Below are 246,511 nucleotides of genomic sequence, written 5' to 3' on the forward strand. Positions count from 1 at the left end.
TCTTTGGCATTTGTGTGTATGTTTGGAGAAACTTTAGTTGAAGTCAAATCCTTATTAGGTTAACTACGAAGAAAATAGGCTTTTTAGCTAATAATAGCTGCTTACCCTGGATGAGAGATTATTTATAATAATAACTAACAAATAATCATCTGCTTACCCACAGTCATATATCCTGATGAATTTTTAGGGGCACTTTATAGGATTGAGTGAGTTGAGACCTTCTTCTAAGGTAAGAAGAACTAGCAGGTCTTTCTCTGAAAGGGAGGAAAGAGCAGTTTTTATCAGTTGTCATCTTATGGTGTGGTCTTTTTGGAGTTGTACTTAGAAGTTATTCCAAGATTTAACTACACAGAGATGTTGGTGTTCCCCCAGGATTTGTATTGGCCTTATTTTCATCATGTACATTTTAGGTACAAGGAAACTACCACTGTTTGAGAATATAGACTTGGGTGTCAGACCTGTCTTTGAGCCTTGGCTTTGCCACTTACTAGCTTTTTAACCTAGGGTAAATTCAGTTTAGTTCAGTTACTTGAGTAACAGCTTATCTGTAACATGAGGATAATTTCTGTTCATAGGGTTTTGATGAATAAATGAATTAAGTGCTTAACACAGTATGTGCACATAGAAAGTACACAGTAATTAAGAACTCTTATTGTCTGTCATGCATATTGATGACTTCCAGATCTCTTTGTCTAAACTGGTCTTCTCTCCAGAGTATATTCCTGGCTGCACACAGGACTTCTGGCAGCCTAAGCCGAACCTTTCCACCTTTATACTGTTTCTGCTCCTCTCTGCTTTCTGATGTTGCTGATTATCATCACTTTCCGCCCAGTCTGCCCAAGCTAAATACCTGGGAGTCATTCTGGATTCTTTCTTCTCCTTTCCTCTCCTCCCACTCTCAAGCCCCCCACTTCTAACTAGTCACCGAACTGTCCATTCTTTTTCCAAAGCATCTCTAATTCATCTCATGATCTTCACGAACACCTGCCTTAATTCAGGCTTTCTTCTCTTGAGAATAGGTCATAGTGGTTTCCCCCTTAGGCACTTGGTTGACTGCTTGCCTGTAGGTTTAACAATCTAAAGGAGTTAGATTTTTCAGGATATTTGACTATAAAAAGCCAAAGAGGTGCTAATATCTACATGTTACTTGATTGACTTTTCCTTTCCATGTGGTTTTACTGCTTCCTCTTACTTATGCTTTTATCTACATCCTGTGTACCTCAGCAAAAAGAGCAGTTCACAGCTTCAAGACTTATCTTGCAGAACTCTCCACGGTGAGGAAGAAGCTGCAAGGAAGAAGATAGTAGAACGGACAGCAGCCAAATGATTAAGCAGCCGATAGGGACTCTGAGAGAAAGGCAATTACTGGTTCTTGCTGCTCTGAAGAGTAGGCTACACGTTGGCTTTGATGCCATTGTTCTTTAGTGTTTGAGGGTTGAAAGGGTAGTGAATTAATGGAAACTACTGAAATAACCCCCTTAAAATAACTCCTATTTTTCGATAGTAAGACTGTTCTTCAGTGGATTAAGGTTAAGGAAAGACTTTTAAGGAGAGCTAGCAGTAAGCTGAATGCAGTGTTCCAGGAAGATCGGTCGTGGGAAGTTGATCCAGTAGCACAATTGCCAAGTCAAAACTAAGGATGAAATGCGAAGCACATGTGAGGGTTTCCCAGCCTCTGCTGACACGTAAAGCTAGGGTCCTTTCTCTTTTCGATGAAAGATGTGAAAGCTGAAAAAGCAAGTGAAGATTTCCAATTTTGCTTGGACTACCTAGATCATAATTCTTTTTTTCTTTTTTTTTTAAAGATTTTATTTATTTGAGAGAGAGAGAGAATGAGAGAGAGCACATGAGAGGGGGGAGGGTCAGAGGGAGAAGCAGACTCCCTGCCGAGCAGGGAGCCCGATGCGGGACTCGATCCAGGGACTCCAGGATCATGACCTGAGCCGAAGGCAGTCGCTTAACCAACTGAGCCACCCAGGCGCCCCCTAGATCATAATTCTTAAAATTTTTTTCTTTCGTGATTTGGATAATTTTGTCAGCTTTTAATTTCTGGTTCTATTAGAAACTTAGCAGGTGTCAGGTATCTTTAGAAGCCAAAGCATGCAAGTAGTTTCAGCTGTCACAGGGCCTTGAAAGAGCCATTTTTGTCTGTTCTCTCAGATAAGTGCTTCCTGGGGTATGCAGAGTTGAAAGTTTATGAGAAGTGTTGTTAGTGTTAGAAATCTTTGAATTTCTAAAGTAGAATTCTCCTTCTTGATGAGGCTCTCTGTGGGCAGGACTACCTTCAGGAAAGGTGGGTGTGCACCTCCTCCAGAACTGGCTTTAATTTGGGTATTTTTGTTGGAAGAGACTGTGCCCTTCAACTGACTTTTTTTCTTTGTCGCTATTATACATATTTCTTCAAAAAGTGTTTTTAATGCTTGGGAACATTTTCATATTTCTTAAATTTACTGTAAAATTAAGATAGTTGTATAATATTTGAGAGTTCCCCTCTCCCCATTTATGTTGATGCTTCTCCAAGAAAGAAATAGGTCCTTAATCTCGAAGTTAAAGCTAACCTAAGGTAGAGATACATATGTACTAATGAATGGAATAGTTAAAATACCTGAACATTTCCCCCCCATCATTAATATTACATATAAGTTAGTGTTTAACAGAAAAGTTGACTGGTAGGTATTTTCTTTTTCTTTTCTTTTTTTTTTAATTATGATGGTAGGTGTTTTCTTGAGAAAATTATGTAATTCTGTTGAAACCAATATACTTAGACTTGAAAAAATCAGAGTGAGTTTCCAAAATCTGTTTTAATTCCGATCTGGGGAGGGGAGGGCATTGTGAAATACATATGCACAGGAACCTAATCAATGCTAGACAAACAATGTATTAGTTTACAATATAATAGGATAACCATAAATTTGAAGGCTCAAATTGAGTCCATTAGCGGTAAATACAGTTTTCTATTTGGCTCAAGTGGCTACTGAATATCAAGTGATGCTGAGTTCCTCCAAAGCACCTAATGACTCCCCCAGCCTTGGAAGGAGTTTCACCACAGTCTCAGAAGAAATCCCAGTCATGCCTTTAACTCTTTTGGCCCTTGGGAGTCATCGCTGCCCAAATAGAAATGCAGGCCAGGGATTCCTAGTGGCCACATGTTATTGCACAGAGAAGTCTGTTCTAAGCCAGACTCTTATGGCTAAGAAGGTGTGAGATCAGCCCTTAAATAGTGGTCTAGCATTAACGTGGTCTATCAAAGCATGTTAAGAAAAAGCTCCTTAGTGATTATGTCCCAGCTACTAGTTTTCACACTAACAGAAAAGGCAATGTGGCAGCTTCACATTTCACATGAAAGACTAGCATTAACTGGGCCTGGTGCTGGCTTAATTTTCACGTAAATCTAGTGATTATATTAATGTAGACCCAGGAATAAATGATTTCATACCAGTCTTTTCTTCACATCGGTTTGTGTAGCATTTAAATTGTTATGGGTTAATGACTAGGCCATGAAGGCGAACATGTTTAACTCTCCTTTGCCAAAACAGAAACAATCCCTGTTCTGACTCCTGTCCAGTTTCCAAAAAAAACAAAACTTACATACACCTTTGTTATTGCACATCTTTCACACAGACTTGTGTATGTATAATATACATATATATATTTTTTAAATATGCTACACATAAAAAAAGACTATGGCACTTTACATGTTTAACAAAGATCATTACACCACAGATGTTTGAAAACTATACAAAAACCCTCACACAATTAAGTGTAACATCGTTGAATTAGCACACAGGTTTAAAAAATCCACAGAATCCAAGGCAAGTATTTCTGCCTTCTTGGAGTCATTGAGAAGCCCAGCCCATCACAAAACTTTAAGCGCAAATGCAGGCAAAAATAAATAAGACTTTTCTGGTCGTAGTAATGGTCCAGGTGTATTAGATTTTTGGACTGAGGTGATTAGATGATTGATATTAGGAAAATGTGGGTCAACAATCAGTCCACTTGTTTAACATATTTCTAATACATTCCTCATATTCAGTGGTTTTTAAATAGCTGTACAGGTTGGTGTAGACTAGCATGATTTTAACGTTTCATTTTTCCCCAAAGCCTGGCTAATAGACTGAAGGTTTAAAAGGCCCAACATTAGTTCTTACTCTGTCTCTGCTACAGAAATTCCATCTCTGCTCTGCTTATTAAGTCAGTGTTTAAGTAGTTTTAGTGGTTTGGGGTGATGTGTGTGTGTGCATGTGCTTTGTTGTCTGTAGCAGTCAGACTAATGGAATAAAAACTGTCAAGTGAATTCCTTCTGGCCAAGAGAAGTAACATTTTCACTTGTGACTACTGTTTTATCAGGGTGTTCTAGAGAGATGCCACCACCTTAGCCAAAGAGCAGTCAGGTAGTAAAGATGATGGCCATTCTCAGAAGGTCCTCAGGGCTTAGGACTTTAACTTGTCTGTAAAAAGGGAGTTAAGAGAACCCATTTCCTAACACTGATTTTTGTACAGAAAAAAAAACAGTAGAGTGAATCTGCTGATGAAAGGAATCCCTCCTCCCCCGCTGTTTTTTTGAATGAAAATTACTGCCAAGGTTTAAAAAGTAGTTACGGTGGGCACTGGGAGTTGGTTAGAGCATAAAAATACACAGCAGGGACTGGAGCCCTGTCCATCGGCTTCCATACCCTATTTCTGTGTGGTGTTAGAGATAGGGTTAATTGTTTCCTGAGCCCATACAGTAGGCTGCTATGAGCAGAACTATTTACCCCTTCTCTTTTCAAAAAATAAAAAATAAAAAAAGGTCGTAGGACTTAAATCTTGCTTACTCGGGGGCGCCTGGGTGGCTCAGATGGTTAAGCGTCTGCCTTCGGCTCAGGTCATGATCCCAGCGTCCTGGGATCGAGTCCCGCATCGGGCTCCCTGCTCCTTGGGAAGCCTGCTTCTCCCTCTGCCTCTCTCTCTGTCTCTCATGAATAAATGAATAAAATCTTTAGGAAAAAAAAAAAAAAATCTTGCTTACTCTGAACTTTGGTCTAAGAAAGGTGAACTGCTTAAAGCCTGGTTCTGTACCACCACCCCTCTTGCCCTTAGCTCTTAATCTGGGTGATAAGATGATTTGTGGTATAGGCCGAAGGCCAGAAGAGAATAAAGGTTTAGTTGCTCCAGTCCATCTACATATAAAGCAACTGTTTGTTTTGCACCAAGACATGGTTTTAGACTCAGCCTGGAGATGATTCACTTCAGGCGGTGTTGTAAAATCTGAATCAGGTTTCTATGCCTGGTGGCACTTAGCATACAATACCTTACCCAAAGAAGGTGCAAAGTCATTATTTGCTAAGCTTTCAAAACAAAGCAAGCTCTTAGGGGAACAGATTCATAAGCCCAAATAGACCTGTACTTTTAATTCTTCCAGAAATCTCGTAGGTCCACTCCAAACTTGCTAAACTGTGCAGGAGTGTTTCTGTATCATTCTGAAGTTCTGAAGCTTCGGTAATACCCAGCTAGGTTCTTGCCACTGAGATCATTCCAAAGTAAATTTGAGGTGGTGGTGAATACCATTTTTCTGCATCAATTTTCTTGGCAATTTATAGAAACTAGATTATAAGCTCCTGAATCCTTTTTAATAGTGGTGTTCCATTCTTTCTGTAAACAGGCATAGGCAGGTGCTATGAGCTTGGTCTAGCTCTCATTTTTGCATTAAATTTCCACTCTTTGCTTCTCTGGGTGTGAAGGCTTGATGCAACTCACCCACTGAAGTAATTTTAATGTTCTTTCAGTCTGCTTTCAGAAACAACACTAGTAACTGGAGAAACTGAACTCCCATGACTAGCTCCTCTTTTTCCTGCAAAGGTCATTCCATTGCTGCTGGGGTTGGAAATATAGCTGACTACCAAACAGTGGGAAAAGGTCTCCCCGCAAGTGCTGAGATTCTGGCAAGTTCTCTCAGTGAATATCTGAATGAGCCACAGTTGGCTTGGAGACCTCTGTTCCTGGAATGAGGAAATAGGGTGAGGTTTCCTTTGGCAGTCAAAGCTCCATCCTAACCCTAGGAGAAAAATACGGGATCTCCTTTAGAAGAGGAGACTGGGCCAATACTGGCGGTAGCCTGACTGCTGGGCAGTGGAATGAATTTGTCTTCCCTAGCACGGTTTTCTACTTTTCTTCCCGTGATCATATAGGCCCTTATTCTTTCCTTACTCAGATTTCTAAAATCTTGGACAGTTAAGTGATCCAACCTTACCCTGGAATTCAGCCTAGAATCAGTTCCACAATGGGATTCCACACCGACCTGCTGACCCCTTTGGTCATATGAGGCAGTGCCTTATTATGCCCTTGAACACATAAGCTATCCCCAGTAAGTATGCAGTCTTCATTTTAGTCTCTGAGACGACTTGGAAGAACTAGGAGGAGACAAAAACACCAACCCCAAAACCCCATTCTGAGGCAGTGATGCTTACAGGCATGCAGCCTTGTGGCAGAAATCCATCTCCACACAGCCTGCAAATCCAGCTCACATCTCCTGTTACCAGAGGAACTGCTGCCTTAATGATTTAGATTATCATCCTTCATGAGCTTCGGAGGAGATGGAGTCAGACTCGTCAGCTCCGGGTCCGGGTTCCTGTTCCATCTCTGACAGCTGGAACTGTGGCCCTGGAGCGCACGCAGCTGGATGTTTCCTTGCACTGGTCCTGTTAAGGCCTGGGGCCGTGCAATGGAGGCTGTGGTAGGTAAAGGCTAGTTCTTCACTTGACTCAGAGGAGGGAACCAGAGGGGTACTCTTTCACAAGGTGACACAGGAAGAAAAAGGGCATTTACGTCTCTTCCAAACTAAAGGAGGCAGATAAGGTTTTTCCCCTCTTCGATTTCTTCCTGTACTTTGTCACTGGAGGTTGCAATTTCTGCTTGTGCGGAGAAGACAGCACAGATGAAGGTGAGGACCGTGCCCCCGATGGCGGTATAGAAGGCCCAGCCCAAGGAGCAGTCTCCAGGCCTGTAGGCCGACGCGTAGTGACCGCAGTAGCCTACGGCCTTCTGACAGCCCCAGCCGGCAGGGTAGAGTATCAGACCCAGGATCAGGAACAAGCCTGCAAGGCAGAAGAGAAGAGCGGTGAAACCCCCGTGGCTTCACAGGGTACAAGTGAGTAACTGTACAGAGAGGCGGTCATCTGTTCTGTAGGAGCAGCAGGGACTGTTTTATGCAACGAATCTGACCTGATGGAGAAATACCATCACTTTCTTTAGAAATACATTTAGCCTCTTTTGTATATGCTGGAATGTGAATCCATTAATAATTTCTCTTCTACAAAAGCAAATTAAACTTATTGCTAGTTCTTCCCACAAAACTCTTACTACAGTGAGCATTTCCCTTTTGGTCTAAGGCAGAGGTTGGCAAACTAAGGCCCCCACAAGTGAAATGTGGACTTGGTTCTGTAAAGTTTTGGTTGTTTTGTTTTTTAAGATTTTATTTGAGAGAGCGCAAGTGAGAGAGCACAGGCTTGGCGGGGGAGGCAGAGGGGAGAGGGAGAGGGAGAAGCAGGTTCCCCGCCGAGTAGGGAGCCCAATGCGGGGCTCCATCCCAGCACCCTGGGATCATGACCTGAGCCGAAGGCAGACGCTTAACCTACTGAGCCACCCAGGCGTCCCTGTAAATAAAGTTTTACTGGAACGTACCCCATTGCCCAGATGTTTATGAACTTTGCCTACAGCTGCTTTTGTGCTGTAACAGTTTCAAGAGGATGGCTTATATTTTAAGTGGCAGGAGAAAAATGGTATTCTCTGCAAAATGACACCTAATATAAATCAATGCTAACTTTATACGCCCCAAAAGCTATTTTTTTTTAGATAGCTTGCAGTAGCAATTCTATCCTCATAATTTAATTGTGGTTCTAAATTCTCTTTTCCTACCTTTACTGAAGTTCTCTGGGTTTACCACACCAAAGCTTCTAAGTCATTTACAGGAACTGTCTCACAAAAAGAACATGACTGAATCTGTGGCTATTAGGCTTGAAGGATGATCAAGGACAGTGTTTCAGTCCACAGATTACAACTGTCATAGCTGTCTTCACCTTATGATGGCATGTTCTTGCCAGGCCTGGCAGTTCAGATCTGATTTTCCCTACTTCCCAAATTAATCCCATTGTTCTACTCTGGAGGCCTTCGGGGGGTGAAATGAAATACAGGGAAGTGGTTCATATGTTCACTGTCTGAAGAAGAGTACTTCAAAAAAGAAGTCTTTCTAACCCTGCAACCCTTTATTTCTGCAAAGGTCAGAGTGCTGGGCAGTAGGCAGGGAAATGCACTCCAGGGTCAGAAGCATTAAGTGAAAGGACAGCGGACTGAGGCATCCCAGAGAGGCGCTGTTCGAAATGACAGGGAGCCTGTCAAGAGTAAGACTGCCAGTGGAGAATGTGTTGGTGCTCGAAGATGCAAGGTTTTAGCAAAGACTAGCTAAGTTAAGAGGTGGGTCGGTTAGTAGTTAAGAGCTTGGACGTAGGTACCATAGAGGTCTGAATCCAAGCTATTGCCATTTATGGGCTGGGTGACCTTAGAAAAGTCTCTTAACTTGTCTGGGTATGATTCTTCACCTGTAAAACTGACTAATGCTTAACTCATAAAGTGGTTGTGGATATTAAAGTGTGTAAAAAGATACTTTATACGTCCCTAACAGTAACAGCCTTAACAAAACTGGAACACAGACTAGCAAGTGGTAACAGGTTAGAGCCTTTGGCAGACCTCGCCCATATATAAACACAAGCAGTTTAAAGTTTACCGTTTATGAATAAGCAAATCAGGTCCGTTTTGAGGGTATATTTTGAAAGGTGTAATAATTTGGGAGAGGGGAGAACCCAAGCTATAATTTAATACCCTTGGAAGAATAAACTAGTCTCCATCTGAACATACCTTACTCAGCTGGGGAGATCTAAGTCTACTGAGCTAAGTCTTCTGTATTTCTAAAGCCTACGATAAAGCCTGATTAATCCCCATGTCCTTCCCTAGGAAACCTCACCTGAGGTAGACGGCACTTTGGTAGTCTCCTCCCTCTGGTCCTCAGTTTCCACCCGGGAAACAGTGAGGTACCATGGCTGGGACTTGGGTAAGGATTCAGAGGCACTCTGTGGCCTGTCCTGGGCAAGGGAGCATTAGCTGCTTGTCCCTTTGAAAGTCCAGAGTGTGGGGCGCCTGGGGGGCTCAGTTGGTTAAGCGTCTGCCTTCGGCTCAGGTCATGATCCCGGGGTCCTGGGATTGAGCCCCAGACCGGGCTCCCTGCTCTGCGGGGAGCCTGCTTCTCCCTCTGCCTGTCGCTCCCCCTGCTTGTGCTCTCACTCACTCCCTCAAAAAATATTTTAAAAAAAGACCAGAGTGTTCATATTTAAATCGTCTCCACTGAGATATTAATTGTACATATCATTTGTATTATGTGACTTAACCAAGCCCAATAAGTAAAAGTAATGTGTTTTAATATGATTGGGACCAAAGACAGAAAGCACGGAGCGTGCTGTCCCCCAGCAGCTCTGCCCCCCGAGCTGGGATCTAGCTGGTCGTGGGACATTCAGAATACCTTAATTTGGCTGTCTCAGGTCCTCCTGGAAAGTAGGCAGTTTTAAAATAAATACAAACCTTCTTTTCATCACCTCAGATGGCTTTTCACAGCACTGTCGTGAACGCTCACTCCAGCACTACCCTCCCCACTCCGGGCTGTTCCCCTTTCCAGTAGCTCAGCTAAGCTTCCCAAGGGGCTTCAGCCCATCTTCAAATCCTGTGGTAGCCACTGGCCGATCAGTTTGTGAATAAGGACAGCAGGGAGACTTTCCTTACCACAGAGTTTGTCAGAGCCTCAGCTTGAATACGGAGAAGCCCACAGGGCAGTCCGGGTGGGAGGGTAATAAATAGTGGGCTCGGGCATGTCTGCAAGCCCCAGTGGAGGGGGTCTGGGCCGCAACCACAGGCAGCCAGCCTACACAAACACCAGGAGTGCCTTATCCAGATTCTCAGAGGGAGGAAACCTCACTGTCTACCTTGCCCTGGCTGGTGACCTCTCCTCCCAGCACTCATCGGATTGTCATTAACACAACTGACGCCATGAAAATGCAAGACCTACGTCTCAACGAGAGACAGAAAACAGGCCTTCAGGTGAGCAAAAATAAATAAAAATGTAAAAATCCCATTTTTCATCTCTCTAGTATTTAGACAAAGGCTCTGTACCAAAGGAATTCCAGTAAGTTAAACAATTCAGGTTGTCTCTCCAGTGACTGCCACAGTCAGTCCTTACCTTACCACGTCCTGACTCCACTGCTCTTGGGCCCAGTGCAGCTTATGAGCAGCCTGGGCCGTGGTGGTTCCTGGGCCCTAATAAGCATTACTTAGTCATAAAACCCTACCCAAACAGATTCTTTTTGCTTCTTAGTAAAAGTGAGAAAAAACCTATTAAAGTTCCCCATCTCAGGGTAAAATCCAGCTTTCTGTCTCCTTGGCCTTCAAGGCCCTATGATCCGGCTCCGTATTACCTATTCAAACTCACCTTTGCCTTTCTCGCCCTTGTGCTCTCTGCTCCAGCCTCACTAGCCAGAGGGCTTTTCCTTGGACATACGTACCAGCCATGCTCAGGCCTTTGCACCGGCTGTTCCTCTTACCTGCAGTGCTTTCCTTCCAGACACCGTTTAGGCCACGGTCAAGTGCCACCTTGTGGGTGTGGTCTTCCATGCCACTCTACTTAAAATTCCAACCACCCACCTCCCCCCTTTCCTTGCTTTATGTCTCCTTAGCATTTATTACTAACATAGAACATATCTGAGTCATATGAAACTTTCAATATTTAACCATTTTTGACCTATAAATACAGACACATCCTATAGTTCAACCTACTGTTTTACTTCTTTTGTTACCATCTCCATCCCAGACTTGAAGGTCCACGAGGGCAGGCATTTTTGTATTATGTATTTACCGCTCTAAAGCCAGTACTCAAAAGAGTGCTTGGAACATAGTTAAACTCGTAATAAAATCTCTCCAAACCACAGTGCCCACCGTGGAAACCAGTAAAATAACTTGACAGATACCAATCAATGAGAACGAAATGTATCAGCAAGAAAGGAAATAGAGACTCTTAGCTGGCTGGTTTAGCTCGTCACACTGCCCTGTTCCAGGCCTCTGAATCCCAGTGTTTAGAAGCAAACTTATGCCCCGAATTCCAAACAGGATTAATGACACCAACTATGAGGCAAAATTGAAGTCTTAAATAGGCATGTGAGACAATAGGCGTAAGAATATAGTCAGACATACCAATACCAAGTCTGCGTGCAAACTGAGCATGGTTTTTCTGGTCCTCAATCTGGAGTACAGCCAAGGACTCTCAGTGTGGTTGTGGGTTATAGCTAGAGACCAAATGGAAGGTGAAGTGTGCTCTGAATTTCACATAGGAGCCAAGCCAGAAAATGGTCTGATCTTCTTGTATGGCTATTTAAAAAGTAGCTTCTGAAGTTAGGCCAGCCTATAGTGAGTGGTCTCTGGGGTCTTTCCACCACCTTGCCCTCATGCATTATTGTGTTGAGAGGGGGGCATCACTGATAGAGAAAGTAAGCGACTAGGCCAGTAGGCTTTGGCTTTTCTGACTGGCCTCTCCTCCCATGTGCCTGACTAAGCAATGGCTGGTCCAGCGGGGAGGAAGAAAAGCAGGGAGGAGGATCCTGGCCAGCAACCAAAGGAATAGTCACCACCGAAAGCAGCAGTGACTCAGAGCTGTGATAACCTCTGCCATAGCTCCACTTGATAGGATGGTACCCCAGAAGGTACCATCTGCTCATCCTGGGGTCACCTGGGGATGACTCAACCTTATCTGGGAAAGAAAAAAATGAAGAACTCATGGTTAGTTACTTGGACTACCTGAGATGCCACCACAGGCTGGAGACAGAACCCCGGCGACCTCGGTGAGGCCGGCCATACGGTGCTGGCTCTCTCATGATGAGCTGGACACCAGCTCTCACAACGCAGTGCCCACCGTGTCTCTGCTGTTTTAATAACCTTTTCCCCTTCCTGGATGGCGCTTTCAGACTCAACCCCAGATTCCCAGCAGTTGAATCTTGTTGCACAGGAATCTTTCGTCTCTGTGGGCAACCTAAGCATGTGGTTTGGACTTTACTCAAATAATTAGACTCCGTAAGCTCCAAAAGGGCAGAAACTATGTCTTATCCTAGCATTTCCAGTGTCTAAAACCTAGGAGGTGCTAAAAAACAAACAAAAAACAATGAAATGCACCAAGAAAAGTCTTAGTCTTCTTGCTTTGTGGTCCACATTTATTCACTGCTGTGTTTAGACCAACCACAAAACTGTACATCTTAGGTAATTTTCTTGCTACTACCCTGGAATGAAATAATGTTATCAAATCTAAGTTTTAAGCAAATACCTTAGGTGGGAAGATAAACATCTCCGTGATCCTGCCAAGCACCCAATTTTATAAAGATTAGGAGTTCCTGAATACAATAAATAGTATTTTACTTGGTCTGAAGATGACCATCTCCAGCTTCATGAGATGCCAGGAATGGGGGTGGGGGTGGGGGGGAGTCCAGTCTGAACCACAGCTCTTCAGCCTGTGAGGGAAATGAGGAGAGGCTCCATGGCTGTTTCACCGTGTTTTCCGGCTGTTAGACCATCACCTCCTTCCCTCCAGATCAACCACACAATTGTCACTCTTTCACCACTGGCTGACCAAGGGAGTGGACTCAAGGTTTCTTGTCTTTTGTGGGTCACCCACCATTTGTACAGAAGAAGGCCATTTTTTCCTGGCCCGAAAATGTGAGAAACAAAGGCTGGCTCCTGTTCCAAAGAATAACAAGTGGGTCTTTGGACATCACATTCCCATTTGCTCTTCAGACAGGCTTTCAGACTAAATAGCAAAGACTGACTAGACCTCCGTTTGCAAAGCACTTCTCTAAGGACACGAAGAAAAGAAGGCCAGCCGTTAGGGCCACCGCCAACCAGTGGAGAAGCTCCCAGAGGGGGATACAACACTCAGCCTCCACTAGATTGTAATCAAGAAGCTCGGAGATATCCTCATCTCTTTGGAGCGTGAGCACACAGCAGACAGCTGGCAGCAGGCGGAGCAGCTTTTGATAAATTTGGGTTCCAATTAGGTAATTCGCGAGGTGAGTCCACTGGGTGTCCTGGTGCCAAGCAGGTGAGTGGCCACGGCAGTGGGGGGAGGAGTGGGCTGGCGTGGGGTTGCACAGGCGTTACACACTTTTAGGCCAGTAATACTCAAGGAATCCGGTCACACTCCACACATCAGCATTCCCTGAACATGGGGCTCTTATTCATGCTGACCCCTGGGGTACTCCATCCACCTGGAAATAGCCCCCCTCACCTAAGTCAAGTGTCCCCTCCATGTGAAACATCCGTCACCACTTCCTGCCAGAATGGTCTTGTCTGTGTGCTTCCACTACCCTGTCCCTCTTCAGCTCTTCGTCACAGTGTTCATTTTGTAGACTTATTCAACAACTGTTTACTGAGTTACCTCAGTGCCCCTCATTATACTCAGCCCTGAGGATAGAGCAGTACCTAGTAGGACTCTGAGCCCCTTGAGGGCAGAAAACTTGATTTCTCTTAGTGTACATGACAGTTTTTGTCTTAGCATTTACCATAAACCTGATGGGTGTGTCACAGTTCACTTTGGATAACAAAGGTCAAGAGTTCAACTCATTTCTTTGAAATAGCCACGGACTCATTTAGGAACCCAGCAGGAGGCCCCTTGTTTATCCCCTTTGGGTCTACCTTGTGACTCAGAGACCTGGGAATGTGGACCTAGCTTAGCCTGCACCCCAGTTTTTGTTGACCCAGCTCAGCTCACTAAAGCATAATGCCAGGAGGCTGCCCCCACGCCCCCTACGCCTCATTCCCTTGCTCCAGGGAGCCATCTCTCTAACAGGAAGTAAGGCAAATCAGACAAGAGAGTGGCTGGCTTCCAGTACCCAGCCCCGTTCTAGGACACAGCTCAGACAGCACCCCAGGCTTAATGGGAGTGGTACCTTCAATCAGCAAGTTAAAAAAAAAAAAAAAAATACAGCACAGGATTAGAGGAAGACCAAAACAGGACAGCCCTCCTTGCAAGTATTTTAGAGCATCCACCAGCATTCTAGGTGGGATGTCATATTGGCTTTTCCTTCTCAGTATCCTTTGCTGTCATTAACTTTCCAATTTCTTAACATTGGACTGCCCAGGGCTCAATCCTTTGTCTTCTTTGTATTCTCCTCATTGATCACACGTGGTCCCATAGCTTTAAATACTCTAGGCTGACATCTCCTGCACTCGGATCTCCAGATTTGCATATCCAATTACCTACTTGACCTCCACTTAGATGTCTAACAAATTATGTCCAAACCTAACTCTTGATTGCCACTCCCTGCTTCACAATCTTGTCTTTGCCCTGTGCACTTCATATCAGCAAATGGGAGTTCAATTCTTACACCCTCTCAGGCCAGAAACCTTAGGATAATTTTTGACTCCTCTCTTTCTCTCAGAGCCCACATTACTCTTTATCAGCAAGGCCTTCATTCTAACTGTTCCCTGGGCCCGCAAAGCTCTTCCTGATTACCCATATGGCTAACTCCTTTATCTTCGTCAAGTCCTTAAATCTGTTCTCCTTGAATCCGACCCTGACTATCCTATTTATAACATTTTTTTTAAAGATTTATTTATTTATTTGAGAGAGAGAATGAGAGACAGAGAGCATGAGAGGGAGGAGGGTCAGAGGGAGAAGCAGACTCGCCGCCGAGCAGGGAGCCCGATGCGGGACTCGATCCCGGAACTCCAGGATCATGACCTGAGCCGAAGGCAGTCGCTTAACCAACTGAGCCACCCAGGCGCCCCTATCCTATTTAATATTATAACTTGTCCTCTTATCATGTCAGCATAGTTGACCTCTCTTATCCTGGCTACACCTTTTTTTTTCTCCCCTAGTACCCACCACCTTTTATTTATTTATTTATTTATTTAAGATTTTATTTATTTATTTGACAGAGAGAGAATGAGAGAGAGAGCACATGAGAGTGGGGAGGGTCAGAGGGAGAAGCAGGCTCCCCGCCGAGCAGGGAGCCCGATGCGGGACTCGATCCAGGGCCTCCAGGATCATGACCTGAGCCGAAGGCAGTCGCTTAACCAACTGAGCCACCCAGGCGCCCCCCACCACCTTTTAATATACGAAATAACTTAGTTTATAGTCTGTCTCCCCCACTTTCAGTGTAAACTCCATGAAGAGAAAGAACTTTGTCAGTTTATGTATCCCAATTGCTTGGAACAATGTAAGACATGTAACAGGCGCTCAGTAATATTTGCTGGATATTGTGAATGAAAAGACTGTGATGCAGATGTTACATTTTGCAGGAAACCAATGTAACATACTTGCCAAGTTTTTAAACTATTTGGAGGAAAAAGCGTAGATAACATGAATCTCAGGAGTTGGCAATTTCGGCTAACAGAACAACAGCCATACTTACTAATGAAACCCACACAAGGTCCCAACCATGGGACTTGACTGCAAGCACTGAAAACCTCCTTTCTAGCTCTAGAAAATGATGCTCTTTGGAAGAACACAAAGATAAAAGTATTAAGTTAATTAAATGTAATAAATTTTCAGTTATCTAGAGAGCAACCTTAGTTGAGCCTCAAAACTCTGAAATTGTTTCGAACTCTGGCTGGCTGCAGTGAGGACAGCTAAAAAGACAGACTGTGGCTGGCCTGTGGGACCCTTCCAGGACACCACCTCTGGGAGGGGAGCAGTGCCGGGATAAGCCTGGAGAAGTTCAGGAAAATGGCAGGTGTCAGAAAGCAGAGGGGTACAAGGGTAAATGAAGAAGGAGGTGGGCCATGGCAGTTTGCAAAAGAGCTAAGGGTGGTAACTGGAAGCAGCACGAGCCTGGACAATGGAAAGACCAACAGAACGTGCCAGCGGTGAAGGCAGGAGGAGGCAGAACCGCTCTAGAGCACGGGAAAGGCCCCTCCCAGCAGCAGCCCGAAGGCAGCGTCACAGATGAGCACTGGTGTGCGTGGTCTGCACTCCAGGAGAGGAATACCACGTCCGGCTATTTTCCGCTAAGTCTGGGACCGTCATGTGCTAGACCAAGTGATGTACAGAGTGGTTTACAACAAAGGTAGGGATGCTGTTTAACATTTATCTGTACGTTTACCACGCTCTTCTGTCTAAATTTTAATTTTCCCCCAAGTCACCTTTCATGCTGACAGCTGGAAGGCATTCTAGCAGTCCGTAATAGCTATTGGTAGGTCAACTGTTGTTAGGTGGGGACACTCCTCTTTGACAGTACCCCTAGGCAAACATATGCTTTGAGGAAGGCACACCACATCAGACCATGTCCAGTTCCCACCCACTGAATTTGTCATCATGCTATTCTCTTCGCAGTCGTCCTGCTATGAACCTGTTACACACTCTTCACGTGCAGGGACTTTGTGAGACATTCTGTAGTGATCATTCTCAGTCACAACACAAGGCTAACCCAGGTTCTCTCTAATCTTTTAAGAAAGAAGAAATGTAATTTTTATTTAAAATTTTTACCTATGAAATTCTAAGGAGCAAGTACAGGGTTAACCAGCTATCTGGAAAACTATATAGAACAGTGATAGTAAAAAACTAGAAGTCTTAACTGTGACATAGTACACATTTGTCCCATAAAAGAACAGCAATTGTCCGAGCTCAGATGGACTCACATCCAGCTGTAAACTTGCTAACAGCGGTAAGAGGTGTGTTCCCTATTGCTTGGCTTCTCTCTCTCCATCCCTACCCCACATCCACACTCAGTGCCTCTGCCACAGTCCTCCACACGTTCTCTGTTGTTGGCCCACTTCACACATCGTTTCTCACGCCTGTTTTCTTTCTGGTCTTAACATCTTCACAAGAACCTTTTGGAAAGGTCTTGTATGGCAAAAATACTAGATTCCAAGTAAAGATGACATGGACTAAAGCTATAAACACCTTCCCCCAATTTTATACATTCATAACTAATACTTTAAAGCTAGAGGTTTATACAGATGATGAGAACCGTTTAATGGTCAGAATGACTTAAAATAACGGTGGCAACCACTGATGCTTACTGAGCCCTACAACGTGCCAGGCACGGGTGAAGCACTTTAAATTTAGTTCCTTCAGTCCTTTTCACAATGTTCCCACCGAGGAGATGAGGGAACCGCAGCCTGCAGGGATTCAGTGGGGCCCCGGCTGACGAGCGGCGGAGGCGGGCCTCGCATCCAGGCGCCGTGGCTCCGCACGGCTCGCCCCGCTCCCGAGCCCTCGGCTGCTGCCGCCTCACTGCAAACCAGACGGCCTTCTAAGCAAAACGCCTGTCGGCCCAAGGGGGGAGACTGGTACGTACTCAAAGCTGCCTTATTCCTGCACGAGGTTAGAGAGCAGGTGATGAGGAACAGCTACCAAGTGAGACAACCACGGGAATGCTGTGAGGGGCGGGCGGGAGGGAAAGGCCGCGCCAAAACAAAGGGTCATCTATTGTTCATGCTGGCTGGTTTGCTAATGCCACAGCAAGGCAACAAATAAAGGAGTTCCATCCACACCTTCTCCTTCATTACAGCCTGTCACCAGCCTCCTCACCGCAATACAGATGCCGCTGTGGAATGGCTGCCCCTGGCTAAAGAACCTTCTAGAAAGAAAACCTAGTGAGCAGGTTGGAACAATTTCAGGTTTGCTACGATGTCCTCTCCTGCAGGATGTGGAACACTCGGGTGAGCAGAAAACTGCAAGAAACCTAAAACCTATTGGCCTAGAGGGAAGAAATGTAAGCCATATAATCCACCTACATTTTCGTCTTTGCTCTGAGATTCTGTATGATTGGGAATTGTCTAAAATTGCCCATCCATGGGCGCCTGGGTGGCTCAGTTGGTTAAGCGACTGCCTTCGGCTCAGGTCATGATCCTGGAGTCCCGGGATCGAGTCCCGCATCGGGCTCCCTGCTCGGCGGGGAGTCTGCTTCTCCCTCTGACCCTCTTCCCTCTCATGCTCTCTGTCTCTTATTCTCTCTGTCTCAAATAAATAAATCTTTAAAAAATAAAAATAAAAAAATAAAAAAAATTGCCCATCCACCTGAAACAATAATGCCATCCACAGGCAAACATATCCCGTGTTCTTCCCAGGACAGCTGATGAGACAAACACAGCACCGAGAGCATTCCCAGACAGCCCCCAAATTACACCCCCCTCCAGCGGGTCAGGCCACTGTGCAACTGTCTCTTCAAGTGGCTTTCCTTAATTCACAGAACACAGCTGATGATCTTTGTCTCTCCTGCCCTCCCCCTGCATCCTCGCGCCATTACGTGCGTGCCTGCGCACCATAGCTGTAAGTCTGCCACGTGTCTGCAGGAGATCTGCTCGTCTCACTGCCTGCTCGCCGGGGATACCGCCCTCAGTCTGCGGCGTCTGGCTGGCGTGACATCTTGCTTAGGACAACTGCAGACGCCAAGATGGTGGCTCTCAGGGCCCTTCCCTCCACCCAAGGAGAGTCCTGGGCTCACGCCCCCCAAGTTGCAACGCCATCTAGCAATGGTATTCCAGCCTGCTTGACTTCTCAGATGCCAGGCAGGCCACTATCCTCAGTACCAAAATGTCAAGTTCGCCGTTCAGAGTCAGGGGTATTGAATAGTATTTATAAATAAAAGTAATAAAGTAGGGCGCCTGGGTGGCTCAGATGGTTGAGCATCTGCCTTCGGCTCAGGTCATGATCTCAGGGTCCTGGGATCGAGCCCCACATCGGGCTCTCTGCTCCTTGGGAGCCTGCTTCTCCCTCTGCCTCTCTCTCTCTCTCTGTCTCTCATGAATAAATAAATAAAATCTTTAAAAAAAAATAAAAGTTATAAAGTATTAGTTATAACATGAATCAAGGACTTCTGCCCAAGAACTGCCACATTTGGTTAATCTAGACCTTTGACATCACTTTGCCCATTAAGGTTTTTCAATTTCTCAATGAAAATTTATTGAAAAGCCAAAACAGAATTTGGTTTTAGTGCTTGCCAGTTCTGAAGTGATTCTTACTAGTTCTTTGGGTAATGGCTCCATTGATCTATTTATGCCCTGTCTGGGAGGGCAGCGGTCATGTCAGGATTGAGCTTAGCAGCACTGGTGAACGCTTTACTCTTTTCCAGATACCTAGAAATGTATAGCTGTGCTAGTGCAGATTATCATAACGCGGATCATGTTTTTATCAATGCATATACATTTACTGAGGACTTACTTATGTATGTAGCAGGGCCCATTGTGAACAGTAGAGATAGAAATGTGAAAAAGACACAATCTGCACCCTTGCTTACATTCTAGAACAGTGGTTCCCACACTTCTGGACTTCACACACTAGTACAATAGCCAGAAAAATTACTGGAAGGCCAACATTTAAGGACACTGAAAACCATCATCTCCTTTCCTCCTCATTTCATAAGAGGATATTTTAACACAAAAACTGTGAAGGATGTAATCTGAGAATTAAAGATAGTTCTTTAAATGGAATACATTCACCTCTATGAAATCTTACTACATTGTCCCGGTCTTTCCTACTTTTGCTGTGGACTGCGGAGACCTTAGCAGAGTGGACCAGGATTCATTCAAAGGCAGTAACTGCTGGGCAAGAGGCCCCTCTGAGGAGAGGGCAGAGGTTGCCTGTGTCAGGCTGGGGACACCTCTCTAAGAAGCAAGTAATAGGCTGAAGGGTAAGAAGGCTCTTTGTGAATTCTGTCTCTTTGGAATCCAGAATCCAAATCTGCATTCGCTGCACCGCATTTTAAAATTTCAAGAGTTTATGGAAAAGCCACAGTGGGCCCAACTTTGACATTTAATAACTCTGCTTTGATAGGCAGATCAGGAACTGGAGGTCAAAGGGTTCACTGGTAATCAACAGGGTTTTCAGCTGCTACCACAGTGTCTTTGTTAAGCAGATTATATCTACATGTCATCTTCATACATGATTAATAACATTAGAGGTTTTTAACCAACAAGGTTTTCTGAAGGGAAGGAGAAAAAAAGTGAAGGATCAGGTGTCAGTTTTTTAAAAAAAAGTTTGTATTAATGCTCATACCATCTCCCCAGAAGAATCTAGTATGGTACTGGTTTCCTACTAAGAACACTCCCAGGGAATTATAATAAAAAGAAAAATACTTTTGCAGGGTCGGGGTGGACAGCGGATGATAGAGCAACATAAAGAGAATTCTTTGGAAGACAATCAGAGCATAGTTGTCATAAAAAGACTTTACAACCAAGGCCCCCAGAGGAAGTTTCTGTTAGAATTATGCAGAATTAATGACCATCAATTAAGAATTGTCTGATGCCCTTAAAATATACAGAGAAACAATCTATAAGAAAGATGCAGTTTCTCCCTTGTTGAAGCCTCCTGAAGTCTTTCTCAGCAATGATTCATGTTTATATGCAAACTACCTCACTGTCAGTTTCTAAAGCCTTAACTCTTAACAGTCAAAATGCATCCCAAAAACTAATTTAGCCAGATTATCGCTTCCTGTGAATTAGTGATATAATTTTCTTCTCATTCCAAGTGAGAGAGTTGTTGTTGTTTTTTTCTTGAGAAGCTATTTTTTAAACTACATGCAACTGGGAAAAATTTATAAAATATTTTCTTGATAAATTATTCATCCAACATGCAAGATTAAGAAAGAGCTTCGGTTTGACTATAACCAAATTACACTGATCATTCAAAATAAACTTCCAAAATAAATAAAATGCAGTGTACAGCAGAGTAAAAGACATGTGAAAAAATTCAGTTTTTGAGTGATGAAATTTTTAGGACAGTAAGTAAATTTCTTGCCTGCTAGAGTCTTAGGGTCCAGATAATGTTAAATATTAAGCCCCTATACTGAAGCAGGTGTCTTTTCAACACAGGGCCCTGAGTTGGGCCTCAAAACTCTCAACACATAGCACCTGTGCACTTTGGTTTGGAATTTTTAATATTGGCTTTGCATTCTCAATGTTTATTTTAGATTTCACTGGTACTAGGGGCTATCTTTTAAAAAAGGGAATGAGGGGCGCCTGGGTGGCTCAGTTGGTTGGGCGACTGCCTTTGGCTCAGGTCATGATCCTGGAGTCCCGGGATCGAGTCCCGCATCGGGCTCCCTGCTCGGCGGGGAGTCTGCTTCTCCCTCTGACCCTCCCCTCTCTCATGCTCTCTCTCTCTAATAAATAAATCTTAAAAAAAAAATAAAATAAAAAATAACAAAGAGAATGATTCTTGGGGGCGCCTGGTGGCTCAGTCAGTTAAGTGTCCAAATCTTGATATCAGCTCACGTGGTGATCCCCGGGTCCTGGGATTGAGCCCCACCTTGGGCTCCCTGCCCGGCAGGGAGTCTGCTTCGCCCTCTCCCTCTGCCGCTCCCCTTGCTTGTGTGGGCACGCACGCTCTCCCTCTCAAATAATAAAATCTTTTTTGAAAAATAAAAGATAAAAAAGAGAGTGAGTCCTGGACATTTAACAAAGCTACCGGAGAGCCTGTATACAGGAACTGAACTCGTAACTGGCTGGCTGCGCAGGGGCAGTTCTTCATAGGACACACATCACTTTTCAAGGGGCATCACAGCTTAGAATACAACCGATGCAGCAAGCTCTTAAAACGGAGTGTCTCAGCTGCTCACGTAAATGTTCAGTAAATCATACTTAAGTGATTATTTGTTCATGGAATTTGAACATATATCATCCATGGCTCCGTGATAATCTACGTCTATAATTAAGTGGTTACCATGGCAAACCGCTTTCCACATTTGATTCGCATATCAATTGCTATATCTGAATTTTAAGAGAATTTGCAGTTTTCTTCTAGACCTTCCCACTGGTTCTTTAAAAACAGATCCCACTCTCTGGATTTACTCAAATTAATGCCTGCTTGGTCCACTTGCTTTTAGGGCGTAGTTTTTTATCTAATGATATGGTTGAGTAGTTCTCTGTTCCCTTTATATATAATGATTTATATATATATTTTTCCCTCTCTAGGGTACAGTTTATGAAACAATGACTCTCTAATATGGCTGGGGAGCAGAAACTCAAGAAATTGGAGACCTGCGTCTATAGGTCTTTGTACTTAGTAGGCATCCCATAAAAGCTTCTTGAACTGAAATTTAAATCTGGCCTGCTGTACATTTCTGCATTCTTCAGTTTTTACCAGGGGATTACTAGAGGTCGATGAATTAGTAGATGTGTCATAATCAGTGGTATTCTTAAATCAATCCAGACACAGAACTGTTAGGTCTGACTTCTGGGGCAAGCATTCTCTGTCTGGAGAGCCAGAAATAAAGAGCTTCCCTTTGACAGCCAGAAGCTCCCAGAGCTTTTTTCTAAGAAGGAAAAGCACCGGATGCTTCCTCTATTTTCCTCATGCTTTTTCTCTGAGGGGATTTTGAAGTTGGGCAGTCAAGGTCACGCTACCTTCTTGGAGAAAGCCAGGTAAGTTTTTCAGGTGTAAAATTATGGGACAAGGTGTCTGTCAGAGTTAGGAATCTCTTCCTCTCTCCCTATGCTTTCCAAGCCCCTGTTCTTATTTTTCTCCTTTCCAGTGGCTGATTTTTCCGGCCACAAGTAAATGGGTAGAGCAAGGGGACAAGTCAAAATATATGCTGAGAGCAGGTTGAGTCATGGTTATCTTCTTGATGCTAAGGTTATTGTTCAGCCTGTGAAAAACAGCAATGGCAATACCCAGTCCTAGATAGTAACCATGGTATACTTCATATGCCTATCCATACTCCCATATACCTTCTGGTTTACAACAAAGCAATTCTACAAGCAAAGGCAAAATCCTCCACTTGTCTCCTCTCTCAGATTCTTCTTTTATTCCTTTCCCTTTTTTGCATATTGTCCTCCTCCTTCCTCAATCATTGCTCACTTCCCAGAGAGCTGAGCCTGCACAGAGCAGGCGCTGAGCCATGACAACAGAGGGGTCCCAGGAGCACGCCCTCTCTCCCAGACCAGCGAAGGCAGAGTTCAGCCCACAGCCATCTATCTGGTCAGACTGGTGGAGCAGCTTGCCGAGGCGATCCTGTTGGACTGAAACAGATAGAGACAGACAGAGGGCTATGGGGAGTAGAGAGCGTGAGAGCCAACCAGACACAAAGAAGCCAACGAGCATAGGAGGGAGGACTGAAAAGACAGCAGGCAGCCAGACCCAGCAGCTCATGTGCTAGTCCAACCCTCATGGCAACCCCAGTGGAACCGTCCAGGCCAAAACTAGTGAGCCAAATCCTGAGCTCATTTTAATGGCTTCTGTCCCAAGCCTGAGTCACTGGGGATTCCATGGACTTCTGAGAGCGCCCTACATGCATTTCTGAAAACAAACCGCTCGATGCTGTCATGGAAAACCTGGATCTTTGCGTCCTGTGGTTTCCTTATGGATTACATCCAGGTCACAACCTAAGGAAGACAGCTGGGGGCGATGACCCTGCTGGCCGATTACCCAGCTTTTGTAATGAATCCCAGAGGGCTCCAGATGATGTGTTGTGTTTCTGGCTCCGCCAAGCGCTGGACAAGTCCTCACCTTGGGAAGACCAACCAGCCTGTGATTTAGTCTGTGTCAGGAGTCTGAAAAGCCACCTGCAGTCAAGGCTCAACTGCGAGAAGCTGCCTCCAGCAAGGAGAGGAATTAGAGACTGTGTGTGTCAGGCGGAAGAGCAGTGAGAGGAAGAAGTTCTTGGTTTTCCTGTCAACTCAACTGCTATCTTCTGCTTTTTAAAAAAATGCCCCAAGGACACCCACAGTCACCCCAAAGCCACAGAAATGCTCTACACTCTTTAGCCCCAACACAGGCAGGCTATGAAGGGGCCAAGAATGGCCCAAACAACACAGTGATGTTTGATTTTCAATAGAACAAGGTCACCTCGAAAGACTAGAAGAGAAACCACTATTCCTTAAAATGCAGCAGTTCTAGGAAACATAAAAAAAAAAAAACAACTAAATCCTGCCAAGAAAGCAGAAAAACTTCACATAGCTACCACTTACTGTTTACTATGTGCCGAGTACTGTGCTTAAGCGTTTCCTCTCATATAGGATCTAATTTAACCCACACACAACCCTGAGGTATGTATTATACCTCATTATACCCATTTTACAAGTGAGAAAGGAGGTTCAGAGAAGTGAAGTAAATTACTGGCCATTTCACAGCCACTGTAAGGTGAGGTCAGGACTGATCCAGAGGCAGGTGAGGCTTGACCTCTAATTGCTGCCAAGAGAGAAGTACTGAACTCCAAAGGCATCTGTGCTGAATACTTAGGAAACGTCAGATGGGTGCCCACCAGTAGGCTAGACCTTGAAGGCAAATCCTCTATCTGGGTTAACTTAATAGTCAATAGTTGCATCTTCTTCTTATTTTTTTTTTTTTTAAGATTTTATTTATTTATTTGAGTCAGAGAGAATGAGAGACAGAGAGCATGAGAGGGAGGAGGGTCAGAGGGAGAAGCAGACTCCCTGCCGAGCAGGGAGCCCGATGTGGGACTCGATCCCGGGACTCCAGGATCATGACCTGAGCCGAAGGCAGTCGCTTAACCAACTGAGCCACTCAGGCGCCCTGCATCTTCTTATTATTTATAAGTAACGTAGATTCTGAGAGTTCCACTGAGGTAGCAAATTCTTTCACATCCACTTCTAAAATCAAAATACCCAGATTTTGATAATTTATGTTACACTTTCTATAGACAATGAGGCTACACAAACCTAAGGCCTATTTATTCTTTAAAATTAGTCATAGTAAGGAATATGCTTACAGTATCTTGTAATTTTTCTTCGTTACATTTAAAAAAATGTTATTTTTGCCAAAATGAAAGTTTTAAGAGCAAACACAGTCTGAGTGTATTTCCAGAGAATGCGCTGGCAACAGCTTCTTTCTCACCATCTGTTCCCATGTCACATAGATGCGGGGCTGAGAACCGTGGGGGTGTGTGGTGGGTTGGGGGCGGGGGGAGACTGACGCTCGCAGCTGCACCGAGTACTTGGCTGAGGCTGGGGCTGCCCAGATGCTATTACATATTGGCCAACAGGAGAGAAAGCAAGTCAGCTGTTTCAGACACTGGCGGGGCAACTTTCTCAGCCAGAGATTCAAGGACCATGGCTGCCATTTTGTTGGCTTGAACTAGCCAGTATAGACCTCCATTAGGAGAGAAAGAGCCCACCAAGCATCCCTTACAGATGTGCCCCCTCCCCGCACCATGAGGGAGTCACCTGCCTAGTACGTAGTCCATCTCACCCATGTTTCTGCTCAACAGCTGCTAGGCTAGGTGGAGAGACTACTCCTTCTTGTACTTCAGTCCTTAGCCTTAGGTCAGTGGGCTCTAGAGACATGGTCTGGCTTATAGGAATCTCTGCCTCTTGCCAAATCAAAATTTTAAATAATTTCAGACTTTCTGAGATGCTGGGTGTATTCACAGGGAACCTAAGTGAGAGGGGTGGGGAGAAAGTTCTCTTAGAAAATCTAGACTTTTGGGACAGACAGGTGACTAGCACCTCAGGTATGCTACTATTTCCTTCTTTTCAACCCTTCTTCCCAGAGGCCTGATATAGAGAGAGAGAGGGACGGACGGAGAAGTCAGGAATAATTCACTGGAGTGTATGAATAATTCCTATGACATATACTGATCTTTGTGCCAAAATGAACACTCCTGTCATTTATGTGAAATAGCAAACAAGAGCACCAAAAGATTTCTTGGACTAATCCTCATTCTTAGAGACTGAGTTCACTGGACTAACACCTTATTAAAAACTGCATGGGGGTGCCTGGGTGGCTCAGTTGGTTAAGCATCTGACTCTTGATTTCAGCTCTGGTCATGAGCTCAGGGTCATGGGATCGAGCCCTACATCGGGCTACGTGCTGGGCATGGAGCCTGCTTGGGAGTCTCTCTCTCCCTCTCCCTTTGTACCCCCCCCCCCAAACCTGCATGTAAATAGTCTGTAAGACTGAAAGGGTAACCATAAGTTGCTTGTGAGTGACTGTAAAACACAGCTTAAGGTGTTATGGCCCAAGATGCCCCATTTGTACTATGGATGGCTAGGAGTGCTAGAATGAACTAAGTTTCTCAGGATGAAAAACATCCTTAGGGATGACAAACCAGGAATTTTGCCTGCATACCAGCACTTAGATAAAATTCATCGTAAAGGCATGAATCACCACGGATGTGGAAATATACACAGTAAGGAAAAATTACACAGAAATCCACTTCTCTGGTCAACCCAGGCTCTTCGACAGGATTAATAAATTGTGTATGCTGCCTTCTCTTCGTCCACCTGTTTATTCTGGCTTTTCAAAAGCCTTTGGTAATACTTCTCAGCAGAAGTTTTAAGATACACGCAGCATATATGCACATACTTCTGAGGCACTGTGTGTCTCAGGGCAATAAAGTAGGGGCACTTCTCTGACAAGAAAAAGATGAATCTTATTTAATGTAGCTGGGAGGTAAAATGCCAAGCTGAAGGGGATACACTTCAGATTTCAGAAGTGAATAAAAAGGAATAATGAGCTTCACAGAATTAAAAAATTTAAGGTAAAAAAAAAAATCTAAGGTAAGGTCATATTTTCCAATGTCCCTATTTTTCAGATGAGGAATGCCAAGCATTTATCTCAAGCAAAACTGAAAATTAGAATCCTGGCCTCCCAAATTCTGTGAATGCCTAGGAGTGCTCGAGTCCTTCGTTGTCCAGCTAGTCCTCTCAGACAAATGGGGGCCCCAGAAGTCTATCCCCCATGGAAACAGATCAGGACTGTGCAGCAGGCCCTCTCTCATTTCTCTAGGCCCCTTATCCACCAACCACCACACACACATATATAGGGTGGCTCCCCTAAGATTGGACGAACAGCAAACATTATCTTACAGCTGCCTGGAAAATAACTGTTGGTTTGATCTGCTGATTTGGAAGCCAGCCCTGCTGAGCTCAAGAGTTTGCTATTAGGCAGACTAGAGTTAATTCACTTGGGGTCTGTTTCCTCACAGTCCTGGACACCAGGCTCAGTGCTTTACCTTCGCTGTTGAAGAGTCCCATGCACAAAGCTTTAGGATTTGCTGAGGGATGAGTCACCTGTGCCCTTCAGTTAGGGTTTGTGGGGGGATTACTGCTCTCCTGTTGGAGTTCAGATTAACAAATGCCTTGGTTCTGTTTAAAAAGTGATTTCCCCCTCCCCCCCCGAAAAATCAAAGCGAGAGTCTAGTCCTTTAGTTCCTTGAGGATATCTTCAAACTGCTGCGTGTCTATGTGTTTACTTCTGCCATCCAGAACAAATCCCTTGAGCCTAGACAGACTGAGTGATACCCGCTTGGCTCAGGATCCACGTTTCAAACCCATAGGGGAAAGGCTGTGGAAGTGCTGGTGCGCGTGGAAGTTTCCTCGCAGCTCCCGGCCTCCCCTCTGGGATCACTGTAAAGGGCGCATACTCTTCTTTCCACCAATTTCTAACAAGCTCATTAGTGAGGGATTGCCTGAGAGTGGAACAGTTAGTTTGTATTTTCGGATCTGAATGCACAGAACCTTCTGCCAGACTCCGGGAGACAGACCGTGTAAACCCGACCGTGATTAAACACAGAGCCGCCGATACTCCGTCCTTCCCAGCCTGCTGCTTCCCGTCCCCAAGCTGAAGTCATCCTGCGGCTGGGCACGGGGCTGGGCGCGCGGCGGGACCCCTGCCCTGGCCTGGAGGCCGCACGCGCACATGCCCTCCTTCCCAGCACACGCGGCCTGCTGCAGGGGGGCCTCTCTCACCGCATTTCCTCAGTGGGATGCACGGACTTTCTGGAAAGCATGCTTTTTAATGTAATGGGAAAAGCAAAACAGTAGGAGTAGTCACTCTAAGGAAACCCAGGGAAATGAGCGAAGCGGAACACGGGAGAGAAAGAGCAGGCGAGAGTGTAACAGGGGAAGGGCAGCGCGAGGGCAGCACACTCCTGTTGCCTGGAACAGCCTTTGCCAAGCCCGTGTGCCGGACGGGAGCCGGCCTTCCAAACCGGCAGGGGCGCACCAGAGCGGCGGGGGCGCAGCACGCGCAGCGAGGGCCCCGCCGTCTCCCCGCGCGCTTACCTGCGATCCCTTGCAGCAACCCGCAGACGTTGAAAAGGCTTTTCTTCATGATGCTCTGCACACACATGGTGAAGACGGACACCAAGGCCACGGTGCAGAGGATGAAGATGCCCACGGCGAGGAAGATCGCGGTGGCCTGCCAGAAGCCGCTGGCAATCTCGCCGAAGTTCTCGGCGTAGGGCCCGCACAGCGTCTCCCGCGGCACGTGCTGCACGCCGGGGTTGCGGATGCAGCGGGCGTAGATGCCCAAGGTCGGGTGGTAGGGCTCCGACGAGCCTCCGCTCCGGTCGTCGGGCTCGGCGCCGCGGCGACCCTTGGCTGTGCCGATGAGCCAGTCGGCGCTCATGAAGGCAATGAGCTCTGCAAACGCCACCACAATACTCAGGAGGGTCCAGAGCATCGAGCGACAGGTGACGATAACATGACACATATTGATGTTCCAGGCGGAGAAGTCAGGAGTCCACGGGGTGAGGAAGGACAGCCAGCGGGTGGGGAGGGAGGCTCAGGCGGCCTCCGGAAGCAGTCGCTGCTCCGGGCGCTCGCTCCCACAGCCTGGGGCTCCCTCTGGCCGGCGTCTGGCAGCGCGGCGCCGGGCCGTCATGCTGCCATGTCCGAGCTCGCAGCGCGGCCTCACCTACGGGAGGGAAGGCAGGAGGGCGGTGAGCGGCGGCCAGGCTCCGCCCCGCGGCGCCGGCGCCCGCGAGCGCGCGGCCCCCGAAGCCAAGTGTGCGGGCGCCGCGGGGCTGCTCCCCGCGCTCCCCAGCCCTCCCCGCTCGGCGCCCGCCCGCCGGAGCCCCGCCGGAGCAGATCCCGGGCCCGGCCGGCGCGCGCCGTCACCGGCCTTCTTTGTTCCCATTCTCGGCGAGCTCTCGCGCCCTGGGTGCGGCGGTTCCCTTTTCTCCGGGCCGGCGGGGGCCGACCCTTCGGCACAGGAGCTCCCGCCAGAGCCGCGGCACTCTCGGGATGGGGCTCCTGCTCCACCATCTCTTACCAGACAAGGTCAACGGCACCGAGAGCCAGATAGATCTCCGTAGGACCTGCAGGCAACGAACGCTGCCGACGGCCTGGCCGTGCTTTTATAAAGCTCACAGGGACTCTCTGCCTGCTGTCTTGGTACGAGATGAGGTGAGTTTTGAAAAACTCGCACCAAAAGCTTTTGCTTAGAGACAGGGCAGCAACACCCACTTTTACTGCCTGGGAATCAAATTAGTGGCAGAGACCGGAGAGTGAGGGTTTGCTTCGTAGGTAAGTGAGAATTTATAGAAGGAAACAACACTATGAAAAATAACAACACACTGCTCCCCAAACTTATTTTTATTCATTTCTCACAGGGTGATTTCTGGACAAAAAACTACACTAATTAAAACTCAAAGAAGAAAAAATAAGAAAGCCTTGAAGAGTCATGACGTACTCGGGGAAATCCCTCAAAACAGAGGCATTAATGACCACTGGCTAACTGTCATTACCACTGAGGAGACTTGTTGCCAGAAACTTGCCGAGGAAGAATGCATTCCTTGAACTGTCCCAATTCAGCGACCATGTGCCTCTGCCTGAGCTTCCGTTCACCCCAGGTCTGCAACTCAACATGCCCATTGTTTCTGGTCGCACAAGGGCTCATTCTCTTCCCAGGGACAAATGGCTTCATTACCAGAGGGCTTTGCTCTAACGGCTCAAACCTCCTTGAGAGGGGCCTGAACCCTGAGACAGGGGTACCGTGCTCCTCGGCCGCCCCATTTGCTGCCCCTTCTCCAAGGTCAGGAAGAATCACACAGTTCACATCTGACATCTGGGCACAAGGCTGTGTTGTGAATGATTAGACATTATTAAACTGAGGTCATGTCAACCTCACGAGAACCAGAAAGAGCCCCAGTGTGGTGGGGCAGGGAGTTAGTGACGAGGAAGGGCAGTGGGGAAATAAGGAAGCCCAGAGTCAAGGCGTCCACACCACACTAGTAGACATGCTAGTGAGAGATTGCTATTTATCTCCTATAACACGGCACATTTACAAATCCTCCTATCATTCTAGTTACACAAGATGCTCTTTTGGGAAATTACCTAACACAGTAGTAAGGACGTAGGCCCTTCGTAATTGTCAGTGTGCGTGTGCGTGTGCGTGTGTTTGCTGAGTGCGGCTCCGCTGAGCACGTGAAGGGAGAAGCGGGTTCCACTCGAGGAGTTCTGGAGTCTGTCAAATTGCCTTTGGACAATTTTCAAGATGAATATAAAACTTGTGTGTGTCTGTGCTCCTACAGAGCCTCGGGGCTCTGCTACAACCTCTCCGCTGACCTGGATCTTCATGACCGTGTCGCGTGTCCACTGTCCTGGGCAGCAAGCTCGGCTCAGAGTCAGGCCTGCAGTCAGGTCGCCACTTACGAAGAGAAAGGGTGTGAAACTTCAGGGGAACGGAAGGTGGCACATTCAGGCTTAGCAAAACGGTCCGGGCCACATTTAGGGCAGGATTATTTAGGGAGCCGAGTGGTTAAGTTCACAAAATGCAGTTCTCTGTCTGTCTGTGCTAAAACAATCCCCCATCTACGGCACCAAATTCTCACATCCAGGCCGGCATGTCTGGAAGGAGGCTTTTATTCTCCTGTTTGGAAGAGGGAGCTAACATGCTTTGCTCTCTCCAGCCTAGTCTGCTAATAACTAAGTGGGATGGCCGTACCACACAAGGCTGACTGACCGGCTTTCCTGGGGATCCAAAAAAAGTCCTCAGATCGACAGGACAAGGGAAAAATCTGGAAACGCATCAAGGGGCTTCACCAGGAGCCTGTGCTCTGTAGAGTGTCCCAGTTTGGCCACGTCCCATGTGCAAGGACAGACCCCTGCTGGCACAACATCCATATCAAAGGGGAAACAGATCCTCATGACAGATGTTGTGAACTGTGGGGATCCCAGCACAGAGCTCAACACGGCCTCCACGGACGTCCCCTGGACGCCCTGCTTCTCCACGACTCACTCAATAAGACCAGGCCCTCGCTGACCTTCCATGTGGGTGTCTTCTCTCCACAGGCCACTACGTACATTTCCACTCCAGCACAGCTGACTTCACTGTCATATCCCTGATGGCTGTGCCTCGTCTGGACAGTCCTCTGACTTTCAGAAAATGCTGCTGTGATTCTCACAAAGGTCCGCAGAGTAAAGCCTCTTAGCGAGTAATAAACAACAACAACAACAACAACAAAAAGAGACTCCTACAGAAGCCTACAGTAGTGATCTGCAGTCATACTAGAGTGAGAATGCAGAGCAAGGGGAAAGTGACAAATGGCAGGTCTCCACAAAGCCCTCATATTTAAAACAAGGGTGAAAGTAGTACGCTGAGCTCAACTGGGTCTGTCACTGCCGTCACAGGGTCACAGGGAGCAGGGAAGAAGGTGCAGGTGGAGCACAACTACCCGGGGCCCGGTGGCCGGGAGATGACCGTAACAGAGACTGAGGAGCAGAGGAGGTGAGAGGACTCAGGTGCGTCACAACTACCCCAAGTGTGCCCCCATTACGAGAGCAGCGAAGCCCGCGAATGAAGCCATGACGGAGTTTTGAAGAACACTAGCTTGCTTCTTCACTTCGGTTCTCTTTTTCTACTTTATTATGAAAACTGGCAAACACAGAAGTGGAAAAGAACAGACTATGGACATTCAGCTTCGACAGCGGTAGACAGCCTCACGCTAACACTCGTTTTTTTCTGAACCACGTGAAAACAAGTCACAGATGTCTTGACGCCTCAACCCTAAACACTGTAGCGTACACCTCCTAAAAATAAAGACATTTTCCTACGTAACCACAATAAAATTAACACCCCCCCAAAAAAACTGACAATACTTTCCTTCTATCCAAAGCCTGGTCCACACTCAAATTTCCCTATCCTGCCCCATTTTTTATAGTTGTTTCCTTAAAACCATGACTCAGTCAAGGCTCATGCACTTCATTTGGTTTTGTATCTTGTTTCTTTTAGTAAAAAACAATCCTTTCATCCCCTAACCCTGTTTGCATTTTTCCCTTGACACTGAGACTTTTTTTTGAAGATACCAGGCCAGTTGCCTTGTAGAATACCCAACAATCTTGATTTGTCCATTTCCTCATGATGTCACTTAAAGTGTCCTCTATTCCCTGCTTTATAGAAACGAGGTTAAATCTAAAGGCTAGTTCAGAATCAGCTTAAATATTTTTGGTGAGACTCCTTTGCAGGTAACACTGTTTATTCCTACTACATCACATTTGGGAGGAATAATACTGAGTACACCTCAGAATCAGAATAATTTTATACATATATAGACATACATGATTATGTATATGTGTACATGTATAAATATATCCGTATATATTTATACATATATATGGGGGGGAGAGACAGAAAGACAAGACAGACAACATGCCCGGGGTCCTCTGTGGCCCTGAAGAATCAGAATTTTGGTGAGGGAGATGCAGAAGGCTGGCTGGGCAGGGCTCCGTATGTTTGGAAGAGCTCTTTGGCTGAGTGTTGACAGCACTGTTGAGAAGCCCTGTCCTAAGAGATGCCACCCTGGAAGCTTAAAAAGTCCTTTACCAAAGGGATTTTACTTCTAAGAAATGGTTGCTGTATTTCTTTGAAATGGAATCACACTTTATATATGACGTAGGAAAGCAGGGAAAGCTCTGCAGGCTTGGGGAGTAAGATACAACCTTCGAGAGAGGCAGCCCTTTCTAGGAGGACTGACTTGAACCAACAGAGCCCGGGCTGTAGGGATGAGGAAAGCTCTTGCGTGACGAGCAGGAGGGGCCATCTTGCCGCTGACTTCAGAGCCGCCCGTCTCAGAAAGGACAGCCCTGGGCTCCTGCCGCCTCCCTGTGACCCTGCCCTCGGCCGGCCAGCCTGCCCTCAGCCAGGCTGCGGGCGGCATCAGGTGCCAACACCACGCTGGGCAAAGGGCACTACACTGTGCGAGCTGGCATGGCGCGTTTTAAGAGCTCTGTAAACAGACTCGGGAGCAAATCTCAGCTCTGCCGCTGCACAGCTGTGTGTCCTTGGGCAAGCTATTCACACTGCACCCCGGCCCGCCTCAGTCTCCTCCTCTGCCAAAAAAGGGTAGCAACATCTTCATCCCGAGGCTGCCGGGAGGAATGAAGGAGACAGCATACGAGGAATGATCAGCAGAGCTTCCTGGTCACTGTGCTCAACATACCTGAGCTATTATCAATCATTATCAGAGGATTAAATAATTTAATGCATTAATTAGTGATTATCATTTTAATCATGGGATCATATGACTAAATAATAAATTTACTATAGTGACCCATGTGACTCGAAGGACCAATACACTTCCAAGCAGATTGCATTTTGCTCCCACGTCACTGGTGGTTTGTTTGGCAGTATGGTCTCCATCCCAGTGTCTTCTGGAAGGATAAGAGGATAAGGTGAGGGGGGTGGGAGGATGGGTTAGCCTGGTGGTGGGTATTGAGGAGGGCACATTCTGCATGGAGCACTGGGTGTTATGCACAAACAATGAATCATGGAACACTTCATCTAAAACTAATGATGTAATGTATGGGGATTAACATAAGAATAAAAAAAAAAAAAGAGGATAAGGTGAGTAGAATTTAGGTGCTTTTTACCTTCCAAGAGTTGGAAAGACCCTCCAGAAGGCTGCTTCTTGAAGTGTGGTCCCTGGACCACCCCCCATCTCCTAGAGGGAGATGTAGGCCATCTGTTTTAAAAAACATTCAGTTCCTGGTCCCCACACACTGCATCAAACTTTTTGGAGGTGGTGCCAGAATGTGTTTTTAACAAGCGCCCCGGAGATTCTCTGCACGGTGCCGTCGAAGACCGGGTAGGGGGGAGGTCGCTGGCCCCGGCAGTGCCTTGGAGCTGGGGAGGGAGCCAAGGAGGGACTTGCCCAGTTCAGGAGGACAGAGCCAGACCACCTGTCTTCGGCACAGCTCCTGACGTCACAGAAGTCAATGGGCTAGTGAATCTGCAGGGACGCAAGCTGCTTCCCCATACACGTGCTCTCCAGTGGTCCTTGTAGAGCATGAAAGAGCTCAAGCGTTCAGGACCTTCTCTTCAGAGCACGCCGGCAGCTCTCAGAACTGATGGACCGGGCTGGTCCAAAAAGCTCAGCACCTTGCAATGATTCTCAAAAAAAAAAAAAAAAAAAAATCAGCTCCCAAAGGAGGTTTTGTGAACTCTCAATTGCCCTGGCCACCCCCTCAAACGTGTGGACTGTGGAAATGCGGTCCTCTTGACAATATTTAAGAAGGGGCCCCAATGCACTAATCCTTATGCTGTCCTTGGAGTTCCAGTCTTGGCACGCTCACATCCTCCTGCTTGCCGCCACGATTTCCTTCCTTGCTCCCTCCCCATCTCCCATCTGACTCTACCCGGAAAACTCCTGCCCTGGCTCTCAACCAGGATGATTTAGCCCCCTCCCCCTTGCAGGGGACATGCGGTGATGTGTGGAGCTATTCCGGGCTTGTCACAACTTGGGGCGGGAGGGGAGGGTGTGCTCCTGGCATCTAGTGGGCCAAGGATGCTGCTGACCGGCCTGCAGGGCACAGGGCAGCCCCACAAAGAGGCAATGTCAGCAGTGTTTACGGTGAGAACCCCTTTCCGGAGGCTTCCTGCATAGAGCAGGGCTGACATTTGCAGGTGCAACATGAAACAGATTGCTAAAGCCGTTGCTTTTTACGAAGGTCTAATGAGTAAGCCATGTTCTACAATCTGGATGGACAGTCATAGTATTTACTACATTAAGTACATATTTAGTCGTTTTTCTGAATTTCTGTTTACGGTCCACACTAGTCTGTGTGTCCCAAGATGGCAAGCTGACAGAATGCGGATCCCAGCTTGCCGGAGTGCACACACTCAGGGACAGTGCCCTGGACCCTGCCTCTTCAGGGGCCCTGAGAGTCTGTTTGGATCACACACAGAAGTCAGCTATTGTTTTCAGTCATCTCTTCTGCAAATGGCAGAATGGGGCTCCCAGCTTATTAAGAGCAGGAGGTCATTCGCTGCTGCCTTTACCTCCCTGAGGGTCTTGCACTACCTCAGACAACTGCAAGTTTGGCCACATGGCCTCTATTTCTCTCAAACTCCCCTCCTCCCGAGCTGGGCTGTCCACTCAATATATGCTCAGGGGGCCTTGGCCATTCCAAATGCCAGGAAACCTCAAGGAACTTCCCAAGGAGACCGAGGGAACGCGCAGGCATTCTGGTTACTCGCCGACCCCAGCCTGGCTCCCTTGACCAGATGCTTTCCTCTCTGGCTGACCCTCTCAGCGGTGTCTGCAGCCTGATGGCCCCTCCAGGGCAGCAGGGCCCACCCTCCGAAAGCAACTGACCGAGCCTTTTCTTTTCTCGGTTCGGAGCACCCGGTGAGCTCCTGCTCATTGTCAGGTGTGTCCTTTAATTCTCTGCTCCTCACAAGGCCTTCTTGATGCCCACTTGCACTCCTCTTGTATCTGATCCATCTGCTTGCTGAGCACCCATTTCTGAAAGTGTCATTTTTATATTTCCTCCCCGAGACATCAGCACCCAGAGGGAGCAGGTCTACTCGTCTGGTCCTATTTTCTACACGATCCCTTCTTTGAGATTTCTGAAGCCCACCTAACTTACTTCTTAACTTTTTCCTTGTACAAACCTCACCATCTAAAAATCTTTAGAAAGCAAGTCTTTCTTTACAGATCTTCTACTCTGTCAAACAGGAGGGACTGAAGAATCAGTCTCCCAGGTAGACGCTGATGTCTAATCTCGCGCACCGCCTGTCAGCCAGGGGCCATATGCCTATGCCCTCCACCTACTGTGGGGTCCACATGTTTTCGGTTTGTTTCAATGGAATTAGAGCTTGAACTTCAAGGGTTGCCTTTCAGTGTCACTGTTGTATATAATTTTAAACTAAAGGTGTTTTCAAGTTCATAATGAATTCTGTGATACCAGGCAAAATGTAAGTCTTAAAGTGAGCCTCCTGAGTTTTCTCAGAATCAATAAGAAAGTAGAGTGTTTTAATGGAGAAAAGTAACAAAGGATGGAAAACAAATAACTTAGAACTTGTGCATAAAAACCAAGATATATAACTTCCTTCTTCATGAACACCCAGTGAACACCAGAGACTCCAAATGCCCTCAACTCTGAGAATAAATAACCCTCCGGGAACAGGCTTCTGGCTTGTCTAAGTGGACAGCTGGGCAGCCTCTCCCAGGGCGGGGAGCATGGACGTTCACTCTCAGAGCAACTGTAGGCTTTCTAGTCCCTTCCAGACACAGGCAGAAAGAATCACTTCTGTTCACGGGATATGATGCCATCCGCCAGGTTCCCTTCCAACAGCTTGAGAAAAGCCAAACATGATAAACGGAAAGGATTATGCCATCTGTTATTTCTGAGTCTCACACAAACCCAGAGAACCCAAGAATCAACTAGAACAAGAGCCCCATTCTGACTGGAAGCTTCTTTGGAAGCTTTTGTGGAATACTGTACTCCTCTTTCAAATATACTCTGTCTCTCTTGGAGGAGGGTTCTCTTTTCCCTCCCCATCCCCATCAAGCCTGCCCAGAGCACTGGCCTCAGCCAAACCACTGAGAAGCGACCCGTACCACTTCTAAGTTTATGAGCTGGTGCCTTATTCTCCCGCTCTCCTACCTCTCCCATGAGGTCGAAAACACCTCAGACAGAGGCCTCCCCATCCGCCTGGGTCCCTGACGGCACGAAGCAGGGGCCCCTGATCCTTGATACACAGGCAGTGTGGGCCCCAAACCAGAGTTGCTGCCAGTTGCGGAGATGTGAGGGCCGTGCTCCTGCTGGAATGCGAGTAGCTGCCGGTCTGGACTCTCTCTGGTGGCAGGTTCGATCCCACTTCGCCACGTTCTACCCCACACACAGGGCAAAGAACTGCCGGCATTTAACGGTAATAAATGAGAAACACTAAAGCTTGGCCACCGTCTCAGGAGCACTCCCTGAACAATTCAGTGAGGTAAGCTGCTCCAATATGGGCTTTGCTCTCACTGTATTTATTTTAGGGTTAATAAATGGAAGTACTAAGAAAGAAGAAAAATTCCCTTTTGAGTAAGTGGGGACTTTTCTAAAGTGACTCAGAGGACCAGCCTGAAGACACTTCCCACATCGGGCGCTTCTCCGAGGTCTCTTACGAGGAGCTGCCTCAGCTTCCCCTTCTCTGCTGCTTCTTCCACCGGGGGTGGCTCCCGCCGGCTCCCGCAGGGCTCCCCGGCCAGGACCACGGCTACGCCGCCTCCGGGGAGCCCTGCGGGAGCAGCTGGTCGCCGCAGGGCCCAAACCAGGGTGGCAACACGCGGCAGGGCGGGTCTCTCGGAGGAGCTGGCCACCACCGGGCTGGAGGGAGGTACCCACGGGCACGGGGGACCAGAGACCCTTGAGGTCAGAGGGCAGGACCGAGACCCCGAGGCTCCGGCTGCGGAACAAGAGGTCGCGGCGGCCCAGGATGCGCAGCCGCCAGAGGTGCGAGAACGACAAGTCCGGAGGCACAAGGTGGAGGCAGAGAGTCGCAGGGGGACAAAGAGCCATGACCACACTTGACATTTTCTCATGTAATCTCTACCGTGAGAACCAGAATATTCCATCGAGGAATGCGGCCATTCCGGAGATGGCATGAGGGTGAGAACCGGTGGCTTTCGTGAGGAAGACTGCCAACAACTCCTGAGAATATCTGTCGTTTAAAAATGAAGTTTTTAAAATTTCGGTATTGCCTCTTTTTGAACTGAGTCCTTTTTTTTTAAACAGCAATATGGTATCATTTTATAAACTCAGTACTAAGTGCCAGACAAAAACGTTAATCTGGAAATAGTCTGTGGTAGTTAAAAAACAGCAAAAACAGTTCTTTCCTTCTATCCCCCCCCCCAACACACACACACACAGGCACTGAAAATCTCACCCATTAGTGTTATTAACACAAGAAAACCAGAGTGGTTAATGTTCAACCTGAGCCTCCGTGCCAAGGTTCCACCAGCCGTTAGGGAGGTGACGGGTGTGAGTGGAAGTACCGTAGAAACCTCCTCTTAGAGGCCAAGGGGACAGGGCAGGGGCATGACTCAGAGAAGGGGTTCCCTCCTGCGAACCGAAACTCCACCCAGGAACTTCCCGAAGGGCACAGGGCAGGAGCCGCTCCCCGCCGCGGCAGACTTCACCCAGAACCGCCTTGAAACAAGCCCATCACAACGCCACCCGCCGCCATCTGGTCTGCTTGCAAAGCTCTCAGCAGAGTGATGTTCTTTCTAGTTAGCCACGAAATTATCAGTGAACTGGGCCTAAAGATGCAAGACAACCCACATCCTTAAAAACCAAGAGGATAATTTAGGATTTACCCAGAAACCAAGACAGTGCTAGTCCTTCCTCACCTTTTTCTTTTCCAACCTTTTCTATTCTCACTTAAGTCAATTCTGTTTCTAACCAACATTGCTAAGCAGCAGTGGAATTTTAACAAGTTTTTAAATGAGTTAAAGGAAAAGGCCAAAGTCCATTGTAGACTACGCTCATATTTCTAAGAGCACCACTGAAATGCTCAAACTCGTTTTTTATTACTTCACTCACACCAATACTGGCTCTTTGCAACTGAAGATATGACTTGCAGCCTCTGGTCTGAACCATCCTGTCTGGTGTAGACACGCTTCCTGAATGCCAGTGAGCTTGGACAGGGAATGGACATCGGCCTAAGGCTTTATGTACCCAACACACACGCAGCCTAGAATAAGATGGGTGAGGTAGGTGCTCACAAACACGACTCTTTATAACTCTAGGCATCAAAAATCTCCCCTCTCTAGAGACTTCCTTCTCTCATATATTTAAGACCCACGAAATACTGTGTGATCACGAATGTGCACGTATACACATATTTGCAATGTTAGATTTTTTTTAAACCTCTAAAAAATCAGCCAGACGGATTTGTACACCGCATCCACACCCAGTTCATTAACCACTGTCCATTTCAGTGATTTCATAGCCAGAGAGTGAGCTACCCAGCATTTTTCACCTTTCCCTAATGAGAATGCCAAATTCAAAACCATAAGCAGGTTTACGCTTCCTTCGTTTATTAACTAGAGGAATTCCCACTGTTTTGGAAACAGGGGGGGCTTAAGTACAGCTCCCAAAGGGATGCACACTCTTCGAGGGAAAACATGTTCGATGCACGGTTACCAGCAGCTTCAGGTACTGGCAAAGGGAGAGCAGTCCCGCGGTGCGGCGGCGGCCTAGGCCCACACTGCCGAGCTGGCCTAGTGACAGGGAGGTACCAGGCGGAGGAGGCCCCCGGAGCTTTCCTCACTGCAGGCTCGATGGAGTCAGTGCAGACTCCAAGTTCAAGATAGTCAGAGCACACCCCCGGTATTTTGGAAGTCTGAACCCTTGTACTTGATCATAGGACCCAGCACTTTCTTTCTGGAAACAGGGATTCACTGTTACAGTTTCTAACAATAGTGAGGCATAGTGAACAGAGAGAAAGTTCAACTGGACGTCTCAGAAAAGGGAGTATGTGTCAGAAGACCAGGATGCTTAAAAACAAAAGCAAAAGTGCTAGAAAGCCTGGGAGCAGAAAAGACATTAGGTTCATTTCTAGAAGAAGATATGTCCCAACCCTCTGTTCCCCAGCTTCTCCCCTGTAAGGGCTGATAAACAAGGTGGGCAAAGAGGAAGCCTGTCCTGGTTTACAGGCCTGTCCAGCGCTATGGACACCAGGTGCCACAGTGGGCTCCTGGCACCATCCCCTCCCGCCCCCCAGCACAGGTTGGCTGTAGGGTATGACTCACTGAGAACCCACATGGCTCCATAAGAGAAAGGTACAAGGCGGGAGGCCTGGGGGAATCAGCAGAGGGAAAAAAAAATAGAACGTGTTTGGCTAGGTAATAAAATGGAGCATCCCCAAGATGCTGACACAGAATCCGCTGAAGTTGTAAGAACTGACAGACTTTGTGACAGCAAACCATTCCCCACAGCCCTGACCACTGCAGGCTTCGGGAGAAGACACCCTTATCTGGCAGAGTAAGTCCTTTCCTCTGCATCCCAGCTGCCAGGCTCTCCCGTGAGCAGGGTGGCTAATAACTCCGGGTTCCTGCACAGTGTTTTGGGGAGAGTCTCTCAGGCTCATGCACAGGAGGAGGGTGGGCTCAAGAGTCACCCTCTCAGAGTTCCTACGACGCCCACTGCTCTGCCCTCCCAGGCCAATGAGATCCCCTAGAAAGGCAGCACCAGGGAGGGATTTGGTCTGGAGCCAGACTGCCTGGATTTAAATCCTGATTCTACCACTTCCTAGATGGTCACTCTGACACAGACCTGCCTCTGTGCCTCAGTTCCTGCGTCTGCAAAATGGGACGCCAATAGAACCTACCCCAGAGGCTTGTTGTGAGGATCACGAAGTTAAAAGAAATAACGAGCTCAGGGCAGGGCTTGGCGCATGCTCAGTGTTCCCGGCACATGGCCCACCCTCCCTGGAACAGGATCCAGCCTCCCCACCTCCTGACTTGAATCAGAACGGCCACTTTGGGGGTTGTGCCTGAGGCATCCCTTTTGCCATTTCGACCTTCCTGTTCTTTTTTTTTTTTTTTTTAAAGATTTTATTTATTTGAGAAAGAGAGAATGAGAGAGAGCACATGAGAGGGGGGAGGGTCAGAGGGAGAAGCAGACTCCCTGCCGAGCAGGGAGCCCGATGCGGGACTCGATCCAGGGACTCCAGGATCATGACCTGAGCCGAAGGCAGTCGCTTAACCAACTGAGCCACCCAGGCACCCTCGACCTTCCTGTTCTATAAGGCCCACCTGGCATGCGGTAATTTGCCTCACCTTCAAACCCCAGTCTTTTCCGTGTAAAAGGAGTCACAGAGCAGGAAGGATACGGCTTGGACCCAGATCCTCCTTCAACCCTGTCACCCTGACCGTAACTAGCTCTGTGTCTGTGGACAACGAGGTTCACTTCTCTGAAGCAGAGCTGATCAAAGTACGTACCTCACAGGGCGTTACAAAGGATGCAAGACCGTGCAGGTAAAGTGAGGTAAGACTGCAAACGCTCATTAGGTGGTAGAAACCACTACTATTATTATCCTGTTGGTCAACATTTATTTTTCTGCTCTCAAAAGGCTCTTTGTCTCCACAAGCCCCCCCCCCCCCCCAAAAAAAATCACAGCATCACTAACGGGTGGGAAAAAAGCACTAGACAGGAAGCTGGGAAAACTCGGGTGCTGGTCTAGGCTCTCGCCTAACTGGCCTGTGGGCAGACAGTCGCTGAACTGTCCTGGTTTCAACAGCTCAGGCACAAAGCGACAGGGATGGGTTTGCAGATCACCACTGTCAGTTCTGGTGCCCAAAGGCTGTCATTTCAAGCACCAGACCACCTCTTACCACCTTCTCCAAGACTAGGGGCTCCCCTGGGGCAGGCGGCACCCCAAGTCCTATTCTTCTAGAGGGGGAATGGCAGAGGGGAGACCCTGCAGGAATGCCAAGCGCAGTGGCTTAAAGGTGGCAGAAGAGGGGTACGCGGGTGGCTTAGTTGGTTAAATGTCTGACTCCTGAATTCCGCTCAGGTCATGATCTCAGGGTGGTGAAATCAAGCCCCCCGTTCAGCAGGGAGTCTCCCTCTCCCTATGCCCCTCCCTTAGCTCACAGGGGGGGAAAAAAAGGTGGCAGAAAAGAAGGGCACATCTGATCACAGTGCTGAGTAGACCGGGGACTGGGGGACATGCCCTTGGGCAGCGCACAGGGACGTGTTCAAGGGCCATGGTCAGACGGTGTGGCCTACACTGGTTGCCTCTTCTCATGGTCTTCTTGTTTTCTCCCTGTGGTGGAGGAACCCAGCTCTGACCTTTCATTTCCCGCTTCAGAGTGTCTCTCATTCCTGGAAACACAGCGGAGCAGTCCCCACTCCAGTCTTTGGGCTAACAGCTACAAAGGAGGCCCCCTCCTGTCCTTAGCTTCAGAGATGGATCCTGCAACTGAAGCACCCTTATTCAGTTCTGAAAATTCATGGTCATAAAAAGGGTGCTCTCTTTCTTAGATACTTTTGCTACCCGTCCTAGACAGGTAAAACGCTTGATCATGAAGAATTTCATGGCCATATGCCAGAGGACATGATAGAATACAAAGTTCGAATCGTTTTGAAGTATTTAGATGTTGGTTTCTTACATATTTTAGGAAGGGCACCAGCTGACTCACCAATGCTCCTTAGTATGAAGTCTCCAGCTGGAGAAGCGAGCAATAGGAGACACTTCTTTTGAAGGAGTTTAGTTTCAGGCAGGAGTCAAAAGTCATATCCCTTTTATTTCAAAACATGAACCATATGAAGCTGTCCTATAAAATTAATGTTTGCTGCTGTTTATTCTCTGTTCTTTGGTGAATTATTAAAGTCAGGCAGTGTAATTCTCTCCTCAGTTATAAATGGCCCCAGAAGGCTGATTTGCATCCATCCAGGGGCACTTATTTCTGATAAGTACTCTTATTAATGACCTAATAAAATGTCTTGTTTTGTTATGATCAACCAAGTGATTCAAATGATGTTTAAAAATTCAGCACGCCAACCCAACAGCCCTGGCGATGAAGCCGCTGAGCTGACGTTAATTTAAAGTGATTTTCAATTTTCCTTGGCATTATCAGTGAGATCATGGATGAATTAAAAAAAAAATTTTTTTTTTTTTAATTTTGGTCCCAATGCTGTCAAAGGCAATCGTTTACGAAGGTTCAGTAAAAATGATCTGATTAGAAATGATAATCACAGATAGCAAAGGCCAGGGTAAGAGGTGCTGGTAAGACAAATTATTTGGCGGTCAGCCACATCCATCCTAACTTGGCAGGCAGGCTGCCGGCATGGCTGTGACAGTAAAGCTCTGTCAACAACAAGAACAACACTCCCAAAAAGAACACGTCCAGTTTCACGCCTCCTAACTTCCTGACCTTTGTTCCAAAATGCCCTTTAGCAGAGGTAGCCACTCATAAAAGCAAGGGCTGAAGCCGATTATGCCCCTGGGATACGGGCAGGGATAAAAACGCCCTGCCCGTCTGGAAGGCCGGCTATGAGCAGGTGCTAAGAAGCTGATGAACGAGTTGTGCACACATACAGAAACACCTCCCACCCCCGCGGAGAAACCCAGGGCCCAAAGCTTAACAGGACAGAAGTAATGGATTCCTGAGGTAATGCTGAAACTGTCAGTATTCTGCAAAAATAGCTCTTCTTTTTCCCGGGACCCAGAATATCTGATTGCGTGATTTTTTTTCCTTCACCCTTCTTTGAAAATAATGCTCATTAAATCTCTGCTAAAACTAAAGCACTTAACAAGGAGTCTCATCTGCCAGCTTCCCAAACCAGAGAATTTCTATTCGTATGCATTTATTTACCCTTATCTATCACTGGGATTAGCAACCGAGCACTCAAGCTCTCAAGAGGTAAGACAAGACAGTTCCCTCTAGAAACTAACACCTTGCGCAAGATCTGACTGTCCAAGGTGTGCAGAGCAACATAGTGGGTCATGGAGTCCAGACAGGATGGGCGGGAGGAGACGCACTCACTGCTCTCAAGGGGAATCAAGAAACAGACCAGATAGACTCAGGCCACCGAGGGGCAGGACCAGCCACTGAGAACTCACCATGGTGGATCAGGGCAGGCAGTATTGGGGGGGGAGGGGGAAGAATCTTGAGAAAAACTATGATAAGGTTTGATCAGGAACATAATGGCTGGGAAGTAAATTGAAGGGAAAACTGCAGTTGGGGGAAAAGAAGGTGAGGGTTATTCCTGTTTCTGTTGGATAACCCCAGATGGGTGCATAACAACACTTCTGAGAGGAAGGCTGAAGGGCTGGATGATGCTGACCCTCCTCATATTCTAAGCAAAATAGAGTGGTGGATAACCCTCCTGTGTTTGGGGGGTATGTAAGTAGAAATAGTGGCTGAATGGGAGAATGAGATTTAATCCTGGCATATCTGCCAGCTATTTAGTATGATGAATTTTAAACAAAAGAATTAAAATTAACCTATGTTCTAACAGCCCCCTCTTCCCCATTCAAATTCACTTTTTCATGGACAGGATTATTTGTGAACTTTTCATAATGATCGCAAGGAACTAGGATGAACTTTGAGTCTGGCTTCCTCATCCAAATTCTATCAAGAAAGAAACTCCTAGAACACAGCGGGTTTAGGCAGTTTTAAGAGACAAACGTGCTCTGTTGAACGTCAAACCCATACTGTTTTCAGAGGCTAGAGGGGGGCATACCTGGCAGGCCTGCTCTGCCCTCACCTGCTCTGCCCTCATCTGCCCAATCTGCTTCTGCTCCAGAGCGCAGGGTCCTCTGGTCCTGAAACACCGACGCAAGTGTGGAACCCACCATTCGAAGAAGCAGCTTGCACTTGGCAAAGTAAGTGCATGTTCATATCTGGCTCAGGGAAAAAATAAATGACATTAGGGGAAGAGTTTGTAAATATAAAGTATGATCCCCCAAAGGAATTTGCAACCCTTTCTGCAAGCTGTCCCTTCCTGCTAAGTTCTCTAGGAGCTCCTGACCACGTGGGACATTTTCAGGAGAGGAAGGAAGAGGGCGTCAATGGATGTGACTGAGAAAACTGGGAACCTTGCGTCTTATATAAAACATACAATTTAATTAGGGACAAGAGTCCCCCAATTTCCTCATCAGAAAGAAAGAGAAGTTGTAGCAGTCTGGTCGGTAGTGGCCATTCCTCGGAAACCACGCAGCCAAATCCCCTGGAACCAAGGGGTGAATTGATCTCATTTCTGAGAGTGAAACGTCCTATCCACACACTGTCAATATTAACTTTGTAAGTCTGTTCATGGGCCCGGGTCTGCGCCAGGGCTGGGACACCGAACTGATTAGTCCTCTTCCTCAAAGCGGCATGGGCTCGTGGGGGGACAGGAAGGTCAGCGGGGGGCCCAGCACCGCGCTCACCGGGAGGCTGATGAGGCCACGGGGAACAGCACTAGCACATTCACGTCCCGGGACACAAGGGGGGGTGCAGGGAGCAACGTGACAGGAAAAGACAGCAGGAGCCACCTAGTGAGGGGCTGGATGGGTTTGGGATTTGAACTTTGTCCTATACATTACGAAGAGGGGCCCCTGGAATAATTTCAGCGTAAAAGTGACAAAATCAGGCCTGCATTTTAGATCACCTCCAGGAAGCCTGCAAGGCTTAAGCCAACTAAGACGAAGGAACACATGTGTCCTGAGTGTGTCTGTGTGTGCACTTCGCACGCATGCACGCAGAGGTGCACACAGGGTCTGCGGGGAGCTGGCGATCACCAGGATGGTTCCAAGGGGGCGGCTGGGCCCCAGATCCCACGGACCGCGGCCAGGCGGAGTCTGTGCTGCCGGTGATGGCCTACCAGAGGCCAGTGAGGAAGCTCCTGCAGCGAGCCGGCTGGGAACAGCTCAGAGTCTGCGCTACGGCGGAGAGAGGGGCAGGTCGGAGAGGGACCTGCCTAACGGAGTATGGAGGTTGTTGGGAAAAGGAGTCCGGGATGACTCCCAGACTACTGCCCAACCACCTGAACGCTTCCATTCCCTGGTGTAAGAATACAGAAGGAGGGACATGTGGGGCAAGCCCGTGCATCTAGTCTGGGTCAAGAAGAACCCGAGATCTCTGTGGACGTACAGCAGGCGCTGAGAGGAGATCTAAGAGCAACCGGAGTAAGGGACACCAGGGATGTACCCTGGGGATCCGAGGAAACGGCCAGAGAGACAAGGAGCAGTCCGAGGGGGAAGAATGAGGGGACCGTGTGTCCCGGAAGGCACGACGGAGAGAGGTCACAGGGGGTGGCCGTGGTCAGCAGAGACCAGGGCAGACAGTGCCGTCACATCCTACCAAACAAACATTTTATCCTAAAAAGCAGCAAGGAGATCGCTGAGCAGGAACGGAAGGGAGTCTCACTGTGGCCTGATTTACACTTCAGAATGTTGTGCACTGACTGCATTTTAGCTATATCCTCAATTTGCCAGCCCCAAGCATTTAATTAAAAGGAAAAAAAAGTCCTAAGGAGTACTTTATCCGAGGAATCACTACAACGAACGGGCGGTCAGCACAAGGTCACGATGAGGAAGAATGGGAACAATACAGTGCTGCAGATGCGGCTGGGGGGCGTGGGGAGGGGGCTGCAGGGAAGGAAATGAGCTGGACCATGTACAGATGTCTACGTTTCGCTCTCAGACAAACAGGAAGACCTTAAACTTCTCCAACTGGGAACGCTCGGTTTTGCCTGGGGAGCAGAGGGGCTGAGCACATGACCGGAACACGAAAACAGACGGTTGTGATTAAGGCAAATCTACACAGAACCTTCATGCAGCCTCGTTCACACAGAAACTTGAGCCTGGCTCACCCTGCGCCCAGACCACGCTCCCTCGGCCCGTGGCTGGTCCGTGGGGTTGGGGGGGCATGGTCTGTGAAGTCCTAAGAGCTGCACCCACCCATGGGGCCAAACAAGGCCGACACAGTAAATTTCACAATTTTAAAATTTCCTGCTGACATGTAGCAGAGAACCCATATGCATTAAGTCTGTAAGAGGATCCGAAGAGAAAATGGCTAGCATTAATTCTCCACGTGAGAGAAGGGTGTTCCAGTAACCGTAACACAACAGAGGTATCAGAATGGTTAGAAATCCTTTGCATTTCATAAGTTAGGAATTTCATGAAATACTTTTTCCCTGTAAGCAGTTATATTTTTTTTCTCCCTGTTGAGTAACTCTGCAAACAAGGAATATTTCTTTAAGTAACTGAAATTTCACGCATCACTTGGAAGGTGGCCCTTAACTGTTAAACCTAAATGCTCTGCTCTAACTCCAACAGGGTTTCTCAAGCTCAGCACCTTTAACATTTGGGGTTGGATAATTCTTTGTCAGCAGGTTGTAGGATGTTGAGCAGCGTCCCTAGCCTCTTCCCACTATATGCCAGGAGCTCTCCCAGTTGTGACAATAAAAAGTGTCTTCTGATACTGCCAAATGCCCCTGAGTGACAATTTTGCCCACTAGTGGTTAAGGCACAAGATCTAGACTGAGGTAAGGTTCAAGCCCTAGCTAGGGCACATACTAGCAGAATAAAGTTGGGCAAGTAATAGCCTCCCTCTGCCTCAATTTCCCCAGCCATCAAATGGGGATGATACTACCTACTTCACAGAGCTGATATGAAGATTAAATGAGAAAATACACACAAAATGCTTTGCACAGAGCCCAGCACCTAGTACACACTCAGTAAATGATAGCAGTGACAGTGGTTGAAGAAGAGAGCTGCAGACCCATGACACTGGAAGACAGAATCGAGCGTATCACTCATTTGGCCATAAGGTAAGACAAACCGCCCGTGGAACTCACGTCTGAACAGTCTGTACGAGGGCACTTACGGCAAGTATGCTAGAAACACAACCACTTATTAATACTAACCTTGATGGAAACCAAATTGCTTTCATCCCTTTTGGGATGAAAGCAGGGGAAGAATAAAGAGAAAAGAAATGAAATGGAAAAAGTGCTATGTACCAGAGACAGATAACCTGACACAAAGTGGAAAAGGTAAAACTTCACACCTTCGAAAAACTACTTGGACCGCCAATTAAAATAAACAGAAATCTGGGATGTGGGTACGATGGTTAAGAATGAGCACCTAAACTGTGGAAAGAGCCAAGATGTCCATCGACAGATGAATGGATAAAGAAGATGTGGTATATATACACAATGGAATATTATGCAGCCATAAAAAGGAATGAGATCTTGCCATTTGCAACGACGTGGATGGAACTGGAGGGTATTATGTTGAGCGAAATAAGTCAAAAAGAGAAAGACATGTATCATATGACCTCACTGATATGAGGAATTCTTAATCGCAGGAAACAAACTGAGGGTTGCTGGAGTGGGGGGTGGGGTGGGAGGGATGGGGTGACTGGGTGATAGACACTGGGGAGGATATGTGCTCTGGTAAGCGCTGTGAATTGTGCAAGACTGTTGAATCTCAGATCTGTACCTCTGAAACAAATAATGCAATATATGTTAAGAAAAAAAAAAGAAGAAGAAGAAGGTAGCGGGAGGGGAAGAATGAAGTGGGGGAAATCGGAGGGGTGGACGAACCATGAGAGACGATGGACTCTGAAAAACAAACTGAGGCTTCTAGAGGGGAGGGGGGTGGGAGGATGGGTTAGCCTGGTGGTGGGTATTGAGGTTCAGCATGGAGCACTGGGTGTTATGCACAAACAACGAATCATGGAACACTACATCTAAAACTAATGATGTCATGTATGGGGATTAACACAAGAATAAAAAAAAAAAAAAAAAAAGAATGAGCACCTAAACAGTTAAAGATGGTCACTGGGAGACCAAGGGGATGTCCTAAGTCAACGCAGCCAGGGGGACAGACACCAAGGAGGCAGGAAGGTGTGAGCCCTGGAGACTCTGGCCAGGAGCAGTCTCGCCGCTTGTTCCCATCAGTGCTGTGGGGCCTGCTGCAGAAGTTGGCAGAGCCGCCCATGGCCTCCCGAGGGCCCACCGGCTTTGAGGGCAGCCACGATGGGCCGCAGACCAGGATCTCGCCTCCTAGACGTTCCCTGGCCCTCAGCGGGGCTGGCGGGACTTTATGCTGCTGAGTGGGGAACCTTCCTGGATCTAGAGAAGCCTCCTCAGCTGCTGGTACTGCAGCCCACCTCTGGCACCTCTACTCACACGCACGCGTGCACGCACGCACAGACACACACACACAGACACAGACACACGCACGCACGCACCCGTGTGTGCGTGCGCACAAGGAAACCAAAAGCGCCCCTCCTGCTCAGCCAGCACGGCCTCTGCTTCCCGCACAGCCTGGCTTTGACTGGGAGAATCAGAACGCAAGCAGAGTCAACCAGCACCCAAGCTTTCTCGGGTTTGGCCACAGTGACTTTATCCAGTAGCTGGAGTCTGAAAGAAGCTGTTTAAAACAGTCATCTGACTCACAGAGAATGTAACACTAAATTGGAGATATCTTCTAATTAACCATTCAAAAACACAACCGAGCCTTTCTTTGGGAGACAAAGCCTAGAAGTATGTGGTCAAAGACCCCCTTCACTGCCTGTTTTCTGACCTGGGTTTCGCATGTATCTCGGTGACACAAAGGAATCTACTATGTCATTCAAATGTACCATGTTTTTTCTTTTCTCATTAAAGTAAACTGAATAACCCAGAATAGTAGTAGGCTTGTGCCCAGCATGGAGGGCTGCGCGCATTAGCATTCAACAATGTGCCCACACATCCATCATCTGAGCCTCGGTCTTGTCCACTCAAAAACCCAGTGGAGGCGAGGGATGTTTTGCCCTGATATACTATTATGTTGCTGTCAGCTGAATGCACTCTAAGAACCAAATGAGGAAAACAAGACAACCCTCCATTCTTTCCTGAAGGAAGGCCACGCAGCGCCCTCTGTTTGACCCCAGCATCCTATCAAACACATCACATGGCATTTACATTCCAGGGTAATTTGTGTAAGATTAAAACTTCTATAGCGCAACTTAAAAAGCAAAATATTTGACATAAGTGCAGTATCCAATACATAGTAGAGGTTAGAAATGAGAAAAACAGGCAACAAATAGATAGTTAAAATATCCTAAGCCATTTCGACAAACTCCCGAAAGTCGAATGCTAAACTCGCTTTGTCAGAATTAATTTGGGAAACATTTAGCCCTGCTTGGAGGAGAACTGGACTTCCCCAGCCAACATTTTGTCAAGTCACCATTTCCATAGTTTTTTCCTGTCAGTGTTCCATCTGAGTAACTAAGTGTCCCTCTCTTGCCTTGGGTGGGAGGACTAACATGGGGCCAAACAGCTTGGAGACAGAAAAACAAACGGACCCTGTTACTAGGTTTTAAACTCACTTCTGTCTGGAAATCAGGAAGCAAGATCAAGCTTTGGGGAAGCTCTCAGGCTGATGAGTTTTTTTTTTTTTTCCCCCCAAAAGTTCAAATGAGAAGTCATCCAAAGCTCAGAAGTGCAGAAGGCTAAGAAATGGCCATGTGGATTGCCTCCTGGGGGCACAGTCCACCTCCACCGCTTGGGACAATTTTTGATTCAAAAGGATCAGAAATTTGGATCTGTGTCCTGCCTCGTTATTTCCACCTGATCCTTCTGTGTCTGCAAATTTTATATAACATGTCTCTGCCTGAAAAGGGATCTAGATGGTCAATTTCACTGTACTTCTAGTGGAGCGAAGGAAGGGAGGATTTTAGATTTTACCTCATTGACAGGGAAAGAAAGGAAAAAATATTGTGCAATTTTCAAATTTCCTTGTAACAACAGTTTTTCCCATCACAGGAGGAACTGAAAAATGTCACTCAACTGGAAAAATCAGCTATCTGCTCCCTAGCACCCTCCCACCCTAGCTTTATTTGTTCACATACATGATGTTTATTGAGCTGCCTGGCTAAGAACGTGAAGTCAGCAACGATTCCAGTTCTGGGTCCTGAAGAGAGCAGACTATGGACAGGAGCTGGGGTCATGAAGAGTAACATCCAATATTCACCAGTCTCAGCTTTTCCTATCTCTTGTTTCTCAGATCTGGTAACTCTCTATCTCCATTTTCTGAATCCGACAGCGGCCAGGACTTTCCATTGATTACAACTGATCTCTGAACCACAACCATCTGTCTAAAACTCGATCTCTCTCTAGGGTGACTGTACTCCCAGAAACAAAATCCTGAAATGTTCGAACCAGTGCACTTCATGTGGGCATTCCGCTACAGATCTGTGTCTGCTGTGGGCTTCTGAGTTAAAATACACCTACCAGACAGAATGCCCTAACTCAACTCAGTTTGCACACTCCCTACGTGATGCCCTCAGACCGCGTGCTGCAGACCATGCTGACGCAGCCGCGGCTAACGGCCCCTACGGGTCAGCAGGTGCCATGCTGCGTACCATGCGTGCCCGGCCGCCGGGCTCCCACACGGCTTCCAGACCCACCTCACAGAGGTGGTCGCTGAGCTCTAGGCCATGTAAGCAAATCAGTAAACACAGACCTTTCCCTCCAACAACCAAGAGAGAGCATCCACACTCAAAAGATGCTAATAAATACTGACGACCAAGTACTTCTATTTTAACCAGTGTCATGTTAACATAACCTGAAAAACTACTTTAGGAATGTGTTCTTCAACCGGACACAACCAACCAAATGTCAATTAGCATAGTCCTGTCAAAGGCAAGTACCTTCATACCTTAAAATTACATGTTTACCGATACCAAAAAAAAAAAAAGTTTACTCATACCAATACCTAGAACCATATAAGGACTGAAAAATACTTTTCCTGGTGACCTCATTCAATTGCCACAGCATTCCTGTGAAAGTTTGGAAAGAACTGATAATCTCCAGCACTCTTCCCTGAAGCATGAAGCTTTCAGACAGCCTCAGAAAAGTGTTGCGCGGTGTGTAGGTAGGGTTTCGTGCGGGATGGAGCCCTCCCACGGAGCTGGATGCCTAAATGCTCACGGGTTTAAAAGCAGAAAGCATTACACAAGGAGACAGGTGAGAGGATTTGTGAAACAAATCACTGAATTTTCAAAATACTATGTATTCTCAAAAAGGGAAATTCATTGAATCATGAATTTGTGCAGTGTAAGAATTTACAAAAGCACCAAGGTATGAATCATAGCCACAAAATATTTTGTAACATCCTTGTAAAAATCTGCCTTATAAATGTAGCAGCTCTTCCAAAAGCACATGTCTTTTTGTTCTAGGTATTCGCTTATTTAATGATTTGTAAAAATGATTTATACAATCTACCTGAGGTATAATTTCTGGAAACTAGAAGAAGAAAGGGAGAAAAAGAAACTAAACCCCAGTACAGTAGACTGTCTGGATGCCATTTTGTCAACATCAGAAGCATTACCAAAAAGAAAGATTATCATGTTATTCCTTCTGATGATACTAAGTCAGGCTATAAGATCCAATAAGCACTTTACTTTTAGTATAATTACTCAAGGGCACTCCAATTCATAGCTAAATACCACCAGTAGGAACTTTTCTAAAATTATAAATAATTTTGTCATTAAATTTTAAATGGGCTTCTCTGAAATACCAAGTGATTGTTAAAAGTTACCCCCAAATTCTAAACTCCCTGATCATTAGGACTTAAAAACAGCAAATTAACTGATTTGGTTTTGCGTACACATGTGGCCTTAGTCTACTGTTTCTCCAATACTCGTTTGTGGGGAAGGCCGTAACCATTAAGGTCCACATGAAACCAAGCTGAAAGATAAGGAGTCATTCTGAGAGGTATGTCTACCCACGGAACCGGGAACTGGAGAGTTTCATCCTGATATGATGTCTTCATTAATCCCTCCCCTGATAAGGACCCATCGTTTAATGAGATCACGTGCCCTGAGTTCTAGAGCTACTGGTAAGATGTTGAGTCAGTCTTCTGGGAAGTCCTAGCTCCATGGTTGTTGACTCTGTATTTATTGGGCCAGACATTATTAACCACGTTTACAGCATGAACTCCAAACTGACCATAACACTCACACGGACTCATCCTTGGTTACCAACCGCACCTAACCCTCCCGAGAATTTCACACGCAGATACGAAGGTGCTACTTCAAGGTGACTCCCATGGGACTGGGGTTGTTTCTGAGCAGTTCTTGTGTGGTAGGAATAATGCCCCCACAGCCCTGCCTGCCAATGGTGTCCCCTCAACCACAAGTTGACTCATTTCACAGTCAGCAATGGGTAAGGACTTGAATAAGCAATAGGTAATTTTTCCTTGGCAGAGACAGCCAGGTTCCTACCCAATATCCATTCTCCTCTTCTTTGCTGGGAGTACCTATGACCAGAAACCGGGGTGAGGAGAGTAAAACACTCTCCTTGAGTGCAAAATTTAAGGGGATGCCAAAAACTGATTAATCGTGATAAAAAATATTTTAATATGTAATCATGTAAAACCAATTAATTTCAAAATCCACAATAAACCAAAATAAAATTTAAATAAAGACCAGGTCAGCATTACCAATTTTTCTTTTTACTTTAGGCTCCAATATGGCACTGTAACATTGTATTAAAACATCATTTATCTTAATTACTGGGTTTTTTGGTGTACCCTTAAATGTTGCACAAAGGTGAGTGCCTTACTTGCCTTACCGTATTCCTGGCCCTGAAAGAAATCGTACCTTATGGGGGGGTGGCAGTGTGTCCAGCTTAAAAAAAAAAAAAAAAATCTACATTTCCTTTGCAGATGGGATGGCCAATGAGACTTAAATGGACAAGATGGGGAGATGTTTCTGGGAAAGCTTTTTATTTATTTATTTATTTTTAAGATTTTATTTATTTATTTGACAGAGAGAGAGAGAAAGCGAGAGCAGGAACACAAGCAGGGGGAGTGGGAGAGGGAGAAGCAGGCTTCCCGTGGAGCAGGGAGCCTGATGCGGGGCTCGATCCCAGGACCCTGGGATCATGACCCGAGCCGAAGGCAGATGCTTAACAACTGAGCCACCCAGGCGCCCCTGGGAAAGCTTTTTAAAAGGACCTGCTCTGTCACATAACACACATCCACACAAAAGTAACTATGTGAGGTGGTGGATATGTTCATTAACTTGGTGGTGGGAATCATCCCAGTGTAACCTTAAATTTATAATAATTTTGTCAATTATACCTCAATGAAGCTGAAAAAAACCCCCCAAAACCTGATAAGAACAAGGGACCTGACTCAGCTTTGATACGAGCTTTTCCCCTTTGGGGAAAGTGACCATGAAGGCTCCAGTGGGGACTTATAGGATGACATGCCCCTCGCTAGCGACTGCGGAGCAAGAGGACAGAAGGCACCTGTGTCCGTGACAACATCATGCAGCTCACATCCTGGTCAGCCCGTCTCAGGATTCTTTATTACCTGGAAACAGTGCAACTCTTAGTTCGCTTACAGCACTGTAAGTGGGCCTCAGTTAACTGATCAATGCAGTTCTCAACTGGTAGACTAGGAATACTTTAAAAAAAAAAAAAGCTAATCACAGTGCTAAAACCATTGCCTTCATTTAAATGGGATTGTTCTGAAGAGATAAAGCAACATCTCTGATACTTCTCTTTCCATCTTATTAACTGAAACGCCAGTGTTTCCACCCAAACGATTCTAGTGTTGGCTTACTATTAGGAAGTGCACGTGCTGGCCTCCTGAGTAATCGGAGGCAAAGATCAGGCAAGGGTGGGGATTGGAGACACTTCCCTGCGGGTGAGGGGCTCTTGCCTGTGGCCACGGAGACAGAGAGGCCAAGCCCCCGGTGCCCCGAGAGCCCGACTCCGGGAGGCTGGGCAGTGCGCCGAGGGCCCTCAGAGACTCCGCTCCCATCCTCTCCTTTACGGAGTCTACTTCCATCCGCACCAACGGGCTCCCGGACACCGAAACCCGCCGCCGCCTTGGGTCTTTGGGGCTTCACTGCTCAACTGCAGCAAAAAGTAACATGGGTTCACCTGAGGGCAGTCGTCTTTTCAAAAACCAAAACTTTAGAAGACGCCTCGCACATTCCTGATATCGCGCTCCCCACAAAAGAGTAACACCTCCATATGGAAGATATTTCGGGAAACACTGAACATTAAGCCTTAACATATTTTTAAATTATATTCTTAAACAAATGAAGCTTTGTTCCATCAGGTATGGCAGTAATTCAAACCATATGAACAAAGCGTTGCCTGGTGACATTCCTTAGAAGATGTGTGACAAATATATAGGAGAATAAATCAGAAGAAAAATCGGCATTCGTTTGTAAATGTACTGCTAACACTGTGCGAGCATGGGTGCGAGGTGTGGGGCCTGGGGGGGTCGTGGGGGAGGTAAGTAAAAGTATAACCTTTCAATCTCCCTGAACAAAGGAAATAGGGGGGGAAAGCCCTCTCTGGCTAGGAAGATGTCAGTGCAGGAACTAAAGGCTCCTATTCCAAGGTCAGAACCCCCTTTTCAGCAGAAGAAAAGAAAGGAAAGCGTCATTTACATTTCTCCTGGCTTGTATGGGTTGTTAAGCAATAAGCCATGTGCCAAGACCTTAATCTGCAGGATCAGCTCTGAAAAGAGGAAGAGAATTCTGCCAAGCATTTATCAACACCTAAAATTGTTTCTTTTCATTCCTAGAACTAAAGCTGTTTTATTAAATTTATAAACCTGAGGTCCACTGCTCACCTCCAAACCTGCAGGCACTTCTCAGATTTTAAGCCATGGCTCTCAGAAAGCAAGGGGGGGTACCCCATGCCAAGGCGGCTGTTAGAGCAAAGACTGGAGGCCCCTGAGCCCTCCCCAGCCCTGAGGGTGTGCAGACACCCCCGCTCCAGCTGTGAGCCTTGGCAGGGCGACTCCCCCCACGGCCCTTCTGGACAACTCCGAAGAGCAGCACCCCAGATGGCGGCCTCGAAAGGAGAAGCTCTGCAGCTGTGGCCACATTATCATGTGACACTAGATGCTGGCGGAGGGGGAGGAGAGAGCCAAGGGAAGGGCTGGGTGATGCTGCTGGCTGCCATGCCCCCACAAGGTACAAGCCGGGGGGGGTCTCTGAGACCTGGAGTCCCTCCTAGAAGGAAAGCAGAAGCAGCTCCTAGGAGCCAAAGGCTAAAACAACAGACAAGGGCAGCTTCCTGGGCTTGGACCCAGCAGTGTGCTGGGGGCCGCAGAGAGGAACAGGGTCGGTGGGATCCTGGGAGGCACAGTGGTGCAGAGAAGGGAGCACTGGATTGGGAGTTCAGCAACATGCTCCCCCAGGCAGCTGTGTGTCCTTGGGCAAGTTGCTTTGCTCTTCCAGGGCCTCTGCCAGTTCCTGCCCAAATGAGGTCATTAGAAAGCCAACTGTCAAGAGAACCTCCCAGCTTTAATGTCCATGACTCAGTGATTCCCTGTCCTCAAGCCTCACCCATCCCTGGTGCTGACTCACTCACGTTGCGACTGCTGGGTTTTCTCTTCTTGACCATCCTTCAGATTCAAAGCAAAACAGGAACATAAAGGCAGAACTCCAGATGTGGGGTCAATCTTCCCTACTTCCCATGTTACTGAGCCGGCTGCAGATCCTTGGGGAGCAATGGCCTAAGCTTTGGCCCCCAGGGCACCCTTGAAGCCCAGGGCCTCCTCCGCCCAGTCAGGCCTTTGCCGTCCCCTCCTTGGGTCTGGCAAAACTCCCTGTTCCTGCCAACCCGTGACAGGAGAGGTAGGGGCTGTGACAAGGCCCAGGGATTTCACTTAGAGAAACACTGCCAAAATCATACAGCCGCCTCAACTTAAGCTTTTCAAATCTTAGAATATTATTTTTTGCCCTGTACTGTAAGTCCATGGCAAAACTTAAAAGCTTTAATAGCATTTTTGTTTCAAGTTGAACAAGTTTGCTGGAATGTAGGAAGAAAAACCATCAATTTCTTAGGAGTAACCGGGAAGAAACCCCATTTTCCAGTGTCCCAGGACTGCTCCCCATTTCATTTTAGTTCTTTGTCTCCCACAAAAGGAAATGAGGCTTCATCTGAACCTTAGCACATACCACAGGTGAGACATAAAGAAGTGGTTTTGCCAAGGAATCAGAGACAGCTCTGACTTGGAACACCACGCTTAGCATCCAAGTGCATGGGGCCCCTAACTTTCCACTGAACTCTGACCCTGAGTGAATCACTGTGGGGTAAACAGAGATAAAGATAATCCTAAAAAACCCTCTCTGGTGCAGAGACCCCCACCCCCCATCTCAGGCTCAGCCCCAGCTTGTCTCATTGCCCCAGTTCTTCACAAAGGGGAGAGGGGGATCGAGAAGTGCAAAGATGTAGGGCCCCCTTCCCCCAGAGCCAACAGCCAGGGGAGAAAAGCCATCCACAGGGGCTCCTCCCAGCCAGCCGCCCCCCATCTGGGTCCCCAGCTCTGCCAGTAAATTCCCAACCCCACCCACTCACTGATGCCTTCCCGCCCCGGAGCCCCCGGGAGAGGAAGCGAGGGAGGTCTAGTGCTTGCTCCCCGCCAAGCCTGGCTGGGGATGTCTGTGGAACTCCCATGCACTAACCACAGGACATCATGACCGCCGTCCCTCATCCCCAGGATGGGCCGGCTGTGGGCTCCTCCACAGGTCTGACTACACCATTTCCACATGACAACGGGCTCTGGATTCTGACACAAACTGAGAGCAATCTCTAGAATACAATAAAAATCACAAGCTGGAGCCTACTGGCCTCACAGTTTTAATAATCAGACTGGCTGTTCGTACCCCTGGAAGAGACTTAGGCATTCTGCCTCAGGGAAGTGGGAGTCAGTCAAAAGACCATGCAAAGGGAGTTCACTGGGTTTCCTTCTGTGAAGATCACCCAGTCACGGCTTCTGCAGCCAGATGTCACTGCAGTTCCTCAGGGGCCACTGCCAAAAACAGACCAATGCTATAGACCGAAAACAGCCCAGGGGCCAAATGTGATCACAGGGTGAGTGGCGGTGGCCCACAACAGCACGGAGGATGAACTCCCATGGGGGGCGGGGAGGGATGGCAGTATTCAAGTGGAAACTGGGTAGGGTTCTGCCAACTGTTGTTGCCTCTACCGCTCAGTCAGCCAGAGGCCCCAGCAAAAAGATGCCCCCCCGCCCCCCGCCCCCGGCAAGGAAGTCTTTCAAGGAGACAGAGGAGTACAGTTTTCTCCTCACCTCTGGAAGAAACGCCAACAGCTTATACAGCCAGCCCAAGTTTTCCCAACCTCAACCGGGGCCTGTCATACTCATTCTCCTACAGATGGACACAGAATCCTGGTCTCTCAAGGAGTGGTCTTCTTCCCCTGCCACCCTGCAAACTACCTATCTGCTCATAAAGGCTTTAAAATGATCAAAATGACTTTAACCTCACAGCTTCAGTGTCTGGGCTATTCTTTTGCCCTTACAATTTTGGTAAAGTCTGCTCCATTATTTATAGAAGAGTCTCCGTATACATCAACTAGTGCAGGTTTGTGCTTTACTGAATTAGTCATTACATCTACAGTGGTCAGAGTTTGACCAAATAAATGCATTTTTTACCAGCAAAATCATACTACACAACACTCATAATCTTGCTGTTAGGGTAAAGCGGCGTCACCACCACCACCAGGCCAGGGAAACATCGTCAGTATGACCAACAGCAGCTGTCAAAACACTGGTCTTTTACTTAGCGTAGGCCAAACACAAGATGATCAAAACAGAGTGGGGTAACTCCCCCGTCTGTGCGCCTTCGCCCTTCCTCAGAGGCCTGAAGATCACAGTGGACTCTAACCCTTTGCCACTCAAAGTGTGTTCCCAGGAACAGAAGCATCAGCATTGCCCACGAACTTGCTAGAATTGCAGACTCCCTGCTAGAGGTGGGGGGTGGGAGGGGTGGCTGGGTGATAGACATTGGGGAGGGTATGTGCTATGGTGAGCACTGTGAATTGTGTAAGACTGTTGAATCACAGACCTGTACCTCTGAAACAAATAGTACATTATGTGTTAAAAAAAAAAAAAAAGATAGTAGAAAGGGAAAAATGAAGGGGGGGAAATTGGAGGGGGAGACAAACCATGAGAGACTATGGACTCTGAGGAACAAACTGAGGGTTCTAGAGGGGAGGGGGGGAGGATGGGTTAGCCTGGTGATGGGTATTAAAGAGGGCATGTTCTGCATGGAGCACTGGGTGTTATATGCAAACAATGAATCATGGAACACTACATCAAAAACTAATGATGTTATGTATGGTGATTAACATAACGTAATAAAATAAAGTTTAAAAAAAAAAGAAAAGAAAGAAATGCAGACTCCCGGACCCCAGCCAGACGTCCTGAATCAGAATCTGTATTGAACATTCACAGGCACACTAAAGTGTAAGAAGCACTGCTCCCAGGCCTTTCTCCTCCCACCTCCACACTCCCCCTAGCCATCCTCTACTCAAACATACACTTTGGCCTTAGATCTGAGAGCAGCCCATGCTCCCTGGAGGCCACTGAAGCTTTCTCCAAGGGGCCGAGTTGCCATGGCCACCCCACTCTGCAGGCCCTCCACCCACCTGACTGCACCCTGCCCTGTTGGCCTCCTCCGTTGACTTGTCTGGGGTGGTTAGAAATGTGCGAGGCATTTCTGTCCCCCCAGAATGGTTTATTCATGAGGAAAAAGATCTATTTTTAAGCATCAACTGCCGGCCCATCCTGGCTCACCCAGTCCCTCTCCTCCCACTTGTCCAATTAGAAAGATCATATTGTTTCCTGGCATACAGTTCCAAGGGCATGCAGCACAGGCAGGGGACTTGGAGAGGGCTCCGAGAACAGCTCTTAGTGAATGGAAACAAGACGATTTCGGCTCCAAGCTATTTCCTCAGCACCCACCCTTTCCTCCCACCATGGACCCCATGCTGAAGGGACGCCAGGGCCACGTGGAAGTAACAGAACACCAACATATGCAAGGCATATTTTTTACCCTCCAAATACAGCAGAAAAAAAGGAGAGCCAATCGGTTAACTCTCCTTTCATCCCACCCAAGTTGACACCTTAATAGTCTAATCCCAATTTCCCAGGTGATAGAGAGATGGATCCAAGTTCTTCTTATACAGAGGAGCGTGCCCAAGAAGGACGGACGTAGTATCAAAAGCTTCTGAGCTTGTTGTGCTCTCAAAGTCTGACTTTTAGGGGCATCTGGAAGTGACCACAAACAGCTAATTTACCTTACTATCCTGGTGTACTACAGGGATGGCAAATACATCAGGCCATTTGCCTTTCCTTAGCTCACGGCAGATGGCACTAATTCCCCACAGCGCTTTTTGTCACTGAGCCTACATGCTGCCTTAGACTCCTTCTCGACAGAGCCCCTCTTCCTGTAGAACCTCAGAACCCTCTCTAGAACTCCTCGATCAGGATGTCCACTGGAGCAGGACCCCAGGTGACCCGCACGGTGAGAAGCACTGGCGGACGCCGTACCCGATGTGGGTCCACAAAGTGAGATGCACTTGCTACCCCTGGTCTCGTGTCCTGGGCTTCTCATTTCCATTCCAATGTTTCCAGAGCCTCAGAGCCTCAGAGCCTATTCCACTCCTTCCTGCTGCCTACCTGAATGTGTGAATATTACCACAGTGGAGGCTGTCATGTTTCCCAAGTCAGTAAGAACAGGTGCCCATGACACCAACCTTCACATTCAACCCTTTTCACTAGTCCTGAAGATGAGCAGCCACATCTGCCTTGGCACACCTTCCCTTTCCCCCCGTGATCCCCACAGGAAAGGAGCACTGCAGTGTAAGCTGCCCCTTCACAGAGCTCCTGTCCTGTTGGAGATCCACAGGCTGCCGAGGCCTCCAACCACACACTACAAATCCTTCCTGCTGTCTCGTGCCCAGCACCAAGCACACACCAGCAAACACGACCTCGATAGCATGAGCCCTAAGTCTGCAGCCTGCTTCAGATTCCTGGCGATGCCACTCAGGAGCAGCGTGAGGACCCTGGGCAAGCCGCTAACCCCTCTGAGCCTGTTTCCTCCTCTGTGAAATCAGAGGAAGCACTTAACTCAGTGTTCTGCTCAGTTACTGGGGGAATAAACGGCAGAGTGTAAAGTGCTCAGCACAGTGCCTAGCATATCTATGCACTCAATAAAGGTGGTTATTGCTCTCATGAAACACAGCTCGTGCTCAACAAATATTTGTTAACTGATTGACTTTCCCATCACCTTTGACTATCCCACTTCCCTGAGAAATGGAGAGCTTTCAGACCCTCTGCACCGTCATCTAGGTTGCGGATGAGGCATTGCAGTCGCTGGGGCGGGGGGGTCGTCTCTGGACAAGCTGGCCACATCAGCATCCCAGGATGTGGGTTGGCGGGATAGAGACCTGAAACCGCACAGCCAGGCAGGGCATTTTCCTTACCGCCACTCACAACTTCTACACAAACCAGCCAACTTTTTGCTTTTTTTAAAAAAAAGGTCATTAGCATTTCCATATGTCTCCTTTTGAAGTTAATAAAATAGATTTTTAAATTCCATTCCAACCCACATACATCTCTCAATTCTCTGGGGATCTCACAATGCACTTGGGTAGGACCACCCATTTTAGCATTTAATGCTCTCTCAATATTTCACATAGACCGTACGACTCTCCAGAAAAACTCTAAGTGGCCTCTTAGCTGATTAGCACAATGTGTGGCAAACAGAAGGTATTTTTTTTCAAGTACGCATACGTGCATATACAGGTTTCCTTTTCAAGCAAAACAATAAATGTTTCTGCATTTATTTTGCACTGGCAAAGTGCTAAGCAATGTAACAAAATATATGCCATGCCCATCAATATCCATTTCTTTGTGCGCTAAGAGATATGTTTCACGTTAACTAAACTATGAAATGGAACTCTTCCAGTTTTCTTTGGTAAAGTCTGAAAGTGTAATAAATGAAAAGGGACTGAATTAGGTCACTGTCTTGTTTGTTTCCTTAAAAAGAGACTGGTGATGATCTCTGGGCTGCAACATTTTATCTGCCAACGCTGCAAAATTGACGGAAGAAACATGCTATGTCTTTCCAAAAATAATGGTTTCCGTGTTAGTTCCTCCTTTCAGTTCTAACATCTCAGTCCCTGATTTCAACACGCCACAGGCCTTGGTCTTGGCCTTCCTTTTTAGGAACCGTGACGGCCTCACATTCACAGCCTGCAGAATGCAGGGGGCCTGGGGGTCACTAGCAGGGACTGGCGGGAAGAGAACCACACTGGTCATTTTCAGTCTCCCTAAGATGGAGAGGAAGTAGAGGTGTTTGGGACCATTCCTGGCACCTCTGTCCGGGCCATTTATTTGAGCATCCTGTTGCTTTGGCTGCCCCACAACCAGCTTTGACTCCTAAGGGGCACATCGCAACAGCTAGAAAATTCACTGTTTAATGGCAGCCCTGGACGCCAGCTCCTCCTCCAGGGGGCAGACAATGGTCTCGTTGAAGCAGCTCTGGGGTGGACGTGGAGTGACCCGCTTGTCTGAGCAAACCGACAGCAAACCAGCCAGGCAGCTGTTCCCTCGCTATGGGGACATGGAGAGTTGTCATCCCACCCTTGGCCCTTAGCAATAAGGAAACCCCTGTGTTTTCGGTGAGGAAACAGTCCTGACCTCTAGCAGTGCCAGAGAGAATCATGAGAGGGTTCTGAGCAGAGCCTGAGGTCTCCAGGAGGGGAAAAAGGCAGGAACATTAGCACTAAGAACAAAGGAGCAGAAAACCCCTTACCTCCCAGGGAGAGGAAGCAGGTCCCTTAATTAACTGCCTGATATATCACCCGTGAGTGGCAGCCCCACCTCCCCAACTCTCTACCACCCCCACCTCAGCCCAGATCTGCATGGCACTTGCTCTCCAGACAGATGCTAAATCAGCTACTTTGAAACGAGTTGTCTAACAGGATTTCTCAGTTGGTGGGTAGTGAAGGTAGGGGCGAGGAACCATTTGGGGACACAGAGAGGGCAGGAGAAAGTGGGGAAGGCAACTTCCAAGGATCTATTGATAACAAATTATGAACACGCTGACTGAAGGCCCAAAGGCCTTATGAGTGCTTCCTTTGTAGTTTCTCAACTGAGTACCCCCAGTGCAGTCGTGAGATGTGGGAGCCCACTGAAGGACACTGCAGAACTCCTATTTCACATGTAATTGCTGCTTGTAGAAACCATTTCACATTTACTGTTGTATGGAGAACACAGAGGCAGCCCACGGCCTGTCATCGGACTCACGGCTGGGCCAGTCACACAGTCCTTGGGAAAGGGGAGGGTCCCCTTTCATAAACTCTTACACTATGACCAGCCTGGCAGCTGATCAATCAGTTACTGAAACAGATCCGGGGAACCCAGGAACACTCAAAAGGGGGGAAAAGGTAACAGACGAACCCATAAAATACTACGATGCTGCAAAAACCACACAAGAGAGGACTTGCAGTTCAGGAAAATGGTAATAACTAAAGCAGTGCCAGGTGCCTGGGTACCTACACAGGTGAGGGCAGTCATTAGCCTACAAACAGTAGAAGCCATAACCACTAAGGCTAAGTTAAACTAGAAGAAAAAGGAAAAAAGCATCCGCATTGAAAAAAACGCATTTCCATAGTAGAAATAACAGTAGGATGCTTTGAGTTTGAATTCTGACAAGGGTCCACTTTAAGAGGGAAGCCATTTGTAATTCTAGAATCCTTAAGCTACAGCAATTTAGTAGCTCCGTGACCTTTGGATTTTATTTATTTATTTATTTTTTAAACCACTGTAGTTAAGCTTTTGTCCAACTGCCTCTACATCCTTGGGAAGTAAATTCTTCAGCATTGTGTGATGGCTCCGATTTGCCATCAGGAACAGAAAAGTGAACAATCTCTAAGAGACCTCCCATTACCCCAGAGCCTGCTTTCTCCAGTAGGGTCCCTGGAGAGGCTCAGGTTTCTGAATGGTAAACACTGCTATGGGCCCAGCAGGACGACTTTACGGAGCTGCCAAACTTGCTTTGTCCCTCTGTGGAACCTACCAGCAAAGGGAGCTTGTGAATTGCTTCCCGAGACTTCTAGGAATCGCCCTGCTCGGCTGCTCCTGGTTGCGGCCTGTGTGTGTGTGTCCCGGGAGGCAGAGAACACATCTCAGCCTTTCCCGATCCCCTCCGAGCTCCCGTCAGGCGGGTTGTCTGTGTGCCCACCTCCGTGCTGTGGTCTCCGCACCCTTCCACTGCACAGGGCCACCGCCCCTCTGTCCTTCAAGGTCTAGCCCCGGTGACATCTCTTCCATGGAAGCCTTTCCTTTCAGACTATCCGCTCCCACCGAATGGGATCCGGTCTTTACCTGAGCCCCTTCAATGGCACAGCACTTTTACGGCACGGTGCATTTAAGAGAACATCTTTTCTCCCTTCCTGGAGAGCCCTACAAACTTCTCGAGCTCCGAACCCTCACCAGACTCACTGTCACATGCCCACGGCACTGCACACCCAGGGCCTGCTCAGTAAGTGCCTATGGGAAGCTGCCTAGGGCCCTGCTTCTGTCCGCAGGGAGGGCGGCAGGTGTCCACAGACCTCGCTGGGGCACGGGGACGGCGCTCGGGGACGGCGCTGGGATGGCAGCCTCCCATCCCTCCTGCTGGGGCTCTCTAGGCTTCCCACCTTCCTGCTCTGCCCCTCTGTGAGGATGGAGAACAGCAGGAGAGTCGTGGCCATAGCCTCACCCTGAGACACAGTCCTCAGACCCCAGGCCTGGCCTCCCGGATACACGGGGAGAAAGAGCCTTTCCTCAGCCGCAGAGTCACCTCCAGATACATACGGCTGTGGGCCTGAGACCGGGAGATCGGCACAGTGCCAACCAGGACAACACATCAGGAGGGTCAGGGCAAGGCATGAAGTCATTGCCGCAGGTGCACCGAGGACAGAAAATGTGACCGGGGGGAGGAACTGACGGGGCGGGGGGGATTCTGTCATAGCCTTTGAATGTCTCTTGCAAATTCCGGGCTGGGATGCTAAGGGCAGCCCCACCTCCAGCGGGCAGGCTGTAAGCACTCTGCCTCGGCTTTTGCAAGGGGGCTGAGAAGGCAGCACAGCTGACTGACCTGGGACCAGGTTGGAAGGGCTGAGGGTGGCTGAGGAAAATCACGGACCACCCACCAGTGCCGAGGTAGCAGTGAGAGGGAGACACTTGACGTGCCAATGGAGTTTCCTGTTCTGGGCTCTGGGCAGCCCCTTGGGTAGCTCTCTTCTAGACATTGGGCAATTGCCTTACTTCATGCCCCCAAGCTGTGAGGGCCTCATGCCCAGCCTGCTGCAGACAGCAAACTCCTGAGGGCAGGGACCACGAGTGCCTCCCCGACTCAACGTCACAACCCCCCTCAGCATCTGGTGCACATAGCAGGTGCCCAGTAACGACCTGCTGAATGACACCTCAGAGGTAAAACAGAGCTCAGATTTTTGGTTTGGAATCGTCAGAGCTAGTACATTTTGAACACAAAGTACAAAGACCATATCAGCCTCTCCATTCCTGGATTTATGTGGTAGGGGACAGGGTGGGCATGTAAAATCTCCAAATCAAAATCCAAAGTTGCCTTCTTATGGGGCTACCATTTCTCAGAGAAAAATTAGCCAGGAAAACCTCTGTTATGATTTTTGTCAATAAGATGAACATGTATCATTTGTCTGAATCCTCAAGTCCCAGATGTGGGCAGACACAGCGAGGACCCACAGCTCCGCTGACTACAGCAGTTTCAAAGCAGCTTGTTCTGGTGAGGCCGGGCCACCTTGGTGTGGAAAGTCAGGCCAAGGGCAGAAAAGTGTGCCAGGAGGTCCTGGGCCATATTCTGGTGCTCGTGCACATGTGCACACACACTCACACACACACACACTCACACAGATACACACTCACAGACCAGAACACAGAAACAAAGACACAACCACTGAAGTGACTGTTTGAACTGGCATTTAACTGCCTCTTAGTCTGCTTTTCAGTAACTGGGTCAGAATCTGAACTTTTCTTTGTCTTCCTTTTTCTAAAAGAAAACATTCCCTAACCAAAATATGGAATTCATCTGCATGGTAATCCCAAGTGGAGAGCAGACTCATTTCCTCTTGATCTGTGTCTCACTCACGCCCACTCACTCTTGTTTCTCATGGACAATGAATGGAAATACTCCCCTGTAGGAATCTCAACCGCCCTCTTTGAAACAGATGTTCTGGAAGCCCCTGACAAGCTGCCCGTCACTGTGAGGTGGATCGCACACGTTCACAGCCCGTCGGGTCCGACGCTTCTGCACACCCAGCTCCAACAAGGCTCGCAAGAGCTCAGAGAGCTGTTCCATGAGATCAGAGAGAACTCTGTAGTTCAGCAACTTTTTCCCCATGTCCCCTTTTAGCAACATCAGGAGGCCACTTCTAAGGCCCTACTTCAGCAAAGTCATTGTCATCTGCTACAGAATCAAGAGTGGGATTTCTCGGGCACGTCTCTGTAAAGACCTAGTATGGTCAAATCCTTCAATGAAAACATTACTTTCAGGAAATGAGCCACGCACTTGGGAAAGAAAATGAACTTTTGTAAGCCACCAGAGCACTGTTCATAAATTTCTGCTAGGCGAACGGGGCCCTCGTGGCCTGGGAGAGTTACTGCTCAGTACTTCCTAAGCACCCACAGAAGCTCACGTTTCTCCCTGAGGGCCTCACTTGCCCCAGGAGAAAAATGTACTACAAGCTTTCGTCTTGTTTAAAACTGTGTGATGAGTGGAGGCAGATCAGTCAAGCCACCTGGGTGTGCTGTGAAATAGTTTCTCCAACAGTTCCAGCTTTTCCAAATGCACCTATAAAAACAAAACTAAATGCCTGTTAAATCTACTCTTTAGGGGAACCTACTTTGCTCCAGAGTCAACTGACCAGAGGGAAGCTTCAGCAGAACCTAATACACTTGCTCGAACAATCTGGTTATTGGCCAGAGTAAAGAACAGGTTCATGCACATTTGGAAGGCCATGAACTAAGGCAAGAGCAGACACCCAAAAAGAGACCTTTCCTTACCCAACTTTCGCTAAGGCCACAATACAGAGGATGAACTGGAGAAGCGAAGGAATCTGAGAGAAGCAACCAACATTTAAAAAGAAAACCTGTAGGGGCGCCTGGGTGGCTCAGTTGGTTGAGCGACTGCCTTCGGCTCAGGTCATGATCCCAGGGTCCTGGGATCGAGTCCCACATCGGGCTCCCGGCTCAGTGGGGAGCCTGCTTCTCCCTCTGACCCTCTCCTCTCTCATGCTGTTTCTCTCTTGCTCGCTCTCCAATAAATAAATAAATAAAATCTTAAAAAAAAAAAAAGAAAAGAAAACCTGTAGGGGCGCCTGGGTGGCTCAGTTGGTTAAGCGACTGCCTTCGGCTCAGGTCATGATCCCGGAGTCCCGGGATCGAGTCCCGCATCGGGCTCCCTGCTCGGCAGGGAGTCTGCTTCTCCCTCTGACCCTCCCCCCTCTCATGCTCTCTCTCTCTCTCATTCTTTCTCTCAAATAAATAAATAAAATCTTTAAAAAAAAAGAAAACCTGTGAAACATTATTCCCATCTGCCTCAGCAATGGGCTTCAAAGGTTCTGATTTCCACTGCACCAATAAAACTTCCCATGACTGTCTGTGAGCCATTAAACCCAGGCACAAACATACTTCTAGAGCTGTACATGCCTGCTCAGTATTAGTACACACTGTTAAGGTTAGACTATCGGCTCCTTTTCTCTACATTCTTCTTTCTATCAACGAGGATTATTTACATGTAACACTAAATTTCAATTTTATTTGGAGTAAACTTTGAGTGGAATGATCATAAAGTTGTAATTATGATAAAAAAAAAAAAGACATTTTCTCAAGCCAGGTATCCTTAGGTACTGCATTCACCAAACCCAATAGGAGGGAAAAAATATACATATATGCATACGCACACACACACACAAAGATAAAAATATAAAAAGGGATTAACAGAGAAGGGCAACATAGTGGAATATTTAAGGACATAAACTCTAGCCCAAGGGACCCATCCCCAGCTCCATCACTTTATCAGCTGTGTGACCTTGGGCAGATTAGTCTCTGGGCCTCAGTTTCCCCATGTGTGAAATGGGGATAATAGAACGTACATTTCTAGCGTGGATGATTCATCTTGAGGCACAGTGTCCAGCAAATGGAAAGCTCCCAATAAATGGTTGCCTTTATCATGTGGTTCTTACTAACCTCAACTCCAGAACCCGCTGGTGCTTGCTTACTTAAGAACGACACAATCTGGCAGAGTCACCTGCACATATGACTATAACTGGCCTCTTGTTCGCCTTGCCATTTAGAGGTCACAGTCTACACGTTCTGTTTATATTGACAAAGTTTCCTGAGGACACAGTAGTTACACAGAAATATCTATTTGTTTAGTTCTTTGCTTTTTGCTGCTTCCAAATGTCTGTGGATTGATCTACGTGGATCCCAGAAATGTAATCGTTAGCTGCTTGGCTAAAGAGGCTTCTCTCTGTGTTTGTGTTTATTAGAAGTCAGTCCTCTGAACCTGTGGTTTGCAAACTTTCTTCTTGAGCATGGAACACTATTTATCAAACAGAATCTGACAAGCAACCCTAGATGTGTATATGAAACAGCGAGAAGCAGAGCTGGTGCTGATTATAAAATGAGTCGACGATGACCACCATCACCTCCAGGTAGCCCCTAAAATACCATTAGGAACTGTAGCAACTGCAGCACTCTGTGGAAGATGCTCAGGAAAACACTGATCTAAACCACTCTTCCAATTTGGATCTCAGAGCCTATAAACACCACATGGCCTGAACTTGAGTCTCATTGGTGAGCTCCTGCTTTTCATCTCCTAGCTCTGTCAGTAACAACAAAGTCAGAGACCCACAAAACCAGGATCCCTTGCTTCCTAAACATTCTTAACATGGCTGTGGTCTGTGCAGAAACACAGACTCTTACTGTCTTTGTTTTACTAGACCGTACACCGAGTTACAGCAACTCCCCAAAAGAAATGCCGTAGGATCACAGTGTTCACATGGCTGTGCCATCCAGTACGTATGATGTATGTTATCATTATTCCTGGCTTCTGGAGGAGCCATGTTCCTCTTACACTTTGTTTCACCCTTTAGTCCATGACATACAAACCAAGATCAATCCAATCTAGCGAAGACCCTGAAGAATGTTGGAAAAATGTTCAATGCCTATGCCACTCTCATGCTGAAAAATATACCCTTACAGGGCTTATGAAGTACCACACGGTTTCCACACATATGAAATGTTACAGGGATGAAAAAATTAGAGAGAAGTTCAGGGTAGGGGAATCAGAAGGCTGAAGCAGCTGGAGAAAGTCATCACTTCAGAAAGCGCCAAGACCAGGAAGCAGGCTCCTCCTCCTCAGTTTAATGGCTGCTCAGCAGAAGCATGACATAGATTCAACTGTGGGAAGGCAAGAGGTAGAAGGAGACTTGCTCAGGGTGGTCTGAGGAGACCGGCCAGGAGTGATGGGGCTGGAGCCAACCAACAAAAGATCCCAACCAATAGGGAGGAAAATATTTCCTCCACAGAAAAAGCCGCTCCATCTCCCAAGGGAATGGCTGGAAGACTCCCAGCCTGAGTCATTCGGAAACAGATTTTACAAACCGCTCCAGAGTATCCCAGGGGGAATGATCAGGCCATGACGGAGGAAGAGACTTCATGACCAAGTGGGTTTTTTCCAGCTCCAACTCCCATGATTCCCAGAACCTTCTGCTTCTTCCCAACTCACTGCGGCGAGCGTGGCCATAGCCTGACCGTCACGATCCTCCCCTGTGAGCCCGGCAAGGCCTGGGCGTAGCTACTGATGTGGCTCTGCCTGAGTCCTCCCAGCTGCCACAGTGAGCCTGCAGTCCCGGGTTCCGTGTAAACAGCCCCACCTGGCCCCAGGGCACTGAAGAGATGGTGGATGTGACAGCCGAGGATGCAGAGCTGCCAGGCCCCGGGGCACTCAGCAATCAGGCCGCTGCCAGGGGCACTGCCCCGGGCCTCTTATGTTTCCACATCTCACTGGGGCCTTCACATCTGCTAATCAGATTTGCTCCTGGGAGTCGGCAGTCATTAAACTTGCTGCGTGGCTGGAACACTGGCAAGGTCTCCCATCCCTGCAGCTGTCCAGCGAGGGGAGCAGATGGGCTGCATCCGAAGCTGTGTCTGCTTGAATCTAATTATTAGGCTGAAAGAATGAGCCCTAAGTGACCCTGGTCACCTCAGAGATGGCTGGTCAGACAGGCCTCGGGAAAATGTCGCCCCGACAGCAGCGGGGGAAGGCTACAACTTCTCCATCAGTCCCTCTCTCTCACCTTCTTCCCGAGGCAGTGTGAGCACCAACCATGCTGGATCACTCACACTGGGACCGACTGGGTGCCATTTTCTGGTGCCGTCAATCATATGTCAAACACATTTTTTCTTGGTACCTATTCACTTGACTCAGGTTTCTAGAAAAATCCCTGTCCAGAAATTTCGTTTTAAACCAGAAAAGCCTCACAGAAAGTATCTGATTAGATAAACCACCACATTTTTTTTGGTCTCGTTTCAGTTTTTAATTAGATTCTAATTAATTTAATAGTGAAGACGGTAGCTATTGCTGTGTAACAAAGCTTCTCAAAATGTAGTGGCTTAGAACAATGATTTATTATTTCTCACGATTCCTTGCGCTGTCGGGCAGTTCCTCTGCTGGTTTTGCCCCGGCTCATGGATGCGCGGCTCTCAGAGGGGTCAGCCATGCTGGAAGGCCTGCTGAGCCCTCATCCGCACAGGCAGCAGTTAACGCAGCCTGCTGACGGCGGCACCACGGCCCTCCTCCATGGGCCTCTCATCCTCCTGGAGGCTGCACTGGCTTCCTTCCATGCAATCTCAAGGCAGAGTCCCCACAGGGCAAAAGCAGAAGCTGCTGGACCTCTCGAGGTCTAGGCTCTGGAACTTACACAATGCTTGGGCCGCAACTGTCTCTCCAAGTGAGTGAGAAGGCCAGCCCGGCGCCAGGGGGTAGGGAAATAAGGCTGCGGTTCTGGATGAGAAGAGCAGAAAAAGGATTTGTGATGGTTTCAAATGCACCGCATGTCGGCATCTTCCCAGTGTGTCAGAGTGACAGGACTTCTGGACGCTGGTCACAGGTGCTCTTAGACCAAAGGGATCCCAGAACAGATGCCGAATCCCACAGCCCACACTTGAAAAGCCGCTGTACCCATTACCACGTTAAAGTCTCTGAAAAGCCCCACAATAAAAATGCATCCTGCTTAACAATGAACAAATAACCTTAAAGAAACCAAGGGAGACTACTTTCCTGTAGTAGTTGGAAACCTTGGTCACGAATCCTGGATTTGGGGAATAGTTCTGGTTTTGCATGCTTTGTTCTTGGTGACCTATGAAACATCCCAGAAATGTCATGTATGTTTCCAGAACACCTCCTCCTAACATATGAAAGTGGCACCACTACGGCGGGTCCTGAGGTGGGGTTATAAAACTAAAAGCCACCACAGTTCTCTCTCAGGTAAGTAGACATGAACAAACTTCTGCTCAGAATCATCTCGCATAGCCCTAGAAAACTTTCTTAAAAGTTGTAGGCACAGGGGCGCCTGGGTGGCTCAGTTGGTTAAGCGACTGCCTTCGGCTCAGGTCATGATCCTGGAGTCCCGGGATCGAGTCCCACATCAGGCTCCCTGCTCGGCAGGGAGTCTGCTTCTCCCTCTCCCACTCCCCCTGCTTGTGTTCCCTCTCTCGCTGTGTCTTTCTCCGTCAAATAAATAAATAAAATCTTAAAAAAAAAAAAAAGTTGTAGGCACAAAGGTTTGGAGGCTTTTGCTTCAGATATAGTATTTCTGAGCACCGACATTAGTACTATTTCCTACAGAATGAACATGAACATTTACTCTGACTAAACTTCACAAATTTGAAATTCAGGGAAAATAGCATGACCAACAGCAGAGCAGAAGGCCAAAGACTATGCTTCCACAGAAGCTGATCAAGAACTACTCTACTTCATATCTGCCTATTGGTCACCAACCTGTACCCTCCCATAAATCTGTACCCTCCCGTCGTTTTCTGCTCAGTCAGAAAGAAAAAGCTCATCCATCCTCAAAACCAGGTTCTCCACTGGCAGCTTTCAATAGCAATGATACAGGGGACAGTGGTCTAGTGCTCTGGTCATAAGACCGCAATGATTCTAGTGGTGAGTGAAGATTCACGTGGGCTGGGCCAAGTCAAATCATGATCTAGGACCGCTGAGACGCACGCACTCACGAGATCAGGAACAAGGGTGGTCTCCTCAAATTCAAGAACCAGACCCCGAGCACAGTCCCTGCACACAGAGTACAATGCACAGGGAAGGCACACTGCAATGCTGGATGCTAACTACAAACCTGAGAAAATATCCTATTTACCTTTGTATTTTCTCTTGTGTCAGGGAGAGTGACTGACAAGGAGAGAAGAACCTATGCATCTGGCTGCTAGAAGTTTCTTAGAATTGATTATTCTTATATTCATCCACTAAAGGACAGTGATTCACCCTGACAGCTGTCAGGGGGGCGGTTTACTAAATCGGACTCAAGACATCTCAGTATTTCTTTCTCTGGCAACAAAAACTTGTCAGTCTTTGTCTTATGCTGTGAAATCATCAGGGAAACATCTCCTGGAAGCCTGCATGAAGTTTCAAAGGATGGGATAAAAGTGAATCTACAGACAAATGGAGGGGAATTCCATGGGAAAAAACCCCCCATGTGTGATAAAAGAGGAAGGCGGAACTCCTAAGGGAGACAGAATCCTGAGCACACTGGTCAGTTTAAGACATAAACAAGGTGACTGACCGAAGGAACTCCACAGCACAGCCCCCTGGAGAGCCTCTCTGAGAGTGGACGAACGACATGCAAGCTTGAATTTAAGCAGCAAGAGGTCGGTGCAAGGATGTGGTGAGAGGGTAATGGACCAACTTCCTCAGGGTTCCTAGAGATGCGTCTGGGAGTCCGTTTTAGCTCCTGCTCCCAAGTCACCCTGAGAAACGGCCCTAGGATGGGGACACCACATCGTGTGCTTTTTCCCTCTACCAAGGTAGCTACTCTTTTAGAAACAGGGGACAAAAATGACAACCAAGGGATTCAGCTGCTCAGTGGGGTACGGGAGAAAACCTGCAGCTGGCTTTCGACTTTGTTCCCTTTCTCAGTCCATGCACTGAGGGATTCTAAGAGCAGACGTGCCCCCCCGAGCACGGCCTAAAGCACCACCACACTAATGCGATGACACAGCGAGAGCAGAGAAGGGGGGAATTAGGAAGAGAAGCACTAACAATTCTAAACTCTATTATATATAGCGAGGTATTTCCAGAAATATAGAACACTTGGAATTGCTGGAGTGGTAGAAAATACATGGCCCAGAGGGGACAAGGATGTATCTAATACTGACCACCTGCGTGAAGCAGGCCCATTCCATCATCGACAAGGCATCCACAGGCCATTCAGATCAGCTGCTAAGCACAAAATGGTCGTTTCACTGCCAGAAGGCTGCATCTGTGGAACTTGGAACCCCACGCAGGTTGTACAAGCTCTGTTCATCACCCTACGTTATTTCTACGACGGCAGGATGTTTGCTAGGGAAACCGGAGGGGACAGAAGAGGTCGGGCTGTCAATGCCATCTGCCTTCCAACGGTACATGAAGGCAGTGGCATGGCCCTCAGGACTTGGACAAGCCGCCTTCTCCTGCCTGCAGGTCCAGCCTCACGACACCGTGTTCCGCATCCCACCAACCACTCACTGCTCCCTGACCACACGCAGCACTTCCAGCCCCCTGGCCTCCGTCCACACTCGTCCCCACCTGGACACCATTCTCTCCCTTCATGCCTTAGTGAAACCTAGTCATCTTTAAGGCCCAACTCAAATGTCGCAGCTCTGGAATGCCCTCCCCAAAGGTCAGCATTAATTGTTCCGTCCTCTGTCCCCAGTATTCTCCATTTATCACAGAATCAGTGGCTTCTCTGCTCGTCCTCTCATGGCTGGATCGGGAACTCGCTGAGGACAGGGACGCTGTCCTACTCTTCGCTGCTCCACCGTCACACAGCAGGTCTGAGCGATTAGATATCCGACAGCTTCAAGATCGCATCCACTCGTCCCCTAAATGACACTCATGGAACAGCCAGCAGGATGTTAGAAGGTATTTTCCATCTTAGGATGTGTCCTCAAGACCGTTGTGTAACAGAGAGGAATCAAAAGAATAACAGGGAAGGGTTCTTTTTAAGGTACACTAACAGCTTGGATTCCCCCTTCTTTCCTTCCTCAGGAATTTCCCCAAGTAATGTAAATGGCTCTGTTCAGACTTGGCTGGCCAGAGATTTCCGTCAGGTTTTTGTTTTCTTCCAGATCTGAGTGCATGGAAAAAATACCGTAATTTCCTTGTGGGCCTGGTTACAATTCTATAGGCCGATGAGCAAGGAGGAAACCTCGGCCCTGTAAGAAGCCCTGATAATCCAGTTGTTCCATTTGTTACTGTCAAGGCTTATCAGTGTTTTTGACTGAGACATGATGCGTCATTTTAGGATCAACATCTAGACACCTCTCAGAGATCATCCCTACATCCTCCCTTCCCCATCTCAGGATTAACGGTATCAAACTCTCAGTATTTTTTTTTTTTTTAAAGATTTTATTTATTTATTTGACAGAGAGAGAGACACAGCGAGAGAGGGAATACAAGCAGGGGGAATGGGAGAGGGAGAAGCAGGCTTCCCGCCGAGCAGAGAGCCCGATGCGGGGCTCGATCCCAGGACCCTGGGATCATGACCTGAGCCGAAGGCAGACGCTTAACGACTGAGCCACCCAGGTGCCCCAAACTCTCAGTATTTTAAATTTACTTCAGTATCTATCAGACACTGATAGAATTCATACTCTACTAGCAATCTCTGCATGTGCTTTGTTTCTGACCAACCTGAGATGTCTCTAAGTGAACTTGTCTATGACTGTTAAAAATATTAAAGCAGTGGATTCAGTAGGCACCATAGTGGTCCGCGCGTACCGCTCATCTCCCTTGGGTGCTGCTGACGGCAAGCACCCACGACCAGCACCCAAGCAGAGAGCAGGCCTTAAGTGCCGGCCGCAAGAGCAGCCACCATCAGTGACGGATGTGAGGTGGAGGCAGCCTCTCCCCACTTGCTGGGCCCTCCAAGGGCTGGTTCTGAAGGAAGCCTCCTAGAATTCACCAGGGATTCAGGCCCAGGTACCCACAGCAGCAACTTAATCAAAATCATCTCTTTACTGCCTTTCATCTTCTCGCTAGTTCACATATCTATCTATTCCCTTACCAATGTTTTCCAGGATTACCTCCCAACCACCTACTTGTGCCTGAATCCCGGTCATAGGATCTGGTCTGGGGGGAAGCCAATCTAAGAAAAGTCCCCACACAGAAGCAACTCGATAAGCAATATGGGAAAGCAGACGTACAGGGACACCCCATATTCAAGTGTAATAAATATGCACAGTAAATAAAACACGGTCATGGCATATTCGTGCTGAAGAACTTTCCGTGTCACAGTCATAATGAGCCTGACAGCCTCAGGAAGCCAACAGAGCTGTCTTAAATCTCTGGGAATTAGTGTGTTATATGTGTTCTAAAAACGGACTGGATTTCAGGGGCTGTTTCCAACTTCCATGGCATTAAATTTCCTTTTATTCTTCCCAGCACCATATTTCCAATAAGCCCTGAAAACACGTACCCCTGGGGAAGGATATTTTGCTATTTTAATAAAGTCTTTCAATCCTTAGGAGACAATTCACCATATTTCATTCTCAAAAATATTAATTTTACTCCCCCCAAAGAATCTTAGGAAAATATTTGTATTTCTCGCCTGAGTTCCCTGGGAGGTGAAGTTGAAAAGCTAGCTAATAAAGGATAATTCGAATATTACAAAAAACAATACATATTGCAATATGGAAATAATTAAGATCCAAAGAAAAATTATCAAGCCCTCAAATCAAAAGCCCTTTCACTAGAAAGTAATGTCCAGGGGCTCTTGTTTGACTAGTACGTACTAGACGTTATTCGAGGCATACTTTGCTTTAAAAGAAGCAAGTAGGTACTGAATTCAAGTTTCTATAAGAGGTAAATTCATGGATGAGGATTTACTTCATAAAAAAATTCATAAATATTCCATTAAAATACCATGCCCTGCAAAATATCAATTTTATTTTAGAGAAACCTGATTTTTTTTTTTTTTAAAGACTGTATCTAATTGGGAAAACACACATTCCTTCCTCCCAGGAGTGTAGCCTGGACCAGGGTGGGAAGAACAGGGATGGAAGGAGGCAGAACTGAAAGGTTGTCCTATAACCCATGGGATGTGGGTGGTGAGGTAAAGAAGGGTCTCAAGATGTCACCCAGGTATCTGGTTTGGGAGATGGACTGGAGGTCTTTTTACCCAGAGAGAGAAGGAGTAGGTTCATTTTGGGGCACGATGCATTATAAGGGCCTGTGGGAATTCAGGGGAAGACCCCCTGGGCCTGCAGCCTGGAGAAGAGGTTAGGTTGGGGGAGGTCTGGCCCATGAGTGGCAGCCGAAGTCATGGGGTGGGCCAGAGAGTTTGGAGAATGCAAGGAAAAGAAGGAAGGAAGAGGAGAGAGGAGTCCCTGGAAACAATGATAAGGAAGAGGCAAGAAAAGTCAGCTAAGCAGTCTGAGAAGAAACACTAGGGAGAAGCAGGTATGAATCACTTCATGGGGTCAGTGAACACTGTATTAGGAGCCAGCATGTGGTGTTTATTATGATTCCATCAACATGAGCTACACCAGGTGCCTTGCACAGGCAGAGGGGACGGAGAAGTACCAGGGCAGGATGCGCAGGTTGATGGCTGGCGTGGCTGCCAGGTCTGGTGCTCCCTGGGTACAGCTGACCTTCCAGATGCTGACAGTCCCAACCGAGAAGTCACGTTAGAAACTCCAAGTGTGTTCTCTTTGACACTTCCACACCCAATTTCATCTCCCATACAGGACAATTCTGTATTCAATGAACTATTACTGAGAAGGCAGTAGGTGCAAAGTTAGGCATCTTAATCAACCTTTCTAGAAAATGGGTCAAAAATCATAAACATCGCAACAGTCATAAATGACAATTTCACCTAAAAAAAAAAAGGACATAATCACAAAAAAGAAAATACAGGTGGCTATTCTGTTCATGAAAAACATTCAATTTCATTAGTAATAAAAAGAGCAAAAATTAAAGTGAGGTGCCATTTACCTCCCAAGCCGGCAAAGATTCGGGTCGTTAGGGATCCTGGCAGTGCGCTGAAACATGCACTCTCTCTTACTGCCAGGGACAGAGCCCAGTGTTCCTGAAGCTATTTTTAAAACTGAACAAATATCTATAAAAGGACAGTAGAAGTTTATATTCAATTATTTTAAAAAATCAGAAAACTCAAATGTTAAAAACAGAAGGTTAAAATGATTTAAGTATATACCACAGGTATTATTTTCAACCACCGAAATACTTTAACAAGAAGCTTCTGGTGATAGGGGGAAATGAATATAGTATCATATGAAACAAAAAAGTAACTGGCTGTAAAGTTGTATACAGAGTAAGCACTCAATTAGGGGAAGAAAAGAATGTACAAAAAGAGACACTCTTTGGAGCTCGGCCACCAGATTGGAAGCGGTGAACCCTAAGGAGACGGATTTTTTTTTTTTCTCCTGCAGGTGTATAGTTCTCTGTATGAACCTGGATTATTTTGATAATTGGTAGAAAACACAAACATCTCCTGGCAATTCTAGTCCAGCAATAATAGCACATAAGGGTTGTTGCCTGACTTCACGAGTATACCAGTGTCCCAGGCACTAGGGAAGACTGAGGTGTGACCTTTGGGCAGCTGAAGAGGTAGTTACCTCTGCTTTGAGGTGTGCAGGTAATATAAATGTGCAAGCGTAACAGCAGCTAGAGAAAAAGAGAGCTCCTGGAGGTCTGCTCAAGTGACCTTCTCTACAACCACTCTTATCCCAAAATGCCTGACAGTTTCCAGAAGGAAAGACTTCAACGTACCTGCCGTGGGGTATAAATGGTCAAAAGTTGGCTACCCTGGCCGTGAATAATGATGAGAGGTCCGTGAAAGCAGTAGACCACCATGCCAGGCTGGCTGTGACTTTCCAGGCCACAGCCAGCCTATGAACATGAGCAGAAAAATGGATGGAACTTCAACTGAATCAGGGATGCAGTTTGAGAATGAAGCAGGAAGAGAGAAATGTGTTGATGAGACAACAAGACAGGAACCAGCTCTTTCAGATTAGTCACACTAGACTTCTAAAGTGAATTCTCAATCATATTTGCCTTCATTACATGAAAGAGATGACCTAAGCTGTGAGTTAATGACAGGAAGAGCCCATTTCCTAAAACAACTTGGCTGCGTATATAGAATGATTTGGATCAAAATCAGGTACATTTCTAAGTCCATCTGAGCTTGCCAATTAGCTCTTAAGAGTTTTTCACAGGCTGTTCTGGGCTGGTAACACAAGGTACAGAGACGGGGGCCAATCCCATCTTTACAGGCTGCCTGGCACCTAACCCTGTGAGACGTGGTGTGTGGCTGGCCTATGGCACGGGGGGATGCTGGTGTCTCGGAGGACAGGGCCACTGTACGAATAGTGGTTCCCACTCATATGAGGGCACGAGAAAGGGAAAAGATTACAAAAACCTTATTTTGGCTTTTGAATTAATCCAAAAGGGAATGTAGATTAAATCAATATTTAATTGAGAAGAAGCCGGTTTTTCTTAGGAAGTCATGATGAAATTTCAAAGAGCAAATAGGGTGCTTATGGGGGCAGGATCTCAGACCTTTAGAGCTATACTCCTGCCTTCTTTAGTGATAAGCAGGGATTGCTGTGGTCTGACCTGAGAAATGAGGTCAGACCACAGCAATCTATACAGCTATGACTTACCTGTGTTAACAAGCTTCATGTGAAATCATATGTATATTTTACAGTGACAGTGGGGGAGACACGTCTACGCCATCCCCGTGTATATTCATTCAGATGAGGAGAGTTCATCCCCTTCCTTTCAAGGAGCAGCTTACAAAGTGGATCATTAAGGTGAAAGAGCTTTCCATGTAAGGATCATGGCATCTCCTTGTGTAGATGGCATGTCAAGAGGAGTACCAACTGGAACCAGACCTACCTGACGGAGCAGCTATATATAGCCTTTCCCATAGACTTGAGCATTTGATCACAACAAAACTGTATGTTTGCTGATGTGAGATGCAGAACTTCCCTGTGGACTTACTCCATCAGATGGAGGACCTAAGAATTCTCTGTCGAATAATCCTTTAGAGAGGCCCAGAATTCACAGGAAGATGGATGTTCTCGCCACATCAGCACTGAGAAGAGCTCCTTTCCACGTGGGGAAGCATAAGAACCCCTGGTTTCACCTACCCTCCCCCAAACGGATGACTTTTTCTGCTTCTCAAAAGAACTGAGACCAGCACATGAGAATTCTCTTGACATCTATTCCTCGTACTTGAAGCTTGTTTCTGGCACTACTACTCTTCCTATCCCAGAGAGCTGCCCCAGTTCTCCTCCAAAGCTAACCACACAGGCACTCACCCCTGGGACTACGCTTCATTCCATTAGCTGCAGCCCTGCCCACCTGACCCTCTGAAGCCTCCCTCTCCACCCTCATAGTTTCTTGCCGAGGGCACCTTCCTACCTGGCTTCCTAGCATCTGGGCAATCTGCTAGCCACGGTGCCTTCCTAATATCTAACCTCACTTCTCTGCTTAAAAGAACCTTTGTGGCTTCCCAGATTATAAATGGTTCATACTCCCAAACTCCCTTATAAACGGGAAGTTAAACTTCAGCCTACATTCACTCCTCCGATTTTCCAATATTTAGCGAGCACATAACATACAAGACGCTATGCTGTGCAACCCCTAACGTGCCTGGAGTAGAGTTCTCTTCAGAGGATGTTATAAAACTAGCTCTACAGTCTAACCACAGACATTCATCTTCCATCCATTCAACCGATATTCACTGAGCACCCACTATGCATCAGACATTGTACTGGGCACTGAGGGTATAATAAAAGATTCAGACCAGCCCTCAGAAGTTCACAGTCTACGAAGGGAAGCAACTGTTCATTCTGTCCCTGCTGAGAAGAATGCTCAGGACTCTCCTGTCAAATGGCACAAGTCTAGCCAAAACTTACCAGAAAAAAGGCAAGCCGTCAACATACAAGTAACAAAAGCAGAAACAGAACGGCTTTCACTTTAAGTCTTTAATATATCCAATTACTCTGATTTGCTTTTTTAAAATCTTGAAAACCACAATCTTGTTTTTACTTTATTTTCTCATTTTCCTATCCAGACACCATATATTTGATTCAATTTACCCTCAGTAAAGGAAGAGGGCTATTACACCCTCCCCTATTAAATGTTTCCAAGCTACTGGTGGAAATGAATTCTATACTCTGTCCCTGGAACTTAAAAACCTCAATGTCTTAATAAACTCTATGCAAGGAAAAGCCACTTTTTGGTGGCTACAGATTCTTCATGAAATGTGATAATGGCTTGTATTTAGTACAGAAATCTCAATCCTGCTTAATTCCTGAATAGAACGATTTTGGAAAGTAAACTCTCTCATTCATTTACCCAGCCTGGAAAAGTCTGAGGATGGCAATGTATTTGCCATGTTTATCACACGAAGGCATGTAGTTTCATGGATCAAGTACACACAAGGGAAGAATGTTGACAAGGAAAGTGGCTGGTGTTTGTTGGCACCAATTACACAGGAACAGAATCAGAGGTTAGGAAAGCTCACCACCATCACCCTGTGAGCCAGCCAGGATTCAAACCCAGACCAGCATGATTCCCGGTCAAATACTCTCCCCCCTGCCGCCCTTAGACTACATTTCAGCAGAACCCAGGGCATGAATGAGAAACAAATACATGGATGATTCTAACTGGGTTCTCTTCTCATGTTTCATACATATACTGGTGACAACTAAGCATCTAGCCAGCAATCATTCCCTTGAGAATGTATCTCTGTATTTCTGGTACCACAGTAAGAAGAGAGTGCTAATTCACTGTAGGTCGTTAAAAGTCATTTTCTCCGGGATGACAGTTCCTAAACTGATCTGCTGGGGCATGTCAAAATGTGACCCTGGGAACATGGTACCTGAGTCAAATGTCAAAATTAACAATCATCAAAGAAGCAGAACATTTAACTGAAAAGTAGTGTTTGGGTTCATATCCTGGTGGATAGTGGTGAGTGTCTCCCTTGGAAGTGAAGAGGAGAAAGGTCTACGGCAAAGACATCAAAACTGAGCCTCGGGCTGTATGACATAAGGTCCAGATAACACAGCAGCTATGTGCCTTTTCTTTTTCTTTACAATTTTGAATATTTAAAAATATTCCTCTAGGGGCGCCTGGGTGGCTCAGTTGGTTAAGCGGCTGCCTTCGGCTCAGGTCATGATCCCGGAGTCCCGAGATCGAGTCCCGCATCGGGCTCCCCGCTCAGCGAGGAGCCTGCTTCTCCCTCTGACCCTCCCCCCTCTCATGCTCTCTCTATCTCAGTCTCTCTCTCAAATAAATAAATAAAATCTTTAAAAAAAAAAATAAAAAAAAATAAAAATATTCCTCTATATGTAGACTGTGAACAAAAACTTGAAAAGCAGAGAAAAAGCCACTTCCATAACCTTCACAATCTATTAGAAAAAAACTGTATTTTACTTAATAGATTAGAAATTACCCCATTCTTTCAAGGATCTTCTAGAGCATCAATGTCCAATGGAAATATTATATGAGCAGGTACGGCATTTCAAAATTTTAGTAGAAACATTTAAAAAGAAGATATTAATTTTAATAATATATTTAACTCTATATATCCCAAATACTATCATTTCAACATATAATCAACATAAAAAGTATTAAAAATATTTTACATCCTTTTTTCCTAACACTAACACTTCAAAATCTGCTGTGTACTTTGCACGTAATGCCCATCTCAATTCAGGTACTAAGTTTTCATCAGAAATACCTGACCTGATTAAACCATATAAAATGTACAGTTGAAAAATAGATCTGCATGCCCAAGTTGCCTCAAACATGCGTAAGAGTTTTCCAGTAACTGAATTAACTATCAATTCTAAATTTTCAATGAACTAAAAATTCAGTGCTTCAGTCACACTAGCCATGATTCAAGTGCTCAACAGCCACACGGGGAGAGTGGCTACCAGAATGGACAATGCAAGTCTAGAGCTCTCATTTCGCTCATCTGGTCAATTCTAGCAAAAACTCCCCCAGATGGGGAAAGATTCGTTTACTCGTGAATAGAAAACCAAAGAAGACTAACTCCCAATGCTTCACCCTTCTGATAAGGGAGTCCCACTTTGGAGGATAAGGTCACTCTCGATTTATTCAGGAAAAAGATGATCCTTCCTGATCTAAATAACATAACATGACACAAAAGGCAGCTCAATAAGCCAAAGTTCAATTTGAAGAGATTTTAAAACTATGGATATTTTTTCAAGTCAGAGTCTCTGCCTCCCTTCTTGTGTCCTGGCGAATTTATGAGCATATTTACTGAGATTCAATAGGTGCTAGTTCCATATGCCTCACTCCACACACAATACATCATTTAATCTCACAGCAATCCTGTGTGAGACAGGTGAGAGCCAGAGAGGGTGTTAATAACTTGTTCAAGGTCATACACCTAATTATAAGGTGTAGAGCTGGGACTCAAGCCCAGAAAGTCTGATTAGATTTTTTTTAAAAGCCTGCTCAATAGAAGCCCCCTAATACCAACTACACACCCTAAATTCACGCTTTTCAAAGATTTCCCACATACACACCCTAAAGTCACGCTTTTCAAAGATTTCTCACAGTTCGCAGAGTAGGCAGGGCAGGAGAGAGCAGGTACTACCTCGCCACTCGACCAGTGAGGCAGAGGAGGTACCTGGCAGGGCCGTTCCTCCATCCCACATCCAGGGCTTCTTCCAAGGCCCCTGATGCTGCTAATACCCCACACACATGCTATCTTTACCTCGCTGAATCCTCCAAAGCACTCTGGGAGGAAGGGGTATCCACACGTAAAGAGGTGCGGGTTCCATCAGGTAAAGGAACATGCCTTAGGTCACACAGCCAAATGGCACCACGTCTGGGATCCCAACCCAGGTCTGTGCCCAGCAGAGATGGACTCTCAACCTTGGACCACCTGAGGACAGGCTCCCCTCAGACTGCAGTGACTCCTCATTCAAGAGAAACCTTTCAACAAGTTGATATGATGTGAGTAGTCAGATTTCTTCATAATTCACATGCTGTTATTTCAGAAAGGCCACTCCTGTGTCTGACTTGGTCAAGTTTTACTGTATTTGTATGGGATGAACTCACAATTTAAAAAAAAAAAAAAAAAGATAGATAGAAGGTGAGTTTTATCTGGCTAAATCTTCAGAGAGGGAGATTTCAAGGATGAACATGACTCCTGGAGACACTGGCAGAATGGAACTGGCTTCTCCCCAGAGCTGATTAAACAGGCCAGCCTGGCCAAGATCCAGGGTGACAACCCACAGTGGGGGACTAAATCATCACTGGAATACATGGGAAATATGGAGCCACTTAACTCGGGCGTTCACATGCGACTTCTTACATAATGGACAAAATGGCAATTGGACCTGTTTCCACTCAAACAGACAGTGCCTGGGAGTTGAAATAAACACATTCCTCACCAGCACAGGTCTGTCTCTGTTGAGAATATTTTCCCTTGTAGATCTGTAGGAGTGAAAACAGGCCTCACTACCAACCCCAATGTCACCTGGCTGACAGGCATCTGAAAGTCTGGACCTGAACAATGCCTGGCAGAGTGTTATTATTAACCAAATTTTAAACAGACTTATGAACACCTGAGTCAGAAAATCACATGTAATAAATCCCTTGTTTTCAACATACAGGAACAGATATATATTTTTTATTCATAGTCTTCATTAATAGAAAATCACTTTCATCTACTCCCAGTAAATAAATAATGGAACAGATATTTCAAGATTATCAGTTTGATAAGGTGCCAATGATTAACCTTCACAAGACACCCACCCATCTTGGGTCAGCCCTGGCTTTCCCATGAGAAGGAACTTTACTCAAATAATTTCATAACTCACAAGTGTTTACAGTTCCCATTAAAAAAAAAAAAAAAAAGAACCCTTGGGGCGCCTGGGTGGCTCAGTCGTTAAGCGTCTGCCTTCGGCTCAGGTCATGATCCCAGGGTCCTGGGATCGAGCCCCGCATCAGGCTCCCTGCTCAGCGGGAAGTCTGCTTCTCCCTCTCCCACTCCCCCTGCTTGTGTTCTCTCTCTCGCTGTGTCTCTCTCTGTCACATAAATAAATAAAATCTTTAAAAAAAAAAAAAAGAACCCAAGCTTCCTAATCTAACCCAAGTAGTAGTAGCTGTTAGAACATTTTAATAAGATTTCAGAAATCAATAGTTCAATTCATGATGTAAGGGCAATTTTGCCTTCCCCAGAATCTGTAAGTTAAAAAGATCACCGTTCCACAGTTGAGATGGTGTCTGTGAAAATATTCTGTGAATTCACTGTATATGGTAGAGCCTCCAGGAGAGGGTGTCAGTGGGTCCCATATCCAAACCACATACTGGCTCTCTTGGCCTGAGCTGTATCCTCAAGTTCATTACAAGGCCCCTGGGGGACCGGGTTGAATACTGTCTGCTTTTTTAGAATCAGAGATGGATCAAAGTCTTTTAAAACAATTATTTAATTGATCTTCCTGAATGCATACTGTAGATTACTCAACCCCTATTATTGTTTCTAACATTTTCCAAAAGTGACCTTTATAAATCAGAATCTATAGACTCAATCATACATCACCTATTAGTCAACTGTTTTCAACTTTTATTTAGGCAATTCCTCTACCTGAGCTGTCATCAAGTAATAAAACTGGGTAATTTGAATTGGCCATCTCTACTTCCCCTTTCACAGAGAAATGGTAACAAATGGTGAAATGGTCCACAGAGAACTCAAAAGGAATAACAACTTAGAGTCAGCTATGCCCATTATAAAGAGCTTGGAAATTTGCTTATGAATGGTCACAGAACCTTTACAGGGTCTTTTACAACATTTGGGTATGCTCATCCAAGAGGTATTTCTAACCAAAACAAAACAAAACAAAAAACAAAAAACCTAGTGTTACCATTCAAGATCCAAAAGTTTGAAACACTGCACCTCTTTCAAGAAGTAATTTGCTACCCACCTGGAAAGTGTATCCAAAGAATTGTTATAATAAAGGGTATCTGACTTCGACTACTTACCTATTTTATCTGCAGGAATGCTGGGAAGTGTCAATGAACAACTTCAGAAAAATGCCACCTGGAGAAACAAATTGAAAAAAAACTTAAATTAAAAAAAAAAAAAAAAAAGGTTTTTTTTTTTTTTAAACATAAAGAAGACTTAGCATACAATTTTATGTCTCATTAAAATATGTAACGTTTCAAATATTGGTCTCCAGGCAGCAAATAGTTCAACGTGCATTAGAACATAGCCACCTGTTTGTGGGAACAGCCACAGGTTCGTGGGAACACTGATGTACTAACACAGAGTCCAAACCAACGATGAACCAGAAAAGGTAAGAGAGCAGTGGGGGAGGTACAGCCCATGAACATGCCCCTTATTAAGCCCTTTCCTTTCCCCCACAAAGAGACCAACTTGAAAACACAATTTGTGTCCTTCAGGGCACTTTATAAACAGTCTTAAAAGGCTCCAATACTCCTGAAACAAATTAAGAATGAAATATATAATTGTGAATGAGGAACTATCCTGGCAGTACTCAATATCCTTTCCAGTAACTCTGCTAACTTTTTTTCAAGCTAAACTCACAAGGATGTCCAAGAATGGAGAAAGGAAAAGTGGCCATTACAACTCTAACACAGTAAACAAAGGAATCAAGAACTAAGAATTTATCTAATGATTAGTTTACTCAGAAATCAAGCATTCCTTTGGTGTTCTCAAAGTCTTCTGGTAATCTTAGAAAATTATAAGCCTATTAATATGTTCACAAAACAAAGAATCCCAAAATGTCCATTCGTTCACTGCTTTGAAATATTAAACATAAATGGAACAAATTTCTAATACAAAATATCACAGTTACTATTTGGTGGAAATATATATCAGCATGATGTGGCATCAGATTATAACCTTTCCAGATAGACAGTATGTCCTTTGACTGTTGAGGAAACTAATGTTGAAAAAAGCAGAGAAACTTCCCCAGCATTACAGAGACCCAGGGTTTCCAAACGGCAATCCTTCCATCCTGTCATGTGGCCCCCTGCAAACACCTTCTACTCTACACCTGCCAGTCTACTCATTACTTCTCCAAATAGAAACCTGACATTCCTTAACACAAAAGCTCTGGAAAACAAATCAACTAGCAGATAAAATTAACTTGTGCTTTTTGTTTCTTCATTTCAAAATGGTTAGCCTAATCATGCTATTTAGGACTGTAATTTAACATTGCATATAAGTAAAAATGTAGAAAGAAAGAAGAGGTTTAGAGTTCGAGAAATAAAACACACAACTAGGAGTGAAGAGGTGTTTTTAACTTCAGGTAAGACAGATGAAACAAAATATTTGACAGCTTCAATTCTATTGGTAAGCAGAAAAACAGGAAGTCTACGTGCCCATTTTCTATTAACAAACTTTCAAATATCCCATCATCAAATTTTGATAATGAAAGTCTGTAATATCGGGCCACAAATATCCATACTTACATCCAAATAACTAGTTTAACAGCAGCAGTATCAGTGTTAATCTAAACTGGACCTGAGGTTGAAAAGCCAGTGTGGGGCTTAAAGGCTCCTCTATCTAAAGACATCATTTTAGTTCAAAAACAAACTTGAAGATACTGAACAACAGTCATTGGGTTTCACTTTATAAAAAATAAATACACAAAAGAATTCTGAATTCATAAGGTTCTTTGTTATAATAGCTTAGGGGAGTTATGATTTTTTTAAATGGTTCTTTATAAGTTAATTACTAGTTAAATTCCAAGCATTTCCCACAATTTAATTTTACCCCTTTAGGGAAAGTCACAGGAAGTCATGATCAGTATTTTTATCTGAAAACTGCTTCTGTGAAATAAACCACTAGGATTATTATAAATGGGTCTGTTGTGGTGGAGCTCTTGATCAACATTTCATTACCTCTCAAAGCCAAATGGGTAACAAAAACACTGACTTCAGGCATAGTTCAAAATCAAAGATAACATTTTAAAAAATTTTTGTCACATACAACGCCAGCAAAGCTCTGGACAGTTAAGAAAGATCTCCAACCTCTAACAGTAATAGAGAAGGCAGGGTCATATCCTGATTCCCACCTAAAGTTTTCCAAACTCACGCTGCCAGTAAAAGGCACTTCCTAGAATAAATATATTTGGTCTGAAGCTCTGAAGAAAAAAAGCATTTGGGACTAAGTTTTCAGTATCATGATTACTGACAACAAAGCCCTATCTTGTGAAACTACCAAAATGATCAGAAAGATAAAACATGACAATAGGGCATTACAGTTATTTTTATTTATTAAAAAAGTCATTTTAAACATTCAGTAGACTAAAAGTATACTAAGTCATAGAGCTCTCAAACGTTCACAAAAAATAATGACTCTATTAGGCATTAACTGTCAGGCACTGATCTATGTACTTGATGGGAATTAACTCACTTCTCACAAAAATGCTGAAGTAGGTACTAATATTATCCCACTTTAGAGATGAAGAAGCAGGCACAGAGAAGTCTCTCAAAGTTACATGGCTTGTAAGAAGTGAAGATTCAAGTCCATATACATGACCACATTTAATCCTAAACAACCATATTAACAGAGGCAGGTCAAAAAAAACTTAGCCCCATTTTGAATCTGAGGGAAAACGAAATTCTGAGGAGAAGAGACGGACTTCCCCCCAAAACACACTGCCCATCAGCAACACGGGTAAGAAGAGAACCCAGGGCATCCAACTCTAGCGTCGGGGCTGGGTTTTAATTTGCTTGTTTTTGTTTTAAATTCTGTTAATTAACATGTAACTCACTGAGGAGAGTGTATCCTGCCTTTAATCTCTGAGAAGACGCTTCAGGGTCCTCCCAGGGGCTGTGGCGATTCTAAGAACATCTAGCCCAGTGCCCACTGAGGTATCATCATGCTGCCATTTCACCAGTTTCCCTTCCTCTATGTGCAATTACGTTTTTCACTTACTGGTTAACACAGAGGAGCTTATAAAAATCAGAAATAGATGACTTTATTATTTATCCTTCTTTCATCTTCATTTTTATAGACCAGTAGTCTCCCTGGCCACTTAAATGAGTTATAACCTAATAAACGCAGGCACTTATTCAGCAAGTAGCCTAAATGAAATCAAAACCACCATTATTTTTGCACATTAAGGAGTTAAAAGTTTGTACTTCCCATTCATCTCCATTTGGGTTGCATGCCCTTCTGTTCCACTTCCGGAGATGGAGGGGGGTGGGGGGAACAATAGCTGCCTTCAGCGCCAAGCACAGCACCCACGTGACAGGCACCAGCTCTTAGGTATTGAATTGGATTGCCAAAAACAGGAAGCTGAGTTGTAAGACCCCTTTCTCAGTTAGAAATTTCTATGACTTGAAATGTGCTGATCTGAATTGTTTCCCGTCAACTCTGTAAAATTAGAACCAAGAAGTGTAACTTGTTTTGGAAGTTATAAGGAGAAATTCCAGGTCAACCGAAAAAAGAATGTCACAGTCAACAGAGTGGCCACACAGAGGTCCCGGCTGCCGTGGGGGGACTGAGAAGCATCGGCTCATGATCAGAGAAGCCAAAGAAGGGTAAAGTCTCAATTACCGTCCTATAACAGAGAGACTCGTTCCATGAACCCTGCGATAGTTCACTACACCCATCCTCAGTGAAAATTCGAGTTCCCATGGCAGAGCACTGTATGAGTTAAATGATGCTTTACAATTCATTTTCTCATCTGACCCACACAATGAGCAGAAGGCAGTTGGAGTGGGGGTGTAGGGCAGACATCATTTATTATTGCCACTGTACAGACTAGGAATGTGAACCACTCAAGCTAAATCACACAATCAGTAAATGCTAGATCTTTGCAACAACCAAGACATGGGCTTTTCAGCCATCATACTTATTCATCAAGGACAAGGGCAAGGATGGGCCCCCAAAACTTGAAGCATGAAAATGAAACCAAAGGAGATGAGCTAAAAACAAAATATAGTAAGAACCCTATTTCTCTTATAAACCACTCTACCTTCACCTAAAAAGTACTCTACATTTTTAGTAGACAACTCTAGGTTCTGTTTACTTGTGTCAACTAAAGGGACAGTTGTCCAAACCCTACTTCACTATGCTCTGCTGATACAACATATGTTTGTATGTGGTTCCTATTTTAAGGGGAGTTGGTGGCAATGTAACAGACACAAAGAGCACTGTCCCATTTCTACATCCAAAGCATAAATAATTGTTCAAAGACTAGGCTGAGAGGTTGTATTTCTTTCTTTCTTTCTTTCTTTTTTTTTTTAAAGTCAGTGAAATGTACAGACTCTATTCTGACAACAGGTCCAAGAGAACCTCACACTTGGGTCTGACAACAGTAGTTTAAAAGAAACGGGTCAGGCACTGAAGACTGCTGAACCTTGCAAAAAAATTTTTTTAAAGATTTATTTATTTATTTATTTGAGAGAGAGAGAGAGAGAGAAACAGCATGAGAGGGGAGAGGGTCAGAGGGAGAAGCAGGCTCCCCGCTGAGCCGGGAGCCCGATGCAGGGCTCGATCCCAGGACTCCGGGACCATGACCTGAGCCGAAGGCAGTCGCTTAACCAACTGAGCCACCCAGGTGCCCTCCTTGCAAGACTTTTTAAGGGAAGACATGAAAGTGTCAAATTTCACAAACCTGTCTCTAAGCAGAGGGAGTTGCAGGTTACCAAAGGCTGAACTGCGTTAACTCCTGTGAAATGCTGGGAACCTGAGCCTCTACAATGCCCACCCTGCCACTCGGCCACACAGTGAATGACTGAAGTTCAAGGTTCTAGAGACCTCATGGGTCTATGGGCCAAATGTTGTTCATCACAAAAACTTCCTTTTACTCTTAAGGAAGGAGAAGCCACCTGAGTCAAAAATCACATCAACAGGGCGCCTGGGTGGCTCAGTTGGTTAAGCGACTGCCTTCGGCTCAGGTCATGATCCTGGAGTCCCAGGATCGAGTCCCGCATCGGGCTCCCTGCTCAGCGGGGGGTCTGCTTCTCCCTTTGACCCTCTTCCCTCTCGTGCTCTCTGTCTCTCATTCTCTCTCTCAAATAAATAAATAAAATCTTTAAAAAAAAAAAATCACATCAACATGAAGCTGTTAAAGGGTAAGTTTTTAAACATCTGAGAACAACAGAATAACCTACCCATGTGCCATCAATAAGTCAGATTCAATTATACTGCCTTTTAACAATCAGGTTTGTACACCACGTTCGTTCACATGACTATTAGCCTTTCCCCAACATTTAGTTACAAATCTACTGGACCAGAAGCTCCTCCAGACTAAAACTAATTCTACCTTACACCCTTACCTATCTCCTGCACTTAGCACAGTGCATTGCACAGAGTAGACATTTCCTAAATAGTCACTGAATAAATGGATGATTTCCTACAGATAGAAAAGGCAGGATAGGGGGAAGAGAGAAATATGGGGTTGACAGAATGGAGAAAATCATCAAGCAAAGAGGACTGCGGGAATTCCAGCAGGAGAAAGTACAAGAGGCAAAGGATGAGTCAGCAGGCATGGAAGGAGCATGCGGGAGATGGTTACCCTGTCCATGTAGGGGGAATCCTCAAGTGGATGTGTTTCAGAATACCAGTGTGTGGACGAACCTCCGTGATATGCTTGGAACACAAGTGGTGGGAGACGGTGACAGGCGCAAGTGTATATAATTAAAGAGCTCTTTTGGGAATTCTGCAAAATGCTCCTCGAGATGACAACTACTCTTAATACTCTTGGCCTTTTTTTTTTAACCTCGAATATAGCTATGTGATCATTCTGCAAGACAGAAACAGTTGTGAATATTGTTGGGCGCTGGTAAAGAGCAAACCTCATCAAATACCACAAGCACGTGTTCACAAATAAGTCATTTAAGGTGGACAGACGCAGGTCGTTATAGGCAGACAGGTGAGTGCAGCATGCTCGGAGTACGCGCAAGGCTGGTGGGTGGCCATGCAGGTAGCTTGCACCGGAAGAGCTGACAAGCCCTTTCTCTGTCTGACACTTCCAAATCTGGGCATCAACTTAGTAACAGGCCAATGTTTCTGAAAAACAGAGGCCAAGATTAAAACTAGAACTAAATGAAGGCTAAACATTAAAAGCCTTTCCAAAGAGGGTCATATGGACACACTCCAAACTCAGGTGAGAGCACAGAGATGGCAAGTAGAGCTGTTGCTCCCAAGCTGGCCATCAGCTATAATCCCCTTAAAGTCCAAGAATGAGCCCGTCTGACCTGTGGAAAGACCCAAAGATCCTTGTGTAGCATCACCTTCACACAGGTGAAGTTCACGGAGGGGACATGGCCATTACAACATCAGCACAGGCTGACTCTCATTCTGGAAATGTCTTCTTTAAAGGATCTGCAATGTCCTAAAAACGAAGGAAAGAATTCTGAGAGTCTCTGCATCCAAGCATGCTGATTCTAGTGGTGAAAGACAGTTGGCTTTGGGAGGCCTGGCTCCCATATCTAAAATATTTTCCCTTTTCATTATCTTACGTATGCAAAAAGCATTTATCTGTCCATTACTTTATCCTCCCTAGTCAAAAATTATCCTTTGGGCACCTATTCCCTGCCAGGCACCAGGGAGACCGAAACAAACAAGGCATTATTTGCTGCTCCCAAGAGAAGTATTGTCTCCCCTGCACTGCTCAGCCGTGTTCTGCCCCGTGCCCTGGTGCCTCCTGGGACTTCCACTGCACGAGGGGTCTGGTGGCCATCACGTACACAACACTCGCCGGTCACTGCTGTCTCTTCCAGGGGGACCTACATCTTCAGCTTCTGTCTACATCATCAAAGGCTTTGAGCTTTTCTAAAACCTTGACATTAGTGAGCAAGGAACAGGATTTTGGTGAAACAGAGCCAGAGAAGAGGAGCTTCGATTACCCTTGGAGAGCTCAGAAGGCCTGTGGCATCTCAGGAGGAGTGAGGATGTCTTCCAAATACATGTCGGAGGAATAAAATCACTTCAACACAAATTGAATGAGGACAGTATGAATAAGCTTTTACTGCTTGCCAGGGTAAACTTTCAAGAAATTTGTAAAAAAAAAAAAAAAAATCTGTATCATAACATGGGGCACCTGGGTGGCTCAGTTGGTTAAGCATCCGACTCTTGATTTCGGCTCAGGTCATGATCTCATGAGCCCCATGTCGAGCTCTGCGCTCAGTGAAGAGTCTGCTTAAGACTCTCCCTCTGCCCGCCTCCCTCTCTCAAATAAATAAATATTAAAAAAAAAAAAAAAAAAGTAAGTTGTTTGTCCACTAGAATATAAGCTCCGTTACACAACCTTTAATGTGTTTTAGTCTGTGCTGTATAGATCCCTAATACCTGGAGTGGCACTTGAGAGCGAGTTCTCAGGGAATATCAGTTGGTGAATACATGTGTGGGCAGATGATAATGTCTTGACCAAAACAGGAAACCAAGGGAGAAAGGGAGATCAGATGAGGGTTTGGAGGAAAATCTGCTCATTGAGGCTTTTAAGCTTGAAGTACCTGGTTGGGCAGATTCCAGTAGGCATGTGAGGAACTGAGGAAAGGAGGTTGGTGCAGGTGATAGAGTTTGGGAAATTCGTACCATATAGGAGGTGTTTGAAGCCATAGGTACCCCCAGAAAAGCAATCAACTGAGTAAGGTAAGAGCTGGCTATTGTATAGTAAAATAAGTAAATAAATAATAGCATCTACCTCACAGGGGTGTGTGTACTAAAGGAAAGAGCTCATGTGAAATACCTGACCTGTCTAGCTCTTTGAGGCTTAGCCAAATTACACAGCAGGTGCTCAATAAATAGTGATTGCCAAAATGCAAACACCTTTCAAGACTGATAAAGACCATTTTTAGTGCCATTTTGTCCTCACAGCATTTGGGCACAGCATGGATGCAAGAATTGTATGTTTACACGAGGCTGTGTTTTTCTTTCGGAGGACTCTTACTCCAGTCTGATCAAAGATTAAGAGATTCTCCAGCGTTATCTACAGCATAAAATAATGCTGTCTTCCTTTGTATTATCTAGTGGGGGAAAGTAAATAGGCAGGAACACAATTACCAGAAATGGGGTATGAAAGGCTACCACTCGTTCCTACAAGGTCCATGGACTTGAATGTTTACCGTGGTCCAAGCGCTGTAGCTACAGATTTAAACCTAAATCCACGAGGAGAAAAACTTGCTGCCACAGACTAAAAAAGTAGTGACAAATGTGGCATTTGAGCTAAACTCAAAGGATGAGTTAAATGTAAAGGTCCAATTTCAAGAAAGAAAAAAAAAAATCACGGGTTGGCTTAGGTGGTTTGCTTTTAAGTTCGTCACTAACTATAGCTTAACTAAAAATAAGCATCCCAAGTCAATGATGGGAAAACAAACGTCACTATGAGTGCCCCATTTAGAAGAGTTAGTCAAGGAGGTAGAAGTCCAACACCAATCAACCACTAAAGCAACTGGGTTAAGTGCCTGCTGTAAGTGCTGCTGGGTCTTTCGGGAGAAGGACCCTGTGGTTTCACTGGTCAGGGCAGAGGAGGAAGTGAGCAGAATTCTTCCCCAGCTACAACTAGAGTGTCTCTGCTTTTATCTTTTTTTTTTTTTTCCCTATATTAGAATTCTACTGAAAATTTTGTTTGAAGAAAGCACTCATTGTTAAGAACAAACATTCTGAAAGCTACTGACGTGGTAAAAACTAATTCTGGGGATAAAAATCAACAAAAGCTTTAAAATTCTGGTTTTTATACCCATTTTCACAATTGGCTCACGAGTATCTTAAGGGTGATCACTGTGGGGGTTGGCTGGTGCAGTGATTAGGAGGTGCAAAGGTTTCATAATTCTGTAATGTCTGAATTCTGCTTAATAAAAATGAATATTTTTCTCACCAAAAAATGTTTGAGATACTTTCCTTCAGCCTACTTGTCTTTCCTATTTTTCAAAGAAAACAAATTATAACTAAATTTAATTGCTTCCCTGGGCAAAGATGAAATCGTACGGAGGCTTCATACATTGCTGTGTTTATGCTAAGAAATAAGAGAAAATGTTCCATGTTTCATTAATAGTAAAAACCTAATGATATAGAACCATTCTCTAGGGGAATGGTACGCATGGGAATAATATTTTTTTCCAAACAACTTCCATAACATTCCTGTTCTTGTACAGATGCAAATGAAGTGTTTCCAATTTTAATTACAAAATGGTGTTTAAATGAAGAAATGAGAACAAGCAGAGACAATGAACAACGGTCTTAGGGAGTTAGAGGCAATTTCTCTTCTAATGCTGGCCCTTCTCCCAGTTCCTGAAAAGGAGGATGGTATGTTCATGTTGAGCACTAGGGAGCACTATTTCAACAATCTCAGTCTAACTTAGTGTAGAAAGTTTTGTCTTCAGACCAGAGAAGCCCACAAACAGCAGGCACTGAGACTCTGGCTCACAGGGAATATTTCAGACTCTCCTTTTAGGCTGTTAAATATGCAAGCAGGGTGCCCTCCATCCACGAAGATGAACGTCAAGCCCTCTACTACCAGGACGAAGGCCCTACGAGATCCCAGGAGGAAAAGCGGAGTCTGGACATACTTCCACACTCTCTAACCCTCCCTGGGACCCGTGACATACATGTGAGAGGCAGCTGGTCGGGGTTAAAAGTACAGTCTGGCTGCACAGTCCCGCCCAGCTAACTGGCCCACAGAGCAACTGAACCCTGACCTTGGCCTCACCATCCCCATTCTCTAAGCAAATGTGTTAACTGGCTGCAGATTCCTGAACTGTGCCTCAGATGCATTCCCAAACTAACACACATACACACACACACACACACACACACAAGTGATAGGACATAATTTTCTCTAGTGAGGAAAAACAGTTTTATTTATTAACAGCTAACCACTTACCAACAAAGTCGACTACAATCAATGGTAAACAAGAACCCATAACCTGGGATTCTTCTATGTTAGAGGGTTACAGATGCCTCCCTGAAATCTCTGGAAAACATTTTCCTGAGAAGATTCTGCTGATGCATCAGCTTTGGCTCCCAAGCTCTCATTTGCATGAACTGCAGACCATTCATGCTAGAACAGGACGATTCTTCCTTTAGCCAGGCCTTCTGCACTCGCTGTGCGTATTCCTCAGTCACCCAAACTCCACCACCTCAGCGCTCTGTGTGTCTAACTCAGAACTGCTTAGGGCGGGAAGGACGTCAGAGATGACCTAGCACAACACCATCATTTCAACAAAGCGGGTCCAGAAACAGCAAGTGACAAAAAAGTATTGGTGGCAGCCTAGGAGCAGCAAACAAGGCCCTCCCTCCTAATCCTGTGTTCGTGTCAGGGGATGAAGAACTCTCAGGGGCCCCCAGTGCTCAGATGTGCCTCAGAAACCACAGAGCAGGAGGCGGCTGGGGGGCAACTCCCCAGAACAGCTACGGTTTATTTGTTTCATATATTAGGGTTAAAAATAAGATTTTATTTGAAAGAAAGGTTTTCAGTGTAAATACACAAACATCTTGAAAACCACCACATGGCAGAACTAACTTCAAATAAAAGGAAAGTTAAAAGAGAGACAGAACTAAAAACATTGGGTCTTACTTTAATGAATGTGTCCTTTCTTAAAAGGAACGAGGAAAGAAAACAGTACTAAAACCAAATGTTACAGCTTGGAGTTCTCTCCTTTATTTTTGCCTGCCCAGGAAAATAAAACAAACAAAAAAAGACAAAGAAGAAAAACAAAAGAAAGATAATATATTTTAGAGTCTAGGTCCTTGGCAAAGTCTTAAATCCATATTGCATTGACTGGACAATTTCAAGAAATAAAGTCACAGAGGGCATTAACCTCCTAATTTAAATTCCTAAGATAAATCTTTACTTAAAAAAAAAAAAGAATGGAAAAAAAATGCTTCATAAATTGCCGTTGCAGATGCGGGGGGGTGGGAAGCAAGGCTCCCAATTTCACATTTTGCTTTCCTGTCTGTTGAGCACCTTTAATGCTTTCAATTTCTCCATTCCTACAAAATCAAGTCCTTCTTACAGGTGTTCATAAGCCTGTGAACTATATCTCTTTAAGGTCAGTAGGCGGGAGGGAAACTGATTTGTCACCATGTGGTAGGCTAGAGCTGGATACAATTTGCAGAAGGAGGGGAAAGCCCTGGGGATACTGGGAATCCAGCAAGTCACCAAGAACTATGTTCACTGTGGTTTGGCATTCCACAAAGAATCTTTTCTTTGACTTTTTAATTTTTGTCATTCTAGACTCATACTGGATCCAGACAATTTAAAAATCTTGCTTCAGACAACCTTCTTAACTTTTTACAGTTAACATAATAGCTTCCAATGATAATGAACCAAACAACCTCTTTGCATTTTATAGACCATTTAAAGCCAGCAAACTAATCATTTAGTAATGCAATAGTTCTTTACAGGAAGTGTCCTCACGCTAAATACAGCTCTTTGGGGACTTTGTTAATATGCTCAGTCAAGTCAGCTCTGCTTAAGCCAAGTATCCTCTCAGTGCCATCCTCTGAAAGGATCAAATGTCTCTCTCCAAACAGACAACCCCTCTTACTTTCTCCCTCCCACTCACTCCTAAATTTCCACAAGCAACATTAGCATACAATGCAAATGAGAGACACAGCCATTTCTAGGCACAGGGAGCTCAACACATTTTTAAGGAGCTCTAAGAGAATGTAGCAAAGTACTGATTTTCCTTATGCTCCACGGATATATGAATATTAACACAAGTTGTTTTATAAACTTGGAACACTGCAGGAGGCCATCTTGGTTAGGTTCCAAGCAGACTTACTTAAGTGACCTAATTTTTGTGTTCTACTTTTGAAGATCTCCAGGACAGAAATTCCACAATCTCCATTGGTAGCCTGACTTGTAGTTTAATTTCCTTCAGAGTCAACAGGGACAGTTTCTCTCAACTTCTTAAAAAAAAGTTAAACAAGAGCTTAAATCTTGTGAAAGATGTTATTTGAACCCCGAAACTGGTAAATGCAACCACACAAGTGAACCACCAAGAAAGAGGCTACAGGCTACGACACAGGCTGACATGTCGCCGGCTTAGTAAAGACAGTCACACTGCTCTGTCCTACCCTGGCGAGTCTGCGTGCATCATGGACGTCCACATTCACAACTCAGAGTCACAGATTTAAGAAATGACTCTACAGTGTGGAACTGCTGAATCGCTGTATTCTACACATGAAACTAACAGAGCACTGTATGTTAACTAACCGGAATTAAAGTAAAAACTTAAAAGAAAAAAAAAAAAAGAAACGACTCTACAGCTCCTGGAAGGAAAGGAGCTCATGTGCAACAAAGAAGTATTTCCTAGTCACCGGGGAAAATCTTTCCCAGGCCTTCCACACTTTCCAAATGAGAAGAAATTGTGTTTTTTGGTTTCCTTTTCCTTCTCTGTTTTTCTAAGAGTCCCCTAAGCAGTATCATACTCAGGTTTTCTACATTTTTTTTTAAAGATGAACTTTCCACTGAACTACACTCCATGAAACAAGTCTTCTGGAGATTTTACCCTTGGCCTCCTGGAATTTTTCAATGAAATTCAAAAGAGATGTTTACCTGACCCCAAATGTTATCCTAATGAAGACTCTGTTTTTAATTCCTTGAACTCTTCTCTTTCTCTTTTCTTGTCATGCCCTCTGGGAAAGAAAGACACATACAGATGTTGGCCTGACCTCAACTGGCAAACACCAAGATAATAGAGTTCTAATAGTTTCTCAAGAAACTTGGACAACATCACAGAGGTTAATTATGCCCCCTTCTCTGGCATGGTCCTCCACACTTCACCTTTTTAGAAGATCAATGGAAAGACAGAAAATACCAGCATACTATCTTTGTGACAAAAACAAGATGCCAATCACTGGAAGAAGAAAAGGAATATTATGGGTTTCTCAAAAGCAATGAGAGAGCAGAAAATAAAACAAAACAAAAAACTATGACCTAAGTGGTAGGAGGAAGGAGGAGTTAGAACCATTTTCTGCCAATTAAAGAGTCCAAATGAGGCTGATTGCAGGCTCTCTCTAGCAGACGGCATCTGAGGAATATAGGAATTGGGCACCTACAATCAGGGTTTAGTTGATAATTTCCTTTTCTTATAAGAAGGAAGGTTCCCGGCATGGAGGCTTGGCAAGTCCATTTCCAACGGTCACAATTGCCCCTGTTTAGGAATGGCTTTGGCTGTCACACATACATACAGAGCCACGTCATATGCATTTCAGGGTCTTCCTCCTCCTCCTTTCCAGGTACTTTCCTCTACCAAGAAATCAAGGGGTGAGATCAATGGCTTCACTTTACTGCCAATTTTCTCTGAGAAATATCTTCCAGAAATCATTTAGGTACAAGGCTTCTGAAACCATTCCTAAACCTGCTCCTAACTACCTGTCCTGGAATAAGACAACACTACCACACGATCCATCAACCACACACACGAGCCCTGGGGGCTCAGAGACACCAAGTCCAGCTCTCTGCTGCCTAGAAGCTACAATCCAGTAGCAGGAAGAATGCTGACTCACAAAGAGCTTTGTTTCAAGCAGGTCCTTCTGAAAAAGTACAGGTGGTGTAATAGTGAAGATGAACTCAAACCCAGTACAAAAGTGTAGTTTATTTCCTCTACCTTTTTGAACCTGACTCTGCAAAAGAGATGAAAACTGCCCTCAAGCAAAGGAAAAGGGCCTTCACATGGCCTATACAGTGCCCCGAGTTCAGTGATTTGGTATTTGTTACAGTCTGGCCATTTCCCTGCACTTAGGGTCAAACAGGTGAAATTATCTGGAGCCATGGTTGGAATCTTCTCAGATTTCAGGACCAAGCCAAGTGTACAGATGAATCTACACAAATGCCCACAGTAAGGGAGTAGTTCACACTTGTTGACTGGCTGGATTGATTTGTAGGAGCTGAAAAATTGCTCTTTGGCATTTCATTTAATAAAAAATTTCATTTAGGGCGCCTGGGTGGCTCAGTCGGTTAAGCGGCTGCCTTTGGCTCAGGTCATGATCCCGGCGTCCTGGGATCGAGTCCCGCATCGGGCTCCCTGCTCTGCGGGGAGCCTGCTTCTCCCTCTCCCACACCCCCTGCTTGTGTTCCTGCTCTCGCTGTGTCTCTATCAAATAAATAAATAAAATCTTAAAAAAATTTTTTTCATTTATATTTCATTTGTGTTCCAGTGTGGTCTATCTAATCAAGGACTTTAATGGAGATCTCTAGGTAAAGGAACAAAACACACAAATCACTGGAGTCTCTTCATCAGAAGCAAGATGTTTTGAGGATGGTGATGGCCAAGGAATTAATATGATTAGCAATAATAGGAAATAAGTGAGCAAATAAGGATTTTCAACCTTTTTGTTTATTTCATCCAGCTCAACTCAGACTGGCTACTGCTTTATCCCTGGGCCACTCTGCATAAACAGGAGCCCCCAAATTAGAAACAAGGGAACTTATTTTGTTCCCATTCCATTCAAAGTTTCAGTGACTAAGTTTAATATCAATGGTTTGTTTGTTTGCTTGCTTTTTTAAAGGACTGATAGTTCTAAAAATGGTTTTTCTTCTAGGTGCTAAATGAAGGAGCTTTAGTCTTAGTTCATGTGGAAACCATCTGGCCTAAATGATGATTTGAAGCTCTCAGCAAACAGCTGATTGTAAGGACACTGTACCTGGAGATGGCATTCTAAGCCCATCCTAGAGGGAGGCAAGGAGCTAACTGGTCTAGGATTTTCCTAAAATTCAGATTAAAACTGATAAAGTTAGAACAGAAGCGCCCTACAGTCTTTCAGTTTCCCCTAAGTACATGAGTAAGAAAAGACAACAAGGATGAAACTCATCAAGAAACATCAGGAGAAGAGCAGGAACATCTGCTAGAAAGTACTTCTCGTTAGCACTGAAAATGAGGGAAGAGGTGTGACCCCAGTTTTTGGGTCCTCGTGTGGGCCTGTCTCTACGTGTTTCTCAGAAATGAGATGAGATGATACTTGCCAACCCCTGGTTAAGTGATATAGAGGAACAGGAAGTCCTTCTCTGGTTTGCCTGGGATAAAAATATTCCATAGATCTTTAAAGGATGAATTAAAAGATTAGCTCTGGACAGAGGCTATGAGTGCCATTGACCTTGGGAAGGCATGGGGGTCAGCATGTACCATAGGCCCAGCTGTCTCTGTTGCTTGATGAGGCAGAAGAATCTTGAAAGTTTAAGCTGGGGTATGTAGAATAAATAGGAAACACATGACAACAGAAGTTCAATAGCTGTTCTCCATGGAAACCAGCCCCCAGGAAGCTATTATGGGCGTGTGTAACATGGGAGGGTCAAGAGTGCAAGTTCAGCCAGGAAACAGCTCAGCCACACATGGGTCCAGGGAGAGAGAACTTTCTGTAACCAAAACCTCAAGAGCACTGAGAACCTTAGCAGTAACTATGGTCTTCCTCCTCTTCATGATAATGAGGGGTCTTGCTAGGTGCCACAGTGCGAAGTACTTAACAGCATTTATCTCCATGGAACACTCACAACAATGACATGAGACTGTTAACTCCACTTTTATAGATGGGGACACTGGGAATTGGGGTACCTTGCCCAAGCTCATATGGCCAACAAGCAGCACAGACCCTTCTCACATTACCTCCCAGTGATCTAAAAGGCCAAGCAACACCAGAGCTAAAAGCGGGGAGAATGACAAGGCCATTTTTATCCAGTGCTTTTCCGTCTCTAAAGGACTTGAGGAGGAAGAACAGCACCAACTCTGCAGTTCAAATTCTTGGGTTTAAGTACCAGATTCACCATTTGCTGTTTGGGGATGTAATGATCCCAAGGGTGGCCAATATCCACCCATTTTATTCTCCTTTCCCTGGGGCAAGTGACTGAGACCTCTAAGACCTTTTGTCCTCCTGTCTACCATGCGATCATCATGTCACCTCTCCATATAGCTGTGAGCATTCAGTGAGATGATTTTATGATATGGCAGTACACAAAGACGAACCATTGTTATTCCATTTGATTTTCATCTTGTCTCATTTGCAGAAAGTGCTAAGCCATCTGGTTATAGAACAGTGCTGTACTCATTTCACAAATGCGGTAATAAAGCCCGGCACCCAGGGCCATTACACAGCCACGTGGCCCTGTGACCCATCTTCTGCTCCACATGCTCCGTCCGTGAAGAGAATACCACTCAGCATAGTTAAGTGCCCCAACAGTGGTCCCTTGCAAGGCTGGCACCCCCTCCTGCTCCCTGCCACCCCCCCACCCCACCCCCCTCACACAGGAGGTATACACATTAAGTAAAATAGCAGCAGAAACTTCTGGATTTTGTAGGAAAAGAGCTGATCCTTAAGTTCTGTCCCAGTACTGAGTTTAGGGTCCTCTGTTTATTAATACAGTATAAGCTATGTTTTCTAGCAATTATTTGAAAAGCTCTGGAAAGGGGCATTTCAATATAACAAGGACCAGAATGTCATTTTTATATATACCAAGACTTGGAATACTCTTTTTAATTGTTTTTGCTGCCTAATAAAGGTTTCATGGATTTTTGAACTCAGGAAGTGTATTTCCTTATTGGAGGTGGGGAGAAACCTAGTAGCTTTTGCTTCAAAAAGAACAACTGTTAGATCATTATCATTACTCCTATCATTCCAATCTTGTCCTTCATCATCAATAATAAAGGCGTTTCTTACAGTCATTAAAGCCTTTGCCATGTGAATTGTGAAAAAACAGATACGAAACAAGGCAAACCTAAATACCTTGAACTTTGCTAATGTTAAAATATCTGTTGCACAGCCAATTAAAGTTGGTCATAGAGACTCACATTTTCCACAACCTATCTGCTGGCACGGTTGATGCTTGTTGGCAAAGAAGCCAATCAGAGTCATCTCACAAAACAGGACAAATGAAGACTCTATTCAACACTGCAAACTAACTGTTATGGAAGATTTCTGCTGCTATGAAAGGCCTGGGGGTCAACAATAAATGATACACAAGGAAAAGACCACCAGAAAATGCTGACACCTCCAATCTCTGCTTTTGTCCCTGTATCCCACACCTCTTGGACACAGGGACTTGGGTCTGAATTCTAAATATCCTATACCCACATGTAAGCCATTATGAGTAACTGTTCTTGAAATTTAATTCCACATCTGCTGTTCTGCAGCCTTTAGAAATCTTATAAATTTCTCTGACAACTGTTTGCAAAGGCCATAATCACAAGCATCTGTAACTGGATCCCCAGCTATAGGGCAAAACACCACATAATTCCAACAGGCTTTTGGTCCAACCTTATTTGGTTTCTTGTCTCTCTTGCTTTCTTTAAAATTGTGCTGAGACTTCAATTTGCAGAGAGCTGATTAGCACTGGAAGGAGGCGGCCCAGGTCCTCTGTATCATCCCCACCACACAGACGCGGGCACATCCTCAACATCTTCCTCTTGGTTGTGGCTGCTCACTCACCTTTAGAAAGAGCCCTCATGACTGTGGCAGGAGGCAGTGGGAGCCAACAGAGAGTCCCTGTGCCACTTAGGTTGCTCCCTACTGCTTTCAAACTCCCAGAAGGAGGTGGGAGGATGCTCCCTGGCTCCAAGTAGCCTCAACATAGATGCATTAGGACTTCATCTCTCGCACTTGGGTTGCTCAGAAGCTGTGTGGATCTGGAGCTGGGTCTGCCCTTCCTAATTACAGTTGGCCATTGGCCTGACATTATCTTGAGCAACATAATGAACCTCCCTGTGACTGTTAGAGATTTTAAAAATTTCATAGCATCCACTTGTTAACAGCATTCCTGTCCTGTTCTTTCATTCTATTAACACTCCCAAGAATCAGGTGGGAAAAGTTCTTGCTCCAATTGGGCCACATACAGATTCAGTAACCCTGGGCAAGTCACTTCCCCTCTAGGAAACCTCTGTTTTCTATCCCAATTTCTAGCCATCTCCTGTTTTTTTATGAGGAACACATCTAACAAGGTAAGCAGAAGTGTTCTTCAAATGATGAAAAATTAAAATCTAGGCATTACTATCACTGCCATCCTCATGATCCTCTTCAAAAACTCCATCCAATAGTTAAGAGTTCTGGAGCCACAGAAGCAGGGTTAACTACTCGAGCCTCAATTTTCTCATCGTTGACGTGGGGATGAAATAATAGCACCTAACTCAGAATACTTGAGAGGATTAAATGAGGAAAGGTACAGAAAGCACTTAGAATAGTGCCAGAAACAAATTGGTGCCTAGTATTAGCCACTCTCAGTATCCTGTAATTAGCCCTGCTTGCTTTCTTGTTTCACCAAGCATCTTCCAAAATAAATGATTTTTTCAAGGCATTCGACTTCAGTATGCCAAGGGAAGAGGAGGAATTCATCATTATTGTTACCTATACTACCTCATATCCAACCCACACATGGAGCATGTAAAAGTATTTTATTATTCCCTTTTTACGTGAAGTTCAGAAAGGTGGAACAGCTAGCTACTAGGTGGCAGCCAGCATTCAAAGGCAGCTCTAAACAACCCAGGCTATGCTTTCCATTGCCTTGTTTCCATTAGATATGAAGGGGGAGGAAAAAAAAAAAGTTTCCCCCCAAATGAGAAAGTCACCTAATTTACATAAACAGTGTGGTTCAAAGTCTATTGTTAAGAAACAGCTTTTGATTTGGACTTAAGAGTCCACACTCAGCTCAAAGGGCAGCTACTCTTGCCTTCCGTCTCCTGCTCCTCCTTAACCTGCAGCCCTGTGAGCAGAGAGGTAAGAAGAAACCTCTGCTGCATGTCCCAGCCTACGTGGACCCGGGCACAGCCCCTGTCCCCCAGCAGCACACCTGCTGGTTTGTGTTGGTCCCCTCCAACGGACCCTGGGTTGGTTCCCTAGGCCCAGCACATCTTGTTCACCTCATATATCCAAGGCCCACCTGATGCCCAGCCCAGAGTAGGGGACAATACTGTCAGTTAAATGAATACATGAATGCTGTCCATCCATGGAATCCTTGCTGCACTGAGGTCTGGTTTATTTGACAATTACGAGAGGTTGAAAGCTCCCAGAATTAAACCCTGTCACTGCAGAATATGATCTGTATAGTACCCAAGACCACACCTTACAAAGAACATTTCATAAGTCTATGTAATTAGAAAGACACCTAAGTAAAACATAGTTATATCCTTATGTAACTTGGCTTGTGTCTGCTAGGAAATGTTCTTGTATCAAATACGAAGGCACAAACTTCCACATACGACTAGACTATAACTAGTGCCTTATTATATTTTTTTTTGGAGGGTCATTCAGGAAAATCCAGTCAATAATAACCAAAAAATGGGCAACAGGTTTAAAGGTATGTTGTAATGAAAGATCACCTTTTGGATCATTATGTTTCCTTTTCAAAAGTACCACACAAGAGAACAGATACAAACTTAGATGAAGGCATTAACTGATTATATAAGTAAAACAAACTCTGAGTTCTTTATACTACACCTACAGCCCACAAAGTCAATTTGCCTTGCCTCTTGGTTTTTTTTTGTAATGACTATATTAAATTCATTTTTTTCCTTTTCACCTTATGCATTTTTCCAGTTTATAAGTGGGTCTTCCTCCTGGACAGGTTGAGAATCAGGGAGGCATACAGTTGCCTCGTGAAATGTAAGGGATAACTTTTAAAAACCTCTATGATGTTTACTCATGGATTTGATAAAGATCGATACGCTTTTGTTACAAAGAGTTATTTAACATGGAATAAGTTTATACTTCATTTAACACTCATACAAAAGCTAGAAATAGTTACATCCATGCTGGAACACTTAATCTTACCAAAATAATGTAGAACATAAGGTCCTAATACCTCCAGGATAATTGTATATGAATGATAATGCAGATTATGCCTTATGTAACCACAGTCAGAGCTAGGGAGATTTCCTCTTCTCTCACACCTTTGATTCTGCTTAGGGATCTGTGACTCTTTATAGCTGGGTGTTTATGATATTTCTGAGAAAATCAAACTGTTTACTAGTAAAAATTACCCAAGCTGTTTTTTGGTAATAACCTAGTGACACATTTAATGTGCTATTTTGTGGAAGAGGGAAATTAGATTTACTATTTTTCATAAAATCAACTCAATTCAGGGGTGCCTGGGTGGCTCAGTTGGTTAAGTGTCTGCCTTCAGCTCAGGTCATGATCCCAGGGTCCTGGGATAGAACCCCACATGGTGCTCCCTGCTCAGCGGGGAGTCTGCTTCTCCCTCTCCCTCTGACCCTCCCCACCCCTCACTCTCTCTCTTGCTCTGTCTCAAATAAATATTTTTTTTAAAAAATCAACTCAATTCATACATAGTCCCTGTCCATACAGAAAGACACACTACAGAAGTAAAACACCCAGGACTTAACGATGTATGTATAAATTTATAGAAGAGAATTAAGATGAGGACATAACCTTAAATGACCAGTTTATCTGTTCCCATGACCAAGCAACAAATGAAACGCCAAGAACAAGGGGAAGTAGTTGACCTACAGAGCCCTAACATTTTTCCCTCTGCAGCTTTTGAAACAGTTTACAGTTTCTTTATCTTTATTAGGACATTTTCCCTCATCAAATTAATGAGTCACTAAACAAAAGGCTTACTAAAATGTTTACATTTGGGAATAAACTATCTGCTAAGGCTTTAGCAGAAAAGACAAGTCATACTTTGCCACTGCTTTTCAATAAAATTATCTAGGAAAAGCCAGGCAGAATTGTTGGGATAGAAACATAGGATGACCATGTAAAATTCAGTGAATCCTGAGACCAACTCAAAGAAAATGTTCTCAGTCCTTTTTGCCCCGTAATCCTTAATATCTTCATTTCCACCCTCCTATCTTTATGGAGCCCTCCCTTCCTTCCTTCCTTTCCTTCCTTCTTTCTTTCCTTCCTTCCTTCTTTCTTTCTAAGATTTTACTTTTCAGTAATCTCTACACCCAATGTGGGGCTCGAACTCATGACCCTGAAACTGAGAGTCACATGCTCCATGGACTGAGCCAGCCAGGGGCCCCTGAGCTCTTTCCTCTGACAACTATTAAACAAGATATTCTTTTGGAATAATTTGCATTGTTATAACCAGATATTGTGCAAGGTAAGTGAGGGGAGGAGAAGTCAGTAGAAACCCTGTGCTGTAGGGACTTAAAGGAACAAGAAGCTTGTTAGTTGAGGTAACAAAGACAGAAAATGGATAGTAAATAATAAAGGGCAACACAAACATTCATCAAATTTTATTAGGGTTCTGTCCAGGTACATGCAACTGGCTGAACATGTGGTTGATGGGTATGACGAGAGCCAGGACAGGACAGCTGTGAAGGATGCGCTGTACACTACATCTGGAAATTTTCTGAACAGAAATGGCTCCTTTCAAATCATTTCCATTTGGTGGTCTTTTCACAGTGGTCAAGAACACATATTCTTGAATTAGCAAATAGTACCATATTCTTATTAACAAGCAACACAGACCTACAGTTAGAGATCGAAGGGAAGTTACAGAATTCCATCCAGGGGGCACTTGGGTGGCTCAGTTGGTTAAGCGGCTGCCTTCGGCTCAGGTCATGATCTCAGGGTCCTGGGATCGAGCCCCGCATCGGGCTCCCTGCTTGGTGGGGAGCCTGCTTCTCCCTCTGCCTCTGCTGCCTCTCTGCCTGCTTGTGCTCTCTCTCTCTCTGTCGAATAAATAAATAAAAGCTTTAAAAAAAAAAAAAGAATTCCATCCAGGGAACTGTGGGAAGACCAGAAGTACTCAGAGGTGGCAAGGCATGCTGTCCCAGCAGTGCAAGAGGGGAACCAGAGGACCGCGGCCTCCCGCTGCAGAAGGAGCCTCTGCAACCTGGTGCCCAGTCCTACATCTAAGAGATAATGGTGCTTCCACCAAGTAAGAGCTAACCTGTGTTGTTCTCCTGTGGGGCTTCCGTTTCCCAGGGTAAACTGCATAAATCCTCCACTCCGTGAGGGCAGTAGAGTTCTTTCTCCCTCTTCTCTAAGTTTCACAATTTCATACCACACTGACCCTTTCTGAACATCCTTTGCTTTCATGGCTTCTCATTTCCTCTACATTAAGTTCTGCCTGATCCCTCCTCAAAGCAGTGAAAAACCCAGGTACCTATAATCAGTCAGCTGAATTACTCCTGGAGATCCAGATTGTTGTTGTTCTTTAATTTCAAAAAAATTCAAAGCTGTACAGAGGTTCTTTCATGCAAACAGGCAGAACAGGCTCTACTCCTGAATCCCTAATGTCCCTTCAGAACAAAACCAACAGCAATACACCCACAGTCATAGCAGCGTTAGTCACAATAGTCAAACGTGGAGGCAGGCCAAGTCCCTATTAACAGATGAATGGATCAACAAAATGTGGCATATACATACAATGCAATCATGTGCAGCCTTAAAAAGAAAGGAGATTCTGACACATGTTCCAATACGGATAAGCCCTGAGGACATTACACTAAGTGAAATAGGCCAGCCACACAAGGACAAACACCATATAATTCCTCTTACATGAGGTTCCTAAGGTAGTGACATTCATAGAGAGAGAAGGCAGAAGGGTGGCGGCAAGGAGCTGGCGGGGAGGGGAAGAGAGAATTACTATTGAATGGGTATGGAATTTTAGTTCTGCAAGATACAAAAAAAACCTCTGGAGATGGGTGGTGGTGATGGTTGCACAACACTGAATGTACTTAATGGCACTGAACTATACAATTAAAAGCATAAAAATGGTAAATTTTGTTATGTGTGTTTCACCACAATGAAAACAAAATTAAACAAAACCCAACAGTTTCCACATCAGTTTTTGGCAATTTGTGTGCCATCTCCATCACTGAGGCTTTCTGGGAGGGGGCAGTCATTCACCGAACTGGGGGGGGGGGGAGTCACTACCTGCTTCTGACATGCGCACTGCGCTAAGGAGCAAGGGGAAGCCTTGGGGTGGGGGCGGTGCTCCGAGGGGAGTACTCTCCCAGGCAGCGGGGTTTCTGCATCAGGAATGCCTGACTCACTTCCCTTCATCGTGGGAATCAGAAGGGAAACATTTCAGGCCCTGAAGTGGGATGGGTAATAAGCCCTCCAGGTTCCCTAAATTAAGGAAGGGGAAAAAGGATTAAGGAAGTCAAGAGCACAAGGCCCAGAGACCCCTGGCACTCTCTTTCCACCTTCTGGTTTTCTGCCTCCTCCAGGTACCCCCCCCTTCATGTTCACACTCCTGTAACAGCATTTTCATGATAAAAAACCTTTTTTTTAAATAAAACTGCTCTACAAGGTCCTCACAGACTCAGCCTTGCCTCCAGAAGGTCATCATTTATGATATACCCTGTGGCCACACCAGCTGAAACATATAGACAACAGGCTGGGATACAAAATCAATGTTTGAATGGGCAATGATGTATTCAAAGCACCTGTGATAAGGGTGGGAGATGCGCACATTTTGAGAACCGGCAACCAGACCAGAGACCACATAGACCAAGTGTGTGTAGAAGAACCTGGGAGCTATGCCCACAGCCTAGAGGGTAAAGACTGGACCATGGTCCCAAGAGGGCCTCACTCCCAAAGTGGCAGGTCATGACCTTCCACCAGTCCCACCCTACTCCGAGGCATCCCACAAGCAGACCCAGGGCACCTTGCTTATTGGAGGCAAGGAAGAGAGGAAATGGAGAGGACATCTCATGCCTATCAGTCTTCACAATGCAAATACTTGCATAGTGCTCATCACAAGCCATTCTTCTAACACTTTATGGATACTTATTTCAACCTCACAACTTCAGGTACTGTCTTATCCACTGATGGAAAAAGCAAGACGTAAAAAGGGTAAGGAACTTGCCAAAGGTTTCAGAGTTACTAAGTGTGGGAATGAGACAGTTGTCCTTGCTCTTAACTATTATGCTATATCCCATCTCTCTGAAAGGGCTATTTACGTATCACTAGACAGGGAGAGAGGCTGAAGGACATTCAGCACTATGTAGCATGGTAGTTCTGCCCCCCCCCCCATTTTTAGGGGGGGAGGCAGTAGAGCTTTGTGTAGAGACATCCTCCAAGTCAGGATGATGTAAGTAAGGGGTCAGCTTTTACAGCTCTTACTAGCTATGTGGCCGTGGGCATGGTAATTAACCTCTCTGACTACTGGCTATCTACTGCATCTGTAGTATATGCCCTCTAGTCTATCTATGAGAATTATACCAAGTTCCTGGCATATACTCAGTAGACAGAAGCTATTATAGACCCAGCCAAACACTCTCAAAACAACCATCTGAGAGGGGCGCCTGGCTGGCTCAGCTGGTAGACCATGCGACTCTTGATCTTGAGGTTGTGAGTTTGAGCCCTAAGTTGGGTGTTGAGATTACTTAAAAATCAAATGTTAAAAAAAAACAACAACGCATCTGACAGTCATCATCTAACAAATTAATCAAAATTCTATGATAAAGTAATAACGACCATAAGTCTAAACTGTCGGTTCATAGCCACAACCCTACAAATCTTGAACAGTCCCTTTACCACAGTGTTTGGGGAGGGATTTGATAATTTTTCCTAAGTGTTCCCCTGGGATAGTTAAGAACCAAGACACAAGGAAAAAGAAGGAGCACAAATTAAAGTTAGCAGAATGTTTTATTATAAACATAGTGCAAAAGTTAAAGATTTTTTAAAATGACATTTTATAATAGCCTTTGATTCTAGGAAGTCAAACATTCCATAATTAGTAAATCACATATGAAAAATGAACAGCCTTCAATGACCAAAGAAAGAATATAAATTGCTCGTCGCATCTCAACTCAGAGAGAAACCGCCTGACGAGGTTAACCTTCTGAACGGCTGTGAGCCCTGTGTTCTCTCCCTCAGAATGGACCCTGGTGACTGGCACCTGGCTGGCCTATCCTCAGGGTGCACAGGGATCTCTCAGGGACCACGAGAGCAAAGTTCATGCCTGGCATGTTCCCAGCTCACATACAAGAACGTGAAAATAATTGGCGCTGTCTCTATACATGCACTGATGGACTTTTCCCAGGACTGCGTCAAACCAGGATCTAAGGTGAAACAACAAGCTAGAGAAGCCATGTGCAGACACCCCACCTCTGGCCAGGACGCAGGGATTCTCCTTCCTGGAGACAGACGTATTTTTACAACAGGCTTTTCTATTTTCCTTACAGATTGCTTCAACTATAACAGCACAAACCAAACATCTGAAATAATGAGTCACCTATTGGCTTGAATCCGAAGCACCAGGTCAAATGCAGTTTAAGCCACGTCAGTGCTTAAAAGCAACCCTAGTACAGTGAGTGGACAGATTTCTGCCACCCACGATCTGCATGCCCTTTCTACCACGGTACACGATGTCTCAGTACCAAGAGGCATGAGGAGCCGTCCCGGCTCTTCAGGGGACCATTGGGAGAACCTGTGGTGTTCCTTCCTTCTGAAACTGCCCGTTGATAGAGGGTATTCCAGACAAGGAAAAGCCAGAAAAGAAACTCAAACTTCAAGCAATTTTCCCTGACAGGCACTCCTGGCAAAGGGCAGTATGAGAGAAAGGGGTGGTTAAATTAACAGTAATGGTATTAAGTAATGTCACTCTTATTTTTGGATTTAAGTTAAATTTGTTCCGGATTGGGTAATAAAGTTGAGCATGTTTTCATTAGTATGGGGGAAAAAAGTAGCACTCTCAGCTCTCCAGCTATTCTGAACTAAACCAAAGAAACAGATTACAAGATTTACAATAAATTACAAGCAACTTCATGTGATGCCCAAATTACACATTTACCCTCCTTTACGATATCATTATAATGTCTGTAATTAAAGCCAGGCAGATACTACTTGAAATTAAATTGAAAAGATGCACAGCTATAAGATTACTTCTCAAGAAAGATGGAATGAGAGAGGGTCCTCATTCCAAAAGGCTGGGCTTTCAGGAAACATAGTTCCACATCATGTCATAGGAGATGAGCAGCCGCCTGGAGGAAGACCACTCAGAATAAATGAGTGAATGAATGTCAAATAAATGAGTGAAGCATGCAGACATGAATGAATGGTTGACTGTGCATCTGAGTCAAGTAGCTCCGGAATTGCAAAATTTCAGGAGTACTTTTCATGAGTCTTCTAATGCCCAGTTTTCCTTCAACATAAGTTGGTCTTACCTCTTCTAAAAATATACCAGAAATGTGATAAAGAGAAGCACAGTAAAAATGACTGATCTTCCTTGGCCAATCCTTGTGATTCTTATTTAATCATTCCAATTCTGCTTAGGAATGAAGGTATTGTGTGCCTGCTGGGAAGTGTCTACTACAGCTATGTTCTGACCGTCCAAAAGTCGGGCCCCCAGATCCCCAATCACTCAGAATCCAGCTAGGAGCCAGGAAGGAGAAAGGGGCTCTGAGCAAGGAAATGCTGTCCAAAGCGCAACAAACCACATTCAGATACTGACAGAATACAATTTATAATCATCCAGAAAAGACAAATTCCTCCTTTTATGATGTTGATGGCTTTTTCTGCTTTCAAGTTTTTGCCTTCTTCCCATTAAACCACAAAATTAAGTGACTCTAACTTGCCCATGTTCCAAAGTCTGTAAATTCATATGAAATCAAAACTCAAACATTTAAAAAGAAATTCAATATGTAAGTACTGGTTAAATAAATTGCAAATAATTTTTAACACACCAAATATGTTAATTTTGTGAGTAAATGCCAAGCCCAGTTCTCGGCCCTTGCTCTGTATCAGAATCACCTGTGAGACTTGAAAAAGTCACAAATAAACCACTACCATGCCCCCAAAGATCAAATTGAGGATCCAATACTACCCCCCAGAACTCAAGTATGACTTAGGACCACCTCCAGAGATTAAGTACGATGATCCATACTGCCCTCCAGAGATCAGGTGGGCCTGGGATGGAGTGGACACAGCCCTGGGCAGGGAGCCAGGCAATAAACTTTCTAAGCCTGGCTTTTCACTTCCCGTGTGACCTCGGGTACAACACATTTCTTCCACGTGTTTCCTCAATTCTAAAATGGAAGCACTGTATCAAATAACAATGGAGTCTCTTCTAGCCTAACACATATAAATTTTAAAAACTGTCTCCCAAACCTAGAGTTTTTCCCACTTTGGAAACTTATATCTCTCAATACCACATATAAGCCAGGAAAGGCAGAGACAAATGTACCAAGCGTATCTCAGGGTACATGAGCAGACTGATTCAACAGGCTCAAAGGATTTGTGTGGGAAAGTGAGGAACTGGCAGGGGAGATTAGGGAACACCATGGACAGGAGGCTTGGAAAGTCACAAAACTCTAAGAACCCATCCTTCCTTCCTTTTGCCTTCTAAGGAAAGAACAAAAGAAAAGCTGGAAGGAGAGAGAAGTGAAGTAAGAGACAGTAAGTCAGTCCAGTGCATTCCATGAACATTTGTCAAATGCACATTACGCCATATTACAGAAATAAAAAGGAATAAGAAGATTAAAGTGAAGAGCAACAAGGTCCCTGAACTCAAGGGATTTGTGATGGAATTCAGCGGCTCTCAAACTACATATGCAATAGTATCACCAGGCAAGCTGGTTAAAACAGAGAGATGTTTGGGTTCCACCTACTCATCCCATAGTAAGTCAGAATTACTAGGATACAGAGCCCAGAAATGTTTTTGTTGCTCACCAAAATTTGACAACCACAAACTTAGAGCAAAAGCCAATTTTTAGATAATGCTGTAAATTCACAGGGCCCTGAAGGCAACTCTGACTTAGTTATAGAGAACAAACACAGGTCAGACCCAGGTTCCCACACCATGTGCCAAGGTGCCCTGGAGAACCACAGGGAACTCACAGGAAGATGGAGGGGATTCCAATTTCTCAAAGAAAACACAGTGAAGTCTTGGACACTGAACAAACTACTAGTGCAAGTTAATTCACAGATTGCATTACATGACATCATTCATATGTTTGTGAAAAGGTGGTTTTTGTTGTTTTGTTCTTGTTTTTGTAATTCCTGTGATAAGAACCCAAGTATCATTTGAAAATCAATATGAAGCAGAAAATGTGAGCGAGAGTGTCTACTCTAATTCCAAGGTTTGAGAAGCTGTGCAATGTCCAACAAGTAGACACATTATTAGTAAATAATGGTACTTATTAAAGAATGAAATAAATTTTTAAATTTTAAGAGAAAAGCATATGTCTTTTATAATTTATAGGTCTTACACTTTTAAATGGCAACTCAGTTATTAGGACATAAATATTTATAAAATTATTTATGTTTAACTACTTAATAAGCAAAACCGTTAGCGGCTTCTTTTGAAAAAATTATCAAGACACTTAAAGCACCATGAAGAGAGAAAATCTGGAAACTTCTGGGTCAATACAACTTTACAATGAGATTTTTTTCACCACACAACTTAATTCACTTGATCAAAACAGATCCAACATTGCATTCTGGAGGAGTTCCAGAATAGTGCTTTTCCAAGTATTCTCAAATGAGAACAATGGATAATCATGAATGTCTATCCACTGATTAGCCGGTAACTTCATGAATTATTTTCTCCCATGTTATATTTCAAATAACATTCCAAAGTAAAACATGGTAAGCATTATTACATTTGTACAAAGCCTTCCAACATGAGACAGTCCCATTAATTTCACAAAAATGGAACACACAGGCCCCTTGGATTATCTAAGCATAGTTATGCCTGGTTTTTCAAGCAAGTCACAGGAAATGCTGAGCTCACTCTAACTGTGGTATCATACTGATCTCCAGTCCTTTTTGGTATAGCAGTACTGTTTGTTTTGTTATACTACACCATTCTTTTGTCCTCCCAAATGTTACAGATACGGTTTTCTTTCTTCTTTTTTTAAAATTTTTTTAAAAATTTTATTTATTTACTTATTTATTTATTCATTCATTCGAGAAAGAGCACGTGCATGCATGCACAAGCATGCACATGCGAGTGTATGGGGGAGGGGCAGAGAGGGAGGGAGAGAATCCTAAGGAGACTCCATGCAGAGCGCTGGATGTGGGGCCATGACCCCAGCAGAACCAAGAATCCGTTGCTCAACTGACTAAGTCACCCAAGCGCCCCACACTTCTATATTTTCAATTAATGTGAATTGGGTTTTGAGACTTCCATGATTCCTACAGATAAAAACTTCCCAAGACTGAAAACCAAGGCTAAGCCCTCTTCCTAGCAGGTAGAACTTCAGTAAGAAGAGACCGTATGTCCACACACAGGCTCTGCCTGCCTGTTCAAGGATTCAACCAGTAACAAACATCAAGGCTTACTGCCCAGCCTTGGGATCTTGTCTACTTGGGACCTGACACAGATAATGGTACCACAGTGAGTGCTTTTTAACCCTCAAATTGGAGATTTTTCAAATTATCCCCCAAATTACTAGCAGTTTTTGGAGTTCTCTTTAGAAAATGCCCGAAGGGGCGCCTGGCTGGCTCGGTTGGTGAAGCATGCAACTCTGGGTCTCAGGGTTGTAAGTTTGAGGTCCACGTTGAGTGTAGAGATTACTTAGAAATCTTTAAAAAAAAAAAAAATCTTTAAAAAAAGAAAAAAGAAAAAAGAAAGTGCCTGAAAACACAGAATTTCTGAAGTAGCTGTTGAGAGTCAAATCTGACTACCTGAAAATTTTAAGTGACAAAGCAAATCTTAATTGTGTCCCTTAACAAGTAATCTTTCTCTAAGATGAGTAAGGAGCAAGCAGTACACTCTTTGGAAAGAACTGCTTCCTAGGGAAACACACATCAAATAATGGGAGCTTTTTCTTGTGTGAAAATTACACTGAAAGACTAAAGTAGATAGCAATGTACCTACTAAATTCCTAAATAGTTTTGAAAATCTCAAGGGGAGGTTTTTCACTTTCAGATGAGCCTTTCAAGTCAAAAATTTACAGAGCTGTTCTTGTCAAGTGAGCAGACTAGATACTAATTCTAACAAAGCCCTGTTATTTCACGTTATGCTCCCCGCATATGGCCATACCAGTTTCACATTAAGAGTTAATCAGTAAGGGACGCCTGGGTGGCTCAGTCATTAAGCGACTGCCTTCGGCTCAGGTCATGATCCCAGGGCCCTGGGATCGAGCCCCGCATCGGGCTCCCTGCTCGGTGGGAAGCCTGCTTCTCCCTCTCCCGCTCCCCCTGCTTGTGTTCCCTCTCTTGCTGTGTCTCTCTCTGTCAAATAAATAAATAAACTCTTAAAAAAAAAAAAAAAGAGATAATCAGTAAGCTCTTCAGTTTGGGCCTGGGGCTGGTGAGAAGAGAAGTTAAAATTATGACCTGGGTCAAAAGATAATTTCTCCGCTTCGTGAGTTTCAAAAATTAAATCATAAAGCTTTCAGAGAGATAAATGACTAATGAATGCAAGCAAACAATATACTTACCCCCCAGAGAGATATTACTAACAAAATACTATGAAGTTGGTAACTAAAATAAATGTTCTGGCTGAGAAAATACTTTCCACAATAGAACACCAATAGCAGACAACCAGGACAATGCTCCCTTCTGGCCTGTATCTGAACTCAAATTAGCAGTTTAAAGGAAAAAAAGTTCACCAAAACTCCAAAAACACTAAAAAGTAAAAGGGAATGACATTTAAATTTGCCCAACGCTTGACCAGCATGTTTGCCATTTGCCCAACCTCGACACAGGAGTGACCCTGCAGGCCAGGAGGGCACTCCAGTCTGAAAGATCCAGTAACAACAGGCAGAGAAGCCTCTGAGGAAAAACTGTGAAAACACAAAGGAGAACAACTCCTACCATTTGGTCTGGTGATGAAAGGCAAAATGAGGTGTCATTGCGGATGATAGATATCTGGACCCTTGACTTCTTTGTGAGGGCAAAGTAACAGAACAAATGCTTTTTTTTGAAGGAGTGATGTGGTTTGCCTTGAGATTTATGATGCTGAGGTGATTCTACCATGTTTACAAAACCACCATTGAGAATTCAGGTCCCAGAGCAGAAGGTCTCAAGAGCGCAGGGAGTCATGGATTATTCCCTGAATTCTTCTGCTCAGAATAAGTGCCCACTAACCATACACATTATTCTCAGGTGTGTATATGAATTAACATTCATGGTGAATGTCCCTGTGAAGTAGGCAGATTGCCCAACAGGGAGATGTTGGTTCTTAAAGAACAGATGAGGAAGAAATTTAGTAAAAGTATCGACCATCTCTATGTAGCAAACTTGTGCAACCCATCAATTCAACAGCACTAGAAGACAAAAAACAAAAATAAAAAACAAAAACCCGTCCAACCCCTCACAGGCATTCCCCAGGGCTAGAGTAAACACAGAATAAAAGTCCCCTGTTAGCTGCATTCTCACCAGGCCACCTGCTAACCTGCTGGAGAAAAAAGAGATGCCAGAGGCTGGGGAAGGGGGCGGGGAGCTGCTTCTCTGACCTGTCAGTCTCCTCCCCGAAAGTCATTTTCCTCAGAGCTTCAGTTCATCCAGCAGATGTAGACCATCTCATCCCTAGTTAAACACTGCTGAACAATTGTAAATGTCGTGGCTGAACCTCAATATGAAAAAGTCAGTGAGTGGGGAAGTCTAACTCCTTAAAATCAAAAAATTAAAAACTTTTAAAAATACATATTGATATAGAAAACACATAGACACCCCCGACACACACACATTTAGACTCTTCTCCTAAAAACACTGATGAAATATGGCACCAAATTAAAAAGAGGTTCCACTGGGGGCGCCTGTGGCTCAGTTGATGAAGTGTCTGCCTCTGGCTCAGGTCATGAGCCTAGGGTTCCAGATGGCTCAGTGTCAGGCTCTCTGCTCGGCGGGGAATCTCCTTCTCCCTCTGCCCCGCACCCCCCACTCTGCCCCGCTCATGCTCGCTCACACTCTCTCTCTCTCAGATAAATAAAATCTTTTTTTTTTTTTTCCTTGAAGAGGTTCCACTGAAATTTCCAGAAAAGGAAAGCCTATCGAATACATACTCTGGAGAGAGAATGACAAATCATTGATCCCAAAATACACACATGGTTAAAGAGGATGATGATGGCAATGAAAAAGGGAAATAAGAAAAAAAAAATTAAGGGGGCACCTGGGTGGCTCAGTCATTAAGTGTCTGCCTTTGGCTCAGGTTATAATCCCAGGGTCCTGGGATCGAGCCCCGCATTGGACTCCCTGCTCAGCGGGAAGCCTGCTTCTCCCTCTCCCACTCCCCCTGCTTGTGTTCCCTCTCTCGCTGTGTCTCTCTCTGTCAAATAAATAAAATCTTTAAAAAAAAAAAAAAAAAAGAAAGAAAGAAAAATTAAGGCCCAAATGCTGCTGACGCTTCTTTGACTTTTTAAAGTTAGGCGGTTGTAAGGTAGAAAGATTTCCTTTAATGCCACAGGAAAGTAGAAGGTACAACATTTTCTTACAATACCCAAACAAGTTAAAATTTTCATCCACCAGCTTCTCTAAAGGCACTTTATTCAAGCTAAGGAAACAGGATTGGAGGGAACACATCCTTCTCAAATTCTACCTTTATTACCCAAACAAAAAAGTACAGTACCAGAAAAAAAATGGTATGATTGCTACATCTTTTTTTAATGTTTTTTAAAAAGATTTATTTTAAAAGAGCATGAGCGTGAGGGACAGAGGGAGAGGGAGAGAGAATCTTAAGCAGACTCCACACTGAGCGCAGAGCCCAACATGGGGCCGGATCTCTGGACCCTGAGATCGTGATCTGAGCCAAAACCAAGAATCGGATGTTCAACCAAATGTGCCACCCAGGTGCCCCAGGATGGTTGATATTCTTACTAGATTTGTTCTCTTATTTGTTCTTGAAGAACAAGCATCTGCCTTGGGGCAGGGGGTAGAGCCACAGAAACCCTTGACCATATCCACTCATACACAACCCTGAAAATGAGCACGTTGCAAGAACCGACCCCAGGTAGAAGAATGCTGACCCAGAGTGCAGTCAACACACCCAAGAGGCGTCCTAGAGCCCGAGGACTTTGAGGAACAACTTGCCAACACTGCATAAACCCAATTCAGAGGCCTGCTACCACAGGGTCCCCCCTCCCCCAGCCAGAGCAAATCACAGCAGCTCTCACTCACTGAGCACCCAATATCAGCGAGGCCTACGCCAAGTAATGGCTTTGCAGCGCAGTATTGGATTTAAAGCTCACCACCACCCACAACAAGGCAGGTGCTGTTACGTGCACATTATGAAGCTGGAGGTTCAGAGGCGTAAAGCAACAGATGGGAACCCACGCCTGGCTACCTGCACAGGCTGGGCTCTTCAGCACTACACTGAACTCATTAATTGATCAGCCGACAGCACCCGAAGTCTCACTGTAGGTATCGGAAAACTTGGTCTCTTGCCAGTGAAAAGGTTTCAAATCTCAGAGGCAATTCTTTTCCTCGTGGTCACTTTCCCCTTTCTTAGAGCATCTCTTCAGAGGACTCTTGAAGCAAAAGGGATATAGGAATATGGCACAAGAGTGACGAACTAGGACATACTCTTTACCAGGGATTTCTCTCCAGGGAAATATATCCCTAAGAAGAACCCCAAGGTGGGAAGGAGGGCGCAATTTTCTTTTTTTTAAAGATTTTATTTATTTATTTGACAGAGAGATAGAGAGCACAAGTAGGCAGAGAGGCAGGCAGAGGGAGAGGGAGAAGTAGGCTCCCTGCCAAGCAGGGAGCCCAATGAGGGACTCAATCCCAGGACCCTGGGATCATGACCTGAGCCGAAGGCAGCCGCTTAACTGACTGAGCCACCCAGGTGCCCCCGGAATTTTCTTAAAGATGTTTGCAGCAAGGGCGCCTGGGTGGCTCAGTCAGTGGCATGTCCAACTATTGATTTTGGCTAAGGTCATGATCTCAGGGTGGTGGGATTGAATCCTACATTGAGCTCCGCACTCAGTAGGGAGTCTGCTTGAGATCCTCTCTCTCTCCTTCTCCCTCCGCCTCTCCCTCTCCCTCCCGGCGTGTGCGCGCTAATAAATATATCTTAAAAGAAAATGTAGGATTATTCATGCCAGCCTCAAATTGCAAAGAGTTTGAATGTCCTATTATGGGGCTAGTCAAGCACACCATGACACATAAAATGATTAAATGTTAAATGGACTATTCAAAATGAGAATGTGGTTAATGCAGCTATTTGGAATGTAAAATTACAGTAACATTAAATATTTTAAGTGCAATAGTATGTACCCACCACTGAAAACCATTAAATAGTCCCACTCAGATACAATTTCAGAACCCAATCAGAAAGTGATATAAATGAGAATTCAATCAACTACAGCTTTTTTATGGTGGTTTAAAGCTGCTAAAGAAATACAAACTATAGAAAGTCAAAACAGAGACCCACAATAGGCTGTTATGTGGTCAAAGAAACTTATATTCATGCTAACATCACATGCACATTCTGATCATGGAAATTAATTTTTTTAAAGATTTTTATTTTTAAGTAATCTCTACACCCAACATGGGGCTCAAACCCACAACCCTGGGATCAAGAGCCGCATGCTCCACTGACTGAGCCAGCCAGGCGCCCCTAAGTTCTTAACTTGTGTTATTAAAATACCTGTCTACTCTATAGCTTCTTTTTTTTTTAAGATTTTATTTACTTATTCATGAGAGAGAGAGAGGCAGAGGGAGAAGCAGGCTCCAAGCCCGACAAGGGGCTTGATCCCAAGACCCCGGGATCACGACCTGAACCAAAGGCAGACACTTAACCAACTGAGCCATCCAGGTGCCTTACGCTATGGCTTCTTGAAAGCTGGCTTTAAAATAAAGTCAACAGTCTCCCTAGGGAGAAAAGAGGTATGAGATTCCGTATCAGTGCTGCTCAGGAAATGGTTCTTTTAATCCTGTTTGTCTATTCTAGTCTTTGCATTTATGAACTCTCTAAATCCCTTCTATTTAAATCATAGCACTAAGCCCAGGATTAAAGATGCAATGAATTTTCTGATAAAATGCACTTAGCTTTATATCTAGGCCATGTGCTTACAACAGTTTTATACTTGAGTAATTTGCTGAATGAACCTGTACAAAATAATGTGTCTGAAAATTCACCTTTTAAAATGTGTTTTATCAGAAGATGTGACAGGAGGTTTCTATTACTTCTGGTAAGAAAAGGTTATCCAGCCCCGTTGTGGACTTTGTATGTGTTAATGGGCTCTGAAGCCAGGTGATAGAAGCCATGACATGGCTAGGGTTTAAATTATGTCTTAAACAGTATTAGGAAGAGGAGTTTAATGAGAAGGATTTCAATTAACTGTCGATTAGCTGACAAAATCAGACCTTCTACAGGACAACCAGGCAATCAATGCAATTTTGAGATCTGGCAGGTGTCAGGAGCAGAAAAGCATTGATACATTGCCCAGTCTCTGAACAGGAGGACGTGTGTCTGGGAGACAGATGGCACCACAGGGTCATTAGCCATTCCAGTAACCTGTTTCATGGACCACTTCTTCATGCCGTAGGCTGTCAGTCCTTCCTTCTACCATCCTTCAAAATACTCACCAGAATTTTTAGGATCTTTTATATCATCATTACCACCACTTTGACCATGATACTACCTATGCTGGATAGAATTCAGACAGGTCACTTTATGACATATCCTGGCCTCTACAATAAGCAAAAATCACAGAAAAGGCAGTGCCTTTATGCTTCTATTTCAAGGTAACAATTTTAACTAAATCATCCTTACTGGCCCTCTTTCTCCTTTGATCTGTCACAAATTTACCCGAGGAATCAAGACACAATAACCTGTGTATGAGTTGTCTTTGGATTAATCAGTTCCACATCTCAGAATTCCCCAGAATTTAATATAATGCAAAAATTAATCATTTCTGCATAGTACTGTCAGCAGACAATATTAATTACCTTACCATCTGGTTTGAGGTCCTTCCAGTTTTCGCATTTGCTATTTAACCCTCACAACCCCTGCATACAGTGAAATCCCTTTAGTCAGCCACATTGGCGAACACATTTTACAAAATCAACATTGCCGATATGAGCTCTGATGAAACAATAACAAAATGAAGCAGGTGTCACCAACAAAAATTCTGTCCTAAAATGCGTAACTTAATTCAACTCAACCAATATTTAGGCCTACCATGCCCTACCCCAGGCAATGTGCTCCTGAGTCAGGCTTCTTGGGGGGAACAAAACCACAACATAAAAAATTTAACCACCTTATGTACGTCCCTAAACATTAAAAAAACAAAAACAAAAACAAAATGTGGTCCATGATATCCAAAAGTCTGGCGACTACTGATTTAAAAGATTTTATGGCACCTTTACACTCCCTATGCCTAAGCAACCATCTGGCTTCAGATGAGCATCTCTAGAAGCGGCCACCAGGGACCAGGCCGTGAATTACTGCTCAGAGCTATTTAATGTACAAGACAGAAATGTATTAAATGGCAATGAAGTAGTAATTACTAAATGCTTCCCCAGGGACTCTAAGAGCCAGTTAACTACCACTTACTACCACTAAGATTGTGAGTTATTAAATGGCACTAAAGGAACAGTTCATTAAATGGTACCTTAGTGTCCTGAAAGAGTCATTTCCATACAACTCAGCACCAGCATGCTTAGACACTGGGGGAGTCCCACTGTTTGCTGGAAAACAATGTGCATTGTCACCCAGTACCAGAACCCCAACATCTGGTTAGATGGCTGAGCAAGCACTTCATTCAGTGACCCCTCCAAGGTCACTGAATGCAGCCCGAGCTCGGGGTGTGACAAGACCGCATCCCCACTGAGTCTATCACAGTCCTGTCTCCGGTACCAATTCACACCCAAAGTTGTGGTGAATCTTCTCACATAGGTTTATATTCTGCCTTTCTGACATGAACAAGGAACATCTAAAAATGTCATGATCTAATTACAAATAAAATTTGCCATATTTACTCTGCCAGCCTCCTCTAAAATGTCTTTTTGTGCATCCTACTTACTCTCCTCCTCTTGGTTCCCACCTCTCATTCCCATTTTATTCGAAGTTAGCCTCATCCCTAGCCATTCCTTTCCTCCAGTTAGTGATCCCAGCCTTTTAAATCAAAATTCAACACGAAGAGTCTATTCCCTCTAGAAGGCTTTACCTGACAAGGAGACAAGACATTGAAAAACTCTCCCAAACTACTTTAAAATCATTCCCTCAAATTCTAAATAGGTTTACAAAGAACACTAAGTTGGGGCTCCTGGGTGGCTCAGTTGGTTAAGCATCGACTCTTGATTTCAGCTCAGGTCATGATCTCAGGGACATGAGATCAAGCCCCGCATCTGGCTCTGCACTGAGCATGGAGCCTGCTTCAGATTCTCTCTCTCTTCCTCTGCCCCTCCCCTGCTCTCTCTCTCTCTCTCTCTTTAAAAACAAAACCAAAAAACAAAAACTAAGATGGTGTTATTTTTTTCCCTAAGCTAAAGTTGCCTACATCTTGTTATTGCAATAGTCTCAACAGGGAAATCTACCTTTCGTAGATCTATGTAACACCCAGACAAAGGGAGCACATAATGAATGTTAAACATTGAATCACTCTGGTCTGTAAAAGAATACACACTACAAAAGCATTTTAAGATGATAGATGTTAGCCCTATCATTAGATGAACTCAAGAAAGTGTGAAAGAAAGATAAGCAATTAACCAATGAACTGGTCCAAGTTTCAGGTGACACAGAGGATGGACAGATGAGATCAAGGAGATAAAGTTCAAAGAGGTGGAACAACAGGTCATTAATCACATGGATCTGGGGAAACTTTCACGGACTGAAACAAATGGAGAAAACATCCTAGAAGAAACCAGAGACAGTCATGAAAGCACTGCTTCCATAGTAGAAATGCTTGAATACTCACCTCAAGATGATACCTTCACGTAAGAACTCAAGAGTTATTTTTTTAAAATCCCTATCAAGTTACAAAGTAGTATTTGCTACTTTTATTGTCAAAAGCTCTCTTTAGCTAAGTTTTAGAAGCAGTATGAAAGGACGGAGCATGACAGAATGCCACAATAAAGACTGGAAAAGGGCACTGGCTTTAATTGCATAACCTCCAATGTGAAGATTAATTGCAGTCAAAGTCAAAAGAAGACATTACCGTGTAAGAGCATGGGACAGGCTGCCCCAAATGGACCACACTGGCATACTGATTATTTTGAACTGAAGCTACCTGGGAAACAGGCAGCGTAAGGACACTCAGACACTCTGCTCTCCCCCTGAAAGTGGGAAATAAATCTCCCATACGAAAGGTGCCCTCCCTGGACTAAGAAGTGAAAAGACCTTCTTATCACCAGAGATGGGAACTTTAAAGCTGAGAAAGCTATAGAAATAAACTTGGTTACGTTTTTACTCATCTATTACCTCAGCCCAAATTCCACTTAGAATACTTTTCTAATTAAAGCTCCCAAACATCTGTTTTCTTTATCTTGTCAATGCCCCGCCAATTGATTGTCTCTTTGTCTAAAATGTTTAAAAACTGCCTGCCTTTGGTCATTTCCTTGGATCCCAATTTCATTATTGGGCTTCTGTGCACTCATAATAAAACTTGGTTTTTTCTCCTGTTAATCTGTCTCAGGTAAAATTCAATTCTCAGTCCAGTTGGAAGAACCTCAGACTGAGGAAAATTTCTTCCTCCCATTTAACTGCATACTAGAGTGATGTAAGGGAAAATATAGACTGGATACGCATTTTTGGTTCTTAACCAGTGAAGCTACATCTATCATTAAACCTCCCCTTAGTTATCCAAAGTCTATTTGCCAAGAAAAAAAATAGTAGCTAAAGAGTTCGGGAAAATTAATCATTTAAAGTACATTAAAAGAACAGCATTAAAGAAAGTCCGCAACAGATTTTCTTTCATTATGGGACAATAAAAATGGTTCAACATTTCTGTAGGTAGCCTGTCAGCCTCCGTGAAAATCCAAAATAGTTATATTGTGACTCAGTAGTTCTAACCCATTTATCCTGTGAGAGAATTAGACTGGTACAAGGATGTTTAAAGAAGCATTTTTCATAACAGGGAAAATGTTCCATCTTTAAGAGACTGGTTAAACAAACCACAGCACATTCATACAATGGCATATATATCAGATATTAAAAAGGAAGAGTCTAAATTTACTGACATGGAAAGACTGACCACAATCTACTGTGAAGAAAAAAACAAAACAATGCCTTATAATATGATCTCATATTTAAGGTTGTAAGTGTGCATATGTGCATGGCGATCCTATAACATTAAGGGCAATAATTACCTTTAGAAGGTAGGTACTTGGCATGGTTTGCCCTTTACTTGTACTTTTATATGCTGTTTAAACTTTCCACAATAAGCATTTCTTTAAACAACAGAAAAAAAAAAAACCAGAAAATTAAGCTTCTTTATATGGGGAATGGAATCACTGATACATCTATTTTTTTTAGAGAACTTCTTCTAGAGAGAGTAACAGTCATCCTTTAATATAGGATGCAAATTCACTGTCAGCCGTCAGAAGATCCCGAGAGGAGCTAGCCTGACCCTCCGGCTGGGCTAGGAGAGCCCAGCGTAACTGCAATCAATGACTCCGCCTGCCGTGGACAGAGCTGGCGGAGCGGCCATCCGTGGTCCACCTGCCTCCTCATTAGCACATGCTCGCTTTCCCGCTCTGGGACTTAGTGAGAGGCAAGGTAAGGACAGCAGGTACTGGCTCGGGAAATGCCAGCGGGGCCCTCTGTACTTAGCCCGTGGCCCTGAGTGGGGACTCGCTAAATGCAACCTCACCAGAAGGGAGTGGGAGGACAGAGGAGACCAGAAGCCTTGGGCCTGCTCCACCTTTCCACAGATGCAGCCAGGGGCCACTGGGAAAGACAGTCTGGTTAAGACCAGTGGGCAGGCCCACCAAACAGAGGCAAAACTCCACCGAGGAGCAAAGGGTCTAAAGCACCAGTTAAGAGGTCCCTAAGAGGCCCAGGGCAGATGCAGAAGGGCAGCGTTCCCTGGAGGTGGTGTGGGGAGGACAGTACAGAGCAGGGCAAGACCACTGTGGGCTGAGGTAAAGAACGGCTTTGCAAGTGGAACACAGCCTGGGCCTGAATTCTGTTCCTTGTCAGTCTCTACACCCAGGCAGGGTAAGAATCGCCATCTGGCCCCGGCCCACGGAGCTTCTGGGCTTCCTCCCCAGCAACCGACATACCACAGCCTGAGGAGGTGATGAGGAGCTGAGCCTCGAGCCCGAGGAAGCCAGGCCAGAGGCCTGCGGCAAGAGATTTCAGGCAGGGGAAACGGCCACGCGGAGGGCCCCGAGTGGGTCAGGAGCTCAGTGGCTGAGGGCCAGAAAGACAAGTCTCGGGGCTGGAGCGGAAGGAGCACGGGGACAGCCAGAGCGGGGGCTGGCGAAGCTGGCAGGGATTTGGACTGTATCCCTAGTGCAACAGGAGAAGACTGGAAGCTTTTAAGTAGGGTGCGAATGTAGTCCAATTCGCAGCCTGATTTACATCCCTACCAATCCCGACAGCTGCTGTGTGTAGCCATGGATCCTGTGGGAGGTCAAACGTTTCAAATTTTACTGAAAATCTATTGTCAAAATTCAGAATGTCTTGAGGCCACAAAGCAGAGTCTTTTTCTATTCCATGCTCCCCATGGGTGGTACACACAGGCTCCTAGAACATCCCCCCCCACCCTCTCTAAAAGCCCACAGTGCATTGGAAGATGGTCCTTCCTAGGGGACGGATTTCTCTCTGAAACAACAATTATAATTGGGGGGTGTTTCTCCTCCAAAAGCAAAAAAGAAGCAAACAGTAAGACAAAAAAATATAAATATATATTTTTTATATAAATATAAAAAAATAGACAGTTGATCCTTGAACGATTCAGGGGTTAGGGGTGCCAATCCCTGCACGGTCAAAACTCCACATGTAACTTTTGACTCCTCAAAACCCGACCACTAATAATAGCCCACCCTTGACCAGGAGCCTTACCGATAACAGAGGCAATTAATACATATTTTGTGTTATATGTATTATACGCTGTATTCTCACAATAAAGTAAGCTACAGAAAAAAACGCTATTAAGAAAATCATAAGGAAAGAATTTACAGTACTCTACTGTGTTGACTGAAAATCCACATATTAAGTGGACCCAGCCGTTCAAACCCAGGTTGTTCAAGGGTCAACTGTATTCTTTTATAGCAAAGGGCTGTGCTTTCACTAGATATTTTGTTACCAATTAATGCAAAGTTAGCTGTTCATTGACAACGGAGCACTTCCTACTATCTCCTTACTATTTAAACTGATACTGTGAAAACATTTCCTCTCAGACTGAGATTTTTTTTTTAACTAGTTCTAATAATGATATGGAAATAGAAAAAAATCACCCTAGTCTTTTGCAAAGATTTTCCCTTAAAAAGTAAAAATAGGAAAATAGCCACTAAAGCAAATGGTTAGTAGAGAGTATGATTTGCATCTTTTAGAACTGGAATGCCCTTATATAATCACTCCTCCAAAACTCGTGAAAATATGACTACTATTTATCTAGAGCCTTCCGTTAAGCAGTTAAAGTGCTTTACAAATATCATCCTCATAATAACCCCATAAAGAGAGGAGAGTTTGCTATAAAAGTTCATTGGGCGTGAAAACTTGGCTCAGTTATTCAACAGCTTGATCCAAAAGCAATTATTAAAATTAATTTTTAACAGCAACAAAAATAATTTGGCTGAAAGAGTAAACTAATAAGCAGTCAACTAGTTACCCATGGAACATTTCCTCTACACAAAGGCTGCCATTCGTTACCCCAATACCCAGAATTACTTCTAGGGAAACCAGCTCCTACAAATTGCAATAGCCCAGAGGACCCGCGTCAGGGGCTGTCTTGAAAGCACTGGACTCCATTTTATAGTAGCACTTGGTCCTACATTTCAAGTGCCCTTACGTCTGGCACCAAATGAGCTGGGGAGATAGTGATTTCCTAATGAATTAAGGCTGAGCAAAAGAGCCACCCTTCATTGGGCATGTGGGATAGTCCACTAATTGCTCAAGGACATACAGATTCATCCCAGCCTCTCCCCGGCGAGCTGCACCATGCACACACCTGGCAATCCTGAGGTCCTCCTGGCAGATAAAGAAAGGATGGGGTAGCTCTGTGGAGCAAGCATGGATGTACTTGCTGGCGCAAAATGCCAACTGCCATAAGCCCTTTTCCAGGTTCTGAGAAGCAGAGGCCATAGGAAGGAGGCCAAGTCCATGGAATCTACTACTTGGAGGTCAATTCCTCCTTTGCCAGCCTTCTACCTCCATTGTGGGCTATTTCTCTCTTTAGCCATGGGCAAGTTTCCCGGATGAGAAATGAATGCAGCATAAAGGCAGCTGGTTCTATAAGATAATGAGAGGCTTAAAACATGCACTCAGTTTTCCTGGTTCTTAAATTATCTGGTGTACCCCAGAGGCAAACAGAAGTCACCAGACCTGGGAAGAAACCTTCCTGGACTCTTCACAGCATGGCACGGTGAAAAAAGGATTCACAGTTCTCCTATGCCACTTACTACTTGTGTTATTTACACAGGTGACTTATATTCACTGAGCCTCTATTGCCTCATCTGTTAAATGGGTCTAATACTCCACAGGGAGGCTGTAAAGATTAAATATGCTAATTATGTACAACGCCTGGCATAAAACAGATCCTAACTATTGCTCTCTTCCGTTAGCGTGAAGTCAACCTCCTCCTGTTTTCAGTGATTTCCATCCTTTTGTGCTTGTTACTCTCAGCTGCAAATTTTTTAATCCATTCAAAATGGACTACCCATATCTACTCCATACTAACAGGGTAGTGATTTAAAATTGGCTTTGGCTCAAGCAAAGCTGTGGTCAAAAACCCAGTTGCACTACTTATTGGTTGTATGAACCTGGGAAAATTTAGGGAACCAGTGCATCAGATGCACGATGGGGACATTAACATCACCGTTAGCGGATTACTGGGAAGATAACTGCAAAGAGTAAAGAGCTGTCTTTGTCAGAGAGCCCCGTTGGTATCCTCCCTGGGGCCTAGAGCACCCTAAGCAAATGCCACTTCATAACAACACTTTCTTTGCTTGGTCATGAGACACCAGACAGTAGCCCACACGAGTTGAAGAACAGACCTTAGAAATAATGCTTGCTGACTGATACTGATTTGGGTGCCCATGCTTTGTTTGAAACATTAGCAAATGACAGGGTTTAACTCTAAATTTTAAAAGCCTTTGTGGGTAAGATATGCCTGAACAGTCCTGGCCCGGAATCTGGTCTGGTCACCATCAACACCTGGTGTGCCCGGGCACTTGGAGTAGAATCAGGCCCCTTAGGAAGCAGGGTCCAACAGGAAAATGCTACTGGAACAACTATACCCACCTTCTTTGGCCAGGGGGGTCTCTTCACATCTCCCCTGGGTGTCAGGAGGGTGGGAGATAGCAAGAAAGCTCCTTCTTACCCATACTCTGAGCATCTGGGTAAAGCCCTTTCATTTCACAGAGAAAAAAATCTACTTTCGAAGTCTACCTCCAATATTAGAAAAGCAGTCCTAAATCAGACTATTACAAGTGCTTCTCACAGTGTCTGGAACACAAACCTATTGTTTCCTATTGTAAGATTCTACCCATTTTATTGGAAGCCTTAAGAAACACTCTAAAATTATTTTGTTATATTTGAATTTAAAATTGTAGTGAAATCTATATTGACTCTACAAATATAAAAAATATTACCATCAATATAGCTCATGTTTAGAAAAAGAAGAAAAAAAGACTAAAGGATTCAGGCACAGGGAGACAGTCTTGGGACCCATTAGAATGATACTTATCAAAAAGATGTAATTATTGAATATACTTAAAATATGCCAAGTATTGACCCATTTGATCGTCACAAAAATAATGACCCCAATTCACAGGTGAGGGGACTGAAGCAAAGAGACTAACCTTCCAAAGAGCACCCAGCTGTAAATGTCAGAGCTCGTTCCAACCCTGGCAAAGCCTGGGCTCTTAACCACTCTATTCTCAGTCACAGTTTATAAATCCAAGTTCAAGACTCTTTCTCCAACATAATTTGCAGAAGAGCTTTGCCTTCCACCTACAGTGTGGGCAGTATTAACATTTCAGGAGTGATTCCTATACAGGCATTTAGGATCCCTGGTCCCTATTCCCATAAAGCCTTAGGGCAGACTAATCACCCTCCCAGATCCAAATGCCCCTGGTAATATGGAGGAGAAAGGGGGAGAGGACAGGAGTCAACCTTGCCCCAATAAAACAGAAAAGGAAATCAAAAGGACATCAAGAAAATTTAAACAAGAAATGCCTCTTAGAAAGCAAAGGAAGATAAAGAAATGAGAGACAAAGGGAAGACACACACCAGATCCTCCCTTTTCCTGCATTGTTCAACTGGTAATTAACTAAAACAATCCAAACTTCTGAGAAGTCATCAGGACTCAGCAGCTAATAGAGAACTGTTTTCTGAAAACAAATCCATATATGGTAGGCATTCTTAATCTGTTCTTTCATAAACTCTAAGTCCAAGATTTCAAATTAACTTATGACCTGCCAATCTTCATTCTACAAGTCTGACCTCCTGATGGGAGCATGGTGAAAAGCCCTCAACTGTGTTCAGCCTAACCTAAGAGAACTCAGATTGTCCCAGAATAAAAAACTGAATTTGGATTCAAAACCTGGTTGCTACAATTAATAAGAACCTATAGTCTGACAAGGGGACCACTCATTTGGCTTCAAAAATATAGATAGCCAAGAAGGTCAAGCTGATGGATACACAGTGAGGAGAACACCCACGCTCCTTCCTCAGGCTGCCCTCACTTCTCTACCATTAGATGGGGCGCCACCCTGGGGAGACCACCCAAAGGTAACTCCCCTAGCTGACGACAGAGAGAGGTTTGTCTCTGCAAAGCTGGGGTTTGGATGTGGGATTTGAAGTGCCCGATGATGCTTATGCTCCGAAGACCCAGAACACCAGCCATATAGTTACACCGTCTCCTCCACCACCTACCTACTCACCACTCCTCCCTCTTGTCCTCCTCCTTCATTCTGCCCTCTACTCTGATTCCCCTTCTTCCATTCCCTTGGCAAATCCAAACCTCTTTGCCCAGGCTTCCTTTGTAACTATCCTAACAATGGACTGCTTCTGAGGACATTTTACGCAGAAATCAGAAAGCCAGAAAGGGATTTTGGCAAGAATTCCAAAGCAATCATATCCAGATTTCAGAAAACCATGCCAGAAGACGATCAGCTACCCTAATCTTGGTCTGCATTGTGACATGTCCCAAAGAAAACAGGAAAGGATGCTAAAAGGGATGGGGATGCGGGTGACCTTAACAACCCCCCGGGAGGTCCCATGTACACAGGCGATCCTTCACAGCCTTGGCAGAAGACAGCTGCAGCTCTCCTTGCATATTACAGCCAACAATACTTCCTAATGGCCTGCCTCTGCTCACTGACATCAGCAGGAACAGTGACATCCCCGGCAGTCCACACCGCTAACAACCTGGACTTGTGTGCATTTTGGCACCCATCTGCAAAGAGGCAGCTTCCTCAGCCCACCTGCCCTAATTCAGGAGAAGCCATCCCTGCACGTGGGCTGCTAATTCTGATCTTGAAGCACGTCCTGGCTTCTGGGAGAGCTCCCTCTGCGGGCCTCAAAATGTGAAGTGTCCAGTCTCCTCTGACGATGGTCGTTACATTATTTTTAGGCTTTCTTAAAAGTGCCAGGCACTTCACATTTACAAGGACACTATTAGCTCTCTTGTAAGAAAGAGAAGAGTTCAAATAATTGTATACCCTTCCTCCCTAACCAAACATAAAGGATATTCTGTCTGTTACATACCAAAACTGCAATTTTTATAACATACATTTTAAAACTGTTCACTTCTAGGAAAGATACCTTTTAGAGTGCTTACAACCCCAGGACAGGATTTAGGACAAACTGATCTAATCTTCTAAGAACTGAAAAGCTCCTTCAAAGTCTGCACTTCTTTGGGCCTTGGGACGTCAGAGCAATAATCTGGAATAAGGCACCAAATGAAGGCAAAGGCTCTGACCCTAACCTCCAGCTTAAACCAGAGCAACTTCACATTTGTTGAATAGTTATTATTAAGTGGTATTTACTAAAATTAAAACATTTGTTAATAGTTTAATAGACTATGCCAGAGAGGCATTAAAGTCGGTCAGCCAGCAGGGTAAGGCAAAACATGGTCATGATTAGCCCGAAAAAGTTCTTTAGGAAGAGCAACAAACCATTATCTCAAGAAGCTTCTAGAACAAGTTTTTCAGTAGCACACTAGACAAAATGGTTGATTTCTTTAGGGGTCACTTAACAACAACTTTTTATAGTGTCTCACATTTTGTGGGTCAGGGATTTGGACAAGGAGCAGTCAGGTGATGCTTCTGTTCCATGGGACAAGGTCAGAGATGGCACACGGTGGGTGGGCTAGTCTGCAGGATCGAGGCGGCTTCATTCCCATTTCAGTGGGGATGGATGGAAGGCTGGCTTCAGCTGACACTGTCTACAGCATCACCTGCCACAAGGGCTCCAGGGCAGACTTCCTCAGTGGCAACTCAGGGCTGGAAAAGCAGTGTTCCTGCAAATAAGCCAGAAACTGCATGGCCTTCTATGACCTAGCCTTGGAAGCCACACGATGACACTTTCTGTCATACTTTACTGGTCAGAGTGGTGACAAGCCCACCTAGATTTGAGGAGGTGGACCTTGTTTTAAATTCTAGAAGCTCCCCAGCCACCTTGTATAGAACATAATTCAAAGACCCTGAGGTAAAGGTAATTTGTACGTGAGCCTGGATGTAAACATTCAGAATCGCTTGTTTCAGGGGCTGAGCCTGACAGAAAGGAACTGGAGTGATTGCTTTTCAAAAAACTGATCAAAAACAGCAGGGAAACAGCCCGATGGCATTATCCAGACTCGATAAGCAGACCTGAGGTTGAGAAATTGGCCATGAGCCCTACTATTACCAAGACATTCTGACCTGACAAGGCAGAGATTCGTGTAACGGGACCAATCACTCTTCTCTCTAAGGCTTTGGCCTTTAGAAACTTCACGGAGAGATTTCACTAAGGCTGCCTTCCCTTGAGAAGTAAATCCCTAATGCTTTCTACTCCGCGCCTCTGGGTCATCCCCTGCACTTTACACTCGTTATTTTGTTTTCTCTTACTCACTCATCATCCTCACAAAGGCAAGAGGATGTGTGAGAGGACCTTGACCCGGGATCACGTGAGGGAACCACCGACGGAAAGTACCTCCGAGCGCTCTCAGTCTACAGCATGGTTCTCAGGTGAAGAGCAGCTGGCCCTCCCCGCCCCCCGCCCCAGCACGTCTGGCAACGTCTGCGGGCGGGAGTGCTAGGGACGCTGCTCAGCATCCTACGCTGCCCAGCACAGCCCCACAACAAAGAACTATCCCCCACAAAATGTCACGAGCCCCAAGGCTGGGCAGCCCTGCTGGAAGGCACACACCCTACTAGAGCCAACTGTTGGGCGGACCCACGGTGGAGCCCTCGCGAGCTCTCCCTCCGTGTTTGTTTTTTTTTTTTTAAAGATTTTATTTATTTATTTGAGACAGAGAGAATGAGAGACAGAGAGCACATGAGAGGGGGGAGGGTCAGAGGCAGAAGCAGACTCCCTGCCGAGCAGGGAGCCCGATGTGGGACTCGATCCCAGGACTCCAGGATCATGACCTGAGCCGAAGGCAGTCGCTTAACCAACTGAGCCACCCAGGCGCCCCAGTGGAATCTTTTTCTTTTTTTTTTTTAAAGATTTATTTATTTATTTGAGAGAGCGAGAATGAGAGAGAGCACATGAGAGGGGGGAGGGTCAGAGGCAGAAGCAGACTCCCCGCCGAGCAGGGAGCCCGATGCGGGACTCGATCCCGGGACTCCAGGATCATGACCTGAGCCGAAGGCAGTCGCTTAACCGACTGAGCCACCCAGGCGCCCTCCCTCCGTGCTTTTGAACCAGGCACAGACAGTTGACTTCCTAGGAGCTAAATGCACACACGCGGCGGCCCCACTGGAATACCTCAATTTTAAAAAACGTTCTCCCGGGTCTGAAAATCCCAATTCTCAGGCAACCATTCTTGCACTGCATTTTTAAGGGCTCCTTTTAATTCAGATGACCCAGTCACCCAGGAACACCGAACACAAACACGGAAACAAACGTTCAAGGACCCGGTACTCGGCGGCTGCCATCCGACCTGAAATGCTGACCCTGCTTCGGATTCACAGCCGCTCTCTCAGTGCCCGCACCTGTGTGCCGCGGGAGGGTCCTGTCGGTCTGTCATCCCCCCGCAGCACCATGGCAGCAGGGACGCAGCCTCGCCCTCTGCCACCTGTCGCTCAAACAGCACAGATCCCTGTCTCTCCTGCGGCCGCCGGCTCTCACACGCCCTGCTCCGTTTGTGGCAGTCCTACTCCGCCTTCTGCTTACAGACCAGAAGCTGTCCACTCACCAGACAGAAGACGCCATTTATAAACTCCTTTGCTCGCCTTTGGGGAGCTCCTCATTGGGCCTCTCGCACCACACATTTGTAAAGCTACTTCCTATTTCAAACATTAATTGCTATTTTCCTCTTACAGCAGGGTTTCAATGCCACCACTACATGGCACCCAAAACCACAATGCCCTCAGTGAAATAAATTACATCGCCGGCCTGGTGCGAACGGCAGCGGCAGACTATTAGCGGGCCAGGCCCGTTAATGGTGTGCGATGTGTTGCCATTCTCCCAAGACAAACATAAACACTTTCTATACAGTTTTTGGCTTTGCATGCACCTTGCCAGCTAACATTTTACCCCAGGAGGTCGAATCTGAGCTGTCCACAGAGCAGATGGGCACTGGGCATGGCCCGCACTCGGTAGGCATCCCTCCCCACAAACACAGACTCGCGAACACATCTGCCACAGGGCTAATTTAATTTCTAAATGACTATTAATTTTACCTCCTGTCAAATACACACTCGCTCTAGAATTCGTTTGATCCTAAAGGCAAAGGAAGCCCTGGGACATGCCCGTGTCCAGAAGCTGTGTACTGCAGACAAAGGGCGAACACAGGCCCTGAGCGCCAGGAAACTCCGTCCCCAGCAGGCTCCCGTGTTGAGGAGGCAACGACAGGCCCTCAAAACAACATCAGCTACAAACATGCTTTGAGCACCTCAGGGGAGGGGGGGCGACAATTCAGAAGAAACTTTCACAAACTACTGGATTACTCAGGCCGACTGGCTCCTATTGTGGTAGCAGTTACGATCACCCCCTACTAGGTATGCCTTACCTAGGTCGTCTCAGTTCATTCTCTTAACAATTCCAGGAGTGGGTATGATTATCCCCCTTTTACAGAGAAGGAAGCTAAGCCCTAGGAAGATTTGTAACTTGCCTAAGGTCACAGAGCCTGGGTGGGGAGAGCAGAGACTGGAACCCAAGCCTCCTTGACACAAGGCTAGGCCTTCCCCGCCATAAAACCCGCCCAAACGCTGACTCAGTCCAGCCCTGGCCCTGGACCGGCCCCAGCACTAAAATGCGGCTGGAAAGGGCTGTCGCCCAAACATTCTCCTCTCCCAAGAGCCTGATACATAATAGCTCTCTAGTGTTTATTAATTAGTAAAATACTTAAACAGACTGCATAATCAGCAAACAAAATCCAATCCCGTGTATCTAATCATTAACATTTTTAGGCTATAGAAAATGCATGCTCCTTAGTTTTAGGGTGAGCAGGGCTGCTTGTTAGGTACGACTGGGCTCCAGTTGTAAGGACCAGAAGACAAGGACCAAGACATCCTTGGGACCTGGCCAGACTGGAGGAAAAACTCAGTCCTCTCATGAAGATCCTAGGGTTCAGGCGTTACAGAGGTTGATTAAACTGGGGTGGAGAGCAGGGATTTAATCCTGGTTTCTGGGAAAGAGCACAGCAGGGGAAGTGATCAGCTAGAAAAAACACAGAAGGAATAAATGGAAGAAAAGACAGACAGGGCACATTAATGACTTCTCCGAATTTTAAAGTTCTCTGGATTGTAAAACCAAGAGCAAGATACTTGCAAAATGACTACAGACTGATTCTTACACTCCTACTCTCTATAAAGCTAGACTTACATGATTTATACCTTATTTGGGGAGTAATCAATGAGTGTATATACTATAAGAAAATCATGAATATGAACCGATCTTCTAACTTATTAACATTAAACTTGTATAAATGAGTTAGAATCCTATGAATACAAAATTCCATCTCATTTGAGCATTTAATTTTGTAAACATGAACGCTACTATATAAACCTCCATTAACTTCCTTTCTGCCACTGTGGTTACAGACCCTCATAGATTGCTTTAAAAAAGATAAAGAGAACTACTGAAATGAAACTATGCCACCTGCAATAAAGTAAAGAAATAAAAAGTGTGCCTTCATGAACAGGCAATGCCACCACACTGTTCCACTAAAAGGTTTGCTTTCTAAATCGCCCTTCGTAAATCCTCAGGGCTCAAAGCTGGGGAGTCAGGCTTCCCACCGCAAGTTTGCTTGTACTTTTAAGAATCCTGACGAGAATAATCAGGTATTCCCCACAAGTCAATGATTTCAAGAAACTGGATATTCCAAATTGGCTGTTTTTGTCGACATACATGTAGTATTAAAAATTGAATTTGTTTCTAATTTGCATGGTTTTGCACACAGAGTATTTTCAGTTCAAGTAAAACATTTCCCATTCACTTGCAAAGCCCCATGCGGGCACTGCACATGAGGACAGGCCCACAAATAACTCCATCTGTGCTGAACAACAGCCCGCATGAGAAGTTCAAAAACCAGACTGGGGACACTACCACAAAATCACTTCCCAAAGCCTGATTTTCACCATAAAAACAAAGTGATGATTAATGCCACCGTGCAAAATGGAGCTCGCTCTTTTTATTCAAGCTCTAATAATCTAGCCAATGGTAATCATTCTTTGTCCTGCTATGGAGACCGGGTCAGACCCACCTCCGGTCCACAGCATGCCTGCCAGCTCTAGATCAATAAGGCCTGTGTTCTTTAATACGGAACAGAAGCCGCTAACCCAGCTGATTCTTTCTGTAGTCATCAATCAGGGTTAGACTACCGCTTGTCTCATGACCCCCCCGGGAGATGGGATGTCTGCCACACGTTTCCTGGAAAGAATCGAGGAGACATCGTATGAAGTCACAATCAGCAAAATCAGGTGGACCAGTGAAAGGGCCATCAGGGAGGAAGAATTTCCAGAAAGAACAGTGTTCTTCTCTCCCTGAGGTGGCAAAGAAAACTCCAAAGGAAAGTGGTCAGTTGCCCAGGGTTCCAGAGGAAGCACACTCACCCGGGACATCAAGGCCACGTGGTGAAGCCCAAAGGTCAATTTAAAGAGACATGTACACCTCCACCCAGGCTAGGAGGGCAGGGGGGGATGGGTAGATGGACCAGGTTCACGGGGTAGATGAAACTCACCAAGCGGCAAACAGTAACATGACCTCACTCAGTATTTGTGAATTTAAACAAAAATTCTTGACCTTACAAATTCTCTTAGGCAACTTTTAGAATTTTTTTTAAATTTTATTAAGTAAACCCTCCCCCCAACATGGGGTTCCAACTCACAACTCCGAGATCAAGAGTTCTCATGCTTTACTGACTGAGCCAGCCAGGCGCCCCCTCTTTGGCAACTTCTAATCTTGAATTAACCTCCTGTAGCCATTCTAAATTTTAAAACTCCGTGTAATGGTCAATCTTTTTTTGTGAGTTAACTGGGAAGTTCACAGGGAGAGAAAGGAGCAGCACTGCCTTGCTTTATGGGCCAGAAAGCAGCGGCGTGGCTAACCACTGTGGGTTTTCTCAGTACAGCACGCTGTAGCGACCTGGTTTCCCCGATTGCGGCCGGTGACAGAAGCCAGCGCGGCAGTTTGCAAAATGAGCTTGGGCAGTGGCAGCCACCCTGATTCGCTGGCTCACGGCATCTGTCAGTACAGAGAATCGAGTGCTCCTCCTTATCACTGCCGTGCCCCCGGTCTCACCCACACCATCTTGTACACATGCACTTCCACAACAGACTGAAAAGTTCCATGAGTCCCAGGGAGCCCTCTGGAAATGAAGGTGCCGGGCCACAGGAGGGTGGGGACCCAGCTATGGGTACTGTTCGTGGGTGGAGGGGCCACTTCAAGCCTGTTTGTTCCACAGGTGTCTGGATTCCTCCAGGGAGGCTGGGGGGGGGGGGGGGGTTCACCGCTCCACAGGGCACCACTCACACACACAATATGGCAGTCCTTCCTCCCGCCCACCCCCACGCCTCAGAAGGCCTGTCTTCCCCTCGACTTCACCACCAACTTGAAGCAATCCGTTTAATCTCGCCATGTCTGGATTTTCTAATCTACGTGTAATCACAATAATCTACATACAAGCTACTTGGCACCACTTCTTACACTTTTTTCAGCCTGTAAAAATACCTCAGAGAGCACTGGACTAGGAGTCAGAAGTCCTATCTTCACTATATCATTCATTCACCTACCAAGTGCATAGTAAGCACCTACTCCGTGCCAGGGACCAGAGTTATAAAGCTGAATGGGCATGACAGACAAGGGCCTCTGCCCTCATGGGTTTTTGGGCAAGTCATGTGCTGTCTTTAACTGAAATCAAAGGACTTGGATAAGCTCTTTTAAGTCCCTTCCAGCTCTCCTATTCTGCTCTACTGCCAAGAGGGGACTGAAGCATTCTGGAATGTTCTGCTTCCCTGAACAGATGCTATTTTTACGTACATATAGCTCAGGCTGCAGACGTGTGACTTATCTTCATTCTGCCAAGCACAAACGACTCGTTTTCACCCCAGAGTGGATTCAACTACGTGGAGCCCTCCACTAGAAGGCCTACTGGCATGCACATCTCAGGCTCCTTGGCACAGGACCCTCACAGTCCCATTCCTTCCACACAGAGGAAATCTGGTTCCTTCAGATCAAAACTACAGAAAAACAGGAGCAAGGCTGCCAGGGCTTCCTCGCATGTTGCCTGGGTTTGTTTATTTCTTCTTCATCAACTCACATCATTTCTGACACTGCACTTCAACTTCCTGGACACAGCCAGGGAGAAAAGCTTTTAAGAGGCACTGAAGTACGGCCAACTTCTGATTAGCTGCTGTAATGAAGGGGAGGAACAGCACACGGCCAAGGCAACAGGACTCCTGCCTCTAAGTACTACAGGGCAAAGATTCTTGCACAGAAGGTGGAGATGCATTAGGGAACCAAGTGAACCACCCCCCCAAAAAAATCACCCTCAGCTAACATTTCAGGAAAACCCTTGGCTAGAGTTTTACTTTCAGGGAGTTCCCAAGGGCACCACATCTACCAGAAAGGGAGATGCCTCCAGTTTCCATTATCACCTTATAGGGGGAAATATCAGCTCCTGAATCAAGGGGGGAATAGATTTTGATTAGAACTCTACACACTGAATCTATGATTAAATGCACTTCACAGTGGTTAAGGTTTTTGTTAGAACATTTTTTTTTAAAAGATTTTATTTATTTATTTGAGAGAGAGAATGAGAGAGAGAGAGCATGAGAGGGGGGAGGGTCAGAGGGAGAAGCAGACTCCCCGCCGAGCAGGGAGCCCGATGCGGGACTCGATCCCCGGACTCCAGGATCATGACCTGAGCCGAAGGCAGTCGCTTAACCAACTGAGCCACCCAGGCGCCCTTTGTTAGAACATTTTAATAGAAGTTTTCTGTTTCTCAGAGCTAAGTTCATCAATATTAGGCAGAAATGTACGCAGTAGAGAGGGAGAAGCTGAAGAGAAGAAAGCAATCAGACATGAGACAGTAAGAGTATGAATGCAGATGGACATGGGAAGAGCTAGGCCCCAGAAATAAACAAGCAAGCTGCAGTGGTATGGACACCTGATGTCACTGTCCTTCCTTATCATATGCACGGGCATTCCAGAAGTGACTCAATGCTTTATGACTATGTCAGATATACAAATCACCCATCCCATCCTCCTTGCCCTGCCCACCCTGGTCACTTGGCTCCCCTTCAGAAAGAAACCAGGCTGCCTTGGGGAATGGTGCCAGCTGGTGGCTGGTGCAGAGAAATATCTATTAACCACTACTTTTCTCTTCCTGCTCTTGGAAAAATCTTTATCATTCTCCTCCTCCTTCTCTCTCCTCTGTCTCTTCAATAATGATCACAGGGAACCTAATTTGCAAGTTAAAAATCCAGGATCGAATCCCAGTTCCCCTGCTGCCCTCCTGGGAGACCAAGAACAAGTCCCAGAACCTTTCCCCACATTACTCTTTGTCCACGTGGGTAGGAATACGTGCCTCCCGAGCAGGGCTCTAGGAAGCGGGAGACATGAACATACGCTAGGAACAGAACAGCACTAAGCAAAAAGAAGGTACAGCTCTCACTTTCCTGCCAACTCCCCACCCTAAGATTTAACACTTTGAACACTGCTCAGCTCAAATGAACGTGATGACCATCATGCCCCAAATAAATCACGTCGACAGGTGACTGGCCAGCCTTCCTCAGAAGTAAAAGCCACCACGATCCCGATTCTAAAGGAGCTCTCTCGTCTGGCGGAGAGGTATGCTGGGGCACAGATCAACTGCTTTAAGTCACTAACTCTCGCCGTAGAGCAGGAGAAACTATCTTCCTGGCCGTGGTGCCCTGCCCTGGAGCCACGGAAATGCAGCCGTGAGGCCCCTGGCAGGGAAAAGGCCGGCGCCCACGAGGCCCTGCTCCATCCCCAAGTGCCATCTCACCATGATAAAGACCTCAAAGGGGCTAATGAAATTAGCTCCTCTGCCTTTTATTCCTCAGTAACAACCACAAAATTAGATGAAATGACCCCCTGCTCCACTAATTTAAGGCCTGTTTTATTACCTCCAACCCCAATTCTCTCTCTTTTAAACGGCTATAAGACCCTGAAGACCCAGAAGCCAATAGGATTAGTAATTGACAGGCCCGTTCTCCAGAGGGCGCTTCTCCGTCCCCCACGGTGGGGTCATGATCAGTTCAATCTTCATGCTTCAGAGACAGCCCCTTTGAACAAGATCAGATGTTTCTCCACCCCTGCCCGGAGCTCCGCTCAAAGTGGCAGCAGCCCCTTCTCGCTCAGAGCACTAATGTCAACTCAGCCAGAAAGGCAAAAGGAAGAGGTCAGCATGGTCAATGGTCCACCAGGCTCAGACGCAGGCCCCCTCAAACCAGCACCTTGGGAGGGCTGATCACCCCCATAAAATGTGAAATGCACTTTGAACCCAAGAACAAGGAGAACGAGGACTATTTCCCCCGGCCTGCTGGGCCGCAATGGGAGCTCCGTTATTTGTTTTCTTTTCTAGTTTGTGGCCCATGAAGGGGAGGAGGACACCCCTCAGCAACCCCAGGCGGGCTGGGGGGAAAGGCAGGGAAGTGAGCACCAGGCGTGGCAGTCAGGACAGAAAGGAGAGGAGAGATAACCATCAATGGAGGTGGTCTGAAGGGAGCCAAGCAAGGCTTCCTCCAGCTTTGAAGAAGGGACCTGAGAGGACAGGATTCCTGAAGCCTCAGAAACTGCTCCATGTAAGAAATGCTTTCGAGAGAAACGAAACCATTTAAAAGGCAGAGTATTTACTCTTCATCATTAAAAAAGATGAAAGAGGAAACTCTTTCACTCTCTTTTGCCTATCTGGGAAAGTTACTTTTATTAACTAGTTATCCGACGGCCTCCTTCCAACTCAGGTAAAAAGATGCGAAGGAACAGGAAACAACCATTTCTTGAAGAGGACATGAGAGTGATCAAAACAACAGTCTCTTCATAAAGAAGTCCAAGAGCTTCCATTTATAAGCAACTTTTCCTGGAAACAAGTACTTATAAGTTATCTTTGAAATCAACAACAAACTCCTATAGTGGATAAGACAAACCAGCCACAAATCACAGCTGACAAGCAACCTGATCAAAGGACAAAGTGGCTCCTAAATGATGCATTGATGGTGACCTGGACATGGAAAAAGAGCAAACTCTTCCCAGAGATGTCAATTCCTGGGTGCAGCTTTGCAATGAAACTTGAAAGTCTATTTTGGAGACTTTGTTTCTTCTTTAAGAAGAAGGAAAGATAAAGGCTTCACCTGAAAACAAAACAAAACAACAACAACAAAAAACCAAAGACACCTGAGGGGAGATGGGCCATTTATGTTCTGTGTGTATCTGTGTCTGATGGCTCCCAAATGTCTACCCTGGACACAAGGGGCCCATGCTGGACAGTGCCTTTGGATCAAGGCCAACACTCCAAAACAGCTATACTAAACACACACATGTGCGCACGCGTGCACCCTGATATACAAATTCTACTGCTGGGGTACCAGCAGGCCCATCTTTAGAAACAGCAAACATTTCATGAAAGAAGAACCCCCTCCTACCCCAAACACAAAGTTCAGAAGCTCTAAGTAAATTCAGGAGCTGTATCACTTCTTGGGCTACTGAGAATGATGTGGGGTAGTCAAGATTCAACTAGAGAATGCTAGTGAAGTGTGTCTGAATGCATACCCATGTGTGAGTGTCCCGTGCGGAAGAGGACCATATCAGGAACTTGATGACTTGACCTACCTCATTTGTTTTCTAACTAGATTAGACTTGTATTGTAAACCAGGAGTCGCTCTGAGAATCAGATATCTCCTAGAAGCTCAATAAGCTGCTAATTCCTGCCAATTGGTAAGCACTCCCCATGTGTTTGGCGGCGTAAAGACCAGACAAACAGCCACCACCTTGCATTCGGCTTCTGCAGGAACAGTGCAACACACAACAGGCAATAATATCTCAGATTCCAAAACCTACTAAAAAGCTAAAACTCACTCATATCTTAACATCTGGGCTTTTAAACTGCAACTAATTTCCTTAATTTATTTTTCAAGTATGATAGACAAACTGGCTTCCATGGAGACTGGAAATTCCTGGGCAAAGCTCAATTCCTCACTCTACCCAAAGCCCTAGGAAATTTTAAGAACATAAATAGGGTCAGCTGAGAGTCAAATTTCTTGTACTGCCTTGTCTTTCACTAAATTCTCAGACGTAGCTGTGTAACTGGGGCTCGGCACCAGGTAAAAGGAAACCAGTTATTTGATTGCTTTTATGTGGGACTTGCTGGCCAGGACCTCTACTAGGAATGCAGGAACCAGAAGGCGACTCCTTTCTCTTTGCTTCAGTGCTGCACCCACCTAACCCAAGCAGCTGGAAAGGCCAAACAATGAGTAGTGTTCATGGAGAAGGCAGGAGAGGAAGGCAAAAGCAAAGACTCAAGGCCATATTCTCCCCTGTGAAGACCCAGGTCCCATGCTGGTTTCAATATCGAGTGAACCAGCAGTCTGGGGGTTGCTACTCCCAACCCACAGGATGAAGCAAAATGGCATCAAGCCACTCAGCCCACATCTCAAAGAACTCAACGTACCGAGAAGTTTGGGGAAGACTGAGGTGCGCTGATTTAAAAGCTTTCTGCTAACCTTATTTAAACCTCAACTGTGTTTTAAAACAAATGCTCAAACCACTTAGAAATATTTTTATTTCCTCTAGGTTGTAAATTGGGCAAGTCTATTGTTTGCTCCCTTACTGCCTACACATTTGGACACATGATCAATCCTAGGGCTGACCAGCGTTCCCGGGGTCTGGTTGACAATGGTCTCCCCCAGGGCAGCCAAGAGGGCTGGCTGCTCATGGCCACAGGCTGTCATTTAGCACATTAGTGCTCCGCGACCTAGCACCACTTATTACTCCATAGAAAGACGATGACACGAGAACACCTGACTTCTTATCCTTTTCATTAGGGGGAGGAGTCTAAACTCCTACTGACTTATGATGGTAAATTCTCAATTATGCATGGTAATATGAGCAAAGAGGCATAGAATTAATCCAAAAAGGCACTCTACAAATCATTTAATTGGTTTATGATTTTCTTGTCACCGTGCCTTAGGGGAGCTTACGAGGGTTTTTTCTTTTTTTTTCGTCAGACATATCTGTTCATTTATTGAAAGTCTGTTCCAGGCCAGGAAACATGCAAAGGAACTCACAGACTAGAGGGAAGAGTTGTGCACGAACACATACGTCCAGCTCACCCGGCAAGCGAGTGTGCTGTGTGAGCAGAGAGGCAGTGATCGGTTCTGCTGTAAAGCCAGGGGAAAGGCTAGGCTCCAAAAAGCCTCCCGCTGAAACAGTCTGATAACTAACATAGGAAATCTGGGCTGGGTCTTAAATGAGGAAAAAGAATCCTTTTTTTTTTTTTAAAGATTTTTTGTTTATTTATTTGACAGAGAGAGAGCGAGCGAGAGAGGGAACACAAGCAAGGGGAGTGGAAGAGGGAGAAGCAGGCTTCCCGCCAAGCAGGGAGCCCGATGCGGGGCTCGAACCCAGGACCCTGGGATCATGACCTGAGCCGAAGGCAGACGCTTAACCAACTGAGCCACCCAGGCGCCCCGAGGAAAAAGAATCCTAAAGGACTAACTCACATGGACCGGAGAAGGGAGCCCCGCTCAAAGAAAAGAATGTTGGTAATGAGAAGACCAGCAACGCCCAGGAGAAAGCCAGCCAAGAAACACCTTCACCCCACAATTCCCAGCAGGGGCAGGGGACCACTTCATAGCTTTCTTACAGGAAATGTCACCCTACATATAAGGATTTTCTTTTTAATGAATGAGAACTTTGGGTGGTTATGAGAGCGCATCATCATGGCTAGTTTGCCTACAGCCCACCGGAGCATGAGCAGGTCCTTACCTGTATGCGTGCTCTTTAACAAGAGGCAAAAACCACAAGCCAGCTGTGAATTCAAGAGTTGGCTTCCCAGTTGACCTGAAAAACAACAGGAAAGGGCCATTTTTGTTAATTTGGAACAAGCAGTCTTTTAATGCTCCCAGGAAAGACCTGCGGACCATGCCTAGGTCTCCTTGGTCTCAAAGCAGGAAGTCTGGTGGTGGGGGAGGGGTTGGGTCAGGGAGATGGGTTAGAATCCCAGTGTTGGAACTCAGTGACAAGGGTAACTGTAAGCCAGGTACTTCACGTACTTGCCTCGGTTTCCTCCCCTACAGTATCCTTCTCACAGAACAACAATGCCACGCCGAGAGTCACATGACTGAACATGGGATGGGTTCACTACCCTCTGGGAGCCTACAATCCAGAGAGAGAGAGAAAGAAACAGGCAGTAATCAGGACCCTGATGCAGCCAACAGGAGCCGAGTGAGAAAAATACAAGGTGATGTGAAGCCTTTACTGAAGCCCTAGCTGGTCCCAGAGGGGTCAAAGGAAGCTCACCAGAGCCAGGGATGGCCAGGCTGAGGTCTGACAAGCAGGAGTTGGCTGGACTAAGAGGACCAGCAAATAGCCCGCCAGGCAGAGGCACCAGCAAAATGGGATGCCTTGGAAGCAAGAAGAATATAGTAGGGTTAATGACTGCTGGAGTATTCCCTGGGGCCGAGAGGAAAACTGGCAAGACACGAAGCAATAAAGGGAGGGAATCACAAAATGCCTTGCCACCATTTTAGGAGAGTTTGGACTTTACCTTAAGGCCACTGGCAAGCCTATGAAGGGTCTTACAGAGGAGAGCAGCACGGTCCAGGAACACCACAGAAAAGAAGGTATTAGAAGGAGGTAATGAGAGTCCCACTCAGCTACCCCAAATGCCACATGCCTGCCCTGTGTGGAGACAGAAGGCTCTAGGGCTGGGGCCCCTCTGGCACTCCAGGGAACCACTGTTTCCCTGGAGGCTCCTCCAGCACTGGGCAATCCCCCACAGGCAGACACCCCACTGGGACTGGAGCCTGCCTGTCCCAACACACCCGGCAGAAGGTCGAGGAGAGGAGTGCCTGGTGTCACTGTGGTTCTCAAAGTGTGGTCCCCAGACCAGCAGCATCAGCATCAACTGGAAATGTGCTGGAAATGCAAATTCTCAGCCCACCCCAGATCTAGCAACTCAGAATCTCTGAGGGTGGGGCCCAGCCATGTGTGTTATTAAAAGCCCTCCAGGTGACCCGGATGCTTCCTGAAGGCAGTAAGCACTAAATGGGGCCGGTGCCAGGAGCGGGGGTGGGGGAGAGTACAGAGTAGGGAAGAGCTGGCTTGGCCTACTCCCTATAAACGTCCATTTTTGTTTACAAGAAAATGCACGACTTTGTTGATGCTCGGAACCCCTTCTAGCCCTGCAGCTAGATCCACCGCTGCAGGAGGATTTCATTTCCCCAAGAAATGCCACATCCCCTTCTGCAAGCTGCAATTGCTTCGGGGCAGGCAAAGGGAACTCCAGCTTCAGGAAAGTGGATGCACACTTCCCTTTCTTAATCATTCATTCATCCATTCATTTTTATTTTTTTTAAGATTTTTTTTTTTTTTAAAGATTTTATTTATTTATTTGAGAGAGAGAGAGCACATGAGAGGGGGGAGGGTCGGGAGGGTCAGAGGGAGAAGCAGACTCCCTGCCGAGCAGGGAGCCCGATGTGGGACTCGATCCACGGACTCCAGGATCATGACCTGAGCCGAAGGCAGTCGTTTAAGCAACTGAGCCACCCAGGCGCCCAAAGATTTTTTATTTTTAAGTAATCTCTGCACCCAACGTGAGGCTCAAACTCACGACCCCAAGATCAAGAGTCGCACGCACTTCCAGCTGGGCCAGCCGGGTGCCCCTCATTCGTTCATTTTTTAATACGGAATGCTTCATAGATTTGTCTGTCATCCTTGCACCAAGGCCGGGCCAATCTCTGGATGGTGTCAATTCTAGTGTATGAGCCGCCGAAGCGAGCACACATTTCTCCTCTCAGACAATGCTTCTCCTCCCACCTAGATATAAAATCTGACCACTCGAGAAAAGAAACGGGCCATCCAGAAAGCTCCATGTGGTTTTATGCGAGGGTCAAGTTTCTTCCTGGAGCGTGGAGCACCCTCTGTGGTTACAGTGATGCCAAGGCCCAGGAGCGTCAAGTAATTCAGGGTTGAGAATAGCTCAATTCAGCTGCCTCTCTCTTTGAATATCTATCATCTCTAAGAAAGAAAAAATTACCCCTCCCCCCCAACAAAAAGTGTATTTCTGTAAGGAGCTGGCAAATCCTCACATTCTTATGTTTCTATTGCTCTTGCTTTTCTTTACAAAAGGGGAAAAATGGGGTCCAAAACATAAAAACAGTACTCGGATCATGGTGATACACTGCATGCCCCAACCACACTCAGCTTCCAGAGTCTGCCCCTCTTGGCCACGCCACAGCGAGGGTGGCTGAGCTACAGGATCTCCTAGCAGGTCAAGCAAACACATGTGGACCAGGGGCACAAGCAATGCTCCAGGAATCCCTAGCGCCTTCCCTAGGCTGCACCCTAAGCCCGCACACCCCAGCTCTCCAGCCTCCTCACCTGCTCTGGGCATGTGGTGCCTACACCTTCTAAAGGCCTCTTACACGTCCCACGTGGCCTCTCCACCCTGCACTGCACACCTCACTACCCACAAAAAAGGTAACGACTGTTCTGCGATCTCCCCTACCAGACTGTCAGCTCCCTGAGGGGCTCAATAAGCTTGTGTTGAATAAATGACTGAACACACAGACATAGAGACTCACCTAGAATAAGAATAATCAGGCCTAGATTCATCCCCTTACCTTCTCTAGCCCAAACGGTAAAATGACTTGTCCAAGGTCACAGAGCAAGCTCATGGTCACAGCACAGGAGGCAGTATAGATGGTTCTCAACGCTTTCCAATATTCACAGGCTGTGTGTTCCCACCTTTCCTGGGTACCAGGAAACCAGTACCACTTGAAGACCAAGGTATTTAATTTGTAATAGAATGGATTCATTTTCTGTGTGTTTTATCTCAAGACCTTGCCCAAGAGCATGAAGGAACATCTTGTGAATCTTGCAATTAGGGGCACTAAGCCCAATCTAAAGACAGAGCAGAGACTCTGGGGGCGGCAGGGGCAAGAAATGGCTGTCAGTGAGGGTTTGGGTTGGTCTTCATAAAAGTTTCCAGAGTTCTGGTCCCTGGGATGTACTTCTGTATCACTCCTCTATCAGTTTAGGCTTACTCAGCCAGCAGGGGCAAATGTAATCTCCCAACCCATCATCATACTATTCTGAAAACACACTGTACCACTCAAACAAGCTTTGGCTTTGGTAATAGGATGTCCAAGTTCAGAGTTCAGCCACCAGCTATAAACTATTCTTTGCAAATGAGGGAGAGAAAGCGGGCGCTAACGCACACTTTCTAGGTGGCATGGGGTCTCAGAAGAGTCAAGCCCTTCTCAAAACGGACTGGGAAAAAGCCTCTACATAAAGGAAGGTCTCTCCCACTGGCCAAATTCACCTGTTAAGCAGGTACAGAAACTGAATCATTTCCCAAGCTTTTCTCTCAAAACTAAACAGACTTTTAAAAAAGCACAAAATAATCCCAACTACATTTATGATGTTTAATCTTAATTTTCTTATATAAATCGCCTGGCTTTTCATCGCAACTGGTCAAGTATATGTGAAATATGCCACACACACAGTGAACAAGAACCAGTTCTGCCCAGTGCCCTCCCAGCTCGCCCTGGCTCCTGGTGAGCTGCCCCACATGCCTGCGGCCTCTAGCTCTCCCCTGTGCCACTGCTCTCCTTGTCCAGGAGCCACACTTCACCTCGTCAAGTCAGAGTCCACTCTCTTCATACCCTGATCTTAGCTAACTGCTTTTGAGAAGCATTTTATGAAATTATTCCTGGGAAGGTATAAATAAGAAATGTGTTCTCTGTCCTATAGATGTTTACATGTTGAAGAAGAGGTTTAAAGAGAGTTTTTCACCCAAATTTCTCTAATGATAGAATTTTAGGCACAACAGTTAAGTGAATTCACCTCATTTTTAAATTTTTAATAGATCAGTTAGTGACTCCCACTCAGCAGTTCCTGGGGACTTTGATGCCGCCATACACAATTTGAGACATAGCAGGAATGTCCTTCATCTCATGACCATGGTTCACACCACCCTTACAGGGATCTCCCTGCCAGATATTACAGGTGTACCCGTCAGGACATCACTAGTCATAAAGGTTCAAATAACCACAGATCTCTGGCATGAAGCCTGCTTCTACTGTAGCTTCTGATGGAAATGTAACAGTGTCACAAGCACCAGGGAAGAAGCCTTTTCTCCACCCCTCCAATACCAACCAACACACAAGCCATTTCCTACTATATCCGCTTCCTAAACTGACTTGGTCTCTAGGGTGGGGCTGAGATGGACCCTGCATTTGTAGAGAGGAAGGTCAATGTTGATATAACGGTATGGAAAGCCCAACTCCTCAATCTGTCAGTTCATCTGGATCAGAACCAAACTGGTCTGTGGAGGATGAGGGACCCTTCCTCATCCATTTCTAGTCAGCGTTCTACTTAGAAAGGGGACACTCGTTATCCCCAGCTGTCTGTCTAAACCAAAGTGGGAGAGGGTGTGGGAAAAGTCAGCTGCAGGACATTCCTTAGACTTCTCCATAGAGGTCCAAAGCTTAGAGCCCAGTATTTCCAAGAATGCCCAAAAGCACTTAATAGTCAGTGTCCATAAAACCTTCCTAAAAATAACAGCTTCACAGAACTGATGTCTTACATTGTTGAAAAAGGACTCTCTGATTTGGTCCCATCCAAGATAAGGGCCTCTCTGTAAGAATAAAAGCATGTGTCAAGATAAAAAAGTGATTCCACAGGGACAGAAACCAGTACCCAAGAGGCCAAGAAAAGAACATGTAAGGGCATCCCTCAGACACAGTCAACATTGCAGGTTCAGATAGATGGGTTTCTAAATCAATGTTTCTCTACATTGGTGTTTCTAGAACCTGCCTGACCATAAGAGCTACCTAGGCGCTTTGTTTAAAAAAATACAGATCCCCAGGACCCTCTCCAGTCTTACAAAGTCAAAACCTCAGAGGAGGGGTCTATGCCTAAACTACATTAGAAGCAGGTTTCGTGCCAGAGGGAGAGGCAGACTCCCCACCAAGCAGGGAGCCCGATGCAGGGCTCAATCCCAGGACCCTGGGATCATGACCTGAGCCGAAGGCAGACGCTTAACCAACTGAGCCACCCAGGCGCCCCTAGTTAGAGCCTTCTTTATCTAGTTAAAGACTTTATCTAGTAAAGACTTTATCTAGTCTGTTAAGCAGCTGACTCTTGGTCTCGGCTCAGGTCATGATCTCATGGGTGGTGAGATCAAGTGCTGTCAAGGGCTCCGCACTCAGCAGGGAGTCTGCTTGAAGATTCTCTCCCTCTGCCCCTGTCCCAATGTGTGGGCACACAGAGGCATGCACACGTGCGTGCTTGCTTTCTCTCGTGCTCTCTCTTGGATAAATAAATAAATCTTTTTTTTTTTTTTTTAAGATTTTATTTATTTATTTATTTGAGAGAGAGAGCGAGAAACAGCATGAGAGGGGATAGGGTCAGAGGGAGAGACAGGCTCCCTGCCGAGCAGGGAGCCCGATTCGGGACTCAATCCCGGGACTCCAGGATCATGACCTGAGCCGAAGGCAGTCGCTTAACCAACTGAGCCACCCAGGCGCCCTAAATAAATAAATCTTTAAAAAAATAAATTAATGAAATTAAATTATGGAATACAGTCAACATGTATTGAGGAAATCAATTTAACTAAAACTTAGCAAAAACAAAACCTGCCATTTAAGTTAATCATATCCCACCTAAAATGACCCTTTAGAACCTCCCTGCCCTAAGGACTAAAGGTAAACACTACACAGCTGCTCCTGGTGGTCATTACAGACCCTAATGGAAGTGACGAGGCTGAGGGCCCTCAGTCTCATCCCAACAGAGACCAGCCCTAAGTGGCAGGCAACCCATCCAAAGTCAGACTCCACAGGTGCCTCCTGGTTATCAGACTTTACAGGTTTCAGCCTCCAGCTGACTAGTTCATAGTCTTATTCATGTCCCAGCTTTGGGGAAGGCTGGCTACTCAAAGTGTTTTCCACAGAACCACCATGAGATCATGACCTGAGCCGAAACCAAGAGTCAGCTGCTTAACTTGTAGAAATACAGAATCCCAGGCTCCACCCAGGCCTGCTGAAGCAGAATCTGCATTGTAACAAGATCCAGGTAATCCTTGTGCACGCTGAAGTTTGAGTGTGCCAATGTGAGACTTTTACGCCCACCTGTGGAACACCCAGGTCATCAGCTTACCCACGAATGCTCCAGACTCTCAGAGGCCTTCTTCCCTCACACTCTCATCAGTCTTGGTTAGTCCTGGGACCAAATCACCATCAGCAGGGTCCAAAACTAGCTGATAATTCAAAGCCCAACTTTTAAGGAGTTAGAAAGAGGCAATAAGTACTGATAATCTCCTACATTCTCACCTCGCTCTTATATTCCTTAGAAGGCTGAACTATGGACCCCATGGCCATAAATCAACAGAGACAATCCAAAGTCAAACAGTACCATGGAACGCTGGCTCTCCTGGTTCCAACACAGTGTTAATGAGCACAAGGTCATGAGTATGATTAGCTTCCTTTGTTCGTTGGCACAGACTCCAACCCTCTACCCTCTGGCTGCCTACAAAGGCTGACACACCCCTGGTTACTAAGAGGACTCAGAAGAATGACAAGGGGAGGCTTAACAGAGCAGCACCAGTAAGTAACTCAAAGAACTTCCATGCCCGATGAGCAGAATATGTCGAGGAACAGAACACGCAGCCAGAGGATGGCTGACATGACAGATGAGCAGGTCTGAATCCAAAATTATCTGGACATTTTGATGGGAAGTCCCATGGTCAAGATTTTTAAAAGAACTCACACACACATATAAGCAAGAGGAAATCTAACTGGCACTTCTCATTTTAAAATGTTTTAAAAACATGCCAGTTGTGTTGACTAAAGTAGCTGCCAAGAAAGCTCACGTCATCTTAGGGTCCATGAGTCTGGTTTCCCGCCCAAGGGAAGCAGCGGTCCATCTGCAGCAAAGCTCATCAGACTATCCTCGCCAGTCCCCCAGCCACCTGTCCACACAGGTGAATACACAGCCTGTCACACTTTTTCATCACCACCACCACTTGGGTTCTTATAATTAAGTGTGGCCTCTTTCCCTGGCTACAGCTCTTCTAGGCTTCGGGTTATAGTTAAAAACATTCCACATATTGGCTTAGCTCCCTTTGATGCTGCCCTTTCTTTACTAATAGAGAAATAAACTATAGACCTCAGCACAAACTGGAAAAAACACATACGCAGACCAGACACCCTAAGCACACTCATTTACCAAAAGGATTCAGATCAAAAAGACCTACAGTCACCTGTTTAAGCCAGTGCACTACACTACATAGTACAGCATAAATCCACGCAGAATTAGTAATTAGGTTGGCAAACGATGAGCTCCCAATACAAAAGAACCTTGGAAGGACTACTATAAAAATGAGCAAATGACAGAGTGTAAGTATCTGCTTAGACATACTTCTCTATGTAGGATCATCTAGACAGCCATTTAAAAACTTGGATGGGATTTTAGACTGTTTTTAAAGTTGTGACCCATGTTTTTCTTAAGTCTATATTGAATACACAAGTGGTAGTCATTTATGAAGACTAAAAGACTGCTTACTGGTAAGCTTGCAGTTCCCAGACTATCCAATCCATTATTTTTAATTTCAGAAAATTTGGTCTCTATGGGCAAGAGAAAAAAGAAAGTTTTAAAATCTTAAGAGGTTAATTTGCCCTGAATAAGCGTATGCACCACTTACCTAAGCATTAAATGAAGCTACTGTCCACACAGTGACAACCATCCTTAAACAACTGGCTAACTGCCTGAAAACTGGAAAACAACATGTGAAATTCAGCCCAACTGCAGCCTGCCCCAGGAGAAAGGAAGCTTGAACTCCAGGTGCCCTTGACAACACAGCTCAGTGTGGAAAGAAAGAAAATGCTGAACAATAGAATCAGTAGAGGAAAAAGAGCCCCTCTAATTTTCCAGGCATGTGGAGAGGTTGCTGCTAAAGGGATATTTAAGATCTCACTGCTGGTTGAGGTTAAAATGAACACTGAAACAATTTTTAAAAAGAAAGAAACCTAACATATCAGTATAGTACATATTTAAATGAGTACTTAACAGATCTAATTCAAGAGTTCTTACCAATCAGAAAAACATTTATACACTTAGCTATAAAAGTGAAACACCTCTCAAATCACATTTACAATGTTTATGAAAACATAGAAAATATAGGGGAAGAAGTGGGTTCTTGCCTATAGTTCAGAGGAAGCTGCCCCACTCTGGCTGTGGGTCACAGCCCCTAGTCCTGGTTGTATTCCCAGCCTCCCATCATAAGCAACTATGTTTACAACAAACAGGAATTGCAATTCTCTTTTAAAGCAGAAACCTGCTTTATAATGGATGCACCACAGATTTAAAGAGATGTACAGTGTTGTGGCCAAAACCATTTGCAGACACACACACAAACCCACCAACTGTTTTGCTCTGATTTTAAAAGTAACATGATATTTACAGAAAATCTGAAAAATAGGAAAATAAAGAAAATAGTCACTTGAAATCACACTAGCCCAACATAAAGAGTTAGAAGTTTAGTCTCCATCCTTCCAGTCTGTCTATGGCTACCAGCCTTCCCTTCAACGGCAACCCAGTTAAGCAAGCAAGGGTGAGGGGAGGTGTCCCTGCTGGTTCCACAGCCTGACAATGGTCCGTAACCCCCACTGGTCTTACCCTAGATCCACAGCAGTAAGGGCACTCACAGTGTGCACAGATCAAACAGCATGCCTGCAAATTTAACAAGCATTCACTGGCGTCTATTTTGCACACTTTTAATTATTCCACAAATGAATGAAATTCAAATTAACAGCAAGAGCCCTCCAGGGCCATATGGTAACTTCATAAAAACAGGCAGATAAGCCTCTTTTTCGTGGACATGAAAACAAAAGTTAATTTTCCCAGTACAAGTTCTCAAGGCACCTACAGATTCGGAGCCTCCGTCCTGTCTTGTAGATGGCTGCCTTCTCACCGTGTCCTCACACAGAGGTCTCTCTAAGGGGAGAAAATCAGTGTGGGGAGAAAGGGTGTAGGGGAGCAATTGGTAATAGAGACCTGGGATCCACAAACATGTGTGCAGCTCACGTCCAGCCATCCAGGGATCCCTGCAAGTCTGTGCACTTGTAGGATTAGAGATACTCAGCCCACGCCAAAATATCCTTAGTTCCACAAACAGGGAGTGCTTTATTTATTTATTTATTTTTATTCATTTGAGACACACAGAGATACAGAGAGAGAGCAGAGAGCATGAGCAGGGGGAGAGGCAAAGAGAGAGGGAGAAGCAGGCTCCCCGCTGAGCAGGGAGCCCGACGTGGGGCTCGATCCCAGGACCCCAGGATCATGACCTGAGCCGAAGGCAGACGCTTAATGACTGAGCCACCCAGGCACCCCGGGAGTGCTTTTTTTTTAAAGGCCCCATATTTACCGTTATAACATCCTAGCTTCATACACTAGCCTGGGCTGCAAATCCCCAGTGTATTACCCTGAAGTGGCCAAAAGCCAGGAAACCTGGTGACACCTCGGGAACCACTCTCTGTCCATACAGAAGACACAAGAACGGCTTTTATTGCTAATGTCACCTCGGTAGGTGTTACACATTGTTTGCTATGGACCCGCTGAAACCCTCAACATTCTTCATTCAAATACCATTAACTGACTACAGAATTCTGTAGAAGCCACGTGAAGAGCTTAAAAGCTAGTTGGGCTGCGGGACACCTGGGTGGCTCAGTCGGTTAAGCGTCTGCCTTTGGCTTAGGTCATGACCCCAGGGTCCTGGGATCGAGTCCCACATCGGGCTCCTTGCTGAGCAAGAAGCCTGCTTCTCCCTCTGCCTGCCTCTGTCTCTCTCTCTCTCTCTGATAAATAAATAAAATCTTAAAAAAAAAAAAAAAAGCTAGTTGGGCTGCACTGTCCTAAATGGAACCTCAAAAATTCATCCAAGTCAACACCTCAGAAGTCTTACTTAATTTTGACTAAAATATTTTTTAAATAGTCTCCAAAACACCACTTAATCAACAAACATGGGATTAAATCCAAATCAGAACAAACCCACAGGAGGAAAAGTCAAAATACAGTGAGGTTCTCCTTTCTTACCTGGCAAGTCTCAGTCATAGTTGGGTACTTGCTCTTGACCTAGCTGAAGGTATTACAGTTTAACTAAGAAAACATGCAGGTAACATACCTCTTTAACTGTACTTGGTATTTTATAGATGCACACAAAACTACTTTACTTTCTTAGCAAGTAAAGGTCATCTTAAATTTTCTGAAATACAACAGACACCTGTGTAACAGTCAGTTCAAGCTGCTATAACAAAATGCCACAGACTGGGTGACTTAAACCGCATTTCCTTCTCACTGTTCTAGAAGTTGCGAGTCCAAGATCAAGGCACTGTTAGGTTTGGTTTCTGGTGAGAACCCTCTTCCAGGTTTGCAGATGGCAGCCTTCTCTCTCTGGCATGCTCTGGTCTCCCTTTCTCATCTCCTAAGGACACTAATCCCATCATGGGAACTCCACCCTCACGACCTCATCCAAACCTAATCACCTCCCAAAGGCCCCGCCTCCAGGTACTTCCGCACTGGGGATCAGGGTTTCCACGGATGAATTTTGGGATGTGTGTGTGTGTTGGGGGGTGGTATTCAATTTCGCCAGTTATACATCCTAGCTATTAAATATGTTCAGAGCCATTCTACATATATTCCTCTCAATGATTTCAGGTCAAAATAATAGAAACAGATCCACCATATCTGTAAAATTATACCAGTAAGAGACTGGTCATTTAAGGCCAAGGTCAGGAGCTTGACTATCCCCAGGTAGGCCTGTTGAAAGGATAAAAGGGAAAAATTCAGTTACAAGGACACCACTTAACTCTCACCCTGAGCACTATTTAGTAAATCTCAACCAACCAGGCAACCACTTAACACTACTATAAAAATAACTCCCTCTCTCATCTCTAGCTCCAGATCTCTGTTCCGGCCTGTGTCTCTAGCTCTCTGCTGGGCATCTCTCCCAGGAAGGCTCACAGTGCAGTCCGGGATTCAGCTGAGCTCATTAGTCCTCACCGTCTCCTCCAACTGAGGATCCCCACAGCTGCTTACCTCAGCGAATGGTGCCATGACTGAGATCACCCTGGACTCCGTCTCACTAAGTGCCCACACCCAAAAGATGACCAAGGAAGTGTGACCAGTCTCTCCTGGCCTCCGCCTTCCTCTCCCCTTCTCCTTCTCCAAGTCCCTCATGGATTCCTGCACTAGCCTCCCAACTCACCTTCTGTCCCCATTCTGGTCTCCTTGTCACCCAGCCCACGTCACGGCCACCAAGTTCTTTCTAAAGCACAATAAAGCAAGTCAATTACCTGCTGCAAATTCTCCATCATTTAGCCAGCTTTGGAGATGAGGTTCAGCTTCCTCAGCTCAGCACCCAACCCCAGCACCCTCAGGGCCTTCCCTACACAACCTGCCTCCAGTCCACACAACTCTCAGAGCCCTGACTGCCTTACACCTTTGCAAGCCTCCCAGATTCCAAACATGCAATTATTATTGCATAATGTATTAATGGTATTTTAAAAGTGATGAAAAAGAAAACCTGGCAGGTGCATGAGGAACCAAGTATCCACTTTTCTTTATTCCTTCATTCATGCCTTATACAGCGTGAGAGCAAGAAATGTTTCAAGTCCCACACCAGATTCTTCCCTGGACACATCTGGGTTTTATAAGCTGATGATCAAAACTGACCTTTAATTCCTTCTTTGCCTTTCTAAGGCTGAGAAATCTCACCTCTGAGAAAAAAAAAAAAAAAAAAAAAAAAAACCACTGTCTTCATGGCATGTGGCTGCTGGTTCTACTCACCCACTACTCAAACTGGACACAGACTTTTATAAAGCATGGGAAAAAAAGAGCCCCCTCTTTCTCCCTTATCCCTACAGAGAACCCCCAGGACTGGCAGTCCCTGTCACTACCCGTGGCCAGATCACTCCCTCTCAGCAGGCAGGCTTGTGGGAGGAAAGCACACCCAGCCAGCACTCTGCTCTCCCAGCACAGTCTCCTCTAAAGCAAAAAAGGAGCTTCCCGGGTTTATGGAGGTCTTTCGCACAGTTTGCTTCGCCAACTAGAATGTGTACTCTGTGAGAGAAGAGGCCTGCTCTTGGTTCTTGCTGTGTTACCAGAGGCCAGAGCAGAGCCTAGCCCATGGGACAGGCTTCATAGGTATTTGCTGAATGACAGGATAAAAGGATGGACGAATGAGCAAAGAGGCAGTCCTCCTCAATTAGAAGAGCCACATACAGCATAATTCCCCTGCTCAAGAAATAGTGTTTGGCTAAGAATGCCTTTTGTTCACTTTGTGCTAGGTACAACCTTAATAAAAACTGGGCAGTGTGGGCGCCTGGGTGGCTCAGTTGGTTAAGCGACTGCCTTCGGCTCAGGTCATGATCCTGGAGTCCCAGGATCGAGTCCCGCATCGGGCTCCCTGCTCGGCAGGGAGTCTGCTTCTCCCTCTGACCCTCCCCCCTCTCATGCTCTCTCTCTGTCTCTCTCTCTCTCAAATAAATAAATAAAATCTTTAAAAAAAAAAAAAAGAAAACTGGGCAGTGTATCATTAACCCCAAAGTATACTTTAAAGTTGCTTTTCGGAAAAAGTTCTGGAGATTAGATATTTACTTACTGCTTGTATCTTTCCAAGAGCAGTAAGCATTGAGTAAAACGTTGCCTTTAGGATTCCCCAAGAGGCATGCACTTTGTCCAACCATTAAAGTTCTTTTGTTCCCCCCCCCCCCCCCATCAAACGAAATTTGGATATTTACTTTCATGGGACTGGAAACCTGAGAACCTGCCATTACAGGGTCAGTGAGGCCTGGAATTGCAAGCCATACCTGTGCTCTTGCCCTCCGAGCCACATGCAGCCTGCACTACACACTCCCCCAGAACTGGAGTCCCAGGGAAGGCTGACGAGAATGGGCCAAAAGGATGCAGCACGTAAGTTCTAGAGAGATCAAGTGTTTCTGTCTGTGGGCTGTCAGAGGCAGGGGGACAGCCTCAACTCAGCGTCCGCCTCAAGCAACCACAGCTCAGGTATGCATTCCGACTCTTTGAATGGCACTGCTTTTTCCAGGGCATTTGAAATATTTGACAACCAACGTTAACATTTTCTGAGCACTTAGCACGAGACACCACCCCAAGTCCTATACAAAAATAATCCTAGTTAATCTTCAAGGTTAGTCTTTGACTTGAGCTCTGCCACCAAGTTATAGACACAGAACCCAAGGCTGAGAGAAATTAAGTAACTTGTCCGAAGTTCAGATAGTAAGTGGCACCTCTGGGAACTCAACAGCACCAGTTTAGGTCTCCTATATTTTCGCTTCCTATTTTGTCAATTCTTTGCAATAAAGAATCTGAGAAGCTGTACACAATGTTCATTAAAAAGGACTATGTACTTTTCTATATGTTGTTTTTCTGTCTTCCACTATGGAATTTTCCTTCCTGCCCTGTCCACTATATGCAGTGAAATCTCTTTAATTCATCAGTCCACACATCTTTGTAGGCAGGTGCCATCAATTCTGAGCCCATCTACATGGATGAACAGTATACATTCCTTTTTCCAGAAGGCACTGCTTTGCTCTCATCTACAAAGATCCTTTTTCCTTCCTAAAGACAAATGACTGGTTCATGTACCATGATTCGAATTACATTTGAGAATGTTCATTTGCAGAGTAATTATTCTTCCTAATTGGACTGCTCTAAAGACAAATGATTCTCCCTCCCCACCCCTATCATCTCCTGCAACATACCATGTCTTCTTTCCTGGCCTAAAATGTTTGCTGCACCCTTTGCAAACCACAACCAGAGACACTACCTGCTCTATGTGTGATCACCTAGAAAAAATATTATTATACCCTAATAGTGGTATTACTGCAAGCCCCTCAACTATTTCATCAGCATCAGATTTGACACAGATTAATAACAAACCTGTCACAGTATGACGGCAAAAAGAAATGAGGATCTTGAATTTTCTTTCTTTCCTCTATCTTTAAAACATTTAATCTTCCCACTAGCATGTGCTCCTTATCTCTTAAATTGTAAATGAAGTTGGTTTTTAAAAAGACCAGGAGGAAAGAATCAGAAACACCCAGGAAAGGGCAACGCCAAAGAAATTAGCACCGATCCTCGCTTAAACCTATTGGGGGTGGAGCTCTCAAGCGAGTGAGTGTAGGAAAAGCAAAGCGCCCATGATAAACGTTCCTTCGAACTCGGTTACTCAGGTTTAACTCTCTCGGACGAGACCCTAACCGCTCCCCTCCCCCTCGCACTCACCCCTCTTCTCCCTCTGGCTCAAACACACAGTGGTCTACTGGGGCTACTTTGCGATTTCAAACAGAAGTTGTACTTTTACATGTGGGTCACGGATGGCAACCTACAAGAACGCACACAACCACAGAGAGAAAACGGGAAATACAGGAAATGGCCCGGGGGGGCGGGGGGGAGTAAAGATGGGGGTGGGGGACAAGACTTTGTCTTTACTCTCATTTACTCGCATTGAAGCAGCTCACGGACTCTCCTGAAACTCAGGACCCTCCGAGATTAAGAGAAAAATTGAACGGGATGGGAGAAAATCCTTTTGCTTTTCTCAGCTCAAAGAACACTAGACCTCTGAATGGAAGGGAAAACAGGGGGTAGGGGGAAACTTTGTGCCTAAAAACACCGAAAGACACATACAGAGTCTTCCCCAGACCTTCACCCCAGCCCACGGGCTCAACCATCCATCCCAGATGTGGTCTTTCCCACTCCACGCCCACCTCCTCCAGCCCGCACCCCAAATCACTGCGCTGCCCACAAAAATGCAGCCCAGATTTGAAAAGCAGCTGACGTCTGTGGCCGGCGTGACCCAACGCCACACACCAGGCCCCACGCGGGCGACCACCGGGCGGCCCCCGAGGCGCGGTACCAAGCGCGCGGAGCTCGGCGCCGGGCTGCGCCCACACCCGCGCGCCGCGGTGCCCGCGGGAACCACCGGTCGGAGCCCGCCAGCGGTGGCGGGAGAGCTCGGCTCGCGCTGGCTTCCCGGCAAATTGCCGTTCCAGGCACAATTTTTCCACTTCTGCTGCCGGCGGCTGCGGCGGTGAGAGGAGAAGCAGCCGCTCCCTCCCATTCCCAGCATCCGACACCCGTCCCGGTGCCGGGGACGGTCCTCTTCCCTCCCCGTTGGCTCCGGGGGCGCGGGAGCCAGGTTCCCGCGCCAGCCGCCGCGCACGCAGCCCGGGCTCCGCCGGCCGCGACGGTTCCGCAGGCGCCCGGGCGGGGTGCCCCCCACCGGGGCCGCCCGCCCCACCTGGCCGGGGCTGCAGGCTCTCCCTCCCGCAGCGCGCGCGGGGCCCGGCGACTCCAACTCACCCGGCCCCGGCTCCGCGTCTCCGGCTCCGAGCTCGCAGCCTTCCCCCCGCCGGGGCTTTCCGCTACGCCTCCTCGCAGCTCGCAGCTCGGGGAAGGAGGAGGCGGCGGCGAGAGGAGGGGGCGAGGGAGGGGAGAGGAGAGGGTCCCCGGGTGGGGGAGGAGACGAGACGACAGCGCCGACCTCGGCGGCCGCCGGCAGGGCTAGCAAGGAGGGAGGAGGGAGAGGGGCGGGGGCAGAGAAAGAAAGGGGCCGCCGAGCCTCCCTGCCCAGGACCCAGCCCCGCGCCGCTGCCCAGTCACCATCGCCGCCCCCGTCCCGCTCTAGGGCCGGGCGTTCAGGGGGAGGGGTCGGGGCCCGGGGCTCTCCCGGCGCCTCGCGCGGGGCGGGGCGGCCGGGGGCGAGGCGGGGGCGGTGGCGGGACGACGAGGCCCGGCCTCCGGAGGGGAGTGTCCTGCGGGGCCCGGGAGGCTGTTGGCAAAAGGGGATCCCCGGGAGGAGGGGCGGAGGCCCCGGGGCCTGGGAGCGGGTCGCCGCGCCCGCCCCGCGGCGTTGGCGCCTCCTGGAATCCTGCGGAGGACCCCGGGCAGCTCCCGGGAACCTTCGGGGGGCAGTTTCGGGAAAGTGTCTCAGGAGCGCCGAGAATGCGCACGGCCTAGGCAGGGCGGCGAAGTTGGAGTCGGGGGTGATAGGCTGGACTGCTGCCGCGGAGCGCGGGCCCTGGAGCGCCCGAAGCAGTTCCCCAGGCCCGGGCCGGAGCGGGAGAACGTCCCGCGATCCCCGGGAATCCTAAGCGGGAGGGTGGGTTGGGGCTGCCTGGACCCCCATCCTCACCTCCCTCTCCCGGAGAGGAGGTTGCAGACATGAGTTTCTTTGCCCTGTGATTCTCTAGGAGGGGAAACTGCAAGCAGTCACAAAGAATATTCGTAAATACTTGGGGTTTTGAAACATCCTCCTCTGTCCAAAATACGGTTTCAGGATGAATTTCTAAGGCACTTTAGCCGACACTCTGAAAAGGCACATCCTTCTTGTCTTTTCTTCCTGTGAGACCTGCTCCTGTCCCCAACTTCTCTGCCTCTTGTCTGGGATACCTTTTTCCACCAGTTGCCTGAACACAGACCCTACCACTGGATTCCCGGCCTCTGCCATTGCCATAGCCACTCCCATTGATTCTTCATTTTAAGGTCTTCCCAGTTGTCCTGTCCTTTCCAAGTCCAATGCCACCTTCCTGGTTCTCACTGTTTGGGGACTTAATGGTTTCAGTGCTCTCTCCCCCATTCCTCGCACGGGCATCCATCTGTACTTGCGAGGGTAATGGTTCTAGAACACGGCTCAGGCAGGCCACTTCCTGTTCTAAAAGCTCTGGGAGGCGCTTTACCACAGAAAATTCTGAATTTAAAACTCTTCTGTTCAAAACCACCCACTTACCCACTCCTCAGAGCCTCGCTTGCCAGCCAGGACTCCTCCCCTCCTCCCAGAAGGTTCCATACTGTATCCACTTGGGAGTTGCTGATGCTCTTTTGCCAGAACTGAAATGCTCTTTTATCTTCTCCCACAGCCAAATCCTACTTATCTTCATCGAAAAGAAGCTTGTAGTACGTTTCTTCTATAAAAGGATGTATGTGTTCTTCCCGTTTTGTGAAATCATACACTAGAAATAACAAGGCTTATGGGGAAAATAGGGTTAGCAACAAAGGATTCCAAATCTTTTTTTTTTTTTTTTTAAGATTTATTTATTTATTTATTTTAAAGAGAGAGTGCTCCAGTGCACTAGTTGGGGAGGGGCAGAGGAGAAGACTCTCAAGGAGAATCGCAAGCAGACTCCCGGCTGATCTTGGAGCCAGACCTGGGGCTCAGTTTCACCACCCTGAGATCATGACCTCAGCCAAAACCACCAGTCGCACCCTCAACCGAGCCACCCAGGTGCCCCCAAATGACTCCAAATCTATGTAACATTGCAACTAGAACACTAACAAAAACAGTAACCATTCCAAAAAACATACTAGCAGAGTTTATGAGCCATGTTAAATTCCTAATAAATATTACAGTAAATATAAATACAGGACTTTTACCTTTAAGAAAGGATGGCAGTCACTGATGAAGGGACTGGAAGGAGAGTTGTTGGAGGCTGTTGAGTTCAGAAGATAAGCACAAAATGTACAAGTATAAGAGGTGAATTCCCCCCTCACAATAAACCCTTCCAAGTTAGAACTCATGGCCAAACGAATCCACGAGAAAGAACACAGGGTGAATGGGCGTCAGGCACAGCACTGTGTATTCTCCACAAGAAGCAGGCTGCTGTGTTTTGCTTGGAACTGCTGTTACTTGGTGGTGCTTGGGACAGTTGCTTGTGAACAAACACAACCACCCAATTTTATGAATACCCTTTCCCTATATATCAATGAGTTCACTTGTGTTACCTATATTCTCATTACAGAAACAGGCCAGTAATAGAATAGCTTAATTCTAAGCTTAGAAAGTAGACTGTACTTCATTCCACACATGGATTGAGCACTTACTATATGCCAGGAACTGTTTCGGGCACTGCAGATGCATCAGTGAATAAAAAGGAGCGCAAAAATGTCCACCCTTGTGGACCGTAGGTACCTGAACTTGGCATCACAGGATGGTATTGCATATTTCTTATGGATGTAATTTAAATTAGTGCCTCATCGAATGCCTTATGTTACTGTGTCTTTCAGAACATCTGACATGTAAAGCAGTTTATACCCATTTTATGCCTTGTGTTATTGAATTCACAGGAGAATAACCTGAGAAATCTAAAACTAAAGTTTTCTCAGAACTGTTTGTTGCTATTTGGGCTAAAATTAAAGCAAGTTCCCCAGATAGGATCATTTGGATCTGAAGAGTAGGAAAACTACACTTGATAGGAAGCAAAAAATTAAGGATGGGAAGGGGAGGGAGAATAGAGAAGGAGAGAGATGCTAAAAGGTGTAGTTCAAGAAGAAAGTACTTCTAAGCTTTCTGGAAACGTAGCTAGAGAAAGAATAATAAAAGGAACTTTGGGATACTGTGAATGCTGCTTCTTTCATGTGTTTCAGCCAAATGTTCAAGGAACACTTAATGTGGGATGAGTGAGGATGAAATTATAAGAAATTAAAGGGTACCTGAAGTGTTTGGTCAAATGACAAGGAGGCCTTGGAAGAAAATAATTATGGGCCACTAGATGGGTCACAAGGGAAAATTACAGTGGTGCCTGGCTACAGTGTTGTGATTCCGAATTTACTTGCCTGTGCAAATCACTCATTTCTCTGAACATTATCCCCCACCTAGTATAACTTGCATCAACAGGGCTAGATATTTTTCATGTGCGAACGCTGTGTATCCTATTCTGAGTGTGAATCTGCTTGGAATGCAAATAAAATATGCATTTACAAGAGACACATTTGATATATTTTCATGATTGTCAGCATACTGAATATAGATTAACTTTAAATTTGCCTGTTCATCTTCATAAAAACTACCCTCTCAAATCCACCCCCCCTCCTTCTTAGAGATTGATATTTCCTAAACTGTGATCATAGAATTCCAGGGCTAGACACACATTTAGAAATCAATGTCTTTTGAAGATCACATTAAAAATGAAATGACTTAAGCGGAGAATTTCTTCAAGGAAACTAGCAAAATTGTACTGCACCAACTTGAGGTCCTGGGAAAAATCAGTCTCTTAAAAATTATCATTCTGCCTTTTTATCCATGAATCTAATCATACAAAGAAATCATTTGAAACTCCAAGAATCCACTTTCCTTGACAAATATGGAGAAAAGGCAGTTTTGAGCACAAAGACTTGAAGAGCTTTCCCAATTAAAAAGGGCTCTGGGCAATTAAAATCAGTGCTCTGATCCTCGTGAGACAGAAGCAGTCTTTTTGGCTACAGCAGTGATGTGGCCACAGTATCCAATGGGTTTAACCATGTCATATTTCACTTTCTGCTTCCAATTCGCAGTTTTTAACTCAAGGGTGAAAATGACGGTCTTAAACGCTAAAAAAAAAAAAAAAAATTCCCTATTTTTCCTGAAATCCCATTACCAAGGTACCAGGCTATTTGTTGAATGAGGATAGCAAATGTCTCCAAGTGAGAACAAATATTACAAGTGCAAATAGGCATGTAGGATTTTTCAGTAACCACATTATAGGAGGGCAGTAGGACCCGTGAGCTCAGGCCATGAGCTCCTGATAAAGAAAATCTCAATGATCTGTAGAAAACACTTCCTTAATTTTCATACATCTATTAAGGACACTGTCCACACATGAGCCAAGGGAAAAACATGGCCCTAAAAATACACTGTGGCTAAGTCATGAGAGAAATGAGCACACAGAACTTTGGGCATTTGCTCTCTTCTGGCAAAACTAAGAGTTGTTGGTCACTTTTATCTTCAGGCCACAGTCTCTGCCTTCTGGCCTTTCTTTATTCTGTAAATGAAGCAGTAGTTTTAATTTGCTGACTCCTAAAGAAGTAGTTTGCTTTACTGCCTCTAGTTCTAAACTTGATTCCATGAGACTCCAGCAAAACTCTACTCAAGAAGGTGCTCTGTTCATTTCCTCCTATTATGTCACCACTACCATAAACAAATCCATCTGGCCCTCATCCAATTGAGCTTACCCCTGAAGTGAGGTGGAAATTTCCATACAGTGAGAATGTTCTACTGCGATATTACTTTATAGGTTGCATGTAAATTCTACAACATTCTTAGCTGCTTAATAACACGTAACTGGCAAATTCAATTCATTCCAGGTATTTACCTGCGGACATTTTCCTGGATTACAAACTTTTCTCTGAAGAGGTACAGAATACAAAGAAGCTTGGGGGATTAGCTGTCTTACAGTATTCATGACAGGCATAAAACCATCCAAAGAAAGCCTGCTTTAGCCCTTTCTAACAACAATGCTGTGCATCTGGTCCCTGACTTGTGCTTTATCTTTTCTATTATGAATTATATGTTATTCTCATAACCTCTAAGGGGTAAGAGTTTACTATTACCCTCATTAGTACCTACAATAAATTTTGGGAAGTACTCAGTGTGATTCCGTAGCAACGCTGAAATGAGAATTTGAGGGAACCACTGCTGTTTTTTGCATTATGAAGAGGATGCTTGTCCCAAATCTGGTCCAGAATGAAAAACCCAATCTCCAATCTGAAAATTTTGCCTTTAAGGAACTTTTTTTCTTTTATTATCTTTTAATTGTCTTCTGAAAACAAGAAGTACAACACATAAATCTATAAAACCAGCAGTTGTTGGGCACCCTATTTTCACATAGTGCTAGAGTTAGAAGAGACATTATTTTCTACTGATGATTGATCATAACATGTATTCTGCCTATTTCCATATGGCCCTGGACTTGTTATTAAAAATAATAGGGACACCTGGGTGGCTCAATTGGTTAAGCGTCTGCCTTTGGCTCAGGTCATGGTCCCGGGGGCTGGGATTGAATCCTGCATCGGGATCCTTGCTCCCCTGGGAGCCTGCCTCTCCCTCTGCCTGCTGCTCCCCCTGCTTGTGCTCTCTCTCTCTCTCTGTCTCTCTCTGACAAATAAATAAAATAAAATCTTAAAAAAAAAAAATAAGTAGAAGAAGGCAAGAAGTTCTCTTACCAGAGCTTGATTTACCATGGTTGAGCATTAAATTTAGCTCTGGACTTCTCAGAGCCAAGGCAAGAATGACATACAGTGAATAATACAGTTCTCATGGTCTGGTAAAAGAATCATAGTTGTTCTTCAAGTTAGACAAACTTTTTCCTGGCATTAACTTCTAAGAGGAATTGAATCATGGGAATCCTTACATAAGAGCCACTGGGCAATCTAAACATCTGGGTGCAGCGTCTTCACTGAGAAAAAGCAGTAGACTCGTGCCCTGCAGAGTAGAGAGGGTAAAAAGTTCACAAGAGATGACAGAATTGTCTAGACCATGTTTCTGTCATGACTGAAACTGCATTATCTAAATTGAACTTCTATCTAGATTCTGAGACCCAGAAGATACTCTCCGTGTCCTCCATTAAGAAAAGAAAAATAAAGGAGCTTTGTATTAAACGAATTATGACCCCCAAAATGCCATTTCTTCATTGACTTCACATATCTTTCTCAGTTCTAAACATTCTATTATTTCACATAGAACTCATTTGACAATTATGACCTGTGTTAATTTCAAAACAACCTTGAGAAGGTTTTTAATGAAAACAGGAATTAAAGACAAGGCCAATCCACACAACTGAGATTCATTCTAGCTTTTCTTCCAACAGAATGGCATTGTGCTATGCTAATAATACAAAATAATGTTCAATGACTTTTGAGGTCATATAAATGAGAATAACATAAGCTGTGAAATTAAAATAATTAAAATGAACCATAAAAACCATAGTTTTTATAGTTGAAGAATGATTTCTTTAAATATCTTGTGAAACACTGCTATTAGACAACAGTCTTAAAATAGTTATAAGCGCCTCTTTAATTTTCTAGAGTACCACAAGAAAAATTTTGATATTAATGAGCTCAAGTCCCTCCCCTGCCTTCAAATGCAGTTTGTGTTAACTAAACTCATAGTAATAAAAGCTCCTTGTTATGAAAATATCATGGGCTTTGGATTCCTAGGGACTGTATATAAATACCCCTTCTTCTACCATTAGTTACAAAATGCTCATGGACAAGTTACCTAAACTTTACTTTTCTTGCTTTTTAAACATTTCTTAAAAAATTTTATTTAAAGTAGGCTTCACGCCCACTGTGGCCCTCAGACTCATGACCCCAAGATCAAGAGTCTCATGTTCTCCCACTGAGCCAGCCAGGCACCCCTACTTTTCTTGCTTGTAAGCAAGGATAATGCTACCTATTGTATGAGGTTATTATGACTTTTCTTGATTACTATTACAATGTATGTGAAGGTGTCTACTCTAACGCCTAACACATAGGAGGTGACCAATAGATGTTTATTCCCTCCTCTTGACATCCATTCCTGCAAAAAGAATTTTCTCCCAGTTTAAGGAGATGAGTCTTCCCAATTTGCCAATTACACAGCTTTCCTATGCTGTTTTTAAAAAATGACATAAAAGGGGCGCCTGGGTGGCTTAATTGTTAAGCGTCTGCCTTCGGCTCAGGTCATGATCCCAGGGTCCTGGGATCGAGCCCCACATCGAGCCCCACATCGGGCTCCCTGCTCAGCGGGAAACCTGCTTCTCCCTCTCCCACTCCCCCTGCCTGTGTTCCCTCTCTCACTGTGTCTCTCTGTGTCAAATAAATAAAATCTTTTAAAAATGACATAAGAATCAAAACACTGTGGTACTGGCATAAGGCTAGAAATATAGATCAAGGGAATAAAATGCAAAATCCAGAATAAACTCACATTTATGGTTAACTGATTTTCAACAAGGGTGCTAAGACATTTCAGTGGAGAAAGAATAGTCTTTTCAACAAACAGTGCTGGGACAACTGGATAAACACATGCAAAAGAATTAATATGAACCCCTACCCCATGCAAAAACAGATTGTTCAAAATGGATTAAGATCTAAATATAAGAGTTAAGGGCGCCTGGGTGGCTCAGTTGGTTAAGTGACTGCCTTCGGCTCAGGTCATGATCCTGGAGTCCCTGGATCGAGTCCCGCATCGGGCTCCCTGCTCGGCAGGGAGCCTGCTTCTCCCTCTGACCCTCCCCCCCTCATGTGCTCTCTCTCTCTCGTTCTCTCTGTCTCAAATAAATAAATAAAATCTTTTTAAAAAAATAATAAATAAATAAATAAATATAAGAGTTAAACTACAAAACTCCTAGAAAAACACAGAGGAGTAAATCTTCATGACCTTGAGTTAGTCAATAATTTCTTAGATATGACACCAAAATTACAATTAATAAAAGAAAAATATATAAAGTATATTTCATTAAAACTAAAAACTTTTTTGTGACAAGAGGACACCATCAAGAAAGTGGGAGGGCTCCTGGGTGGCTCAGTCGGTTAGGCATCTGCCTTCGGCTCAGGTCATGATCCCAGGGTCCTGGGATCGAGCCCCGCATCCGGCTCCCTGCTCGGTGGGGAGTCTGCTTCTCCCTCTACCCTTCGCCCCTGCTCATGATCTCTCTCTCTCTAATAAACAAATTTTTTAAAATCTTTTTTTTTAATTTTTTTAAAGATTTTATTTATTTGCCAGAGAGAGAGAGCAAGCACACAAGCAGGGGGAGTGGCAGGCAGAGGGAGAGGGAGAAGCAGGCTCCCCCCGAGCAAGGAGCCTGATCCCAGGACCCTGGGATCATAACCTGAGCCAAAGGCAGACGCTTAACAGACTGAGCCACCCAGGCGTCCCTTAAAAAATCTTTAAAAAAAGAAAGTGGGGGAAAAAATATAAAATTAAAATATTAAATTATGATTAAATATTTGCAAAACATGTATCTGATAAGGGACCTATATCCAGAATATATAAAGAACTCTTACAAGTCGATAATAAAAAGACAACCCAAAATGGCAAAGGATCTGAATAGATATTTTCCCAAAGAATACATACAAATGGCTAATTGGCACCTGAAAAGATGCTCACCATCATTAGTAATTACAAGAATGCAAATGAGGGGCACCTCAGTGGCTCAGTCTGTTAAGCCTGGGACTCTTGGTTTTGGCTGAGGTCACGATCTCATGGTCATGAGATTGAGTCCCGCACTGAGCCTGGAGCCTGCTTGGGATTCTCTCTCCTTCTGGCCCTCTTGCGCCTTGCATGCGTGCACTCTCTCTCTCTCGCTTGCTCTCACTCTAAAAAAAAAAAAAAAGAAAGAAAGAGAGAGAGAAAACACAAATGAAAACAACACTACACATACCAGTATGACTAAAATAAAGAAGACAGAAAATAGCAAGTTAAGGATGTAGAGAAATTGAAGCCTTCATACACAGCTGGTAGGATTGTAAATAGGCAGCCACTTTGAGAAACAGTTTGATACTCCTCAAAAGGTGAATATGGAACTACCATATGACCCAGAAATTCCTCTCTTGATATATACAGAAGAGAAATACAAACAGGTCTACACAAAAACCTATACACAATGTTCAAGCGGGATTATTCATAGTAGCCAAAAAAGTAGAAACCCAAATATCTATCAACTGATGAATGGATACACAAAAAGTGGTGTATATATATATATATATACTATATACATTTATTATACTATTCAGCAATAAAAATAAATGAAGTGGTACATGTTATAACATAACTTTGAAAACATTATGCTAAGTAGAAGAAGCCAGTAACAAAAGAGCACATATTGTATGATTCCATTTATATGAAATGTCTAAAATATGCAAATCCTTAGAGACAGAAAATAGATTCATGGTTGCCTAGTGCTGGGGTGGAGAGTGGGGGTAAGGGGAAGTGAGGAGTGACTGCTAATGGGTATGGATTTCTTTTGGGGGCAGCAAAAATGTCCTAAAATTAGACTGTGGTGATGGTTGCACAGTTCTGTGAATATATGAACAACTACGGAATTATACACTTGAAATGAGTGACTTTTATGGTATGTGAAATATATTTCAGTTTATAAACAGAAGTTAAGAAAAAAAATGATAGGAGAAATGGTTGTACTATCAAAAACCAGGAGTAATTTTGGTAAACATTTGCTTACTGTGTGTAAGGGGATCCAAGGATGACTAAGCATGGACTCTATCTTCAAAGAGCTTAAAATATAGTGAATGAATGCAGTTCAATGAAGATCAGTGCATATTATGCTTGTCAGGGGGATCACAATTAAATAAATAGCTGGAATGCATAGTGTTCATCTAATACACAGTGCTGAGCATCATGGTAAGCCTGGGGATATAAAGTTTGAATGTCTAGCCTTCTATAGGTGCCCACACTTTTGGAGTGACAGAGAAGGGTCTAGGGAAAAGTGCTGTGCTAAAGAGCAGTGTCAAAGAGGCTCATCAGCATTGAAAACCAGTGGGAGGAGGGGAAGGGTGTTACAGGAGGTTTTCTGGGGGTGATGACATTGTTTTCAGGAGTAGGAGTCCACGAGGTGAAAGGTAGAAGGCAGGCCACTCAGCCAAAGGAGACTGCATGCATGAGGGCCCTGAAGCACCAGCAAATGCAGGGCTAAAGAACAGACAGAGAGGAAAAGTGAAAGATGAGAAGAAATTGACTGGGGGAGAGGGGGTGGGTGTCAGTGGGAACCCCAACAATCCTATGAATCCCATTAAAAATTTCATCCTGAGGTCCCCAGGAAGCCAATGAAGGTTTTCAATCCCAGGATGGCCCAGTCTTGTTTTAGGTTGCTCTGCCTGCTATAGGAGGAGAGGGACTAGAGGAGAATAAGACCAAAAATGGAGAGACGTATCTTCCAGGAGAGTGGGGATGAGGACCTACATCAGTCATGGTGGCAGGCTTACAGCACCAACTGGGTGGTCAGTGAAGGAAAACAAGTCAAGGATGACTTCCAGGTTTGCAGGCTGGGTGACACATGACCAGTTGCGTCAGCCACAAAGGCAGTAAACATGGGATGAGAGACGAGATTCCAGTGGAGGCATGGAAAACGTGATGTGCCCCTCATATGAGTATGTTAGAAGGTGGGGGAGGAATAGTAAAGTAGCCCCCAAGCTGAGAAGGCCCTTTGAGACCAGAAAACAAATCAGGTGACTCCATTCAGTGGACATAGAATTTTATTCAGGGTAAATTACTGAGGCGTGTGTATTGGCAGCAGGTGGGGGGTGTACAGGGGCAGGTGGGCAGATCCAGCAGAGGACAAGCCATGGCAGCTGCATAGTTATTCTCCAAAAAGTCTGGACCTTAGTCCAGATTTTACAGAGTGAGAGGACACGCAGAAGGGCACTGTAGTGAGATCAGAGGGTTTGCATGCACCTAATTGACAGCCAGCCTTTAATTAGATTTTGTAGCACCACCTGCGTGTTAGGAAGGGGCAAGACCATGTTCCCTTTAGCAGATTCACGGAAGGCCAAAGCAACGCCCCTCCCCCATCCTGGCCTTAATGGGCATGTCTAAGGTATGTATATTAATTTCCAGAACACGCAGCCCCAAGTGAGTTCATCAAATGCATACAAACGACATGGAGGGCCAAAGATGCAATCAGTACGGTCAGCACTCCTACAGAGTGCACAGGGCCCTGGGCCCCAGCTGCAAAACGGGAGCTTCCCTCCTGGAAACCTTAAAGGGCAGTGTCAAATCCTCCCCTTTGCCACCAGATTGTGGAGTTGGGCCCACTTATACCTTCCTTGGTACCCAAGCCGAGGGCAGGCCTTCAGGCAGTGGAAGACACCAACCTCTATCTCAGTCAGCCAGACTCTACCAACAGTCCTGATACATCTCACTATACTGAATGCTTTCCAGCCAAATGAGAAATACTTAACAGGCTGTGGGAAAGACTCCCCCGGGGCACTTCACCACCAGGTTCTGACGGAGGCTGGGAGACTCTCTAGACGTTTATCCAAGTTGGGTTGGATCAAATATCATCGTCATTTATTATGGGGACATGTGAAATGCACCACTTGTCTAAACCAGTATTCCTGATGGCATCACCTCATTAATTAAACAACTTAATAACTAAAGGAAATGTCCCCTTGTTTTGAGCTGTTCTTTTGTACTTATACACAATACTACTTCAGAAGCTTCCATAACTTTGTAAACCAGATAAAAAGGCTAATGGAATTATTGATTCTCAAGTCAAAATAAAGTTTCAGTGCAACTCATAATGCATTTATTGATTGCTGATGGGATGAAAATTAACATGAAAAAGTAATCAATAAAACCGTCCTAAAAATAAAGCCACATCAGAAACAATCTCTGTCTTCTAATGTGAGACTCTGTCAGTGCAAAGTTCCCTTAGAAACCTGAACTTTCTTTGACCTGGTAGAAAGTAGCCATTCCAGCATAGGATGAAAGACAATATGATATGCCTGTTCAAAAGTAAACAATCATTCAAAGTGCATTTTAACCTCAGAGACCTCAAAAGAAAAAGCAACTACCATGTTTACTGATAACACAAAAGGAATTCAGGAGAAACATTTCAAACTTAGAAAACAAATTGTTAAATCTTTCTTATCCTTTGTCTGAAACTGGCTGTGGTCCAGAAGCACAGATTCTCTTTCTCTCAGCCCAGAACACTTCCCAAAACTTCCATACTCGTGACATTGTAAGTGAAGGAACCTTGCCAATGCCTGAAGGTAGCAATGCCGGCAACCTGCTAACATTTTAATGTAAGAGATTGGTTGTGCATTTACTGTGTTCTTCTAGGAGCTACCTCGAGAAAATGTATTAATTTCTCTCATTATTCAACATCGTAAAATAAAACCATTTGATAATGCTTGTTTATATGCATCAATTGAATTTTAATAAATGCATAGTTTTATTATACTTTTTATAACCCAAGTCTCACAAATCTTCATGGAAATTATTAGCAATAATTTATGACATCTTATAAAGTCAAAACTGCAGCCATGGTGGTTCAGTTGTTATCTCAGGCCACTCCAGGTAGTGGTGGAGTGGGAGAACTAAATGTTGGTTCTATTTTGGCGTTCACTGTCAAAGCCCTAAGCAAGCCCAGGATTTCACTGTAGGCCATTTTTCTAATAAAGTAGCCTAACTAAACATTCTATATGGCAGTCTGATGGTAAGAAAATGCTTTTAGAAGATTCATCACTAGGTTCTATTTTATATATATATTTATATATATATATATATATATATATATATTTTTTTTTTTTAGAGTGGAGGGGAGGGGCAGAGGGAGAGGGAGAGAGAGAGAGAATCTTAAGCAGGCTCCACATCCAGCACGGAGCCTGGCATAGAGCTCAATCTCACAACCCTGAGATCATGGCCTCAGCCAAAATCAAGAGTCAGACACTTAACTGACTGAGCCACCGATGTGCTCCTTATTTATATCTTGAGAGAACTTATGTAGGGCTATATCCCACATGAAGGGGAAGTCATGATGGAATCATTTGCTGAGCGGGAAGTTCCAGCAGAGACCAAGTGTCTAATGATCGTATCTCATGACCAATTTATAGGAACCTCTCAAGCGTAAATGTAAGTGGAACACTTACCTCACGCTATATAAAACAACTCAGAATGGATCAGAGACCTAATGGGAGAGCTGAAACTATAAAACTCTTAGAACAAAACATGGGAACAAATCCTCATGAACTTTGATTTTGGTAATGGATTATTAGCTATGGCACCCACAAGAAACAAGCAAAAGATAAATCACACTTTATCAAAATTTACAACTTTTGTGCATCAAAGTACACTATGAGGAAAGTAAAAAGACAACCCACAGAATGGGAGAAAATATTTGTGAATCATATATTTGATAAGGCTTTAGTATCCAAAACATATAAATAGTTCCCATAACTAAATAACAAAAAGGCAACCCAAATAAAAATGGGCAAAGGATCTGAATAAACCTTTCTCCAAAGAAGAAATAAAAATGGCCAATAAGCACATAAAAAGATATTCAGTATCATTAGTCATTAGGGAAATGCAAATAAAAACCATAAAGATATACCACTTGACCCAGTAGGATAGCTATAAACAACAACAACAACAACAACAACAACAACAACAACAACAAGGAAAAAGAACCAGTGCTGCCAAGGATATGGAGAAATTGGAACCCTCCTACGTTGCTGGCGGGAATGCAAAATGACGCAGTTGCTTGGGAAAACAGTTGGGCAGTTTCTTAAAAAGTTAAACATAGGGTTAAAACATGACCCACCCAATTCCACTCCTACGTATATACCTAAGAGAACTGAAAACAGGTGCCCAAACAAAAACTTGTATATGAATGTTTATGGCAGGTTTATTCATCAGTCAAAAAGTCAAGACAAACCAAATGTCCAAGCTAATTAGTATATTCATAGAGCATATTATTAAGTCATAAAAAGGAATGAACTACTGATACATGCTGCAATATAGATAAATGCCAAAAACATTCAGCTAAGTGAAAGAAGCCAGACATGATAGGACGCATATGAGTCCATTTACACGAGATGTCCAGAATAGGTAAATCTATAGAGAGAGAAAGCGGATGAGTGGTCACTAGGGGCTGCAGGAGGGGGAAAGGGTGAATGATTGCTAATGGGTGATGAAAATGTTCGGAAATTAGATAGTGGTGGTGGTTGCACAACCTGGTAAACGTACTGGAAGCCACAGAATTGTAAACTTTAAAATAGATAAAATGGTGAATTTTGGTTACGGGAATTTTATCTCAAATAAAAAACATGTTTTCTAACACCAAAAAGTAAGTAGTGAGAAAAGTAACATTGTCTTATATTTTTTTGCGAATCTCTCTTACATATGGCTTAGTAAAAAAGAGTTGGGTGCTTCTATCTACTTCTTCACTCAAGCTGTTACAATGTTGTTTGGTCGAAGTATATGAAGGAAAACTATCCTCCGGTAGATATGTAGCTGGAAAAAGGAGATTGTAAGAGCCTTTCTAGATAATAGTGGATATTCATTCTCCTTTGACGTGACACCAAAATCCAACAAATGGTAGATTTTTAGAGGTTAGTGCGATGTGGAATCTGAAGCCAAATCAATTAGCTTTTCATGTTCTGTTATATTAAAATCCATTGGTTTATCTTGCAAAAGTAAAAAAAGTGGAAGGGCGAGACTGAAGGGTGGTAAGGCTTTTTTCTTTGAATGTATATAACCCTGATTTAATTTTGATAAAGAAAATGTGGAAAAGGCTAAAGATTATGTTCAAGGTTATAAGTTAATGATTAGCAGTGGAGTTGTTCGGCTTAAAGGAACATTTTACACTGAGGGAAAGGGAGAGGTGTACTTTCCGTCTACAAATATTAAGCTCCCTTGTATATGCCGGGACGTTGGCTGGGTGGTAGGAGCAGGACGCAGGAAGGTACTGGAAGGACGTGTACGACATACCTCCACTTGCTTCAAAAGGTTGCACCCCCAGGCTGAGTTCCGGCCGTTTTCCCTGGCCCGGGGTCGTGGTGGACAGGAGACTCCACGGCGCAGCCAGCCCGCACCGAAAGGCAGCCCCCCCCAGGCAGGCGGAGGTGCACGTGCTGTGGAGCCGTGGGCCCGGTAGGTCCTCCCGATCCCTTTGTGGAACTATACGGGATGAGGAAAAACGAACGCCAGTAGAAAGATTTTTTTTCTTGTTGCTTGACTTAAAAAAAAGGTAGAAAAATCTTCTTCGAAAAACTGTAAGGTCATTGATTTCATCATTTTTATGGATCTTTTTATAACACTGAGATCATGCTGTAGATAGCCTTGTAGCTTTTTTTCCTCACTTAACCACCATGACCTAAGCATTTCCTCATGTGAGTAAACATTCTGTCTGCTCCAATTTTAAATCCCTTCCTTCTAATCAAGGCCCATTTGTGTGCTTGCTGGTGATCAACCAGGAGGGCACACTCCACTAGGGAATCCTCGTGGTTTCCTTACAGCTCTGTTAAGAACCCCAAATATGTCGATAATCAGTTTTTGAAAACCTTAGTTTTCTACCATACTAATTGCCCTACAGTGCTCTTTAATGGTACCTGAGAAAGCCAAGGGGGGCCAAGTTGAGAAGACACTAGGACTCCCAGGGGAATCACCTAGACCACTTGTCGAGGTAGAAACCCAGCCATGCCACATAACACTGTGACCTCAGACCAATTATTTAATCTCTTTGTACTTCAGTTTTCTCATAAGTAAAAGGAGAAAAATGATAACAGTAGCTCCAACTTGATAGGATTGCTGTCAGTGGGTATATGCAGAGTGCTTCTCACAATGCTTAGGGGTTGGGGGAGTCGGGGAGATGTTGTGTAATGGTACAAACTTGCAACCAGTAGATAAAGAAGCCCTGGAGATCTAATGCACGGCAGAGTGGTTACACAGAACAATTCTCTATTACAGATTTCAGTATGGCTAAAAGACCAGACCTTCATTGTTCCCAAGACACACACACACACACACACACACAATTATGTGACACTGATAGCAGTGTTAGCTAATCATATTGCAATATATAAATGTACAAATCAACACACTATACACCTGAAAGTTACACAATGTTATGTGTCAATTACATCTCAGTAAAAACAGGAGAAACAACGCTTGACAGGTATTAAATGTTTAATACGTGTTAGTTGTTACCATTATGATTAACTAGAATCAGCCCCCGGGGTGGCAGCCCCCAAATCTCAGGGGACACCTTGTTCAACTTCTGCCAGGGCTTTGTTGTTCTGCCCTCTAAATCAGTCTTATAACACCGATCTCACAGGGTTGTCTGGTTGGACATTTGAATGAGCTCGAGGCCAAGCCGCTACAGGGCCTGCTCCCAGGGGGCACACAGGAAATGGTGGTTGGGTCTCAGGCTCCTGTTATAAGTCGCCGCCCCCAACACCACAGAGCAGGTGTTTAGCAAACTGAGGGGAGAGGTTTGGGGACCGAGGGTTTTCAGGGGAAGAAGAGAGACACAGGGGCCGGCGTTTGGGTAGTTTCCTTCTTCCTGCCCCCAGGTCACTGAGTGGTGAGGCCTCGGGAGTCTCCACTACCCCGAGACCCACCCATCAAGGGAGAGGGACACCCCGAGGCCTGCAGACTGTTTTCTTAATTTGTTTCTAATCCAGTGTTCCGGTGGAGGCCTTTTTCAGCTGTGGTAGGGTGGGAATGTTTCAATAAATGTGTTATCTGTAAGATCTCGTTCCTCTGTTTAGAAAATATCTATCACAGAAATCACAGAATGGAATCACAGAAATGGGAGGGTTTGTGATGAAACAGGCACCCCGGGGAATTCCTAAACAGAAGGCTCCTTTGTAGGGTTTTCTTTGGGGGACTTTTCAAAGACTCCCGCCTGGCTGGCTGCCCCAGGCTAGTCCTCGGGTGGGAGAACACGGGGTTCTCAGCAGACAGGGTCCCTGGCAGTTTGGTCCCTCCGTTTGCGTCATTCACTGCAACCCAACCCAGACGCTCGGCCATTTTCAAGTGCCTACCTACTTCGGGAATTAGGTAAGGGAATGAAGGAGTCAATTAATATGTAAGCCAGGGACTCAAGTAATTCAAGAGCGATGAAAACATGGCTCAAGAAGTTTATCTGTCTCCCTAAGCAGGCCTGCTTCCTCTGCCTCCAATCTCTCAATTCCTCTCCCAACTCCATCTTGGAAGTGTTCCTTTCCAGTATTTCACTGCACTTCCAGCCCCCTAGCCCAGTCTGGTATCTCTCCTTTAATACCCTTGCACCCTGAAGAGTCAACTTCTCAGCCTGGGCCAGAGGGTAGCCTCTCTCCCGTTGAAAGCTGTTTCCCCAAGCCCCTGAAATGCTGCCTCATTACAGACTGTCATGCTCAGACCCTGCCCTTGGCTCACCTGGACTGGAGTGAGTTCCTGCAGTCACACAGCTTACCTTTGCTTGGGGATATAAAGTGCTAGCAAACTCACTGTTGCCCCCACATCCTGCCTTGGATTCCCAGCATTTTTTTTCTTCCATCTGGTGCTCCAGATCTATTTTTAGTTACACCTGCCCCTCCAGCCTGGGGCAAATAATTGGTCAATATTTACGAAGATTACTGTGGGCAAGGCCCTGTACTAGCGGCCAGAGGATAGAAAGCTGGAGGACTTGGCTTCCGTGTCAAAGAGCTTCTGAGCTAACTTAGGGCCAAATAAGGCTGAAGTGTTAGGTGCCAGTGAATGTACTCGGAATGGCAAGCAGGAAGGACTTGCTTCCCTGGCAGGGTCAGGGAAGGCTTCCCAGAAGAGGTGGGATGTTGAATTGAACATTAGCAGATTAGGCAGGCCAGTGGTTCTAAATGCATTTAATTTAAATTTAAATTTTATTTATTTATTTTTTTCTCAATGCATTTTAAAGAAGTAGATGTGCTAGACTCTAGCCCCAGAGTTGTGATATGTAGTTCTGGGGTGGGGTCTTGTTGCTGAATTCTCCCTCTTCTTCCTCCCCCCCCCCCCTTCCCCTCCTCCTCCTCCTCTTCTTCTTCTTGTTGTTTCATGGGTGACTGAGTTAGGTGATCACAGTTGAGAATTGTTGGTTTGGGCAACGCAAGGAGAAGTAAGCCATATCAGATAGAGGAAACAACTGTAACCAAAGAGGAAAAGCAGGAAAGCACAGAGCTCTTTCTCTGGGATAGGACAGGCAAGAAATAGACTCATTTAGCTGGTATGTATTAGTGCTTGAAAGGCAGCTCAGAAGTTTAGATTCTATACTTTGAGCAATGGTTTTTGAAGGGGGGGAAGAGATCCTAAGAGATATGAAAGTGTTTCTATAACAAGCACTTGCTCTGCCTTGAATTCTCTCTGTTCTCAGACTTGAAGGAGGTACACTATTTTCCTGGGTCCAAAAGCATTAGCCCTGGTCTTTTTTGCAATTGCAGGCAGAGTTAAAACCAGATGTCATGTTGAATCCTGTCCCAGGATGACTGGCAGTGATGATGTCCATTGCTTTATTCCCATGTCTTCCAAAAGGCAATCATAAAAATGAGTCTGATGTTGCATTTTCCAAAATTTCAACCATCAGATCATGTCTGTGGAGAGGTAGTTTTCATAGACATGCAAGTAAAGGTGATAGAAAAGAAAAAAGGGAAGCACTTAAGAGAGATAACGAAGGAAGAAATGTAAGACTTGGAACACAAAGTAGGCAACCAGAGTAGCATATAAGGAATTCTTTTTTTTTTTAAGATTTTATTTATTTATATGAGAGAGAGAGAGAGAGAGAGCACGAGCAGGGGTGAGGAGGGAGAGGAAGAAGCAGAAGCAGACTCCTTGCTGAGCAGGGAGCCTGATGTAGGGCTTGATCCCAGGACCCTGGGATCATGACCTGAGCTGAAGGCAGACGCCCAACCAACTGAGCCACCCAGGCACCCCAGCATATAAGGAATTCTTAAAGAGAATAAGGGTTTTCGATTTACAGAGTAGCTACCTTCAAAGACCCAAAGACTGTCACATGGTAGAAGCATTAGGCTTATTGTGTATATTGGTAAGCTTCCCCAAGAAGTAACGGGAGGGGAGTGTTCAAACAGGTCATGGAGGCTAAGCTATAACACTGTAGGATTCCGGGTTCTACTAAGTGCTTGAACGTACAGGGCCAGCCATTAGCCTCAGCAAAAGGCCATCAGTAAACCAAGACTGGAGCAATAGCATTGCTTATAATAATGACACCTTTCATTTGTATAATGTCAGGCATTACATTTCTTTCAAATGCTGCACAAAACCTGGCATGATTTTGGGCTGTATGAAAAATTGCCAGTGAAAAATATATACATAAGCCTCCTGCCCTCCTTTAACCTAGTGGCCCAAATGAGCAAATATATTATCCAAAAGAAAATACATGTTTTACACTTACAGAACATAGTCTTTTTCCCTCTAAAAATTAAAAGTCTCTTTTCCAAGTCCTGGCCACTATTATTCAGGATGAATCCTAGTGCTCTATTCTCTCTCCAGCCAAGAAGCCCTCCTAGGGACAAGTTAGATGCTTGGCTACATCCACAAGCTCTGTAAGAACTCCCGACAAATAAGACCTTTCATAGTAAATGGTGAAATAGAACAATAGGAAAGGGCAGCTTGATAGCTACGCTACTGAAATATATGGAGAATTCTCATTAGGAAAATGCTGGTGGCGGGTGGTGGGGGGAATGTCTGCTTTGTGCTGAGAATGAGAAAAAGAATAGTCTTAACTTTAACAGTGATGTCAAGAGTGACACTCAGAAGGATGTAATAAAATATTTTCTCTGTAAGTCTCTGAATAATGCAGTCCTTTTATTTTTTTAATTTGGGGGTGAGAGAGCATTAGTTGGGGGGTGGACAGAGGGAAAGGGAGAAGAGAGTCCCGACTGAGCAGGGAGCCCGATGGGCGGCTCAATCCCAGGACCCAGGATCATGATGTGAGCTGAAGGCAGATGCTTAACTGACTGAGCCACCCAGGCTCCCCTGATGCAGTCTTTTCTTGAGATTAGTGTTAAACTGGGCCCCTAGGGGCTGCACCTTAGCCCTACAGTTACCTCTCTCTATGATATATGTGCTAGACTATGAGCACCATGAGAGCAGGTGCATTGTTTTCATTGTTTCTATGATTGTCATCAATGCACCCCCAGGATCAAGCACAGTGCCTAGCCCATGAAAGGCCCTCACTGAGCTTTTGATTAAAGAAAGGATGGATAGATTTGATTACCTACTGCCAAAGAGTATTGCATAGCTTATTTTTTATTTATGAAAGTAAAGAAGTAGCCAGAAAGAAAACCACCAATCTCCCCACATAATATACAGTTTGGCCAGTAAAGAACCTTGGATCATAGTGAAGAGCTGTGAGGCGGCAATCACTGGAAATTGTGTAGACTTGGAAAAGGACCAGAAATGTCTAGGCAGATCCAAAGTTCAGCCTGTACAAGATTAGAGTAATAAACTGAGTATATTTATCATTTAAATGAACAACAACTGGGAATGTGAGATAAGCTGACATTCAAACCCACTAAACTTTGTATTTACAGAATGAGCACTTTGCAAATAGCCCCAAGGTTACAGTTCTTTTAAATTTTTCACATTATTGCTCCAAGGTGTGGAGGGCCTGAAATACCACAATGGTGTGATGATTGTGCTAAAAAGCAACGTAAATACTTGGAAAAGGAGAACATTACTTTTTTTCTCCCTGGTGGCAGGTTTCAGAGGACCAGCTATTTTTTTTTTTTTAAAGATTTTATTTATTTATTTGAGAGAGAGAATGAGAGACAGAGAGCACGAGAGGGAAGCGGGTCAGAGGGAGAAGCAGACTCCCCACTGAGCAGGGAGCCCGATGCGGGACTCGATCCCGGGACTCCAGGACCATGACCTGAGCTGAAGGCAGTCGCTTAACCAACTGAGCCACCCAGGCACCCCAGAGGACCAGCTATTTTTAAAAAATGGAAAAAATTGAAAAGGAAATTTTCTAAAAAGCAAGGAAGAAGTTGGAAGAAAGAAAAGCAAAGGTGAAAAATGATATAATACTTGGAAAAAAGATTAAGGACAAGCAAAGGAAAAGAACGCACGAGTACAACTCAGGGTTCTAGGACCTTATGGGTATAAGAGGAGGACCTCTGAAGCTCTACCTGCAAAAATAGTAAAAACATAACCACATAGTGGAGGTCTCTGGGAAACCTTGAAATTTGAAGATATATACTGTCCAAGTCTGGGAGTACAGCATGGGGTTTTACATCAATATTGTGACGACAAGCCAGATTTCCTATGAATCCCTCCTCTCGCAAGGAGAAATAGCTTCCAGATAGGCACAGCCCAATTCTGCACTTGCCTCACAAAGCTGTACGTGGGTAACATGGTCATAGCCAACTCTGTCACCCTCACCCCCATCCAAATCCTTTTTTTCACCAACCCAGATAGCAGCCAAACTAAATACCACAGGCGACAAGCTTGGATCATAACTTTACCTCTGTTCCTTCCTCACCACTTCCTTTATCTCCTCAATTTGAATCTTGCCCATAAGTCCTTTTTTACCTCCATTTCCCACCATTCATAGGACATTGACTTTTACCTCAGGCAATTTATTTTTCACACAGACTTACTAAACATAAGACACCAGCATCATCAGTCTGTAAAGACCTTGAACCAGCCCAGAAAGTCCCTCCAGAATTCCCACAAAAATCTTCATTGGTTCCTTGCTGCATGCCCCAGCATTTATCATCAATGAATGCCATTACTTTTTCTGTTATTTTTTGCTTCTGTCTTGTTTACAGGCATGTGACGTGCTAATCCTCTTCATTCCCATGACATTTTAGCCACCTTTTAAATGAAATACCCTTTCTGAAATCTGACCACGGCACAGAGTCAGGGCCTGGTGAAATGGAGTGTTGGGTCCAAGGCGCCTCGTCCGGCTCTTTTTGCCTGGGTGTACACCCGGGGCTTCAGGCCTGGCCCAACGTAGCCTCCTTGATCGTGTTTGCAAGGTAGACTCTTAACCAGTGTCTCTGCTCAAACTCCTGACGATCCAAATGGCAGAGCCCTGTCATGACTTTACTGCTCTGAGATGTGAGGGCTGCAACCATACTCTCCATCCCTTGTCCAAAGAGCTGTGGACAGAGAGGGGAGGGGAGGCAAGTTCCCTAAGGAGGGGATGTGAATGGCATCTCTTCTACATTTCTCTCCAGGCTCCCACTCTATCATGGTCCACATGAGGAATGAGTAAATTCTTGCTTCTTTCACCCTCAGGCTCTTCACTTTAATAATTAATGCAATTATCCACCAAACAAGTTATCAAACAGATTCTGTGAGAAGCAACTTCTGATTCTCTAGCCTCTGGTTATTCTATAAAAAGATGAATTCTGGGAACATCTTTGGGATTAAGTCCTTTCAAATTTATACAGGGCAAAGGATCTTGGTATAAAGACAGCCAAGTCCTGTGCATACCATCTTCTAGGTGCAGTAACTTAGAACGGGCCTGAGGAAGATATTCAAAGTGGTGAGGTTTCTATGTACCTCTTTGAGACTTGCCTCCCACCTCCTGGCAAGTTATTATAATGACTTCCATTTGCAGAGTGCTTTACAGCTTAGTAACATTGTGGTTTAAATGATCTCATCTCATGCTCACCCCAAGAAAGGCATCACTACCAGTGACATCCCCATTTTACAGGTGAAGATCCTGGGGCTCATTCAGTGACTATTTATAGAGTAACGACTGTGTGTTGGGCCCGGTGGAGACAAAACGACGCACACCACACAGCTCCTACCTTCAGGGAGGCCCGCAGAGAACACTGACCACCAGTAAGATTCGACACCACAGCCCTAGCCTGTAAGGGCACAGAGAAGGGTCGATGATCCAAGAATGGAAAAGCTTTCCGGAAGGGGTGTTATCTGAATTTTTTTTTTTTAGAACCAGGTGAGTAAGGTAACAAGAGCCACAGGAAGAGCATTCTAGGCCCCAACCCATTCTTATTTGACCTCTTAAAGAGGAAATCTGTCAACTCGAATACCCTTCTGGTGGGATTTCAGACCCTATAACAACGCCCAGGGAGGTACTTGAAACAGGCAACGTGTGGGGAAGTTCGGGCTCAGAGGTATTATCCTCTAGTCCCTAGACTGAGTGTGCCCCCCTCCGGGAAGCCAAACCAGCCTCCAGGATACTTTTCTGAGTCCGCCTGTCTGAACACTGCAGCCTCTTTCCCCCAGACAGACACAGAGGAGCCCTCCCTAGCTCGCCTCCTTAATACGAAAATGAAAATACACGTAGAGATGGCAGATACCATGTGGAGGCTGGCCCTTCTGGAAGTGACAACCAGGAAAATAATGTTAGCACTTTGTCACCACAAAATGTAGTCTAATAAATTCAAACACCAAAAAGCGTTACAATGAGTTGTTTGCGGTCAGAGGTTCAATCCAGAACAACCTTTCCTGCATCTTCAGTCTCCCTGGAAAAGAAGAGGTAGAAGCCAAGTCCTCCGTATGTCCCCCCCCAAACAGGGGCCCAAAGGGAGCTACTACGGCAGGGCAGCAGACGGATCTGCAGCGTTTTGTTCCAGGAGACGAGTCTAGCCTCCCCAGGGAGCATCGGGCATGAGCACCACGGCGCACCTTCGATTCTTCTCTCGGTTGGACACAACAGAAAAATCTAAATTATCTTGAGGAAGAAGAAAACATCACTTCGGGTCAAGCGGACCCTCGTTTTTTAAAAACATCTGGGATAGCGGGCGCCTGGGTGGCTCAGTTGGTTAAGCGACTGCCTTCGGCTCAGGTCATGATCCTGGAGTCCCGGGATCGAGTCCCGCATCGGGCTCCCTGCTCGGCGGGGAGCCTGCTTCTCCCTCTCCCACTCCCCCTGCTTGTGTTCCCTCTCTCGCTGTGTCTCTCCCTGTCAAATAAATAAATAAAATCTTAAAAAAAAAAAAAAATCTGGGATAGCAAAATGGGTGAAATAAGTGTAAAAGCCTTTTAAAAGGTGCCATTCCTAGAAACAGTAGAGAACGGCTTCCTTATGTGGCCCCTGTGGTGGTGGCTGGGGGTCTGCGGGTCTCGGAAGTGACTCAGACGCGGCCAAGAAGCCGCCTTGTTGCAGAAACCCCGGCGCTGGATTTGGGAATGGCACCTACTTGAGGATGATACCAATTCTGGTCTTGTGCACATATTGTTTTGCAAAATCCAGGCATGAGATCATTTGGCCTGAATGTTTTCTCTGAGGGTTTCTCACAAACACAGTTATCTGAATTGAGTTAGGCCAGGGGAAAGGCATTCTGGGGATTATCTGATGGTGCATGTGGACGTTTAAACATTTCTCAGTTGGGCCCCAAACCAAAGGTTTTATATTTGTTTTCCAGAGGGCCCACAGAGGAGGAGCCCACCGATGTCTAATCACCCAATCTTTTCCTACTACTTTAGGAAGACCTAAAACACTCTCTCCAAATCATGGGGCAGGAGACAGAACAGCGCCACTATTCTGTCCGGCGGCGTTTATTTGATTAGATGGGTGAGTATTTCTGTCTGTTTTTTATTTTAGACTTTTCAGAAGAAGGGCCTCTAAGACTGCTCATAGTGTTTTTTGTTTTTTTTTTTAAGATTTTATTTATTTATTTGAGAGAGAGAAGGAGATAGAGAGAGCATGAGAGGGAGGAGGGTCAGAGGGAGAAGCAGACTCCCTGCCGAGCAGGGAGCCCGATGCGGGACTCGATCCCGGGACTCCAGGATCATGACCTGAGCCGAAGGCAGTCACTTAACCGACTGAGCCACCCAGGCGCCCCTAAGACTGCTCATAGTTTTAAGTAGGATTTTCTATCGCAAGTGAGAGGTGATAAAGAAAAAAACAAACCTTAGTTTTAGATCAGGGGCACTGCATCTTTCCAGAAGAGAACAGTCTGACTGATTGCATCACATCGTTGCAGTGTTTCTGACCACTTGCATCAGAATCATTCACAGGGAGACCAGTTAAATAGAAGATTCCTGCACTCCTCTCCAGAGATCCTCACTCACCAGGTGTGGGGTCAAGCCCCAGATTCTGCAGGTGTTCCTGGCACCCTGGTACACTGGCAATCTACAGAGCTTCCGAGTGCTAGATAAAGTGGTCATTCTCTCCCTCCCACATCCTTTGCTTGCTTTTGCTCCAAAGAATATTTTAATATAAGATTTTTTTAATATAAAAAATTTTTAAATAGAGCTTTCTGAGACTGAATTGTTAGCACTCATCAGAAAGGTAGGGGAGGGACACCTGGGTGGCTCAGTCAGTTAAGTGTCTGCCTTGGGAGCCCTGGGATCGAGCCCCACATCAGGCTCTTCGCTCAGCAGGGAGCCTGCTTCCCCCTCAGCCTGCTGCTCCCCCTGCTTGTGCTCTCTCTCTCTGACAAAGAAATGAATAAAATCTTTAAAAAAGAAAGAAAGAAAGAAATGTAGGGGATATTTGGCCGATTAACGGTTATAAATACCAAAAGGCAAGAAAGAACCTGAAGCCTAGTTGGTTATCAGTTTCTTGAGTAGAAAGAGAGAGGAACAGGTGTCCTAAGGGCAGACCTGCAGAGCAGAGGGGAGAGGACCCAGTGTCCAACTGAGGGGAGGCCTGTGAGGGCAGCCACATAGGATAGGTTTTACCTTTTCTTTCATCAGCAGAATGTTCAGAATTAACTTCTGTAATGAAGAGTCTTGCATACGAGGGAGGGAGGACAGACTCAGACTCAGAAATTGGGTATTTTTTTTAAGATTTTTTATTTATTCATTTGAGAGAGAGAGAGAGAGAGCCAGCAAGAGCAGAGCAGGGGGGAGGGGCAGAGGAAAAGGGAGAATAGGCTCCCCAGTAGGGAGCCCAACGTGGGGCTCGATCCCAGGACCCCAGGATCATGACCTCAGCTGAAGACAGACATTTAACTGATTGAGCAGGGCTTAATCCCAAGACCCAAAGATCATGACCTGAGCTGAAGGCAGGTGCTCAACCATCTGAGCCACCCAGGCGCCCCTTTCCTAATATTTCTTAAATTTATTTATAGTTTTAACCTGGACTAGCTCTTGGGATAATAAGTGCCTTAAGTTTACTACCAGTTGTGTTCATTATTGCTTTTATATACATCTAAAACATTTTTCAAACTTCTGTGGGTATTCCCCATTTGTAGTGTTCTGAGTTTTGGGGTGCACATTCTTTCCCTAGCTACACTTCCAGAATTTCATCAAATTTGCTCCTATCTTCCTTCTTAATTAAGAATACCCAATTTCTGGGTGCCTGGGTGGCTCAGATGATTAAGCGTCTGCCTTCAGCTCAGGTCATGATCCCAGGGTCCTGGGATCGAGCCCCTCATCGGCTCCCTGCTTGGTGGGAAGCCTGCTTCTCCCTCTCCCTCTGTCATTCCCTCTGCTTGTGCACTTCTGTCTGTCTCTCTGTCAAATAAATAAATAAAATCTTAAAAAAAAAAAATACCCAATTTCCTTGGGGAATAATCGAGGTATTCCAGCCACTTTCCTCGGGATCATAGATGAAGATAAGCTATTACCAGAGTTCTTTGGGGGTGCCCATCTGTTGTCTGGCAGCAGCCATAGAGCAGGACCTCAACTTCAATTCTATTTCTCCTGCTTACTAGCTGGGAAACGTGGGGCAAGTTATTTTCCCTTTTGGTCTCCTCATCGGTAAAATTAAATGTCAGGGTATGTCATACCTATCACAGAATGCTCATGAGAAGGAACTCTGCCCAGAGGTGGATGGGAGCTCAGTGAATGCTTTTGACTCCCGGCATTTCAGGCGGGGTTCTGAGTAAACCATGTGTTCTCTATGTCTGGCCACACGTAACAGTTTCAGCTTACACAGGAGATATCAGCATGTCCCCACTAAAAATGTGTATGGAAGAAATAGTGTGGGGCGCCTGGGTGGCTCAGTTGGTTAAGCGACTGCCTTCGGCTCAGGTCATGATCCTGGAGTCCCGGGATCGAGTCCCGCATCGGGCTCCCTGCTCGGTGGGGGGTCTGCTTCTCCCTCCGACCCTCCCCCCTTTCATGCTCTCTCTCTCTCAGTCTCTTTCAAATAAATAAATAAAATCTTTAAAAAAAAAAAAGAAATAGTGTGAAGACATTTACTCATTAGCAAATTCAAAACACGAATTCATTGAGTTCTGAGTTTTAAAAACAGTTTATGATAACTGCTCTGACTTTATTTAGTAGACAAGTGACTTATTAAATGAGAAATGCTAAGTGCATACATTTGAGAATCCACATCAACTAGACAAGTCTGAGGGTCAAAGTTTTCCTCCCCTATTTCATCTTCGTGTGGATAGTTGAGGTGGAATTAGACTTCTTCCGTAAGACAGGTAGGACTAAATCCTGAAGGTCCAGGTCCTGAGGAAAAGCCATGACTCACAAGCTCAGGCTGAGTGCCTGGTAGTGCTTATGCCGTGGAAGGCCAAGCTCATTCTTTTCCGTTCTGAACACACATAACCCGTCCGTCCCCAAACGCAACCTTGTGCTTTATATTCTATTCCCCCACATGGTTCCGATGGAGAACTAAATAATTTATTTATATTTCTATTAAAACGTTCCTGGTGCCATCAAAAATGCCCTTGTGCGAATAGTCTTTTTCATTTGAAATAGGGTTTCCAAAAGGATTCCAAGCGACAATGTTCAAACTCAAGTGTCAGCGAACTAAGCAAATGAAAGCCAGTGTTTGTGTGTATACGCGGACAGACCCTTCCCTGTAGCTACTGAGATGCTGCATGGATTCAGCGCTTTAACCTGCTGTGGGTGTGCAAGGTGCCAGGAGTGTGCTCGTTTCTACAATGGAGGTACGTTAGTGCTGGTGTGGGACCTAGGCAAGTAGTTCAGTCTTCTCGGTATCAATTTCTTCCTTCTTTTTTTTTTTTTTTAAGATTTTATTTTTAAGTAATCTCTACACCCCATGTGGGGCTCAAACTCACAGCCCCAGGACCAAGAGTCACGCACTCCACCGACAGAGCCAGCCAGGTGCCCCTCCGTATCACTTTCTTACATCTTTTATTTTCATAGCATTGTGTTGCAATTTCCGCCAACTATCGGTTTATTTTTTCCTATGTAACATAAGAAAAGGAAGTTTTGTAAAGGATACCATTATCTGATAGTTTCTAACTAAATCATCTCTTATAAAAGTTCTCCTCTAAAACTTTCACTGGTGGCAAATGTGTATACAACACTTTGCAGTTTATAACGCTCCGTTCTTCCTGAGCTTCACATCAAACCTGTGGGAGAGGCAGAGCAAGAATTAACACCCCTGTTTTACAGATTAGGAAACTGAGGGCAGAAAGTTTAGAAAGGATGTAAAAAGACTTCTGGTTGATCTTTTCAAATAACTACAGATACCTTTTTTCAGTGACGAAATATCCTCTCCAATTTCCTGTGGCTCTCTTGAGTTCTAAATTATTGCCCCAAAGAAGCCCCAAAGAAGTAAAGGCTGTGGTATGTATATTTTCATATGGTTAAACCCTACTGCAACATACTTTTCCAAAGAAGGTACTTGGAATAATAACAGTACAGTTGTCCCTTGAACAACATGGGTTTCAACTGTGCAGGTCCACTTATATGTAGATTTTTTTCAATAATATACATACAGTGCTGTAAATGTATTTTCTCTTCCTTCCGATTTTCTTAATAACATTCTTTTCTCCAGCTTACTTTCTTATAAGAATATAGCATATAATACATATAACATACAAAATATGTGTTAATCAACTGTTTATGTTATCAGTAAGGCTTCCCATCAAGAGCAGGGTAGTTAAGTAGTTAAGTTCCCATCAAGAGCAGGGTAGTTAAGTTTGGGGGAGTCAAGTTATATGTGGATTTTTGACTACACGGGTGGGGAGGTTCTGCAGACCTACCTCTATGTTGTTCAAGAGCAAACTCTAGGGCGCCTGGGTGGCTCAGTTGGTTGAGTGTCTGCCTTCGGCTCAGGTCATGATCCTGGAGTCCCGGGATCGAGTCCCACATCAGGCTCCCTGCTCGGCAGGGAGTCTGCTTCTCCCTCTGACCTTCCCCCCTCTCATGCTCTCTCTCCCTCAAATAAATAAATAAAATCTTTAACAAAAAAAGAGCAAACTGTAATGTATATTAATCATTTATTATGTACCAGGTTCTGTATTAAGCATTTATACGTTTTATCTCAGTTAACCCTTACAACATTCCTAAGCAGAGAGGCACGATTATTGGCACCATTTTACAAATGGGAGAGATAGGCTTAGAGAGACCTAGTGACTTTTCCTGATTTACAGAAAAGCAATATTTTCAAATTGGTCCCTCCAGCGCTCTTAAGCAGGGCTTTATATAAAACTAATTCTCTGTCCCTACAGATGACACAAAATTAAGGCCAATTCAATTCAGTTCAAAGATGAATTGTCTTTCCCTCTGACCCTCCCTCCTCTCATGTGCTCTTTCTCTCTCATTCTCTCTCTCAAATAAATAAAAAAATCTTAAAAAAAAAAAAAAAGATGAATTGTCTTTGTCAAAAAAAATCCAGTACCCCACTGCTGATGCAAATGCAAAATGTACAGCCACTTTGAAAGATCGTTGGTCAATAAAAGTAAACCTACACTTAGCATATAGCAATCCCAGTCCTAGATATTTATCCAAGCAAAATGAAAATACATGTCTGTGCTAAGGTCTGAATGGGAATCTTCATAGAGCAGGATTCGTAATAGGCCCCAACTGGAAACAACCCAAATGCCTATCAACTGGGACGTGGAGAGCTTGTGGTCTGGCCACACGATGGAATACTACTACTCAGCGAGAGAAAGGGAAGCTACTGATAGGTGCAGCGGCATTGGATGGACCGACCTCAAAAGCATTATGCTGAGTAAAAGAAGCCAGACACAAGAAGCTACACTCCACGGGATTCCTTTAACGTGGAATTTTAGAAAGCTCAAAACTATACTGACGGAAAAGAGATCAGTGGTTGGGGGTGTGGGTGGGGCTGGGAAAGGCAGAGGGAATTGACTAAGAAGGGATTCAGGGAACTTTTGAGGTAATGGGAATATCCTGCATCTTGCTGGGTACAGCGGTTATGGGAGTTTATACATTTGCCAAAACTCATCCAGCATTCTACTGTAAAAGGGTGGTTTTATTGTGTGTAAATTACACCTCAGTTAGTCTTCCTTAAACACAAATCTAGCATTAAAAATAGGCCCAGCTCTGCCCCTGCTGCTTTCCAAAATTATTTGATTATGGGCTGTTGTCACAACAGGGTTATAGCAAGGTCAGCACGGCACTTCTGTTCCCTCATAAAGCGGCGGTTAGCGTAAAAACCCCTGCATCCCTTCAGAAGAATACTACAACTCTCTTCATTTCTCCTTTTCTCAAGCATTCTATGCATGCCCCTCACGGAAAAGCCAGGGCCGCAGTTCAAATCCGAAACCGTCTGCTGAAGACTTTACTCTTGCTTGGGGGAGGTCAGCCTTGTTGGTCTAGGTAGGCCTTCAACTGATTGGATGAGGCTCACCCATATGAAGGAGAGCAATCTGCTTTCCTCAAAGTCCACTGATTTAAATATTAATCTCATCCCAAAACACCCCCACAGAAATATCCAGAACAATGTTGGACCACATATCTGAGCACGGTGGCCCAGCCAAGTTGACACATAAAATTAACCATCACAATCTTCTTTGACCTCTGTTTCTACTCCCATTTTTAAAGGAACAAAGTTACAGGCAATGAACTCAAGACAGTGTTTTCCAAATTTGGGTGATGATGAGAATCCCTTGGAGAGGATTATTAAAACTGCAGGTTCCTGCCCCCCCCCAATAGATTTTTACTTAGAAGGTCTGGGGTGGGGTCCAGGACTCTGTGGTTTAAATAAACTCCCCAGGGGATTATGATTAGGAAAATTTGGGCAATGACACTGTAAAACAAACCTACTCGTAACCAAGGAGCCTGGCTACTGGTGGGATTTATAAGGGCATTTGCCCAGTGTGAATCCTATCCCTTGGAGCTGCTGTAAGGACACACAACAGTCTGTTTAAGAGCTCTTCTATTAAGTGATTAATCCTGCCCCAGGACTCGGCTGGGTCTCCTCCTGAAGGAACTCCATTAAGAGTGGTGTAACTTGGGGCGCCTGGGTGGCTCAGTCGTTAAGAGTCTGCCTTCGGCTCAGGTCGTGATCCCAGGACCCTGGGATCGAGCCCCACATCGGGCTCCCTGCTCTGCGGGGAAGACTGCTTCTCCCTCTCCCACTCCCCCTGCTTGTGTTCCCTCTCTCTCTCGCTATGTCTCTGTCAAATAAATAAATAAAATCTAAAAAAAAAAAAAAAAGAGTGGTGTAACTTCAGGGGTGGATGTACTAGATGCTCGCAGCTCACATAGGCCCCCTGGATCCTTCACAAAGGTGGGTTTGGGGCAGAGTCATAGCCATTCTCTGGGCCGCAGCTTCCACCCACACACTGAAGAGATTCCATGTTTGTCCTTTTATGAGGCTAAGCCAGTGGTCCCACAGTGCCATAAGCAGGAAAAGAACTTGGAAACTGAAGGGTGAAGTACACTTAATACCTTTAAAACAGATAGGGATCTTCTTCTCTCTCTCTTCCTTCCTTCCCTCCCTCCTTCCTTCCTTCCTTCCTTCCTTCCTTCCTTCCTTCCTTCCTTCCTTCTTTCTTTTTAAAAGGCTTTAGCTTGGAATGGAAAGGACATCAGATAAATATCTTGAAATAGCTGAAGAGTGCTCATGTGGAAAGAGGTTTGGATTTTCCCTCTGTGCTCCCAAGAGACAGAAATAGCCCCAGTAGATGAAAGCTACAGAGAATGGTATTATGGGCTGGACAAAAGGCAGAATAAATAGAAAAAATGAGGAGTAGTCAGATAGTCTGCTATTCATCTGCTGGTCCTGCCACTCACCGGGTGTGGGATCTTGGGCAAGCAGTTAATCTTGCTGAGTTTTCTGAATTGCAAAATGGGAATAATAATAGTTCCAGGGCCATGGTGAGGATTAAATGAGATGTTTGTAAAGCTCTTAACAGAGAACTGGACCCGTAACTGGGGTTCAATAAGCCACAGATGATAGAAATAAGAACAGTTCAGGCTGTGAAGGGCGCAGAGGTGGCCTAAAGGAGGAGTAAATGCCCATCACCAGGGGTGTCCAAGCCTGGTTACAACCCTCCTTTCTGGGGAGTGGGGAGTGACAGGGAGTGGGGGCTCGAAGCATGGTGTGAGGGGTTGGATCGGACCCCTCTTGAAGTCCTTTTCACCTTGAGCAATTTTACGGTTCACAGAGGAGGTAGAGAATCCAGTCTTGTGTTTGCAAAAGGATTGTTCTTTTGCTTTTAGTGAAAACACTTACTCTCTCTGGCAGCCAACCCTTAGCCTTCGAGATTAAAAATCCGAGGATTTACGATTTAGTTTTTACTGTGAATTTACAACATTACATAATGTTTGCCCCTATTCCACCCTGAATCCCAAAGCTTGGAATATGTACCACAAAACAAAGTGATGGCAGAGTCCATTCCAAAATAGCAAGGAGGACAACTGGACCAGAGTCTTGCCTGCCATGCACAAAGCACACTGTGTCTCATCCAGGACAGCGAAGGGAATAGCATTATCAAAGAGCCGCGAGAGGCTGGGATGTCTATTAAATATAGCAACTGGAACTGCAATTTTCCCTAAATGTGTTATAAGGATGCCCAGATGTTCACAAGAATTGGAATAAAGGTAAAGAGAAATTAAAAAACCCATCTCTTTCCCCCTCCCCGACCCAGCAGGGAGCTACCTCCTTCCCACACCCCCTTGTTCAGAAACTAGGTGTTTACTCTCTGGAAATTTGAACATAAGAGCATCCTCATTCTGGGATATCAGCACATCTTAAATCTTAGGCAGGGATGGGTGGGAGATGCTCTATTGAAAACAGGGAGGTTAAGTAAAAAATTTTCCTACTAAGTGGAGAGTCCCTCAGCCCCTTTCCTTCTGGCTTTCAAAACAAGGGTAGCCAGGGTGCCTGGGTGGCTCAGTCGTTGAGCGGCTGCCTTCGGCTCAGGTCATGATCCCAGGGTCCTGGGATCGAGCCCCGCATCGGTCTCCCTGCTCAGTGGAGAGCCTGCTTCTCCCTCTCCCACTCCCCCTGCTTGTGTTCCCTCTCTCGCTGTGTCTCTCTCTCTGTCAAATAAATAAATAAAATCTTAAAAAAAAAAAAACAAAAAAAACAAGGGTAATCAGGATTGTGGCACACATACAGAAGACGAGAGTCTCCTTCTTTGAAAAAAACTTAGATTCCCAAAGAAGTTCTACAGCTCCTGACCTTTTAGGACCCCCAAATTAAAAGGCCAGCTTACCACTTGATCCCCTTAAAGCAAAGCCTACCACTCGTACATCTTTTAATGTGACCTATGTATAGTATCTTGGATTTGATCATTCAACTATGGATCACCAGATATTTGAGGAAAACCTGCAGCTTGAAGGACTGAGGACATAACATACAGAAAAGGGGGAAAAAATAGAATGTGGAGGGAATCCAGATATTATAGAGAGCAGATTTTTTTTAAATTCTAATATCCTCAAAGAAATGGGAGAAGATATTGTGTCTATGAAACAAGAAATGGGTATTATGAAGCAACAATTTGAGAATAGGATACATGAATTTACAAAAAGAAAGAAAACTCCCAGGCAGGAAGTGGAAAGCTCACCAGTAGGCATTGGTTCCTAGCTGGAATCTGCAGAAATACCAAGGGAAGAAAAGCCTGAAATTGCCCTGTCCCTGGGCAGCAAGTTCCCTCCATTCCCATCCTCTGATCTGGTGTGTTGTTAGCTGGGAGTTCCTGATCGGTAGGTCTGTCCTCTGTTTACTATCCCCCCAACCCCACCCCTTCAAAGTTGAAATGTCCTGGCCTATTCAGGCAATAGTCTTGATCCTGGCTGGAATTTACTTATGGGAAGAGAAGAGAAAAACAAAGAATTGTTATTCACCAGCAGGCTAGGGAAAATCCAAATATGAAAATAAAAGAAGGAGAGAAAATACATAAAATTCAGTGGGCTGTTTTTGTCAGAAAATATTTTCAACCTGCTGCCTGGAGGTCAGTGTCTGTGCTTAAGGACAGCAAGGCAGGGTGGGACAGAGATGAAAAAGCAGGCTGCGGAGGAGGAAAGTGGCAGCAGGTCAGGATAAGGAAGAAACCCAGTGTTTGCTCCCCATACTGATGAACAGACTGTCGTAGGAAGATCAGGTGGATGCTTGCTCAAGATAAAGCAGGGTGAGGGGAGCTAGAGGAAAGGTCACACAGACACAGTAGGGCAGGGAGAAATGAGTGAAAGACATTTTAAGTGATGACTCTCAGAAGCAACAGTTACGCAGGGAGATGGGGTACCCAGTGATGATGCTGAACAATTGTGGGTCCTCTGATTTCGAGCTTTTTTGGAACTGCTTTGGAATTGTTATGAAGGCTGATTCAGGGAAAACCAAAGGTGGTATTCGCGCAGAAGTTAGGTTTAGGTTTTGTGCTGACTTTGGGAGGAAGGAAGCAATCACAGCTTTTCACTTTGTCACTTTTTTTTCCTTCTGACAGTTTTAAACTTTATTTAGCTTTGTGAATTTAAATATAGGTTCACAGGAAGCTACAAAGACAGAATAGAGAAGAGCATTCCCATGTACCCTTTACCCAGTTTCCCCTAACAGTTACATACATCTTATATAACTATACAATATACACTGACACAATGTATGATATGATATCAGTATACATTGATACAAGGTGGGCATATAGTTCCCTTTCATTTCATTACATGCACAGGCTTCTGAAATGACCGCCAAGATCAAGATCCAGAATATTCCATCACCACAAAGGTCTCCCTCTTGCTACCTGTTTATGGTCACATCCACCACCTCTCTTCCTCCTGCTCTGTTATAGTCACACTCTTCCCCCCGCCCCCCAATCCCTACTCCCTGAAACCACTTATATCTTCTCCATCTCTTTAATTTTGTCATTTTGGGAATGCAATATAAATAGATTCATACAGTATGTGACCTTCTGTGATGGGCTTTTTTCACTTGGCATAATGTCTTGGAGGTACATCCAAGTTTTTACCTGCATCAATAATTGAACACAACAGTTTAGTCATTCGCATAGGGAAGGACATTTTCCTTGTTTCCAGTGTTTGGCTGTTACAAATAAATTTACTGTGAACACTGTGTCCAGGTTTTGTGTACACATACGTGTTCATTTTTTTTTTTAAGATTTTTTATTTATTTATTTGAGAGAGAGAGAATGAGAGAGAGCACATGAGAGGGGGGAGGGTCAGAGGGAGAAGCAGACTCCCTGCCGAGCAGGGAGCCCGACGTGGGACTCGATCCCGGGACTCCAGGATCATGACCTGAGCCGAAGGCAGTCGCTTAACCAACTGAGCCACCCAGGCGCCCCACATGTTCATTTTCTGATATAAATTCCCAGGAGTGCGAGAGTATGTCTAGCTTTGTAAGAAACTGCCATACTCTTTTCCAGAGTGGCTGTAACATTTTACAATTCCACCAGCTGTGAATGAGAGCCAGTGTCTCCACATCCTCACCAGCAGTTAGTACCGCATTAGTTCTTTTTTGAAAGATCGGGAATATCCTGCTACCTTCCTTTTTCACCTTCTAAGTAAAAAGAAAAAAAAATTCAGTATTATGTATAGGTATGTATATGTGTGTGTGTGTGTGTGTATACACACATATATATGTGTATACGTATACACATATATAAATATATATCCACATATATATAATCTAAGTTCAAAGCATAGTAAGACAAACACCTGGTTAACACACCACCCAATTTAAAAGCTGGAGCATATCAAACCCAATTCCACCCTTGCTTCCCCCACCGAGAGTGGTAGGCTGAATAACGAACCCCAAAGATATGCTAATCTTAGGAACCTGTGATTGTTACCTTATGTGACAAACACAGCAGATGGGATTAAATTAAGGATTTTGAGATGGAGAGATCATCTTGGATCATCCGAGTGGGCCTAAATACAATCCGTAGGAAACCACGGAGGGAGACCCGACTAGAGAAGAGGAGAAAGCAACGTGACCACAGAGGCAGACGCTGGGGCGATGTGGCCAAGGAATGTTGGCACGCACCAGAAGCTGGAAGACGCAAGGGATGAATTCTTTCCTAAGAAGGAAGCACAGCCCTGCTGACACCTTGATTACAGCCCAGGGAAACGGATTTCAGACTTCTGGCCGTAGAACTATGAGAGAACGATTATTGTTGTTTTAAGTCACCAGGTTTGTGATCATTTGTTACTGCAGCCCCAGGAAACTGACACACAGACACACTGTTTTGTACCTATGTGCTACTAAAATATCTTAGTGGAATTGTAAAATGTTACAGTCACTCTGGAAAAGAGTATGGCAGTTTCTTACAAAGCTAGACATACTCTCGCACTTCTGGGAATTTATATCAGAAAATGAACACGTATGTGTACACAAAACCTGGACACAATGTTCACAGTAAATTTATTTGTAACAGCCAAACACTGGAAACAAGGAAAATGTCCTTCCCTATGCGAATGACTAAACTGTTGTGTTCAATTATTGATGCAGGTAAAAACTTGGATGTACCTCCAAGACATTATGCCAAGTGAAAAAAGCCCATCACAGAAGGTCACATACTGTATGAATCTATTTATATTGCATTCCCAAAATGACAAAATTAAAGAGATGGAGAAGATATAAGTGGTTTCAGGGAGTAGGGATTGGGGGGGTGGGGGGAAGAGTGTGACTATAACAGAGCAGGAGGAAGAGAGGTGGTGGATGTGACCATAAACAGGTAGCAAGAGGGAGACCTTTGTGGTGATGGAATATTCTGGATCTTGATCTTGGCGGTCATTTCAGAAGCTTGTGCATGTAATGAAATGAAAGGGAACTATATGGCCACCTTGTATAGTCCATTTAGCTAGACTGTATCCTTATAAAATTGCTGTATTCTTATATGGAGAGACTCTGGGAGTTACTTTTTTGTTCAACATTGTTTCTAAGACTTATCCATTTTGTTGCAAACCATAATTCATTTAGTCTTACTGCTGGGCAATATTCCATTAGGTACTTCTTCATTCTCAGTGGATTGTGATATGTCTCCTTTATCAGATTAAAGAAAACTGGGTTTTTTTCCCCCAAACTGAGCTTATGCCCAGATGTCAGATTTCCCAGGTTCTTTCACTTCAAATATTGAGTCAGACAAAAAAGTGTGGAAAGTAAGGTGAAATGAATGTTTTAAGATTATGGGATTCCAAATACTCCATCAAGAGTAAATGTGAGTGAATTTCCTCACCACTAGGTGGGGAGAACTGGGTAAGATACACTGGGATGAGGTGTGCACAGGGTATCTCCTCAGGCCCCTGCAGACGTGCTCAAACGTGGGAGAGAGAATGCCCGCCCCTACTCCCCCCACTTACTCCTGTGGTCAGTGAGGAGTTGGGGCCTCCCTAGCTGAAGGAGATGTGGCTGGAAGGCCGGCCTGAGACACAGTAAATCATCAGTGTGAGGCTGACCCATTACACGAAAATCAAGAATAAATAAGACGACCTCAAAAAGATTTCTGACTTCTAGTTGGACTCAGGACCCCTGCTTCTCCTGAATACCCAGGAAGGTAAAAGGTATGAATGAATCTGAAGGAACTAAAGATGATTCAGCCTGGGATGAAGCGGGTGAGTGTTCATGAGACATTCTCAACTTTTCCCTGCAAAGGTTTGCCCTGGAAAAAGTCTTGCTTGAGTGGCCGGTGAGTCGTCATCCCAGCTCTTACTACTATTCAGCCCCCTGTCTCCTCACCCTTCACCCTATGTGTGAGCTCTTTCCTCAGCTGCCACTCAAATCATCCTCTTTCACGAGAATCACAGAATTTATCGATGATTTCAGGGGGACATGGAAGGTGGTCTCACTTTGCACCACAGCCCAAGCAATGGAAAAATCCATTTTTCAAATTAATGCTCTCTCAAGTTTTCATCTAGGAATTGCTGAGTCATTTCCAGTGCAATTTCTATACTGCTGAGAAATGCAGGTGCATTTCTTATTTTGATATATTTCCTTTACCTTGGAGCATCACCATGAATTCCTAAACACTTTATATGGAGAAACAGCCCCTTACTTCTCCAGAGGCAGAGACACTCACAAGGATGACCTTAGTAAGGGAGGACCCTTGGCCAGGCAGGTTAGCCTGGCAGGATCCAGGTAGGCAAGCAGCAAGCGCCTTAGATCCCAGACAAAAACTTCCTTATAGTTGTCCTTTTGGCATCATCTCTGGGGCTAGAGGATTGGCTGAGCTCGTCCCTCACCATCATCCTTCTTACATATTTATAGGCAACTGCCAACTGTTTAGCAATCTAGTTCTCCAGCCTGAGAATTACTTAATTTTTTTCCTTCCCTCTTTTCCACTGTTTCTTTTTTGGTCACTAATTTCTCATGTGCAGTACTACAGAAACTGGGTAAAAATCTGGGGGATGACTTGTGAAGAAGAAAGGTAAAAAGGTCAGGTAGCCTTCGCTATCCACTTTATCCCTCGCTCTTATCAATTAGGGACAATCTAGAATGGTCTATATGCTACAACCTCCTATTTATGAGTTATTCAGCAGCCTTTCTCACCAGAGCCTGGTGAGAAATTCTATTTAGATAGAGCACATCAAGACTACACTCAGATCTTCTGACTCTCCATCCAAAGTTCTCTTTCCATTATAGCATATCCTATTTTTTAGAGTTGAAATTGAAGACATCAGTGATTCAGTAGGACATTCAACAGGTCACTCCTGGCTATCGTTGTCATGAATAGGCAGATGATAACTCTGCAGATCTTTGCCAACAGTTGGCAGCAGTCTCTATTTCCATCACCAAAGACTGAGACAATAAATTCGCTTGCAAGGCGATGTCTAATGCCTTTAGTGACAAACTAAGACTGGCTATGTCGCCAAAGGCTCCCAACATTTCTAGATCTATTCAAAATCAATGGTTCTCTTTGCAGAGCACAAAGGCAAACACCAAACCATCCAAAATCAATAAAAAGTGATGGACAGGGGAGTAGGACCGTGTAGTACAAAGGATAAAGAAATAATAAAGCCAAAGGTTATAGAGTGATTGCCTTCTAATTTGTCTTTATAAAAAGGAAAAAGAATCAAATGAAAAATTGGCAAGTTGCAGAGCGAAAATGTCAGAAACATTTTATATTCTAAGGCTTTGCCACACACGATCTTGCACAATGTTGGAGGAAGCAAGGTTGACATGGAGAATATTTTCACAAGTCTGAGCCAGCCAGGAAGCTGGGGGGAAATGCTCTTGAATTCAGGAAAATTACAGGCCTGGTATTTGACATTATTTGGAGAAAAACATCAAACCTCAGAACTTATTCTGAGAACTTGAACAAGGGAAGTACTTCAAGCCCAGAGGAAGGTGGATCCCTCTAGGACTGGACGCACTGTTGGTGGAAGCCTTTAGGGAAGGCCTTGCCAAAGGGGGTTGGATGAAGTGGGCTCGCATTTCAGTAAACCATTTTCTAAGTGTGCATGGAGAGCAAAGAGAACCTGACTCGGGACTGGGGCCTGGGAAGAACATATGAGCTAGGCTGGAGAGTCGGATCTCCCCCCTACGTATGGGCCCAGCATCACAGTTAAATTTAAAATAAACAAGCTTATTATTTTGAAAAAGAAAAGTGATGAGAGCACAAGCTTTATCTGATCATAAACATGTTATCAAAATATAATATGGAAAACTGTGTGGTATTGACACACAAATAGTTGTAAAGTTCAATGAAATAGACTTGAAGGTCCGTGAATAGACTCAAATACAAACCCGTGGTAGCACTGGTCCCAAACGGCAGGCTCTGGGGATGGGATTTTTGAGGGGGGGGGGGGGGGATAGCCCTAGGCAGATGGCAGCATTCACAGTCGCAGACTCTCACCTGGCAGATGCAGGTAGAAGGTGAACGCTGGGTTATGTGGCAGCTAGGACATGTGAATGGATGGGGGTGAAAATGACAAAGATTGGGGAGCTGGTCCGATTTCAACTCTCTGGAAGCCATGAAAAACCACACCCTGCTAACTATCAACCCAAGGTGTGATATGAAACCTTGAAGGCCTCCAGCAGTTACAGAGGCGAATGTGCTCAAAACCGGTCCCAGGATCTAATTATAATAGTGGCAAAGGAAATTAACTCACGGCTTCAATGAATCTCTTATGTCAAAGTCAGGGTAGAAAAAGGGGAAGATCCTGAGATGTGGTCAGGAATGTTTGGACAGATGAGTCTGAGAAGCGTGAATCCGCATGCTCCTCAGAACTTTCTCCCCTGCTAGAGAAGAGCCAACTGCCCTTGCCCACAGACGGTCCTGAAGTCCCCACTTGATGTCTACCTTCTTGAACATTACCCTGACTCTGACTCTCTTCAGAGAATAATAAAGAGGCGGTCTCAGCAGTCTGAGCAGAAAACATAGCTCCTCCTCCAGGAATAAAAATTGTCCACATGAAAGACATCATGAGACTTGGTTCATACGTACCAGGAAGAGCCAAGGATCACATGCGGGGGTGGATTTTAGGGAATCAGAGAGGGGAGAGGGTGGAATTGGTAGCAAGGACAGATTATAAGGCTGGAGCGGGGGCAGTCGCTGCTACAGGAGCTCTCTCCCATGGTTTAGACATCAGGGAAAGGATGCCCAGGAACGATCCTAATATATTGCTGTAACAGCTTCTTGAAGTTCTGAGCAAACAATGGCCACAGGAAATGAGATGGAAATGCTGGAATTGCCTTAGCATTGTCTTGATGAAGAGGTTGGAAGGCTTAGGTCTGTGGGAATGTGAGAAGAGATTTATTGTGCAAGACCACAGGAGCTACCAACGTCCTGTGTTCCTCAGGAAGACAGAGGGAACATTCCCTTCACTAAGGCCAGGAGGGTTACAGGTGAAGGAGGCGCTGACATCCTGGAGAAGCTTGATGGTGGTTGTCCTTGGTAGGGACCAGGGCTGACAGTAGGAGGTATTGTCATGGAAATGGGCTCCCTAGTGTCAACGGAAATGACAGAGACTAGATGGTGGCTGTTAACCATCAGAGCAAAGGAGGCAGAATTACTATATGGAGCAGCAAGGCCAGGGCAGCAGATCAGGGGTCTATGGCAATGGCTACTAGATCGTGGTGTTCCTAGGAGCAAGATGCTTGGCCATCTGCTAGGATACTACTTAGCTTGTCAAGAATCATGGAGGGTCTGGAATTTTGCCCTAACGTCAAACTAACAGGGCAGTCTACCATAGTTTCATGGATGCTGACAGGATACATGAGAATCCTGAGTCAGAGACAAGGAATTTTATTGTTCCTGGTAGAGCAAGCAGCGTGAGCTTCATATCTGCATTGGTGTCCCTTGCTCCACATCCCACAGGGGCAATGTGGAGGGACACAGGTGACTGTCACGTGTACACAAAATGGCTTTGGGTCACAACTGAGAAACCCTGAGCTTGGGGAACTTGAATTTTTTATAATGGGAGTAAACAAACTTGCCTGACTTTTGCTCAGGAAGGAGACATCTCCCCACCGCTGTCTGCTCCACAGAGAGCCCCTCTCTCTATCTCCCAAGGCTATTTTGCTATACAAACATACTGGAAGATATAATTAGGAACAAATGGTTCTTAGCGCCTCTGTTCCTAAGACATAAAAAAAAAAAAAGGAGAGATCCATGGAGAATCATCTCCCAACACCTGCCTAAAAAATAAAAAACGAACAAAGAAAAGACAACTTTGTGACAAATGCTTTTTGTCATAAACACTCTAATAACAGATCTTTCTCTAGATGATTCATGGGGACAAAGATTTGACTTTGTTGGTTGTAACTCATCAGTCTTGTTGGGATTGCTATCATGGAAGTATACCCTGTCTATGGAGTTAGCCTAATACCAGCTGAGACCAGGATGAGGGTGGTATTTGCAACAGTCCCCGTCCCAACATCCTCTCCCTAAAGAGGCAGTCTGTCTCCCTACTCCTTGAGTCTGGGCTTGGCTATGCGACATTAGCAATCTTTTGCAGAGGATCATAGCTCACATGATTCCAGTCCCTCTCTTGTGTTCCTCCACCATGGCATGAGCACAGGTCTGGGCTAGCCTGCTGGAGGCTGGGCAGAGCATGCAGCTGAGCTGAGTCACCTCGCCACCCAGCCACGGCCAGCCAACTCCTCCATGTGTGAAGCACCCCAGCGGAGCTCCCTAGCTGACCCCCCGCAGACACGCCAGCCCAACAAACCGTCACTGTTGTATGTCACTGAGGTTTTGAGGTTATTTATTATGCAGGATTATTGTGGTAAGAGATTAGTGATACTGTGAGGCAGACATCTAAGAAGGACCACGGCTTTTAACAGGAAGAAGACATGATTACCTGAAGGAGTCTATTGCCTTCTCTTTTCTACAATTGCACAGTTGGAACCCAGGTGGAAGGAAGAATACTGCTCGTGGATTTAACAATAATAACACCACACACTGACCCCATATGTCCAAGCAAAGAGGACTAGGGGGGAACGGAGCTGCATCTCCCCTACTACCTGAGGGCTGACTGTACCAGCAGGAAGGGAGTGGGTGGTGTGGAGCCCGGATAACAGAGAACCAGGAAGCAAGACGACGCCAGCTTTATTCAGGGTCCTGCTAGGGAGGAAGAACCTGGCCAGAGGGCAGGCATTTTGGGGGTCACAGGCTTCTCCACACCTGGCTGGTACCCCTCAGGGGGCTGATCCTGAACTCATGGCTTCCTTCCCTCGTGCGTGAGGGAAAACACACACTCTTTCCTTAGATTTGCTGCTTCTGACCATGTGGGTGAGCACCTCATCTGGTTCTTCCTATCCCAGCAACACGACTCTCTCAAGGACTCTCTGCTGAGACTCCAGGTCATCAGGAAGCTCCCAATAATTAATTCAGCCCCAGACACCTGAACTCCCCCACCCCCAATCAGGGTAGAGGACCCCTGCTCACAGGCACACGTTTGCTGGCATTCTGAGTAATGGTTATTCCATTGGGACCGGTTGGGAGGTAGAGCATTTGATATAGGGTGGGGCTTAGAAACAGCCAGGGCAGAAAACTCTGAGCCCCTGGAGAACTGCTCCGATCTGTGTTACACTGCAGCACAAACAGATTATGACCCTCTCTAGATCCTGCTGGACACTGACGGGACTTAGGGGAAGTTCAGATTTTCTGTAAATTCCATTTGTATGGACCAGAGCTAAAGACGCCAGTCTGTCTGGTCACCACAGTTATGGGAACTCAGGCTTTGGTTTTTATCCTCTCAGCCTGGAACCTTTCCTCTCTTAGCACCAAGACACCTTTTGATTCGTGGCAGCCCTGCTGGGACCCTGACATGGGTACAGACTTCTCCATGGGCGCAGCACCAAACCTATTGCCAGATGTGGCTGGGCACTTTCTCACAGTTTCTAGCATGACTCGGGCAGCTAAGGAGAGACTTGCTTTTAAATCCCCATCGTGGTTCCCCTGGGGTCCCCCTCAGAGCTCATGGCAAAGCTCAGGAGCTGCGTGCACTGTCAAGAGTTCAGCTGGGCCTTGCCTTGTGTATAAACAGGAAATCTTAAGGTTCCAAGGGGCACCTTCTTCAAGCAATAAAGGCTCTTAACAAGCTCTGCAGTAAAAGACACTGAACCAGAAAAGTAAACTTTCACAGAGGGGCGACTGCGTTAATGGAGTTGACCAGTCATTAGTGCTAACCCTCTAACTGTAATGATTTGCACAGATGACCTTCCAAAGAAAAATAAAAGGAAAAATAAAAGCAGGCCTTCCAAAGCAGTGCAGAGCATCAGAATTTGGGAGGTAAAACCCCCAAGTAGGAAATTCCAAGTAATTATTGAAGGGAATGAAAGAGAAAAGAAAAAATCTAGCAGGAGTTGAAGGAAACTAAAATTTAGAAAGGAAAGGCAAACAAAACAAAAGAAAAATCAGTTCACCTCTTACGGGGGGGAATGATCTTGGAGCTGACCAGGAAGGCCAAATGGGTATTATTAGTAGGTGACTTCCCAGTGGGACACCCAACAAACAGCTGGGGGTGGGAGGTAAACAGGACGCTGGAGTGAACTGGAAAACAGGATAATATTATAGGAAGTGCTCTGATTCCTATGTAAGGTTTAGATTAAAATCTCATTTAGGCTATTATCTTGAAAAAAAGCTGACACATTTTCAGCCTTTTTCCCATGTAGAAATTTCATAAAATGCCCCTTTAAAAAAGTCACATGCATCACAGTTGCAAATGAACGACAAAAAAGAAAAAAAATACCTGTGTGGAAACAAATACCATTATGATTTTGAAATACGGAGTTGCCTTCACTCTAATGCCGGACTTTCAATTTGGTAATAAATTTAAGACTCAGGGGAAAAATAGTCATTCTTTTTGGCCATAATAATAACAATGTTCGCTCTTACTTTCTCATACACTTTGGACGGAGGGCCAATTCAAAAAAACACTAAGAGCAAGAAGGGCTCTTACCTGGCATTTACTACATGCTAAGCATTATTCTCAATGGCTTACATGTATTAACACTTTTTTTTAAAGGTTGTATTTATTTATTTGAGAGAGAGAGAGCACACGAGTGGTGGGGAGGGGCAGAGGGAGAGGGAGAAGCAGAATCCCCATTGAGCAGGGAGTCCGATGCCGGGCTCCATCTCAGGACCCCGGGGTTGACCTGGGCTGAAGGTGGATGCTTAACCCAGGCGCCCTTGTATTAACACTTTTAATCCTAACACCAATTGCATGAGGTAGCTACTATTATAATTTCCTCTTTATGGATGCAGAAAGCCCAAGCACAGAGAGATTAAGTGACTCACTCAAGGTGACACAACTAGTAAGTAGTGAAGCTGGGATTTGAACCCAGATGGTCTGGTTTGAGAGTCTGAGCTTCTGAACTGTGCTACTAGCAAGAACACTCTCGAAACACAGTTGTGTCTAACAGGAGAAAGTGGACTGACTTTAAAAGAATGTTGGGGTGAACCATTAGATCACAAGCAAGGCCACAACCAACATGGGGTCCATTCCGAGTTGATTTTAGAGGATGCCAAGCATTTCATCTTAAAGCCTAAAGAGTCAACCTTTCTCAGTTTAGTTTTCCCTAAACTTATCTTCCTTCTGAGGTGAGAAGGATCCCCAGTGGATACTGCCTTGTAGGACCGAGAGTCACCTCAATGTGTCCTGCTTAAATCAGTTATTTCTGGAGCATCTGTGAAGGAACCATCATTACAGAAGACTATACATAAGAGTTTGGAAAAGAAACAAAACTGGATCATAACATCACGTCTTGGGCAATCATTTTCATCCTTTCAACCCTCCCCTTCTTCATGTTGATTTTTTTTTTTAAGATTATTTATTTATTTATTTGAGAGAGAGAGCATGAGAGGGGGGAGGGTCAGAGGGAGAAGCAGACTCCCCGCCGAGCAGGGAGCCCGATGCGGGACTCGATCCCAGGACCCCAGGATCCTGACCTAACTAACCTGACCTGAGCTAAAGGCAGTCGCCTAACCAACTGAGCCAGCCAGGCACCCTTCATGTTGATTTTGAAAGACTTATTTCATTTCCATTAAAGAGCAATTTCCAGACCAAAAACTGTCAATGAACTGCCAAGGAGTCAAGTTCACCTCTACCCCTCTTGTGTCGAGCTCCACAGTGCCTCGGGCCAGCAAGGAGCCCCGTGCCATCCCAGGGCCCAGCTGGAAATGCATGCTGCAAGTGAGCCAGTCTTAAAACCGGTTTATGGAGAACATTTTCACCCTGTAACCTTAAACCCAGCAATGAAATAAAGAACAGCATGTTTGTATGATTTCCACCAAGTTAGAAACAAAATCTGATGCCCACTCAGCCCACAGAGTTAAGAAATTTATGGTCTTGAAAACACTAGCATGCTTACTGAAAAATCTTATCCCATGTATTAAATAATCACTGGTCACAAACTATAATTCAGAGTTATTATTTCCTGAAGTCCTGTAACTACAACCTAAGTTCTCTGGATGCTAATTTTGACGTGTGTGAATGTCTTTGACCAGTTGTGTAAATCTCTCCACCTTCTGCAAAGTGACTTCTTTTGATGTAATTATGTGTTAAGAAGCAGTGTTTAACTGCTCTAGAAATTTTGTCCTAATGCCCTTGTCTCAGACTTCTCTCAGAGATACTTTGCAATCCTTTAGGGGGAATGGATTTCTATTGGTGGTTACTTTTATTTTTTTCAAACTATACAGACACTAATGAAGATTTGCTGGTTGCTTGTTTAAAGAAAGTCATTAAGGCATTTTAAAGTGTCTTTATAGGCCTGGTGCCAGGTGCTTTCTTTCAAACACCTGGAGAGAGAGAGAAGAGGCCAATGCCAACAAGTAACAGAGGAACAATTCTATAAGGCATATTTGCTAATATTAACAGCATTTTCTGAATGTTACTTATCAGGTAAACTAAAGGGCCGTTGTTCTACAGTGAAAAGGAGCAGATAAGTCAATCACTGTGGAAAATCAGTTTCTCAATGGTTTGTAAAATGAAATCGTATTCTATTAATATGTTTTATACATTCATTATAGAAGAGAGTAAAAATGCAAAAAAGTTTAAAGAAAACAGTATAATCACTCAAAATCCCACCTCCCAGAGAAAAAAAATCTCAGCATTTGTCTCACTTTTTTCTTTTTGGATTCTATTTATTTATTCATAAGAGACAGAGACAGAGAGAGAGAGAGAGAGAGGCAGAGGCAAAAGTAGGCTCCTTGTGGAACACGGAGCCTGATGCAGGGTTCGATTCCAGGACCCTGGGATCATGACCTGAGCTGAAGGCAGACACTTAACCGACTGAGCTACCCAAGCACTCTGTCTCACTTTTCTATACAAACACACACACACACGTATTTTTAAAATCTGACCCAGCTCTGCTCAGGTTTGTCCCCTTCTTCAATGATCAAGGCCTGGTGACCGGTTGAGCTGGTCAACTATGGCTTATTCCTTCCCTGGATGAATTCATTCCTAATAGGATCTCCACGGCCTCATTCAGACTTCTAACACACACACCCCAACAGTTTCAGTAAAACCCTGGCATTTCTGCATTTTAGCTCGGACTCAGTCTGGGTCATCTTCTCACACCCTCGTCCCAACATTTGGTGTGAGGAATAAGAGCAATATGGTAGCTGCCTTCTAATGTCGGAAGGGTGAGCCTAGAGGGGAAGGCGCACTATGGCTCTATGCCGTTCTAGGGGGACACAGCTGGGACTGATGGGAACTAGAATAGTCTTCCTTGAGAAGCACTGAGTGCCCTGCCCATGGCTCTATTCACTTGTCAGGATGGTTGTGGGATAGAGGATGGAGAGCTGAGACAGTTGATGACAGTGTCCTTGCCATCAGGTCCTGAGGCTCCATTCTCTCCAAGGTTGACCTTATGTCTGTCTCCACATCAGCATCTTGGTCATGGCTGTAGCCCCCTCATGGTGTCTAGCACATAGTAGAGGCTCAGTATTTGTTGGAACAAATAACTGAATGCATCAGTGAATCTCACTGCTGTGGTTACTCCTTTGCCCTCCACTTCTGGAGATTATGGACAAGCGACTACGCTGGAATTTGATGGAAATTCCATCCTTTGGTGGAAAGGATGGAGAACTGCTGGCTTCTTAGCTCACAGAATTATCCATTTTCTGTTGTTTCTTGGGAGGACCCTTGGTCTTGGTTTTCACGCAGTGGTATGTGGAATGGACTGTGAGACAGCCAATTTGGGCTTTTTCATCTACCAAACAAAACAAACCCAAACATTTGATTTGATGGATGGAATCCCCAAGTGGATGATTTCACTCAGTTTTTTAAACAATGCAGCAAGAACATTGGCCTCCTGCAGGCTTTCTCTTGGTGGGGGGTGAGGGAGGAGTAGTGGGCTGCAATGGGGAAATAACAAGTGTTGAAGGATTAAAAAGACAAGGAATTATTTTAAACTAGCAAACGGAGATCAAATGTTACACCCCAAGCCGACAATACAGAGATCTAAAATCAAGTATTGCTATGTTTTTGTAACATAAGGAAGCAATATATTTTTAAAACTTCTCTATCAAATGACATTTTAGGACTTGATAATATTCATATTTTCTGATCTGCTCAAATGAATACAAACAGCAGTTCCATAAGCAAAGATCAACTCACATATAGACTTAAAGCAACGGCTTTAGAAATTATATAGCTGAGTTAATTCTATGTCTGAAAAGTGGAGATAAAACCACCAGCCAGGAGTGAAGGTCTGTTTTTTGCTTTGTCATGTGCAAGTGGGGATGCCTGGGAATCTCTAGGGAGCTGCGGTCAGCTAAATTTCAATTTGAAAGAGTGGTAAGGGATGGGTGTTTCTCAGAGGTGGCCTCAGGGGTGAACCAGGTAACTGGAAATACCTTTCTCCACCCTACACAAGAATGCCAAACATCAATGTAGCTCGCCCCCTTCATTCACGCCAGTGTGGTTTACGGAGATTGAACAACATTAATGGCACATTCTCAGGGTTTTTAGGAGACACATTGTATCTTGAGGCATTTTATCTGTAGAACGTGTTTAGGTAGGACATTGTTGGACTTTTACTCAGGACAAATAAAAACTTCTACTTGAGTGAGAAAATAAGCCCAGTGTTCCCTTCTGGAACTGGAAGTTACCACAATATGCCCTTGGCTTTGGACCAGTTTGAACACAGGTGAGTTCAAGCAGACATACTTACAACCCACCAAGTAGTTGTATAGAGATAGCACTTTCTAGACTAAAGGATCAATTACTGGTACTTATTGACTAAGAAAATAATTGTATACCCATCAGCAACATATCCAGGAGCCAGAGGGAATGTTAACAGGGTAGTAATTTTGAATGTGGTTACAAGAATAGCCCATAGCTATTGGGTAGGAGGAATATAAAGTGCATGACTTTAGCCCTGGGACTCTCAGCGCCTTATCTGCTGTCAGTCAGGAAGGAGCCTTGAGGCTTCAGTACTCTTCCTGGACTCCTCCGACTCCTTGCCTGGCCCCCAGAACAAAACCACCATCAGTTCTGCATTCCCTCCTCCCTCCCCAGTAACTGGAGTGCCCCCAGTAAGGCTGTGCCTATCAACTCCTCTCCCCCGCACCCATTATTCTTCCAAGCTGAGGGACTAAATAAAAACATAGACCAACCGTCCTCACGATTTGTCTGAGGCTGCTTAGCTCAGCCCTCCCCCTTCATTTGAGTCAGTTCTGTGGAAGCTTACCTCTCTGTTCTAGCAAGGCTGCAATAGAGTAACATCCACTCCCCAATCTTCTGCTCTCACCCTTGACTAAACAATTCTCTGCCCCCCTCAAAGACCCCTAAGAAATTGTTCTTTTTTTTTTTAAGGGGGGAGGGACAAATGGAGAGGGGTTGAGAGAATCTTAAGTAAGTTCCATGCCCAGCATGGTGCCCAAGGTGGGGCTCCATCTCACAACCCTGAGATCATGACCTGAGCTGAAATCAAGACTTCGATGCTTAACCAACTAAGCCACCTAGGCACCCCAGAAATTGTTCTTTTATAGAAGATTTGCCAGGGTGAGGGGAGGGAGTGAGTTTGGGGTGGAGTAAGGAGGAGGGGAGTTACATCACTGATACACAGAATTGCGCTTAGAAAAATCTCCGGAATGTGTCTCTTTTCCCTCAAACCTCTGCCTTTGGATGCTTCCCACCTGAGCTCCCTCAGCCTCTGTACCCTATCCTGGCTCCTCACTCCAAACTTCCCATCACATGCACCTCGCCCCTTTGCTTATGCAAAGTAATTTGGCTCCTGGACCTGCAGAAGCAAGATGACGTCGGGGTCCAAACACAGAACTACCTCAGACACCAGGAACCCTTCTGGTGGAGGGATTTTAAGTCTCAGATCATTTTCCTGTTTTACTTTTTCTCCCATCACCTACACCAACTCATCTAGGCATCTTGCACATCACTTCCTTTGAGGTCCCCTTATCAAGCCCACATCTTTAATGGTGGCAGCTTCTCTTTGTGCCATACCAATTTCTGGAATGAGTTCAAGTAGACACCCACTGACCCAAGTTAACACGGCCCCTCTCTTCTGATTCTAAGCTTTTTGGTGACCCCCACACAGGGCCAGCTTCATGGGCATGCAACCTATGTGGTGGCAACGGGCCCCATGTTTAGAAGTGCCCTAACATGGTTTAATGCTCTACCATCACTGTCAGAAAATTCTTAATAGGTTTGAACAAAGGGCTCCACATTTTCATTTCATCCTGGGCCGTGAATATTAGGTAGCTGGTTCTGCCCACACATGACCTTCATAGAACATCTCCCTTCCTTCAGAGCAGTTTCTCCACAGGTCCTCACAAGCCTTAACCCCCAGGCCAATCTGCCTTGCCCAATCTGGCCCCCACTCACTGTGGGGTGCTTGGCCTGGAGAAGGCAGCTGTGCAGATGGAGATAGTGGGGGCCCTCTTTTGCTGTAATGAAGCCATGGAAACCAGCATTTCGGGGGTAGAAGTGAGGGGGAGAAGGCACGGAAGTTTGAGGATGGAAGAAGAACCCCTGAAAAATCATCCACCTCACCCACATGCCAATTCCAGAGATTCTACCAGTAGAGAGAATTCCTTTGTGGTAAAGTCCTTTCAACTGTTTTAAAGATAAGAATATTTCTGAGAGGGTCAATACCCCCTGTTATTGGTCTCTACCGTGCTGTGAGCAAGTCCACAAGCTGTTGTAAGCTGATCACTGATGGAGGTCTTGGCACACAGGAGAAACCTGAATGAGGCCTGACAGAGTGGGCACTGGGGCAGGAAAGTCAAAAGAGGGGTAACTGAGTGGAGGAGGGAAGCTGCTGAGGAAGTATTTCTTCTACTTTACAAGTATGCTAAACTCAGAACAAAAGCTTTCCTGCTCAGCCTATTTTGATGGGTAAAAGGGGCTGTATTAATATCCTCTGGCTGCTTTTTTGGGGGGGGGGGGGCCAATAACAAATTACCACAGCCTGGGTGGCTTAAATTAGCAGAAACTTATTCTCTTATAATTTTACAGACTAAAGTCTGAAATCAAGCTGTCAGCAAGGTTGGTAGTTTTTGGAGGCTCTGAGGGAGAATCCATTCCATGCCTGTCTCCTAGCTTTTGGTCACCTGGCAGTCTTTAGCATTCCTTGGCTTGTGAATGCATCATTCCAATCCCCGCCTCCATCTACACAGTGTCCTCTCCTCTGTGTTTCTGTGTGTCACGTCTCCCTCTTTCTCTGACAGGGACACCAGTTATCAGATCTAAGGCCCCTCTAAAGGCAGAATGACCTCCTCTAGGGAACCTTAACTTAATCACATTTCCAAAGAGCCTATTCCCGACAGCCAACAATACTGAACTACATACTCCCAAATTGCTAAGAAACTACATCTTAAATGTTCTCACCATAAAAAAATGATAATTATGTGAGACAATAGAGGTGTTAGTTAAGCGATGGTGGTAATCATATTACAGCATATAAATGTATCGCATTATGTCGGACGCCTTAAACTTATACAATGTGGTATGTAAATTACATCTCAATTTACAAAAGAACTTTAAAAAAGAACTTATTTTCAAATAAGGTCACATTCATAAGTACAGAGGTTAGGATTTGGACATATCTCTTTATAGCTACAATTCAATATATGACAGGCTCTTCACATTTTTCAGTCTGCTTACTTTTTATTCATGCTTCTTGTGAACTTTTGAGCTTTGGTTTTTCCCTTGATGGAAATCCTGAAATCCTAAGGCTGATTATTAAATAATAACAGCAAAACCTCTATAAATCCAAGACATTTTACAAATATGTACTACAAGAGACTCTGCAGGATCTCCCAGGATCTCAGGAGAATGGCAAAGAACAATAGCAAAATGCTTTTGATCCCTTCAGTAGGAAAGTTTCAATAAGAGCCAAGGCCTATGCTTTAAATATTGTTGTGCATTAGTCAGAACATAGAAATGTGAGTGTTTATGGTCCTGAAACTGACATGGGAAAGTAACAAAAATGTGGTTCTAGGAGATTTTCATTAGATTTATTGGTTTGTTGAAAAATATGTAAAAAAGCCTAACACAGTATTTGTGAATAAAACCTCTAATGACTGAATCCTATCCACCACTCCCTTACATGCTTTTAGGGAAAAATCGCTTTTTGGCATATTATACCACAACAGTACCAAAGATGAACAATCAGAAATTATGCGTGATTCTTAATCACTAAGGAAAGATCCCATTACCCTCAGGGATCTGGCATACTAAAATTATTAAAAGAGGAAAGTCATCTTATAAAAAGTCAGGGGTTTTTTTCCTCATTAATCTTCACCACTCCAGGTCAGTTCTATTCAAGTATCATCATGGCTTGGATTAAGGCCACAGAATATTCTGCAGATACTGAGACTGAAATTTTTCCCTCTGAGTGCCAATTTTCTTTTTAGGATGCCAGGTTACCTTCCATTTCCTTCTTTTATGTGCAGACAAATCCCAAACACCCCAGGGTGTCATCCTAATCACATTTCATGACCAGTAATATCCCTGTGCCATTAAAGTTAAGAAATTGTTTTCATGGAAAAATAAACTCAAAGGAATAATCCAGAACATTATGAAAATTATAACTATGGGAAGTTGATCTACCAGATATTAAAATAGATTACGTGGCTACAATACTTAAAACAGTGTGTGTTGTGGGGGCGAGAATTGCGACCAGATCCAGAGGGGCTGGGTAGCCGCGGCACCTGACGCCAGACCCAGCCGCTGTGTGAATGCAACCTCCTGAGAGATCCCAAACCAGAACAACCCAGCCAAGTCACTCCTCACCTGGACCCACAGAAACTATGAAAGAAATGAGTATTGTTGTTTGAATCTGCTAAGTTCTGGGGCGATTCGTTACACAGCAGTATAGATTTCATAGATAACTAATATAGGCACTCTCAGTGCATGCTGGTGGTAGATTGAACTGGTACATCTTCCTTGGAGATGAGCAATTTACTAGTATCTAATCAAAATAATACATACATAGGCGCTTTGCCCAGATATTCTACTTTTAGAAGCTTCCCGACAAATATATTCACACAGAGGCAAAGTGATATATGTACAACATATTTATCACAGTATTGTTTAAATAGGAATGATTGGAAATAACCTAAAAGGCTATCAATATGGGCCTCTTTAAGCAAATTATAAGATTCAATAAAATATTGTTCAGTCCAACAAAGATGATGGTATTCTTTATATGACATGAAAAAAATCTCCAATGTAATTTCTAAGCAAAACAATAACAAAAAAGTAAGGTGCAAGGCAACGTGTATAGTAAAGAGGCAATTGAAAAAGAGGAGGAATAATATCTGTCCATAATTGCATGAATATGCACAGATTATCTTTGCAAATTACATGAGAAACGTTTACATCCATTGTCTGGAGAAAAGTACTGATGGCTGACTGACAAGAGTGGGAGGGTAGAGGTTTGCCATATATCCTTTAATGTCTTTTCATTTTATTCCAATGACTGTATTACTTAATCATAAATAGATTAAATTAAATTAAAAAAAGAAATTTCTGGGGCACCTGGGTGGTGCAGTCAGTTGAGCATCCAACTCCTGGTTTCAGCTCAGGTCATGATCTCAGATCATGGGATCAAGCCCCGGGTTGGCCTCCCTGCTCAGCAGGGAGTCTGCTTCACTCTCTGTGCTCCTCTTCCCTCTAAAATAAATTAATAAATCTTAAAAAAAAAAAAAAAAAGAAATTTCTATCAGTTGTTTTGGCTTTGATTTAATACTGTCTGGACTTTTAGATATTAGAGCTGGATCTTCAAAATGAGGTACATATAGGTCCGAGGATCAGGAACATTTTCTTTCAGGGTGTGTATTTGTGGGCTTTAAAGGAAACAGTAAAGGGAATCAGTTTCCAGATTTCAAACGAGCACAGAGGTTCTTGTTTGAAATTCATTTGCCTGGGAAAGTCCCTTGCCGGGCTGGTTCTATTTCTGGCCTCCTCTCTCCTAGCCTTCCTTCCACCTCTCACCTGTCCTACACCGGATGCTGGGTGTCCCCCCAGGAGAGGGAAGACCCTGGGGAGGCCAAACCAGGGAATGGTTCAAAATATTGGCATTGCTTTTGAGAGAGCAAACAACTTTAAAGATTGGGAAATACATCCTTTTGCAAATCCAATTCTTGCAAAAGCTAGTTTCCAAGTTTTTGTTTTCCAAAAAATTGAAAGAGAATCTATTGTGTTGTCTAGCACATTAAAAATTATTTTTGATCATGGATTCCTGGGCCATTTTTTACATGTGACTCCAGACTTGAGAGAAATGAGTGAAATTGCTAAAATCTTTTCATTGCCATCTGCTTGTTTATATAAATAACGTTCATCAGCACTGACATTTTTAAAAACAGAAAAAAGTAATACAATTGATGCAATAAATTATACTCAGCCATAAGTAACTGAACTTGCTTAAAAACCAAAACAGCCCTATCCATCTTACTAAGTGATACATTTCCAATGAAATTTTTTTTTTAAAGATTTTATTTATTTGACAGAGAGAGAGAGAGATAGTGAGAGCAGGAACACAAGCAGGGGGAGTGGGAGAGGGAGAAGCAGGCTCCCTGCCCAATGCGGGGCTCGATCCCAGGACCCTGGGATCATGACCTGAGCCGAAGGCAGACGCTTAACGACTGAGCCACCCAGGTGCCCCTCCAACGAAATTTTACTTTTATGTTTAATGATTGTAGTTGGTCAAAACAATTGTAGTGATAACTGCACCGAAAGTTTTCTTTTTTTTTAAGCCTTAGAGCTTTACAGTCACAAGAATTTTTTTTTAACTTTAAAGATTCTTCATATTGAATTTGTTTTTTGTTTTTTGTAAATTTTATTTTATTATGTTATGTCTGCATACATTACATCATTAGTTTTTGATGTAGTGTTCCATGATTCATTGTTTGTGTATAACACCCAGTGCTCCATTCAATATGTGCCCTCCTTAATACCCATCACAGGGCTAACCCTTTGCCCCACCTCCCTCCCCTCTAAAACCCTCAGTTTGTTTCTCAGGGTCCATAATCTCTCATGGTTTGTCTCCCCCCTCCAATTCCCCCCCTTCATTTTTCCCTTCCTACTATCTTTTTTTTTAAACATATAATGTATTATTTGTTTCAGAGGTACAGGTCTGTGATTCATCAGTCTTACACAATTCACAGTGCTCACCATAAGAATTTTTTAAATTTCAATTTGTTCACATACTTTTGTTGAAGTATGATTGAAAAGAGAAAAAGACTTTCAAGCATACAGACATATCTGAGGTAAAATTCTTCGGGGGACATATAATGAAATTAGTTCCAAGTAAAAAGGAAATAATGTAAACTTTGTATGTATTAAAGAATAATTTTTGGATATATTTTTAAAGTGGTGATGGTGGGTATAAAATTGCTGTGGCATTTTGGATACATTTTAAAGATGATGTAACAAAGGTTTTTAAGTTTCCATATTTATAATGTGTTGAAAATAATGTCTTTTGTTGAAGAAACATTTTAAATAACATAAGATTGCATAAGGGAGAAAGTTCTTCGAATTCTTTAAGCAGTACACAAACAAATAATTTGAACTACTGCTTTAGAGACCATCTGGTTCTGCTCTCTTCACTTTGCAGATGAAAAATTTGTCCCTCAAAGTCAAAGTAACTTTGTTAAGGTCACCGAGTGACATATGGGACCAGACCCTGGTCTCCTGCCTCCTGGTGCAGGCAGCCAGATCTAATCTACAAGGCAACATGCCCAGCCTGGGAGGGGTGAGAAATCCTCTACGGTCCTTGGCAGAAACATCTGAGTGGTAAGGAGCAAAGAGCTTCAGCCCAGATCCCAATGTTGTACACTCTGGTGGCCCCCCAGGAATGGAGATTAACCCAAGCAACAAAATGCTGTCTTCCCACATCCTCATGGGGCTTGTGCAATGTTTTCATGCCCCTCCTTATGACCACCCTTCATTTGCTTTCCCATCTTTTTTGCCTCTAATTTCTTTTCTTTTTTTTTTTAAGGTTTTATTTTTTTGAGATAGAGAGCGAGCGAGAGAGCAGGAGCAGGGGGAGCAGAGGGAGAAGAAGCAGGCTCCCTGCAGGGAGCCCGATGCGAGGCTCGATCCCAGGACCCTGGGACCATGACCTGAGCCGAAGGCAGACAGTTAACAACTGAGCCACCCAGGCGCCTCCACCTCTAATTTCTGTGAATCTTTTGTTTTCAGTTTGCTCACGAGGCACCTCTCCTGGTAACAAGCCTCACCCCCACTGCCCACGGTGGCAGCTAGAGCTGGCCAGGACCCAGGAAGGGAGAACAGGGCTGCAGGAGAGACAGGGGCACCTTCTTAACTTTGCCTTGGTAGCTCTGCTTTCTCTCATTCTCACGCCAGACCTGCTTTGCAGCTTTTCATTCAGCTGCAGGCAGGGCTACCATAGAACTTATTTTCCAAATGAGCATATATTTGAAAGGGGGCATGGAATACATATGCTAATAATTATGCCAGAGAAACAGGTAGAAACCAGGGCCATCCCAGGACATATGGTCACCTTAGCTATAGGGTTCCTGATAAAAGAGGAAGGAAGAAGAAAACCACTCAAAATGTTGGATTAGCCATAGGGAGTGTTAGAGCAGTGGAACTCGGGGAGATCTGTTCTGGAATGGAGTGATAACACCCAAATGAGGGGGGGAAATGTACAGATGATGAATGTCTATTGTGTTGCTTTTGTCTAATATTCTGGGATGAGCCAACCCTACCTATGGGCAAAATGAGCAGCTATACACTGGATGTGATTCAGGGAGTCCAGAACAATCCAGAAATACATCTATAGGATCAACGACTCCTGCAGTAACTGACATCCCCCATATTAAAGTTATGGCTTAGGCCTTCTGGACACTAGTTCATTTGACCTGGGTGGCATAACTTGGTAGGAATATCATAAATGCATCCTTCTTTATCTTACAGAGAAGAATCACGAGAACATGGGTCACAGGACAGCTAAGTTTTGAAGTGGGGACTAGAGGTGACATAGGAAAAGATCAAGAGCTTAAGTTCTGATCCAAGCTTGTTGGGAGGCGGCAGCTATGGCCTCTGGGGTGGGCATTCAGCACGGCCCAATCACACATGCAGCCTCATTTAACCCTTCCAGTGACCATGTAGGAGGGTGTGGGCTTCCCTGCTTTCCTCAGGAGGTAATGTCCAGGTGGCCCGTTAGCCCTCTGACATTTCTTTGAAAGATCATTACATGACATAGATTGTACCAGGAATCAAAAGAATAACATCTTGTATCCATGCAGTTCCACATGTTGACAAGTGCTTTCACACGCATCACGTGGTCACAGGGAGGAACTTGGCATGTCTGACTCCATGTTGCTTCCATTTCCCCTGCTGCTGTGACCTATAGCTTAAGAAACTTTTGATTATCCCTGCATGTAGGCATGTTAATCATGGAAGGAATTTCGCTTACAGCAGAAATTTGCAAAAACTGCTTTTTTACCCGAAACCTACCTCACTTGAGGAGATAAGGAAAGACGTACAGCAGTGAGGATGCTATATTTAAGATTTACAGGAACAATGTGACCAGATTCCTGTATGCAAAGATCCACAGACCAAGGACAAAGGAGTTACACGATCTTTCCTCAGCTTTCCACCCCCTTCAGTTACCTTTTGACTCCAAGCCCCTCCCACTTCCCCTCTTCCTAACATAAAAGCAACTGCAATTTCACGCGGAGGGGAGATGGTTCTTTGGGACAGTTGTCTGCCATCTCCTCAGTTTGCTGCAGCCTTTCCGAAAAAAGTCCCTTCCCTTGCCCATATTGCCCCTCCCCGATTTATTGGCCTGCCTTGTGGAGAGCAGATGAGCTTGGGCTCAGTTACAATTTGATCCAGACTTGACAAGAACCTCATGCAAAGGACTGGCTAAGTATCCTGAGAATTGTCTTCCAATGAGCACAGCTAACACCCATACTCCATGTGTCCTGACTTTGGGTTTAGTGATCTGGTGCTTTTCCCATAGACTACACAGCTCTATGCAGTTTATAAGAGATCAATCCTGACAAATTTCCTTGGTCTTATAGGAAGGATCATTGGATCACTCCAGTCATGCATATTGAGAAAATATTCACTTACAGTTAGACTCACATGCAGTCTTCCACGGTCCCTAGGTTCCTAAAAACCTGATTCCTGCCCATCCTAGAGTGACCTCCTTTCTAGTCCTTGATGATAGCAAATCCTTCCCCACTGGTTATTTCCTCTGCCTGGATTTCCTTCCCCCCAGATCTTTACAGGGCTGGCTTATTCTCATGCCTCAGGCCAAGGTTGATTGCTTTAGACTCTCCCTTACCCTCTTATCTAAAGTGGCCTCCTCAATTACTCTCTCTCACATATCATCCTGTTATTTCCTTGAATGCACAGCACAACCTGCTTATTTTTTAATATATACTTTTATCATGTTTTCTCCACTAGAACCTAAGGCCCATGAGGCAAGGAGCAAGTCTGACTTTTAATTGCTCGATTCCCAGGGCTGGTACATAGGCGGTACTTAATAAATGCTGTTTTATGAATAAAATGAATAAGCAACTTCAGCTGGGGATGCTTGATTTGGGCCTGTGGCCTGCTAGCGCTTCTCCCATGGATGGTTATGCTGTAAGTCCAACGAGAGTTCATTCAGGAAACTACACTCACTCACTCAGCTAACTGTGAAGGAAGGAAGCCTAAATTATCTACTTGAAAGGGTCATCTAATCTGCCTGCCTCAGGAAAGGGAGTATCAAGATCATAGCGGACAAACCTGCCACGTACAAACCCTCCAGTCTAGGTACAAACTGCTCGATCTTTTATTTTTTTTAATTTTTAAAAAGATATTTATTTATTTATTTATTGGAGAGAGAGGGAAACAGCATGAGAGGGGAGAGGGTCAGAGGGAGAAGCAGACTCCCCGCTGAGCTGGGAGCCCGATGTGGGACTCGATCCCAGGACTCCGGCATCATGACCCAAGCTGAAGGCAGTTGCTTAACTAACTGAGCCACCCAGGCACCCTAAACTGCTTGGTCTTTTAAAAAAGTAAATCCCACATGCTCTCATCCAATTTAATAGCACAGTCATGAGGAAGCATAGTATATAGGATTATTTCATTGAAAAATATATCAAGCAAAAAACACTCTTCAATCTCCTTTGAAAAAATGCTAAGATCAGGAATTCTTTAATCTCAAGAGATTCCAGAGGTCCCAGCATATGTTAACCTTAAAGCAATTTCACTGGACTCTGGTCCTCTCAGACCTTAGATACTGTTGCCTGTTTAATTAAAAATTAAAAAAATCAATTTTTCCTGCTGTCTGACCATGATGCTAGTTTTTAAAGCAATAATTTCCTGGGATTCTGGCATGAGATAACAATGAGAGGGAAAGGAGCTAAAAACTCTGTGGGGAGGAGGAGAAATCTTGGAAATACAGAATAGAAAAAAAAGTTGAAGACTAATTTTTTTTTCAAGAGTGAAAACATATTCAGATATCCCCTAATAGATGTCAATCCAAAATTTATACAATTCATTATTAATATATTTTTACCCCGTGAGAATATCCAAAATAAATACAAATTACAGCTGAAGACTACAAATGGACAGAGATCTCATATCCGTTCACTTTATGCCGTAAGAAAAAAACTAAAAACTCCCAAATTGGCACTATAATTTTGGCAATTTTCCTCCTAGACTCTCATACAGGAAAATAAGTCTTTATACTTTTTTAAAAATTTATTTTATTAGAGAGAGAGGGGATGGAGGGGAAGAGGGAGAGAGAGAATCTTGTGCAGACTCCCCACTGAGCACATAGCCTGTCCCAGGGACCCATCTCACAACCCTGAGATCACAACCTGAGCCAAAATCAAGAGTCAGATGCTCATGGTTATTAAGGAGGGCACATATTGCATGGAGCACTGGGTGTTATATGCAAACAATGAATCATGGTACACCACATCAAAAACTAATGATGTACTGCATGGTGACTAACATAATAAAATTTTTAAAAATTTTAATTTAAAAAATTAAAAAAAAAGACACTCAAATGACTGAGCCACCCAGGTGCCCCATTAATTTTTACACTCTAATATTGGTATAGAAATGGAATAAATCACCCTGGAGCTGAGATACACATTTTTAACCCTAGTGATATAAGAATGTAATGTCACTAAGTAGATTCTTTACTCATTTTTTTTTAATAACTGAGATTTTAGTAATGATAGACTGGTCAATTTAAACCAAACCCACTGAGGAAAATTAGAGGAATTTTGCAGCAGGGTATTAGAAATGCCTGTTTGAAGGCATCTGAAAGCTCTCAAGATGGTACAGAATTCCCAGGCTGGAGGATAGAGGCCCAGGGAAGTGGCCCAGCATGTCTAGATGTTTTTTCCTGGGGACTTTTGCCAACTCTGAAAGTGGCTGAGAGGCTGAAAGTTGTTTTTGACAGCCATATTGGGCTAGGGGACTCACTCTAGCGACCACCAAGGGGACCTCTGGTGAACTATAAATTGAGACTGCAAAGGGATCATTCTAGGGAAAAGGGTGAACTACATTTATAAAAGTCTTATAAGGATTAAAGCTCAACTTCAAATGATCTCATCTCCAAACTTGAATTGAGATCATCCAAACTGGTGGTGTTCCTCTCTGGAAGAAAATGTCATCTTAGACTTAAAATTAATTCTACAAACAATGTTGCAAATACAACATTGGGCCCAGTAAAAAATAATCAGGTACATGATGAGATAAGTCAACAGGAAAATAAACCAACCAACCAAACCAACCCAGAAACAACCAACCACAAAACAGACCCACAAGAGCTTCAGATACGCAAATTATCAGTTAAAGTCTTACTTAACTGTTCACTGTGCCAAGGAGATAAGTGAAAAGATGGGTAATTTTGACAAGAACTGGAAACTATACAAAGTAACAAATGGATATTTTAGAACTGAAAAAAGATAACTGAAATTAACTTAGTGGATGGGTTTAACACAGATGAAGAGAGAACTGGTAAAATAGAAGATAGGTCAGAGAAAATAATTCAGAATGAATCATGAAGAGATAGATTAATGGACAATATCTAAGCAAGGATAAGTAAAAGAGGATACAGTAAGAAGATATCACATACTTGAGAAAGAGAGAGAATGAGGTAACAGTAATACCTGAAGAAAAAATGGTGAGAATTTTCCAAAGCTGATCAAAGATATTAAGCCATATATTCAACAAACCTGACCAATCCCAAACAAATTTTTAAAAAAGAAAAGAGGAAACCGTATCTAGTCACATTATAGTAAAAATTCTAAAACTAAAGACAAAGAGAGAATAAGATCCTGATTATAATACAAGCAATATTCAAAGGAGCAAAAAAATGAGAAGACAACTGACTTAAACAGAAGCAATGTAAAACAAAAGACGATGGAGTATTATCTTTAAAAAGCTAAAAAAAATAACTGCAAATGTACTAGAATGAATGGGAAATACATCTTTAGAAAAACAAAAACTGATAGAATTTGTCACTAGCAGACTTAAGCTAGAGGACATTATTCAGGCAGAAGGAAAATGACTCCAGATGAAACCCTGAAGATGCAGGAGAAGTCACGGGTGGAGGGAGTTTAACTTAATATTGACTTATCAAACAATAATAGGAATTAGAATACACACCCACATGGCAGATAAAGGTGGGGGAAATAAATGGATTTAAAGTATTCTAAGATCCTTACATTGTTCAGGAAGAAGACAAAAAGAGCAATCAAATTAGTCTTGTGAAGAATTCATTTATTACCTATATGCAAAGGAGGATATAACTTCTAAGCTAGAAGAGAGGAAAAAAATAAAATAATAATAAATTTAAAAATTCAAAATAAAAACAAAGAAAGGAGAGGAAAAAAAGAAGGTAGACCAGAGTAACAATAAGTTGCTTAATTAAGACTATAAACCTCAATGTAGCAGTAATTACATATAATGCAATGAAAGAGAGTCAAAGATCTTCAAAGTGACATAAAAAATTATGCTTATAAGAATTATCTATATCTCTATAGGAATAAAAAATGTTGTAAGTGAAGGATGGATAAAGAAATACAATATAAAAACCAATGAGAAGAAAGTAGGTATGGGGATGTTAATATCAGATCCAGTAAACAAGATCTATAAAGAGAGACATAATGATAAAATTTACATTAGAAAGATATGACAATTCTAAGTTAATATCCACTTCAAAATATAGCTTCAAAATACTATAAAGCAAAAGTTGACAGAACTAAATCACACTCGTAACTAAATCACCTACTCATTGGGAAAACAGACAAAAATATTTTAGTGGGAGTTTTTATTGACATATTTTGTAACTGATAGAACAAACAAACAAAATCAGTAAGAACATGGAGGACTTCAGCAAAATGAAATGTTATTAAGAAATAACATGAGAGACAACATGGAACATTCAACACCTTCAGGGCATATATTGTTTTAAAGCATATATAGAAAAATTGATCATATACTGTGTCACAAAGCAAGTCTCAACAAATTTCCAAGGTTGAAGTCACACAGCATAGACTTTCTGACCACATTACAATTGAAAAGAAATCAGGGGCGCTGGGGTGGCTCAGGTGATTAAGCGTCTGCCTTCGGTTCAGGTCATGATCCCGGGGTCCTGGGATCGAGCCCCACATCAGGCTCCCTGCTCGGTGGGGAGCCTGCTTCTCCCTCTCCCTCTGCCTCTCCCCCTGCTCATGTTCTCTCTCTCTTTCTGTATCTGTGTCTCATATGAATAAAATCTTAAAAAAAAAAAGAAAACAGAACTGTAATATATTAGAAAACCCCTATGTATATGGAGATTTAGAAATAAGCCTCTAAATAATCCCTTGATTAAAAAAAAATCACAATGGAAATAAGAAAATATTTTTGGATGACATGAAATGAATGAAAATGTTATATATTAAAACATGGGGGAAATTTCCTGATTTTAAAATTTGGATACTGTCTATGGAAGAGCTAGATTTAACTTTTCAAAACCTTCTCATGCTCCCCACCCCACCACAAAAATAGATCCCTTCTCCCCTACTTCCCACTTCCCAAATAGTTATAGTTTGATTAAATTAATATTCACCACTTATTATTTTGACTATGTAAGTATATAAGTATTTTTCACAAAATATAAATGGGGTAGATGTTGCCTTTAAGGCAGACCAGTCTTCACTTCTCATCTACCCTGTTGACTTCCTGATTCCTTTGCCATCCCTGAAACTCCTCACTCCAGCTGCCAATGACATCACGTAACAGTTAAGTAGCTAAAAATCTCCACTATCCAAACTTCAGGGCCAAAGCTTGAAATAATGGCAACTCAAGATGGAAAGAGATGTGTTTGCATATTGCAAAATGGCAAGAGTTAGGAATGCACAAAGGAAATAGCATTAAAATTTTTTTTAAAAAGTAGATGCTCTCAAAGTGGATGGGAATAGCTGTTTGTTTTTGGCTAACTGGAAGAGTGCGGAACAAGAGAAGACCGAGAGTCGAGCATTCTGAATGATCTTATTACAGGGGAAAAATAACAGATCCAACTGTCTTTTTATTTTCCTTTCTTCACTACCTAAGAATAAACAAACGAATACAAAGAAAAGAAAGAGAGAGAGAGAGAGAGAGAGAAAAGGAGAAAAAAGAGGCCGTTCCCAGGATACAAATCCATTGCTTAAAGAATGTTCTCTTGGATACAAACATGTGCTTACGAATGTGAGTAGGTGGTGTTCCCTCTGCTGGGACCCCAGGAGACACCTTTCTATGCTCTGAGTGCAGGGGATGATGTGTAAAGAAAGGGCAAGAATCCCCACTCAACAGCCAGGGCAGGTGAGGAGGTAGAGAGCAATGGTCTTCCTGGAGGCCACTGAAGCAGGATGAGCAGGATTGTCATGAGCTCCCTGTGGGAAGCCACATGCATTTGCCAACAGAAACGGCGGGGTATGCTCTTGGATCAGGATGGGAGAAGAAAACACAGATATCATCTGTAAAAAATACGAGTTGGCGTTTTATTTTCTCCTGTTGAAATATATACGTTTCTACGGAAGAGCTGGAAATTTCACCATTTTTTTCTTATTAGTTCAACAGATAGTTATAGAACACTTACTGGGTACCCAGCACTGAACTAAAGCTGGAGAGTTTTCTCAAAATGAACTTACAGTTCAGTAGGGAATAGAGACATAAGAAGGCAACCACAACAGTGTAACAAGGCTAAAATTGGGTGGATTTAGGTGTTACAAAGGCCCTGGGAGAGGTTATCCTCAGTGCAGCCTGGGTAGATGGATGGGAGCCTTCCAGAAACTGGTCACCTCAGGTGACATCCAAACCATAAGGATCTGGGACACTATAACTATGGGAAAATGTTATAAATCCAAACTTCAGATTTACTAATTTATCAGACCTCCTTGACATGTAAATTTCAGATTGCTTGTATCCTCTTTCTTCCAAAAACGCAGATCAGGTTTGAACCTGATTCTTGCCCTTTCTTTACACATCATCCCCTGCACTCAGAGCATAGAAAGTTGATTATACTCATTGTTGCTAAGACTTCTGCTTTTTCCCAATTGTCGTAAGCCTGAAACCCTTTCTGTTTCCTTTTGAGATCACCACCTAAAAAGGTCCCAGTCCACTCATCTGCTTTGCCCTGCTTCTTTCTGACCCATTATGCAGTCTTACCTCAAAATATCACTTGAGAATTAAAGGAGAGTTCCTGGTGGGGAAGGCTGGACTTCTTTTTCATACTGGCTCTCAGCAAAGGCCTTCAAAAGGTAACTGGCCACGTCCAGCTTTTGATCAAATTTTAATGATCACGCTGATATAAACCACTTTCTGTTCCTGATCTATTTCCCAGGGTCTGTCCTGCAACTAATCACCAGCTGAATGGACGCTGGGGCTCCAGGCCAAAGTGAAAATGCTCCAAGGCTCGGTCTCAACAGTTTGTACAGGGACATTACAGAGCACTTTTTATTAGCTCTGACTCACCCTGGGCTGTCTGCACAGCCTGAAGTCAGGCTGCCTGTTACCTTTGTTTCCTCCAGTTTCCATGAATACCACCCCAAGGGGCTTTGAAACCTTCTAATATAGGTTTTCTCTGTTTTTTTGGTCCTTCCCTTGGAAATCCATTGTGGGTCCATCTTAGTTCTTGGTTTTCAGAGGACATGGCGTCCTCTTGCTCCCCCGCCTCAGCATGGCATCATTTTCCCTCAGGGGTGTTCCAAACACTATGGCTGCCTCTAGAAGCCTCTTGGACTTGGGGTTTGGACCTTGTTAGGAGCAAGGCAATTAACTGAGCTCCCTGTAAACTGGCCGGAGAAGTGAAGTAAGGCAGAAAAGAGAACTCATTTCTAAAACAGTCAGGAAATACATACATACATACATACATACATACATAAATGCAACCTTGCTTCAATTTTCCAGACATTTCAGTAAAAGAATTTTAGTCCAAATGATCAGAATTGCCTGCACTTTACACTGTATGTGGGTGGGCAAGGCCTTATGCAGTTCAACCCCTTCCCTCCAGTTCCCCACCGGACCCCCATCCAGATATCCTGAACCTGCCCACACTTTTATAAATGTGCAGAAGGGCTTCCTGGTTCCCCCATTTTCCCTTATATTCCACACAGAAGAGGGATTCATTCCTACTTCTTTTTCTTTTCCAAGCAACATGGGCACTTGGTCACAGCTGGAAACTGTAACAAGCACGATGGAAGAAATCATGTTCTATCCACAGCTAAAAGGTGAACCTACAAATTAATTACCCACACAGATGCTCCAAGCAAGTTGTTAAGGAGCCAGGTAATGTTTGTGGATGAGCTACGCACAGGTAGGCTGTCCTCAGCCGAGGCCCAGGTCCTCCCATGTGTCTGGGCGGTCCCGAAGGTAGGGTAAGGGGCAGGGGAAAGGGCAGTGGGAAATTTTCTTTCCTTGGCAGCCCATCTGCTGAGGTCACGAACGAGCCTCCTCCGGCCTCCCTGCCATGCCGGGCCAGTGGGTGGTCTCTCATACTCATACTCGACCAGCTACATAGCACGGCCCACACCCTGCTTATGGCCTCTGCCAAAGTATTTATTGGGAGCTTTGCCTTCTTGGAAGACTAAATGGCTAGGACTTTATAATTAAAGACTTCATTAGTTTCCTACTGCAAATTTCCATAGCTAATGGGACTCAGGCCTGCATTATTGATGGCATCGGAAGGCGTGCTATCCATCAATCCCAGCCATCTTCTTAAACCCAGGTGCCCACCATACACCCTCTCCCCACAAGGCTGTCAGCAGAATAGGAGAGAGTCAATGCCAGAGTTAACAAGAAAAAAACTCCCAGGGTCTCCACACTGGTCTGCATAAATTTGTACTGTGGCCAAAACCAGGCTGGGAAATGTAGCCAGTCCAACACCCATTTATCATTCTTTAATTGTCTTCTATTCTGAGCTCATCCCATAAGTAAATGGGGCATTCCAGCAGATAAAGCTGGACCTTCTCCATGGCTCATCTTTCAAGATCGTCACCAGTGAGGGTTTTAGAAGCTCTTTGGGGCAGAAGAATGGCAGCCCTTAGAGAGAGAGGGCTGAGAGATGAGCTCAGAGTTGCCAAAGGAAGCTGGCGGGGTAGCATTATGAGATCAGTACATATTTCCTAGAAAGAGTCATTTTGTGGCCTAATTTGAGGAAAAGCTTTCTTTCCTAATTCCTATAGCATGGGAGAACACTACTAAAACAGCTGATATTTGAGTGCTACCTTTTGTCAGGAAATATTCTGAGCACTTTATATGCATTATCTCGTCAACTCCTCGAACACCATCTCTCCACCACAATCTGTTTTTCCTCTCCTCTCTGGGAAGAGGTGTAGCTGGAACATGGCTGTGCAGCCCGGAACTACATTTCCCATCCTGCCTGGAGGTAGGTGAGGGCCAGGTTCTGTACATTCCCAGATGGAAGGTGAAAATGAGTGCTACACTCAAGCTGGAGCCTTTAGGAAGGAGGCTGCCCCCATGCTCGTTCCCCTTTCCCGTTGGTTGAGTTGGTGAAAAACGTAATGGGTTTAAAATCCATGAGTTGCTATTAGGCTTGGTGCCTAAGCCAGCCACCAACCCAGAGCACCTGTCCTAGATGATTTCATGACAGAGAAATAAACAGCTTGCTCCTTAGCTCACCACATTGTAAGGATCTTTATTAGAAAGCTTATGTTACTCTAACATACTTTGCAACAACTCTCCAAGGCAAGTTGTTGTTTTAATTAACCTCATTAACCTATCATTAACTAATGATAAAATTCCAGTTCTGAGAAGTTAGGAGATTTGTCTGAAGTCATACTGTCAATAATTAGCAGCATTGGAATCTACGATGATAGAGGTCAGGACAGTGGTCCCTCGGGAAGAGTGCACTGATGGAGAGCGTGCACAAGGGAGACTCCCCCCACCCCGCCTTTGTTTTTCTTTTTCTTTTTTGGAGAAAGGTGCTTGGATTCGTAATTCACATTTAGATGTTTTATCCTTATACAAAGCACTTTCACACAATTAGCTCATTTAATCCTCACAAATACCTTGTATGTTGTACAGATGAAGAAACTGAGGTTTGGACAAGTTGTATGTCTTGAACACAATTAATAAGAACCAAATCTAGGCTTTGAATGTAGGTCTTCACTCCAAATCCTGTAGCCAATCCATTATATGCATGCTGAAGCAAACTGCAACTCTCTCACGTATAAATTGCAAAACCAACTCATACTGGTTCAAGCAAAACCCAACCCCTCGCACCCCCATACTGTCATTCACTTAACTGGTGGAGCACAAAGGAGAAGCGGCCAGAGTAGCATGGTAGTCATTAGACTTTTTGTTCTCTCACTCTGCTGGTAGTGTTCCTCCACGAGGCTAGAGGATAATGGGACCAAAGCTTCCACGATGAGCAACCCCATGAGAAAACTCAGTTCTTTCCTACTGCTTTAATACTTCTAAGTCCTGGGGAAAGACCCTGATTGGGCTGGCTTGGGTCTATTGCCTTCTTCATGGACCAGTTGTTGAAGCCCGGGGGATGGGGCAAGACACTATTATTGGCTGTCCCACTAGAACCACGTGCAATGGGAGGTGGGACAGGAACAATTATCCATAGGAAGCGGAGGACTGTGGATGCTGATGAAAATCAGGAAGGGATATTGGACAGACAAAAACAGATCCATTATACAGACCGTGCATTATAGAAAGGATTCAGTATAGAACTAGCAGCAACATCCCTTCATTTTGAAAGCATTGTATGCGTGCGTGCGTGTGCGTGTGCGTGTTATATAGGTAATCATCTCTTGGTCTAACTGTAGACATCCTCTTGCACAGTGTGGTCCAGAACAGTGCACTCTGTGACTTACAGTTCATTCTAAGACCTCTCCAGAACTTCTTAGCAGTTGACCTAACAACTTGTGACACATTTTTAAGACTCCAGACATTTCTGTCCCCTGCTTTGCATTTGCTTCCAAACTTTTAAGTAAAAAAAAATTAACCCACGGTAAAGCATAATTTTTACATTGGCCTTGTACACGTGCCCACAAAATATAACCAAACATATTTCTAAGTGTTCTTGAAAAACACTTAATACTTACCCCTACCCTGTGTGTTACACTTGGATATATTCAATTTTACTTCAGTTTTTAACAACTGTGGGGCATCACGGACTACCGTGACCTCACGACAGGCTGCGTGACCTGCAGGTGGAGCGCACATCATCCAACCATTCCACGCAGTGCTCCGAGGGCATCGTCCGTTTAAACTGTGAGCACCTCCCCATCAAATGCTTCAAAACCCTTTTGTTTCAGGACTCCAGCCCAGGGTCCTGTGAACTTGCTAGGTTGAGTAAGTGGGTCGTGGGCCTGCATCACCTCTCTACTTCTTCCTGAGGCATGTCTGAGTTAGAATGGAGATTTTCTCCGCACACCAGTCACACAGGCTCTGCTCCACACCTTGGGCAGTCAGAAGCTTGCTGCCTGCTGCATTAGCTGAGTTATTAAACAGTTCTTTGACATTTCCAATAGAAATGAACTTGCTGCCAAGTGCATGCCTTTGAATCCAGGTGAGCTGAATCTCTTTTCCACCATATACTTTAAAATCTTTGAAGACAACACCTGTTACTGTCCTGAGTCCCCTGTCACCAATTTCTTCCATCTGTAAGGAACACAGTTCCAAGGTCCCTCGCCGTCCCATCTGCTGTTTCTGGACACTCTTGTTTGCTAACATCCATCCAAATGTGGAACGAGCAATTGAGTTCTTGGTACATATGTATGTTTTATACCTATATCATCCCATTTTAAGAAATCCGCTGGTATAAGGGACAGAGCCCTTGATTCCAAGATATCGACCCTTGTCCTAGCTGCATGACATCGGGCCAGCCCCTTTTGGTTGATTTCTTCATTATCAAAGAGAAGGTTGTGTTGAGTGGGTATAGGGTTTCAATTTGGTATGATGAACAAGTTCTAGAAGTGAGTAGCAGTGATGGTTGCACATCGTAAATGTACTTAAGGTGACTGAATTGTCCACTTAAAATGGTTGAAATGAGAACTTACGTATATTTTACCACAATTTAGAAAAAGAGAGAGGGTTGGATGTAGAAGTCCTTCCCATGCTTCTAGAACCTTTGCCATCTGACATCACATTGCTTTGGAGGCCCCAGGGGCCAGGCTCAGCTCCAGGCATTGCATGGACAGTGGAGGGAAGACGGTGGCTGAGATTCCCAGGGGAGGAGGCGGTCAGCTCCTGGCACACAACCCTCACCCCCACTGTTCTGGAATTGTGTGGTCTAGTAGGGCCTCAACACTGAACACATCCCCAACAAAATGAGACCAGTGTCCCCGAGACAGCCCCTGGGCTCAGAGTCCCTGCAGGGAATTTAAAACAAGCAAATGTGGGGGAGGGGTGCGGGGAGGGAGAATCAGCGGAAGGTGGTCAAAAGGTACAAACTTTCAGTTATAAGGTAAGTACTAGGGATGTAAAGTATAACATGGTGAGTATAGTGAACACCATTACGTGATTCTATGGACAAGTTGTTTACAGAGTAAATCCTGAGCATTTTAATCACAAGGAGAAAATTTTTTTCCTTTTTCTTTTTATGAGAAGATAGACATTAGCTGAACCTACTCTGGTAATCATTTCACAATTGTGTAAATCAAACCACCATGCTGTAGGTCTTAAACTTATATAGTGATGTATTTCAACAATTTCTCAATAAAGCTGGAAAAAAAACCCACCCAAAATAGGAGCACCTGGGTGGCTCAGTCAGTTAAGCATCTGCCTTCAGCTCAGGTTCTCAGGGTCCTGGGATCGAATCCCATGTCCGGGCTCCCTGCTCAGTGGGGAAGCTGCTTCTCCCTCTCCCCCTTTCTCTGCTCATGCTCTCTCTCTCTCTCAAATAAATAAATAAAAATTTTAAAAAACACCAATATACATTAAAAAATAAAACAAAAAACAGGCAAATTCTTCCTCTGACAGCCTGACCTCTGTCCAACTCCAAGAAGACCTAGAGGCCCAGACTTGAGGAATTCCTTCCCTACTACCTGGCTCTGGTTTCTCCTCTTTCCTGGGGCGCCTGGGTGGCTCAGTTGGTTAAGCGACTGCCTTCACTTCAGGTCATGATCCTGGTGTCCCCGGTCCAGTCCCGCATCAGGCTCCCCGCTCAGCAGGGAGTCTGCTTCTCCCTCTGACCCTCCCCGCTGTCATGTGCTCTCTCTCTCATTCTCTCTCCTTCAAATAAATAAATAAATAAATAAATAAAATCTTTAAAATCAAATAAAATCATCTTTCCCCTGCTGTCTATCCCCGGGGTCGTGGTGGGCTCAGAGAACTGTTGGGACGAAGGTGGGGAAGCCATCCAGTTGGGCTTTCGTTCCTTTTCTCTGGTTTTGGGAAGCAGCCTTCCCCTGCCCTCTAAAAGGTGGAGGGAAGGCGAAGTGATAGAAACCCCAAACAAGCTGAACCTGAGGCCTAAACACATGGCCTCCCAGACGCGGGCCGAGGGCCATCGCAGGGCTGGGGAACGCCAGCTCCCACCAGGCCTGGGTGATCCTGGTGAGCAGCCCCCGCAGGCGGCGTCCCCCGGGCTGCTGCCGCTGGGATCCCCGAGCCTCCCGGGAAACCACCCCAGGTGTGAAATGATGCCCCCGCCCCCCGACACTGCGGTGGTGGTCCGTACCTCAGTGGGCCTTTGAGCTGAAAACAGGGGCCTGCGAGTATTGGATTTTCAATGGTTTCTTTTTCCTTTTCACAAACCATGGGAGATGCACTTGCCAGCGACCCCAGGACCGGATCTGGAGAGTGCTGCCGTATTTCTCATCTCCGGGGACCGTGGGAGGCCGAGGCAGCGGGCGGGACTGGCGGGTTCTGCGGTGCAGCTGAAGATGCAGAGCCCTTTTTATACCACTTGGTAGCCAGCGGAAGCGGGCGGGGAAACTGGTGGTCGAGGCGGCTCCGACTCGGTGGGCAGCCCAGCCGCGCAGCAGACGCACCTGCGCAGGGGGAGGCGGGGGGCGAGGAGCGCTGGCTGGGCTCCCGCCGTGACCACCGCGGGGCCACCGGCTGCGTTCCTCCGGACCCTGGCCGGTCTGGTTCCGCCGCCTTCCGACTCCTGCCCAGCACCCCTTTTCCTTCGTCTCGCCCCTCTCGTTCCTTTATTGTACATAAAGTAACCGGTGTATACGCACGCATGTTGCATTTTTAAAAAGCTACATAGCCCGTGGTATGTTTTGAGGGTCATCGAGTGGAAATGAGGCGGGTGAAAGAACGGGTTCTGGGAAAAGGCTCTTTCTCCGTTAGTGGCACGCTCCTTCAGCTCTTTATCGTCCGAAGTTGTTTTGCTCTCGCTGTTTAACAAAACAACAACAACAACAACAATCCTTGCAGACCTTGTTTGATTACAGAATTCTAGTGGTTCTCATCGGTCATTGTAAAACCCAGGACAATTTTATAACAGTTTTGTATGTAGCTATTACATGTAGGACAATTTATCTTGAAGGAGGGATAAATGACTCTAGAAGGAACGAATCCTAGATCGTTTTCCCTTCAAGTCAAACGTCTTATTGTTTAAATAAACTTCTTGTTTAACTTGAAAGAGGAAAAAAGAAAAAAAGATGAAACCAAAACAAAACTCCCAAGTGGAGGTCTGGGTGTTTATTAACAATTAAAGAGCCAGACCATGTGCAACCCATCTGCGGGGGAGGGAAGGGCTCGCATGTGGGCACCCTCCGACTTTCCTCCGAACATCAGCTGCTTTCCACACAAAGCGACGTACTGTGCCAGCCATCTGCATCTGGGGCCCAAGGAGAGTGCATGGTCATGGCTTTGGGTCCTGGAGTCAGTCAGACCTGGGTTCAAATCCTAAACCTGACACTTTCCAACTGTGACTTTGGTCAAACATTTCACGTCCTCTGTGTCTCAGTTGTCTCATCTACCAAGGGAGGATGATGATAATTACTTCATAGGCGGTTGTGAGAGTGAACGAGATAGAGCCAACAAAGCACTTAGTGAGCAGTAAGAACTCGATAACCCACATTATCATATTCTGTATTCAATGTTGAATGAAAGTTGAAAGCCATTGGCTCTCTCCCTTTTTTTTTTTAAAGATTTTGTTCATTTATTTGACAGAGAGAGACATAGCGAGAGAGGGAACACAAGCAGGGGGAGTAAGAGAGGGAGAAGCAGGCTCCCGGCCAAGCAGGGAGCCTGGTGCGGGGCTCGATCCCAGGACCCTGGGATCATGACCTGAGCTGAAGGCAGACGCCTAACGACTGAGCCACCCAGGTGCCCCTTCATTGGCTCTCTTGACATCAATTTTTCTCAACTCTTTATTATAAAAGATTTCAAACATGCAAAAATGTTGAAAATTGTACGGTGAACACCCATATACCTACCACCTAGATTCTACAATTAGCATTTTGCTATATGTTTTATTACATGTTTATCTCTTATCCACCCATCAATCCATTTTTTAAAAAAATATATTTTAAAGTATGCTGCAGACATTAGTATTTTCACAGTGCACATCATTCCCTGGTTTTTTAAAAAGGTAAAATTTATATTTGGTGACATATATAAACCTTAAGTATACCATGAACACATCCATCTTGGATCCTTAATTCTGTATCCCTGACCTCTGTTACTATAGAAACTGCTTTGCCATAGGTTCTCCTCTCCCAGGAACCAGGTAGTGGGTGGTGGTGGTCGGGGAACACACAGGAGGGGAGGATTCCACCTAGAGGCCATTCATTCTTTGAGGCCCTGCAAGGTCCTATTCCTCTGGGAGGTCCAGATTGAGCTGATGTTCCAGTAACTGCACTCACGACTATTTCATAGGTCCAAGACAGTTTTAGATGTCATTTAATTTATGCAGTTGTGGAAAATGTTTTGAAGTATCCCTAACAGATGATATTCAATCTCTCTTTGCATGCTTCCAACAATCTCACTAGCTTATCTTCCCCAACTCAGAAGTTCTTTCTGTTGATGAGCTGGAATTTTTCTTCCTGTAACTTCCAAGTTCTTCCTTCTGAGAAAGATTCAATATCCCTATAAAAATAGGAAGCCTGGTCTCTCACATGCCCTTCATTTTCTCTCAATTTCTCCAGGTCTTTCTATTCTTCCTTAGTTGGCACTTTATCACATCCTGCCTTGAATTGTTCATTAATGTTTCACACATTCTGTCTCCTTTTTTTCCCTTTAAAAAAAAAAATTATTTATTTGAGAGAGAGAGAGCACAAGGCAGGGGTGCAGAGAGAGAGAGAGGGAGAAGCAGACTCCGTGCTGAGCAGGGAACCCCATGTGGGGCTAGATCCCAGGACTCTGGGATCATGACCTGAGCTGAAGGCAGATGCTTAACCAACTGAGCCCCCCCACCCCCCGCTTCTGTTTCCTTTATGAAGTTTCGTGAGGGTGAGGACCACATCTAAGGCTTCCGTATGCCAGCCTGAAACACTGTCCTCCTTGAAGCTGCTCAGTGCATGGATGTGATTGACTTAGATGGAGAAAAATAAGAATATTACATGTGTTAGATATAAATGTAACTGATCTGGGTCCAAACCATTTAATGAGCTTTAGTCTTTTCAACATATTTGGAACCATACATCATGAGTAGGAAAGCTTGCGCATAACTTGATCTATGTTCTGTAAAGGAAATAGCCTTTGAATATAACACCTTAATGAGGATCCTTGAATAATGAAACTATAAATAAAAACGCTGTTCCAGGAACTCTATGTTGTCAAAGTTGGGCTGCCTGAGCCATCATGGCTGTATGCTTTGGATTTTTAGGATCATAATTTTGGAGAAGAAAACCTTGCCATTGAAGAACTTTCTCTGAAATGTCAGCCCAGTCTTAATGTCCACTGCAAGGCCAGGGCTGGGGAGATTTCAATTTCGTATTTCAATCCAGGGCATATTCAAAGGGCTTGCTGGTGTGAAGTTTCTTCGAATCTCCCAAACCCATCTTCCAAACAAAACTTCTCTGTTTCCCATAAGGGGCTCTGGTTTTTTGGTAGACCATGTAAATGACGAAAGTCTAGTTCCATCCAGGTCTTATCCATTCACTTTCTTCCCAATTTATTCACAGGAAACCCAAGTTGAACTTTCTTTAATACCATAAATGCCTCCATTTGGGACAGGTAAAAACTCTGCTGGCTCAGCTGGTTTCCATTTTTTCCGGTTGTGTTTGCAGAAAAGAAAACTGAGCTAATTTTTACCAAACCTTCTTCTCTCTGCCTCTCAGGAGACCAAGAGTTAGCCAGAAGCCAAATAATCACTCTAAGAACATAACTGTGTTCTTGCCCTGCAAGTTTTTCTTTTCTTCCAAAATTAAAGGACCCCCCTATGGCCCCCTGCCAAACCCATGGTCGCATACGATTTCATGAGAGCCAAGAGCTGTTGACACCATCCAGATGGGGCCTGGGAAGCACTGGTTCTTCCCTGGACCTGAAGAGGGTTTTCAGGGAGCACAGAGAACTGGCATAAAAGCCTCTGATATACTTGCAATGACTCGTATCCGCTGGGAGCTCAGTAAATGTAAAATAAGCCTACACAGAGGTTTACTGCAAAAGTCAGGGTACAAAGGCACATCTCCAACGGCATGATGGCACTCAAAGGGGCTTCTTTGGGGAGACAGCTTCTTGAAATAAGAGCAACTTAGGATCTTAAGGTTTTGGAAGATATTTGTCTAGTTCTCTTCCTGCTGCAAACCTCCCTGTTATATATGGCCCCGTGGTTGGCACAGGAGTTACATACTATTAGTGACTGGTTGCTCTCCAGAGAGGCTGGGCCTGGTCTGGTAGAGGTGCTGAGGGGTGGTTCCTGACACAGCCAAGAACAAAAAGGCCAGAAGGAGTGCATCCACCTGCTGGGGGCGTACCAAGGGGGCAGCCTGGGGAGGCTCGATTCTGCGTCCAGTGCTCTTAACATGGTGCCCAGAACAAGTACAAAAAACCTGCTGGGTTGACCACGGAAATGGATGGAAAGTGAAAGAAAGGATGGGAGATGATGGGGAGAGGCCAGGACAATCTCCTGAACTAACTGTCCTGAGTAATCATCAGGACAGTTTCCCAGAGCAGAAATAACATCCCGGCTTGTATTTTATTGCTTGCTCAGTGCGTGCGTGGGGAGCGTATTTGATTTACATGAAAGCACAGCGCCCAGGAAAACAGCTACCTCCAACACAAGGTGATGTTGCTTTCTGGAGCTGCCCTGTTAGCATTAGAGTTTCTCCTTCCCTTGGGGCAAAAAGATCTGCCTCTTGAATGTACAAGTCAAAGCTAACCTGTGTCAACTTTTTTTCAACCTATGACTTTTAACCACACTGTTAACTCACAATGTCAAAACTCTCAATCTTCTTTCGCACTGGAAAGTTTAAAGATACTTAGCACAGAGTTGGATCCTGGATGCACATTTTAAAAAATACCTTTCATCTCAGCTACAAGAGCTTTATTTTAGTAGTCACAGCAGTGCCTGAAAGACTGAGAAACCATGACCATAAAATAATGAACCTTTTACATGACCTCTAAGTGACCCTAAAATAACATACACATTAGAACGTATAAATATATGTATGTATACCCAAATAAAGGTTGTTCTTGAAACAATCTTTCTACTCAAATGATGCCATTATTGCTAGAAGCATTTTCAAAATGTCTCTGAGTAGCCTTCAGAACAACTGGCACAAAAGCAAAAAGATGTCACCCAACTTGAGGGTCACATGTTTGCTTCTTTGATCCAATGCAATTTTCTGTCTTTCACACTTTTTGAAACTCTCCCTGCCCTTCTGCCCTCTTTCACATCATGAACTGATAACCAAGAGATTCCAAAAGATGTGTTTTAATGGTGCTGAGAATGGAAAGGTCCAGCAAAAAGACTGAGGGGCCAACTGCAGCCTGGAATCTGAGAGACCAGTGGAGCATGGCCACTGTCCCAATTCTTTTGAGTGTTGAGTGACTATAAGAAATGTGAGAGGTGCCTGGGTGGCTCAGTTGGTGAAGCAGCCGACTCTTGATTTCAGCTCAGATCATGATCTCAGGATCCTGGTATGGAGCCCTGCATCAGGCTGCTGGCTCAGTGGTGGGGGCTGCTCAGGTCTCCCTCTCCCTCTGCCCTGCCCCCCTGCTCATGCTCTCACTCTCTCCCACTCTCTCTCAAATAATTAAGTAAACCTTAAAAAAAAAAAAAAAAGAAGAAGTATAAGTAGATAACTGGCCAAAGTGTCCACAACTCAAATCAAGTTGAACCCCCATTAAGTCAAGCACTATTCCTTGGTTATAGCCAAGAGGTAGCACCATGCATCCAATGTAGATCTGGGTTTGGTCAAAGTCCTTTTTTGCAACAGGCCAGAAGGTGAGCATTGGCCAGCCATGCTGGAGCTGGTTGCCACTGGATGGCAAGGATGTTTGAGCCCCAGAGATAAGGTAGAAAAGAACCAATTGTTGTTTGAATTCCCTCAATGGCAGCAGCTGTAAATGAGACTTGCAAGCGTTGGCTTGGGCCAGTACTTGAGGGAAAGATGAGGTTGAGAGAGTTCTAGTTTTGTGGAGCTACAGGAGAGAACAGAAGCTCAGGTAACCAAGAGTAATAGAGAACCTGGGTATGTCCTCAAGATTTGGGACCAACCAAAAGACCTGGTTGGCTTATTGTAAGGACTACATGAAATATTTATGCAAATGCTTGAAAACTATATCATGCTTATTCACCACCCCTTTTTGCCCACCAGGAAAGCAAACAAGCTTCAATGTTTCCACCCTCCCAGTTATCACTACATTCACTCCTATCTCCTTTACTCTTTGCTCTTTCCTTATTTGTTCCTGTTCTTATCCATGGAAGGCTAATTACCTGTGCAATGTCCTTGCTCTTCTAGAGCCCTTCCTCCCTGCTCCCTGAGTTCCCATTCCACCCACTACGCCCCATTCATTCACCTCTTCAACCTCTCTCTCTTCCCCATCACCATTGAAACATGCTCTAGGATCTCCTAACAAAGAGAAAAACCCTCTCTCGTGCCATTACACCCCTATAGGGTGTAATGTCTCACATGATTGCTTTTTTCTTTCAAGTCAACCTTCCGTGAAGGGCACTGTCCACTCATTACCTCTGGTTGCTTATATCCCATGCATACCTGAGCTCACAGCAAGTCTGATTCCTGAATCCATCACTACACTGACATTGGTTTTGGCAAGTGACTACCCCCCACCAAATCCAGGGGGCACTTTTTTGTTCTTCCATTCATCCACTTTCTCAACTCTCTCCCCTCAGCTTCTATGGGAATACACTCTCTTGTTGTTTCTTCCATTTTCCCATTCTCCTGTTCCATTCCATATTTCTTCCTCCACCCACTCCTCAAACACTGGGGATCCCTTTTGGCCTCTGAGGGCACTGAGAGTTCTTCAGCTCTTAGGAGGAGGCTGGTTGGGAAACAGTTCACAGTCAAGGCCCTATGTTAAGCCACAGGGTCTGGAGCTGGTGCTTTCTCCCTCTTGGACTCCCTTTCAGGGCTCTTATCTTCCAAATGTCCAGTTTAGTGAGTCAGCCTGTGGCCACCTGCTGCTGGGAAAGCACATGTTATAGAGGCACAGTTTGATCAGCAATGTTCCAGATACCAAAACGAGCCCCTCTTTGTTTCCTTACCCATTGATTGTCATGCTTTTTCTAGGGTTCACCTTGCTGTTCTAGAAGACAGAGTGGAGACTTGCATCTGGGCTTATGAAGACAGGTGGCCATTCGGTATATTTGATCTAAGTCTGATCTGTCCACTGCAGGCCAGAGAGTCTGTGGTTCCATTAGTTAAACCCAGCATACGAGGGCTAGGGCTAGTCCCTGAGGGCAGGGGCTAAAGCCTTAAAACATCCATTCCTCAGGGGCTTCCCTGCCCGGCTAAGTTCTTTATAAACTTACCTGTCCCAGGGTCCCAGAACAGGATTTAGGTGTTGAGTCCTGGGAGCACGCATTCTCAAATGCATCTTTATCTGACCAACTTGTATCTATAGTCTCTTCCTTCTCTACATACACTTGTTCTGAGAGACCTGACCCACCCACAGGGCCCCAAATATTGCACGTGGGTGACGATGCCCAGTCACCCTCTCTGGCACACAGACAAGGGTTTCACCCTTGAGCTTTGGGTGAAGGAATCCCCTTCCCCATAGAGAGTGGGGGAAAAAGCCAAGTTTGCTCCTCTTACGAATTCCCTTCAAAGAACTCTCTCTCCGGAACCTCTAGCCTTTCCTTCGCAAGTCCTGTGGGATTTCTTTAGCATCTCTCTTTAGAATGTGGGGGTCCTTATCACCTACTGACTTCAGCTTTGAAGAATCTCAGCCAACACCTGAGACAACAGGAAAAGTTCCATTGCACATCCTGTTAGCTCTTGCTACCGCTTAAAATATTCTTTCTCCTTCCTTACACCTGCCTTCAGCCTCACATCACTACGCCACCAACTTCATCTAAAAAACCATTTCTCCTTATATTTCCTCAGCAAATAGTGAGAGAAAAAGGGGTTTGTTTGGAACTTCATCTTCAAACAAAACTAAAACATCACAAAAACATATTTGCCTATTTTACAAAATGGATGTTGTGTGATTGTACCCTAATTCTCAGACTGAAAGAATTTATTTTTGGGGCATTAACTGATAAAATTATAAGATAGCACAGTATGTCTTCCTTAGTTTTACATTCAAGGGCAGGAAGATAAAGAGGAATATTTTTGCAGAAAATATTCAAGAGTTTCATCAGTTTCCTGAGGGCCTCGCTTCTGCCTTTGATATTCAAATCACCTTCCTTTGAAGAGCCTAATGTGTCAGCGTCCCTGTCAGTTTTCTCTTGTTCTGTTAACTGCTCTAATTCCACCACCAGATCCTTCTTAGTAGGTTTACTCATGAGGGAGTAATTCTCCAACTTCACTGCCCACTTCATGAAAGTGCATTCGATTTGCGTCTTATTTCTGTATACACACAACATTGGAAAACCAGCTGGAGGCTGGCAGGCCGGGAGGCGGCTGGCTAGGAAGGAGGCTGGTTTCATTAGGATTGAGGTATTTCCATATGAACGCCTTTTTGAGTGCCAAATTCCTCAGTCACCTCTGTGTAACAACTTTTGATTTCCCATGCCACTGTATACCTTTGGGTTTAGCTACTAAACTGTGGGACAACGAGGGGCCTCTGCCAGCCCCCAGAAAAGAGTTGTACCTCAAGTGCTTCTTGGCTACGATGGCGGCAAGGACTATTTGGGTCAGTGCAGAGCTCACAGGAGACAAGGGTGACCAGGGCTGAGGGTGACTATGCTGAGTCACAGAGCCAGGAAAGGACTGGAAGTGTCTGAGATGGAAGGCAAGGGAAGTCCAAGACTATTTTGGCCTCATGACCAAGTGGGTGAGGCTCAGCCCTGGGATGGCACAGGAACGGTCCTCTTCTGTAAGACAGCTCTTCGGTCCTGTGCCATCAACAGGATTGTAAGTTTCTGGGTAAGAGGGCAGACTACTTAGCACCATCAAGGGCCAGGTTGGCCCTTCAAAGCATAATTTGCAAAATGGCTTCCCCCTCAGCCAAACACTTCCCAGAAATGACCTCTTCCTATTAACCTACTGTGTCCCATCCAGTACTTGGCCTCTAGACAGAGGCTCTGCCAGCACCAAGTCCTTCTGGGTCCACTACCCGTGGAAGCAGAATATCCAAGCTAATGCCCTGTTATGACTTAAGGCCATCCCCCACTCTTGGTGGCACAGAGGAAAGAGCAAAGCAATCACCAGTCCTTTCCATAAGCACATTCTGAACTGGGAAGGAAGGAGTGAGACAGGAAGGACAGTGGGGAGCCTGAGACGGTGCCTAGGGATTCCTGCCCCCTGGTATCCACACCCTTGAGTAATCCCCTCCCCTTGAAGGGGGGACTGGATTTAGTGACTGGCTTCTAACAAATAGAATATGGCAGACATAACAGATACCATTTCTGAGAGATTAGCTATAAATGGTTGCAGCTTCCATCATGGGTACTCATGCTCTCTCTTGAATCCTACCCGCCCTCCCCAAAATCAAGCCTTCAGCTGAGATGACCACCCCATGAGAGCCTTTAGCCAGAGCGACCCAGCTAAGATGGACTCAGATTCCTGACCCTCAGAAACGAGAGGAGATAATATTTTTCGTCTCGAGATGTAATTTTGTGGTAATTTGTTACACAGCAACAAATAATGCACGGGGCAGGGATTATCTTGTGGGCGTCATTTCCCTGGTTTCTGAGTCCCCCTGAGAGAAAAAGATCAGAATCTCCAAACAGTCTTGATGACCATGGAAGACATCTGTGATCCTGGGCCCTTCGGGTTTGGTTTCTTAAAAAATGGCTCTCTAGGTTTCATTGCCACAGTCAGGTGAAGGGACATACGTGCAACCCAAATGGTGCTCCTCTCCCTGTCACTGACTCCCACCTGTACTTGGCACTCACTGTTCTGTACGGTCACTCTCTGAACTAACTGTGAGCTCCCTGAATGCAAAGACCAGGTCTTATTTCTCTTTGTTAACCTCCATGCCAGTTATTGGCATATGCAGGAGGTGCTCAACAAATGTGAACGGATGTGGTCTTAAATACATTTGTGCCTTACACTTTTCACCAAGATTCATGCTATCCTAGTCTGCGCCTAGGTGATTAAGCTTATATCTCTATGATCCTCAACCCCTGCCTTGAAAAAATGCAATTCCACTTTCCTTAAGGAAACCACTAGCTTGTCTCCATTGTATCTACACCAAAAAACCCCCCACCCACTCCCACCCTGTGGTAGGAGAAAAGCCTCAGTAAATATGGATCGACAACAAAAGGGCATCAGGAAATATGCCATCTGCCCTTTCCAGCTAGCCCTTGGCATTTGCAAGACTTATCTCAGCACCAAGCGTGAACTCTGAAGCCAGTTTTCTGCAGGGCAAGTCACACACGGAAAAGCATTTGTAATAAAGCTTGAGCAAACGAAGGGAGGAAAATCTTAGGGAAGGATTGGAAGATGAAGGGGGAAAATCCGAGTCTGTCCAAACCTGAGGCCATAAAGAGTGTTTGAAGGCATCAGCTGCTATCTTGGAGGAGATCCCAGGATAAACAAAACCTGCCTGAGGAGTCTGGACAGTGTCATGTTCACCCTGATTGGACGAAGGCGCTCAAGTCCTTCCAGCTGATACAGATAAAGCCTTTGAAGATCGCCAACGTTCCGGACGCACATTTCCCCAGAGCAGGCAACTGGGTGGGGCTGCCGTCAGGCTGAGTAAACAGGATCTGCAGGTAGGGTAGAAACAGGGTCTGCAAGTTGACAACAAGAGCTAGGCTTTGAAATCGGGGACTACAATGTCACCCTAGAATTAAAAGACAATGGAGTCTTTTGAATTCAACAAATGAGACTCCTTCAACTTGTGTTGTCTAAGTACCAAGCACGGCTCTATGAGACAAAGCTATTCCATTCAACACACCAGACATGAGACTTCCGCCTGGTGGGGAAGACAGACATTTATTTATACATGAGTAACAATGCAGTGTGATGCCCACTCTCATAGGAACACCATTCCAGTTCAACAGGGCTAGGGGAAGCTTCCCAGGAGAAGGGACCCGTGATGTGTAGACCTGAAGGAGGAGCTAGTCCAGAAAAGAGCAGAAGGAACTATGTAGGCAAAGGCACTAGCCTGTGTTAAGGCTAGGACTCACCAGAGCACCAGCAGATTGCAAGAGCTGAAAGGGCAGAAAGGCAGATGAAAGGCATTAGGATTATTCATACTAAAAAAGGCAAGGCTAAAAGTGGAATGAAAGTTTTCAATTATGGGGCGCCTGGGTGGCTCAGTCATTGGGCATCTGCCTTCGGCTCGGGTCATGATCCCTGCATCCTGGGATCGAGCCCCACATCGGGCTCCCTGCTCGGCGGGGGGCCTGCTTCTCCCTCTTCCTCTGCCTGCCTGCCTGCCGACTTGTGATCTCTCGGTCAAATAAATAAATAAAATCTTAAAAAGAAAATTTTCAATTATAAGTTATTTATACAGAGGGCACTGACCTCCCCCACTGAGGCTGCCGGGGATGGCGGGGGCGGGGGGGGTAGTTCAGGGACCCCATCGGAGTAAATCCACTCAGATGGGTCAGCCCAGGTATAAGGGCCGGAGGGTGCGACAGCACTGTCACCAGGGAGAGACAGATGGTCATCAGAACTTCTTTCATGTGTGGAGTTGGGTGGGATCACCCCAAAGGATATGCTTAGTAAGAAGCAAGCGGTTGCTGAACGGACTCTCTGAGGGAGTCAGTTACGTGCAGGGATTCATTTCGCCAAGTGTGTGTGCAGGTTGGGACCAGACGTGATGAGTTTGGGACTTCAGGGGAGTTCTGGGGCAGCTGCCAGAGCCTCCCCTCTCCATCAAAACACAGTGCTCCTATTCCAATATTAGAAGAACATCACTTTGAAGGATCACCAAATTTTCACCTTTCTCACAAGTCTCAGTTTGACTCTGTCTATAACAAAGGAAAGGGATCTTGCCCATTCCCTCTCCCCCTCTTTACTTTTCCCTGCCTCCCGACACAGTTCCAAAAACTGAACATAAAGCAGAGACAGCTGACCACGCCGAATGTACCACCTGCAAATGCACCACCAGCGCCGGCTGACATGATGGTTCAGGTGCAAGTGGAGGATGGCTTTTCCTTGCACTACCGTCTTCGCTGGGGCTCCTGTCCCCCTGTCCCTGATCCTGCTCCCCCTAGGCACAGCCAGGGGGACTGGGGAGGGAAGATGGTGATCAGGACACTCAAAAAAGAGCCATAGGGACCAATAAAAATATGGAAAAGTCCAATCTCTTGGTAGTGAAACACAAAATAATGTAACATTTTAAAGCCTGTCAAACCAGCAAGAATCTTCAAATTGATAATAAGTACTGGTGAAAATAAGGGCAAGTTCTATTTATTGATGGTTACACATAAAACCTTAGTGACAAAAGAGGAGAGACTAATGGCACCACCTTCTCACTCCTCTGTTCTGCCATCCCGGTGCACAGACAGGCTCTTTCTCCCCTGCCGGGGATGCATCAGCTACCCCTTGGTGACTAGGTGGGCTTGCAGTGGTGGGGGTGGGGGCGGGGACCACTGGGGTGGCTTAGCCTGAAAGCCAGCAGATGCCCCGCAGGAGCCCAGCCCTCACGGCAGTACCAGACCAGACGCCCCAGACGTGCATGAGAAGCAGGGAATTCTCTCTCACTGACTTTTATCCTTCTAACCAGAAAGAGGGGTTGTGGGCATAATTACTTGGGCTCAGCCACAGGACTTTTTACTTAAGGCAACAATATTTAGGTAACTACAGAACACAAAGCATTTCTCTAACTAGGTCCTGTTGACCAACACAGAACTCTCTAATTTGTAACATTTTAAACCAAAACATAGTATTTGAACCTAAACATAGTCATTATTTGTTCCTCGTCAAGGAGAGACCCTCACGAGGCAATATTCCTCATAGCCTCTGCATTATTTTCTCTCCTCCCAATCCCCAAAGAGAAATCACTACAAATGGAACTTTAAGAAATACCAGTGTATCGGGGCACCTGGGCAGCTCAGATGGTTAAGCATCTGCCTTCGGCTTGCGTTATGATCCCAGGGTCCTGGGATCGAGCCCCGCATCGGACTCCTGGCTCAGCGGGGAGCCTGCTTCTCCCTCTCCCTCTGCCTCTGCCTCTCTCCCTGCTCATGCTCTCTGTATCTCTGTGTCTCAAATGAATAAATAAAATAAAATAAAAAAAAATCAAAACACTTCAGTGTATCTGAAGTGTTTGTTACTCTTCATCTTAGAGCCTTAGACACAGAGGGAGAGGGAGGCCCTATGGACTTTGTACAAAAGAGAGTAGTCGGTGTCGCTGGTAGGACCCACCTCCAGAATTCAGCAAGATGGTAACGGAGTATAAGTAAAGATTAAAGACTGCTTGATGCCGGCTGGTCATAGAACAGGAGAGAACACTGGGTCTATTTTCCAACCAGCGCCTGCATCAGAAGCTGCAGTGAGCTTTTAAAAGAACCCACCTGTCAGCCTCGCCTCACCTCCTCACATCAGCACTGTCCTGCGTGTGTCCCCTGCGCGTTCGCTGGGGCGATGGTCACCAGCCTCTGTGACCTGTGTGGGGGAAAGCGGATTTTCCTATGAAATGTATGAAAAACATGAATAAATTCCCTTTCCAGGCTGAGTCATTTGAACTCCTTTCAAATGTGTTTTATTTTCCAAGCCTCCAATTACCTCTACTTTGTTACCTCTGTAACTGTGATGCCTTCTTGGCGAAGCCCATTGCACTGGCCTCCTCCCTGGTTTCCCTGCCCCCCACGCACCCCAGGCCCTGTGCCAGCCTGAAGTTCTCACCTAGCTTTGAATGTCACTGGCCCCCTGAGTCCTGAGTTGTAAGAAAGGGACTTCCTACAATGGCTCCTCTGCCGGTCCTTAAAGGCGCAGGACAAAAGGGAAGGGAAGGCAGGCAGCGCCGGAGGATGCCAGGGAGCGTGGTAGACAGCGGGGGCTTTTTAAGAGCAATTTGAGCTCCGAATTCCAACTCTACTGGCTACAGGACGTCACGCAAGAGAACTTTCAAATTGGTAAAAACATTGACCTAAGGCTTAGGCGTTATCTTGAGGCGTTTGGTAGCCATTGTAAAAGTCAAACGTGCCTGCTTATATACACTGTCCCCAGTAACGTTAATTCCTTGCCTTGCCCCTATAATGGGAAAAATACGGTATACCTGGTGGGCTGAATTACAGGATCCAAAGAGGCTGTGTGAATCTGAGTCAGAGGATGCCACGTGGGCACCAAGGAGGTGTGAGCTGGCTGGTGGGGCAGAGCAGAGCCATTTCTAGGCCATTACGATCTTGAGTCTCCCCAGAGGGTGCCTTTGGGGTCAGACGGCAGAACTAACAGTCCTGGAAATTAAGGCTCAGGGAACTCCTTAACTCGAGAAACTTCCATGTTGTCTCGTTTTCCCTCTTCTCAATGTTTACTTCTTCCTAATATTTCATCTCTGTATGTCGCATCTCCACCAACTTGTTTATTGATTTTCTTGGCTTCTTCCTTTGCTGGATCCTCTGTGGTTTTTCTACTGTATCGCAGAGGATGTGTATGTTGGTTTCTTTGTGTGTTTATACATTAACTCATTTAGAATGCTTCCCTTGATTCAGGGTCTCCAGGCACACGAGAAAAACAAACTGTTAGAAGCAAAGCCCAGCTGTGGTTCTTCTTGGAGGAAAGGCGGATGGAAGGGGATGGAGCACCTCAGGAAGTTCCAGTCACCACGGAGTAGCTCCCAGCACCCCCGCAGGGTCTGAGCTCATGCCTGCCCTCAGGGAGTTTCCTTCTCTCCCTGCCAGAGTCCCCCAGTCACAGTCCTGGCACCGATGACATTGAGCCACATAGTGAAGAAGTTATTCACGCTTCAGGGGCTGAGAATAACACAGTTATTCAATTCTTTCCCTCCAGGCCAGAAATAGTTCCAGGCTCAGGTTTAAGAGCGATTTGTATTCATTGTATGTATTTTTATGATTACCAGTGACACTCATTTTCTCTTTAGCATAGTGACAAAAAAGCATCACTTTACATTATTTTAGTAAAGAGTCTACATTTAAGGGAAAGCACCGTGTTAGGACACCCAGCAGTGAAAAGCCCTAAGTGAGCTACAGAGTCGTGGGTGGGGTCTCAAGGGGTTTTGGGGATTGCTAGGATGCACCTCCTGCACTGGGTGCCCAGGGGGCTCAAGCTGCTTTTGGGGAGGAAAGGAGTAGGTGGACCTCAGTGACAGAACACATGTGGGTCCCATTGAGACAGGCCCTTCTCCTTGTCCTGAAGTCCTGGACGTGGGAGCCACAGATTTCCACTGCTGGTATGTGTTAAGCCCAAACACTTTCATTTAAGCCCTGGCCTAAGAACCAAGAAAAACCAGCACACTCTCAGGAAGTCCAAACAAGGAACATTCTTCAAACAAACCAGCTGTTTCTCTAACAGATTCAGAGGACCCTCTAATCAAAGGGTTTAATTTTAAAAATAGCTCATTCACAAAGAACTTACTGCTTTCATGGGTGCATAGATCCAAAGCAAAAATTACAGTTAAATGAATCCTCTTGGCAAACATCAAGCTGCATTTCCTCTGACTCTAGAGCCCCCTCCTCCTCACTTCTGCTTTCCAGCTCTGTCCTGGGACTACCTCCTCCTGCTGGTGGAGTTCCCTGGTAGGTGAGCTTTATGGGGCGGGGAGGGGGGCGTCTGATCTCACCCACCCTCCCTCCTTGCTGATGTCAGTGGCCTGTCCTCATGCCCAACGCATATCACAGTGTGGATTTGAACGATCCCAGTTACAAAACGCTGGCGTAAGAGGCAATCCCAGCTCTGATTCACTTAATGTAAACAAAGGCACAGAAAGACAGGTTTTCCTGAGGAGGGGAGGAGTGTGTGTGCGCTGATCCTCTCTGTCTCACGCTGCAAGCAAGACTCTGGTCTGAAGGCAGGCGCCTGCTTGCCGGTTTGATTGATTGCACGGAGTCCCTTGTGTGTGGAGGCCCTCACCTCTTGAGGCCTGTGAAGACTGGGTGTAGAGAGAGAGAAAGATCATATGTTTGTGTGAAGTGTGTGTGAAATCATGTCCTCTTGGAGTAAAAACCCTGGGAAGATCTCTACTTCTTGAATGGGATTAAAATGAGGAGTTTCAAAACAGGTGACATTTTATTTGTCTACCATCTTGAGTCTCCAGTGAGGGCTCAGCTGGGCACAGTGGGATTTGAAAGCCAGTCTGGGAGGTGGGCCACTTCCTTGCTCTCTCTCTCTTTTTTTTCCACACTTCTTTAAAAAGAGGTACGGAAGAAGGTTAGTGGCGTGTCTGTTGGTGGCTGCTTTATGCGTTGTCTAATTTATGCATTTTCTGTATTTTCTGAAATTGTTACAGTGGTATGTGTTATCTCTACTGTCAGACGAATAATAAAGGTTATTGAATGAAATATCTTAGGCTCAATGATTTGTTACTTGGGTGAGTTAGTTTGAGAAAGAAATTGCCCTTCCGGTTTCCTGGTGGTCAAAGGTCCCGAAGTCAGGCCCGGGGGAGCATGAGTCACCTCTCCTCCGCTTTGTGCCACCTGGTGGGTGGCTCTCGTGGCAATGGGGCAAAGGTGAAAGAGACCAGGGGGTGCCTGGGTGGCTCAGTCCATTAAGCGTCTGCCTTCAGCTCAGGTCATGATCCCAGGGTCCTGGGATCGAGCCCCACATCGGGCTCCTGGCTCAGCGGGGATCCTGCTTCTCCCTCTCCCTCTGCCTCTCTCTCTGCTCATGCTCTCTCTCTCTCTCTGTATCTCTGTGTCTCAAATGAATAAATAAAATCTTAAAAAAAAAAAAAAAGGTGAAAGAGATGGGGTTGGCGCCTCCGCAGCGTTTCGCACCTCTCAGCGGTCGGTAAGGATGGCGGCCAGAGTGAGGAGATCATTTTACCACCTGAAAATGAACCAATCTGCTCAAGCTGAGGCTATTCTACACGTG

The 246,511-nt window shown here is 45.0% G+C and overlaps 1 protein-coding gene across 8 annotated transcripts; it reads right to left on the bottom strand.

Annotated features, from left to right (window-relative positions):
- Positions 1-5,028: 5,028 nt before the first annotated feature.
- On the bottom strand, positions 5,029-159,108 carry LHFPL2 (LHFPL tetraspan subfamily member 2). Of its 8 annotated transcripts, XM_035014713.1 has the most exons (8): positions 158,750-159,108; positions 143,419-143,521; positions 143,132-143,206; positions 90,825-90,961; positions 84,627-84,684; positions 70,288-70,370; positions 28,024-28,657; positions 5,029-7,073 (listed from the first exon to the last, which is right to left on the bottom strand). In XM_035014713.1, exons 7-8 carry the CDS (start codon positions 28,451-28,453, stop codon positions 6,817-6,819), a joined length of 687 nt encoding a protein of 228 aa, XP_034870604.1. In that variant the 5' UTR covers positions 28,454-28,657; positions 70,288-70,370; positions 84,627-84,684; positions 90,825-90,961; positions 143,132-143,206; positions 143,419-143,521; positions 158,750-159,108; the 3' UTR covers positions 5,029-6,816. The 8 variants fall into 8 exon arrangements, with proteins under 8 accessions (XP_034870604.1, XP_034870600.1, XP_034870602.1 ...); XM_035014709.1 differs by lacking the exon at positions 143,419-143,521; XM_035014711.1 differs by lacking the exons at positions 90,825-90,961; positions 143,419-143,521.
- Between the last annotated feature and the right edge of the window lie 87,403 nt (positions 159,109-246,511).

Source organism: Mirounga leonina, unplaced genomic scaffold, assembly GCF_011800145.1.
Source record: "Mirounga leonina isolate KUSES-001 unplaced genomic scaffold, KU_Mleo_1.0 Mir_168, whole genome shotgun sequence".
Lineage (NCBI taxonomy): Eukaryota > Metazoa > Chordata > Mammalia > Carnivora > Phocidae > Mirounga > Mirounga leonina.

Coding starts and splice junctions, on each gene's coding strand:
- LHFPL2 (XM_035014715.1), bottom strand. CDS start 28,453: ATGTGTCATGTTATCGTCACCTGTCGCTCGATGCTCTGGACCCTCCTG. Junction 7,074..28,023: donor GTTGCTGCAAGGGATCGCAG/GTAAGCGCGCGG, acceptor TCTGCCTTGCAG/GCTTGTTCCTGATCCTGGGT.